At 35.4% G+C, this 288358-nt stretch overlaps 1 protein-coding gene across 3 annotated transcripts; it reads right to left on the bottom strand.

The window, feature by feature from the left end:
• Positions 1 to 71551: 71551 nt before the first annotated feature.
• OLFM3 (olfactomedin 3) lies at positions 71552 to 264208 on the bottom strand. Of its 3 annotated transcripts, XM_038541188.1 has the most exons (7): positions 263869 to 263886; positions 152637 to 152751; positions 110493 to 110639; positions 104520 to 104675; positions 99575 to 99794; positions 79440 to 79546; positions 71552 to 78328 (listed from the first exon to the last, which is right to left on the bottom strand). In XM_038541188.1, exons 4-7 carry the CDS (start codon positions 104664 to 104666, stop codon positions 77651 to 77653), a joined length of 1152 nt encoding a protein of 383 aa, XP_038397116.1. In that variant the 5' UTR covers positions 104667 to 104675; positions 110493 to 110639; positions 152637 to 152751; positions 263869 to 263886; the 3' UTR covers positions 71552 to 77650. The 3 variants fall into 3 exon arrangements, with proteins under 3 accessions (XP_038397116.1, XP_038397115.1, XP_038397114.1); XM_038541187.1 differs by lacking the exon at positions 152637 to 152751 and having other exon boundaries at positions 263869 to 264208; XM_038541186.1 differs by lacking the exons at positions 152637 to 152751; positions 263869 to 263886 and adding an exon at positions 120356 to 120510.
• Between the last annotated feature and the right edge of the window lie 24150 nt (positions 264209 to 288358).

The raw sequence follows: 288358 nt of genomic DNA, 5'->3' as shown, positions 1-288358 counted from the left end.
GATTGTAGGTTTATTTCAGGGATACAAGACAAAGTCGATGCAAAAAATGATGAAGTTTCTAAGAAGAAAAAAAATAAAACATATGTTTCCCCTCTTGACTAAATAAAATTGAGGAAATAATGGACAATTTTTAAATGAGCTTTGATCTAATTACAACAGTATTCAGATATTAGACCCTGCATTTTAAAAAGAAACATTTTCATGTAAGTAAGATTGTTGCTAAATTGTGGAAAGTTCTGGGTCTTGTCATTTTAGTAACATTTGAGGTAATTAAGTATGTATATCCTGAAGAAGCAATAGCTAAAGAAAAACTTAATATCCGCATCGTGAGATTCAAAACTATCACGTGAAGTTGTATCCACTCTGGGTCCAAATGTCAAGATTTGCATCAATTTACAGAAGTTAGATGGAAGTTTTTTTTAACTTCTTCCTCTGGAAGATCTTTCAAAAAGATTGTTGTTTCATGAAGAGAAATATGTCATGAAAAACGTACAAACTGACCTCAAATAATCCTGTGTCAGAATTGTAACAAACGCTTATTTCTGAGTAAGTTAGACTATGTGATCTTCAAGGAAGTGGATTCCAACCTTTTCTGCACTATGGCACCAAAGACAATGATATTTGTGTCACACAGTGTGAAGCTGATTATGGCTGGAGGCCAACTGGCTGGAGCTCATTCCGCCATATTCCCTGGTGGTGGAGGAAATGCTGTCTCCACCTTCCTCTGACCTGTTCAGTGCACACTGTGGTGCTGCAGCACGAGATGGAGGAACAGTGCTCAAAAGTCATATCCAACTATAAGATTGCAAGATGCTCCATAAGAGGATGGAAGGATTTGAGATAGATTGTTTTGTTTCCCTGGCAAGAAATGGCTTCCATATTAGAAACTAAATGATAGAAAAGAGGACAAAAACAGATTCAACATTTCTTCAGGCTTCCAGTTCTTATATCACTGTTACTCTACTCTGAGCATCATTTTTAGCATTGGGCACCATATTCTGTATTCTGGCCATTTTGAGAACTTGTCTCTGAAACCAGGCTACTACTTCATAATAAGTCAATTTTTTTGTTTGTTTTTTAATATATCTGGGTAAGGAAGCAAGGCGAATCAAATCCAAATATTTGGTCTGTCACAAAGAATTCAGGGCTGCCACAGATGAAAACTTGTTGAACACAATGCCAGAATAACAAATGAAAATGCTCTTTCCAGAGGGAGTAAGCCAAGCTGCAACATCTTGGACTCTGCCCACATTTACTTCTCAATTTCAGTTCTGAATTTTTAGCTGTTTAGATCTAAGTTTTATTTCAGCTGGAAGGATTATGACTATTTATGTCACATTCAAGATATCAAGTGTGGTAACCAATTTGTGGCTACACATCAAGGGGGATTATATTACACATTCAACCATGAGCTTAATATTAATGCACCAAGGAAATCTTCCCTGCTAAAGGAGCTCTCATCTTTTCCAAAAACATAGCTTCTCAGATTTCAGTTCTTTTGTGAAATCTTCTAACGTGAAGGGAAGGGGATGTAGGATCTTGCCAGAAAGAGAAAACATCTCCCTCATGTTCAATGCATTTATCTTCTGGATTATCCACATTTAAAACTTTCTTATCATTTTGTAAAAAGTGCAAATCAGCAAGGCTTTCTTAATAATGTTGTGGTATTTGGGACACCTGAGTGGCTCAGTTGGTTAAGTGGCTGCCTTTGGCTCCTGGGATCGAGCCCTGCATCAAGCCTTGCATTGAACCCTGCATAGGTCTCCCAGTTCAGCAGAGAGTCTACTTCTTCCTCTGCCCTCCCTCCCCACTCACACACACATGCACACTCTCTGTCTCTCAAATAAATAAATAAAATCTTTAAAAAAATAATGTTGTGGCTTTCTTACTTCCCTTTTTCTTTTTTTTTTTGTAACAGCTGCTGTAATTTTGGTGTTTTTTTGAATTAATATTCATGGATTCATCAAACATTAATTTAGAACTTGTCCTATGCCCAGCACTGCACAAGATGTTGGAAAGGAGAGATGAAAAAGAAATATTTTTTGCCCTGAGAAAATTCAGGCGAGGAGATATATATACATACCAATGTTTTCCATGATGTAGCAAATACTCTGATCCTGTGTCTTTGGGATGGTGTACAGGGTGATGAAGAGCCAAATTAGGTGGGAGGATAATTTTGAAGAATAATGTCACAACTATGTTAAGCTCTGAGCTGAGTCTTAAACTCACTATGTGCTAAATTTTATTTAACTTATTGGATTAGCCTTATACATCATACTCTCTGATTACTCCCTAGTAGCAGGGCAAGTCTGGTCCTTGCCCTTCTAAACAGGAGTTATCAATTGATCCATATATTCTGACTCAGACCTGTTCCTCACACGTAGTCCCTTTACAAAAACATTTAGGCAAGGAGATATATATACATACCAATGTTTTCCATGATGTAGCAAATACTTAATTTTTAAGGCAATCTATCTTGCGTGTCTTGATTTTTATAACTAAGCTTCCACTTGGGTCCCTGGCTCTAAGCCTTATATTTGATAATGGATCATTCAGTTTCTGCTTTTAGTTCTTTTAATTTTTGCCTTATGCGTAGTCCATTCTCATCAGTCTTGATAATTATGTTCTATAAAGTTACCATGAATACTGAAATAGTGACTGGTGAACCATTCCTCCTAATGATGCTCTCCAAACGAGGCTCTCTGAATGGGGCTCTGTCTTCTACCTTGCTTTTTAGTTTGCCTTGCAGGGATTGGAAAACTGCTCATCTGATGTCAAGATACTCTCTCAAGTGTGTATGTGATTTTTAGTATCTGCAATGCCCAGCCAGAGAAACTGCTGAATGTGGGTGCTCGATTAACTCCTTGAAGTGAATAAATACTTCTTTACCAAAGCCTGATGGCTACCGGGGTACTAGATCATTCTCAGATATACTTTTCCAGTTATTCTAGTCTCATTTCTGTACCTGAGTTTTTTGTCATTGTAATGTTTACATTTTGGTATAATTTTAACCTTAGAAAAGTTTTAAGAGGAGTACAAAAAAATTCCTGTATGCCCTTACTCAGATTCATGCTTTAGTTATTCTTCTCTCATTTACTTCAGGATTGCCTTTCTCCTTCTCTTTCTCTTTCCCCACCCTTCCCTATTATATAATCATTTTAAATCATTTGAGAGTAAATGTGGACCTCATACTCATGACCCCTAAAAAAACCAGTGTATATTTCTTAAAAATCAACAATTATTTCTTATATAACCACAGTGCAATTACTGACATCAGGAAATTTAACAGATACTATATTATTGCCTAATCCACAGCATATAATCAAATATCCCCAATATTATCTATATTCTAATAATATCTATATTCAAATTTGTCAACTCTTTTCATAGTGTCTATTATAGCTATATTTAAATGACTTTATGGATTCTAATTCAGGATTGTGTTTTGCTTTTAGCTGCATGTCTATTAGTCTTCTTTAATCTGGAAGTCTTTTTCTCAGTCTTTTTCTTCCACGACCTTGACAGTTTCGAGGTATGCAGGCTCATTACTCTGTAGAATATATCTGTTTGGTCCTGTCAGATATTTCCTCTTGATTAAAATCAGATTATACATCTTTAGAAGAATAACACAAAAGTGACACTGCATTCTTTTCATTATATCATCACAATGGCTTGATGTTGCTTTGTAGACAAAATGTGTTAATTGTGTGTTGTGAAATTGTTCTATATTCCTACTGGTATATTTTTGTCTATTTTATCTTCCAGATACTAGAAGAAGTGTATTAAATCTTTCATGTTGAGAATGGGTTTATCAGTTTTTACTTGTAATTCTGTCGGTTTTTGGTTTATATATAGTCAATTCTCACTGGTCTTGATAATTATATTCTATAAAGTTACCATGAACACCGAAATAGTGAATATTGAACCGATACTCCTAGGTGAAATACAAGGTTAGGTTCCTGTGAGCCTCTGATAACACTATTTTTGTCAACTGACTAATATATAACCTTGTTTTATGTATGCTTCTGTTTAAAGACACTTTATTTAATATATGCTGTTGATTCATTAGTATTGAATTCACACCAATGGTGCAATAACTCATAACTCATGCTTGAACAAAGCTCATTTAACATGTGTTTTCTCTGTGAGGCAAATCGCACTCTTCTAATGTTTATGGAAACTATGAAACTATAGGATAATACTTGGGGGCCAAGCTAAGCAGTGAAATAACTAACACAAAGCACTAAAAAAACCCCATGGCACTAAACAGGTTTTGAAAAAGACACCTGCTTATGAAAGTATGAAAACTGAAACACCCAGGAACTCCTCTATCTTGTGGAGGAAACCTTTTTAAGTGATGTTTTTCTTCTAAGCCTTTAAAGCAATGGTTCCTTTTCCTTGATTGTAGACATCTTCTCAGAAATCTCATGACCTTTGTCCACCCTATCTACTCACTTGTAAAGAAAAATTTTTCATTTTCCAGTAGGTGGATAGGTGAGGATAGGTGAAGGGTGTAGTGTCCTAACCTTTCTCAGTGTCCACTTAGATGCTGGCATCTAGCCCTTAAAAGCACTTCTGTATTCTCAGCCCTTAGGCTGTATTTGTTGAGCGGCAAAGATGCTCATCCCCCAAGGCTCTGTCTGTTGGGAGGGCTCATTTCAGCTTCAGCTACTGGTATCTTCCTTTGGTAAGTGAATCATATTCCATTGGCAGTCCTTCATTATAAGTGAGGGATATGAAAGTTGCCGCTGCTGCTCTGAGCATCCTAGTCCATCCTCCTGGACCTTCCACCTGGACCTGCCATTACTCCCTGTCCTGCCCCCCAGACCCTCACACACAGAGAACTAAGCATACCCTGTGGTCCCTAGCTACACTTTGTTTACCTTCCTGGGAAACACCAGACTCCACTCATCTGGATCAGGCCTGGGGTCTGGCCAGCAGGCAAGCAGGCATCCTCCATGGGTGTTCAAAAGAGAACATTACCTTGACAGGCTTGGGTGAAGAGGACTGCTCCCCCTTCGTAGGCTCTGGAAGTCAGGAGATGAGAAAGAGACCAACGGCCTTAGGCTATCCTTAAAGGGAAGGGCTCCAGGAATAGGCAGCCATGGGACAATTCTAGAACACCTCACTGCTGCAGGGAGGAACAACAGGCCCAAGGAGAATAAAAGAACTGTGTGCTCTTGTTGTGGCTCTGTTACTTGGCAGACGTTGGGTTGCCCCAAGGCCTGCCAGAGAATTTCGTGTCATTGATGTGGACAGCATGCCTCGGGGGAGGCTGCTGGACTTGTGGCCTATGCATGCCCCAGACCATGCCCCAGACCATTCCTGCCCCTCCCTGCTTAGCATTTTGGCCAGAGTCGGGGTTCCCACATCTGTCTAGATGATGGGGGCAAGCAGCCCTGTATCTCTGGGGCATTGTGAGAGGCATCGACAAGGACTGGGATTTGCTTGCTAGGTGGCCTGAGCCAGACTTCTTTCAGAGATGAGTCTGGGACAAGGGGCCTCCGAGCACCTGGGGCACCCAAGTGTTTCTTTCTTTCTTTCTTTCTTTCTTTCTTTCTTTCTTTCTTTCTTTCTTTCTTTCTTTCTTTCTTTCTTTCTTTCAATTTTATTTATTTGACAGAGAGAGAGAGAGAACAGGGGGAGTAGGAGAGGGAGAAGCAGGCTCCATACTAAGCAGGGAGCCTGATGCGGGGCTCGATCCCAGAACCCTGGGATCACCACCTGCTGAAGACAGATGCTTAACTGATTGAGCCACTCAGGCATACCCCAAGTGTTTCTCATCCTAGGACTCCCCTGCTGGCTCCCATAGAATTCCTGAGATTCCAGCGAGATGGGACTTCCTCTGGGAAGAGCAGCCCCATCTCTGGTCAGACTGCAGCCGTTCTCTGAGCTGCTGAGCAGCTCAGGGCATCCCAGCCCATCCTTTCCCACACTATCTGGACCTGGGCTGATCTCCGCCTGCACCCTCCAACCACAAAGCCCCTGCACCCTCCAACCACAAAGCCCACCCAGCCCAGACCAGGCCCTGGCCCACAGGCATCCTCTCCTAAAGAAAAGTTATCAGCACTTCTCTTTTTGCTTCTAGTACTTTTCCCTACATTGTTTGGCAGTTCTGTTAACATTATACAGAACAAAGAACAATTTTATTTAAGTCAAAAAAAAAATGAGTCTATTCGGGAACAGCAGAGGAATTGCAGTTTGAGACTAGCCATCTATGTGTAACCACAGGCAAGTGCAAAGAGACAAAGGGAAGGTCAACTTTTATTAGGTTGTAGGAGGAAATTGGAGAGGATTGTTCTGAACAGAAGCTTATTGGAGAAGGAGAATTTGAGGTTGCGGGGGCTTCCCATTGGCTGCAGGTGGTGGCTGGTGCATTGTTGCCAGGCAGGGAGGGTTCTTCCTTTCTTAAAGGAAGAGGATAAATTCTTATGTGAAAAGTGCCTTTCCTTGTGGAAATAATTATCTTCCTTTTTCCTGCTGGTTATGTTGGCTGCAATGAGTGGTGCTTACAAAGTTCCTGCTTCGGGGCTTTCCGACTCTCATTTTAAATGAGGTTTATTTTCACAGTTCCTTGTGCAGCACATAGAAATCTATAGTTCTGCTTACTATAGCATTGTATATTGAGAGCTTTAGTTCTGTGTGGCTTTGAAAATAAAGGATCTGATGGGGAGCTGCTGAGAGAAGGACAAGGTTCTGGAGTGAATGAATTATAAATCTGTATGCAATTGAGCCAGGTCCTTTTTTTTTTAATAGTAAATATATCCCTTGCATCCCAGAGTTAGTGGTATATGGCTGGAGTGAGACACATTTTTTTCTAACAGTTTTTAGGCCTTCTATAATCTGGTGGGATTTGTGGGATATATTCAAGGCCTTTGGTTTCTAATCAGGATCCATCAAATATTAACATTAGTAAAAAATGTGATTTGGGAAAAATGAAGCTTTGATGTCTATTGCCATTACAAGGTTTTGTCTTTTCATATTTCTTTGTGGATTGCTAGTGCAATGCCTTACTTCTAGTCTGATACCCTGCCCATCTGGGAGATTTTGTTCCCGCTCTGATCCTATATATATATTTATACTATCTCCTTCCCAAAGAATGTAAGATCCAAAGTGTGAGACAATGTGTTTGGAGAACGATTGGATATATGGAGTTAACAAATCTATTATTCATCACTTTATCTATTTATCTAACAATCTGTCATCTAGTATCAAAATTTCCATAGCCTTTTAAGTTGAGAAGAAGAGCATATGCAAAGGACAGGGAAACCAACCAGCATATCATGTTTGGAAAATGACTAAAAGTTGGATGTTGCTTTGAGCATCGAAAATGGAATACTGGAAGCTGTGTTTGCTAGTGTTTGAACCTCACCCTACTGAGTGAGGTAGAAGCAGTGAAGTCACTAAGTACTGGAGTGACTTGGTTCAGATTTGTATTTTGGGAAATCAGTAACTGAGTTGGCCACTAAGAGCTGGAAAGGGGGACCACAGGCAGAGATACCAGCTTGGGAACTCTTATAACAGGTGAAAGTTAATGAGAGCCCACTTGAAGCAGGTGATTCCAATAAGGAATACCCATGCTAAAAAGTGAGTTCTTCCTCTGCCTAGCAGGAAGGGGTCCTTCTGAAGACCTAAATCATGAAGCAGGTTTCTGTGCTTGGCCTGAATCTGCTTCTTCTTACCTGCCAGTATCTACACTGTATCATCTGGTTGAGATCATAATGTTCATAGTGAGCCCCCAAGCCCATAATAGCATCAAAGAAATAAATGGAAAGCTGCTTATCTCTTAGTTTATCTTGTCCTCTAAACTGAGATGTGTAGGATAATGTATACAGTGACTATGAATTTCATGATCAACTATGGGTTGCATTAACTAAGAAATAGGGGATCCCTGGGTGGCGCAGCAGTTTAGCGCCTGCCTTTGGCCCAGGGCGAGATCCTGGAGACCCGGGATCGAATCCCGCGTCGGGCTCCCGGTGCATGGAGCCTGCTTCTCCCTCTGTCTATGTCTCTGCCTCTCTCTCTCTCTCTCTGTGTGACTATCATAAATAAATAAATAAATAAATAAATAAATAAATAAATAAATAAATAAAAATTAAAAAAATAAAAAATAAAAAACTAAGAAATATATGTAGGGTGATGAAGAGAGTAATTACACGTTAATTACAGGAACTGTTAACTATGTTTCTAACCCAGAAAGACTTCTTTTTTTTTTTTTTTTTTCAGAAAGACTTCTTATATAAGGGAAATAATATTCTCATTGGACCAGAGTTCCTCTTTTTTTTAGCAAATATTTCTATATTCAAACAGGAAAGTAATGTCTTTTACAGATTTAATTCCTCTTAGAACTGGTATTAGTAGACTTTTGAAATTCCAAAACAGAATTTTAGTTTAAGAATTAGAAGTGTTTTTATTGTATGTCATCTGATACCTAGGCAAACTTACGCTTCATATATGTATTACCCAGAAAGGAGTGAGGTATGCACCCTATCCTTAAACCTCAAGCATGGTCCAGTTTATTCATTTCTCCTGTAGAAGATATATGTAGCTTCTTTCCTCCTGGCTCTCTAAGATCCTGAGATTTGTGTTCTTTTGTATAGGGGCAATTCCATAAACAAGGCAGGGTACTGGATTTTCATGGCAAGGATAATTAGTCAGAAATTTGTATGAATTTACTTTGGTTTTCTTTTGTAAGATATTAGATACTCTTTAATAAGGGAGTAAATACCAAAGGCATATGAAAGGAAACAAAATACCATTTCCTGTTGTACATATTGTATATATTTTCAATATATTTTGTTCTCAATAGGGGATTGAGTCCCCAGATCCTATTAGAGAATATAGATTGAGTTTGTAAACTGAAAGTTTGGTTATAGTTTGTGAGTTTAATTTAGTTATGAATTCTTTAAACTAGAATCAATTCTATTCTTCCTAACTACAAGAGAAACAAATATGTATCTGAACTCTTATTTGTTTGCCGTACTTTACATAGCCTTGAATGAAGTGGTCAAATTCCTATATAAAAATTGTAATCGAAAAAGGAAAAAAAAAGCAACAAAAACCAAATAGTCATCCTTAGCAACAGTTTTTCAGCCAGATGCTGCTTGAAAATTCAGGAAACTATCTTCGGAATACTTTTATATGCTGCTAAAAGAAAGTACTGCAGCTAATATAGCTACAAAGGAGAAACAGTTATTCTTTAACGTCATCTATTTGCTGGACCTGAACTGGGTAAGGATTCAGCCTTGATTCATTCAATTATTGTTCCCAGCAGTATACTCACCAACATATTGCTTTTTTGGCCGCTCAAGATAGCTAAAATAAGATTGGGCTGCATGCAAGAAGGACTGCAAGGAAAGAAAGAGAGGTTATTGGCTTTAAAAACTACTGACAGTCCATTTTATGACTCATGTTATTTGAATGAATTGTAATATAAAGCTTTTTTTTTCAATTTCAGAAAACAAAGCTCATAGAAAGTCATAAAATTAATATTAAATGTAAAGCATGAGACTAAAGTGTTGTCTTTTGTGGATTTCAAAATAACACTCTAGTTTTAAGATATATTTATATATTTTATATCATGCAGTGTAGAGAAAAATGCCTAAGTTAAAAGCTAGTAGAATTAGGTAAATGTATTTTCAATCACTATTATGTTCATTTTCTCTGTATGAATCAAATCTTTGTAAAGATGTCTCATGAATCAAAACTATTTTACTATATTTGAAATAGTTTGCTGTGTTCCTAGAGAATAATTTCCTAAAGGTATCTTGTTAATTAATTTTTGTAGTAAGCCTTGTCTAGTATAGTTCTACCTATGTAGTAAGTTTTCAATAAATTTGCACCTAACTGGACAAATCTGAAGGCTTTCTGATTTTAGACCTAGTCATAGGTTAAATATAAAATAGCACTACAGTAAAATTTACTTGAGCATTATTTGCAAATTTAAAAAATTATCTATTAGGAAATTATTGACTGGAATCATTAAAGTTACACAGAAAAATAATTAATTGGCATCTTTTCTCCCCAATGTGCTGAAATACATGTTTTTTATTTACCTGTATCCTTAGAGCTGTACTTAGAATATTTGTCACCAAGTGGATCTCACTGATAGTGTAGTGTTACAGCTGATTGATTATTGAAATTATTGTACTGGTCCAAGCCTGTGCCAAAATACACAGAAACTATATTTTGAAGGAAGCTGACCCACTTTGTGATGAGAAAATTCCTCCTGTGAGTCATTTTCTATTATGATCTCCTGTAGTGAGTTTTAGAATTTTATAATTTTAATGAAATTTATAGAGGAGTATTTCCTTAGAGGGTCATTACATAAGAAATCTGTCATGTTTGACAAATGTGTTTAAAAAATAAATAAATGTGATTAAAATGTGGTATTATTTATAGCTGTTTTTTCTGCTTGGTGATTTTTATTGTGCCTTTTTTCTAATGCAGTAATATAGAGCTCCTTAGCACCTAGAGAATATAGATTTGAACTTTGTTCTTGTTTGTCTTATTGTACATCTTCTGATGGATTACAGATAGAATTACATTCCATTAAACACAACATTAATACAAACTAGGTTTAGCAAAAGCCCTTACAAATTACAGGTGGATTATGAAGTGAATATTAGTTTTCCCCCCACAACCATTTTTTCAAGATGTTTCTCTAGGCTGGGAGCTAGGTAGAAAAGATTGATAACATGACTGGTGGTATTTTCCTCATCAGGTTCTTGGGAAAGATGACTGATGACCTTCAGAGAGTATCCATACTAGCCCTAACGGAGCCTAATGCTCTTTGAAGCACTGCTTCTTTGCCTTGTGGCCCCAAATTAACCAACCATCATTGATTATTTTGATTGATAGTTTCCCAACATTCCACAAGTGTATTACACTAACTCAATAAAGTAGAAGAAAACAGATTCTATTTATCTGAAAGAGTTAATGAGGCTCCATAGTAAGTCACTATGATGCCCAAAGTAAGCCAGCTTTAGGAGCCTAGAGAGTTGCTTCAACACTTTAAGATCAGTGTCCTAGAGTTTGATGTAAAAAGAATTTAAAGTCTTTTTTTTTAATATTTTATTTATTTATTTGACATAGAGAGAAAAAGAGAGAGAGAGAGAGAGAAAAAAAAAAAAAAACAAAAACAGGTAGAGGGAGTGGCAGGCAGAGGGGGAGAAGCAGGCCACCTAATGAGCAGAGAGCCTGACATGGAGCTCCATATCAGACCCTGGGATTATGACTCAGGATGAAGGCAGACGCTCAACTGACTGAGCCACCCAGGTGCCCCTCACTTCAAAGTCTTAATTAATTCTTCATCTTTCCAGGGACATCTGACAACGCTCAAAAAATGGACATAAGTCCATGCTAATAACCACAGTGACCTTATGTCTGATTTTATAAGACAAGGATGGTTGCAAATATTTGATTCTTATAAATATATTCCAAATGTGTTCTAAAGTAATAATGCTAAATAGGATTCTGAGGTCAAATAATTATGTTGTTGTTGCTTGTGTGAATATTTAATCAGGAGTCTGAGAGCTTTATTATGCTCATATACATTGTGATTCTCCAAGCCTTATTTGACTGTAGATCTTATTTTTTATTTTTTAATTAAGATCATCCACTTACTTGGGAAGTTCATCTATAAATATTCTTTTCTACTTCTGATGTGAGCAATAGGATGGCTATATACATAGCACATTTTCTCAGCTACAGATTTCGAAGGCACTGAAAATAAAGAATTCATGATCCCACATATTGACAAAAGCAAAGTTTGTGCATCTGTGGTTTAAGCACTACAAACCACAATGTTAGCAATAGATTTTCCATATTAAAGTGTTCTTGTAATGAACTATGTGGTACAAAATATTGCTACAAAGCTGTCTTTTTAATTCTCTTACTGCTTTGGCTTCATTCTCCCTTAAGGCCAAACATTCAGCTTGAGATTTGGAAAATGTCTTCATTATGCTAGAATGCAACCGTTCTTTCAGTTACACAGGGAGGCAATCAACATTGCCAAAGATCAAGATAACTGTTTTTTAGTAGTATGCCAGCCCCGCCGAGGTCATCTGGAGTTGATCAAATAGCTCCTGTGGGAGCAGAGCCCTTTGACCTCAACAATGAAAACAGCTATAATGTCTCCAGTGAATAGACCCACTTTATAAAATCGTTTTAAAATAAAAAGCATATTTTTTTTTCTGGTTGGAATGTTCTTTTCTACCAAGTCCTGCCTTAAAATTTTAAGTGAGCTTAGACCTAAAACCTTATAAAACAAATGAGTTTGTAGTACTTTTGACTCACTGGAGTTCACCTCATCATTCACCTTTGCAGAAACTGCTAGAAAAGCATGTTTACTGCATCTGCAACAAGGGTGGGGCTGTCACTCTGTCGATTGCAAGTGAAGCTTCTCTTCCACCCCGCAGTGTGCCTGCTTCCTTCTGTCCTCTACCATCCTTTTAAAACCCCAACTCATGATAGCATCTCAGGCACATGAAAAGGCAACGCTAGAAATACTTGGGAGTTGGAGGCTTGACCAATGTTCTGAATATCAATGCCTTTTCAGGCTATTGTAAGATGAGCCTGAACAAGGAGGCTCTCAAGCCCACCTTAAAGGGATGGTCATACTGCTGTCTACAAGCACCATTTTAGCAGCAGCCTTACTGTTCAAGTAACTCTTATGCTAGTGGTAGCTAGTTCACTTTATTAGATGAAAGCGCTAATGAAACTATTTAAGGTGTCCCAACTTCTGTTAGTCTGGTCTGCCAGGTGAAGTGAAGGTGAATGGAGAAAGGAGGTAAGGGGAACCCAGGAATGTGAAGGTAACTTCATGTCCGAAAAAGGCCCAGCTGACAAAAAGCAACTGTACTTACCAATAATCTCGTCTTTGTGTCTTTGGCTACCATTTATGCCGCCTGTATTTACAGGGGCTCTAGAATTCTGTGCTGCTTCTTTCCGTGGAATCCAACACGAGCGTCAGAAGATGGCATGTTAAGGTGAATCATGGTCCTTGTTTGCCTAGAATTGAGGAATTTCCTGGGATTCTGGAAAACCTGGATGTTAAATCAGAACAGTCTGGCCATCCTGGTAGATAAGCAGCTAAATATTATTTAGCCCCACCTCCCTCATCCTCCAGCTTAACAGTGGCAGTTCAGTGAATGAAGAGATCATGGCCTTTAAAATCAGCACACCATCACTTACCTTGCTTGTGACTAACCCAGATAGTGAACATTTGTGACGCTGCTCAATTTTTATATTTGTAAAATGATTTCACAAGATTAAAGAAGTCAACCCTTGGGAACAGCTTAATACCAGAAATCACTAAATAGATGTGAACTTCCTCTCATTTTCACAAGTGTTGTGATCCTTAAAGTTGTAAGAGAATTTTTTTTTTTTTTTTTTTTTTACACAAAAGACATGTAAGTCATGTAAGTCCAAATTTCCAGTGTAACACTGACCCACTCCAGGCCTTAAGATTGGGAACAAGAAATGGAGTCTTGTACTTAGGAGCTATTTTACAGCCTTTGAATATATCTGAGCAGTGGCCTATGAGATTTTGTCTTACGTTAGGGAAACATTTTTCCCAGTGAAGTTGTCTGCATAACATCAGCTAACTTTGGTTTGGTTAGCCAGTAGCAATAAGTCAATTACTGCTCAAATTCCCAGTAGGAAAAAGTCACCTATTGCTTTCTTAATTTTAAGGTTTAAGTATAAGTTTTGTCAGAGTGGCAGATCTGGTAACTCTAGAATGAATCCTTATGAATTTATAGAGAACTTCTGGATTATATATGGCACATTTTAATTGCCATTTTACCTTAACTTCCATCCACCTCTACTTTCTAGGAGTGGACTAGACTCACCAAGTCTGAAAATATAGCACCTTTCTGGTATAGAAAACACATCAGCTCTGTGACTGTTGAAGATAATTTGGTCACATATATATATTTCTGAAATTTGTAGATTTTTTTTCCCACATACTTTTATCAATCATAGACTTTAAGGCATATAATTTTTGCACATATGTCGACATCTTTAAGAAGAAAAAGTAGAATTTAAGCTTATATCGCTAAAACTCAATGGACTTTGTCATTCTTTAAATGTCTTTTTGTTCCTTTTTGGTTCTATACGTATATTTACTTTTAAAAAATCAGCAGAAGTCTTATTATCCTCTTAAAGCCGGCAATATTGAAAATTTTGTGTATGGATATATCTGATATGGGGAGCTGTTGTGGGACCTCTCATATGCTCCAATGACTCCATCACCCTCTGTTCCATCCACTCTAAATCTGTAACTGTTTCATACTTTTCACTGCTTCTGTGCTTTTGCATACACTGCACTCCCTTCCTGGAATGGCCATACTATACTCATAATTACTTAGCACATTTTTATTTATCAGTCAGTACAGAGTGCCGGTGATCTCCCAATATAAAGCTTTCTGCAGGAAAATTTAATGTAGTGATTTTCTGTCCACATACCTCAATAGACTGCTCTCTATAGCCACATTCATTTCTTATTTCCCAGGTCTTAGTTTAAGTTCTAGCAGTGCATATAAAAGTAAAACGAAGCTTTGTTGAAAGAAGGAGCAAATAGATGAAAAACTTGAGTTTTGGGTTCAATTCTGCCTTTAACTTATTATATAAATGTGGGCAGGTCATTTACCTATCGAAGCCTCAATGTCCTTATCTATAACATGATAGCACTGAAATAAATTATCCTTGTATATGGTACCATTGTTCCTAGTCAGTAATGCCTCCTCCCTGATGCCAGAAGTAGATTATATCCCAGCTCAGTGCCAGTTAATTTCCAGTTTTTCCTGTAGGTGGGGTTTGTATACTTTCCACCCATGTGCACAATACCAATGACAGTAACAATGTTTCTCAGTTTTGAGCAGATGCTTTTGACAGGTAACCTATGTTTCTACTAGTTCTTTTGATCTCAGGAATGGAATGTTCCAGATCAGTGCAGCTCTGTCTGAATTCTGGTACAAAAGACACATGGAACAGGGCTAGAGCTTGACTTAGACCAGTAGCTGACTGCCAGCCTACATGTATTGTGATTAAGTATTAAATACCTGTTATTACAAACTGTTTGATTCCTTAAATTTCACTTTTTTCCTCTCTATTTTTACGTCACCAACATTCACTAAAATCTCTCTATTGCTAATTATTACTGTGCAGGCACTTTATTTTATTTATTTTTAAAAAGATTTTATTTATTTATTTATTATTTATTTGAGGGAGAGAGCAAGAGATCACAAGCAGGGGGAGGGGCAGTGGGAGAGGGAAAAGCAGACTCCCCATTGAGGATAGAGCCCAACATGGGGCTCGATCTCAGAACCCTGAGATCATGACCTGAGCCGAAGGCAGACGTTTAACCTACTGAGCCACCCAGGTGCCCCACTGCTCAGGTATTTTAAATACATTTAGACAAGGTGAATTTAGGACCCATGTGAGGCAACCTCAATTCATAGGGTACATCTTCTAGCCAGTTTGCCATTGAACTTTTAGGCTAGCCTGAGCCACCCATATACACACACTTGACAATCAATAGGGAGTCATCATAGATGTTCTAACACAACTCTTGGCACACACCTGTTATGGTGGGCAGATTCAAAAATTGATCTCCAACAATCCCTATCTCCTGGTATTCCCAACCTTGTGTAATTCCATTTCCTAGAGTAATTTTCTTCTAACCAGCACTGTACCTCAACATTGAGGAGATGGCACTTGTATTAGATTTCAGAAGATTCTCACTTTTGTCTTGGTAGCAGACTGTCTCCTTTGCTGGCTTTGATGAATCAGCAAGCTATATGGAAAGCTTCTGCATGGCAAGTCACTGAGTCTGACAGTTCAACAACCTGCAAGAAATTGAATCTTGCCAACAGCCATGTGGTCTTAGAAGCAGATCCTTCCCAGTCAGGCTTTCCGATGAGATGACAGTCCTAGATGCCCCCTTGACTGTATGGGAGAGAGAGATCCTGAAGAAGCAAATGCAGTGAAGCTGTGCCTGGCCTCCTGACCCACAGAAGCTGTGAGATAATAAATGTGTGTTCTTTTAATCCTCTAAGTTTATAATTTTTACACAGAAATAGTTAACTAAAATCAAAATGCCCTTGATTTATTCATTCTGCCATCTGTTCACTCCACAAATGTTGATGGATGATTATATGCTAGGAACCATGTTGGCACTGAGGATATAACAGCGAACAAAGCAGACATGGTTATTGTCTTTTTGAAACTTATATTTAGTGAGGACATACTGTTAGGTAGTGTGATAAAAGGGTACAGAATGGGGATCATGGAACACTTTGTGTATCTATGACAGAAAAACCTGACTAGTAATGTTGACATTGGGAGGCTTTATCTAAGAAACTGAGCTTTCATTTGAGGTCTGGAGAATAAGAAATAAATCAAATGAAAAATGAGGGAACATGCTCCAGAGAAGAGGAAGGCATGTTTGATGACCTAGAGTTGAGAGAGAGTTCGAGGAAAGGGGAGAAATTCTCTACCTTTGGATTCAAGAGAGACAAACCTATTAAAATAAGTTGAAGCCAGACCTTGAAGGCCTTTATGATAAGCCCAATTTTTGAAAAGAGGACTTTATCCTGAAGGAAATTGGTCATTATAGACTGCTTTTGACAGGTAAAGGACATGATCATGCTTTGTCCTCGGAAAGAACATTTTGATTGCATTGCAAAGAATGGTTTGTATTTTGGTCAGAGTTCAACTGAGGAAGCAGTGCTACGACGATTTTATAGGATTAGAAATTTGCTGTAGAAAAGGAGTCTTATACCAATGCGGGAGAATCAGGAATAAAAAGATCTGGAAAGGGAACTTTATGAAGGAATCTGAGAAACCAAGCACATTCAACCACTGGAGGGAACTTGAAGGGGTTGTTCATGGTAAACTCAGTAGAAAGTGGTTGCCTCTGTGTGGCTATTTCCTCTGGGGTCCGCAGAAAAGGATCTGATGGTGGACTATAAGTGGGAAGATGAGCTGGACATTCTCTTATTCTTTTACACTTTTTCTCTTGTCCATAGCACCCAGCACCTGTTAACCTATTATGTAATTTCTTTCTTTATCATGTTTGTCTCCCAGTTAGACATATAAGCTCCATGATCATAGGGATCTTTGACTGTTTTGTTTATCCTTCTGTCTTAAGTAGCCTAGAGCTAGCCTAAAATAGTACCTGGCTCATAAGAGACAAATAAATAGTAAATTTATGTAATCTGTTATAAAGGTGTATATGGGGTATTTTTTGGGGGGAGGGCAGAAGGCTGATAATTCTCCAGATTCATTAATTGGCTCTATTTTGCTTATGTAAAAAAATGATAAAAAGTTATCTCATACATAGAATTTTTAAATTGTTTATCAGTATTACAAACATTTTAATACTTTGCATATCATACTCTAGAATCGAAAATCAACCTAATTTGTCAAAAAAAGAATTTTTTTACCTTCACAAATTCAGATACTGATGACTACATATATTAAAATGAAAGGAAATTTTGCTCCTGAGTTAATAGTCACATGAGAAGAAAGATCATTTTTCTTTTTCTGTAATATTTATATCTGATCAATCCTTTTTGGATGATTTACTTTCCAAAGATGAAGTGCTCTTTGTGGTTCTGTATTTCCATATTATTAAACTCTTCCAGCAATAGTAATTTACCTAATTTCTAATCCTTGTAAAGTTCTTATGCTTGTTATGCATATTGGGACTTAGATCAGGAAGTAGATGTTTTCTGTTTCCATTAGAGATGATGTCTTGCTAAAATAGAATCGATTTCAATAAGTTGTTCTCCTGAGATAAAGCCACTTTGAAGTTTCTTGAATAACTTGCCATCACATTTCTCATTATTGGTACTCAACAATTTCTTCTGCCTTGGAAGACTTAATACATATTAATGTTGCGAAGATATGCCTAGTTTTGATTCATAGATTCAGGTATGGTGGTTCATTCCTCGCCCCCTGGGAAGCCCAAAGAAGAGGTCTTTTGGAACATGAGCTTGTTTTCATACATATACAGTGGCTTCCTGGGGCTGTGTTTGTGAAAATTTTGCTGGAAATGAATGCAGAGATCAGGAGTGGGGGTGGGGTATCATTAAGCATGTGGATTCTACTTATATTTTATATCTTCTTTGTTTTACTTTTTCTCCTTTACCTCTGTCCTTACCCTAATTCATCTAGCTCTGTACCACAACCTAGAGCTCGACTTCCTGGGGCTGTGTTTGTGAAAATTTTGCTGGAAATGAATGCGGATCATGAAATGAAGGTGGGGTATCATTAGGAATGTGGATTCTACTCCTATTTTATATATTCTTTGTTTTGCTCTTTCTCCTTTACCTCTATCCTCATCCTAATTCATCTATTCCTGTACCATAGCCCAGAGCTCTAGGAGGAGGCATTGTGATGAGATAGAATTTGGATTAAATTACAGCTTTCCCAGTTTTGCCATTTTCAAACCACATGGCTTTGAGCATTTTACTTAGTTTTGTTGGCTTTGAATTTTCTCATCTGTGATACAGATGATGTCTATTTCAATGTTGTATGAGAATTTAAATTTGTGTGTGTGTGTGTGTACATACCTATGACAGGTAGTCAAAAAATGGTGGTTACTAAAATTTAAATAGGATTGAAAACTAAAATTGGATAAAAACTTACATGTACACTGAAACCAGCTTATTTACTAACTGTAGAAAAATCCACAAAGGATGGAATATAAAGGTGTGGGCTTTTATCTCCCCTCTTTTTTATTGTAATTTTTTTTTCAAAATTTATTGTAATTTTTAAGAAGGCATCTCTGGTTGGATTATGTGATATACTTAAGCCAAACTTGTTTTATTTTTTCAAAGCTGTTATGGAGCAATCTTCTTTCAATTTTATTTTATTTTATTTATTTTATTTTATTTTATTTTATTTTATTTTATTTTATTTTATTTTATTATTTTATTTTATTTTTAAAGATATGGACCTTCTCCCCCTACCCAGCAATCACCTAATTACTAAGTATTGAGGTATCATTTACAATGTGCTTAGAATTGTTTTTACCAGAAAAGTTGGCACTGATTCTAATCTGAAGGACAGTTTTGTATGCTGATAAACATTGAACTAAAGTAGAACTAGGGAGGCAGATGATCTAGTTTACAGAGTGATGTTGAGCCTATAACATATGTTTGATGTTGATTCACATTCACTTTTAAAAATTATGCTGCCCTCTCCATCCCCTTCATCACCCAATTTTCCAAAAGTGCTGCCTCTACAGTTGTTTGGATTTTATGTAAATTCAAAACAGGCAAATTTTAATGGTGTGGTATGACTCACTACTAACATACCTATATGCACAAAATTTGAAATAATTCAAATCACTACAAAGGAAATATTATTCAGGAATCGCTTTAGTCCAAAGTTGGTGTGTGGCATTAATTGTAAAATCTTGTGTTTCTAAGAGAGTAGATCTTGAAACTTCTCATCACAAGAAAAAAAAAAAAAATTGAACCATGTGAAGTGATGGATGTTGACTAAACTTATTGTGGAACTATTTTGCAATATATGCATATATCAAATCATTATAATGTACACTTTAAACTAATGGAATGTTTTATGTCCATTACATCTCAATAAAACTGGAAAAAAATTTTCTGTTATAGTCATGTGTCAATACCACTTTTGCTATATACATACATGTCTACCATGCTTTGTCAGAATCTCTCTTGAGTTGCAGCAGTCTTGAGTTATGCAAATCTTTCAAGAAAGTTTTCTTCCCATGATGATCGACTGTGCTGTCTTCTTTGTTTCCATGTCTTGGCCATCTCTCATCACATTCTCTCCATATCACATCACGGAACCAGCTCTTTCTATGAATTTTGTACCATTAAATCTACAGGATATTTGGCATTATTGAATGTCTTCTTGAAACACTGTCTTTCCCAGGCTTGGAGTTCTTCCTTCCTCATTGGCTAATTTGTGTTTTCCTTTGCAAGCTCATTCTGTGAAATATTACAACCGTAATAGAGCCAACCGTGAAATATTACAGTTCTTTGAGACTCTATCCATGGCTCTCCTCTTTCACACCAAACCTTGTTGTGGGCAGTCTCACTTATGTGTATGACTTTAGTTGTAACAGTCAGGCAGACGAGTTAGAAATACCAATTTATTATAATATTTCTCACCTTCACTGATGATTTTGTTAAAGCTTTTATTTATTTATTCATAGGAGACACAAAGAAAGAAGCAGAGACTGGAAGAGGGAGAAGCAGGCTCTCTGTGGGGAGCTCCATGTGGGACTTGATCCCAGGACCCAAGGATCATGCCCTGAGCCAAAGGCAGACACTCACCCACTGAGGCACACAGGCACCCCTTCACTGATGGATTTGGTCACTTCTTTCCAATTCCAGCTCCACCTGCTTGTCCAAGTTACCATGAATTCTCACATGGATCATGCAGCAGGTTTTGGATTAGTCTTCTATACTTATTCTTGTCCTTTTTCCAATTCAAAACATGAAAGCCAGAGTAATGTTTTTCAAACGTGAATCTGATTTCTCCTTACCTGTCTCCCATTAAATTACTTTTTAAGATTTCCATAGTGTTAGGATGAAGAACAAAATTCTTAACATTTTCTATGCAGCCTTGTATGGTATGTCACTTAAATATTCCTCCAGACTATTTTGGCACTGCACTTCCTTCTATTATATTTGGAACAGCTATGCTAGCCTTAAAATCTTTTTTTTTTTTCTTCTTCTTCTTCTAAGTGCAGATTTTCTTCTTCTGTATGCCATTCCTTCGGCCTGGTACACTTGCCTTGCCCTACTCAACCTTACGCTAACTAACTTCCTTTCTTAAGTTTTTCTTTGGAAAAGTAGTTTCTGATCTTCTTGGCCAGATCAATTGTCCCTACTGAAAGTTCTTATAGTACAATGTACATCTCTGTCATTGCATTGGTGGCTATTGTCAACCAACAGTTATGCAATTTTAATCTTTGACAAAGTTTCTCTCTAATTGGTAAGGTCCAGAAGAATAGGAACCCTGTTCAATCCAGATTAAATGATGTAAAGACATCACCTCAATTTATCCTCAGAGTCCCTATGAGCTACATATTAATATAAAAATAAAAACAGTAGCATCTAACATTTCTATAGTACTGTGTACTCAGCACTATTTTAAGCATGTTGCATATATTATTTAATCTTACTTAACAGTGTTAGAATCAGATGAAATATTTATGAAACATACTCATATAATGTACATCAGAATGTAGGTGTCAGATAATTACTCTGTATAATCTGATTAAAAAGTACATTTTATATAATATGGGGATTAGTTATGCTGTATTATGGTTAGTATTATATTATTTACTTCTTTTGATTTAGAAATCTAGAACAAATTCTGTATGCTTAAAACTTTCTTGACTAAAACTATTTTTCTTTTATGCCCTCTTTTACAGTGATCCATTGCTACCCAATTTTCACTTGTGAGAATTTTGGCATATTCGACATTGCATATTTAGTACTCACTACTCTTTAATGCTGCATGGCTAGAGGGAAATACTGTTTTACATTCTTACCATGTGGGACAACTGCAGAGAGTCGATAAATTATTTTTATACCTTTGAGGCCTATAAAATTAAATTTTAAATATGTTCACAGGCTTAAAAATCAGAGCTCTTGGCATGTCATAAACAGGGTTCTCTTACACGTATTCTTGAGATATTTCATTAAATTAAAAATAATTACTCATTAATTTCACCAAACTATTTGAGATAAAAGAGACAAATGACCTATAGTCATTTTCAACTATTGCAGAAAATACTTTTAGTAGTAGCGTCTTTTCTTAGACTACATAGAATCTTATATTTAAGTTGACTGTATTTTCCACTTATTCACTAAATTAAATTTTTTTATGAAACCTTATGGGAAATAAGAAGAATGGAAGAAAAGTATTAAAATGTTAACTTATTTATTGCATGAAGACTGCTTTTTTATTTTTAAGTTAGAAGCGTATAGTTTGGAACATAAAGCACAGATTCTTTACCATATTTGTGTCAACTAATCAGTGCTTTAGTAGTTAACTCCAAGTATTTCTTCACCTTTGTTTGTTAAAATTTATTTTCCTAGCAAATTTTTCATGCTCCCCAATAGCCAGCAACAGTAGTAATAATGTGTAAAATTACATTAAGTTTACTTTCCCAATAAGAACTATCTGGGAACAGAAAGACTTGGTTTTAGTTTGCTGTATGCATAATTGAGGTTTTTTTTATACTTCATCATGTGTAAAACAAGGACACTGTACTACAATTTCATTTACTTTTCAGTTGAACACAGGATTAGTGAATGTTCCTATGTACGAGGTGTGCTGTTCTAGATCTTGGGAAGGACAAAATTCTTCATGAAGCTTACCTTACATTTTAGTAGAAAGATAATGATGATGATATAGATGATGATAGTAGAAAGATAATATCATCATCATCATCATTTATGATGGAATAGCATTCTGTTATTCCCTGTCTTTTGTGGAAATGTTTTTCACCTTATTAATTTTTTAAAATGATTTCATTATTTATTTATTTGAGAAAAAGCACTAGTGGGGTTAGGGGCAGAGGGAGAAGAAGAGGGAGAAGCTGATTCCCTGCTGAGGGGGAGCCTGCTGTGGGCTCAATCCCAGGACTCTGAGAACATGACTTAGCCGAAGGTAGTTGCTAAACCAAGTGAGCCACCCGGGCATTCCTCACCTTTGTAATCTGAATAAGATTTTGGGTTTACATGTATATTTTTCACTTAAGTTGTGTTATATCACCTGTTTATAAGGAGAGTTTCTTTTTTGTGAGTTCCTCAAAAATTAGAATATATATATATATATACATACACACACATATATAATTATATATATACTACATATACACATACATAATATATATAATATATATATGTATATATATACATATATATATACATATATATACATATATATAAAATTTAAACAAGATAACTTCCAAAAAATAAACATGGAAGACTCAAAGTCCTTACCTATCAAATTTCTTAATTTCAGATACTTCTTAAACTTTCTCCTTAAATAATTCCTATCTATATGCTGTATCCTTCTTCAGAATCTCATAAACTACCATTTTTCACATGACTGAGTTAATTATTCTATTTTCCTATATTCATTGATCATAATCACTTTTTTGGCAATATGATGAATTTAAAAGACTAAGATATTATATAACCATATGAATACAATTAAGGGCCATTTAAAAATATGTGAATTAGAAGTGGGCTTGAAGAACTTGCTTGTGGACAAAGATAATCAACATAATTAATAGCCATTCTCTTGATCCAGCGCAACAGGAATTGAAACCTGGCAGCACGTTTATCAGCCAGAGCATGGTCATGCTGGTGTTCCCATTGGCAAAAGAAAGGTTTGTAATAAGGAAACATCAAACAAAATGCCAGAAGACCTGGCAGTCCTCTCCAATGGACAGTGAGTCCTAAAACATTTCAGAAAGACACTATTTGACATTTCCCTCTCCCTGAGGAAGACTCTACTTTTCTTTCATCTGCACAGTAGTCAGTGCCGCCTAGGAGCAAGAAGGCTATGCTCTCAATAGTGTTAAATGTAAGAGGGAAACAATTTTAAGGAGTAATTACCACTAATTATATTGGTTTTATGAATATATCCTTTGTTGTTTTTAAAAATGGCATTTACATATTTTTCATCTCTTAAATGCATTTGAATTAATAACTTTATAAGACATTTATTTTGGTATGAAACCTTATTTCAAGTACCTTTTATATGTGTATAGATGTGTGTGTATATATTATATTATATATATATATAAAGTATTTATAATGTGCATATTTACCTCAAGAATATACAGGAAAACACTCAATAGGGATTATATTCCTAAATATTCTGAATTATTTTCTCAAGTAGAGCAATTTAATTTGGATGCATTTTATACCAACTTTTAGATGGTGATAATCATTATAACAACAACTCAGTAGCACAATATTAAATTCTTATAAAAAAATATAACTATATCTAGGTGTGAATTCCTCTTAGTACATATTTAGCTTTTTTGTATTTACAAACCATCTTTAAATGTAAAGGAGAATAAAAAAAATTCTTACATATTCTAGCATTATTTAAATTTTTGCCTGAACACCTTCCCTGAAATACAGACTTTTTTTTTTTTTTTTTTTTTTTAATTCATGAAAGACACACAGAGAGAGGTAGAGAGAAAGGCAGAGACACAGGCAGAGGAAGACGCAGGCTCCATGCAGGGAGCCCCACGTGGGACTTGATCCTGAGTCTCCAGGATCATGCCCTGGGCTGAAGGCAGCGCTAAACCGCTGAGCCACCCGGGCTGCCCTGAAATACAGACTTTTATCAAAAAGTTTTACCAAAAAGTTTTATCAAAAAGTAAAATCAGTAAATCACCTGGGCATTGGTAGAACCATTCTTTCAGAACTATGCTCAAAGCGTCAGATTTGAATGGCCCTATGTATACAAAGCATGATGAAACATTTGTGCCTTGCTGGTGCTAGTGGGATAGGGTTTTATTTAAGATATATATATATATATATATATATATATATATATATATATAGTCGTATAACAAATTCAAATACCAAATGGTAAAATCTAAAGTCCTTTTATTGGTGAAATTGGGCTTGATTCAAGCCAAGAGAGACATCTTAAAGGATTTTTCTAGTTGAAGGGTATGGCAGCAGGAGATCCAGACAATGACAGTGTTTGTTTTGGCAAACTCTGTTTATTTGTTTGTTTTGTTTGTTTGTTTTGTACTGGTTTGGCATAGGACTTTTGTAGGTAGTTAGGATACGGTGGATAATTTATTAACTCCACAGTGTGAGCCATCAACTAATCAGACATCCTGGGCTTTAATCTAGTGAACTGGGTATCTTTCTTAGGTTGATTTGTATTGTCAATATTATTTCATATTTAACTACACATTAACTCATTCTGTTACTTTGTTCCTTCTAATGTCTCCAGGTGTCATCTTGGATTATTTTGATACTTTCCTAGTAACTTCCTCTTAATAATCTTTTCTGTGCAGATCTACTTGGTGGCATTCTCTCAGTTTCCATGATTGTTTTGTTACATTTGAAAATATCTTTATATCATATTTGAAGGATATTTCATATGTGTGCAGAAATGTATATTGGCTTTTTTTTTTTAGTACTTGAAATATCTTGTTCAATTGTTGATTGGATTCCATCAATTCTATTAAGAAATCATCATAAAAATCTTCTTTTCAGATTTTCCCATTTGAGTTCATCTGGTTTTCTATGAAATTAAATATGGGTTTGGTTTTGTTTTGTTTTTATTGTGCTTAAATTTTGCAGTGTTTCTTGAATATGTGGATTGCTGTCTTTCTTAAGTTCTGGAAAATTCTCACCCATTTTCTCTTCAAATTTTTCTTTTTTTTTTTTCTGGTTTCTTTTTGTATCTCTAACTACATGTACTGTAGTATTGGCCACATCCCATATCTCCTATGTTTCTTCTCAGTTTTGTTCTTTTTTTAATACATACTTTTCTTTGCATATTTTGACTATCGGCTAGGTCTGTTGAAAGTCTTGCTATTTCTTTTTTCATCAAGTTTTCCTCTCAAGAGCATTTTCTTTTTTCATGAAACAAAGTTTTAAGATACATTTAATATTTTTTTTGATATATTTTGCAGTTTTTATGTATTGAAAAAAATTAAAATTTATATTCATTCTTCAATGATTGTATTGGTATAAAATTAAATATTGGCAATTATCTTCTCTCAAGACTTTTAAAATATTATTTCACTATTTCCTGTCTTTCCTTGTTGCTGTTACTGAGTATTTGGTTTCAGTTGGCATTCCTTTACATATACTCTGTGTTTATTTCTCTCTGGATATTTTTAAGAACTTCCCTTAAAAAAAAAAAAGAACTTCCCTCTATCTTTTTCTCTGAAGTTTTGATATGAGGTTTCTAGATGAGAATTTTACTTACTTCCTATACTTGATCATTTGGATATTCAGTAATTCTGAAAAAGCCTAAATCTTTTAAAATATTTTAGTCAAATATATAATATGGAGGCAGAAACGAGTTTTTAGGTGTGCAGTTTGGTGACTCTTTGTAAGCCATGCATATTGATCTCTAATCAGCCCACAAATCAGGAAATACATCATTTATAGAACTATACATTCGCCGTCAAGTGCCTTTCAGTCACCATCCATTATGCAAATCCTGCCATTATCTTTCCAAATATTCTCTCTCTTTCTCATTTTCTTATCCAAATCCAATTACACGTATGTTAGACTTCCTTATTTTGGTTTCCATATATTCTGTCTTACTACTCATTGTTTTTCTATCCTGTGCTATCAGTAATTTCTCTTCCATATTTTTTAATTCATTAATTTTCCTTTGAGCTACTTATAATCTGTTTAATGTTCACATTTAATCTATATCTTTAATTTTAGCCATAACATTTTAATTTATAGAATTAATACTCACTTATTTTAAAATATGCCTTTTAAAAAACAATTATCTTGGGGTGCCTGGGTGGCTCAGTAAGTTAAGCATCTGACTCTTGGTCTTGGCTCAAGTCTTGGTCTCAGCGTCATGAGTTCAAGGCCTGTGTTGGATGCCACACTGGGCATGGAGCCTACTTAAAACAACAACAACAACAACAACAACAAGCAAATGAATTATCTTATTGCTTCAATTATTATTCCATTTTAATCTATTTGAATATTTTAAGATACTTGTTTTACATTCTGAATCTTATAATCGCATTATATGATGTTATAGGATATTTAATTCTGTTACTGGTTGTTTCTACTGACTCCTAATGGTGTCTTATTTTCCTAAGGTATATGTAGTTTTATGTGTTTACCTCATATGTAGCATACTTTTCCTCCAAGAATCTTAAGAGCTCATGGTATTTTTGTTCTTTTTTTCTGGGAAAATTTGCCTTTGATTCTTCAGAATGCTATCCTTTAATTTTCTTTTAGACCATGCAGATAGAATGAAATAAAATTACAAGCTTAGATGTGATTGAGAATATTTTTTTTTTTTTGCATCTAGAGTCTACATAAAAGCTAAAATTTCCTTTTCTCCTCTCTTTTCTGACAGTATTTTCCCCCTCACCCCAGTTTTACTAAGACTACGCTCTTCTGAGTTTTCCACCTTTTTGTAAGTGTCTCATTTCTAACACTCCACCTTATGAGCTTCAAGATTCTGCTACTTGCACCATAAATGACCTAAAAACCAAAGATTATTTTACTGAGATGAATGAATCATCTTTAGTCATGACTTTGGCATAAGTGTATATTCTTGTGTATCCTTGTATTTTTCCTGCTTTTACCCTCATGGTTTCTCAAGAATTCAGCGATGTTTTTAAATGACAATTGTTATGCTTATCGGTCATTTCTAAGTTTTTTGTTTTGGGAGTTTGTATAGGTATCTATTTTGCCATATAGAAATAGAGGCTTTCTTATATATTTTGTTCAATATACTATTTTACTGGATAACTCCTCTAGCAATTAACTGTGTGATTGTGGGGAAGTTACTTAACTTTTTTGTATTTTGTTGTTTTTTAACAGTAAAATAAAGATGATAAAATTGTCTATTTCTTATATTTTAAGGGTTTAATAGTATAATACATACATGTAAAGTGCTCTGAATAATGCCAGACACATACCAAGTTGTCAGTAATTGTTAGCATTACTACCATCTGTATCATTACTGTTATTGATCCTTTGAAGAGTTGATTTCCAGGTATTCAATTATAATATTGACAATAATAATTGGTAATATATTGATAATAATTATTCATAGCCTTTCTATGCCACACTTTTCATGAGTGCTTCAATCCGTGCTGCTAACTTTTCCTTGTTTTTTTTTTTTCAGAGTTTAAAAATGTCATCTATTCCAAATTCCAACCCTTTATAATAATGTTACACAGTCTGTCTTAACACATACATGGGTGTGGAATTAAAGGAATGTATTTGGTTTGTAGTTATTTCTTATAATCTACTATCACCTATCTTTCTGTGTCTGTCTTATGGAAGTGATACATAGCATAATATAATGGGTCATATGTAAAGAAAAAGGATGTGATTTCTAATATTAGCCATTGGACCTTGACATATCATTCCCTAGAAAAAGAGAGGAGAGCTCAGTGAAGAAATAAATAGTGAATGTGTTGTTTCTCTCATTTATCTTTGGACTTTTTCAGGCAGAAGCTCAGAATGGTTTCTAGATCCAGTGAGACTGTATGCCTGCAGCTCATGTGCTTATAAAAGGTCAAACTAACTAGAGAAAAATATGCTCGAGAGTGTTTCTGTTGATTCATTTAAGATTCTTTTTTTGATTTAATTCTGTAGAGACCAGGTTTAAATATCCTTTGGGATTATGCTCATGGTAACGACATGTTCTATTGACTTATACTTCCCAGGTTAATACAGTAAAACAGGTGTAGTTTTAAGCCTGATAAGTTTAGGCCGGTTATAACATCTAATATTTTTATTTCTTGTGTTACCCTTACCATGGCATTTTCATTGCTTTGCTTGAAAATATGAGAATGAGGAGAATGGATTCTATTTTATTTCTCCGCTTCTGGCATAGTTTTAAAACTCTCATAAAATAATCAGGGAAATTGTCTCCATGAACAATTATGAAAAAAGCTATTCAAGCTGAATGCCTCTAAGTGAAGCTTCAAGAATGTTGTTAATTTGTTGTAAGATACATTTCTGATGAGAATTATTATAAAGGAAGACAAGAAGACATAACAGAACTCTAGAAGCCTTAAAGAAGTAGAAGAGCACTCATACAACAACTTCCTTTTCCTCCTTCAAAATTTTGAATGGAAAATATATTAAGTCTCATTTTCACTTATTGTGTGTGAAATAGGCATTCTCAGATGAAGCCTGGCTCTTTTAAACTGTAAGCTCTCTCCTTAACCATCATAGCAGAGATGAAGCCTGACATTTTTCTGACAATTCTAGCACAGGGAGAGAATCTGGGTTTTCACATCAGCACTTCAAAAGTTCCATTTTCTCATTTTCTGGTACAATATTATATGATCTTCAAGGATTAGCAACCTTTTGGTGATGTTTTAAAAAAAAAAGACTTGTTTTTTCCTTTTCTACAAGGAGTACATCTCTAATAGGAACCTTTTTAAATTTTCTTTCTGAGAAACCCATTGATTGCCATTTATTCATGAATGATTTAAAAATCTTATCATTTTGGAACTGCAGAGTTGTGTATACACAGGTTTTCATTTGAATGCGACATGGATGTGTCTAAATTTGAATTCCTTATCTTTCCCCAAACTCTGCCCCATTCTCATATTGAATGAATATTCCAAAGCTGGACACACTGCCACCTGCCACATTTAGTGTATCCTTTCTGCTTTGTACTTCCAACATGGGTCTTACTCTTCTCTCCATGCTGATCGACCTGTAGTTCCTTCTACAGAACACATGGCTTCACACCTCACTACTTTTTCACACTACTCCCTTTGCCTGGAATACAAATCTCCTCCTGGACTCCTTTATGTCTCCTGCTCATCCTTTTGGATTCTTAACTTTCTTAGGAAATGAGGATAATTTAAGATGCTCTTAGTCCAGAAAGAGAGACAGGCAGATAAAAGAATATTTTAATATAGAAAAATGTAGAAACTCTGTTGTAATAATCTACTTATATGATCCTTTCCTTTTGAATTTTGAACTTTTTGAGCTCATGGGCTATATCTTATTTATTTTTATGTTTGGAGTTTAACCTAATAATAAATGCTGTCATATATCTATTGTTGAATAGTTATTCAGTGTTTACTGAATTACTGTGATTCTCATGACCTACAATTATATCAATATTACTTATACAAGTATTAGTAATATTTTTTCATTCTCAGATAAGCTCTAGTCAACAGCTCACTGACAAAAGAGTCAAATTTACCTGAGATTATAAATTCTGAAGCAGAATCCCAGGTGCTTTCCAAAATTAGCATAATATATTTCACAGGTATTACCACAGACTGATTTTGAAATGCAGAGGTATAGCATTAAACTAGCAGAAAAGTCCTTAAAGTGAATTTTTGTGTGGATTATTTTCTCTCCACACAAGGCAGCTTTCTTTCCTTAGCAGATTCTATCTAGGCTTCTGTTTTACTGTTGGTCAAAGGATCAGAAGACCTAGTTTATATTTCTGGCTTCTCTACATGTTAGCTATATAAAATATGAAATTTGCGTTTGAGGCTCAGTTTTCTTAATCACAAATGTGAATAATATTTGGCATGATTATCATTCATAGATATAGTGAGGCTCAAATGAACCAATGCATATGAAAGTACTTTGAAATATATAAGTTGCTGTGAAAGTATAAAGTATTATGATTAGACAAAATGCACTAGTTTTATTATAATGATCAATACCAGTTGATTTATTGCATGTGTACAATGTGCTAACTCATGTGAATTACCTCATTTAGTTCTAATCACAAATCTATATACTAGGAATGATAACTGTGGTACCTAAATGGGGTGTCTCTCCTGATCAGATGAGGGCCCCAAATGTGGTGACTCATGGGTAAAAGCCAGTGGTGCTGGCAGTGACAAGAATTCACCAGACACATAGATCAATGTAACAGAATAGAGAACCCAGAAGTGGACCCTGAACTTTATGGTCAACTAATATTTGATAAAGGAGGAAAGACTATCCATTGGAAGAAAGACAGTCTCTTCAATAAATGGTGCTGGGAAAATTGGGCATCCACATGCAGAAGAATGAAACTAGACCACTCTCTTCACCATACACAAAGATAAACTCAAAATGGATGAAAGATCTAAATGTGAGACAAGAATCCATCAAAATACTAGGGGAGAACACAGGCAACACCCTTTTTGAACTCGGCCACAGTAACTTCTTGCAAGATACATCCACGAAGGCAAAAGAAACAAAAGCAAAAATGAACTATTGGGACTTCATCAAGATAAGAAGCTTTTGCACAGCAAAGGATACAGTCAACAAAACTAAAAGACAACCTACAGAATGGGAGAAGATATTTGCAAATGACATATCAGATAAAGGGCTAGTTTCCAAGATCTATAAAGAACTTATGAAACTCAACAGCAAAGAAACAAACAATCCAATCATGAAATGGGCAAAAGACATGAACAGAAATCTCACAGAGGAAGACATAGACATGGCCAACATGCACATGAGAAAATGCTCTGCATCATTTGCCATCAGGGAAATACAAATCAAAACCACGATGAGATACAACCTCACACCAGTGAGAATGGGAAAAATTAACAAGGCAGGAAACCACAAATGTTGGAGAGGATTTGGAGAAAAGGGAACCCTCTTACACTGTTGGTGGGAATGTGAACTGGTGCAGCCACTCTGGAAAACTGTGTGGAGGTTCCTCAAAGAGTTAAAAATAGACCTGCCCTACGACCCAGCAACTGCACTGCTGGGGATTTACCCCAAAGATACAGATGCAATGAAAGCCGGGACCCCTGCACCCCGATGTTTCTAGCAGCGATGTCCACAATAGCCAAACTGTGGATGGAGCCTCTGTGTCCATCGAAAGATGAATGGATAAAGAAGATGTGGTTTATGTATACAATGGAATATTACTCAGCCATTAGAAATGACAAATACCCACCATTTGCTTCGACGTGGATGGAACTGGAGGATATTATGCTGAGTGAAGTAAGTCAATCGGAGAAGGACAAACATATGTTCTCATTCATTTGGGGAATATAAATAATAGTGAAAGGGAATATAAGGGAAGGGAGAAGAAGTGTGTGGGAAATATCAGAAAGGGAGACAGAACATAAAGACTCCTAACTCTGGGAAATGAACTAGGGGTGGTGGAAGGGGAGGAGGGCGGGGGGTGGGGGTGAGTGAGTGACGGGCACTGAGTGGGGCACTTGACGGGATGAGCATTGGGTGTTATTCTGTAAGTTGGCAAATTGAACACCAATAAAAAATAAATTTATTATAAAAAAAAAAAGAATTCACCTGAGGCAGAACAAAGGAAATAGGCTTATTGAATACACTGCAAGGGAGGGACTGGCAGGGTAGCGAAGGAGAGGCTGACTGCCAAGAGGCAGTGGGTGGGGGTCATTTTTAAAGAGGGAAGGTGAAGGAGGTATGGCGACGTATGAAATTCTCCCTTTTTTTGGGGGGAGATTACTTTCTTTCCTTTTTTTTTTTAATTGGAGTTAAATTTGCCAGCATATAGCATAACACCCAGTGTTCATCCCGCCAAGTGCCCCCCTCAGTGCCCGTCACCCAGTCACCCCAACCTCCTGCCCACCTCCCTTTCTACTACCCCTTGTTCGTTTCCCAGAGTTAGGTTTCCCTCATGTTTTGTCACCCTCACTGATATTTTCACTCATTTTCTCTCCTTTTTTTTTGGTAACTGTGCCTAGTTGTAGGTAGCTCATTGGTCTATTAGGGCCTGTGGATATTTGTTCAGCCACCTGGTCACTATGGCCCTTTCTGCATTCCTGCTCAGGTCTGTCTGCCTAAAAGCAACCTCTATAATAGCTATCCCATAACTATCCTATAAGGAAGTTGAGTATTATAGTTTAATAAATGATAAGGTTACTTTACACTATTGTCATACTGTTAAAAAAGAAGACCACAGGCCCAAGATAGCATCACTTAGCTTAATACCCAATTTAATTGCAGTTTCAACCTCCTCCCCAGAAGTCTAGTCTTAACCAATAAGTTCAGGAATTTTACAATCAGAACCAATGGTGTCTACCACATAGGTCCTCTCCATCTTCCAAAGGAAGATTAGATAATCTATAGAATAAGACCCCTTGCTTTTCCTCCTAGGAGAACATGACCTTGCCTGAAACAATCCTTTGCTTTTGCTAATAACTTTCTTGCCCCATTCTCCTTCTATTAAAAACCTTCCATTTTGTACAACTTCTTGGAGTTTCCCTCTACCTGCTACATGGGATGCTGCCCAATTAATGATTTGTTTAATAAAACCAATTAGGTCTTCAAATGTACTCAATTGAATTTTGTTTTTTAACAGATTTGAACTAATTTTACTCTGATTTTTAAAGTGGTTGTTGTAAAGGGAAAAGAAAGGGTCTAAAATGCAAGAGTATGTTCTTGATAGTCTGTGAGTTATTTACTTTTTGCATACTTGAGCAAGCATTATTCTACTGTGAATAGTGTCTAAGATTACTCTGAGCATATTTGCACAAGGCTGATTAAAAGAAAGAAAGGATTCCGGTTATCTAAGACTAGTATATATAGCATATAGTAATACACTGGGGGAGAGGGAAAAAAAAAAAAAACTGTTAGAAGGAATCTGTAAGGGATGATATACTTTTCCCTTAAAATCTTCCCCTGAGGCATTTCTTTCTGTATATTTCTTACATCAGGATGTTCCATCAATTATCTTCCCTCTTACTCAAATGAGAACCATTGGGATTGTTACTTAATTTTTTTCTCTCTCATTCCTACTTTCGGTCTTCATTTCATTTAGGCATTATCAGGTCCCGCTCTTCTACATTAAACACACTGCTTGGTTCAGTTTTCTTTTCATCTCCTTTTCACTGTATTAGTCCAAGCCAAAATGGTACTTTGCCTATAACATAGCAAACATCTTTGAATTGGTTCCATTGAATCCACTATTTATTCCTTTTAATTCATTCTCTAGCAACTAGATTGAACTTTTTATGTTGCAAATTAGATTATGCTATACCTTTGCTTAAAAGTTTGTGGATCCCAATGATGTTTTGAATAAAGTTCAAATGCCTTGACATAAGCTATCAGTGTCTGTATCATCCAGTTTACTGAATCTCATATCATACTAGACTTCTCTCATTGTATGCATTTTAGTCATATGAGCCTTATTTTATTTCAGCCAATGCCCATGCTTCTTCCAGCATTGGAAACCTACACATGAAAAGTCCTCTACTTGGAATGTTTTGTTACCTCAGTCCTGTCACCTGGCAGATATTCACTCTTTCTTCAGGCTACACCTTGTATGTCATTCTTTGATCATCCTAGAATAAATTAGATCCCTCCATTAGTTGCTCTCACAGCGTTCTGTGTTTTTCTTTTTTAATAGTTTATATGACAATGGTTTTTAATTATTGGAGAAATTATCTGTGTAATTAAAGTAAAACACAAACATTTTGTTTTTCTTATATCTTTATCCTTATAGCTGAGCAGTGTGAAAAGAGAATTGGTTTCCCTCAGAAAGTGAAGTAGATTATAAATAACTTTGCTCTGAAGTTTCCTTTATCATTTGTATTTAATATGTGTTAGGCAGGATTTTGTTTATTGCTGTGTTGTATGACTGTAGCAAAGCACCTGGCACAGAATGGGTGCACAGTGAACATTTAGGAGTTATGTGAATACCTGAAGTTTTTCTATGAATCATGTAGAACTCTCAAATTCTCCCTAGGATAGAATAAAATATCATGCAGGTATTCCTACTTATATGAATGGAAACCATCCCTTATCAATTTCTTTTAAGAATCAAGAGCTGTTCTAGATATAATAGCTAATTATCTTTGATAAGTAATGTATTTGATAATATTTATCTTTGTCTTTAATTCTAGAGACACAGTCTGAGTTGGATCTTATTTTTACACACGAAGAAACTAAGTATGGCAGAGACTTCTATCCACTCTTCATATCCTTTCTATCCTTGCATAAAAATAGAATTCTAGTGGGCACATGGCTAGACAACATTTCTTTGACTCTTTTGAATTGAGGTTTGGCTCTATGGTCAGTTCTCTCCAATGTCTTATAAGAAATGCGCTATGTGCCACTACACTCTGGAGTTCTTCAGAGAACGGATGTACTTCTGCATCTCTGTAAGAAGGAAATAAACTTCCAGTATATTTGAGCTATTGCTAGTTGGGGTTTAGTTTTGCAGCAGTATGGAACTCAAGTTCTTAGAAGCTTATTAGGTTACTCCCTGGGGCCACCAGGTGGCAACTATCCTCAAAGACCATCCCTCTCCTCCAAGGACTTCTCTCTTGTGGACAAAATTTGGAAATGTGTCTAATTTGTGTGCCTGTTTAACAATAGTCATCTATCCTAGTTTTTAGAATTTTTTTTCCTCCAGTGTACTTTTTAGGTGTTAACATGTGTCATTCAATCATTTCTTCAATTTACTTTTAATGAATGCCCTTCTAGAGTAGAAATAAAGAACAGATAAATAGAGTCTCTGCTCTCCAGGAACTCACACTGTTGGTGGCTGGGAGGAGAGGTAAAGATTGTTAAATAATGAGAACATAGGTTTGAAAATAGTGTATATAGTAGAAATGTGAACACGGGCTTAAATGCTACAAGAAGGAAGTGCCTGTCATGTTTCTAATAATATTAGCTGATGATTAATTAGCCAATATCCGGTTTAATTTATTTTCTGCCTTACAGCTCAGTAAGGTCAGAACACTTCTGACATCTCTATTAGGACTAGAGCAGATTTGAACTTAAAAAAGGAGGCGTCTGATGAGTTTCTAGCCCTTCATCTCCTTGTAACAACCCTTATACATTGAGCTTTACAGGCTGCTAATGAGATCTAAATTGTGTCATTAGGCAGGTAGTTTGGTTTCATTATCACCAATTCTTTTGGTGTGGCATGGCTAATTTTTCCAATTAACCAAGGAAAATCACTGCCAACGAATCATATAACTGGACTAATGAGAATGGTTACTCAGAAATGATTGGTTTAAACCATAATAGTTCAAAAGGCTTTGGAGAAGACAATGCAAGGGGTCATGTCTAGACATCACTAGTTTTAAAAATAGTTCTGAATGTCACATTCATTTGTTTTAGAAAACTCACAAAATATTTTCAGAGATTTCAGAGATGATGATGATCATATTATTATGATGAATAATCTTACTGTTTGAACTCTTGCATCTTTTCTCTGATTACATAGGTATTCTTAACTATAGACTGTTACCTCCCCACACATATTCAGTTCACATGCTCACAAACTTTGGTTTTATGGTGTTGTCTGTATTGTCAAGAGAGAATTAGTCCAGGTAAGCCAAGTTTTAAACACATTAGTTTTCTTTAATTGATGTCATATTTAAAATTTAAATAAAATTTTATTCCATTAAAAAAAATAAAAGCAAGAGTTTGATAACAGTTGTCTCTGGTGTAATTTCCAGTTTCCTCATAATCTTTTACAGAAAAAGCATATCAATTTGAATCAATAAATATCTTTAAATGTCCCACTTCAAGTAAACTTTAGACAAAATTGTAGATATGACCTTTGATGCATCAAGTTGAAATCAACTTGTAGGGCCTTCTAAAGTAATGGCTCAAAGAATAACCCTATTTCATGGTTTTAACCTCAGTAAGACCAATGATTAATCATCCCAACAGGAGTACAGTTCTCATAATAGACTATATTAGCCGCAAATTTCTCTTGCTATGAAAATGAATACCTTACATTGCTTCAGCATTTGTATGTACAGCTAGAGACAATTGAATAGTAAAAATAATTTATTACTCTGGCATTAATTTTTAATTTTACTGGATGTTTTAAAAATACAAAAAAAAAAATAGATGTTGATTCTTTTGCATATGGAATTTGAGAGAAACAAACTTGCCTACCTGAAGCCCTCTACTTTGTATATGTAAGGTGAAAATGATGACAAATGCTATCATCCATCCCATATCATCCCTTTTCAACTTTATTTTTGTTTACTTAATTTCTGTTGTTTCACTACTACTTTTATTTTTAAAGTAGACTCTATGCCCAATATGGGCTGTAAACTCATGACCCTGAGATCAAGAATAACATGCTCTACAGACTGAGCCACCCAGGTGTCCCTCCATGACCACTGTTTAAGATGTTTCTTACATAATCCTTATTCTTCATGTGTTCTTCTATTGCTGTTATAAGATATGATAGTTGTAAACTAAATCTCACATGCCTATATAGTGTTAAAATTATTTTCTCTAGAAAGAAATCTCTTTATTTATTTATTTTTAAAACTAGTTTATTTTTAGGTAATCTCTACACCCATGTGGGGCTCAAACTCACAACCTTGAGATCAAAAGTCGCATGCTCTACCGACTAAACCAGCTAGGTGCCCCTAAAAAGAGATGTTTTAGAGTGAGGTCTTCAATACTGTCTTAGATTCATTTGCGACCAACTTCTTGTGAATCAGCAAGTTGTTTTTTTGGAGCAAAAAAAAATAAAAGGAAATGGATTACTTACCTAGTATTAAATGTAGTCCCTTTGGTCTCACTTATCTGTTCATGCAAAGATTCTGTCGTATATGTTTAGACAGAGAGTTAGAGATGACTGAGAGAAAACAGAATTTAATGATATTAAGTGATAATTTCAATGAGGAGCCTGAGGTTAGACTAAGAGATCTGATGAGAATACCTTCCAAGAGATGTATTTAATTGGGATTTGAACGTGTTTTAAAAGCTGAGATGAATAATTCTCCTAGGAAAAATGCATCTAATAAGTAAAATTACTAATTGAACTGTAATGCTGACCTTTAAAGTAACACACATGATTAAGTGTACATCATCAGAGTGGCTGTCCTGTCTAGATGTAAGGCTTTTAAGTGTTTTGTTCTTCTTTGCTTATTGACTTCGTTAATATATTCTGTGGATTTATACTTGATGTATTCAGGAAAGTAGAAAATAATTAACCACTACTTAGGTTACTGTCAAGAATGATGAAGTAACAGAGATCACAAGGCTTTCATGGACTACTGGCTTCACAATACTTTAACTCTTTGGGATCTCATCAGTATTACCTCCAGTACAGCATCTTTGAGATGAGTCTTACTTCTGCTTTATGAATGGGACACATGATGACTTGTAACTTTAACTTAATTAGTACAGATTTCAAAAGTAGGATTTCATTGACAGGTTCTAACTAAACACTTGAGATCATTTGATTGAACTCTAAGAAGTGAATGATTGCTAGGATACTACAATTTTGGAGAACCAATAGGTATAGGAGGGGAGAAAGAGAATCTCAGAGGGAGGAGTTAAGATGGCAAAGTAGTAAGGGGGCACTGAGCTTGCTTTGTCCCTCAAACACAGCTAGATCAACATCAAATCATTTTGAATGACCAGGAAATCCATCTGAGGATTATGAAACAATCTGCACAATTCGAGGGAGAGAACATGGCAGATGTGAGGTTTGGAGCTGTGAGTTGGAGGAGACAAAAGCTGTGGTGCTGTCAAGGGGAGAGAGCCCCTTTCACAGAATGAAGTTAGGGAGAAAAAGGGAGAGAGAGCAGTGCATGGGGCTCCTAGGGTTTGCACAGTATACTGCAGTGAGGGGATCCCCAGGATCACACTGGGAGAGATTGCTCCCCTTCTTGGAGTACATTTGGAAGAGGGTTTTTGCCTCTCCAAGAACAAAAGGCCCACTGGGAGCCATTGAGCTTGACAGCAGGGGAAAGAGGTGCATGCAGAGGGCAGAGAGCCTCATTATGTTTCCATTGTGCATCACAATAGACCCCAGCCACCCTGCCACATCATACAACTGCTTTCCTGGGACAGAATGTGCCCAATCCTCTGTAAGTCTGTTCTCCCAGGGGAGGGAAGCTGGTCTACACTTTGTTGTGCCCTTTAAGATTTAGAGTTTTGAATCCCAGCTACCTGCCAGGAAAAAAAAAAAAAATCAGAGGAGAACTTTGGTTTTGGGTGTGCTGTTGGCTGGGCACAGACAGATTGAGGGCAGGGATCTGATGAAAGCCTGGGACACAGTAGAGGAGATTGTTTGCTTTTTTGTGTGGGGCTTCTGAATCGGTGGCAGCTTCGAGTTCCTCCCTGATAGAAGGCAGGGTGGAGCCATCTTCTGCCCCTGCTCATCAACATAGTCGGACTTCAGAGAAAAACACAATGCCTCCAGTGGAGTAGAGGTTGGAGTCACTTACACCAAATCCTGCCCCCCTGTACCTGGCAGGGTCATCTTTACAAGGGCAAGTCTACTGTGAGCCAATGCAGTGGGACTCTCCCTCAGAAGACCAACACAATCACCCTTCACGAACCAAGTCTACTGATATAGATTGCTCCAAGGCCTCAGCTTCAGTTCTGGTGGAAATAGGACAAAACTTTGTTTTATTTTATTTTATTTTATTTTATTTTATTTTATTTTATTTTTTTATATTTTATTTTATTTATTTTATTTTACTTTATTTTTTTATTAAAAAATTTAAGTTTTAATTTAATTTATTTTAATTTTTTATATATTTTAATTTAACTTTATTTTGTTTCCTTTGGTATCAGGCTTATAGTTTTTGTTCATTTGTTGGTTTATTTGTTTCTTATATTTTCTTATATTTTGGATCAGGATTTTTTTTTATTCTTATATTTTTCCGTATTTGTTTCTTATACTTTGGAATCAGGCTAATAGTTTTTTGTTTGCTTGCTTTCTTATTCCTTCTCTTTTTTTTTTTTTCTTGAATCAGGCTTAAAATTTCTCTTTTTTTTTTTTTTTAAATCAGGCTTAGTCTAACAAACAAATCAAAGCACACCTAGCTAAAGGTCCAGGCACTCCCCACTGCAAGCAAGAGGACCTCTATAGAGGACTGACTTGTGGGAAAGAGTAGCCAAAACACAACAGCAGAGTACACACAGCATACACCAGAAATTCTTCCTGAAGTGCCAAGTCCTGAACAGTGTAAGACCCTTTCTTAATATAGTATTAATCTCAGGAGCAGAAAACATAACAAACTTTCATAATATACAAAAGACAGAAATATAGACATAATGACAAGATAAGGAATTCTCCCCAAAAGAAAAAAATCAAGAAGAAATCACAGGCAGCAATTTGCTCAAGACAGATATAAGCAATATATTTGAACAAGAATTTAGAACAGCCTAGAAGGCACCAGAGAAACCCTGAATGGAGAGAGAAAAGATCTAAAAGCTAGTCAGGTTGAAATTAAAAGTACTTATAACTAAGAAGCAAAAGCAACTGGATGTAATAACAATGAGGATGGAAGAAGCAGAAGAATGAATAAGTGAAATGGAAGACACAATTGTGGAAAATAATGAAACTGAAAAGAAGAAGGAAAGAAAACTATTAGATCACAAATACAGATTTAGGGAACTTAGCGATTCCACAAAGTGCAATAATGTCCATATTGTGGGAGTCCAAGAAGAAGAAGAGTGGGAAAGGGGGCAGAAGGTTTATCTGAACAATTATAGCTGAGAACCTTTCTAATCTGAGGAAGGAAGCAGGCATTCAAGTCTAAGAGACACAGAAAACTTCTCAAAAATCGACAAAAACAGGTCAACACCAAGATAAATTATAGTGAAACTTGCAAAATACAAAGATAAAGAGATAATTCTCAAAGCAGCTAGGGATAAAAACTCCTTAACCTACAAGGATAGATACACAAGATTAGCAGCAGATCTGTCCACAGAAACTTGGCAGACTGGAAAAGAGTGGCATGACATATTTAACCTGCTAAATGGGAAAAAGATGCAGCCAAGAATACTTTATCCAACAAGGCTGAAATTCAGAATAGAGGATATTTCCAAGACAAACAAAAACTAAAGAACTTCATGAACACTAAATCATCTGTGCAAGAAATATTAAAGGGAACACTTTGAGTGGGAAAGAAAAACCAAAAGCAACAAAGACCAGAAAGGAACAGAGACCATCTACAGGAACAGTGACCTTACAGGTAATACAATGGCACTAAATTCATATCAATAATTACTCTGAATGTAAATGAATTCAGTGTTCCAATGAAAAGACATAGGGTATCAGAATGGATAACACACACATACACACACACACACACAACTAAACAAGACCCATCAATATGCGGCTTACAAGAGACTCATTTTAGACCCAAAAACACCTCCAGGTTGAAAATGAAGAGGTGGAGACCCATCTATCATGATAATGGACATCAAAAGAAAGCCATCCTTATATCAAATGAACTAGAATTTAAACCAAAGACTGTAATAAGAGATGAAGAAGAACACTGTATTGTAATAAAGTGGTCTATTTAACAAGAGGATTTAACAATTGTAAATATTTATGCCCCTAGTTTGAGAGAAGCCAAATATATAAAACAGTAACAAACATAAAGAAACTCATTGATAATTATACAATAATAATTCAGGACTTTAACACCTCACTCACAAAAATGGGCAAATTATCTAGGCAGAAGATCATCAAGGAAAGAAGGGCTTAGAATGACATGCTGGATTAGATGGATTTAACAGACATATCCAGAGCATTTCATCCTAAAGCAGTGGAATACACATTCTTTTTGAGTGCACATGGAATATTCTCCAGAATAGATCACATACTGGGTCACAAATCAGGCCTATTTCCAGACCATAATTGCATATGTGCATATTTCCAGACCATAATGCTTTGAAACTTGAAGTCAAACATGAGAAAAAAATTTGGAAAGGCCACAAACACCTGGAGGTTAAAAAATATCCTACTAAAGAATGAATGGATTAACCAGAAAATTAAAGAAGAAATAAAAAAATACATGGAAGCAAATGAAAATGAATATAGCAGTCCAAAACCTTTGTGATGCAGCAAAAGTGGTCCTATGAGGATATTACAGAGCAGTACTCGCTTAACACAAGAAGTAAGAAAGTTGGAGAGCGGGGCAAGATGGCAGAAGAGTAAGAGTCCTTAACTCAGCTGGTCCCACCAACTTACCTAGATAACTTTCAAAACATCCTGAACAACTATGAATTAGACCTGAGATTTAAAGAGAGAACAGCTGGAACTCTACAGAGAGAAAAGTTTTCACTTCTAGCAAGAATCATCTAGGGTGAAATTTATGTAGGTAGTGGTTGATATTCTTGACTCAGCCTACTCATACAACCACTCTGCATTGAGATAAATAACTAGAAGGAAGAATTCACCACAAAAGAAAGAATCAGAAACAGTCCTCTCTGCCAAGAGCTATAGAATTTGGATTACAATTCGATGTCAGAAAGCCAATTCAGAAGCACAATTATAAAGCTACTGGTGGCTCTGGAGAAGAGCATAAAGGACTGTAGAGACTTAGTTACTGCAGAATTGAGATCTAATCAGGCTGAAATTAAAAATAAATTAAATGAGATGCAATCCAAACTGGAAGTCCTGATGATGAGGGTTAATGAGGTGAAAGAAAGATTGAGCGACATAGAAGGCAAGTTAATGGTAAGGAAGGAAGCTGAGGAAAAAAGAGAAAAACAATTAAGAAGCCATGAGGAAAGGCTAAGGGAAATAAATGAGAGCCTGGGAATGAAGAATCAATGTATAATTGGGATTCCAGAATATGTCAGGAGGGAGCAAGGGTGGAAAGTATATTTGAACAAATTATGGCTGAGAACTTCCCTAATTTGGGGAGGGAAACAGCATTCAGATCCAGGAGATAGAGAGGTCCCCCCTCCCAAATCAATAAAATGGTACAACACCTTGACATTTAATAGTGAAACTTGAAAACTCCAAAGATAAAGAGAGAATCCTTAAAGCAGTAAGAGACAAGAGATTCTTAACTTACAAGGGGAGAAATATCAGATTAACATCGGACCTCTCCACAAAGACCTGGAAGGCCATAAAGGGCTGGCAGGATATATTCAGGATCCTAAGTGAGAAGAACATGCAGCCAAGAATACTTTATCCAGCAAGGCTGTCATTCAGAATAGAAGGAGAGATAAATAGCTTTCAAGATAGGCAGAAACTGAAAGAATATGTGATCACCAAACCAGCTCTGTAAGGAATATTAAGGGGGACCCTGTAAGAGAAAGAGGAAGGCCAAAGAAATAATTCACAAAAACAGGGACTGAATAGGTATTATGATTACACTAAATTCACATCTTTCAATAGTTACTCTGAACATGAATGGGCTAAATGATCCCATCAAAAGAAGCAGGGTTTCAGACTAGATAAAAAAGCAAGACCCATCTATTTGCTGTCTACAAGAGACTCATTTTAGACCTAAAGACACCTGCAGCCTGAAAATGAAAGGGTGGAGAACCATTTACCATTCAAATGATCCTCAAAAGAAAGCTGGGGTAGCAATCCTCATATCAGATAAATTAAAGTTTATCCCAAAGACTGCAGTAAGAAATGAAGAGGGACACTGTATCATACTTAAAGGGTCTATCCAACAAGAAGACATAACAATCATGAATATCTATGCCCCTAATGTGGTAGCTGCCAAGTATATCATATCAATTAATAACCAAAGTAAAGACACACTTAGATAATAATACACTGATAGTAGGAGACTTCAACACAGCACTCTCAGCAAAAGACAGATATTCTAAGCAGAATATCACCAAAGAAACAAGAGCTTTAAATGATATACTGGACCAGATGGATTTCACAGATATATACAGAACTTACTATCTGAACGCAACTGAATGCATATTCTTCTCAAGTGCACATGGAACTTTCTCTAGAATAGATCACATTCCGGGTCACAAATGTGGTCTCAATTGATACCAAAAGATTGGGATTGTCCCCTACATATTTTCAGACCACAATGCTTTGAAACTTGAACGCAATCACAAGAAGAAATTTGGAAGAAACTCAAACACATGGAGGTTAAAGAGCATCCTACTATAAGATCAATGGGTCAACCAGGAAATTAGAGAAGAACTAAAAAGACTCACAGAAACTAATGAAAATGAAGATACAACCATTCAAAATCTTGGGGATGCAGCAAAAGCAGTCCTAAGAGGGAAATACATTGGAATACAAGTCTCCTTCAGAAAATTGGAAAAAACTCAAATACACAAGATAACCTCAGACCTAAAGGAACTGGAGAAAGAATAGCAAGTAAAGTCTACACCAAGAAGAAGAAGAGAAATAATAAAGATTTGAGCAGAACTCAATAAAATAAAGACCAGAAGAACTGTAGAATAGATCAACAAAACCAGGAGTTGATTCTTTGAAAGAATTCATAAGATAGATAAACCATTAGCCAGCCTGATTAAAAAGAAAAGACTCAAGTTACTAAAATCATGAATGAAAGAGGAGAGATACAAATGGTTTAAAAAATGTGTTATGAGCAGCTATATGCCAACAAATTAGGCAATCTAGAAGTGGATGCATTTCTGGAAAACCACAAATTACCAAGACTGGAACAGGAAGAAATAGAAAACCTAAACAGGCCAATAACCGGGGAGGAAATTGAAGCAGTCATCAAAAAACCCCCAAGACACAAAAGTCCAGGGCCAGATGGCTTCCCAGGGGAATTCTATCAAATGTTTACATAAGAAACAATACCTATTCTACTAAAGCTGTTCCAAAGGATAGAAAGGGAAGGAAAACTTCCAAACTTGTTTTATGAGGCCAGCATCACCTTGATTCCAGAACCAAAGACCCCACCAAGAAAGGAGAATTATAGACCAATATCCCTGATGGACATGGATGCAAAAATTCTCAATAAGATACTAGACCATAGGATCCAATAGTACATTAAGAAGATTATTCACTATGACTAAGTGGGATTTATCCTCATGATGCAAGGTTGGTTCACACTCATAAAACAATGAATGTGATAGATCATATCAACAAGAGAAAAAGCAAGAACCATATGATCCTCTCAATAGATGCAGAGAAAGCATTTGACAAAATACAGCATCCATTCCTGATCAAAACTATTCAGTGTAGGGATAGAGGGAACATTCCTTGGTATCTTAAAAGCCACCTGTGAAAAGACACAGCAAATATCATTCTTAATGGGGAAAAACTGAGATCCTTTCTGCTAAGATCAGGAACATGACAGGGATGTCCACTCTCACCACTGCTATTCAACATAGTACTAGAAGTGCTTGCCTTAGCAATCAGACAACAAAAAGAAATAAAAGGCATTCAAATTGGCAAAGAAGAGGTTAAACTCTCCCTCTTTACAGATGACATGATACTCTACATAGAAAACCCAAAAGATTCCACCTCAAGATTGCTAGAACTCATAGCAATTCAGCAATGTGGCAGGATACAAAATCAATGCACAGAAATCAGTGGCATTTCTATACACTAACAATGAAACTGAAGAAAGAGAAATGAAGGAGTTAATCCTATTTACAATTGCACCTAACATAAAAACATAAGATACCTAAGAATAAACCTAACCAAAGAGGTAAAGGATCTATACCCTAAAAACTACAGAACACTTCCGAAAGAAATTGAGGAAGACACAAGGAGATGGAAAAATATTCCATGCTCATGGATCAGAAGAACTAATATTGTGAAAATGTCTATGTTACCCAGGGAAATTTACACGTACAATGCAATCCCTATCAAAATACCAAGGACTTTCTTCAGAGAGTTAGAACAAATTATTTTAAGATTTGTGTGGAATCAGAAAAGACCCCGAATAGCCAGGGGAATTTTAAAAAAGAAAACCATATCTGGGGGCATCACAATGCCAGATTTCAGGTTGTACTACAAAGCTGTGGTCATTAAGACATTGTGGTACTGTCACAAAAACAGACACATAGATCAGTGGAACAAAATAGAGAACCCAGAAATGGACCCTCAACTCTATGGTCAACTAATATTTGGCAAAGCAGGAAAGACTATCCACTGGACAGTCTCTTCAAGAAATGGTGCGGGAAAATTGGACAGCCACCTGCAGAAGTGTGAAACTAGACCATTCTCTTACACCAGACACAAAGATAAACTAAAAATGGATGAAAGATCTAAATGTGAGACAAGAATCCATCAAAATCCTAGAGGAGAACACAGGCAACACCCTTTTTGAACTTGACCACAGAAACTTCTTGCAAGATACATCCATGAAGGCAAGAGAAACAAAAGCAAAAATGAACTATTGGGACTTCATCAAGATAAAAAGCTTCTGCACAGCAAAAGAAACACTCAACAAAACTAAAAGACAATCTACAGAATGGGAGAAGATATTTGTAAATAACCTATCAGATAAAGGACCAGTATCCAAGATCTATAAAGAACTTATTAAACTCAACAGCAAAGAAACAAACAATCCAATCATGAAATGGGCAAAAGACATGAAACAGAAATTTCACAGAGGAAGACATAGACATGGTCAATAAGCACATGAGAAAATGCTCCACATCACTAGCCATCAAGGAAATACAAACAAAACCACAATGAGATACCACCTCACTCCAGTGAGAATGGGGAAAATTAACAAGACAGGAAACAACAAATGTTGGAGAGAATGTGGAGAAAGGGGAACTCTCTTGCACTATTGGTGGGAATGTGAACTGGTGCAGCCACTCTGGAAAACTGTGAAAGTTCCTCAAAGAGTAAAAAATAGAGCTACCCTATGACCCAGCAATTGCACTGCTGGGGATTTACCCCCAAGATACAGATGCAGTGAAATGCTGGGACACCTGCACCCCAATGTTTATAGCAGCAATGTCCACAATAGCCAAACTGTGAAAGGAGCCTTGGTGTCCTTCGACAGATGAATGGATAAAGAAGCTGTATGAGATTATATATATATATATATATATATATATATCACATATCACAGTGGAATATTACTCAGCCATTAGAAAGGAGAAATACTCACCATTTGCTTCGATGTGGATGGATGGAACTGGAGAGTATTATGCTGGGTGAAGTAAGTCAATCAGAGAAGGACAATCATATGGTTTCACTCATACGGGGAATATAAGAAATAATGAAATCGATTATAAGGGAAAGGAGGGAAAAATGAGTGGGAAAAATCAGAGAGGGTGAGAGGATGAGAGACTCCTAACTGCGTAACGAACAGGGGTAGTGGAAGCGGATCTGGGCAGGGGGATGGGGTGACTGGGTGACAGGCACTTGCCAGGATGAGCACTGGGTGTTATACTATATGTTGGTAAATTGAACTTCAATAAAAATTTTGTTTTAAAAAAGAAGAAAAGTCTCAAATACACAATTAACCCCATACCTGAAGGAAATAGAAAAGGAACAGCAAATAAAGCCTAAAAACAGCAGAAGAAGGGAAAGATTAGAGCAGAAATCAATAATACAGAAAAAAAAGAAAAAACCAGTAGAACAGATCAACAAATCTAGGAGCTGTTTTTTTTTTTTTTTTTTTTTTTTTTAAAGAATGAACAAAATTGACAAACCCCTAGCCAGACTTATCAAAAAGAAAATAAAATCACAAATGAAAAAGTGATCACAACCAACACTGCAGAAATACAATCAATTATAAGAGAAAATTCTAAGCAGTTATATGCCAACAATTGGACAACCTGGAAGATAAATTCCTAGAAGCATAAACTAGAATATAGAATATATTCAATTTCTTTGCTAGCTATCAGTCAGTTATATAAACTGACTGACAGTATAAATTATACTGTTATATATTATAACAGTATAATAGAACTGATTCTATTCTTCATAATAGAATATATGAACTGACTGATAGCTAGCAAAGAAATTGAATCAATAATCAAAAATCTCCCCAAAACCAGAGTCCAGGGTCAGGTGGCTTTCCAGGGTAATTCTATCAAACATTTAAAGAAGAATGAATACTTATTCTTCCAAAGCTGTTCCACAAAATAGAAATGGTAGGAAGACTTCCAAACTCACTGTATGAGGTCAGCACTACCTTTATTCCACAACCGAAGACCCAAGTAAAAAAGGAGAAGTCCAGACCAATATCTCTGATGAACACTGATGCAGAAATTCTCAACAAGATACTAGCTAATTGAATCCAACAGTAATTAAAATGATTATTCATCATGATCAAGTGGGATTTATTCCTGGGCTGCAGGCATGGTTCAGTATCCTCAAATCAATCAGTGTAATCCACGATATTAATAAAAGAAAGGATAAGAAACATGATCCTCTCAATAGATGCAGAAAAAGAATTTGACAAAATACAGCATCTTTTTTGATTAAAAAAAAAAAAAACCTTCAAGAGAGTTGGGATAGAAGGAACACACTGTAACATCATGAAGGCCATATACAAAGGCCCTACAGCTAATTTCATCCCTATGGCTGAAAAAAAGCTCTCAGTTCTCAGAAAGGGTCAGGAACATAACAGGGATGTCCACTGTCATCACTGTTATTCAACATAGTACTATAAGCCCTAGTCTCAGCAATCAGAAAACAAAAAGAAATAAAAGACATCCAAATTGTCAAGGAAGAAGTCAATCTTTCGCTATTTGCAGATGATATGATGCTCTATGTGGATAACCCAAAAGTCTCCACAAAAAATTCCTAGAACTGATACATGAATTTAGCAAAGTCACAAGATATAAAATCAATTTATAGAAATTTGTTACATTTTTATACACCAGTAATGAAGCAGCAGAAAAAAATCAAGGAGTTAGTCCCATTTACAACTGCACCAAAAACTGTAAGATATCTATGAATCAACCTAACCAATGAGGTAGTACATCTGTGTTTTGAAAACTTATGAAAGACACTTATGAAAGACATTGAAGAAGACACAAAGAAATGGAAAAATATTCCATGCTTATGGATCAGAAAAACAAATATTGTTAAATGTCTATATTACCCAAAGCAATCTGAACATTAAGTGCAATTTCTATCAAAATACCACCAGCATTTTTCACAGAGCTACATCAAACAATTCTAAAATTTGTATGGAACCAGAAAAGATCCCAAATATCCAAATTAATGTTGAAAAAGCAAAGCAAAGCAGGAGACATCACAATCCCGACTTCAAGCTGTATCACAAAGCCATAGTCACCCAGACAGTGTGGTACTGGCATGAAAACAGACACATAAATCAGTGGAACAGAATAGAAAAATAGACCCACAACTCTGTGCCCGACTAATCTTTGACAAAGCAGGAAAGAATATCCAATGGAGAATAGACAGTCTCTTCAAGAAGTGCTGCTGGGAAAACTGGACAGCCATTGCAGAAGAATGAAGCTAGACCACTTTCTTATACCACACACAAAAGTAAATTCAAAATAAATAAAAGACCTAAGTGTAAGACAGGAAACCATCAAAATTCTAGAGAAGAAAGCAGGCAGCTATTTGAAATTGCAAAGCAAGTTCTTACTGGACACATCTCCAGAGGCAAGGGAAGCAAAAGCAAGTATGAACTATTGGGTCCTCCCAAGATAAAAAGCTTCTGCATAGTGAAGGAAGGAATTGACAAAAGTAAAAGGGAACCTATGGGATAGGAGAAATTATTTGCAAGTTACATATCTGATAAGTGGTTAGTATCCAAAATATATAAAGAAGTTATCAAACTTCACACCAAAAGAATGAGTAATCCAATCAAGAAATGGGCAGAAGACATGAATAGTCACTTTTCTAAGGAAGACATCCAGATGACTAAGAGACACATGAAAAGATACTCAACATCATGCATCAGGGAAATGCAAATCAAAACCACAATGAGATACCACCTCACATCTGCCATAATGGCTAAAATTAACAACACCATAAACAATAGCTGTTGACAAGGATGCAGAGAAAGGGAAACCCTTTTACACTGTTTGTGGGTTGTGGGGATGCAAACCGGTGCAGCCACTCTGGAACATAGTATGGAATTTTATGGAATTTCCTCAAAATGTTAAAAATAGGACTACTCTATGACTCAGAAATTATAGTGCTAGGTATTTATCTAAAGGATACAAAAATGGTGATTCAAAGGGGCACATGCACCCCAATGTTTTTAACAGCACTATCAACAATAGCCAAATTATGGAAAGAGCCCAAATATTTATCAACTGATGAATGGATAGAGAAGATGTTCACACACACACACACACACACACACACAGAGGAATATTACTCAGCCATCAAAAAGAACAGAATCTTGCCATTTGCAACAATGTGGATGGAACTAGAATGTATTTGGTAAGCAAAATAAATTAGAGAAAGAGAAGTATGTGGTTACACTCATATGTGGGAATTTAAGAAACAAAACAGATAAATAGAGGAATGGAAGAAAAAAATATGATAAAAAGGGAGGCAAACCATAAGAGACTCCTAACTATGGAGAAGAAACTGAGGGTCACTAGAGGGGAGTAGGGAATGAGCTAAATGGGTTACGGGTACTTAGGAGGGCACTTGTTGGGATGAGCACCGGGTGTTACATGTAAGTGATAAATCACTAATTTCTACTCCTGAATCTAATACTACACTATATGCTAACAAATTGAATTTAAATTAAAAAAGAAAAAGAGTCTTATTACTCTTCTATGGAAAGAAAATTAACTAATGATGTTTTAAGGTTGTGCTATATACCAGGAATATACATTTAGCAAACAGAATTTTCATAACAATATTATAAAGTACCACTTGTTATTTCTTTTTTGACGGATGTAGAATCATCCAGCTTGCTGGGTGAGGTTCAACAACTTCCCTGAAGTCATAGTGCTGGAAATTTAATACAGGTCCATATGGCTCTAAACTGATACCAGTTCAACACTGGTTGGAAAACAAGGCAATAGATTTTATCAGTGAAAGAGAGTGGAGATTGTCACTTGATGAACAGAAAGCTTAGGGACTAAAGGGAAGACAAAGAGGACCAACTTCCACAAGGGGAAGGTGAAGCAGGAAGGCTTTATTTACCACTTGAGATACTTTGAGGCTCAGGGCATGGGCTATTTTGAAAAAGAAACAAAGGCATGCATTTTACGTTTTCTGCTATGCTTCATTTAAAAAATGCAGAAAATTTGAATAGCCGCTTTCATTGTCTACTTTATGTTCTAAGAAGAGACAGACATAAAGATAAGTATCAAGTCAGATATGAATCACCTTACAGTTGTTTTACATATCTTGCCTACTTAACATTCTTTAGTTATTTCCTATTCATATGATTTAGCTTTTTTCTTTTCTACATAATTAAAATAGGATTCACTATGGAGTTCACACCACTACCACCTTCAGCTATTAATTAAGAAGTCATTCAAGGCAGAGTGATGAAATTTTGATGCTGATTCATTTCTCTGTTTGTAAAGGTCATAAGAATCACCCATAAAGCAAATAGTGAATTATTTCAAGTTGCACAATAAAATTATTTAGAGTACAATGACCGTTTGGTATTTAAAGGCAGTCTGTGTCCATGTGCTGAACATTGGCCTGGTTGTGACTATAACAATTCGCATGGTGCTTTTCTGATGGTTTAAACATCAGAATGATTTACCCCAAATCTGTCATTTTGTTTGCTCTGAATTATTTTTTTAAGAGTAACAAATAATTGTGAACATTGCCTCAGCTATAAACTTCATGCACGGGCTCTCAATTTACTGATATTTAGAGGCACTATTAGCATGAGAAATAGATGAGGAGACCAAAAAAAAAAATCCATTTACTTTCACTTAGCTCAGAAAACAGCATACTTTTCTTGTTAAAGGCCACAGAGTAAATGCTTTTCACTTTCATATAGTTTGTCTCTGTCACAGTCACTGGACTCTCATCTGAGAGAGGCAGACATAGACAGGACATAAACAGATGGGTGTGTGATCATGTTTCAATAAAACTTTATTTATAAAAACAAGCAGCAGAAGCATTTGGACTCTCACTGTAATTTGCCAGTCCTTAAGTTAGATCAGCAGCTAATCTACTGGATAGATGTGATTAATAGTAATCAGAATTTCAGAAACCAGAAATTTTAGAGGTTTTCTGGTTTACCTTATTCACTTTAAAAAAAAGAAAACTAAGGCCTGCAAAGAAGGACTGAGTTGCATAGAATAGCACCAATACTTAGTCACAAAAAGAAAGGAGAAAAGTACTCCTGCATCCCCGCTGCCTTGGTTGCCCAGACAGCCACTGACCAAGAAGACCTACCTGAGTGGAAGGACACCTTTTGGTGGTTTGGCAGGGCATTTTTCCTGCATGTCAATATATGCAAATATATGCTAATTTAAATGGGATATTTGGCAGGCCTTAGGGAACCCCATTTAGCTGCTACTAAGGAAGTTATCCCCCAAGAATACAAACTAGAATAAAATTGTTCCAAAGCCTGATTAATTTTTTTTTTTTTTTTTTTTTTTTTTTTTTTTTTTGTGGTCTGCATAGAACTGCCTGCTCATTTATCCAATTCCCCAGGCTGGGTCTCCTCTGTGGTCCCTTCTTCATTTTTGCAAAGATCACACAGCAAACATGCTCAGACTCATCCCTTTCATTCAAGCACACAGCCACAATGGCTCACTCAGGCTTTGTGGTCCCTGGTGTGGAGGCAGATGCTGTAGCTCCTTTCAAGCTGAAACTTTTCATGTTCGGAGTTGAGTGATTTTTAACTTAGAGTGAGTTCTGTGGATTAAAGGAGGTGGTTGACTTTGGAAACTAGACTTAGAGTAGGAGACCAAAAGTGGCAGCAGTTTCCTTGCAATAATATGCTTTTGCAAAGAAAATGCCTTGAAAATACTAAAGGCAAACTCAATAGTTTAGACATTTGAATATGAGCATGAATAAATCGGAACAAATTGAAATGGAAATTCTTTTAAAAGGAACAATAAATATGGGTCTGATAAAGATGATGGCAATAAACACTACTTACAATGTCTCTACTTACTATAATAAATACTGCTTACTATATGGCAGACACAGTTCTAAGTGCTTTCATATATATTAAATAATTTGTTATGTTTTGTAAAAAACCCTCAAGGCTCTTCATTATATACAGAATAAATCCAAAATCCTTACCATGTAGCTCAATATTTCCCCACATACATTTTTAGTACTTTTATTATTCTCTTGCATATACCATATGCCCCAGACATTTGGACAAGTTGCTATTTTTAAAAAGCTTTTTATTATCTCTGTTGGGCCAGACACTGCTTAGGTACTTCAAATATAAAAACCAGAAACTACTTTTTGCTTTTGAGGAGCTTATTGTCTAGTTGGGAAATAGCTCTCTGCTATTTCTAGACCCTATGAACTCAACTGAAGGAAGGGAGGCTGATAAGGCCTATGTTATATCCTCTAATAGTTAACTTGTGAATCACAGCAACTATATTGTTCATTTTGACCTTTTCATTCAAATCTTAGCTTCTACTATTACTTGAATGCTGTCCAAGGTACTATTGAATAGAAGAATACACATTCAAAAAATACTAGCTTTTTAAAGTGTGGTCACATGTAGGGAAACAGAGGAATAAGCACATATGGAGAAGTTATTCCAAATGTAGATGGAAACCAGGATTGAGCATTTGCATAAGAGAAAGGAGAACTATGGAATAAAAATATAGTTTTTATAAAAAATAAGGATACTGAAAAGGGTCAAAAAGAATGAGCACTGAGAAAAGACCCTTTAATTAAGAAAGAGATCTTCAAGAAAACATTTTTAGATTAGTAGTAATAAAAAAAACCCAGATGTCTAATAATTACTGAGGAAATGAGTATGCAGATTCTAGGATGTAGTTATTTAAGTAGTTGCACTGAATAGAATTAGCCTTTCATAGCTTTAGGAGCAATAGAGAGTTGTGTTGTCCAGACTTCAGAATCTCCATCATGTTATCTCCATAGGAGAATCAATAAGCTCTGTTTATATTAGTGTTTCTTTATGAAACTTATGCATTTTTAAAATTTATTTTAATATTGTGAAGATGCTGTGGTCAATGATGTATTCTTAAGGAAATGAACCCTACTGGACCTTTCAAATCATTTTGATAATCCAAACCAGCTGTCTTTGGGACTATGCAAAAGCTTGAAGTGGTCTGTAGAAAATATAGATGAAATGGTAGGATTATTTTCAAGGGCAATCTTGGCACCTTTTTCATGGGTTAGTATATCAATTAATTCTTTGCACCAATTTTCTGTTATAAATATTATTTTCAATAACAAAGTGTTCTCAATTCTCTCTTTTTAAAAAAGATTTTTATTTATTTGAGAGAGAAAGAATGAGAGAGAATAGGAGGAGGGGCAAAGGCAGAAGGGAGGAAGAAAAGCCAAAGCAGACTGCAGGCTGAGTGGGTAGCCTGCTGCAGGGTTCCATCTTACCACCCTGAGACCATCACCTGAGCTGAAACACTTAACCAGCTGAACCACCTAGGCACCTCAATTCTTAATTCCTAAATGATATTATACACTAACTCTTTTTTACTTAACAAACACAGAGAATATTCAGTTTTAAGACAATTCCAAGTCTCTAACTGGGGCCTCTTTGCTCAATTTAAGCACAGTCTGATTTATGAGCAGAGCTAGCATAAAAGCTGGATATTTCTTTTTCCTTTATTTTTTTCAATTTTGATAGGAGTAAATTAAAATTCAATTCATAGACAATGTTTTTAGTATCTGGTTTGCCTTTGTATTGTAAAATTTTGGGAGGGGGAGTTTAATGGACATGTTTGGATATTAGTGAAGACCAGTTGGATTTTGAGATGTGTGAATAGCTGAGGAAAAAAAAACCAGGCAGTATCACAACATACTTGGACAATTATTACACTTTGCTTAGACTTCCAAATATTTTCGTGTTACTACTTAGTATGAATCATGAAATTTTCCCCATTATTAGGGCATGTAACCCAGCAAACATTTCTAGCTTTGGGGATTTGATGAAGTTATAACTGTTTTTGAATGTTAGGAAACTGATACAGCATTATCAAGGCATCATTTGGGCAAGACTAGTGGATTGCTGATGTTTCTATTTAACTCAAAATTTTGAGAAGGTTTCTATTTAACCTTCTCTCTGGTAACATGCACCCTGATTTTCTTAAGGGGTCTTCGCCTTCTTTTGATTACTCCATTTTGTTCTGAGGGTTTGACTCTACCTCTGGGCTTATGAATAAACAATTAGATCATTGTATTCTCTGGTTAGAATGGTTGGTTAAGGATTAGTCATGTGACCTAACCACATCCAGTAGGACTTTTCTGGAACCAGTAGGAAAGAGAAGTTTTCTTCCTTACTGGTAGGATTAACAATAAGGATGATGTAAGTGTGAAGTGTTTTTTTTTTTTTTTTTTTTAAGATTTATTTCTTTATTTAAGAGAGAGAAGGAGAGAGCATGAGTGCCCTTAGTTGGGAAGAAGGGCAGAGGGAGAGGGAGAGAATCATCAAGCAGACTCCCTTTCAGGGGGCTCTATACCAGAGTTCTGAGATCAAGACCTGAGTTGAAATCAGGTGTTGGATGCTTAACTGACTGAGCTAGGCGACCCTAAAAGCATGAATCCTCTGAGGCTGCTATATGCAATCTGAGAATACAGTGTTTAAAAACAAAGCATAACCAAGAGATGCCAAAAGAACAAGACCTTAGATATGTGCAACAGAGGGAATTAAAATAGCAAGAAAGAACATTTAGAAATACAAACAGCTACCATTTTTATCACCATTGTTTAATTTCTAAAAAACATGTTTCACAAAAAGATAGGACAAATGAAAAGCAATCTTTTAAAATAAGAATTATTTGCTTTTACAAAATTATTGCCCTTTAACATTCATATTTTGTAGTGGACAAGTGAAAATCTTAACCACAGGGCACCAGGGAATGGCTGGTCCAGAAGGACAGTAACAGATCTGAGACTCAGGAAATGAGGTTTAAGTTTCACTCTTGTGAGTAAGTATAGTATTTTAGCAGAGAGTTATTAAATTATCCACATCTTGACTCCTCAGTTTTTAACTGGAATGAATGATTTCTGCATAGCTACCCTGTAAACTATTTCTGAGGAGAAAAGTAGACTAATTTGTGTAAAAATGTTCCAAAGTTTCAAATCACTATAGTGCACAGTTATTACCTACGTATTATTATGACTTGTGAGCTGGAGAAGTTGTAATTTAATCTCTAGTGACGTTGGCAAACCAGGCTGTGCCTCTACATTCACGTAGATTTTTTCAAGTATTAAAACATTCATAGCAGTCACTACAATATATGGTTTCAATTTTTTGCTAATGTTTTGGGTGCAATTTTATTTTGATGTTATAAAATGCACATCCATTGAAGATGTTAGAGTTAAATGAAATAAAATGATATTTTTCAAGAAAGCTCACATTGTGTGAAGAAATGAACATCTGTTTTATAGGCTAATTATGTGATATGGAAGGCTTTTTGTTTTTCATAGCTATGTTTTGAAGGATTGGTCAACGAGCCATATCATAAACACTGTTAAAATGGGGTTTTGGTGCATGAATATCAAGTTCTGTTCTATATTCTCAGCAGATTTTTTTTTAAAGAGTTGTTTTTAAATGTGTTTTGCAACCAGAATAAAACAATTGACTTTAAATAATTTCAACAGATAAAAAGTCTGAGTTAGTGAAGCCCAGTGCTTTTTTACCAGGAGACTATTTTCTTTGGTTTTGTTATTTTCGAAGTTCTGGACAGTAAACTGCCTTTCTGTGAATTCGGAACCAACAGAGAGAGATGCAGTATGTTTCTGTGAAAGAAAACCTGCTTCATTGTGGAGGATTTGCATCACATCCAATCACATTTGGCAGAAGAAAGAGGAAAAGTAGAAAAACACATACAGCAATTGCTCAGACTGCTCTTGAGGCCCCCAGACCTTCTCCTCCCCTGATCCCACGGTGTGTCAGTTTGCACTGACTGCACACTGGCATCTTGCCTTTCGGATGACTGTTTCTCCTTCTCCTCTCAGTTTGCCTTTGAGGTTTCCTGTTGCAGGGGCCAGAGGTAATGGGCCATTTTGCACAGTTTACAGGAGCAAAGTGAAAGCAGCAATTTCTCCTTCAGAAAGCTACTGAAATGTCACCTGCGGTGAGCATATGTTTGGCAACAACAAGGTCATGTGCTTGGCCATTTAAACAGTTTGATCAAAACAAGAGTCCTAGTTTTTTGGAAGGGCTACAACTTTACTGGCAGCATTATGACTTGGCCCAGATATGTCAGCACCTTTTTTTAGGCTGGCGATTCGGTGGGCACTATTTCAATATTATTCTGAATTGAGCTGATCTACCAATTCCATCTGGCTGAGTGTCTTTCATCAGTGTGGCTTTGCTAGATGACGTGGATTTAGCTGCTTCTCGGCTCCAGTGATAAACAATATGGTTGACAAAGCCCATGGACTCTGAAACCAGACTGTCTTGAGGGTCAGGTCCTGGTTCTGTCACTAGTTAGCTGTATGACTTTGGAAAACTTACCTAATCTCCCCCTGCCTCGGTTTCCTGACATGTAAAATGGGAGTAAAGTTTTGTTGTGAGGATTAACTAAATTAAACATATGTGTAAAGTGCCTGGAATATTGTAAGCCCTCTATCAATGTAATTATTATTATTTTAAATTAGGATTAAACTTTGATACTTTCCTTAATCTCCTTTTTTTGGCTGACCCAGAAAAAAAATCATATTGCAAAATTGATTCTGGAATATTTGTTGGCTACCTACACCTATATATGTAATGTCCCTATCATTGTGGTACATGCTGTGAAGATAGTAAATGAGATTATTAGCTCTTGAATATCTGTGGTGATGTTTGACATAGGGATACACACGACACAGAATAAACATTGACAGTTTTCTTTTTTTTAATTTTTTAATGATAGTCACACAGAGAGAGAGAGAGGCAGAGACATAGGCAAAGGGAGAAGCAGGCTCTATGCACTGGAAGCCCGACGTGGGATTCGATCCTGGGTCTCCAGGATTGCACCCTGGGCCAAAGGCAGGCACTAAACCGCTGCGCCACCCAGGGATCCCACGTTGACAGTTTTCAAGAGACCTTTGCAATTTGTTTTGACTGACTCAGTTAAGCAAGCAAAACATGCATAGCACTTGATGCTATATTGAAGGCACTGGGCGAGGCATTGGAAGGTCAAATAAATAAGTTGAGTCCTTTTGGGTTGATTGAAGCACCTGAATCTTAGGGCCTTATCTCTGTGCATTTAGGTTTAACATAAGAACATCTGGTTTCTAAGACAATGCCTGACACATGGTAAAATTTTGTTGAATAATTGTCCTTTTAATTTACAAAGCAATTTCACAAGTACCATCTCATTGAGTTTCTCAAGCTTGGCACAATTGACTCTTCTGGGCCAGATAATTCTTTGTTGTGGAGGATGGTCCTATGTATATAGGATGTTTAGTAGAATCCTTGGTCTCTGTCCACTAGATCCATCCTCCCCCTTAGTTGTGATAATCAAAAATACCTCTAGACTTTTTTCTTTCTTTTTTTTTTTTTACCTCTAGACTTTGTAAAACATCCTCAGGAGCATCAAAATTAACTTCTTTGGAGAATTACTGATTCTCATTTTATCCTCAAACTTTCTTGTCGGAGTGATGGCCATATCGGGTTTCTAGTTTACAGCTGAGAAAACTAAAGTTTGGTGTTTAAGTGGCTTATGCTGTGTCCTTTGGCTAGTGACCTATAGAGCTAGTACTTGAACGTGGCAGGGCTTTTGACTGAATCCTATATGCCCTTCTGACTTAAATGATCGCACATAACATAAAGGTAAATTCAACTGAAGCAGGCAGAGTACATGACTCAGTAGCATGCAGAGGCCATCCAGCTGATTTAGCTGGGCTTCCTGTGGATCACACAGCTGTGTTTCTGTTCTCAGATTCATTTTTGGAAAGAATAAAAAATGGCCATGGTGATAGTTTCTGGGGATACTCCCAAAGGGAACATCCTGTCTACTTTACTTATACTATAAGGCAGCAAAGTGTCTGTCTTATTTAGAGAGATGGGAAGAACAGCTTACTTAAGTTTTCTTGGTGATGGACACAGCTTGTTGATATGGAAGGGCATTCTGATTTTATTTATATTTGTGGTGGTCCAATTTAATTTTCTTTCCTTTCTCTTAGAGAACAAAATATTCAAATCTTTCCTGGGGGGAAAAGGTAAGGAAAAGAGTACCTGCTGCCTGGAGTCTGGTCTAAATCACTTGTGCAGACCAGCCTGTGAAATACAATTGCTGTGGCTTCCAGGCGGCTTTACAGACACAAGAGATCTAAATTTTACATAACTGTGAAAATAAATTAGGGCTTCTCCAGATGATGCTCCCTGAACTATAAATCTCCTTTGCAGTTTCAAATTCTATCTAAACAACTTGGCATTAAAATTCATTCACTAGATAAGCTGGGCTAGAGCAGGTGTAAGCAATGATCACGATTAATATAAAGAGTGCAGAGAGAAAGAGATAAAGTAGAAACAACAGACAAGAGATGAAGAAGTCGAAGAGTTAAAGGACACCATGAAAATAAATGCACAAAAATGTTTTATATGAAGAATCTGGTTAAAAAAAGGGATGAGAACTCTCAGTTTTTAAAATCAGATCTCTTTATATGCATCACAGTGAACATAAAGGCACTCGACAGATTTTAGCTAAGAAGTAGACACTAACAGAAGATAATTTGACATAGGTTTATCATTATTTCCAAAGTTATTAACAACACCATCAATAAAATATTCATTTATTACATCAGCACCAAAATCAAGATGCTTGAAGCAAAGATGGCACTCAAAGCATTGAAACCGAGGCTTTCCCATCAATATAACTCTATGAACTTAGACCAGTGGTTCTCAGGCTTTAGCCTAACTTGAATCATATGGAGGGCTTGAATATGATCTGTTTATAAGCCTCAACCCAGAATTTCTGATTCAGTAGGTCTAGGGTGAGGGCAGAGGATTTGCCTTTATGACAAGCTCTCCTGTGAGGCAGATGACAAGGGGTTTAGGTCCTCAGTGGACCCTACACAGATCTTGTTTTTCTTGAGCATAGAATGTGACTGAGGACTATCTACCACCACAGTATTTGTGTGTGAGAAGCACTTTAAAAGTATAAATTACAAGTAAAATTCTTTTAGCTTCAATCTGAGACTTTCCACTGATTTGGCTTCTTTTATTGGGAACATAATCAGATTACTCTAGCACACCAAGACTATCATCGATTAATTCCAATGTCCTCCTGATTATTTTTTATTATCAAAAAATGGACATTTTATTATTTTCAGGGGGCAGAATCATTGGCTCTCAGACCTTTTAAGATGGCCCATCTCTGGCTATGCTTTCTGACTGCTTTTGACAGAAAATTGGAAACACTCTTGTAACAGACAAATCATGGAAGTAACCCTTCCACAGATTATTGATAATCCATTTTTCATCTTCTCAGAATTCTAGATCACCAGTAAATACTATCCCTCTATATAGTGTTATCTTTTATAATCATACTTATGACTAACTTATAAGCCTACTTTATAAATGACTCATGGAGACCCCTAATTTAGAGAGTAACTAATCTGAATTATATGGATTTCTAAACAACAAAAATGTTATTAAAAAGCATTGATGATTTGAGTATTTTACATCTACTCAATCGTCTATGCAGTTACATAAACAAGAAGAGACACTCCAGACATCTGGGAAGTCAAATTATTATTCACAAATTTGAAAGAATCTTTTACATGTTTAAACAAACATATGGAGTCATGCTATGTTCTAGGCACTATGCCAATTGCTGGGGAGACACATTTAAATGAATAATTGATCCTAGTTTTTAAGAAGCTTACAATATATGAGGAAGACAACTTACAAATAACTAATTATGTATAATAAATACAAAGTGAAAGCTGCTGTAATGGGAGCGTGTACAAAATAGCATGAGAACAGATAAAAGGGAATAAAAAATGCAGTGTAAATGGGAAACTGTTATTAGAAAAAAATACTTCATAAGTAGCCTTGAAAGCTTCCAAAATACTTAGGTGATTTAAAACCATAAAGATTATTATGTTTGGGGTAAGAAGCAGAAATAAGAAATTGCCAGGAATTTCTAGGAGATTCTTGTTTCGCATACTCTTAAGGCTGTAATAAGTATACTCATACTTTATTACCATATCTTCCTATACATCCTTATGTACTTCTGAATGGTTCTAAATGGTTGATTGTATTTGAAATAATGACCATTTGTTGATGAGTAAAAGAAGTACCCTGATGCTGACTATAATTTACCATTGTTTTACTATTATTCCTCAAATACGTATATCAAAATGCTTGAATCTTTTAATCATAGATATTTTTGAATCTGGATTTAATAATAAAAAATTGAAGATGGAGGGGAAAGAGGTTATATAGCGTCACTGAATGTCAGAGCTAGTACTCAGTTTCAAATATCTCAATTTATAATATGAATGAAATTTCTGTCTACATGATATTGCTTCTTTTTGAAAGTTGAAATGGAGCTGTTTTGAACCTAATAAAGGAGGAATAGGTTCAGATGAGGAGCTTTCTAGGCTTGGAGTGGCAGTTGGTGAGTGGGTTTGGGTAACGGTACATTGTTTGATAAGTGGAACTTCAACTAAAGTTGAACAGTGAACCACAGAATTAACCTCATTAAGGAAATAAAGACTTAAACAATTTACATGTGTATATATATGTCATGTCCTTCTTGATCAGGGTTATCCCTGTGTGTGTGGCTTCCTGGACATAGCAGTTGGTCTTTCCTTCTGTTTTATTGACTAAGATGGAAATTAATTGTTATTGACTGAATTATAGCTTCTCAAAATTCATAGTTGAAATCTTTACCTCCAAAGTGACTGATTCTGGAGATGGGGTCTTCACGGTTAAATGAGTTCCTAACGGTTGGGCCATAATTTGATAAGACTGATATCCTTATAAGGAGAGGAAGAGATGTTAGATATCTCTGTGTGCACATAGAGAAAAGGCCATGTGAGAATATAGCAAGACAGCAACTATTTGCAAGCCAAGGAGAGAGTCATCACCAAAACACATCCCTGTTAGCACCTTGTTCTTGGACTTCTGGCCTCCAGAACTGTGGGAAAATAAATTCTGTTATTTAAGGCACCTAATCTATGCTATTCTATTATGACAGGTGGTAATGCCTTACTTAACAGTGAAAAATACTATGTGTGGGGTGTCTGTGTGGCTCAGTTGGTTAATTGTTTGACTTTTGATTTCAGCTCAAGAGGTCAGAGATCTTGTGAGATTTGTGAGATCGAGCCTTGTGTTGGGCTCTGCACTGGGTGTGCAGTCTGCTTGAGATTTTCTCTCTTCCTCTCTGTGTACCCTGTGTGCATGTGCGCACACTTTCTCTCTCTCTCTTTTTCCCTCCCTCCTTCCTTCTATCCTTTTGCCCTTATTGATCTCAAAATCTATACATTATGTGACTGGATGAGACTGGAAGTTACTTTTTTCCAAATGGATTTTTCTAAAAATATTATTTTTGAAAGGGCTTAAAGGCTCCTTATTTGAAAGGTTAGAAAACATTGGTAAGAAAAACTGCCTTGTGACAAAGATGGGATGATTTTATATAGCTATTTAATATGATGATGGACTTTTTGTCCTTGAAGATGTCTAAATATTCATCCCTTGGATAATGACTACTTCCTGGTATATTTTAACTTTGTTTGCTCAATACACTTCTTAAATTCATGTATAGCATGTACTGTGACTAATGCAAACAGAGCAGCCATCACATCCATTTCATTAAGAGAAGATTAGGTGGAGATTCTGAAAATTTCCCATGAAACTTTGATGCACAATCCATTCTTTAATTAAAAGCAAACAGCGTTGTTTTCTGGGATTATACCACCTAATTATGTAAAAAAGAGAGAGAGAGACAGAGAGAGAGAGTTTGTTGATAAAGAGCATTTCAGTAAAAATGAAAGAAATACAACCAAACTTTGCCCCAAATGAATGCTGTTCCAGAAAGTGTTATGCAGGAATGGAAATTAGAAACATTATTTAATAATCTGTGGTTCAGATTCTTCTAACTCATGAAGAATCAAAATCACCAGTGCCTCAGAAACAGGCAGGATTGAGCTGATAAGACCTAGGGAAAAGTGCAAAGGCTGATAGACTCTTGCTTCAGACTATGGAGAACAGTCTGCCTGAGATTTCAGGGTTTATTCTGACCTCCACTGCTAACTCACTGTGTAACTACAGGCAAGTGAGTTAATCTTTCTGTGACTTCATTTGTGCCTTTGTCAAATGGAAATAATAACACCTACTTCATGGGAGTATTTGGAAGTTTAATTAAATTAGTGCTTTCAGCTTCTTAAATGAAAGTTGCTATAGAAATGCAAAGCGCAATTATTGAAGTCATTTTTTTCCCCTTTTCTTGTATGGAACATGATGATTGAAACACATTTATTTTAATTGGAAACTTGACTAATTGCCTAAAGAAATCTTTCCTCATGGCATGTAATATGTGTGACAATAGGTTAAACCTCTTTATAATAAGTTGAATCATAATCTAATTCTTAATTTAACAACAAATAAACCTAATCTGTGTCAGAAAACACTTACTTCAAAAATCACTCGATATGTAAAAATTCTTATACTTTAAGGTAATAGCAGTGGAATCTGGCTTATAGTCTGGTCTAGAAATGTGCTGTCTCCCACACCACTATTTGTAGAGTTGATTGAATTTGCCAGTTCTTTTTCTGGTGAATTATTTTTTGCTTTCTGTTTTAAACAAATAAAAAACTAGTGCTGTTTAAGAAAGGAGGATCCCAACTCTTTGAAGAGAGGAGATTTCCACCAGAAAAACAATTTGATATATATAATCTTGACTGGGGTATGACCATGTGAGCAATTGGCTCACTGGTAGAAAAGAGGTCAATGAATGGAGAGGCTCTGGTATTGGATCCCCCAATACGGAGTGAGATCTGAGGGTCTATAGATGATTCTATAAAGAAGTGTAATGAATGAAGAGGTCTAATGACAAGAGATTCGGAACTGAGTCATGGTAACTTTGGAATAAATGGCAAATTAATCATAATGAAGAGCAGAGAGTACCCAAAGTCATCTCCATGCTCAAGCATTTGAGGGTCTTTGGGAGAGGAAATAGCACTCTGTTGAAAAGGGTAGTTGTGTCCTTCAGGGAGAGGTAGGTTTCTATTAGACTCAGCAGAGATTCTCAGTTGAGAGCACTGATTATATACTAGAATCTTCTCTGGAACTTTAAAATCAATACTGCTTCTGGGCCCCATTTCCAGACCAATTAAATCAAGATCTGTGGGGATGGATCACAGAGAACAGAATGAAAAATCAAACAAAACCCCAAACACCTCTCTAAGATATTGAGCTGGATTTAAGAACTAGTACTGTAGGAAGGTTTCATTTAGATCAAGAGGAGCAAAGGAACATTGAGAGCAGAAGTTAGAAAGGTAGGGGATTTTGCTTAGGTGGATTATGAATTCTAGGGGACATTCAATGGGAGTGAGAAGTCTGAAAATCCTGGAATTCCTGGACCATATCAATGACCACAGGCTGTGAACATTAGACAGTGGGGTGGGCAGGCCGGGAGTCCTTGCTGGGTGCATGCAGAGTTCTCTGGCTTCCTTCTGACTCTTCACCAGTAGAGTCCAGGAGAATGGGAGAGGGAGAGACTTTATTCTTAGCAAGCAGAGCCCTTTTTGACTACTGTCAATGGGACCAGTGATCAGTACAAACACAATACAGATTTTTTATTTATTTTACTTTCTTTTTTTTTTTTTGATAGATACCCAGATATCAGCTTTGTTGTCTATCTCTGTTTTCTTTAAATTAGCATGAATTAATATGCCTTATAAACACTGTGAATTCTTGTTTCAGGGCCACTTTTTAGGCTTAGAAAACCAGTGTCTTACGTAGATGAGCACCTTAGGCTTTGATAAATGAGGATTCAGTAGGAGCCAGTTTATAGGTGACATTTAATAAAAGTGAAATCATCTTGACACAGCCTCCCTATTAGTGATAGAAAGGTAGAAGCAGGTCTCTCTGCAGGGGACTAAAACTCAGCATGATTCTTCTGAGGATTAAATTCTGTAGTCCAGCCACTTGAATATCTGTAAATTGCTGGTAATATGAGACTTTACAAGTTCTGTGTCCCTGAAAGAGTAAGTTATAGAAAGAAAAATCAGCATCAACATCAACTGAAGGCTCTATGTGGTTTGATTTAAGAATTTGGGCAGTCAGTAAAGTGAATGTAGCATTTATATGTAGAGGATAACTTTTTGGGACTTAACTCTTCTTATCCCTTTTTATATTATGGTACTTTTTGTGGCATTTAGGGAAAACAGAACTTCTACAGAATGGGAACATCAGGAAATGGCCCAGTACATCTAATGTAATCAGAATAAATGTCTGTCATATACACCACTGCAAAACTTATGCCTTCCTTACCTGTGTTGCGTTCCTTCAGACCATCATATCACTCTCAGGAGGCATTTATCTTGTTTTTTTGGTTGAAGCACTGGGTGTAGGCAAATCTCCACAGGATGTTCTGGAGAGACTCTAAAGGCAAGTTACTTACGACTGCAACAGATGTTGCTGATTTTTAGGGAAATGCTGACTTTATATTGTGAATCTCTATCTCTCTTAGGGAAAAATAAGGAATTTCCAATTGCCTGCTAGCTATAAGAACAGAAGGGCTCAACAGCCTAGCTATAAAAATGGAACACTAAAATTCTGACAAGGAAAAAAAATGAAGACATCTTTGTTCTTATTAGGAAGCAGATTTCTCTCTCAGTAGTTTATTATTTGGTTATGGTTCCACAGTAGGATTAAAGGAAGAGGTAGAAGTTTAACTCTAAATTCAAAATACTTGTTACTGCTATTTAAAACAAAACAAAACAAAAAGGTTGACCACAAAAATGGTAACAGACACAATCTTCCCTACTATTGTTAGTCTAGCATTGTTGTTAGTAGTAGGAGTTGTTGTGGGAGTTGTTATAGAAAGTCTAATAGGCATAGTGTTCCACTGTTATCTCTTATATGTAAAAACCTGAGATATTTGGCTTTGTGTTATTGCAGACTCAAGACTTGGAATTTCTCTTAACCTAGTTAATCATTGTTTAAATAAACAAATATTTAATCCTATTATGAATATAAATATAAAAAATTGAAAGCAATAAAAAGTTATTGAGGAAATAAGTAACTAGCATCAGATATTGAGATATACAGTCTGGAGTTTTGAGTGAGATAAATGTTGATTTGTATTTATTTATTAAAGATTGCTTATTTTAGAGAGAGAGAGAAAGCCTGTGTGCATGAGAATGGGGTGGGAGGTGGTGAGGAGGAGCAGAGGGAAAAGGACAAGAAGCTTCCACATTGAGTGAGAGCCCAACATGGGGCTCAACCTCATGTCCCTGAGATCATGACGTGAGCCAAAACTGAGAGTCTGATGCTTAACCAACTGAACTACCCAGGTATCCCTAAATGTTGATTTCTAAATAATTAATCACTTCATTCATTCATTTAACAGTTATTTATTGGGAAACTACTTTATTCCAGGCACTAATTTAGGCACTGGAGATAAAAAGAGGAGTGGGGCAACCATGATCCTAGCCATGAATGGAGTTTTCTTATTATTTTGCAGTGTATGAAAATTAGAGAAAATAAGCAGGTTCAAAGACATGAAATTGGATCTTGCAGGTGAATCAGAAGAAGCATTTAACAAAGTGCTGAATGTCTACTTCCTGTTCTTATGAAATTCAAAGCACACCTAAGTCAAGTGCTGTGGACTGCCCATTCATAATAGGTCCTAAGTCTGCCTTTAAGTAATTTCTGCATACACAAGAGCTAGTACCTAGTTTATTTAATAGATACACTGTAAATACTTACTGAATGAAGGAATGGATTGTCTCGGCTGAGAATCAACCTGTGTATAGCCTGAATTTCTTTTGTTCTTTAGTAAGAAATTAAAAGTTTTATCTTCTCCTTGCCTGTTTTTTCTCCTTTGTGTCTTCATTACACATTCTGATTTGAACTGGCCTCCTTTGCTTTGGGGGAGCTGAAATAAGGGGTTCCAGGAAGTTTTCGTTGAACATAAGTTTTGAAGTCACTCTAAAGGACAGCCTAGGGAGGTTAAAGTTCTCAAGTAGGAATTTTAGTGTAGTCTACACTTGTTTATACTATAATAAATATGTCTATTTCCTTTCCTTCTGTTTCTCAGGACCACTAGAAATTATATCATTCCTCCAGAGGAACATACCCAGTAGGAGTTCATGCAGTGAAATGTCGGTTCAAATATGGAGTTTATTTGAGGAGATTTTATAGCGTCATTAGTCAGCTTCTACAGAGGTTGGTCTAACAAAAGGACTTATACATATTTGGGAAAAATAATTAATTGGACTGTAGGGTCAAAGGCAAGATTTTAAGTCTGTTTATTTTATAAACATTTGAAAATAATTTCACCAGTACCACTATATGTTTCTTCATAGACAAAAACCACGTTTCCTTGCAAATTTCTCTGACTCCTAGTCTCTATTACTTTTTCCCCTTTTTTAGTTGTATTTGACATAGAATATTACATTAGTTTCAGATGTACCACATAGTGACTTGACAAGTCTGTATGTTATGCTATGCTCATTACAAGTGCAGCTACCATCTGTCACCATACAACACTATTATAATACCATTGACTATATTCTCTGTGCTGTACCTTTTATCACTGTGCCTTATTCCATAAGTGGAAGCCTGTATCTTTGACTCCCTTTCACACATTTTGCCAGTCCCCCTCCTCCACCTCTGGCAAGTTTTCTGTATTTATGGATCTGTTTCTGCTTTTTATTTCTTTGTTTTCTTTTTTAGGTTTTACATATAAGTGAAATAATGTGGTATTTGTCTTTCTCTGTCTGGCTTATTTCACTTAGCATTACACCCTCTAGGTCCATTCATGTTGTTGCAAATGGTAATATCTTATTCTTTTTTGTGGCCGAGTAGTGTTTTTCAAATGGACTCTGTACAGAGCATGGAGCCCAGTCTCATGATCTTGAGATCATGACCTGAGCCAAAATCAATAGTTGGATGCATAATTGACTGAACCATCCAGGCATCTCTTGAGTTTATTTTTGAACGTGGGATAAGAAAGTGGTCCAGTTTCATTCTATTGCACGTGGCTGTATAGTTTTCCCAGCACCATTTATTGAAGAGACTTTTTTCATTGTATATTATTTCCTCCTTTGTTGTAGATTAATTGACCATATAAGTGCATGGCTCTCTGTCCTGTTCCACTCATCCATGTGTCTGTTTTTGTGCCTGTGTCATACTGTTTTGATTACTACAGCTTTGTAGTTTAGCTTGAAATCTGTGTTCTCCCTTACTTTTTAATATTGATCATTTTCCTTATGGAATTATTTGGACTGAGGTCTAGAAACATAAGCAATGATTCTGAAGGTAAGAGAGGAAAGAAGACATGCAGAATGTGGATATAAGCTTGGAGGAAAGAAAAGTAATATGTATGTAGATAAGGAGGAGGGCTTTATGACTGGACTAGAGGAAGTATGTTGGGTATTAATGGAAAATAAAGTTATAGATGTCAGGTGTATTCAATCAGAACAGCCTGAAATTGATACAAAGGGAAGCAGAAAACTATAGTCTGCTAAAGAACAGAGAATGTCATAACGCTTTATCAAAGTGAACCTGACAGAAGAATACAGATTAGATTTTGTCAGGATGGGCTGGAGTCAGAGATACCAGACAGTAGAGTTTTGTAGTACCTTTTATAGGTAGAAGATGATGAGACCTTGTATCACTTGTGGCACTGGGGTGAGTCAGTAACATGGAAGAAAAAAAAAATCTTTTGAGAGAAAAAACAACAGATTTTTGTATTTTAGTGAGAGTTTGAATATAGGGAATGAAGGTAATGGAAGAATTAATGACATCTAGAACAGTGATATTGGTGAAATGTAATGGTTTGACTGCTCAAGCCAGCAACATAGAGAAACTACAGTTTACCAGGGAAAGCTATGCTAATATGGATGCCATTGATGACCTCAAGAGCTCAGAGTCCAGGGTGGAAGGCAGACAAGGAAATGAACACTTATTTTTAGGGAAAGTGCTATAATTGATGCAAGTACAAGATAATATGAAAGAACAAAAAGAGGTCAGGTACAGACCTGAGGGAAAAATTAGGAAAACTTTCTAGAAGAAGCAAATTCTTAAGTTCATCTTTGAAACACAGGCAGGCATTAATCACATAAGAAAGACACTAAACATAGTGCTATAGGTAGAAGGAATAGCAGGAGAGGACTGTTGAGGGGTGAAACTCAAGTGTTTATTTGTTGAGCATTAGGTACGGCAGTGTTGCTGTGTTAAGGAGAATAGAATTTATTGTCTAGAGAAGCTAGTATAAAAAAAATTAGCTCACTTTGGGTTATGATGTCTTTAAGTTAATGGAGCATTTGTGTATAGGTATCACTCAGCTAGAAATTCTCAAACTTGGAGATATGAAATGGATTTAGAAGTCATTCAGTGGAGCTGAAACCATGTCAAAGAGTGAATTCTTAAAAGAAGTGTAAAGAAGCAAGAACCATGGATTTCAAACTAAGTTGTGGAAGTAGGGAGATATCCCTAGAGAGGTAGCAAGTTTTAGTCTTACTTGGCTAAGAGAACAATATGAAATGTTTGTCTTAGCTTTTATATAATATAGGTAACTCTCTGGAAACTATTTGAAAACTTTTAGAAACTGAATTAGTGAACTTTCGTTTTTGTCTCTCCTTTCCTTCTTGTAATTTACCTTTCCATCTGAGCTATACAAGATCTGAGTCCCAGTTCACGAACAGCCTTTATTGATCATTTAGAATAACAGATAGGAGAAAGTTAGAGCTGAAAGAAACCTTGGGGACCGTCTGGTTAAGTGGTTTTCAGCTTCTTTTTTTAAACAACAAAAAATGTTTTCTGACAATAAAATCTAGACATAGGAACATTTTAAAAGGTAGATAAAAGTGAGGTTGCTTTTATGGGAAGTGGTGAGTGAGGATTGTGGTTCATTTTCCCACCTCAATTAAGTTTGTTTTTTTTTTTGTAGACTCAGAAGGATCCGTATAGAAAGCTCAAGCTCTAAAGGGCAGCTTTTGAAAACTGCTGATAGAGCCTACTGCTTTCATTTACAGAAACCAAGAAATTCTCTCAAAGGCATGTAGTTAGAACATCAGAACTAGTATTCTGTTTCTGGAAGAATTGCTTGCACTAGATGAATAACTCATCTTCACTAGTGCTACTTAGAAGGCATTACAAGATGCATTTATTTAGACTCAGAGGCAAATTAATGAACATCAGATTTCTTTTTGGCGCATCCTTTTGAAAACACAGGATAAGGAATGGGGAGGGCGTAATACTCGTAAGGGGAGAAATGGCTCCTTTACTTTCCCCTGGCCTGATAGCACATACCTTTTTGAGAAAACCCACTTGTGCCAAAGACAGAATGGTATTTCTAAGAGAAACTTTTGCTTACAGGAGAAATAAAGGCAAAATAAGAAATCAGAAGTTGGGTGGATGAAAATGTAAATTTTTTTCCTTTTACAAATGAGTGCGAAGGGGAGAAATAATGCAAATAACTATGGTAGCCCTTTCAAGGTATTTTGTCCTATAATAAAATTTTGTATCATGAAGAGAAAATTCACCCAAGACAGCAAATTAAGCCATTTTTTTCCATCTTGACACTCTTGTATTTAAAATCTTACTTTGGTAAGAGATGGGAATTTATTTCCAATATAATACATTTGAAAAAGTTAACTTCTCATGATGTTCTCAGAATGAAACAAAGTTCTTAGTGTTTTTAGATATGAGAAGATACTCCATCTTACATTTCTTTGGTCATTAACATTTACTGTGGGATTATACTGTGTTAGAAACTGCCAGGATATATAAATAAAATAATTAATTGCCCCTACGCTCTTGAGAAGTCCATACTCACTTGGGGGAAACAAATAATGTGATGTGATAATTTCAATAACACAAGATTAATACTTTGGGAACACAAAAGAATGACTTTTTTATAGACTTAAGAAATAAGGTAATATTTTAAGTGAATTCTGAATGATGCATACATATTTAATGAAAGAGTAAGAAGTCAGTCTTCAATGTGGATGGAAGGTAGGTGAAGGAAGGTATAAACTTTACCCTTTTACTCAGACTTGCAAAATGAGGATCTTGCTTGGGCAGGGGGCATTTCATAAAGCCATAGCTAATGCAAATGGCTGTTGGCCAAAGCAAAAGCTAAAACTGATTATAAAAGAGAGGAATAAGAGGTCAGGATTCAAAAGAAGCATTTCCAAACAGGGCATCCAATTCTGAATGTAGAAATGGCGATGAGAGGGTTGATTGAAGAGAGCTAAGAAACACTGAGTGAACCATACAAATTGGAAGGTAATTGTTGAGAACAAATATCTGAAGTAGGCATTGATTCAGATTTTAGACATGTTTAAATTTTGTCATATTTTATTTATCACAGAGATCTCATAATGTGAGGGAAAGTACAATTAAAGAGCCAAACATGGTAGGAAGCAAGGCTGAGGATGGGATGATATTTTTGTTAATTGAGGTAAGAAGGAAAAGCAGCACGGGGTGGGGGCAGGTGAGGGAAAGCTAAGTACTTTGGTTTGGAATATATTACATGTTAAGTGCCATGGAATATCTATGGAGAAACATATATTGAAACATAAGTGTTCTGTTGTTTTATTGTAGAATAGGGATAATAATGTTGGCCCTCTGTATTCCATAGGGCTGTTGGAAAGACTTACATAAAATAGCCTTGAAAAATAGAAAATAATACACAATGGAAAGGGGAAAGAGTTCTTTTGGTTATGTTTGTTCAGCGCACATTTTCTAAGAAAGAATATCAAGAAAAGCGAATCACAAATTAATTGTGCATTTTGGCCACTTCGCTGGGCCAAACTTTAGCTGAAGGGCAGGAGTATCATTTATATATAGGAACTCATTACTTACATAAAGACATGTTCTATTTCTTTTACAATGCGTACCTCACATTCCAAGAGTAGTTTCTGATGGAGTTTAATAAAGACACTGGAGGAGACAGAATAAAAATACTCCTTTTATTATTTTTGGTTCACATTAAAGTAGAAGCTAATGAATGTCTTCTCAAGTTCTTTGAGTGGGGGAGGAAGAAAACATCACTGACAGAAGCAGCTTCAGGGCTTTACACGGCATGACTTTATACCTGTATAAACATGACTGGAGATTTTTGTTTTGTCTTTACTAAAAAATCTTTCTATATCTGGAGCTGTAGGCTGCATGCACATCAATTACAATAACTTCTAAACCAAGGCAATGTTATAAACCTTTCTTTGTCATTGTTTCTGTGTTGTCACAGTTGCTAATTTCAGAAGAGGAGTTTGTAGTTGAATCTGATGAAGCACACCACATCTGCTCAATTTCTGTCGGATTCTAATGGGGCTGCCAAAAGGCCGTGTTAGAATTATAAGAAAATGTTCTCCAAATTCAAATAGTTATAAGAGCCTTATAGAGACTCTGAGTCACTGAATCTGGCAAGAAGGTGCCCGAAAGACTGGATCACAGAAAAATAATTAGCTTTGGACAAAATATTCAATTCCTTTAAAGTTTTTATAGAGAACAACTTAATCTTTTCTTCTGAGGTAAAAAAAAAATTATCAATGATATTTGGGTGTTGATATTTTTTCCTCTCTGAAGCAAGCTGAAATTCTTGGGTTACAAGTATGATGACAGACATTCAGTGCTTATCATAAAGATGTGTAGTAAATTTGGGATTAAATTAGATTGCATTGACATAGTGATGATCTTTTGAGTCATGGTTTTTGGGAATGTGATGAAAGCTGTAAATCTTCTACATGAAAGAAAGAGTAACCACATATATACACTAAGTTTAGCACATATTTCCAGGGTTTGGCTGTGCCCAGAAGTATATCCTTAAACTCCAAGTCAAAAAAATAATTTCTGCAATAGAGAATTATTAAGAAATCTTTGACCATGGATTTCCAGGAACATAATGGAAGATGTTAAATTTTGTATGTAAATTGGATTGGTGACATTCCATTCTTTGACTGAATTTACCATGGCAGGCTGCTTCTAAGAGAGATCTCCCTTTAGTGTTCCCTCCACACGTCACTTTCTACCCCAACCCTGCCCCTAGCAAACATTCACTCACTTGTTATGACTTAAAGTATTTATTTCCTTCACAACAATTAGTACAATCGGAACTTATTTTTCATTAATATTTTTGTTGCAGCCTGTTCTTACTAAAATGTAAGCACATGAAGACTTTATCCATGGACAGCTGTATCCTTAGCATCTAGAAATTGTCTACCACATAGTTTTGCTCAGGGATTATTTTTCAAATAAATGAATAAATAACGTAGTATTGTCTAGTTGGAAAGCCCATAAATTACATATTGGTAGCATATATGAATTCATGAAGTTAATGATATAGACAAAGAGCTTAGCTGGATATGTATCACCAAGTTCAGTATGATAAATTTTTGTAACATGCTCAAATTTAAAATGGCTAATGCTTCTTTTAGTCAGCTAATTTCTTGAGGTCTTTTAAGACCTTTGTCATATAATATTTGTTTTCTGAAAATGTCAGCTGATGATGCAGTATTTCCAGGTCTGATTGTGGTAGGGAATGATATATAATGGCCTTATTTTAGTTAATTCTCTCTCTCTCTCTCTCTTTTTTTAAGAATATGGGTACAAGCTCTTCTAGGCAGACTATAGCATTGGTAGGGATGCAGCTTGGTACCAAACTGCGGTTATGTGTATGGTATCAGCAAACTTCTTGCAGCACTAAGTTATTTGTGAGACCTTCTCCATGTTTACCACATTGCTTCACATCTCTAATTAGAAATAATGTTTCAAGAGGGTTGTAGTTATGAAAGGTACTATGTACTCTTGGCAAGATACAGTTTTATGTCCTTATATCATTTTCAAGATGTGTTTAAAAATAATTTATACTTGTAAAACTTATTTGGCAATCAACTGAGCTTCAAAGGGGATGAGTTTTCTGCCAACCAGTTTGACATTTTGTAGACACAGCTGACTCCAAATAGGATTAAAATTCCTCTAAGCCTAATGGAATAGTTCAACCAAAAGGGATAAACTGTAGAACATAATTTTAAGATGTGAATCAGATAAATCAGCTTGGTAAAGTCAATTTAGGAGGCTTTCTTTCTGATTGGTTAAAGAGTAGAGCAGTTTTCTATTAAAGAGATTGTCATCAGTTGAATTCATTATTCCATAGAAAAATAGCTAAAAGATTTTGGTGAAGTTGGTTTTTCTTTTATAAGCTAATGTTTTCATTGTATTTTTCCAGTGTAAGTTAAATTCAAAACAATATCTTTTTTAAAGTCCCAGATCCTCTCTCATAAGTCACTGATTATGAAAAATTATTAGCTAAGAGATTTATTTATGCTAAGCTTACTTAATCTTAGAACCAGAAACCATCCCATGATCTTGATTTTAGTATGGATACAACCTAGTGAACTGAGTGATATTTAGTACCTGTGAAGCTTCTAGAAATGAGTATTTCTAGCTATAAGCAGTCAGAGATTAAGGCTTTGTGTCATCCTATAACTGCTAAATTTTAATTTGATGCCCCCTGTCTATAGTGTTAGGTAGACCACTTTATAGTAGTTCTTCTTGTGGTCCACTTATCATGTGATGTTGGAGAAGGCAAAGTAAGATTTATCTGTTAATGCCCATTCTTTTCTAATGCCATAGGAACTCAAGGTGTACATAAAGGATATAATAGGAGATGCCTGGGTGGTTCAGCGGTTGAGCATCTGCCTTCTGCTCAGGGTGTGATCCTGGGATCTGAGATCGAATCCCTTATCGGGCTCCCTGCATGGAGCCTGCTTCTCCCTCTGCCTGTGTCTCTGCCTCTTTCTCTCTCTCTGTCTCTCATGAATAAATAAATAAATCTTAAAAAAAAAAAGATATAATCATACTTTCCCTGTCAAGTCTGCAAGATGCCATTTTTAAATTGTTTTCAAATGTGTCTGATATATTTCTAGAAGGCTTAGCTTTTAGAAGCTCTGCAATGTCTATTTTTTCATATTTGCTCTAACTTGAAGGGATACTTTTAATTTTGCTAACAGATGCATTCAAATTTACCCATTTGCAGAAATGATTTGGTAATCCTGAGTGCTAAGGAGACCAGTAAGTGTTTTCTTTTTTCTTTTTCTTTCTTTCTTTCTTTTTTTTTTTTTTTTAATTTACTCTTTAAGGAAAATAAAGCTAGAGGATTATTATATGTAAAACTTACCTTAGTAGGAAGATAACTTTTCTTTTTAGGAGAACATAAGAACAGTTTTGTATAGTTATATTTAAAAAATAATTTTTTTTCCGTGTGAAAAATTTATACTTGTAAGTTTGGTAGTGATTTTCAGAAAGAAAGACCATTTTCTTATGAGGAATAAATTGTTTCTAAAGACAGATTTTCATCAGGAGTACTACAGATTGCAAAGATGAAATGACTGAGTATAGTGATAAAAACCAGAGATTCTGCATTTATGGTAAATCTTACCTAATTACTTATAATGTTACATTTAGGCATATCATTATTTTCCCTTTTATCCTACATATTGGGAATTCACCAAAACAGTATCATTTAATGAACTAATAGATATGAGAGTAGATAATAAGTATTGTGATTCAAGTGCCACAAATATAAATAAATGTTAGACACAGTCAGACCATAATCATGTTATTATTTGAATGACGTGGAAGTTTGTTAATGATCTGGTTAAATCAGAAAATACCAGTTGCACAGTTCATTTAGGGTTAAGACTTTCTGTGCTTGGATTTCTTTACTGACTGGATTATGTAAATGATTTTAAAATATTAAATTATTTCCCTCATAAAATTTATTTGAAATTAAAAAAAAACAGTGATTAGAGTAAGTTCTATTTCAGGCACAAAACTGATAATAATTTATTAAGAAAAATGCTTTTAAACTGTACGTGTTTAATGCAAATCACATTTTTTAACTCATGTTATCCCCACTTCTATGACAATAATAAAATCTGTGCTTGCCCTAGCAGCACATACACTATAAATTGGATATGGTGATGAAACATTACATAGAAAACAATAAAGTGCTTTACAAGCTGCACATCTCACAAAAAAGCTGTGATCATCCAGGTTTTGAATGTATGTGATACTATATTACATCATTTTTTTAAAAAACAAGTAATGAAGACCCAGATATCCATCAGAGGCCATCTACTTAAAAATTCATTCATTTTTGAAATTGACTTTCTTTCTTCATACAAACTCTTGATATACAAAGTATTGGCTGATTATTTTTTGTGGTGTGTGGACAATGACAAGTGAGTCCCCTAAATTTTCTAACTTTCAAAGGCAGAGGAGAACTTATATAAACATTTTAAAAGAGAAGACAACATTGCAAAAGGACCCAGAGTGGTCACTAAGTCATGCTAACTTTTTGTAGGCAAAAACAAATGAAATCTCTGTTAAACTTTAACAATCTCAAGATTGAATTATTTAATTCTATGACTTTGACAGTGAGATATTTGAGAATTATGACTGGTGACATTTGAAATGAACTACTCCTAAGTGTGAGCATTTCTTTACACAATGCTTTATCTGAATTATTGTATCCTTACTTTACAAAAGAAATTGTTATCATGTGTGTGTGAAAATAAACATTGACCACAATTTAAGTTTTACATTATTTGTTCTAGAATATACTTTTTAAATTGTAAAACCAACCCACACTAGTTTCTGTAAAACTGCCTTAGGTAAGTATTTTTAACATATGGAAAGTACATCCAAACTCAAGGATATATTTGTTAAATATTGATTATGGTTTTGGAGTTATTAACATAAAATCTTATTAAAGCTTTCTTTCTTGGTTACATTATTTCTGCACACATGAATCAGGGAAACAAGGGATTGCCTTCCCATCTTTTTTTCTGAATTGATGTTTTGCACATTTAAGCTGCACAGACAACTCCCATCATTTTCCCATCATTTTCTTTTGCACTAATGTTGCCAGTAACTCTCTAGAGCTCATAATGTAAATCTAGATGATCTCACAGAGTTTTCTTTTTAAGAGTTTCTATATGTGCTTCATGTACTTCCAGAGTCCTGACATAAGTAATTACATTATTGCAAGTTGTATGTAAAGTTTAAGTTAAAACATTAATATATTTATTTATGAAGAGCAAAATTTGGCTGTATAATAAGTGAGTAAAGTCAACTCAAATCCAAATTTTCTGACTCAGTTGCATCTTTGCAAGCAACAATATGGGTTGCTTTCAGTGACATGAACAGAGTAACTCATCCACAAAACTCAGTTTTAGCATTAGATGTTAGTGATCCAAAAAACTTGGGGTAAAACAAATATTCTACATAAGGGATTTAGTTCGATTTTCCTTCTAGTTTACAAATTTAAGTAAAGGGGCAAGCCAAGAAGATATTTCCTTCTTGACCACATTTGAAAATTGGCCCATAATAATTACTGAGATTAAACTTCAGTGTATTTTATAAAAAATATTACTTACTTTCACCGAAGTGAAGAGATACAATTGCACAATGGTGGTTACAATGGTAGAAATACATATTGCCAATAAAATGTTAGCAAGAGATTTAAAAATGACTGTACAGCACCGCATCAGAGAATTCTATAAAGCAAAATGAGTAATATATTTTTTCCATATAAATAAAACCCTTAAATCTTTTTTTTAGAAATAAATGGGAGGAAAGTGCTTTTTTTTTCCCTAATTCCTACCAAAATATTTCCTGATGTAGAGCAAAAGACAGTAAAAAATGACAGAATTTAAAAAAAAAAGACATTCATGCATTTAAGCCATCATTAGTCTCTGACTCTAATATAAGGCAGATCATTAATCTTTTGCAAAACTATAACTTTAGCCACTTAAGCTCTTTTTAGTGCTTTTCATGACAAGGACATGATAGGCCCTGTAAATTTAGGAGTTAAAATGTGTTTCCAACAGGTTAATTTAGACAGGCTTAGCTGATTTTTGAAAAACCAACTTTATAATAAAAAAATGCTTTGGAGAAATGATGAAAAGTTAGAATAAAGGAAAAACAGAAGGAATTCTATAGAGTTTATCACAAATGACACTGCTTAGATCAGTGAAAACAAATTACATTTGCTTATGTGTCATCCTCAGTCTTAATGATGTGGAAAAGGGTGACATTGAATAGGACCTGGTGACCATTGTTCCAGGCATAAAGAGCTCTATCTCTTGCATTGTAGTCAAGCATGGATATGTGAAAGTATTGGTTATGAAAGGGAATGTCCGTGTACTCATATGTGGAGGTTTTGGTGGAATATGAATAATACACCTTGGCTCCAGTTAAGTGGGAATTGGTGACATACAGTGTCCCACAGATCATGAAAGATTCCCCTGCACTTCTCTTAGGATAGCCAGTGCTCCAGCTCTTCATCACCTCCAAGGTATCTTGGTTAAGTTGGCTGATGACAATATTGCCAGCATTCTGGTTAGTTGCATACACAGCCCACAGCCCAATTTCATCAGCCATTAGGTCGATGTCAGAGAATCCACCCCATGTATAGGGGTACACGTTGTGAAAACCAGCATACTCGAGGCTTCGTTGGGCGAGCACTCTCCCCATATCAAAGCTGTATTTGATGATGATGTTACTCTGATACTTGTTAAAATAGAGTGAGCCATTGTAGACAACATGGTTAGTTCCTGCCCATTTGAAAGGGAGGTTGTATGTCCTTGATTCAGCCCCACTGACAAAGTCTGCAATTGATTTGTACTCACGAACAATTTTGTTGTTAGTATAACTGTCCATGTACCAGACCTGAGGAAAAGGGGGAAAAAATAGAAAGAATGACTAAATTCTGTGCTTTTCTGAGAATTCCAAAATGAAATCAGTGAGAGTCAGCACATTTAAATATCACCATTCTCAGGATTTGGAAGCTACATTATTTTTACTGTTAACCTCCTGCAATGTGATAGCACCACAGGCAAACATAGTTGCATTTTCTGTGTGGAAAGCAAACAACTGAATTTACTGCTTGAAGTTGATATGATTTTTGTTCTATTATTTATTTATTTGACTATTCATTGCATATCGTTGAGTGACTAACCATGTATCAGTGCAAATCACGTCACTTTGTGTTCAGTTATCAGTGCAAATCATGTCACTTTGTTCAGTTATTGCAAAAAACATCCCCTTAAGCAAATTTATTCTTTTGCTCTAAAAAATATATGGTCTAATTTTACACATTTATTTCTCCTTTATGGATACCATAGAAACTTATAGTAACACTTGTTCATTGGATCAGCTTATAGGTACAGCTGCTTTTTAGTGTTACCATTTTATTAATTTAGCTACTAATCTTATTTGTATGTAACCCTTGAGAATTTTAATGTAAACTGAGTTTTTTAATAGACCATAAATAGAGCTATGGTAAGTTTCCAGTATATTGATTTACATAATACAAGCATTGCTAACTTATGAAAATGCACCCCCAAAGTTTCAGTACTATTTACTTTAAAATTACCTCTAGGTTCCAGGAATATTTCAGCTTGGTTACTGAATTGGTTGCTCTTGAGTTTTCCACTTACTTAGTGTTTTTGTTTGTTTGTTTGTTTTTCTCATACTAAGGAGCAGGTTTTAAAAGGAGTATCTAGAGAATTTTGCGTACCCATAATTAGCTCTTTATTAGCATAAAACAAGATTAAAACTAATAAAAATCGGGCTTACTTTACTGGTGAATTATAAAATGGAATATTTTACTAAAATAAGTTTGCTATAGATATGTTAATAGCAGCAAACTGAGAACATTTGCAAATAATGTAACACTTTTTAAGTTGAAACTAATATTTCTAAAGAAAATAAATAGTTCAATAGACATAAAGCACAAATAAAACAATTCTAAGCAAAGGTGTTTGTGGAAGCAACATACTCTGTTATTTTTTTCAGAGGCTAAAGGATCTGTCATCCAGGCACCAAATCGGGTTCCAGACGTCTTGACTGTAATTGGGCCTGTGATTTTCATCAATTTGCCACATGCTGAAAATACAGAAACATAAACATGTTGGGTGAACATGACCAACGATTGCAACACACATACTTATACCAAAGTCAAATGCATACCATACGCGAGAGCAAAGAAAGGAATCCTGAAATAAAGCAAATCCATGAGATTGATATCACATATTCTGAGTGAATGATCATTCATATTGGGTGCTGTGCATTTAAGTATAATTTGAACCATGAGTAGCTGCTTTTTTGATGCTCTAAGTCTAAAGAGTGGGAGTTTTAAAATGGGAAATGATTTGTACAGTCTGGAAGAAACAGTGAGGAAAATCATTGTCATTTTACCAATTTTGCAGCTGTTTTAAGTAAAGAAGTCAGAAAAATTAAACAAATTGACCATGGGCCTGTTTACCTGATCACCAGCCCTTCTACCCTTCCCCTGCTCCTATGCCTTGAGACTTTGGACAACTTCTACAAGCCAGAAAGAACTCTATATGCTGATTTAAGTATTGGAGAATAAGTAGCTCCTGTGAAAGATGTCTTTATAGAATATAGCAATAAAAATTCAATCACAGTCTGCCTGAAAGAGGTAGAGTTTTGAAGGATAAATGCTTTGTGCAGATAGCAGGGCCTGATACAGCAGCCATTGAAGGTACGAACAAAATCATTAAAAAAAAAACCTCAAGCACTCAAGACCCTAATAGGCACACACAGTGAAAGATACAGAGCATCGGTCACTGTAGTACTTGATAAAAAATTAATGACTTCCTTGAAAAATTGTAATTTTCTTATCACCACAGCTGCAAGAGTTTAGGAAAAACTTGGACTTCATAAATGCCAAAGCCTAAGCCAAACAGAAACCCAGGCATTTTGTGAGAGTTTAAACAGCAAAAATTAAAAGTGACTGATGCAAATTGTGAAAGGCAATATGAGTACCTACAAATGTTGACCCTTAGTCTAAACAAAGGAATATCCTTTCCTATCCATTTGTACCCACTCTTCCCCCTTATGTTCTCTTTCTCCCTAAATGTCTTTTTGTCTTGTTTGTTCCACGTTTCTTCTGTTCTCTGTGTATCCTTAGAATTTGTAAATTTCTATTTAGTCCCTACTCCTGTATATTTGGAAAATAAAGAACAGATCCCCAAAGCAAATCAAGGACACTACTAACTGTACCATGGAGCTTATTTTGACTCCTTTTTCTCTCTCTCTTCCTTATAAAAACAATCTGCAACTGGAAGAATATTAAGCTGTTCAGTCAGGAAGATGATGGATGATAATGTTACATTTTGTACCACTGTTCAGTGATAGTACAGATTTAGTGATCTCTCAGCACTTCATGAAACCTGAATGGAATACAGTTTTTTTCTCCTTTTGTGAAAGAAATTAGATATGATGGCAATTTTATATGCTGTATGGAAATGAATTACTTTATAATTTCCTCATACCTGATAAACTAAGCAAATGATTAAAAAAAGACTTTATGGCATTATCTATATTGAATACCAAAACATTGGGCTAAAACTATTTAGATTACATCAACTCAATTTGCTATGAACATATGAACAATAAATGGGTAAGTAGTGTCGATTTGAACTAGACAAAAGCAAATATATTTTGAATGAATCTCATTGAGTATATTCTTTGCACAATAAATGAAAGTAATATGATCTTAAATGATGTCCTACATGAATATTTCTAAGTTCATAGTTGATAAGAATTTGAAAATTTCAAGAGAATTAAAATAAATAGGAAGATATCCCATCCCCTGAAAAGTATCAGAAAACACATTTCCCCTTAGGCATGAATAATAAATTCTTTTGTTAAAATACAAATAGCAAAATAAGGTAAAATATGAAAAGTAACTCTGGCTTATTATGATGGGCTAATACATGTGTTTATCTCTTTTTTTCCTAAGAGCTAATTAAAGTGATAGTAAAGGAGTAAAATGTGGGTGGAAAAGCCCAAAGCAAAGAGAATGGTATGAGAGTCTTTAGTAGAGAAGAAACTTAACCAATTTCTAGAAGGCAGAAGGTGATGGAGTGGCCATTAAAGATGTAGGATAAGATAAGATGCATCAGTGTGTCTAGGCAGAAGAGGCAGTTGCAAAAGAGGGAGCGGCTTGCTTTGAAGAAGAGAGGAGACTCACAAACACAGTTATTGTACGGTATTGGGAGCAATTTAGGGCACTAAAATCATGCCTGAAGAGCAATCAATCCTATCTTCATCCCTAGATCCAGGACCCCAGGAGGCAGCTTAAAAAAATATTTACAAATCTGTGTTAAATACTTGAAAAGTATTAGGGCAACTAATGTAGGCATCGGAGCTCCCGACAAAGGCTCCTGCATTCTGACATTGGTAGTCTCCTGCTTTACTCACTATGGAATAAATATGGCAAGCCCTACCCAAATACACAGTTTCCAAGCAGATTTTATTGTTCAGATCTTTAAAAAATGAGTGGATAACCAAGGATTAGCATGTGTTTTCCAAAAGCTTACAATGAGACTGACTCAAGTAAAAGTGCAGAGAAAACAGACCCCATAAGACAGAGAATACAGAGAGCAGAAGGACCTTGGTGTCTCTAGAGAGTTTGTATATTGTAGACTATGAAATGTAAAATGAAAACACAAAAGAGCTATTAGAAATTAAGACTATAGGGACACCCGGGTGGCTCAGCAGTTGAGCATTTGCCTTCGGCTCAGGGCGTGATTCCAGGATCTGGGATCGAGACCCACATCGGGCTCCCTGTAAGGAGCCTGCTTCCCCCTCTGCCTATGTCTCTGCCTCTCTCTCTCTGTGTCTGTCTCTCATGAGTAAATAAATAAATCTTAAAAAAAAAGAAATTAAAAATATATGATTACATTTACAAAAATAGTTTGGAAGATAAAGAGCTACCCCAAAAATTAAAACAAAAAGACATGAATATAGAAAAATATATAGATGCATTAGGATCAACTTAGAAGCTCCTACATCTGAAGAGCAAGTTTCTACAATGAAAGGAGAGAAAAAAGTAAATTATCAAAGAAATTATACAGGATATTTCCCCATTTACAAAACCTAAATACAGGTATTCTCTGCCCTTCAAAAGTTTCTGTTCCCCTGAGCAGTGAGAGTGGCATCACCAAGCTCCTTCCCTGGGAGCCATATTCAGTATCTCAGTGTCAAGCTGTGGTAGCTATGAACTAGGACTGTGAGCACCCTTGCTTTATCTGGATTTATTTTATGTGTCTGTTAGCAAGATGTGTCCTAAGATATCAGAAAAGCCTGAAAGAGGTTTTTTTTAAGGTCTGGAAATTCTCAAGAAATTTCCCATATAAAGTAATGGCAACTGCTTTGCTTTGTGCCATTTTAGCTTCTGAAAGTTTGCATAGGAATGCTCTACTCTTATATAATGGGGAAACCTGTGTTCATGTTAGAAGGGCATGGCCTAATGAATGAAAAAAGATTTACTCTTAGAAAATTACTGTGAGATTTTACAAGTTTAATAATAAAGAGAAGAAATTGGAACTTTTCAGAGAAAGAGTGTGAGTTGGTCACATGCAAAGAGAGAAGAATTTGACTGGCATTGGGCTTATCGATACTGAATGCTGGAAGACAATAATTAGTGCCTTTATCTTTAGGGAGAAAAATTAGAGGAAACTATACTAGGGATATTGTTTCACATGTAAACTTTGCAAAGTTTGCCTACAATGTACTTTTTCTTAAGAAATTATCTGAGGACATAGTGTAGGAAAATTAACAGTGAACAGAGACAGGGAAGACATTAGACTAGGAAAACAGTAACTTTTTTGTCCCAGAATGACAACTGTGCAGGAGACCTTAAGAGCAATTAGTCCAGAATGGACAGACATGTGCAAGAGGGAGTCTCAGAAGTAAGGGGAATTGATCTACCGAAATACTGTATGAGATTCTCTAAGAAGAAGTGGGTATGGGGGAGTCAATTACCATACAGAAATAAAAGGAAAGTTCATTTGAACTTAACTCTAATGACTTTCCCTTTTGAATGGCACAGATGATGTGAAGTTGGACTCAGAGAAAAGGAATATATCAGAGTCCACCATCTAACTCCTGAAGAACAACATGAGCACTGTCATAATAATGAAAACATTTGTGTTTAACTTGTAGAATCAGCTAGTAAACTAATTATAGAATACTTCAGAGATATTTCATCTACTCTGATTATAGAAACAACAAAATGTTTCCAACCATGATAACATAAAAGAATAGGGAAAGACCGCATGATGAAAGAATTAAAAATTAGGAGAAGAGATGAAAAAAAGATGGAAGTGTAACTGACATCCTACTTAAAAATAGGGTGCTAAGAGAGCTTTCCTATAGTGGATGAAAAAATAATAAAGATTTAAATATGAGGTATGAAGTTAGAAGTTACTAAGGTCTAAACTGTGAATAGTCATAAAATTGTATTATGAGATAAAGAAGTGGCTTTGCCTAAGTGACTTCAGTCTGCATTTTGCTGAGCAAAAAAGTCAGTAAAAATTTTTCAGAATTGATAACCTGCCCACCCAAAAAGTGGAAAAATAAACAGTATTAGAAATATGGTTTTGGCCACCTGAAGCCCTATAATTAAACCTAAATGTGGTTGCCCCTGGAAAAGGAGACTTGCTTTTTATTCTAAGCATATAATTTTCTAGTTATGTGTGTACAATATTTAAATTATAATTTTAAAAGCTAAAATAGTTGCAAAAACTTAATATTAGCCATTAAATTTAAAAAGCAAAAATCACATTTATGTATTGCTCATTGACAAATAATTTCCAGGTTTTTAAATGCCATGCTTCCTTGCAGGTCTAGGAAGTAGGTGGAAATTGAATATAGAAATAGTCTCCAGAAATGAAAGCTGTGAGTATTCTGAATATTAATTTGGCTTCAGTCCTATAAGGACTAGTTTGAAATTGTGTTCTTTAAACTTCCATCTCTGTCTATAGTTGACATGGCAGTCTCTTTCCCTTTAATTATTTCATTTAAAAAAATTAGAATCCATACTATGAATTACATTTATCAGTTATTTTATAGAGATGTTAAGAAAAGTTAATAGGTGATTACATTTGTTAGTACGTGTGTAGGAGCTGTATTAAAAGATATTATGCATGTGATTCAAGTAGAAATGCTATGTATTTTAATTCAAAATAGTGACTACGACCTAGGAAAAATATGACCCACTTTGTAAAGAAGGAAAAATCAGTCTAAAATTTCTTGAAAAATACTTTGTTTTTATTTTATAGCAGTTTTTATTAAAAGTTATATATAAGATTACTTCATTCCTGCATCTTCTTAATTGTTTCTTCCTTATATTTGCCCTTTTTCTTTCTTACCTTGGCTTTATGCTCAAGGATCCTGTTTTGGTCTTTATCCAGTTTTAGTTTACTGGTAACCGAGTTGCTAGGGTGAATCCCCACACAAATAGTTGTGCCTTTGCCTCCTCCCACTGTACTCATTCAGTGTAGAAGTCACATTTTGTCCTGTAACCCTAGACTATTTTGCAAATTTGCTGATCTTTGTAGAGTCCTTGCCCAGCCTACACTTTATCATCTTTTTTGAATGGGCATGCATTCAACATTGTATTTCTGTCTGAGCATTTGCAAAGAGAGGAACAGATACTCTTCCTGTGGATGTGAGAAGGTGTATGGAAATGCCTTTTACATTTCTTGCTCTAGTCAGAAGTCACACAGGGACTGAATTTCATTTTGACCATCCATTTCAGTGATGGCCACAAAAGAAAAGAGTGGAAATATCTTCTAAAGATGAATGCACTTTTGAAAAAAAGATATCTGGAATCTCAGAAGTTTGTTAAAACTAGTTCTGGATATAGATCAATATAATGTCTCAATATGAAATATAAACATAATGGGATGTTAGTTTCTATAACACTTTATATCCAGAGGAAATGGCCAAATGGAAACACAGGAAGAAATTATAGTGACCTCAATTGTTTTGATACTGAAAGTGAATGGAGATTTGTAGTTATGAAGTTTAACTCAACACTTAGCCAGACTATACATACAATTAAAACTCAAAATGAAATTTTTAACCTTCTTTATTGGCAAAGTTAGCTCCTCTAATATAGGTAGCCTCTATTGCCTCAAGGCAGAAGCACAGTTTAGATAAAGCAAGAAGATACAAAGTCCATATTTGCTTCAGATGTATGCATATTTCATGTGTTGATTCCTTTTATGGGTGTGAATGAGTGTCTGAACTCAGTCTATGTAACATAACTTTAATATGAATTGAGATGGATTAGTTAAAACCTGTACAAGAACTATATTTGGAATTAGGAATTGTGCCATGAACCTCATATAATCAACATTTCCCAAAACTGACAGCACATCAGTGGCTTGAGGTGTCTTGGCTTCTGTGATGTTTGGATACAACCCAGCATTGTATCCATGTGGCAAAGGGATACTGCTGAGCTTAGATCACTTAGGCCAGGAATTAAGACAGAATTTACACCAGGACTTAAAAGCTTCTGACACCTAAACTAAAAATGACTTTGCTTTCTTCTTATGACAATGGATGTTTTTTTCTGAAATATATTAGAGGATAAAATCAATTCTTAATATTTAAGTATAAAATAATTAATTTATTCACTTAACAACCATTTACTGAGAACTTATGTGCCAATACTGTGGGAATATAAGAGGAAGACAAAATAGGTCCATGTGTTGTAGCTCCTCAAAATACTATTGCTTATCCTTTCCGTTTCTTCTTTTATTCTTCTTTTTGTTTTTTTAATCATCTGACAAGGAAAGTTAAATGAAGAAGTGATTTCAGACTAAGACTATATTGAGAGAAAAAGAATGTAGCATTGAGACCACTGAATATCTCTTGATATAAAATAATTACAGAAAGTCTTCCACTAAGCTTACTTAGATAACTTGAAATTTATCTCATTTTAAACCACTTTTACCTTTACTGTTCTACAAAACATAAATTGTCAAACACAGAAACCAGCAAGTTCAAGTAGTTTCCCATGTTTAATTTTCTAGAAAAAAATGAACATGAGGGGGTGCCTGGTTGGATCAGTCAGCTAAGTGTCTGCCTTCAGCTCAGGTAATGATCCAGGGTCCTGGGATCAAGCCCTGCTTTGGGCTTCTTGCTCAGCAGGGAATCTGCTTCTCTCTCTCTTTCTGCCCTCCTTCCCTGTCCCCTGCCCCAGTTCTCTCTCAAATAAATAAAATCTGAAAAAAATGAATGTGAGGGTCAAGAAAGGACATACTTAGCAATTGTATTTCTTATTAGGTCCCACTGATTTGGTCTTGCATATATGTTTTAATGGTAGTTGTCCTGACTGTGTGAAGAAAACTTATTTCCATAATGTAGTAAATCAATATAATTTTGCAAACTTTGTGAGATTTCAGTGATTCTGTGTGTGTGTAATGGGTTTTTATGTTAGATGTAGACCATTTTAAAAATATACATGTAGGGGCACCTGGGTGGTGCAGTCAGTTGAGTGTCAGACCCTTGCCTTAGGTTCAGGTCATGATTTCAAGGTTGTGAGATTGAGCCCTGTGTCAGGTTCTGCACTGAGCATGGAGCCTGCTTGAGATACTCTCTTACTCTGTGCCTCTTGCCCCATGCCACTTGCACTTGGTCACTTAAAAAAAAATTAAAAAAAGGATAAATATGAAACTATGTGAACTCTGGTTCCAAATAAAGATATTTTACATGTAGTCTCTGGCCAGAGAGATTCCTGTGAACATTTATGAACTTTGTGTTTTGCATTCTTTGGTTCTTCTATATGATTCCTCTCTCCATCAATATCCTCCATGTGTCACCCATTAGCTATCGCCCATCTGCTCAGTGACTCACAGTATGAAATGCCAGCCTTTGTCTTCCTGGCATTTGACTTTGATCCACCATAACTTTCCACCCCACAGTGACATTCTGAGTAAACTAAAATTTATAGCATTAATCTACAAAGCACACTTGAAGTGAAAAATTATAATGGCTCAAAGCATCAACAATTTAAAAATAATATCTTAAATGAGTCATTTATTAATTCACTCACTTATTCATTTTATTACTCATTAATTCATCAAGCTAAGACTTAATGAGCATCAAGCACTGTTCCATGTACTAGAACTGCAATGGTAAGCCAAAACATGACATATTTTTTCTGGTTTCATTTTGAAGAAAGCTTCCATTTTGAAGAAAAGGGGGCTAAAACAAGTAAGCAAAAAGGAAATATATCAGGAAAATTTTAATGCAAATATTTAAGTAGAATAATTAGATAGTGACAGAGGGTTTGCTGCTTTAGATTGGGTGAGTAGGGAGGGCCTTTCAGAAAGGGTGATATCTAATCTGAGATCTAATTGACAAGAAGTCAGCCATGGCTTCATCAAGATAAGAAGCTTCAGCAAAGTAAAGGAAACAGTCAACAAACTAAAAGGAAACTATAGAATGGGAGAAGATATTTGCAAGTGATATATCAGATAAACGGCTAGTATCCAAGATATATAAAAAACTTATCAAACTCAACACCCAAAAAACAAACAATCCAGTCAAGAAATGGGCAGAAGTTATGAACAGACATTCTCCAAAGAAGACCTGCACAAGCCAACAAGCATATGAAGAAATGTTTCATCTCACTTGCCATCAGGGAAATACAAATCATAACCACAATGAGATACCACCTCACACCAGTGTATCTCACAATGAGATACCACCTCACACCAGGCTAAAATTAACAAGACAGGAAAAAACAAATGTTGGAGAGGATGTGGAGAAAGGGGAACCCTCTTGCACTGTTGGTGGGAATGTGATCTGGTACAGCTACTCTGGAAAACTGTGTGGAGGTTCCTCAAGAAGTTAAAAATAGAGCTACCCTATGACCCAGCAGTTGCACTACTGAGTATTTACCCCAAAGATACAGATGCAGTGAAACGCCGGGACACCTGCTCCCCAATGTTTATAGTAGCAATGTCCACAGTAGCCAAACTGTGGAAGAAGTCACGATGTCTTTCGACAGATGAAAGGATAAAGATAATGTGGTCTATGTACACAATGGAATATTACTCAGCCATCAGAAAGGATGAATACCTACCATTTACATTGATGTGTATGGAACCGGAAGGTATTAAGCTAATATTAAGCTAATTGCAATAAGTCGATCGGAGAAAGACAATCATGTGGTTTCACGCACATGTAGAATATAAGAAATAGTGAAAGGGACTATAAGGGAAAAGAGGGAAACTGAGTGGGAAAAATTAGAGAGGGAGACAAACCATGAAAAACTGCTAACCCTGGGAAAAAAACAAAGGGTTGTAGAAGGGGAGATGGGTGGGGGAATGGGGTGACTGGGTGACAGATGTTAACGGGGACACATGATGTGATGAGCGCTGGGTGTTATACCATATGTTGGCAAACTGAGTTTAAATAAAATTTTAAAAACAGAAAAGAAAAAAAAAAGAAGTCATCCATGGAACCATAAGTCGAAGGGAAGGATACTGAGGCAGTGGATCAGCTAAGAGAGGGCAGTATTAAAGCTGGGGAGTAGGAGTTAAGGCATCTGACTGTCTGGATTTGTATCCTGATTCTATCACTTACTCTCTGGGGATCTTGAATAGTTTTTAACTTCCCAGTGTCTCCTGGATATCAACAGTAATGATATCTATTTCACAGGGTTTTTGGGAAGATTAAAAAAATTATATAACTTAATAAATATTAGCTATTCTTGTTGTCCTCACTATGGCCCTATATCTGGATATGCTTGATGAGTTAAAAGATACAGAAATTAACAAAAAAAAAAAAGGGCAGTATGTCCAGAGCACACTTGGAAAAGGAGATGAGGTTAGCTAAGTGGTCCAAAACTGAAGCTATGTAAAATCAGAGTTTTTGGATTTTATTCCAGGTATGATATAAAACTATCGGGGAATTTTAAGAAGATGGGATAGTGGCAGACTATGAGCCAGCTTCTAAAAATATGACTCTAGGTGGCATATGGAAAGGAATTACAGAGGGAATATTGTATAGACAGGGAGGCCAGTTAAAAGATTATTGCATTGGGCCAGGTGAGATGATGGAAGTGGTGATGGGGATGGAGAATAATAGATGGTTTGGGTCACAATCTTGGGATACAGTTGATGGGACTGGCTTCAGAATAGATGTTATAATGGAAAGTAAAAAGAGGAATTGAAGAAAACCTTAAATTAAAAGATAGTCCAAGATAACATCCCAATTTTGGCTTGTCCAAGCTGGGAAGATTGTAGTTGCCATTTACTCACAGGAAGTAACTGAAGAAGGGATGAGTATGGGAGAAAAGATCAAGAATTCAGTAGAGATTATTTTAAGTTGTTCATGACTGGTATGCATGCCAGTGGAGGTGTAAAGAGGATAGTTAAAAAATCTAGGGAGCCTAGACACCCTTTTGAGATACAGCTTTAACAGTCTGGTGAAAGCCAGAGGCTAAATATTGCCTTAGAGGAAGGACATGTACAGAAAAAAAGAAAGCATTTAGAACGGAGCTCTGGGGCATTGTGACCCAGCAAAAGAGCCCAAAAGAAGCTACAAATGGGACCTAAAAATAGTGTAGTGTTAAGAAAAAAAAAAACAAAAAACAGTGTTTTAGAAAGGATGAAGTACTGACTTGTGGGGAATACCACTGAGATATCTAATAACCTCACAGAAGTGATCATGGAAGTTAGCAGCAAGGAGCCACTGGTGACCACAAGAATCAAATGGAGATGGTATGTTAAGAAGAGAAACTGGATCACAGTTGGTTTTGAAGACTGTAAATTAAAGCAGCAGCTATAGAAGATTCTTTCAAAGGAGAAAAAGCGGAAAGAGGAGGGTAGAGAAATAAAGGATTATGGGAACATTTTATTATTGTGCTGATGTTATGTTTAAGAAAAGTTTGTTTGCCTCTGTGAATAATCTATTAGAGAGGGGAGATGGAAAAGAGAATTATTAAATAAACGAACCCCATGTGTAGATGGTAGTATAATCTATTTAGGAACCACGATAACCATGCCTCTATCTTTTTTATACTTTTTTTGGAGGGGGATGGGAGAAGTATCTTTGTTTTTGACTTCTACAAATTCCCAGAAATTTTCCATGGAAATGTTTTTGTAGTATATTCCATCCAGGTTAGAATGCTGAGGTGAGTGTTAAGAGATCCGGTTTCCAATCTAAGCTGTAGCATTAAAATTGAATAATGCACTTTGTCTCTGGGATGGAGTTTCCTCCTCTCAAATGAAAATTCTGAAGCTTGCTATTTCCTTATTCTGACTAAGGAAACACTGAGTGGATAGAGGATCAACAAACTTTTATATGTTGCTGGGAAGAAGGTGGTATTTGTGGGTTGTTGTAAAATACATACACATCATCAGGGTGATCATGGTCACCATCATTATCATCTACTCTTACTCTTGGGAAGCCAAAAAACAGGACTCTCAATGTTGATTTCTTTGCAGCTGAAGCTTATCTTCCAAATAGTTATTTGATTCCAAGCTAAAATTCATCTTGATAATGAAATTGGTAAAATTAAAGGTGCAAGAATTTACAAGCAGCTGGATGCTTTTTTAGTTATACTTTTATGGACCTTAATGTCAAGTAAACACAGGTATTTTCAGATTCTGATGGAGTGGAGAAATTGTAAAAATAAAGTAAAATAAAATAAACAATAGGAGTCATTTCTATTTCTTGGCTCCTGAAAACTAGTTTTTGTTCAAATAAATCATTATCTTTCTTACTTCACTCTCACTTTCTATGAGGACAAAACCAGACAGAAAGGATAATTTCCTCAAATGCCTGGAAGACAAATGTTCTTGCAAAAGTGGATGGCAAAGAAGGAAGTTAAGAGTCTTGCTTCATTGATTTTCTCCTGCTATGCTCCTCTGTCTACAGAGAGGCACATGAAAATATTAGCATTTTATAATATATTACATATATACGGTTGTATATATTCAGAAAATATACTGAACAGATAGTTTATGAAAGTGACCGTTTTATTTTCTAATGACTTTTAGACATTAAACTCTTTACGACCAGTTGCAATCCATATTTATCAATCAGTAGCTCAGGAAAATATATCATTTGGGATTCAGTGGATCTGTGTTTGGATCAATGAAGCATAAAAACCATCTGTCTTTTGTTTATTTCTTCAATATATAATTGTATCTTGTAATATCCTGGACTAACAGCTTCTGGATTTAAATCCTAAGGCCATGCCCATATAAGTAAATTAAATGGAGTAGTGAATCCGTTTATGACGGAATGTTGTTTCTTTTTACTTAAGGCCATTGGAGAACTCATGTAGCAAGTAGATATGATTTGATCTTTTACGTCTATTAAAGCTACTGAAAATAAGTTTATGTCTACCATACACAGTGAATTCTAGTAAAATATAGTAAAATCTATGCATATTACTTAAGATTTTATTTGTATATTTAATCTTACCACTTATACTACTGAGAGAAAGGTGGGGATAATGATGGACATAATTGATGTATTATTGGGGGCACTAGAATGAGTTTTCTCGATGGGTGTCTGGTAAATAAGGTCAAGAATAATATGTTTTTAAATATCTGTATTTTTCTAAAATTAACAATTCTAAATTTATTAAGCTATTATAATTAGCATTTTATTATATATTGCATGTGCATGGTTCTGTATATTCAAAAGTACAGTGAATAGGCAGTGGAGGAAAGTGAGCATTTTATTTCTCTTGATTTGATTTATGAAATTATTTTAAAAATTATCTCATTTTTTTTCTGAGATAGAGCTTCTATTTTGAACATATGTTTAAGGGGAAGCCTATTTAATATCCAAATTAAGTGGAGCAGAATTGTATGATAAAATCCCAAATAATTTGACAATTCATGCTTTCTTCTAAAAGCACAATTTTTATATCCTTAAAAATCTTGTTATTTAGTTGTAATCTAGGAAAATGTAGGACATAAAAAGAAAGATAAATAATAAATCAATTTATGGTAAAGTATGCTAATTACCCCAAAATGTGGAAAAATAATGAGGGTTCCAGGATTCTGGGAGAATGAGTCATCATCACCAAGTGCTTGGATACTGAGCAGCTGCATTCTATATTACAGTCTAGAATTTTAGGGAGAGTAGGATTGTCCTTACTAAATGACTCATTTGAAGATCTTCTCAATTTAATTCATGGGGTTATTCTTGTAAATTTCTCCTATTAAATTTCCAAGTTAAATCTTCACTCCAATCCACTCCAGGCACACAGTTTAACTTTTCTCTTAATTCCTGCTTTCACTGAGATTTTCAGTGTCATGCTTTAGGTGCTCGGTAGAACCAAATATCTTATGCTTTGTAATGTAATGTTGCATTACCATTGAAACAAGAACAGATGGCAACAGAAAAAAGGTTAATGAAGGCTGTGCTTTTGTTATCTTTTTTCCTTAAAGATTTGTGTGTTTTATAAAAGATCCAGATGTTTTATATTTGACATACACTGATTTATTTCTTGAATGCAACATAAAGATTTTTGTTTTAAAAATATTTGCTCTCAGGGCCCCTGGGTGGCACAGTTAAGCAACTGACTCTTGGTTTTGGCTCAGGTCATGATCTCAGGGTTATGAGATCCAGCCCTGTGTCAGGTTCTGTGCTCAGTGCAGAATCTGCTTAAGACTCTCTCTCCCACTCCCTCCACTTCTTCCTTTTCTCTCTCTCCTTCTCTCTCTCTAATAAATAAATCTTAAAAAAAAATTTCCTCTCAAATCCTCGGTAGACACTAATTTTTACCTACTATGTTTCAGGTGTTTTATGATAGTCTACAAGAATTCAACTGAAATAAGACATAGATGACCCCTGAATTCTCAGAGGAGGGACTTTTCTTTAAGGGAGTAGAGATTACAAAAATTTTAAGAAAGCAGATTTTTTTTGGAATGGAAAATTTCCAGAATGGAAATTTCTGAAAAATATGTCATGGGGGGTGGGATGGGGAACTCTTAGAGACTGTGCCAGGGGAGTCCAACCACATAAAGGAGCAATCAGAGAAGGCCTCATAAGAAAGTTGGTGTCTGGTATGTAAAATGCAAAATCATTAGAATTTGGATAGGTGAGATGGAAGAGTTTCCGTGACAGGGTGGAATAAGGTCAATATCCAGGCAAGAAAACATGCATGACTGAGGAACTGAATGATTAGAATGGCTAAAGTTTAGAGGGAGTACATGATGAGAACTTATGAGACAAGGGCTGGAGAATTAGGCAGAGTCCATGTCATCAAGATGGACCATGAAAAGCTATTTTGATTTAATTTTAAAAGAAAATCATTTAAACATAGGTGTAGTATGATTAATTTGCATTTGGTAATGATTACTCTAAACACCCCAAATGGTGGAGAGGCAATGACTTTGGGTAAAGAGGAGTGGGTAGGAAGCCATTGCAGTTTCCCAAATGAGAGATGATGAATGATGGTCTGGGTTAGGGTGATGGAAGTGAGGAAGCAGGAGTGAGGTGCTTTAAGAGATTGATTGGAGAGAGGAATGATATGAGTGCATGTGCATGAGTTTTAGGAAAGGATGAAAATGACTCTCTAGCTCCTTTCTTTCTACAGCAAGAAAAAGAAATCCGGGGAAGAAATCTGCCTTTAAATTCAGAAGGAACTTGAGTTTAAAGAATGCTGCTCCAACACGTACCTTTGGTAAATAATTTAAATGTTCTGAGCATAAATTGCCAATGATATTGCCTAAGTTCTTGCAGTGGTTAGAACTAACCCACGTAAAACAGCTGGCACAGTGCTTGCCAAGCAGTAGGCTGTAGTTACCTTCTTTTGTGCTCATTGTCTCCACTAGAATGCAGACTTCTTAACAGTAGAGGGAGACAGTGTGCTACTCATCTTTGTATCACCAACTGCCCACTGGAGTGCCAGCATGTATTGGAGAGTCAATAAATATTTAGTGAATGAACAAATAAGACTATTACCACACTATTACCACATAGACAATTTCCCTTAAAAATCTAATTTGGTATAAACACGGTAAAGACAGTAACCCGAATTTCATAATTGTGACTTAAGGTTTTGAGTGCTATGCTACTTCTATTGAACATGAAGCCTCAAAACTCTTAGTAGAAAGATGTGCCCTGTGCTTCACTAGATGGCACCACACCATTGCCCTAAAATAGAACGAACTTGAGGGAGTGGGGAGCAGAGGACTAAAAAGCCTGATTATAACGCACATTAAACATCCATTGATGTTCTCAGGGTATGTGTGTGAGATCTTTAACCATGCTTTTTTCATCAAATTCTTACATGCATATAATTATATTTTGCGTGTCTGGGAACAGGGTATTTAATTAAGCACATGGGGCTTTATTCTGTCTCTCATAGCAGAAAATTAAGCAGTTAGGAAAGAGCATCACTGTGTCTCATTCAGGCCACTAGGGTGCATCACTATGGAAGCTTTTTTTTTTTTCTTTCCCCCTAATTTCTATTTTCTCTAAAACTTTAATTCTCTAGTAGAAATAAGTGGAGTTGTGCTCTAGTGCTGTTAATGGCCTGTGATTTCCTTAACTGCCTTATTCACTGTTTGGGAGTGACTTAGACCTTGCAGGCAATGAGCCTAGTTTGTTTTTTAGTATCTTAAAATTTATGTGATATATAGTGTGACATTTTCCCTAAAAGCAAATTCACTGAAAAGGTGAGTGGAGATGCATTCATCATTGTTACAATTTTATTCTCTTGCCCCAATCCATTTCTGCCCTCTGCTAATTGGTTTTGTGTGTTGAGAGCAAGGATGCCACTGATGGATGAGCCTTCTTGTTCCTGTTACTATATTGAGGATACCATGTTTATCCAATGTCCCACTATAGATCCAAACAGCAGAGCAACTGGATTTTAGATGCTTTTAGAACACTGAACCCCAGATTTTTTTTTCCCTTCATGTCCAATTAATGGTTCTCCTGTTGATTAACATCTGTTTTCTGAGTCCATGCGTTCTGATATTTTGATAATTGGGCATTTACTTATCAGTTAATAGTAGGCATAAAGTTAAAAGGGTTCCCAGAGATAACTTCATATAATTTTTATTGAAAGTCCCAGGAAGTAGAAGTACTAAGTAGTGTTAAACTATTTTTTTTTAAGATTTATTTATTTATGATAGACAGAGAGAGAGAGAGAGAGAGAGGCAGAGACACAGGAGGAGGGAGAGGCAGGCTTCATGCCGGGAGCTTGATGTGGAACTCGATCCCAGGACTCCAGGATCGCGCCCTGGGCCAAGGCAGGCGCTAAACCGCTGAGCCACCCAGGGATCCCAGTAGTGTTAAACTATTAATTTAAGGCACCACTCTCAATCATGTGTTTGTGTTTTCTTGGCAAATATATGTATCAGATACTTCTTTTCAAACTGGAGTCATTTTTAAAAGGATAATATGAAGATTCTGTTATTTATTTTTTCAGGAACCATGTGACTTCATACCTTATGTCATTAGGTCTGTCTGTCTCTACCTGGACGTGTTCTTTACATTGTAATTAATGGTTGTGATTCCGTTGATAAATTTACTTTCTGCTTAGGAGACTCTCAGTAAGTAGTTCTGCTTGTTCTGTAGATCTGTTGTGATGGAGAAAAGTACCCAATTCTTGGGACAAAAAGAAGCATAAATAAGTTAGAGTCATTGTGGCACTGGCCTCTCTTCTAAGTAAATAGGGACCTCAGAGCTGTTAATAATCTAGAAAAGAGTTTATAATGTGTGAGAATTATTTCCAGTTTCTTGTAAGGTCATATCAATTAACTCAAATAGCAACCATCTCATTAAATAAGAAAGTTGAACACTATTTTATTGCTGTTTGATATTTGCATTGGTAGCTAGGTTTTGTTTTTGATTAGTTAAAATAAAATTAAATATTAACTAATTAATGTACTTAATTTGACAGTCACATTCTTTCTAACTTTGTTGCCTATGAGGGCAAATTAATAAAAAGAGCCTTTGATGTTAAAAAAAAAAATATATATATATATATATAGTGGATCACAGTCCTAAGGCCTAAGGATACCATGGAAATATCCATGGTTCAGTAGGAAGAAATAGTATGAATTTATGTCCACTTAAATTAATCCCCTTTGTCCCAAATATCATTTTCAATATTGGAGGAGGCTGTGTGTGGGAGATTTATATGTGGACTGAAAAAAAACTACACGGGATTATGAAAGACCTGAAAGGAATGTAGATTTCTCTTTTTTTTTTTTAAGATTTTATTTATGCATTTATGAGAGAGAGAGAGAGAGAGACAGACAGACAGACAGGCAGAGGGAGAAGCAGGCTCCGTGCAGGGAGCCCGACATGGGACTCGATCACACCCTGGGCTGAAAGCGGTGGTAAACCACTGAGCCACCTAGGCTGCCCAGGAGTGTAGATTTCATTTCCTAACTGCAACATTATTTCTAGCTGAGTCAACTCAGAATATATGTTAGAAGTGAAATTCATTTCTAAAATTAAGTAAATTCCAAGAATTTTCCATGCCAATCTCTCAAAAACCTGACTGGCATACTTTAAGTTTCAAAGTGTTTACTAGCTAGAACTATTCTATTGCCTTTCCTTCCTTTAGTAGAGTGTGTGTACTTAGCAGATATCTGGTCTCGGTGTACAAGGCCTATGGCTTGGGTTTATCATAAGATGCTAGAAATAACCAAATGAATCTATTCTCAGAATCTGGAGTGATTCATCTGTAACAAACAGGCCTCTTCAAAGTAAGTCAAAGTCCTACACAGACCAATCCTATGTGCTGTCATTGACAGAAAATCTGTAATCAAATATTTTATGAGATAATAAAAATGCATTTGGATATTTCTTTGCAACCCCCAAAGGAACTTAGATATTGAGGGCACTCAATTCTTGGACTGAGATGTTCTTCTCATCTGGTTTGGTGGAGACATCATCTGGCAAGCTATGTAATTAATATGTGCATCAAACTAAAGGTATTTCTTGATTTAAACATAAAATATAACAGAATTCACTTATGTCAGTAATATTTACCTTTTCTCTATTAGCAATAAACTCTATAACATTAATTATTAACAAAACAGTGTATAAGGTGGTATATCAGATAAATAACTCCTTCTTTCCTTAGTCTCAGTCAGTCCTATGCCCCCTGACTCAAATATGTGGTGAAGAGAGCTTTTTTTTTTTTTTTTTCAATTTATTCAATGTCTTGAAATAGCTAATATTTACTTGGTTGAAAGTTGGAAATTATTACTATATGAGTCATTATAGAATTAATGTATTCAGCAAATATTAACTTTCCTTTGTCAGGCACTTTTCTAGGCATTGGGGGGGATACAAGTTTTAAAGGGAATATCATAGACATTGTTCTTGTTCTCATGGAACAAAAATCTAGAAGATAGCTATCCAGTTACACATGCAATGATAATGAAACATGAAAAGTCCAGTCATTGGTGAAATATCAGGATTTGGGAGCACCTAGCAGGGACACATAGTATATACAGGGAGAGCAATGGAGGATTTTGTCAAGGCATGACATGTAAACTGAGACCTGAAGGATGAATGGGGATTTGTCTCACATGTCAAGTGAATATGTGTTGACACAGAAAGGATAAACAGGAAAGAGTGTTGACAGGAAAAGGGACAAGTATCTCAACACTACCCTGTGATAAGAAAGCATAGAGCACACAAGACAGGGACATAGCATGTGAGGGAAGGAGTGGCAGGACCTGAGATGGGAGAAGTAGGGAGGGCCACTTATGGAGGAGGGCCTCATAAGCTGGGGACTATATCCTAGGATATAAGGGAGTCCTAGGAGATTTTCAGCAGTGCAAACTAATTTCAGATTCATGCTTCCAAAAAATCCCTAGGCAATAATGTGGACAATGAGTGAAAAGTGCAAGAAGAGGAGTCATAGAATCTACTGGAGTAGTGATTGTTAGGAGACTAGTTATAGATGAAAAAGTACAGGCCTTGACGGATGAGGAATAAGGAACTGAGGATTTCTGTACGAGCGTTTAGCTTTAGGGTTTATGTTAATTGCCTTCCAAGTAATTTTGTCGAAATCTCTTGGAAATCCTGGGTTGGCCACAGTGGGCCCTCTGAGGTGGTGATTCCCCACATTGTTTTGAACTGTACTACATGCAACTCTCTGTAAATTCATTCTCTTTTTTTCTTTGGATTGCATTTGTAAAATAGTCTTTCAATTTTTCATCAGCCATTCAAATTCTAAGTGTTTACATTTATTCTCTGAAATTGTCTTTACTAGAAATTATCTTTTCCGAATTCTTTTTTTCTCTTTTTAGTTTATTTTCTATTCTAGAAATTTTTTTCTTTCCCTTGGGGGAATACTTTTCTATGGTTATTGACTTGACCTCTCTGGTATATCACTTCATGTCAACAACTAAAATACTGTTCCTAAATGGACTTACAACACCCCCTTATTTAATTTATGACCACATATTTATTTTGCATGAAATTACAGACTAGTGTCATGATGATTTCAGCTGAATAATTATCTCGTGGATGAAGTGGAAGAGTTCAGAAACTCAGACCAGGTTGAACCACACATTTCAGGAGTCCTGAACTGGAATCCATATCCCATATCCTATGCTTGACCCCTTGCAAAGTAGTGAATATATATTTGAGTAGGTGCCTCCTTTTTATTTCTTGGGTGGATCAGAACAACTAGCTGATGGCAATTCTCTATAGTAGAGGAATTGTTTCTGTTTGATTTAATCACTGCTGTTTCATATTTGGTCCCAAGGTAACTACCTTTTTCCCAACCTCTAACTTTCTTCAGTACCAAAAATGCCTCTCCCCTCTCCACTTCGAGACAAGTAATGATTGACGATTACATGTTATCCGTCTGTAGTAACTTACCGCCATCAGTGTAGCCAGTAGAATTGTCTGCATTATTTCAAGCCATCAAATGATAATAGCATGCTCTGAAAATTAGGCAACTGTTAATCAAATAACACTGGTTACACAGTGTGCTTAAGGCGTTATGGAATACTTAGAAAGCAGGCATTGGTTGCTCTATAATTAGATATTCATGACTATCTGCAAAATGTTAAGAATGCAGTTTTCATTGAAACCACTTAAAAATACAACTTAAACAAATGAAATTGTTCTACTTACTCAGCTTTTTCATGCAATCACGAAGTCTGGTTTCTAGGCTAAGCACTCTTTGATGCAGTTCCTCATAGTCATAGGCACCAATTTCCTCTTGAATCCCGGTGAGGACGGCAGACAGATTCCGGATTTCCTCCTTGAACTGGGTGATTAACTTGGCATCTGTTTTGTACTGTTCCAGCACGGGGATCAAGGGCAGGAGTTCATCCATCTTCTCTTTCAACTCCTGTGAAAAGCAGCCAATTGTTCCTAAAAGTCATTTAAACAGATCAAGCAGCTATGTTCTTTTTAATATGATACCTAAAGGAACTTATTAAAACAGACTCAAAATTCCTTTTTTCTGAAAATTAAAAGAAAAGTTTTATTAATGTATAATCAGGATATAACATTATATTAGTTTCAGGTTTACAACATATTGATTCAATACTTGTATATCAAAAATCTTACTGACTTTTGGTTGAAATTAGGTACTTTGTGAGATCATGTAGTGGCTACATGATCATTAGTAGCAAATCCATTTATCTCAATATAAGAACCTCTCTTTAAATTATGATTAGGTGCTTTTCAATAAAACAATTGATCCTTATCGTAATTATAAAAACTTCTTATGCTAGCAATTAAAGGTTAAAGTATCATTTCACTTTCTGGTAGCATTTTAAAAAGTGAACAATGCATTATTTAGGCAATATCATCAGGAGCCATCTTCTTATTGTGAATTACTAGAAATAGGTCAAATATCTCATGTCTGTTAACTCTAATTACCCCCTGACTATCTATGTTATGGGGGTACACTTAAAAGAAATTTTGAATCCTGGAACAGCTTTTCTGTAACACTTCAATTGTTCCAACTGTGGTTTCCTACCACTCTGTCCCTTCCATTATGCTCAGGCATTCCTCATTCTTTCTAACATCCATCTTAACACAACATCATTAGGAAGGTAAGTTCAGCAAGCATAATAAATCATGCAAAGCTCCTCAAAGCTCAGAGAAATGCCTGTTGCTGTTTACCATTTTGAATTATTACCCACATTCTGATTCCATTTGCCTTAGCATAGATAATTTAGAGCTCTTTAAGTAAGGCAGAGTTGCTTACCCATGTAGTGAATTAACTCTTTTAACTCTTTCAGGGACCAAGGTACTCACAGTTTATGCAACAAAAGAACTAGTTGTACCGATTTGTTTGAAACTGCAGAGTTGTTTTTTATCTGGAGAACAAGAAGCATATTTTGCCAACACAGTGTCTCTTATCTCTAGCATCATGAGACTGAACCTCACCTGCAGTTTCACTTTCAATTTTGAGGTTGTGTCACCTTTTCTTCTTTGCCTTTAATGTGGTCGTAGTGGTCAGTGAAAATATTTCATGAATGTGAGTCAGTTGTGAGTTTTTTACAGATGATCTCATTTGTGGAAAGAGCTGTCACTGTTATGATCATTTGAGAATAATCCATAGGTGCTGTCAGAAACCATGCTGTACACTAACTAATTTAAGGAGCTGAAAATTGCATTTTAAAATTACATTTGGAAGATGTTATTACTATAAATGCATTAAAATAGCAGGAGTTCCCAATGCTGCCCTGGTATATGGGCTTATGTTTCTTGTGGGGAAATTTCCACTTGCTCTGTAAGCTCTGAATTTTTTGATTTTGTCTATATGTCCATGTTGTGTGGGAGGGGACAGAGTCTTCATAATGAGAACGATTCATAAATATCACAGTGAAAAGGTGAAATTGCATAGCTTTACCCATTTTGGTGGCTCATTTGGAAATAAACTTATTAGTTTGAACATCTTGTGGCATCCCAAAAGGAAGACACAATTGCTTCATTATGATTTTAATAAGAAGAGTTCTGTCGGTAGCATTTGCTGCATATTATAGCAATAGTTACAATGAAGAGTTTTATGTTACACTATGGGAATATTGAAAAGAAAGCAATTCAGTGTCACAATTTTGGTGACTTTTTTCCCCCTGAACTAAAAAAAAAAAAAAAAACCCAAAAAACAAAAAACAAAAAACCAGCACCAAAGACAGGTAATTATATTTTTGGATCTCTTCAAAAATTCATAATTTGGTTATTGGTAATCAATTTTGAAACTCTGGACATCAGTCAGAGAGCAAGGGGAAGTTCAACCAATATACACATCAAATTTTTAAAAGGTTAAAGTAGAATGGCACATATGTGTACTGATAACTAGAATACAATCTTCATCTTAAAAAGTACAAAAAAAATAAAATAAAAAGTACAGAAGACAGAACTTACTTAGCATTTTTGATAAGTTGAAAATGGTGTATCAGAGTAGGGTTTTCTTCCAATTAAAAAGTATTTTTGATGTAAATTTACTTTTGGAATGTTCCAGTTCTTTGCATCAAATATGGTACCTCAGCACTTCATGCCAAATCTGACTCGTGCTCAGGCTCAGTGAATACATAAATTCAACAAACATATTGAGCATGTAATTATTATGCTTACGTTTCAGAGAGCTATAATCTATTTGGAGATGCAGTGTAGAACTGGTATTAGCAGGCTTACCTCTCGAGTTGGATATTGTGGTCCTGATGCATATTAGATATAAGTGCTGAACAAATTGCATCAGTTTCTTATCTGAACAATGGAAATAAGTATAGTGCCTACTTTATAGTATTGTTGAGAAGACTAAATTAGCTAATGTATATTTAAAGTTGCCAGAACTATGTGTTGAATATGTGTAATTCTTCAGAAAATTATTATTGCTGTTTAGATTTTAACATATAACTTAAGTATCTACTTGGATTATGTGAACTGGTAAAATCAAAATCATTATGTCATATGGTGCTGCCTGAGAATTAAGTTTTCTTACTCACAGCCTGGTTGCTGCTAAGCAAACTTACAGAAAAGGCAAATTATTTCCTTGAGTTTCTCTCAGCTTTTTATCTCTCTGTTTATTTCTGATCTTCTCCCAAGGGTTCCCACAAATACACAGGCTTCATCATGCCTTCCCAGCTCTTCCAGGCTTGGCACCCTCAAACTATCCCTTGGCATCAGAGAGTTCTGCATTGTCCATCTGAGCCTGAGTAATTTTCACTCTGCGCCAGACACCCTGAGCACCTCTCCTTCTGTCCTTCCTTTCTGGGCATGCACCCCCCGCCCTCCACCCCCGGCCCTGTGCTGTAAGTGCCAGCTTACCAATTCCTCCTTCGTTGATGTCCTCAGCATCCGGCTCACATTACTCCTCTACAGCCTACACCCTAACCCTGAACACTTGGAGAATCCTCTGGTTTTCTGAAACTCTTCTGTGATTCTGTGTGTCTGTGTGTGTGTGTTGGGAGACTAGTCCAAAACTGCTTTCTGGAAAATTGCCAAATCTTGAAAATCCTGCCCTGATCTTCTCTGAATAAAACTAAATAAGATTACTCTTCCTTTGTGCTGTTAAATAATGTTTCTGCTTCTCTTTACCATCAATTTTCTATGCCTGTTTTAGTTGTCTTTCATTGAAGAGAGATCATTATATATCCAGCAGTGGGCCAACACTGCCTTGCACACGGTACATGCTCAATAAGTATTGGTTAACGTTAACTCATTTCCGCCTCAGCCTTCTACTTTTCACTGTTTGCCACCCCCCCCCCCATAAATTATCTACTCATCCGGTTCACTCATTCTCTCATTCCCAATAATATTTACTCTTAAGATATCTTCTAAGCCTTGCTCTAATTTATTCTAATTTCTTAACCTCCTGGGTTTGCTTACTTTTCTCTTCACCTCAACATCATGATTCATCACTTGAGCCTCATCTCTTGTCAGTATCATCCACTCTCTTACCCTCCTTTCCTTCTGTTGTACCTCTCTGGTTGAATTTAAAACTGGTTCTGGGGATCCCTGGGTGGCTCAGTGGATTGGTGCCTGCCTTTGGCTCAGGTCATGATCCCGGAGTCTTGGGATTGAGTCCCGCATCCGGCTCCCTGCATGGAGCCTGCTTCTCCCTCTGCCTGTGTCTCTGCCTCTCTCTCTCTCTCTCCCTGTCTCTCATGAATAAATAAATAAAATCTTTAAAAATAAACAAAAATAAAACTGGTTCAATGTAAAAACTTATACATACCTACTTAGGCTCCTGAGCACCACTGAAGAAAATTACAAACCATGAATATTTCTGCCACGTCAAAGTGTGCTATGTGGACCTCCTGTCACATGTCTCTGACTAGCTCTGTGCCCATCACCATTATGTGTGAAAAGCACTTCTGATGCTTAAATTTGGGCCGGTTCCCTTACCATCAGCAGTGCATCTCACTAGGGAAGGGAGGAAGAAAAGAACTATTGTTTACAAAACCACAATGTGTTCTATAAACTATGTGCTACCCCTTCGGAGGCAGGCTATTTCTTTTTAATAGAGGCTCAACTGGTATTATCATAGATTTTAAAAAATACGGCACTGTCATACATAGGTGCTAAATGTCCATATAGCATACTTAAAAGCACTATTTCTCTCCATTTTCAGTGTTTCTGGATAATTGCCAAAAACGACTTGAAGCCTGAGAAAAGACTTTGTATCGAGTTATGAAATGGCCTTCCTTTTCTTTTTATATGCTACTATTAATGGTATTATTGCCTCTTTTAATACTAAATATTCTCTCTATGCCTCCTCATATCAGCAGGGCATAAAGTCATGAGGAAAAAGCATTGATAAGTTTAATTATTAATCTTCCTTGAGATTTCCTCTTGTCTTAGATATTGAATTGCCTGTAAATCTATCGAGAAACTCCACCAAGCTCTAGGAGGATTAGGCTCTTTTTATAGCAAGTCTTCTATGCATTCCTACCAGCTAATGGTCAGTTCCAGTGGAGAGATGATTGACATCCCCAGTGAGTCTTTAACCTTGCTCATGTGGGCCAACGCACAGCTATTTCTAGCTGATTGCCATGCTGGCTGTCCATTGCACTCAGTGTCTGATTTGAATTGACAAGACTGCAGAAGTCAAACCTACTTGAAAATGCTTGGTCATTAGTGTCTTCCGATCATCTTCAATCTGCCGAAACTTGGCCTTCAGCCCTTTCATTTGGGTTTCCATTTTTAGAACATATTGGAAATCTCTCTGAGTTCTCAGGTTTAAGACTTCGATAGACTGGGACATGTTCTGAACCTGTTAAACAAGAATATTGGCTCTACATTATTGTCTATTTACAGGTATATTCAATCAATACTGAAGTAGCAAAAATGACAGTAACATAAAGAACTGGAAGTGCCAAATCCATATTTGCATCCCCACACGATACGTTTTCAGGAGGACAATTCTTCCTGATAAATATTCCAAAAATTTAGCAAGGGAAATTTAAACCTAAGCAGGAAATAATAAAATTGTCATTCTAGGATTAAGGATAAATAAATATGAATAAGAATTTAATAAATCAGAAAAGTAAATTTTAAAAATAGAAATTTCATCCCAGGGCCTTGTAAGCTTATGATGCCCCAAGCTATTAAATGTTAACATGAGTTGTTTCTATAAGTACTAACTCTGATTTCTTCAAGATCGGGATGTTTAACAATTGTGGATGGTAGTGACATGTCCAATAGAATTAGAATGGAATTATTCTAGTACAGTTACTTCAACATCTTAAGTTCTCCCAGGGGTGAGATTGAATTGACCAAGATGCACCGTGGCAATGCTGGGCCACCCCCATACATGAAGAGCATAGTGTTTAAGAGACCTAGAAAATGGCAGCTGTATCAAGTGTTTGGTAGGTAGATAGCAAACACAGATTAAGCTGAGGGTACTTCTTAGGTTCCTTGGGCTCCAGGCTATGTAGAAGTAGGAAACAGGTGACCTGTAAAAAATCTAGAAATGAGGAAAGAAAGGCTCTCTAATTTTTGTGGCAGCAAAACCCTAAAAACAAAGTGAAAATGTCTAATAGTTGGAGAGCTATTAAGTGATTGGGGAATGGAGTACCAATACACTATTTTAGAGGGTAAGCTAGGTTTCTATACCGTGGTACTCAAACTATTGTCTACAGAGCAGCAAGTTTGGCATCACTGGGGAGCCTGTTAAAATGCAGATTCTTGGGGCCTGCCCCAGAGCTACTGAGTCAGAATCTGCATTTTATTAGGATCCCTGTGTTTATTAAATTTTGCTCAAGATGGAGGAATTTCCGTGAGAAAAGCAAGTGAGAAGAGTGAATGTAACAGCTTTTATATAATTTGATCTTTTATATTAAATCAAATTCTATGTGCGTATGTGTGTCTCTGTCTCTCACATATGCATAAAAAATGGGGCATATGAACAAAAAATCATGGTGGAGAAAGGAATGTATGGATTAGAAGAATACATATTAGGTTGTTAGTTTTTTGATACAGGGGGTGATGTGGGTGAGAAGTAATGAATATTATAGAAAGGAATCTCTGCTAAATAGAATATATATATATATATATATAAATCTACATAGAATTATATGTTTTATTTCCATGAAATGAATACATGAAATCACCAAAAAACATTATGGTGGAATTTCAGGTGAATTTTATTTTGTTTCATACATTTTAAGCATTATTCTATTTTTTTTTTTAGCATTATTCTATTTATTTTTAAATAAACATATTATTTATTTATAAGTAAAAAGTTATCTTCATTGCAACAATTGGGGGTTACAAATAAGGAAGGAGTGATTTATTCAATTTCTGTCATTAGGTATGTCACACTGCTCAGTGGACCAGCTAGCTATAAAGAGCCCATTGTTGGTACATTCCTCAGAATTGGAACATTCCAAAAAGGCAGTGCATTCTGCTGCTTTGCTTGCCTACTTCTACTTATTAAATAAGGTCATATTTTCCTGTTTTTTTTTTTTCCTTTTCTGCTGTTTCATCCATAGGCCTGCCTTTTATGAATGCTATCTTTTCAGGAAATATTATAGTCTAGCTTATATTAAAACTAATTGTGTATTGAGGGTGTTGGGTAGGAGCATACAAGTGGCTGCCCCTTGGTGAGCTCTGTGAGATCTGAAGCTGCATCTTATCCAAATATTTTATTTCTAAGACCTTATACAGAATCAGGAATAGAATAATTGCTCAATGAATATCTCTTGGGTAAAATTATCTTAGGCTTCCAATAATAGTAATAGGTAATTAGTATTTTAATATTTTAAGGAAAGTTCCTCCTTCTGTCACTGTAACACTATAGCATTACATCACTCCCAAATATTTCTTAATTTACTATCATTCTTACTTAGATAGCTTCTTTTTTTTTTTTTTTTTTTTTGGATTTTTAGTGTGGCACAACATTAGTGAGACAACAATGAAAGATGGAGATGGTAACTACATCTTGGGTAAATTTAATGCTCTCAAAATAATTTTCAGCTCTATTATGGTTAAGCATGAATAAAGAAAAGCCATTTGTATTAAAGAAACTATCTACACATTTGAATATGGCATTTGTCTTTGAAGATGTCCATCATTGGCGTGACCAATATTTTCCTAGGAATTCCATGTACCTAGGCAGAGTCCATACAGTTAGAAAACATAGGCAAATGAGATATTCTGGATACAGTTAAAAATAGCTTCTCTTTTATGTTGTCTCTGATTAACCCTATTAGGTTAATTTTCAACTGTATTTGTGTTGTAGGAAAATGCACAGAGAGAGTTTTTGCTAAGACTTGATTGTGACCATCTATATATTGTAGAAGAGCTACATTTGGGTAATGGATAGAGATGGAGCTGTCTAGACAGAAAGGATGTGGCTCTGGACTGTCTTTTGCTTTTCTTGCTGGCTATACCTAGGAACGTTTGGTTTCCCCACTGTTACAGAGACTTCTTAAGCACCAGTTTCCTGATGATACCTGAGACTGGCTTCCGACAGTTACACTTGTAGGAAGGAGATCCATCTGCTGTGGTTCCTCTTTTAGTCTGTTTATCACTCATATTCTACAGGTTTTCCATATGTGTCCCTGTGTTTAGACCCTCTCTACATAGTCTGGCAAGTTTATTCTCTCCCTTCATTGATAATTTAAAAAATTATTTATTTTAGTTCTTGCATAAATAAATGTCTGAGGTCTTTCTGAATTTAAATACAAATTAACTTAGATTTTCACTCTAGTTCATAGTTATTGGGTAGGCTACTTGGAAAAAAAAGCAGCCTACAGTTCATATAATTTACTATTTCTCTTGGCATATAATACTCTCCAGTAATAGATTTAATGAACATAACTTGTAGACACCTAGGTTTTGTTAATAGATTTTGTGGAGTTTTTTGTTACTTAAATATGATGATTTTTTTTAAGGCGTGATTTTCTGGAATTTCTTTAATACATTAAACATGTTGCATATTAGATGGAATGGTCTATAAATTTCAATGATTGTTTTCAGCCAACCCCCTGGATTGTGTTTTTTTTTGCCTTATTTATCCTACACTAATTCCTGGTTTCTATCATAGTTCTGGAATATGTTTGACTTTGGACCTGTAGAGGGTATTATCTATTTCCTGACACTTTATTTGAATTTTTTGGACTGGTTTTCGAAGAAATATCTGAATCTATATGGGGTGTGTATGTGTAATGCTATCCTGAGAAACAGTAGCAGAAATAAGGTTATAGTATCTAAGAATGTGTTTCTCACTGAAATTGATAAAGAAAAAAGATGCTTTTGTACAGGAAAGAATATAGGAGCAGAGAGTCTATAATTTAGGGAGAAATACAATTTAAGAGAAAAGAAGAATTGGATTTAAAAGATAAATTACCAAGGTAATTAATTTCCCTGGTAACCAAATAATATTAAAACCATGTATTTGGATTTTTTCCCATAGAAATAAAGAAAATCAAGATTGGTAAGCAATACTCAAGAAAAACCACAGTTCATATGTCATGATTCCTAATAGCTGAGAGGCACATTAGCTAGAGTCATTAACTTGAATGAAAATGACATTTGCTCTTGTCTGGGAGACAGATATTGAAGGAGCAGAGAAGATGGGATCTTATAAAAAGAGACTTTAAAAGAAAGACCCAATAGATTATTGATATCTCTGAGGAGAGGGGGAGGAAAAACAGGACTAATCATTGTATAAAAACAAGAAAAAAAACTTTCTTAAAATCTTAGCACATCAATAGACTTCTAAGTAATGTACACAGAGGAAATTTATTTACATTATATGACGGTGGAAGTTATTGTTGCTGGCTTGAGGTTACATAAAGTAGGCACATCTGTATTACAAATTTGATGCTTTCATTTTTCTAGCTTCTCTTAATTTTCAGTAAAAAGTTCCTATTCACTGCCATCATTGTGTGAATGATCATGAAAATGATACGCACAGAGTGAATTGTTGAGCATGGTGTCCCCTAAAAGCACATACTACCTAATCTATCTTATTATCCCTAAAGGTATTTAAAATTCCAACATGTTGCCATCCTTCCATCAGGCTGGCCACCCAGCTGTCCTACTATATTCAGAGCCCAACACAGTGAAATTCTGAATGAGAATAATTGAAAGAACCATTCATTGTTTTTTTTTCCTCCTCAAACTAAACATAAATAACCTTTCATGAGCTGACTTTTATCTGCAAAAAAGAATAAATCAAGGACATTCTGTGTTTGATTGTTATGGATCCGGCTTAAGTAAATTATATGGAGAAAATGCTATTGAATGAAACTGAAGAGTTTAATGTTCAAAGGAATGACTTAGAGAATGATGATAAATACTTGAAATTATTCATTATCTGTTCAGATAGCTTGCATATTGCATTCTGTTATTTTAACTTCCTTGCAAGATTGTTAATGGGATTCAAATGTGTGAGCTCAAAGAGTCTAGTGTAATCTTGGGAGTTGAGGATAAATTTCTGGCATGGGAATAGGGCTTCTTGCTTTTTTCTTTTTTTCCTTAAGGAGAGACCAGCTGGATATTAAGAGGTATGATAGTCAGTCTTAAGAAGGTAAGATTGGGAAAAGTAAAAAATAATATAAATAAAACAGTAGAACAGGAAGCGTGAGGTATTCTTTTTCAGGAAGGGAAAACAAGTTTACTTGAGAAGGGGGGACAAAAATTGGAATGACCTTCCTCACCATTCCCTGCTCTCCCATATTTTCCCTTTCAAGGAATGGTAGATTTTTTTTTTTTTTTTTTAAAAAAGGTCATTTCTAATGGCTGAGGAATATTCCATTGTATACATAAACCACATCTTCTTTATCCACTCATCTTTCGATGGACACCGAGGCTCCTTCCACAGCTTGGCTATTGTGGCCATTGCTGCTATAAACATCGGGGTGCAGGTGTCCCTGCATTTCATTGCATCTGTATCTTTGGGGTAAATCCCCAACAGTGCAATTGCTGGGTCGTAGGGCAGGTCTATTTTTAACTCTTTGAGGAACCTCCACAGAGTTTTCCAGAATGGCTGCACCAGTTCACATTCCCACCAACAGTGCAAGAGGGTTCCCCTTACTCCACAAACTCTCCAACATGTGTTATTTCCTGCCTTGTTAATTTTCTCCATTCTCACTGGTGTGAGGTGGTATCTCATTGTGGTTTTGATTTGTATTTCCCTGATGGCAAGTGATGCAGAGCGTTTTCTCATGTGTGTGTTGGCCATGTCTACCCACCATTTGCTTCAATGTGGGTGGAACTGGAGGGTATTATGCTGAGTGAAATGGGTCAATCGGAGAAGGACAAACATTATATGTTCTCATTCATTTGGGGAATATAAATAAGAGTGAAAGGGAATAGAAGGGAAGGGAGAAGAAATGGGTAGGAAATATCAGAAAGGGAGACAGAATATAAAGACTCCTAACTCTGGGAAACGAACTAGGGGTGGTGTAAGGGGAGGAGGGCGGGGGTGGGGGTGAATGGGTGACGGGCACTGAGGGGGGCACTTGACAGGATGAGCACTGGGTGTTATTCTGTATGTTGGCAAATTGAACACCAATAAAAAATAAATTTATTATAAAAAATTTAAAAAAAGGTGAAGGAGGGCAGAAAACTGGGTACCTACCTTTTCCAGAAGCTGGCGAAGCTGCCTGCTTTTGGCATCGCGGGAACACAGGTTCTGTTCTGGAGCAACCACTGTGCATATGCATCGTCCATCAGGATCCTGTGCTGAACTGTACACTTGCCACCCTTCTTTGGGACTGATCTGAGTCTGAGGAAACCAATGGCAAACACATAAGAACACAGATGTCTATTATAGTGTAAAGAGAATGTAGGTTTGTAACATTTTAAGCAAAGCATCTTTTTTTGATAATTAAAGTTTGTGTTTTTATTCTCTGAAGATAGAGATTAAACAACTTCTATAGGCAGCATAGCTTCATTTAGTTACACTCTCCTTATCAGTCTCCAGGAGAATTTTTTCTATATTATTCTCATGTTATTAACCATTTATTGACCCTATAGCAATTCCCTAATGCTTTTTGTCATATCTGGACATTTCAGTGCAACTTTAGAAGCGTCTGATAACCACTGAATCACATAACAGCAGTTTTTCTACATAAGATCTGTTAGTTTGTCTTTCCCAACAGTAACTGGTAGTAGTAGTAGTAGTATATATATATTTTTCTGATTATTATTCATGTGTGATATTCTGATGCAAAGCCCTATGGTAAGGACCTTCCAGTGCATTAAAGGATCAATTGTGAATAAAGCTAGAAAAATAGCATATAAGAATATAGGTAAAAATAATTAGATCACCATGGTTTTGCAAAGAAAGCACAGTCCTAGGGAGGTTAAAGAGAGTATTTTAACATAGTCGGCCAAATTCATCTTCTCAAATTACTTCTGTGCACTTATCACCCTACCTCTCTAGAACCCTAGCTTAAAGTGGCTTTCCTATCTATGAAGGAGGCAGTTTAAAGTCGTCCTCCTATTTTCATTTCTAGTTTTTCCTCCTGTATCTTCCTATAGGAAACTTCTTTTCAATCATACTGGTCTGTGTGTGTCCTGAAAGCATGCCACCTTGATTTATATCTGTGTATGTTACTCATTTTGTTTCTCCTGCTTGGTATATCCATCTTATAAACCTTCAGATTACTAAACCCTTATAATTTCTACCTATTTTGAAGGATTGTCTGTATTATTCACCAAGCATTTAATGTGTATTGTCTAGTATTGCTATTTGCCTTTCAAATGTCTTATTTCAACACTTAGTTTATATCCAGCTACTAGATATATTAGATATTTCCTGTCATATCAAGTACATTCTATCAGGTACAAAGATAAGTATGCTCACTTTTTATCTAGTTACTTTTCAGAAAGAACTGGGCTTTAAACATATACTCTCCGTTGTACAAACAGGAGTCGTTGCGGTTGCCGTGATGTACTGCCCAGAGAGGCACTCATTCATTTCTCTAGCTGCTGAGATTATCAGTGGCTCGACTCTCAGTTGAGCTTCTCTTTGGAGATCGGCTAGGCTGAAAAATGCTGCCATTCAAGGGCAGGCCCTGGTCCAAGGGACAGCTCATGTGCATTGATTTTGATGATGCAGCAGTACAAAGAAGCACCCTAAGAAGCAGGAATTATTATTTCCATTTCACAGAAGAGGAAATTGTTTGGGAACACTCAGCATGGATAGTAGAGCTTGTATGAAACCAGGCAGTATGCTCCAGAGCAGTACTGTCAAATGGAAATATAATAATTTTAACTTTTTTAATGGGCTTAAAAAGGTAAAAAGAAATAACATTAATCTTCATGTATTTTATTTAACTCCATATATTCAAAGTATTCCATCATGTAATCAATATAAAAATTATTCATGAAATACTTTACATTGTTTTTTCCTCTTTTTTTTGCACTCTTTGAAATGGATTGTACATTTTATACTTATGACTCACCTCAATTTGGATTAGCCACATTTCAAATGCTTAATAGCTACATGTGGGCTCCTTTTTTTTTTTTAAGCTTTTATTCATTTATTTATTCATGAGAGACACAGAGAGAGGCAGAGACATAGGCAGAGCGAGAAGTGGGCTCTCTGCGGGGAGCCTGATGCAGGACTAGATCCCAGAACTCTGGAATCATGACCTGAGCTGAAGACAGACCCTCAATCACTGAGCCAGCCGGGTGCCCCTACCTGTGGCCTCCTTATTGGACAGTGCACCACTAGAGTCCTGCATTTAATTAAAATGCTAAGGCCATATCAGTATGATGTTGAAGAGCCAGATAATTGTTTTTAAAGGTCAGTCGTGGATATTGAAAAAACTACCTAACAGATGTTACATAGACAAACCATCCAATTTGATCTGAATTTGTTTTTCCTGTTGAAATAGCAGATAAATCAGCGGTCCTCTTTGTAGCTATTTTCTGGCTTCTAAGACTAGGATCTGAAATTCATCAGCCTTTCTCTATCTGTCCTTCTCTGGTCTCCAGGGATTCAGAAGATAGGTATTTCTTGTATGACCAGGAGAAGAGGGAGATGAATTTAGTTGAGAAAAGAAAATATTTAATGAATGAGGTTGGAAAGCCAAGGCTGAGGAAGAGTGAGAGAAGGGCTGAGGGTTGGGAATGGAGATGCGGTTAGGAACCAAGAGGTGAAGGGAGGCCAGAGAGGACTGTCTTGTAAAATGCCTGTTGTTACTGGAATCAGCTGTTTGCCTATAGACCTGGAGTGTTTTGCCAGGTTAAAAGTGGACTCTTCGAAGAATGAAAGCAGGCTGGCTTCTCTTTCCACAGATCTGCTACGGTCTGTGAGAACTTCTGCCCCTGGAATTCACAGCAGAACAGATACAATTTCCTACTTATCGTGTCCCAGGTCCCAGATCATTGCATACCATCAGCCAGCACACAGTTCTTTTTCTTTTCAAGGGCTCTAGCAGTAATTGCTACAGGGTGCTGATAGGCATTGCAACAGCAATCATGAGCAACTATCAGAGAAGCTATAAGTTATGAACTCAGAAAACTCTTGAAGATGTCACAGTCCTTGTCCTTGATCTATAATGAGAACCAAGTGGTGCCAGAGCTCTTTTTAATCTTCCTTTTCAGATAATTCATGGAAACATCCTATGCTGCCTTTTATTTCTGAAGCATTGGATTCATTATCATTTCTTTCTTTTTCATTCTCTCATTCCTTGTGGCATTTATGCCTGAATATCTAGTTAGGATGGATAGATGTACTTAGAATTATATATTATTAGAATCAGATAGCATCTTAAAGACTATTGTGGTATCCTTTTTGTATTAAGGAAGAAAAAAATGTAGAGATTACCGAGTAGTGATAGGAATGGTTTAGCAGTTTTCAGAGATACATTTAAAGGTTTAAGCTAAGTAACAGGATGGGGTTAATATATCTAGACATAGGTCTTATAGTTTCAGTTAGACCTCACCTAACATTGGACACAAATCTCAAGTATGTCAGAAAATTAAGTCTTGTCACTAGGATAAATTTAGCTTTTGGATAAAGGAGCAGGGGTCACTCAATTATAATATTAAAATATCTTTAACTGCAGCGCAAACACTGATTATTAAACCTGGCAGCATTAATATTGGTGTTCACTTGCCAGTGTTTGGCTAACTAGTGAGGAGCTTATCATGACAGGGCAAGGTGTCACTTGGTTTCTGGAATGAGGGAAACAGGAAAGGTGAATAGGGTTTGATGTTCATTTAACATTCTCCCTGAAGTGTCAGCTTAATAAAAGTAGACTCCAGCCTTGTTTGTACTTCCAATTGTCTTCTTGTAAGAATCATTGGGAAGAGCCATGACCTTATCTACTACACAGTTAGTTTGAATGATCTCAAGTATAACAAGTTACCTCTTTGGCAAGAAAAAGGTAACTCAAAAGAGAAAAAAGCTAATATAAAAGATGAGTGCCTGACAGTCCTGTGGGTTTTGAAAGAGACTTCTTTGCCAGGGTCCTTGATAAATAAAGGAAGCATCTCTAGTGCTCTCTTTTAGGCTTCCATAACTGGCATTGAAAGGAGGATCAGAACAAAACCATCTAAGACCTCAGGTGGAAGGAAATATTTAGGCAGTTTTTGGATACCAATGAAAAAAGACTTGCCATTTTAACTTTCAAGAACAATTATTTAGGTGTCTGTAAAACTCATAGTAATAGCAAACATTTATGGAGCTCTAACTTGGCTGTTCATGTACTATTACCTTTGAATATCACACTAACCTTATGGACAAGGTTATGTTATTCCATTCTACCCATTTTATAGGTGAGCGAATTGAGATGGAAAGACAGGAAGGAACTTGCTCAAGGACATGCAGGGGGTAATCAGCAGAGCTGGGATTTGCACTTTGATGTCAGTTTGATGTCAGAGTCTGAAAGTTTAGCCACCACACTGCACCACCAGTTATCTGAAATTCCCTTTTATAAATGCTAACACTAACCCTGAAAGCATTTTCGGAACTGCGGTGAAGGCCAGTACTCGGACCTGGAGGGTGCATGTGGTTTATTACTATCCAAAGCATCCTAATCATAGTGGTTACTGATGCAGTTCTCTTTGAACCTTTTGTTTTAATTAGAAGAACTAAATGAACTATTTAGTAGTTTTTAATATTGCAGAACTCATGAAATATTTAAGAATGCTCTAAATAGGAGAATTAAAATGATAATTTTAACAATTGGATTTCAAGTCTGGATTCTTTCCTTATAATTGAATTACCAAGCTATGCTTTATAAATATAAAGCTACTGTGTGAGAATTCACTCAAAACTCCGGGGGCTTTGTACCAGAAAAGAGAGATCCTGAAGACTGAGGTAAAAGTAAAAATAAATAAAAATATCTTGCATTTCCATTTGTTTTTCTGTTTATAAAATCCCCCCCTTTGTATTATCCTCACTTTTTTTAAACCAACTACCCTTCCTTAGACATAGACTATCTTACTTATGAGGAAACTGCAACTCCTCATGAGGAATTTTTTTTTTCAAGTCATCTATCAGAACTTAGACCCAGTTTTCTTCAGCTCAGAGTCTTTACTCTCATCCTCTGCACATAAATGTGGACAGAAAGTCTATGTCCATTCACCAATAGCCCAAAAATCTGTTTTGGAGAAGCTACACCCAGGCAAGTGGAGGGCATTATCTAAACAGTATGAAAATAAGTAGCAATTGGCACCCCGGAGGAGTAGTTAGCAATGCAGGTTCAGCAAGGCAACTGGATATTCCTGTGGTGGGCCCTGCAATCATTTATCAGGGCCCACATGGAGGGGCAGGCGAAGGACAGAAATCTGATGATATTAAGAGAACTGAATTAGTCAGTTGAACATTGCTAGGTTTTACATTTTATCTTGAGTTTCTACACATTTCATAAAAAGTATACACAGATGGAGGCAAAAAAGAATAAGGAATCTACTTGTTGGAAGTGGTACGCAAGGTAGGGAAAATAAAGCAGAAAAAAATCCATTTATTAGACCCTATTTGATTTAGAGTGGAGATGCCTAAAGGATGAAACCCCTTATAAATTTTTTTGTCTGAGGATGGTTTGGTCTCAGAGAGTGAAATGTGGTTTAGCATGCTAATGGCTTTAGTTGTGAAGAGAGGAGAAATGTGAGGAAAAGAATGGGAGAGATGTTGACAGACCACACGGAATGAAGCTGTGTTCTGGAGGATGTGTTAATAAAGATGCCACTGCACAGCACTTTTCTTCCTATTTCTTATGAGACTCATTGGAACTGAAATAAGAAATGCATGTTCTTCACTCAAGAAAACCTCAAGGCTCTAAGAAAAACAACTATTAAAACAAAACGACAACAACAACAACAAAAAAACAAATGACAAAAAAACCCAAAGATATAAAATTTAGGTTGGTTGGACACCTCTCTTCACGTTCTGGAAATTACAAAGTCTGAGGTGGAAAAGGCTCAGAGGTCATCTCTGGTCCTGTGTCTCTGTCCCCTCAGTCACACTTTTGTCCGTTCTTGGGTTTATCCTCGAACTCTGCATGATAAGAATTTTGCTGCTTCCTAGGCAGCCCCTTCCTGCTGGTGGAAAGCTGAGAGGCTCCATCTGAACTTCTGTCTGCAGCCCTACTTCCGTCTGAGGTACTTGAGCAGGAATACATCTACCCTTGTATCCAGGTCACTATTCTTCCCTAAAAAGGCAATTATTGCTTTCTCTGTGGCCCTCAAGATTTGCAGTTCTGTTTTCTGCTCCACCTTCCACTCCTTAATTTGTTTAGTTGCCCTTTCACAAAAGGGGTATTGCCTAAGGATGTGAGGAAGAAGAACAGTCTGTATAACACAGAAGTCCAAGGTCTTCATGCAAATTGAAAAAAGTTGGTGAGTCGAGAAGAAGAAATTTGGAAAGTGTGGAGAGTTTGTGTCAGGGCATTCTACTCATTTTACAGAACTTATAAGTGACTAACTCAGTGAAGTAGTTATTTATGAGAAGTCAGCTAGATGTTTGAAACTGCAGCAAAACAAATCACTTATGCCCCCGGGTTCCCTTTGAGGCCTCTTCCCACCACAGCAGTCAGGCTGACTGGGAACAGCTGGTATCTGCCGATGTCCTCTGCTCGTTTAATTGCTCTTTTCCAGGTTCTTCCTGGTGTGGAGTCCACAGCATGGGGGATTTCTCAGAAGCTCAGCCCCAAAGGGCCGTTACTTTGCATCAGAGAGAAGTGTCAGAGGGAGCCTGAGCATCCTCAGAGCCAAGGCCTCACCTCTGCGGACACCAGCTTCTCCAAAGGCTGATGGGCCCAGTGATAGATTGGAAGGAAAAAAGAAAGAAAATAAAGAAGAAAGAAACCAGAGCCAAAGAGGAGAATAAAGAAATGCTTGAAGATTCTAACAAAAACAAGTGGGAGCATATTCCCCTAATAAGGAGCGGTATTTTACTATTTACTAACAAAAGTATCCCAGAAATTTAAAAACCTCTTTCAGCTTTTGAGACAATCAAATGTACACTGCCTATTTCAGAGACACTTGCTACAAACAGATTTAATTGCATTTAATCATTAAGGCCCTTTTTTTCTTACTTTTATTCTATTTTTTTAGGTCACTTGAAAATACCCTTCTAAAGAAAGATTTTGTGTTTATGTAAATCTGAACTTTTTGCCATCTGCATATCCCATAAACATTCATAAAGCAAATTTTAAGACCTACTCTTTTTTTATCTTTTTTATAAATTTATTTTTTATTGGTGCTCAATTTTCCAACATACAGAATAACACTCAGTGCTCATCCCATCAAGTGTCCTCCTCAGTGCCCATCACCCAGTCACCCCCACCCCCTGCCCACCTCCCCTTCCACCACCTCTAGTTCATTTCCCAGAGTTAGGAAGACCTACTCTTTTGTTTGTTTGTTTGTTTATTTTTGAGTTTCAGGCTCATCCCATACATACTGTCTAAAGTGAGAACATAGAGCAGGAAAGTTGAAAGGGACAGGATATCCTAACTAAATCTACTAGGAAGGGCACTGTTACCCTGCCATCTAAGGAAAGTGGAGTTCAGGGTTATGGGAAGCCACCTGAGCAGGGCACAAAGAACCTACTGTGGCTCCAGGGCCAGGAGAGGTAAGGACTAGTGAAGGATGAGACCACTTCTCTGATCAGGACTGTGGTCAGGTGACTTGCTTCCATTCTTGGCTCTCTCATTCACCAGCTGGGCAAAATCTGTTCAGTCACTTATACATTTTGGGTCATTCTTCCCACTTGCAGCAGGAGGAGGTTGGATTAGATCATTCATATTTCCAGTTGAGCTCTTGAGTGCTTTAAGGCTTCTCTGGAGGAATCTTGTCTGGGGCAAGGGGTTGATTGTATGGAGAGGGAGCAGATGGTGGAGGCTCAATAAATACCTCCCCTCATTGTTTATAATTTGACCCATGACCTGTTTTACAAATTGGACTTCCACTTCAAGTTTCACTCAACAAATATTTTTTCAGCGTATATTACATAAAATTTAATTTGGGAGAAAAAAAAGGCACTGTTGCCAAAAATAGTGTGAAGATAACTGGCCTGTATGGTTTCAGAAATCCTTTCCAGCATTAACATTTTATGATCTTAATCTAGGAAATACAGATTCATTTATTTTTCACCATGGGAATCAAAAGGTATGAGCAATTATCTTGAATAATTAAGATAGGGAAATGTCATAGCCATTGTTTCTCTGTAAAGTATGCCACTTCTGTGAAACATTAAAAAAAAAAGCAGAAAAAACAAAAACCCCAAAAAACAAAAAAAAACTTTTGCAAGTTGATTTCTCCCTTCCAGTGAAGAATACCATAGTGTAAACTTTCCTGATTGTTTTTTTTTTTTTTTTTTTTGGTCACCCAAAGGAGGATTCGGCTGTATCAGAACATTCACAGACCAGAGCAATGCTTTTTATTTTTCAACCAACAGATTATTAAATCAGGAAGTAAAGAAAATGAATTTACTTTAACCTTAGAAGATAACTAGAAGTCCTAAAAGAATCATGCATAATTTTGGACATTTGATTCTCTTCTATCAACAACAGAAAATAAGAAAACCAATGTCTATACACACAAAAATTATACATATCAGATCCAAGGTACCAAGTTTGGAGTAGAATTCATTCATGAATTTCTTAGTTTAGATTCATTTTCTGAAAGGGTTAATTCAATAACTGAGTTGTTGAGATCAAGCTTTTGAACATTGAGAGCATTTGGCTCAGTATATACTAAATAATATACTTTGATTTTATAATTGTTTATTGATGACATAGCATGCTTTCTTTATAACTGGAGAAATCTTTTTTACATCCCTCCTGCCATACATACATCATGTACTAAGGAGGGAAATCTCAAAGTAAAGACAGTGAAGTGACTTAAGTGATTTAACGGAGGTAGGTAAACATAAAAGTGGGTCAAAGTGTGCCTCACATATGCTCTACTCATGCCCTAAGCAGTGGCTGAATTTAGTAAATTATGTAATTAATTTGTCTTGGCTTTACTCAGTTAATTACACATTGATAGATTAATTATTAGTCATAACTGCAAATAGGTCTTAAAAATGGGAGATTATTTTTCTTTTAATATCTGACTTTTTGATCCAATGGAATGATCCAGTGATAAAAATCGATAGGCAGGTAAAGAGCTCCAAATACTAATTGTTTCTGCATCCTTTATTTGATAGCAGAGAAATGATTTTTTTTTTTTTGAGGATATTCCTTCTGTTTGAATTTGTAACTTCTGTCTGAAAAATCAGTAGTTTTCATTTTTATTTGACAGGTTTTAACTAAACCATGGTTCAGACTATCAGAAAAGACTTCATTATAATGTGGGAAGGGTTAAAACTAAAATTAATTTTAAGTGAGTGAAAACTACAGGAGCAAGACTTGTGATAGGAGAGTCTTTATAAAAAAATAAACAATTAAAGGGAGATGATTTTATCAAGGAAATTTTATATTGTGTTTCTTAGCTCTCTTTAAGTCTTTCTGTCAGGTTTTAAATTGCTGAGGTTTTTTTATTTGTATTTAAAAGAGGTTGATTTCTCGGACTGAAGGCATTGCAAATAGTCCCTAAGAACTGAATTCCAAGGAAGATCCTGCTATAGTAAAGCTATATTAGCTAGAATATTCTCTATAGCATACTCCGTAGGAAAAATTATGGGAGTTTTACAGACATTAGAAGAAGTAGAAAAATAATAAAAAACAAAACACATTTGTTAAAGAATCCTTCCAAACAAGTTAAAGCTTATCAGTCTTAAGAATTTAATGAGTCTAGTATTTCCTTTTACAGCTAATTTCTCAAATTGTCCATTTATTATTATTATTATTATTTTTTTGGTGTAACTTTAAAGTCTTCACAAAGCAATATCCATAACTAAAGTTAGCACATAAATATTGTATCACTGAAGCCGCCTTGTAAATAGAGAAGCAAAATCTCAGCTTTGCAGTTTACAAAATCAAGCCCACTGGTTTAATGCCCTTACTTCCCAAGATGGTCAAACCCACCCGAGTGACTTACTAAGGTATCTGGCGTCGACAGCCTCGTGGTGTTCAGTCCTACCAAGGATGGGAGAGTTTGGGACATCCAGTTTGAGATCATTGCCATGGTACTAAGCACAGCGCCAAGCTTCAGCAGTGGAGGACTCATTGCTGTGAAGCTAATGAGTTTTCATAGTGACTGATTAAGATCCTGGTGCTGGGCTGGCAGCGGGAGGCGTGACTGCAGCAGCCACATCCACAGCATGAAAAGAGATCAACTTTCCCGGCTCTAATCACTGGGGAAAGCTCACAGAACCTCTTTTCCCCCACCCTCGTGGGGAGTGCCTTGCTCTTCCTTTTCCTTCCTTTCCGGACACTTTGCTGGTTCATCAAATGAAATAATCTTGATAGGGCTTGGTTGGTATTTATGAGAGCAAGCGGTTGGTGGGAGAGGGACCCTGAGCTCTTCCACTGTACTCAGTCACCATCAACAGTCTAACCTCCTCTGGGGTTTTTGTGAGTATAATCAGCTGCTCTTTATCCTTCATAAAAAATACACCTCTAGATGGAGGTCTGCCAAAGTGCACATTTCAAGCATCAAACTTCATACCTACGGATTTCTCCTAGCCTACACAGAGTACTTCTGGGCAGAGCATGAAAACAAAGTCTGCAAACAATTTCCAGGATGATCAGATATTCAGAGGAAGAGATTTTTTACTTTTTTAACAGTAACCTAAAATTAGCATTGTTGCCTCTAAGAAAAAAGTCAAAGATTAATAGCTGCTGCCTGTGGAGAACATCACCCTAGGCAACTTACTTGTGAATAGACAGAAAAGGCAGCTTTAGAGGAAAGCTTCTGTTATGGAAATTTCATATGTTTCCAGTTTTGCTTTTAAGAATCAGTGCTTCCTAGTTGTTCAAAGGACGAACTCAGTTAACTCTATTTTCACCTGGAGAAGAATGACAGACGACTGCTGCCTGTCTGTCATAACAGAACATGTGACTATTAAAAACGAGCACAATACTTGGATTTAGGGACCCTGAGGGTCCAGTCTTATTTTCCTCTGGTCAGTTGAGTGACTGGTCAGTGACTTAACATCCGTTGGTTTTCATTTTTCAGGTTTGGACTCCATGTTCTCCAAGACCTCTTCCAGCTTTAAAATTCAATGATCTGGGGACACCTGGGTGGCTCAGTGGTTGAGCGTCTGCCTTTGGCTCAGGGTGTGATCCCAGGATCCTGGGATCAAGTCCAGCATCAGGCTCCCCACAGGGAGCCTGCTTCTCTCTCTGCCTGTGTCTCTGCCTCTCTCTGTGTCTCTTATGGATAAATAAATAAAATCTTTTAAAAAGTAAGGTAAATAAAATACAATGATCTGTTTATTAGAATTGGCAAAGGTGTATATTGAATTTGGGGCTTGTGGATAGTATTATTATATTCTTCTTACAAATACTATAAATTGCCCCTATCCAAATCTCGGGTCCCGAATGGAATAAATCAGAGGCCATTGTTTTGTACAATATATATGTCCTAAAATAAAAATGTAGAGAGAAGACATGAAGGGAAATGTGCCTGAATGAAAATTAAATGAAAAGGAACCTGTTATAAGAAGGAAGTATACTATTTTGATTCCTTAGGAGAATTCTGGAATTGTTTATAGCTGGAATTCTCAGCCCAAGATATATATTTTTCATAAACAGTTTTGGCAGGAGAAATAAAAGAAATGTCTTTAATAAAATTGAAAGAGATACATATTTATAGAAGTATGTATGTCCTTTATTCTCAAAAAGAGCTTTAAACTAAGATGAATACTGAGAGACTCCTCAAGTCTTCCTTGCTTCTATTACCTAGGAACTTAGGCTTTTTTCCCTTCAAAATACAACCAGATGATTTTAGTTGACTCTTATTTTTTTTTTTAACCACAGGCCCAGAAAACCAAATAATACTTATTTGTGTCTTTCAAAAAATCATACATGAGAGACTATAAAGGTGAAAGCACAATAGTTTATATATTAAAGTTAGCCTTGAATAAGAGTATTCATAGAAAGGACTGAAATTTTACATCAGTATTACAATGTGGCAATAACAAAAAGCAAAGTGGATTTACGAATCTAATTATTTGAAATATACACCTGGAACTTTACCTGATTTAGGAGGGGTAGTGCCTTTTCAAGAGCTTAATTTCCAGAATTGAAAACTAATATACATGCAGTTGTTAGATCATTTAAGATGCAACATGGCAGATGGTAATTATAGTTATTAATGAACTATCAGTCAACAAAATAATAGCATCTTTAGAAGAATACAGGATTGCATGTCAGGGGAACCAGTGTTCTTATTTGCAAATTAAAAAAAAAAAAAGGAAGAGGGGCACCTGGGTGGCTCAGTCAGTTAAGTGTCTGACTCTTAATTTCAACCCAGGTTATGATCTCAGGGGGTGGTGGGATCAAGTCCCACATCAGACTGGGTGCTGGGCGTGGAGTCTACTTATCCCTCTCCCTCTGCTCCTCCTCCTCCTCTCTCTCTCTCTTTCTCAAATGAACAAATAAATCTTTAAAAAAAGAAACGTGCATACTTTAAAAAAAGAGAAGAAATAAAGAAAAACACAACACAAATGGAATGCTTCTTGCAATTTCTCAGAGATGCAAGTAACTAAAGAATGGAAGGAACAGTATGAAAGTTTGTAATTTGATGGTGTTTATCAACAACATCAAATCTATAATGTGTTGTTTTTAGAATAGGTTTTAATGGCACACATTGAAATAAAGAGCTTAAATTATAATGATTATTAGTTGTGGGAAATAAAAATAGCTCCTATTTGTAAAGAGCTAAATAGTTTGCTGTGCTCTCATAATCTAGTGAAGTGATTATCATTATAATTCCCATTTTAGAAGTTGAGTTTTAGTTTGCAGATGGGGGAGGTGATTATTTTATGTAGTAGTAACAGCTTGTTTTCAGGGCAAGAAATCCCATGGTTACAGAAGTTCCATAAGAATAGTGTGAATGGTGCTGGTTGAGTAAGTAGCCAGAGATGAAGTTGGAAATACTAGCAGTGACCAGCTCCCAGAACTTCAGGGCCACCCAAAGATGTTTGGAAATTATCTTGTATATAATTCAAGAATTTTAAGCAAAGCAGTGAAGTCATTAGTCATTGAGATTTATATCTCAAATTATTACTACTTTGGCATTTTTATGATGCAGCATAGACGGATGGGTATTGCAGGAACAGCAAAGCAAATCAGAGACTGGAAGGTCACTTAAGGGCATGTTCCAGTTTAGGCAAGAGAGGATGAGGTCCAGGAGTAAGATACTCAGTGAACTTCAAAAGGTTGGATTCCATGAAGATTTGAGGTAGGATTGGTAGCGCTTAGTGTTTGAATAGATTTAAGAAGTGAGGGAGAGAGGAAGTTACCAAGGGAATTTCAGATTTGGGATTTGGGTGGTGAATATTCATCAGGATAAGAATACAATTTTAGAAGTATGACTTAAGGAGAAGATAGAGTTCATTGTCACATATCAGGTATGAGTCACCTATGGTAGAGAAAAATCTCTGAATGGTAATGTACAATACATATAGAGTTCAGAAAAGAGTTAATTTCACTAGACCACAAAGGCCTAGTAAAAATAATGTGTCTGCATAGATGATAAAAATGGTTAATTTAGACATACATTGTCTTCAACTGTCAATGATTTTATTTAGACCTTAAGATAATATCTAGATTTATTACCTGTACATGATTACCTGTACATTTTTATCTAAAAAAAAAGTCCTATCACTAGTAAATAGTGAAAATGTTACTAAATCTAGTAATCTAACAAAAAATGTGACCTGACCAGATATTTATTTTCTTTTTAGAATCTCAATGTAGGTCAGTAACTATAAAAGCTACAACAGTGCATTACTGCTCACAGAGAGCTGAAAGATATTGATTAATGTATTTATTTATTAGATGTTTTATGGTGGGCTGTCCTTTTATTACCTAGAAAATATTTCATGACAAACCTATATGATAAATAATTAATAAATATTGACCAAGAAAGACTTGCAGGTGATCTTATATAATATCAGCATATTTGGTCATTGAAATTTTTTTCCCTTGATTTGGAACACAAATGTTTAACAGTGCTTTAATGCTCAAAACACTTTCTAGTTTGGGGGCTATTCATGTTGTAGGTATTTGTGGGTTTTGGAGGAACCCAGCTTAGGCAGACATGAAAAAGTAAATACATGAAAAAACCTGATGGCCCCATAAAATATTACAGGAAACCTAAAAGGTTGACTATAGGCAAAACAGGAAAGAGATTGATATTACTTGTTTGATGATAGAAAATTTAAGAAGGAATAGGCTATTCATACTTTATTTTTATAATTTAACATTTTTAAACTTTGTAGATGATTTGAGAAAGAAAGGAAAATGGCATAATAGATGTAGTTGTAAAAATACAACTGTAGGGAGTAGAAATTATTGATGAAGAAGGAGGAGGAAGCATGGAAGGTAGGGAGGAGGAGGAGCCTATGGGGAGGAGGAGAGAGTAGTAATTGGATAGAATACTGAAAAACAAGTTGTATTGATTGGCTAAAAGAAGCTAAAGTAACCTCTGGAAGAAACAAAGTGGACTCCTCTTAGCAACCTAAGTAGGAAAAGTAGGAGGAGTGGCATACAATTGAGGAAAACAGAGTGGTTTTCGCTCTGTTTCACCAAATCACTCTGGTGATGCTATATACCCTGGAGGGTGTGGTATGTGAATGATTAGGTAAATAAACAGTTCCATTTAGGAGTCTCCATTTTCTCATCTGTAAAATAATGGATAAGTGAATCTATGTGGAGGGATTGACTAAGAGAATATACTTAAAAGTGCTTGTAACATGGCAGATGCTCCTTTAAAGGCAACCTTATTTCTGATAAGAAATGGCACGACTGAGGCAGGGCCAGAAAGTGTAGACCAGATTAAGGAACAATGAGCCCTGAAAAAGTGGGAAGTTTGTCTTTGCAAGGGGTAACTGAGTTGGGCTTGGAGTATATGAGGAGATTAATACAACTCTGCTATGCAACACAAAGTCACTCCGGGTCTCTGGAACTAATAGTCCAATTCAAAGCAGAAAAGAAGGACTAGTATTCTTGCTTCGTCCTTCATTGAGAAGCCAAAGTAATTACAAGAAAATTTCCATCAAGTCCCACTACCATATCAACTTACCCACCCCACCTAAGTCCACATATGCCACCTTTTCTCCTATTGTTACGGACTAATTGTCTGTGTTCCTAGGTAAGATTGATCCCTCCCCTGTCCAGTAGGTCAGTACCTTTCAGACTATCATGCATAGGAATTACCTGGAAAACTTGTTAAGACCCAGATCCTTAGGTCGCACCCTTGAGAGTCCTAATTACTGGCTTTAGCATAGGACTAAATACTTTGTATTTCTGACAGTCTCCCAGCTGATATACATGCTGCCGTTTTTGGACCACCTTAGCCAGCCCTAGATCACATCCATCTGACCTACTCAGACAACTCTCTTAATTCTTTCTGACATCAAGAAATCTTCCCTCTTTAATGGATCATGCCCTTATATCTCTTATTTTACATATAAATAGTACTTTCTTGATCCTACTTTCTATCCGTTTATTCCCCTATTTCTCATATCTTTAAAGCATTCCTTCTTGAAAGAGTTGTCTATACTCACCATCTTCAGTTTATTTCTTTCTAATCAAGTTTTTGTCCACACTTCTCCACTCCACTGGTACTACTTTTATCAAGGCCACAAATGATCTCACATTGCTAAATGATTCCACATGTAGCAGCCAAGTCTCAGGCTTCAATTTCCTTGACCTATGAGCAGCATTCATTAGACTTTTACTTTCTCCTCCTTGAAGTAATTTCTTCACTTGGCTTCAAGGATATCATACTCATCTAGTTTTCCTTCTACTTTCTGACCTATCTTTTTTAGTCTCTTTGTTGAATCTTCCTCATCTATATGCTAATGACTCCCAAATTCATTTCTTCCTAGCAGACCTCTCCTATCAATTCAGACCTGTATATCCAATTATCTACTTGACATCTCCACTGGGATGTTTAATAGACATCTTAAATTGAACATGTTAAAAAATGAGCTCCTTCCCCCATCTCCAGCAAACAAAACAAAACCAAAAAAAAAAAAAAAAAAAAGGAAAGAAAGAAAGAAAAGAAATAAATAAAAACCACATACATGCAGACATTCCTACATTCTTCCCATTTTAACTCCATGGTTCAGTTGGTCAGGACAGAAAGTTAAGTCTCAAACTTAACTCCCCCTCACCCCCCACATCTCTTATCAATTCCATCAGCATGTCTTCTAGTTTCTACTTTAGAAAATATATCTAGCATTTTACACCATACCCATTGCCACCATTCAAGTCACCATCATCTCTCATTTAGTTTACTATAAATGCTACCAGTTATTGACCTTGTATTACTTCAGTCCATTTTAACTCCCTAAACCAGAGTGATTCTGTTGAATTATTAAGTTAAATCAGAATCACTGGTTGATTTTCTGAATATTTAATTCAGAGTGATTAAAATATGTCAGATTATGTTATCTCTCTGCTTAAAACTCTTTGATAGATTCTTGTCTTGCTCATGGTAAAAGTCACAATGTTTGCATGAATTGTAAGGTTCCACATAATCTGGTTTCCTCTTATTCTTCTGATATCATTTCTTATAACTCTTCTCTTTGTTCGCTTCACTGGTGCTACTGTGTTCTCCTTGGGCATTTTTCTCAGAGACACAAAATAATCTTTCAACTCAGGACCTTTGGACTTATTCTTCTGTAGTAGAATTCTAATCCCTCAATTCCTTTTTGTTTTATTTCAAAAATTACCTTCTCATAAGGCCTTTGCTTGACCATGCCATCTCAAATTTCTCCTCTTTTCATCTGATTACTTCTACTGTCTTTTGATAGTTCCTTTTTTTCTCCTTAGAATTTATCACAAGTTAGCATCTCAATATATTTTATTTATTCAATCTGTTTATATTTGTTTTTTTTCCACTAGAAATGAAGCTTCATGAAGGCAGGAATGTTACTTGTTTTGTTCACTGAGGTATTCTCAATGGTTAGAAGAGTGCCTGGAACATAGTAGGTTCTCAATAAATATTTATTAAACAAATGACTAAATGAATATGTTATTGTTTTCTTCCTGGCTTGCCCTCATTTTAAAAGAAGATCGTTTTCAGTGTGGAATTAGAACAGAGCCTATATTTTGCAAAACAAATCAGAGTAATATAGTGCATTTTGCATGTGTGTTTTATGTGTGGATGATGGATGTATATGTGGGCAAAATGATATTGTAAAATATTGAAACATTATGCTTATAGCTAAGAATGCTGCTTCTTTCCAGATTTAGAATGCAAGCACGTTTGATTTAAGCCAAGAAATACTGTCTCTAACTCTTGTTATGTCTTCTCTTGATAAAGGGCTCAAGTCACTGGAACTCTAAATAAATATGGAAGCAATCTTTTCTTGCTCTTGCCTTTGGCTAATGAAGTTTGTCTCTAATAATGTAGGGAAGGTGGAAGAGACTGTAGGTTATGGAAAGGTTGAGTTTAAATAAAATGAGTTAGAGAAGATAGAGACCTGAGTGTCCATTCACCCAACTCCCCTTCATTTGGCCCTTGGCAATCAATTAGGGACCACTTACAGCTCCCAGAATTCAGTGCTTTGCTACTCTTGCCTTGAGCTTTCAGGGTTGTCTTAAAAGTGTTCACTAATGAAAGAGTGAATTTAGAGTGAAAAACATTAGCAAAGTTCTTTAAAGGAGGGATTTCTGTCTTTTCATCTTTTCCTTCATCTGTGAAGCCGACTGATGCTCTATAAGCCCGGGGGATCCTTGGTTGGCAGCTGTTCTTGCTACTTCAAAGGAGAAAAAATGGATGTGTCGGGGAGAAATATATTCAGGGCAAACATGTTTTTTCCCCTGACTTTCTACTCAACATTGAAGAAGTGGGAAAATATAAATCCAGGATTAGACTAGTGGAAAGGAGGATACAGTGTGGTGTGACAGAGAGACCCTCAGACTAAGGCAGGAGACTTAGATTTTGCATCAGCTTAGTCACTGTCTAGCTCTAGGTTCTTCAACTCGGAAATGAAGATATTAAACTGAATTTCCTATGTAGCCCCTTCCATAATTAAATATCATTCTTAAGAACTCAGCCTTTATCCCTGTAATCACACAGGCACCTTCCCATTCTCTGCTTTGACACGACTAGCTCTGTGATCTCCCAGAGCCTTGGTTTCTCTGTGTATAAATTCATGATAACAAGAGAACCTGATTGCTTAGGTATTTGTGAGGATGAAATAAACTTTTGCATATGAAGCACTTGTTACAGGACCTAGTAAACAAGGAGCTTTCAATTGATGTTAGTCATCATTATTCTTGTGCAAAGATGCTTGTTTTCTCCATCTTTGTGGAAGAAAACAATAGAGATAAAAATTGTTAGTGATAAGTAGTGAAGATCCTCAAACTTTGTGGTGAATTATCAATATAAAGGCTTATCTTTAAGTGGTTTAAAAATGCAAAACATTTTTTGATTCTAATGTTGTTGGTTCACAGGGACTGACTCTAAGAGTATTCTAGAAAGGGTCTAAAACGTGCCCATCCTACAGGCAGCCTTGAGAAGCTGCCTATGTAAGTCTGCCTGCCCGGCACTGTTCTAAGAACTTACCTGGATGAACTTAATTCTTACACAAACCCTGTGAGGTTGGTATTATTACTAAAACAGTTTATAGATGAGGAACTGAGGCACCAAGAAGTTAAATGAGCTATTGGTCACACAACCAATAAATGGCAAGGTCAATATTTGTACCTCAATGGTCACATTATAAGTATGCTCTTTTGACTGTTGTACACGTGCAAACATACCTACACAATATTACAGCACATGCTGATGTCAAATTTTGTCTTTTAGAAAAAATAGTTGGTATTATTTAGGGGAAGCATCGAAATTTAATCATTGGCATGTCCTTGGTAAATGAATTCTTAAAGCTAAGCATAAAAGTGGAAAATAACATGTCTTCACTTGTTGAGTTTCTGTTTAAGTGTGACTGAGCAAGGCTCTAACCATTGACTCTCAGGTAAGTTCAGTCCCTGCTTCATTTCTTTGGAATGTATTTTCAGATTTTTTTAAGTTCACTTAAATCACCAGGACTGACTAAAGTGTTAAATTATTGCCAAAAGCTTTTCTAGAAGAAATTGTTTAGGAAGACAAATCTCAAAGAGGTTGAAAAACTGCCTGGTGATCAGAAAGAAGGCTGATTTCAGGGATAACACGAACGAATGAAATTGGATCCTCAAATGTGCAATTTTCTGAAAGTTGTTATAAGTGTTTCATAGAGCTTATCTCTGTCATGAAATTTGAAGTGTATGGTTAGCAGGAATCAAAAATCTGATGGTAGTCAGTAACCCCAGACATCAAAGTATGGAAGATTACGTTTGTAGCCTGCTTTTTAACAAATCACATCCTAGCAGTTCTACGGAGCTAATTCTTATGTAGCAGCATTAGGATATTATTTTCAGCATTGCTCCCTCATCAGTATGTGTAGTCAAGGTTGTTTTGTGATTTGAAAGCTCTGGGCAGACAAACATAAACACAAATGTCTAAAGATCTGGACTTGAAACAAGTCAGGCATGCTTTATTATTGGAAGTGTCGTAAGAGTTATGGTTTTAAAAGGGGGGTCAGAAAAACAGAGAAGGCCAGGTCATTAAAACCACACAGATGAAGCTGCACAAATTCATTACCTCATTCCCTTATTCCCTTGTTCTTTTTTATCTCAATGCAATTAAGAACTATTAACCTTAAAAACAGTTTTAGGAGGACATCAGTAGTAACTTAGAAACAGTTCCCTTTGCGAACACTCATCTAAAAGTATGAACTTGACTATAGATAAGCCAAGGAAAGTAGTGTTGACAAAGTTTGTCTCTTGTTATTGAAATCAAATAATTTTTTCTGCTTTGTAATATTCTTCTCTGCACATTTTCAAGCTTAATTATAAATTTCCTGTCACTAGACAAACATAAGCAGAAGTATATTATTAACTCTGATAAATCTTTAAAGGTATTAATGTATTAAACATTTATTGAGTTCATTCTTTGGACCAAGAACTGGACTAAACTGAAAAATGCAAGATTGGTATCAGATAGCCTCATCTTTTGAGCAATTTATCAATCTGGGAAAGTAATAGAACATAAACAATTATGCACATTTGAGGTGAATAGTAATCTTACAAGTATAGAGATACAGTGGAGTAAAAAGAAGGAAAGGTCAATACCATGTGATGAAATAATCAGGAAAAAACTCATAGGAAAAAGATAATGCTTGAACTAGTTTTAAAAGTCAGGTTCCTAATTTCTTAATTTTTAATTCACTCAGGGAAAATGGACTGTAATTTATAATGGGCCCTTTAATAAGATAGAATTTAAGTCATAAGAAGTTTGGTTCTGTGCTTCCAGTAGAAGAGGTTTATTTTCTTTAGCCCTTCCTTTATCAGTATGCATCTTTTGTCCAGTATTTTACATTTTTACCCCTTTTGATTAAGAAAATAAAATCATGGTATTTACCCTAACTGTAATCTAGGGCTACTGAATGTAAAGAGACTATGAAAAAAAATGGACATTATTAGGAAAACAGCCTTTTTCTTGAGGAGGTAGACTAGTAGAAATACCAGGGCTCCTGAAGGACCTTGCATTATTAAGAAAATGGTTTTCAAAATTTTATGCACATGTCAGTGAGGAGTAGTTTGAATTCTAATATTTACGCATAATCTGAGTGGTAAAGTATGCAGCCCCAAATTTAGTTCTGGTGTAGAGGCTTCTTGCCCGGTCTCTGCAGCAAGCTATGCAGGTACATTATAACATGAAGAGTGTTGAAATATTTGCCATTATTGGAAGTGGATTGTCTTTGTAATGCATTTTCTTTCTTCTTTCTTTCTTTCTTTCTTTCTTTCTTTCTTTCTTTCTTTCTTTCTTTCTTTCTTTCTTTCTTCTTTCTTTCTTTTTCTTCCTTCCTTCCTTCCTTCCTTCCTTCCTTCCTTCCTTCCTTCCTTCCTTCCTTCCTTCCTTCCTTCCTTCCTTCCTTCCTTCCCTGCTCTTCTTTTCTCCCTCCTCCATTCCATTCCCCTTTCTTTCACCCCTCTCATTCTCTTATTCTCTTTCTTTTGGTATTTTTCTCTTTCACTTTCTCTAAACTTAATTGAGCCTTTCTAGCACCAAAGTAGGATTTAAGTGTGGTTTGCAAGGGCATCCACCATGATACTAATGTGTTCCCTATTTTTAACTAGGGCCTAGGTTGTGTGTCTGCAATTTAAGCTTGGATAATTCTAGCATTTTGTACTTCAAATTGGAAGTTTTATGTTTTACCTCTCTACTCTTTCTACAGTATTTTTATTTTTATTTATTTTTATTTTTTATTTATTTTTTTATTTATGATAGTCAGAGAGAGAGAGAGAGAGGCAGAGACATAGGCAGAGGGAGAAGGAGGCTCCATGCACTGGGAGCCCGACGTGGGATTTGATTCCGGGTCTCGAGGATCGCGCCCTGGGCCAAAGGCAGGCGCCAAACCACTGCGCCACCCAGGGATCCCTTTCTACAGTATTTGAAACAAAACAAAATAAACGAAAGTTCTCTTGACATTCAAGCATGCATGCTTAGGCTGTAATGTATCTCTTACTGCAGTTCATAAGGTTTTCAAGAAGTTATTGAATTTGAAGTTGGAGACAGCTCATAACTACTGTTCAATAATGGTGGTACATAATTCATGTGCATTCATTAATAACTTTTTCTTTCAAGAGTGACTAATAAATATGCCAGTGATAAAAAGTAAGTTTCTTCTCATATATTTTTGCTTTCAATAATAATATCTATCAAAATACACATATAAATCAATCAACAGTTTTCTACAAAATTACATTTAAAATTATTTGAGATCAAGGTTTGTTTCATTGTGAATCATTTGTGCATTCAACAGGGATTCATTGATCACCCTTTATATACTGGACACCAAATGCTAGAGATCAAAAATAAAATTCACTCTCATACAAAGTCTCATATTCTGGTTGGGTTCTGATAAGAATAAGGAATAAATAAATCTATAAAAATCATTTCAATATAATGTAATATATAGTGTGTACAAAATGCAATGGAATATAAGTAGGTTTGCAATTAATTCTGTTTGGGTGGGATAGAAAAACCCAGGTGATGGTGGGTTTAGGTGGATTCAGTAGAATTTCCTAAATAGGAAGGAAAGGTCATTCTGCCTCAGGCACGGCGGGAAGAAGGTGGGGAGAATGAGAAAATGTACCACTGAGGTCACATAGTATTTAGGGAACTCTAAATAGCTTGGAGTGAGGGCAGTGTAGAGTGCATGTTGGGGTGGAGGAGGGTGGAAACAAGATGGGACAGCAGGAAGCAGAAGATTGTGGTTCTCCAAGGAAATTAGATCTCATTACAATTAGGCTTTCAAGAATTGCAGGAAGAGGAATGATACTAGGCTCTTTTAATACTAAGAGGAAGATCACTCAGAAAAATGTGATAAGTACAGGGGAGAGAGGTGAGAAGGAAAGTGACAGCTGGGAAAGCAGGATATTTTGGTGTCCTGGCAAAAATTAAAAGAAAGACAGAGAATGGGGGCACTTTGTGAATTATTAGATGTGGAGACAATACTGACCTCTAGATTTCACAAAATTGAATTAAATGTGCTTGGGAATCTTCTAGAACAGTGCTTCTTAAACATTAAGTTGATATGAATGCCTTGGGGATCTTGTTAAAATGTGGCCTTTGCTTCAGAAGTGGGCAACAGGGCCCAAGGTTTTTTGTTTTGTTTTGTTTTGTTTTGTTTTTGTTTTTGTTTTTGTTTTTGTTTTTTAACAAGCTCCCAGGTGATAGAGCTTTAAGGAAACACAACAGAACAAAGAGGGAAGGGAAAGGACAAAGAAAAGTCCAGCTCTGCTAGAGAAGTGAGAGTGAGGATTCCGAAAACAAATGTGTTTCTTCCCAAGAAAGAGGTTTGGAAGTTCTTGCCATACAATCACTACCAGGAAACAGACATTTAAAATTAATTTATTTTAAATGAGTCCTAAAATTTCTTAGAAGTGGGGAAATGCTGTAGTTGATATTTTATCTTGGAAATAATGAAGATTAACACAAAATAAACTAAATGACCACACAATTGTGAGGATATATTTGCAACTACACATGCATTCAGCATGAACAGAAAGTACATGAACTGTTAAATGGTGTGTGTGCCTATGTGTTGTGTGTTTATGTAATTTAAGACAAACCTCATTTGGTTTCATAGCACAATCATAAAGAGATTTGGTTCTGTAAAACTTTTCAAGAGCTTCCTTAATTTTGAGGGGGCCTCTCTTATTCCTCTGATATTGAAATCATGATCTTTTATAGAGCCCATAATTTCTCTTTTCAGTTGTTAAAGGATGTAAATCTGCCAGTTGTTCTTTCATAATCCCTTTGCATTTGAACCAAGAGCTTGTTTCTCAACATCCTCCAATTTCAGGAAAGCATTTATTTTGTATATGATTTTGATTAATTTTTATTATATTTGTACTTCATAGTATTAGATAATTGCAACGTCTGAAAACCAGTGACTCAAGATAAATGCCTCTGTTAGGCAGTGAAAGCTATTTTAGTGAGATTTGAAGGGATTCCTATTTAATGAGTATTTTTGATTTTTTTAAAAGAATTTATTTGAGAGAGAGTGAGCAAGTGAGGGGGAGGGGCAAAGGGAGAGGGAGAAGCAGACTCCCTGCTAAGTGCAGAGCCTTAGGGGCTCCATCCCAGGACTCTGGGATCATGACCTGAGCTGAAGGCAGATGCTTAACTGACTAAGCCACCAGGCGTCCCATAATTCACTTATTTTAGGGAATAAATCTATTAGCTGTATATATGAGGTTTATGGATTGCATTTCATCACCTATGGAAATTAGAAAGTCTTTAGTTTACTCTTATCTGTCAGTGATGGGATAACTCGAGGAGATATCTGGAGTTCTGGGTATTGCCTGAAGTTACAAGTGTTAGAGTCTTAGTAAAGGCTCCTACTGTCCCAAAGCCCCATGAAAATACTGAGTCCACACAAGGTGCAAATAAACAGGAAAGCCTGAAAAGTTCCTGATCGGCAAATGAATAAAAACAAATCTATCCATGTGGTGAAGTTGGGAGGTCAGGATACCTGTATTCCAGTCCTGATTCTTTGTTTAAAGTTAACAGGTTGGCATGCCTTCGTTTCCTTCAGTTCTAACATTCTCTGAGTTTATGTGTATTAAGAACATGAAGAGTTTGAAATCAGGTAGACCTGGGTTCGAATGCCAGTTCTGTCACTTACCCTGTGATCCTGAGTAAGTTCTTTTCTGAGCGTTAATTTACTGATCTTTAAATTAAGGACTTTAATAGCTACTGATAAAGCCCATCTGATCAAGAATAGTAAGGATATACCTATAAACCAATAAAGTCAGGCTTATCAACTTGTTGCATAAATAAAGATTGTACATCAGAGGAGACACGGGGCATCTCACCAAGCAAAGGAAAACACCGGGTTAAAACTAAATCTTGGGAGACACTAGAGTTTAAATAGAGCAGAATTTTGATAAGGCCAAACAAGAGCAAGACTGTAATGTAAAAGAGTTAATATCAGACCTGCATTGAGAAGAGGACTCTGGATTCTGTTTCCTTGGAAACTATAAAGTCACGATAAATGTTGAACATTGTATCCGAAAAACCCTTATCTGAAGTTTTGCACCTGGGTTGAAAATTGAGGCTGCTTCTCAGTGTCAAAGTGACTCAAATCCTCCAGGCAAGAGTGGACTGTTCCATTTTAACTGATCTGATTTCAAACAGCTAAGTTTCTGAGCCTATGGTTTTAGAGAACAAAGTGTCTCAGCACTACATCCTTCAGCAAAGTAACAAAAACAATATTGGAAGTTGACCTTATAGGCTCATACTAATAACAATTAGACCATGCATATGAAGCGCTGAGCACAGTGCTTGTTTTCCAAGCAATTATTACTATTATTATCAGTAGTAGTACTACTGTTTGGCTGTCCTTTCACAAATATACCTCCCCATAATAGAATTGGCTGTTGAGTTAAAGTGGCACGTTAGTCACTAAAAAGCACAATTTTGAAAACCTAGCCAGCCAATGAAAGGATGGACTCTCTTTGTCTAGGCTTAGGAGCCCTGTGCTTTGAACAGCAATCTGGATGCAGCACGATTGCCTGTTGCCTTTGAAAATACAGATTTCTGGCCCCACTTCACCAGAAATGCTATTCAGAGGGCTTGAAATGGAACATGTATTTGCACTTTTCAAAAGCTTCTGATTTTGATGTACAGCCAAATTTCAGAAATATTCATATAACCAAATGAGCATGGGGAAGGATCATCACAGTATATATATCAGTCCCAAGTGGTTAGGAGTAAAAGTTTAGAACATCAAAGAATGTGGTTTAAAGAACATCTAGTCCAGATTTCACTCAATCTTGAAATGCATTTTGCGGCATCCTTGAGGCATTGATTTTTCAACTTGGATACATTCAGTGTTGGTAAAATCAATTCTGTGCAGCTAGATGCTTTGATACCAGACATTTCTAATCATGAGTAGGTCCTTGTTACGACTCATTCCATTCACTGTTTTAGTTCTTCTTTTTCAAAGATTTTATTTATTTATTCATGAGACACACACACACACACAGAGAAGCAGAGACATAGGCGGAGAGAGAAGCAGATTCCACGCAGGGAGCCTGATGTCCCGAGACTCCAGGATCATGTCACCCTGAGCCAAAGGCAGGCACTTAACCGCTGAGCCTCCAGGCATCCCAAGTTCTTCCTCTTTCAATACCATCTGGAAGGTCTCCTTCTCACTGTTATATAATGGCCCTTTAAGATATCAAGATTTCTCAACTTTTCTTTTTCCAAGAAGAATATACCCCAATTTTTGGACTATTCCTCTTCTGGCGTACTTGCAGGGCTTCTACCGTCCAGGCTATTCTCATCTGGGCACAAACTCGTTAGTTAATATTACTATGCTAAGACCAGAATGAAATTATTTGAAATACACCAGGTTGGGCAGGTAAGCCAGATTGGAGAAAAGTAAAAAGGCTTATTCATGAAAATGATATATTTTTCCTTTGTAGGATTAATGAAGCATATCACAATTTAAGTATATTATTCTTTCCTTAAAGAATTGTGATTATGATTCTAAGAATTATAAAGAAAACATTTTTCACTCTAATGCAACAACTGCTATCCGTTAAAGTCAGGTCCAGTTTCAGAGAACATGGTAATTTTGCACTTAGGGAAATCTATTTCTTACTGATGAATCAGGTTAAAATTTTCTCATCAGTCCAGAGAATTATTTAATATATATTATATTTTTAAATCCTATTAAGGAGTTAGTAGATTTCCCAAATAGTTGTTTATACTTACAGAGAAATTCAGAATCTTACAGTTTGGATTTCCATCTTCTGGCTTCATTTTATTTATTTATTTTTTAAAGATTTTTATTTTATTTTATTTTTTTATTATTCATAGAGACACACACAGAGAGGCAGAGGCAGAGACAGGGACACAGGCAGAGGGAGAAGCAGGCTCCATGCAGGGAGCCCGACGTGGGACTCGATCTCGGGTCTCTAGGATCACGCCCTGGGCTGCAGGCGGTGCTAAACTGCTGCGCCACCGGGGCTGCCCTATTTATTTTATTTTATTTATTTTATTTTTTAAAAAGATTTTACTTATTTATTAATAAGAAACACACAGAGAGAGGCAAAGACATAGGCAGAGGGAGAAGCAGGCTCCCCGCAGGAAGCCTGACACGAACCTCGATCCCAGGACCCCAGGATCATGACCTGAGCCAAAGGCAGATGCTCAACCACTGCCCCCAGGTGTCCCCATATTGTGGCTTTAGAAGTGGACTGAGACTCTTCAACACTCTTTCCCATCCCCTCACTCTCTTAACAAACTCAAACATAGTGTATTAGCTAATACCCAATTGGTGAATTCAGGAATGATGTCAATATAATGTGAATTTACATTGGTTCATATGTATTTTTTCCCAACTCATTAATATTTTACATCAGAAATAACAGAAGGAAAGTATAGAACTCTAGCCCATTCTACTCAGACTTATCCAATATGATTGTGCGTTTTCTTTACTGCTTGGCTTCAATCTCTTGTCTCAGACTCCCTTGGTTGATCAGAATCTCTGTCCCCTCCATATGTGGAATTCACTTTGCCTTTCTTCGGGTGTTTACACCATGGATTTTCTGTATGTTTTTTTGCTATTTTATCTTCCTTGCTTCGGATCTAAGCACTTTGGAACCTGCTCAACTAGGCTAAGTTTTCAGCAGTGTCTGTGGTTGGAATGGCCCTGACCGATCCGTAAGAGGAAGTTGATTTAGATTCTGTCTCCAGAGCACATAATGACACTTTTGATCCTGCAGGCTTACTTTCACAGTCGCTATTACTTTCCAATAAGGCTATGCCTTTTCAGTCTTTATATCTGCAAAAGTAATCTATTTATTAGCACAAGCCCAAAGTGAAATTCAATCTATACTGCAGGCCCCTAGGCCTTTGGTTTTTCTTTCATAATGTTTTTAAAAGTTATTTTATATTCTGGTAGACTGTAAGTATGTGATATTATTCTACATGTGGGAGGATATTTGTATAGAAGAATCATTAATTCATTTAGATCATTGGAGGGTCATTTATTCAGGAGTGTTTTGTGCCAATGCACCATATAACAACTTCTTAATCTAAAATCATTAGTATTTATCCTAGCATATCTAACAGCCTTATAAAGTCACAGCTTAGACAGATTTTGGGAGACACTGACTGTGGTGCCATCAGTCCAGAGCTGGTAATGCTCACATTAACTCAAGAGTTGATACGTTCAGGGACTACTAAGTGAAAACAGGAAACTCTGAAATATTTATCTCTACTAGATTTACTCTTAAAAAGAAAATAAGACTTTTTTTTTTTTTATTAAAGTCTTAAAGAATTCACACATTTCTAGTTGGTTGAGTATTCATTTGTTTGGTCAAAATCTTTCTCAAGGAGAAAATCCAGTGATTTGCCATTATACGTAACAAAGCTGTTTGCATTTCCAAATGCACACAAAGAGAAAACAGCAATCATATTTCATCAGCTGAAGGAATCTATCAATATGTAGAGCACTAATGACCATTCATTTGTATATTTAAACTATAGCCAGATGAAATAAAATGTCTCTGATTCCCAGAAAATTGTTTCATCAGCCAAATGTATTTAAGGAAACATTATTTATGTTTGGTAAATATAAATGAATATGATACAATTATCTCTACTTTGAAAACATAATTGCTCTTTTGGAAGTAGAAGCTCAGTACTTTTTTGTTCTAGTCAATAGAAACATCCATTTGGATTAAAATGTATTTTTGTGCTGGTATTAAATTGAATAAAACTTCTTTAACTATATCTATTCCATTTGCATTTTATCAAATTAAATTCTTTCAGTATCATTGTTCAAATACTCTAATTTACTTGTTGAATCAATAGATAATAAAATTTTAAAACAAATAATGCCATATATTTTTAGCTTACAGTGATTAGTATCTTGATTTAAATGCTTGGCTTCATAAAAATCATAAGTAGGAGTTAAATGTCATAGCATATTAGGAATGCAGTCTGCATTTCGAAATCTGGTTAATGTTAATTTAAAAAAATAACTAAAAAAGAACACGGGGAATTAAAGAACATTTAGTAGTACTTAATGTAAATTCAGTAAATTATGCAAATAAACATTCATCTATTCATATTAATGTTTTATATATGCATTCTGCATAAAAATTTTGTAAGTTAGGTAATCATTGAAATGCAACATGTAATGATCACTTATCATTTATTCAAATATTTGAAGTGTGTGTGCATGTGTTTTTTATAAATAGTAAGCATGGCTCAGTACTAGAATAAAGCTTCACTAATTTTAAGATTTGTGTTCATGTGTGATTTAAAATATTTATTTGGCTTTACTGTGTGTTGTGCCAGAGAGATAGTAAGCAAGAACATTACATTTTGATGATGTTGGAGGGGGATAATACAATACTATTCTTTCAAATTGAAGCACTTGACTCTTTGCTGGCATGGACAGTAGTGACTTACAGGTCTGCCTTTCCTGTGGTGATGGGCCAGCAGTATGACAATACATTCAAAGCAGCACTTCTGTTTATAAGCACCTAACTAGCAGTTGCAATACTGATACTTTATAACATAATTTTGTGGTAGGTTTGTATTGTTAAACCTGTTTTAATAATGAACAGTTGGAGGCCCAATTAGGTGAAAAAAACTGTCACAGAGCAAGGTAGCAAAAAAAAAAAAAATACAACCTCTGATTCTTAGATCTGGAGATTATAGGCATTGGTTGTGCATTTGTTGACATATATTTTTCATAGTATTCTAATTATTTGTATTTCTAAATACAAAGGGTTGTAAATAAACTAAAGTTTATATTTTGCTAGCAGGACATTATCAGTAACCTAAAAAATGACAGACTGCCATTTCAATCTTACTAAGGTGGTGATGTTCTTAATTTCCATGACAGTGCTCTGAAAGGATTGTGCACTCTGGTAGCCACACAGTGCTTATAAAGGGAACCTACACTAAAATATTATTCTGAAACCAGTCATTTCAATGTTAGGCAGTGTTCTGTTCTTTGAAGAGTAAGGTTCCTAATTATTTGTCCTATCATGTCAGTATAACTCAGTGATAAAGAGCTTGTGGACTAGTGTCAGCCAGACCTGGGGTATGAATTCTGGCTCTGTTACCTAACAACTGTATACTCTAAAGAGGTTATTTAACTTATAAATACCTCAGTCACCTAATTTATATAATAGGAATAGAAACTAGTGCTTAGCTGATAAAGTTAATGTGGGGATTATTGTGGAATAAGCTAAAATGCTTAGTGTATGTCTGAAATATATTAATATTAACAATATTAGCTGTTACCAACATGGAAGGGAGAAAGACAAGAAAGGATCAGAAAAAACCTTCAGAAATAACATAAAATAAGTAATAAGATGGAAATAAATACAAAGTTATCAATAGTTAATTTGAATGCAAATGGATTAAATGTTCCAATCAAAAGACATAGGGTGACAAAAATGGATAGAAAAACCAGATCCATCTGTATGCTGCTCACAAGAGACTCATTTTAGACCTAAACACACTTATAAGTTGAAAGTGGTGGGATGGAGAAATATCTATCATGCAAATGGATGTCAAAAGAAAGTTGGAGTAGATATACTTATATTGGACAAAATAGACTTAAAGACTGTAACAAGGGACAAAGAAGGACACTATATAATAACAAAAGGGACAATCCAACAAGAAGATACAACAATTGTAAATATGTATGCACCCAACATAGCACCCAAATACATAAAACAGTTAATAACAAACATAAAGTAACTAATCAATAATAATACGGTAATAGTAAGGAACATTAACACCTCACCTACATCACTGGACAGATCACCTAAACATAAAGTCAATAAGGAAAAAATGGCTTTGAGTGACACACTGGAACGTACGAATTTGACAGATATATTCAGAACATTCTTTTCAAGTGTACATGGAACATTCTCTGAATAGACCTCATTTTAGCCCACAAAACCAGCCCCAGCAAATTGAAGAAGATTGAAATCATACCGTACAGCTTTTCTGACCACAACACTATGAAATTAAAAGTCAGCCACGAGAAAAAATCTGGAAAGACCACAGATATCTGGAGGTTAAATAACATGCTACTAAACAGTGACTGGTTCAACCAGGAACTAAAAGAAAAACATTAAAAAAAAATACATGGAAACAAATGAAAATGTAACATAATGGGATGTTTGGGATGCAGCAAAAGCCATTCCAAGAGGGAAGTTTACAGCAATATAAGAAGCAAGAAAAATCCCAAATAAATAACCTAGACTTACACCTAAAGGAGCTAGAAAAAGAATGACAAAAATTTCAAATCAGCAAAATGAAGGAAATACTAAAAATTAGAGCACAAATAAATGACATAGAGACAAAACAAAACCGAGTAGAACAGATCAGTGAAACCAGGAGCTGGTTCTTTGAAAAATCAATAAAATTGATAAATCTCTAGACAGAGTTATCAAGAAAAGACAGAGAAAGGACCCAAATAAGTAAAATTACAAATGAGAGAGGAGAAATAACAACTGACACCACAGAAATACAAATAATTAGAATATTATGAAAAATGTATGCCAACAAATGCACAACCTAGAAGAAATGGATGCATTTCTAGAAACATATAAAGTACCAAAACTGAAACAAGAAGAAATAGAAAATTTGAACGGATCAATAACCAGCAAAGAAATTGAATCAATACTCAAAAAACTCACAAGAAACAAAAGTCCAGGACCAGAGGGCTTCCTAGGCTAATTCTACCTAACATTTAAAGAAGAGGTGTTTAAATACCTACCCTTCTCAAACTATTCTAAAAGATAGAAGAGGAAAGAAAACTTTCAAATTCATTTTATGATGCCAGTATTATCCTGATACCAAAACCAGACAAAGACTCCACTAAAAGAGAACTACAGGAGAATATCCCTGATTAACATAGATGAAAAAATTCTCAATTAAAATACTAACAAACAGTATCCAACAACATATTAAAAAATCATTCACGATGATCAAGTGGGATTTATTTCTGGGTTGCAAGGGTGTTTCAATATTTGCAAATCACTCAAGGTGATACATCATGACATCAATAAGAGAAAGGATGAGAACTTGATAATTTCAATAGACACAGAAAAAACATTTGACAAAGTACATCTATTTGTCATAAAAATCCTCAACAAAGTAGGGTTAGAAATAATGTTCACCAAAAAAAAGAAATAATGTTCACCAATATAATAAATTCCATATATGAAAACCCACAGCTAACATCATCCTCAATGGGGAAAAACTGAGAGCTTTTCCCCTAAGATCAGACAAGGATGTCTGCTTTTACCACTTATATTTAACATAGTATTGGACGTCAGGCAGCATAAAGCATCCAAATCAGCAAAGAAGAAGTAAAACTTTCACCGTTGGCAGATGATGTAATACTCTGTATAGAAAACCCAAAAGACTCCACCAAATAATGGCTAGAACTGACAACACAAATTCAGTAAAGTCACAGTATACAAAATCAATGTACAGAAATCTGTTGTATTTCTATGCACCAATAATGAAGCAGCAGAAAGAGAAATTAAGAAAACAATCCCATTTATAATTGCACCCAAAACAGTAAGATACTTATAGAACTTATAAAACTCAGTACCCAAAAAACAAATAATATAATTTAAAGATGAGCAGAAGACACGGATAGACATATCTTCAAAGATGACATGCAGATGTCCAAAAGACACATGAAAATTTGCTCAACATCAGTTACCATCAGGAAAATGTAAATCAAAATCACAATGAGACATGCCCTCATGCCTGTCAGAATGGCTAAAATGAACAACACAAGAAACAACAGATGTTGGTAAGGATGTGAAGAAGAAGGAGCCCTTGTGCATTGTTGGTGGAAATGCAAACTGGTACATCCACTCTGAAAAACCACGTGGAGGTTCCTCAAAAAGTTAAAAATAGAACTACCTTATGATCCAGCAATTGTGCTATGGGATAATTATCCAAGGAATACAAGAACACGAATTCAAAGGGATACATGCACCCCTATGTTTATAGTGGCATTATTTATAACAGCCAAGATATGGAAGCAACCCAAGTGTCTATTGATGGATAAACAGATAAAGAAGAATTTTTATAATTTCTCTTATCTAATAAAATTATATATATGGCATATATGTATATACTCAATGGAATATTACTCAGCCATCAAAGAGAATAAAATCTTGCCATTTGTAACGACATGGATGGAGCTAGAGAGTATTATGCTAAGCGAAATAAGTTAGAGAATAGCAAAGACCATATGATTTCACTTAAATATGGAATTTAAGAAATAAAACAAGCAAAGGGAAAAAATAAGACAGAGAGAGAGAGAGAGAGAGAGAAATCAAGAAATAGAGTCAATTATAGAGAACAAATTGATGGTTACCAGAGGGGAGGATTGTGGGGGGATTGGTTATAAATAGGTGATGGGGATTAGGAGCATACTTACCCTGGTGAGCACAGGGTGATGTATGGAAGTGTTGAATCACTACTGGAACTAATGTAACATTGTATATTAACTAACTGAAATTAAAATGAAAACTTAGAATATTAACTGTTACTAATATTTATATTTTGTCATAATTTTTCGACCAATATTTCTAATAAATAGCATCTAATCAATGCATACTTGTGAAATTTTACTTGGTCAATTACAAAACAATTGCTTCATCTTCCCTACATAATGCAGATATTATTTCTTTGAACCTGGACATTTAAATAATCTCTGAGATGTCAGTTGCTCCAGGGATGTTGTTCATTGCCTTAAAAATCTTCTATAATTTGTCAAGAACATTATGCTCACCTTTGCTTTTCCCAGTCTTCAGTGACACCTGGTTTCAGCTACAGTGCACAACAATGACCTTATTTGTTTCCCCCCATTGGTATCACTGAAATAGTGAGATAGAAATTATCTAGACTTGAATTAGCTAGATGATGCAGTTGCCTTGTCATTCAATACACCAGTGTGGGATTTCCAACTGTTGATAAAGTATATGAAGTCCCTGCCCAGCTTTGTAATTGCTTATTCTACTTTGTCCTTACACATCCAATGTAAGGCTCGCCCCAGTTACTAAGTTTCTGGTTCATTTGTGTCCTTATATGCTATCTCCCTCTTCTAGAATGCTAGTGGACCTCCACTGGCTAGTGGGATGCCAATGGGATATCCAAGTTAAAATGCTTCATAAACATGAATATAATCTGAAGATTTGGGAATTTGTTGGAGTAGGGGATTCAGACTTTATCACTCTCACTTACAGAAGTGGGTGAGCACCATTGAGAAAGAACATATAGAATGAAAACAAACAAACAAAAAAGATGATGACAGACAGAACTCAGAGATAGCATCAGTTTAGATTGATAAGCAGAGAAAATAAGGTGAGCTAAGGTCAAAAGAAACAATATTGTAAAAGGTCAGAAGAGGAATAGGAGAGAGTTGTCCCGTGTGCTAAGAAGAATATCACAACATCAACAGTGTTACATATGGCAAAAAAAAATGGTGTAGGGAATGGTTATTCTATCAGTGTAGAAGCCACTCATCAGTTGGATAGGCTTTTTTTTTTTTTTAAGATTTATTTATTTATTTATGATAGACATAGAGAGAGAGAGAGGCAGAGACACAGGAGGAGGGAGACGCAGGCTCCATGCCGGGAGCCTAACGCGGGATTCGATCCCGGGACTCAGGATCGCGCCCTGAGCCAAAGGCAGGCGCCAAACCGCTGAGCCACCCAGGGATCCCCAGATAGGCTTTAATGGATTAGTAGATCCAGCCATCTAAAGGGTGCAGACTGAGGAGCAGGTGGGAGCATCAGAATGCAAACAAAAATATCGAGTCATTTAAAAAAAAATATTTTAAAGATTTTTATTTATTTAAGAGAGAGAGAGAGAGACTGAAAGCCCAAGAACATGAGGATGGGGAAGTGGCAGAGGGAGAAGCAGGTTCCCTGCTAAGTAGGGACCCAGGACCCTGGGATCATGACTTGAGCCAAAGTCAGACACTTAACCAACTGAGCCATGCAGGTACTCCTATCAGGTCCTTTTTGCAGAAGTTTGACCATGAAGGAGCTCAAAGGGAAAGTCAGATGAAGTTATATGTAGGAATATTTTTTTTACAAATACAGAGTTTTAAGTGATTCTGAAATTTGAGGTTTTTCAACAGTTTCTTCCCTGCATGCCGTTCATTCAGCTGTAATAAATATGTATCTGCTCAAAGTTAGTGCTATATTTTTTCTTAGAGAGGATTTGGTTTTAAAAATGAAAATTTCAGCTTAGTTTGCACCTTTTAAAAATAGTAAATGCCTGCAAAAGCTATTTATCTCTCTCCCCTGGAAAGATCTTACTTGTTCTAGTTTAATCTCATTTTCCTCAGAAGTTAGATTGTCCAAGTTAAATGATGATGAATGATAATTATTCTTCATGAAACTTCAGTGTGGTGTCAGTAAGTTAGGCAGCATAGGATGTGGATAAAATTGTTGTATCTGATTACTGTATTTTAGTAATTAAGATTAGCACTTTGCTACTTTTTAGAATTCAAAAGCCTTGTTCTGTCATTTTGCTCTTGTATCAATTCTGTTGAAGATTCTCTCTCATTCTATATCCCAATGAGTACATTGTGAGAAAGAAATTACAGAAACCTTTGAAAACATTGATTTTCAGAATCTTGCAATTTCCAGTAAGGCTAATTTTAATGACCACAGAGCCATAGGTCCTACAGCTGAATGAGTATATGGGTTACACGGTCATAGGACACTCAAAAGCTGATAGCTAAAAAGTTATGCTTCAGTGAATATATTAATTTTTCAGATTTTCAGAAAGAGAATTACTAAAAGAAGATTAAGTGTGTCAAAATATCACTAGTAAAATAATTTCTTTCAGTATGAATAAACTTGAAATAGGGCCAAATAATACAAATGTGGTAATAGAAATATTAGCAAGAGAAAAGCATCCGGTGTCTTCTCACGTCCCTTGCAAGCTCCCCTCCAGATGCTTTTCCTTCTAGGAACGTGTATTCATTCAAGGAATGTGAGATCCCCTCACATAAGCTTCAAGAAAATCCCTGAAGTAACTTAACATTGTATTCCTGTTGTTTTTTACATCATGATTTATTTTGCATGGGGGAAATTTTCTTTGATAGTTCACATTCAGGCTTATAAAATGATAGGCTAATCACAAACTTTTACATTAAATATAAAATAAAAATATTATTTCTCATTTTGCAGAAATTCTACCTTTTACAGAGCGAGATATTTTAATGATGAATGTCAAATTAGAAACGTTCCTAGCTTTTTCTAGATACATGTCAGACTAGCCTAGAAGGAAACCAGGAAAAGTCCTACAATGACATGTGTGGTTCCTGATATATATTAAAAAAATGATGCTCATAACTTAAATCTCCTCTTGCAGCTTTCAAAGTCCTCTCGTCTGTTCCTCAGAACAATTCTGTGAGATCTGGAGGACCTCATTTAAAGAAAAAAAAAGTGTTTCAGGAGCGTTACCATTTTTCCATGGTCACGAAAAGTATGTTACATTTAATTCTTCTGATTCCTAATGTGCTTTTCTTCCCTAGTATGAAAGGATAAGTGAGTGCAGGATCTTTGTAACCAGATGTCCTGGTTCAAATTCTGCTTCCACCATTAACTAGCATAATAGGTTACTCAAAGATCTTTTTTTCTGTTTTCTCTAATGGTGAGTGGAGAAAATAATGTTACCCAGAAAAGTGCTAATTGGGTTCAATGATATAACACTTGTTCAGCATTTTAATTTGGCCAGACCAATTAACCTGTAAATATTAACTATCATTATTCCCAAACAATTTAAATTTTACTTATTAAAATAAGTTGTTTCTAAATTCATAATCTGGACAAGAAGATATCTTGACTTTTGAAATGGGATATGTCTTTTCCACCCTTTCAGTTTTTCATTTCTTCCTCTAACCTACCTTGATTAGGATGTGTAGGCTGTCCTCAAAAGAGGGATAATCACCACACCTTCGTAATTCTCTATTTCTTATAGACTTGGAACTTCTAAAATGTAGTTTTACTATCAATGACGATTTTTGAAAATGCCTTCTTTTCTGCTTGTTTACCACGTGACTTTAAAAAACTAATTGTAACAATTTTTAGTAGAGAAACTATTAGTAAATAGGCACATGTCTGATTAACCCAGAAAGAAGCCAGGAGAAATTCCAATAAATATTTCTTGAATTTAATGCTATCCCCACCACTCATATGTTATATTATATGTTGGTAGTACAGCTAACACTATCATATTTGAGGTGGAAGTTCTAATATATCTCGATCATTTTTTGCCTTTATGTAGGCAGCTATTGCTATACTTTCTTTCTTGGATCCCCACTGCATAGTAAAAATTCTAATAACATAATAATGATGATAATAACAGTGACAAATATTAATTGAGCATCAGTCAAATATGAGGCACTATATTAGGAATCTTCAATATACTGAGTAATTTGATCATTGTACAAATTGAGGTAAGTGTCATTATGATATTTTACAAATAAGAAATTTGAGGCTCTACAATATCAAGTACTTCACTCAGAGTCACACTGAAGAACTGGTACTAACCTATCACTAGTGTTAGTATTGTTACTGTAATTGCATCGTGATACTGTGTGAGATAAGACTGGGAGGAGAAGGCAGATTTTTCCATAAGTCTGACTTTGAGAAATAGAGACAGGGAGAGGGACCTGTCTTATCTACCCAACTGCCTACATAGTTTCCAATTGACCGGTCAGCCTGACAATTTTGTGAACCCGATTTAAGTAATGAACAAACATTATACTGAAAGTTATTGCTAAAAAGTTATTGAGATCTAAATCCCAACCTCTCTTATTTGTAGATTAGAGTTTCTGAGTCACAATGACTATGAATCCCCTCATGACTAACAATTTCATTAAGTGGAATTATTTCTGAACTCATAGTTCTGGGTGAAATCTATTTAAATACATTAGTTTATGAAACAAAGTAATTAAATTCAGTATTAATGAAGAAAAAGTGGAAGGACTCTGTATACACTAGAATTTTAAAATAATCTCCCCTAGGGCATCTGGATGGTTCAGTCGGTTAAGCATCCGACTCTTGATATCAGGGTTGAGTTTGAGCCCTGCACTGGGCTCCATGGTCGATGGGGAGCCTACTTAAAAAAAAAAAAAAATGGGGCAGCCCCGGTGGCGCAACAGTTTAGCACCGCCTGCAGCCCAGGGTGTGATCCTGGAGACCCGGGGTCAAGTCCCATGTCAGGCTCCCTGCATGGAGCCTGCTTCTCCCCCTGCCTGTGTCTCTGCCTCTCTCTCTCTCTGTCTCTATGAATAAATAAATAAAATTAAAAAGAAATGTCCCCTAGACTGGAAGGAAAATTACTGGGATGGAAGCTGGTGACTAAATTAACATACATACTATATTAGAGCAATGAAATTGTTCTGAACAATACCTTAATGGTGGGTACACGTTATACATTTATCAAAATCCATAGACTGTACAACAAAGATAGTGAAGTATATTGTAAACTGCTGACTTTAGTTAATAATAATGTATCCATATTGGTTCATCAACTGTAAGAAAAATACTACATTGTGTTAGCTAGACAGGCTGTCCTAAATAAGAGATTTATTTTTTCACAGTTCTAGAAACTGGAAGTCAGAAATCAGGGTGCCAGCATAGTCAGGTTCTGATGAGAGCCTTCCTTCCAGTTTGCAGGTGGCTGCCTTCTCACTATATCCTTCTGTGACAGAAAGAGTTTTAGTATCTCTTCCTTTTCTTATAAGGGTGCTAATCCCATCATTAGGGCACCATCTCCTCTGATCTCATCCATCTCAACCTAATTATTTCCCAAAGGCCCCATCTTTAAATACCATCACATTGGGGGTTAGAGCTTCAACACATTAAATTTGAGGGAGGTGCAATTCAGTCCATAGCATATATTAATACAAGATGTCAGTAATGGGGGAAGCTGTGCGTGTGTGTGTGGTGAAGAGATATATATGGGCACACTCTATACCATTGGGTCAATTTTTCTGCAAGCCTAAAACTGCTCTAATTACTAAGTCTATTAATTTTAAAATCTAATTAATTAATTAATTAATTAAAGACTATTTATTTATTTATTAATGAGAGACTCAGAGACAGAGGCAGAGGGAGAAGCAGGCTCCATGCAGGAAACCCAATGTGGGACTCGATCCCAGGACACCGGGATCATGCCCTGAGCTGAAGGCAGATGCTCAACCACTGAGCCACCCAGGTGTCCCAATTTTAAAATTTTAAATACATAGTCTAGGACACAAGAAGAATTAAATGAAGAAATGTAAAGTGCATACAAGATGTAGCAGTTTATAATCCCTATAAATAAATGTTTTAAGACAGTATTATTTCAAACATTTTTTCCCTATCCTTAGACCACTTGTTCACATTTTGAAGCTATAGCAAACCCCCCAAATGTTCACATGGAAGGGGATTGGAAAATAACACCAATTCTTATATGTGACTTCTAGTAATGTAGTGAAAATGGCCTTGCCAATTTTGAAATAACTAGAAGCAAAGACTTCAACACCATCATTTAAGTGAGTGCCATTAACTAGATTTTAAATGACTAACAAAATGATTTAACTTTGCTTGAAAAAATAACTGGTGCAAAAATGGGTAAACTATTTACATATATAACAGGTTTGCCCATGCTAAAGAAAATCTATCGGAATCCTCTGGCTGATTCAGTGTTACTCTTCTAACTTATTTACAGTACTTCAGATTAAAGGATTTCAGAAGTAACACAAGGAGGTTGTAAATATTTAAAAGATACCTTAGATCAGCAATTCCTGAGGTTCTCTCTGTTTCAATTTTTCCCTTATACTTAAAATGAAGATGGGGATTGTCATAAATATTCATTTCATGAATATCTTTCCACAAGTCTCTTCCGACAGCGGAAGCCACCTGCTCTGAGCAGTCTTCGTGTGCAAAATGTATTAGAGGGAATTGGCAAATGCCAGAAGGCAGGGGTGCCAAGTGTTGGATGGCTTCTCCTTCCTCCATACAGCAACTCCCAAGGCACCTGGGCAATGAACACTCAGAGAAATGATGGCTGCTGGGCCACTATATGATGGTTTCCCTCTAAAATGCTTTCACAAACTTACATTTACTAAAGCATCTCTATATCCTCTGGGATGAAGAGTGGCTAAAAGATACATGTTACCTTCAGAAGAGGGCACTTACATAGCTCGACCTCTGATGTTTTGTTTGTATTTGTGTTAGGATGAAAACAAGTCTAAGTCTGGCCAAAGTAAAAGATAATTTAATGTTAAAATTCCAAATAAAAATTTGTCAGTTATCTGTTTGTTAAGCTTTTTATATTTTGATTTTCTTTCTTTTTTTCATAATAACCATTCTATCTTAATTCTGTATGTTCAAATATTTTCGGAGACCAGCACAGTTTAAATTTTCAGTATAGGCTATAACACATTATTGCATTACATAATTGTTTTTATATTGTGTTATGCATCATAGTATCCTATAGTGGGATGGACACAGGATGAAATCACCATATTAGCATCCTGTATCTAACTAGCCCTGTCACTTTCTCACCTGTGTGACTTGGGGTAAAAGGTCAGTTTGTCAAAAAACATAATTATAGGATAGCAGGTACATATTAGTTGGTGTTGGATCCTTCATGGAGCCATTTTAAAATGAACAAATAAGCTTACCTGTGAAAGTTCTTTGTGAAGAATAAAGTAGCGTGTGAATATTAGTTATTAAATATGCAGCTAATTGCAATGTTTAATTATCAATGGTATGAGCCATCTTTATTTTTAATTCATTGATAATTTGAAGTAGTATGTGAATATTAGTTATTAAATATGCAGCTAATTGCAATGTTTAATTATCAATGGTATGAGCCATCTTTATTTTTAATTCATTGATAATTTGAAGCACATAGTAGAGTCAAGCCAAAACCTTGAAAATATTAACCCTTCTGCTCATTTAAGACAAGAATGGCATAATCAGAACTCCTTAGGGAAAAACTAGATCCCTCTGTTTTCATCCACTTTCCTTCTCAGTCCTCACAGACTTCCTGACATTGAATATGATGCCTTGACTTCTATTTTATAGGCTGGAGAGCAGATTAAGATACAGAACCATGTGTTTTGTCCTGGTTAAAGGTGTTCATATTTTATTGATGCCATTGATGTATCTTAAAAACTAGTTTTTTTTTCAAAGAGCTATATTTCCAAAATAACATAAATAAATTAAAATCATCATCTGAAGTTACCTTTGTACATTTTAATGTTTCTGAGAAAGTGTTGTATAATTGTTTTAGAATATGAGAAAGAAAAAATGACAGATAGGTAAAACCTATTCTAGACTTGTAGTTTTCAGTGTCACTTTCAATATTAATTTTTAAAAATTAAGCTGAAATAGATTGTTATAGGAACAATCTTACTAAAACATGATCTCAGTTTAAATATTTTAAGGTAAATTAGTTGGTTACATGATGCTTAAGGATTTAGACTTTAATGAAACACATTTCTTTCAGATTTTATTTATATGACACATTTTTTCATTAAAGCTTAGTTGCAACTTTAATATTGTTACAGAATCTTAGGACTGTTTAGATTTCTTTAGAGTTTGCTGAAAAGTTTTCTCCATTTGATAATTATGAAACTGGTTAGGATGTGTATGGAAGGTGACCTCACTTTAGATGCAGCCAAGGCATTGAGAAGACCTTGTGAGCATGCTCAGGAAGCACAATGGAAAGTTAAGTACCTTTCTCAGTGAATGTTCACAGAGAGGCCACAACTGAACACTAAAATCTTCATTTCAGTGCAAGCCCAGGAGCTTCTGGAAGTTGACAAGCCTTTGGAGAGACTCAAAGCTGGATTTTAAATTTTGAAATAGACGTAATATTACCTAGTAGGGAAGCCTAAGCAGTGTGTGTGTGTGTGTGTGTGTGTGTGTGTGTGTGTGTGTTTAAAGATTTTATTTATTTATGAGAGACACATAGAGAGAGACAGAGGCAGAGACACAGGCAGAGGGAGAAGCAGGCTCCATGCAGAAGCCCTATGTGGGACTCGATCCTGGGTCTCCAGGATCATGCCCTGGGCCAAAGGCAGGCGCTAAACTGCTGAACCACCCAGGGACCCCTAAACAGTGTTTTTAATTAAGGGGATGATATAGAGGATTGTTTATTCCAAGTTGTTGGGTCAATGCTTATATGCTTCATTTGGGGATATTGGCTGGTATAGAATGAAAGTGCAGCAGTCCTGAGTTAACCTGTGCCCAGATTGTTGTGCTATAAATCTCATCATCGCCAGAGGAAGCAGCTATACAGTTTCCACGTAGAGCCCACAACTCATGTAGACATTCATATATGTTGGTTAGCCCACTAAATTATCATACCAGAGGGAAATAGACTGCCAAAGGTTGATAAATTTATATCTCGCATCAACTACAATGATGAATAATGGTGCCCTCTGCAGCTTGAGACCCTTACCTGGCTTGAGATTGGTGATTGTAAGTTAAGAGCAGGGGTGGAAATAACAGGCAGGATTTCAATAACAGACTGAGCTCATGTCAAAAGTCATTACCTGTGAACTATCTGTGTCCTTAGTAGCAACACATCTTCTGGATCAGTCTTCTGAGCAATAACAGCAGAGTTCTCGTAATCAAGCCCATGATGGTAGCAGAAAATCTTACACAGAGCTTTTGAAAACAAAGGCAACCAAAATCCCTGAAAACATTCTGAATTAGCTTCATTACATATGTGTTTGTGCTGTTAGGATCAGGTGTAGTTCAATTAGCAGAAAACAGTTATGCAAATAGCATTTAAGTAGACCTTATTGTGGATTTTTAATCAATAATTATCTTACCTCAGAGAAATCATATCAGCTGCAAATATATATGTGGTTTAATCACAATTGTTGGCATACTGACCAGCAATGATTGCGAAAGTTTTGAGGAAAGTCACTAAGGGAGGGAAACATAAAGGGGTAATTTGGAATGAGCTGAATTATCCCCTCAGCTGTGAAGTCCTGACAAAGTTAAAGGAAAGCTATAAAACTTATTCAGAGGATATCATGGGTCTTGATAGATTGGAGTAGCATTCTTTTATGAAGGACTAATGAGAAACCATTTTTGTCTGAAACAGAAAGTATGGTTTAGAGTTTATCTATTAATCACTGTATTTTCCTTTCAGTATCAGTTTTCATGGTATTATTTATATCTGCTACTGACTCTACAACATAGTTGAATGGTAACTTTCTGATTTTACTCATATTTCTTCCTATTCTTGATGATATCTCTATCTTACACAAATGAGAAACTATTCCTTAAGATAATAACCTTCTTTCAAATCAATACTTCAGCTGTTTTGCTGTATCTTAAATTATTTGATGCTATGCTCTATATAATTTCATCTTCTCTTTGTAAAAATTTTGTGTGATATTTGTTGGATATTTTATATATCTGTCTTGGATTTAATGAGCTGTTTTGCTTTTTGATGCAATACATTGAGTCTGGTTCCAAAATCCTTTTCTCCTTTCTTTTACCATGGCTGGAATGTTACTAATTCACATAGTAAACGTGGGTTTATATAGAAGCCTAGATTTAGCTATGGATTGATTGAATGCCATTTTGAGAAATACAGTTCTGAGTAACAAACAGCTAGGTACCTTGTATTCTGTATTCAGAAATTTTTAATTTATAGAATTCTGATACAAAGACCATTTGATAAATGCATTTTCTAAATTTCTTAAATATTCACAGAGTCAGCACTAGCATGAATTTGTAAGAGGCAAAACTTCAGTATCGGATTTTTTCCTAAATTACATTTTTATTGTAAGGAAAAATTGTTTGTTGTGTGTTTTTTAAAAGATTTTATTTATTTATTCATGAGAGACACAGAGAGAGGCAGAGACACAGTCAGAGGGAGAAGTGGGCTCCCTTGCAGGGAGCCCAATGTGGGATTCAATCCCAGGACCCTAGGATCACAACCAGAGCTGAAAGCAGATGCTTAACCACCGAGCCACCCAGATGGCCCAGGAAAAATTGTTTGTAAAAGATAAAACAACTCCATTTTAGGGAATGTCTTCCAACCCCTAAAATCTGGGGTTATAAAAAGAACAATTGATACAACAAACATTCAAGCATTTTCTGTCAGAAATCTCATCTGTTTTTCTGTATTCTTGCCTAAATCTTCAATATTGCATATAGCCTTCTTATGAAAACATGTTGAAATTATTAACTATTTTTCCACTAATTAATTGTTTCATTAGTTTTATCTTATATACATGTCCATGGAAAATTAGTTCTATGAAAAAATATGTACATAATTGATTTTAAGATACCATTGAGTATTAGATGCAGCATAAAGATTAATGGTGTTTTTGAAGAAAACTGTATTAAATAAATATTGATTGTGAAATAATCAAATTTCCAGAAATGTTATATTAAAAAAAATAGACTCAACAAAAATAGTACCATGTTATTTCTACTCAGTGTGTATATATATATTTCCTCCTAGTTCTGATAGTGTTAGGTAATCATATATTCAGTCTCCGTATATATATTGGACTAGGGTAACCCTGAAAAATATCAAGCAGGCTTTAAAACAAACCCCCTTTTATGTCTGTTCCATCTCCAATCAGCACAGCCTCCCAACCTTGCAGTTGTGGCTGTCTATAGGATAGTACTAATCTGGCATCATCAGAGCTTTTGGAACCTGGAGAACTGTTTTAGCTGTAGGGACAACACTGATATCAGCCTGGCAGGAGGTAAGTATGAGATTCTGACTATGAGTTTGACATCTGCTGCATCTTTGTACAAAAAAACCTACAATAATCTACACCCTCAAGACAGTGCTGGATGTCACTGATCAATTACAGTTGCCAGTAGTGAGCAATTTATGAAGGTCTAATCAATCTCAACAAAGATGGGATAGGTGGTAACGATGGTAAGTTTCAGGAAAATATCTGAAGATTTTATAAAGTCCATATTCCTGCAAGGAGCCCCAATTACTCCTTCTACAGCAACACCAGTGGAAATGATTCCTATATAGATCACACTGAAGACCAGCTACCCTTCAGTGAAAGTCTAAATACTAATGCCTAGTCATACCATTTTAGAATGAATAAATAATTTACAAACCAAAAAGGTAAAATAATTACTGATTTTACACTATGAGAAGTCTTCAGGAAATTGTCAAATGTCTGTAGTGTCTTTTTGTAGACAACATTATGGGACTGAACCTACCCATTGGTATTCTGATTGTCTGTGAACTGGTCAAGAGCTTGAAATATACCAAACCCATACATTTCCTGGGGACCAAGAGTCTTTGTGGATAGCTGCAGAAACTATAGCTGCTCAGGACAAAGTCAAGAAGTTAAGGCACCAGGAAAATGACTAGCACAGGGAAATTTCTTCCAGGGCAGCTGGGGGGCTCAGTCTGTTAAGCATCTGCCTTCAGCTCAGGTCATGATCTCAGGGTCCTGGGATCAAGCCCCACATCAGGGTCCCTGCTCAGTGGGGAGTCTGCTTCTTCCTCTCTCTGCTCATGCTGTCTCTGTCTTCTCAAACAAGCAAACAAACAAACAAATAAAATCTTAAAAAAAAAAAAAGAAATTCCTTCCTATGTACTGCCCCGACATCATCATGCATCTCCCTTTGCATGTCCCATTGACCACATCTGTCAGATTCTGAAGTTGGAGCTGCCAGTGGGAGAGTAGACACTCCCATTCTTATTTCTTTCCTATTTTATTTTTAAATTTATTTTAATACCAGTGTAGTTAACATACAGAGTTATATTAGCTCCTCCAGGTATATAAATATAATGATTCAATAATTCCGTATACCTCTCAGTGCTCATCAGATATGGAAATGCAATTCATGGAATAAGAAATAAAAATAGGGAACAAATATATGATAATGTATTTAAATTCCCTAACAGGAAAAAGAAAATTTGAAAAAAAATTATTCTAACCTTATTAAAATGATAAGATCTAAAACATCTTTTAAATTAGTTTAATGTGGGAAACTGCAGTCTCTTGCCCAGCTTGGTTTGCAGGGATAGAGATAGGAAGGCATGTAAATTGCTAAAATCTCCTGTAAATTCAGCAGTGTCTGTTAAGATTCTACCCTTCCCACAGTTCAGATTATTACAGAGGAAAAATCATTAGTACATAAAGATATATGTACCATGCTTAGTACTGTCAAGGAATATGAATACCAATTAATAAGGTAGTAATTAAATAAATGATCATATATTTGTATTCTATGATAGCATGAAACTATTAACACAAAAGTGTTTTATATATAATTATTGACTTGAAAAGATTCTTATGTTTTATTTTTTAACGGGAAAAATCAAATCAGGATAATTATGGTATTATTCATTTTTATTGATCAAAAAGAGAAGAGGAAATATATATGTAATAAATTTATATAAATACTTGGATATACTGATCTAGCACAGGAAACTTATGTCAAAATACACATAAAATTGTTAGCATTACTTAAGGGTAACGGAGTTGAAAGATGCTTACTTTTTTCTATGTATAATTGTAATATTTAAATGCATTATTTTTGTAATTTTAAATATCTTTTCATATGATTTGAACTAACAATTCAGCTTCTCAGAAGTCATCCTAAGAAAATAATTGAAAATCCAGGAAAAAAATATAAGGCAAATATCTTCATCTATATTACAAATGACTACTAAATTGGGAACATCCTCCAAATCCAAAGAAGACTGATTGAATCATATTGCAATCCTAAGTATGATATTCATGGGCATTAAAATTGTGCCTTTCAAAAAGCTTTTAATGATCTTAGAAAATGGTTATTTATATATATGTATATATTTAAAGATTTATTTGAGAGAGTGCGTGTGGCACATGAGCAGGAGGAGAGGCAGAGGAAGAGGGAGGAGAGAGAGAAGCCTTAAGCAGACTCCCTGCTGAGTGCAGAGCCTGATGCTAGACTCTCAGGACCTTGAGATAATGACCTGAGCTGAAACCAAGAGTTTCAGCCAGGTGTCCCAGTTATGATATATTAAATAGAAAAATAAAGACAACCATTGCACACATAATAATGCTTAAGACACAGACACACACATCCTTATGCACATGCTCATACATAACCATACATGTACATACAAAACGGAAAACAACCTGAAAGTTAAATATTGTGATGAAATATTTTGCTAGGATTTGGATTGATATCATTTTAACTTCACTTTTTAAACTTTTCTATAACTTCTGAAATTGCTGTAAAAACATCTAGTGATTTTTTTTAGTTTCTCAAAAGAAAATATAGGAGCACCTAGATGAGTCAGCCGTTTAAGCATCTGCTTTTGGCTCAGGTAGTAATCCCAGGGTCCTGGGATGGAGCCCTGCATTAGGCTACCTGCTCAGCAGGAAGTCTGCTTCTCCCTCTCTCCCTACCACCATCTCCCCCATGCTCACGCACTTTCTCTCTCTTGCTCACTCTCCCAAATAAATAAATAAAATCTTAAAAAAATACATAGCCAACATGAAAACACCAGAATAATCAGAAATTTAGTGAATTGTTTAAAAGGGAGTTGATTATCCTTCCAAAGTAAAGTTTCTGATATCTGTATAAAAGAGTTAATTATTTCACACATTTATGCACTATGGTTATTATGCAGAAAACAAAATTGAGCATACAAACAAAACCCAATAAGGTTTGTTTCTGGTAGACTGAATATAGAGAAAATCCTGAATCTAAAACTCAGTGAAGAAAAAAAAAACACTTGTTTCATGTTTAAATCATTATAAACATATAATTCATGAAATAATTTGGAAAGATATAAGTTCTATAATAATAAAAAGAGTTTGTGGCTCAGCAAATCTGAGACAATAGGTTAGGTTATTAGCATTGAAATAAATTAATCTTCAAGCAGCAAATATTTCCACTTTATAGCTGATAGTGTGAATCTTTCAGACCTTATTTAATTCAGTATAATTGTAATCTAACCAAATATTTGGATAATTTGAGAACCTGATTTAATAAAACAGCCTCTCGTCCAGTAAGTATTAGTAATACATGTGTTTTCACAGTGGTGTAGCAAATTTATCTTCCTAATGATTCTGGTTGAACCAATGTCAGAACCCTGCAGATAGTTTTTGGTGGAAGAGCATATTACTTCAACCCAGCTCCTAGAATTAAGAAGGATTTAGCTAGAGATTTTGAATTTGCACATAATCCACCCCATGAATCAATAACTTAGTATGTAAAATGTGCAGTGCCTTCTTGTTTGGGTTAGGCAGGGCAATCTAAAACTTTTGCAGAGATTCAAAGAGCAAACTTAAAAATGATCATTAATTCCAAAGGAAATAATAACATACTTTGTCAAGTCTTACATATACAAGGAAGATAGACACAGTATGAATAACATGCTAATCATTGCTAGATGAATGTATTAAAATAAAAGCAATAAAAATGTAAGCAGTGGAAGAAACAAACAAAAATATTGATGATCCACTGACTAATATTATTCATAGGAAGCACAGTTTTTTTTTTTATATTTGGATCAGTTTCTTACACAGTATTCCCATTTTAAGTGGATTTGTCTTTTTTTCACAAGGGTTCAAGAGTCCTTTTAATACTTTCATGATGTGGTAAATAATAACGATCAATATTGATATGCATTAGATCATCTACATTACTGCCATTTTCATTTTTGAAAAGCCCCAAGTATGGTGCCTAACTATTAAAGAAAATAGATGTTGTTAGCAAAATTTCTGATGAGTATGTGCAAAGCTATCTACACTTAATTCATTATTATTATTAAACATTTCAGATTTGGCATGGACATTACTTACTGTGACAATCATGAAAAATAGTGGTATTTCACTATATAATAGAATCATACAGATTTGCCATCTTTTTTTTTTTAAGATTTTATTTATTTATTTATTTATGAGAGACACACACAGAGAGAGAGAGAGAGAGGCAGAGACAGAGGCAGAGGGAGAAGCCGCTCCATCCAGGGAGCCTGATGTGGGACCCAATCCCAGGACTCCAAGATAACACCAGGGCCTGAAGGCAGGCACTAATCTGCTGAGCCACGCAGATGTCCCTAAATTTGTCATCTTTTAAAGATAATAATGTTGAATATGGCTAACTTTATACAGCTTAACATAATCTTTATTTCTCATGAATTCTCAGATTTGTGTTTACATACATCCTGGACAGTAAAATTAGGCACACTTAGGACAGCACTTCTTATTTTTTTTAATGAATAACTTAATCATATATAAAGCTCACAGTCCTTATTAGCTCAAGCTTTATATTTTCTGTGTCTCTGCTGGATAAGAATAAGAGTCTACCCTGAACAAAAACTCTATTTTTGGTTATTAAGTGACTCTGCAATTTATTTTTCCTGCCCAAAATATACTCATGTGCCAAGCAAGAGAGACATTAAGTCTGGCCTCAGTTCTGCACCAGAATGCCTGGAGAAGCTGGGGATGCGATAAAAGTTTTTATATTCCCTGACTCCCCAACTCTTCTAATAACATACTGGTTAATATAAAAGGCCTGCAGCAGATAATTGGTCAAATTTATTGTTCTATTGAAAGATATCATCCACAGAAACTTGTGAACAGCAGCAATTGAGCAATAGATTTAATAATTTATTGAATAATAAAATAAAAGTTGCAGTTATCTAGTGATTACCCTTTCCCAAATTTATTTTCCAAAATACAACCTTTGTAGAAAAAAGTCACTATTTTTTAAAAGATTTATTTATTTATTTTAGAGAGAGAGGGCATGTGTGCACATGGGCGAGGAAGGGAAAGGGTATGAGAGAAACTTAGCAGACTCCTCGCTGAGCTTGGAGCTGGATGAGGGGCCTGATCTCAAGACCCTGAGATCATGACCTGAGCTGAAATCAAGAGTCAGATGCTCAACTTACTGCATCATGCAGGGGCCCCAGTGGTCACTTTTTATTTTGGAAATTGAAAGTTTTCACTCAGAAAAATTTAGTTTACAGTATGTGCATGTATCTTTCCTCTTCCCTTCCTTTTTCTTAACCTCTTCTGTCTCTCTCTGGGTCTCTGTTTCTGTCTATTTCTCTTCATTTTAATGTCCAAGACAGTTAAAGTAAACCAAATAATCTTGCCTACTGGTGTTTTCAAAATGGTGAAAAATTTACATTGCATGAAAAATGTAGTAACTATTTAATCGGTGTCCAAACCTACTTGCCTAACACCCATGAGTTGCTCTTCAACATTATCCTGATCTCAGTAAAGAAACCACAGAATCTGATGGACCCTATTAAACAGTCTGTTTATAGCAAATATTTATCTTTCTTATTCAACTTCTAATGACTTAACAAACTGAAGGCAATTGTATTCATAATTTGCTGTTATTTTCACTCTTAATATATTTGGTGAAAAGTAACAGAGAAACAGGACTTGAGTTTTTCCAAGTAGATTGTGTGATAGATCGTTCATTCATTCATTCTTTCATTCATTGATGAACCTCAATCTCTCCTATAGGTGAAAAGATCTTTAAGGATCTGTGTGAGCCAATTTGTGGTGACTAAGAAAGTTGTCAAACTGACAAGATGAGCACAGCCAACAAAGCTATCTTTCCTTGTGTATCAATTGGTTTAAATTTGATTTCCAGATCAGCTAATAGAAGATAATCTACAGAACCAGAAATATAAACTAAGTGTCACACTAGTGAGATATTAAAAGGGACATGATTATTATAATCTGATATTTTGTAAAAAATTCTCTTTTGAGATATTAACAATATATATTAAGCCCCACAAAATGGATTATATATAAATTATCTGGTTTATTAAATCAGTGTTTATATTTATAGTCGAGATAATTTAAACCCTTCGAATAGTTTTTCAGGTAGATTGATTTTTATTCATTTTATGCTGTAAACTCAAAAGAGAACTGCACTTTCTCAGGATGTGTCAATTAATATTTTCTATTTAAAAAAAAGAATAATTTATAGAATAAGAATGTCTCTTTTAATATTTGCCTCTGTGTCACATTTAAATTCTCCTCTTAAAATTCATTTTAAATATGTTTCTCAGTCAAGTGACTGTAACAATAATACAAATTTAACTACATTTCAACAACTTTAACTATTTGTTCTTTAAGCAGTCTTTAACACAAATCACATGCATTGAAAGGACCGTTGCCTTCTTTGAGCTTGCCATTAGCCTATTTGGAAATGTCTTCTCCAAGTGGAGCTGGAAATACATATATGATGTAGAAGCACATGAGAGATTTACTTTATTCAAAACTCTCAGGATATAGAAGTCATGACCCCGGTATTGAGCTGTTTACCTTTCATAGAGAGGATAATACGAATACCAATAGATGTAAACATGCTGCTTACTTTCAGGTCAGCTAGGGGTGGAGTGACTAAATAAGATGAATGGGTTCAGGGTTTTAACATGTTTATCTGTAAGCCCTTTCCTAGGAGACTTTATGTCCTTGCACATGATGCTAACCTTTTTTCCAACTCAATTAATGGGATTGATTTCTTCATCAATTTTACCACAGCCCTGAACTAAATTCCTCTCTTGGCTTATTTGTTTGCAATCTGTTGTCTTGGTTTCCAGTGGATTCTGCTACAACCCCAAGCCTCCAATTCAGTCACTAGAGATAAATTATGCATATCAGTACATGCTGACCAAATTGTTTTTTATTAAGCCATGATTTTGACCGTCGACTCATGTGCTACTCCATCTTGGTAAACCTCAAGGAGATTTGTGTGTGTGTGCTTAAATTAAAGTAGGCCTAAATTCCATGCTCCATTCATCATTTTCCAAGAGTCCTATACTAATGTTACATATTAACGAGAACTTTTAATGATTTTTTTTTCTTTTATCGAAAACTCTGTCCCCTCCTTTTGGGCCTAATTCTGGACCTTTGATCCATACTGACACCTCCTGAGAGGATGTTTAACTATTTGACAAGGTCCCTGGAGCAGTGCTTTACAATCGTATGGTTTCACTAATAGTGTTATTAAATTAATCTAATAGGCCATGAATACTGTTTGAAATTGAAATGGAATATAATATCAGATTAATATCATAATTTTTACATTTGTGGAATAAACATAGGAACTGGGAAATTTTCAGTACGTTGTGTGCTTGCCTGTGATAAATGTATGTTATTTATTCTGCTTTGCATTTGTGATGTTTTAAAAGAGAACAAGGTTTCTCAGGCAAGAGTCATCAAATGGATCCATCTAAAAGGTAGATGATGATGATGATGATGATGTTAATAATAATAATAACAATAAATTGTGGGGTAACATTCCTTAGATTGGCTTTTGTAAAACACATATAAAATCCGTGAATATAAAGTGTAGGAAAATATCAGTTCATTTTAGTCTTATATAAATGAAAAGCTAAACAATTGCAAGTAAGACTTGAAAACTAAAATAATAAAGTTTAAATTAATAATATTAATGCGGCACACACAACTGCTTTCTTGAATTTAATCTGATCAGGCAAGATTCATAATATAAGGATATATTAGCATTTAAAAATTTTCATTTGCTATTGATTTTATCTTTTAATTTTAAGAATATTGTCTTGAATCATTGTCCTGGTCATTGTAGTTATTATACCCACTTACTGTGACTTTTACTACTAACCACCTGCTATAAGTTGGTATGTTCTAGGAAGAGTGGCAGCAGTTTGTACACTCAGAGTTTGTACATGGTACTTATTGCAGTTCTGCAGATCTCTCTTTTTTTGGATTTAGCATGCTTATACCCTCTGTATACATATATCTTCATTTTCTGATTACCTTTCTTCTATTTAAACTGAAAAAAATCTTTGTTTTATACCATTCCTTGACCTCATTTGACCTTCCCTAAGACCAAATGCAGTAAAAAGCAAGAACAAAGGTAAACGTAAGCAATAAAATCCTACTGCAAACTAGGATAAAAGAGGCTCATAAGTAATCCAGAACATGATTAGATTTCATTCCTTTTTAGCTTATATTTGAAAGAAAAACACAAAATTTAAAACCTGTCATTAGAATCATTCAGAACATATCCATGGATTCAAGAAGTTCATAGACCTCAATATGGAATACTTGCCCTAGAGAATTCCTCCAACTTTTTTGATTGTAGGGGTGTGTGTGTGTGTGTGTATGTGTGTGTGTGTGTGACTGATGTGCCTCAGTTACCTATAGAAAAATAATTTGTGATAGCAAAAATATTGAAGGAAACAGAATGGTAACAATGTATGAACTTGTAAGTTCAAAACTCTATCAGTTATCATAAAAATATATTCATCATTACAAAAAATATTAAAAAAACAGATTCCATCACCAACACAAGATACCAGTTATGACCTCTTAATAACCAAATGTTCTTTCTATAATTTAGTAGAATTCCAGAAATTTGGGCAGCCCCGGTGGCGCAGCTGTTTGGCGTCGCCTGCAGCCCGGGGCGTGATTCTGGAGACCTGGGATCGAGTCCCGCGTTGGGCTCTCTGCATGGAGCCTGCTTCTCCCTCTGCCTGTGTCTCTGCCTCTCTCTCTCTCTATGTGTCTCCATGAATGAATAAATAAAATCTTAAAAAAAAGAATTCCAGAAATTTGTATTTGCATATGTACACGTTAAACTTTATGAGATATTTAAGTATTATTTGGCAGAACACTAAATTACAATACTAAGTAAACTCCCCAGTTTTAATTTTTGAATTCCACATTGTATTATTCTTTTAGCAAGTAGCTAGTATAGTCCTCAAGTGAATGGAAAATAAAAACCAATGGAAAATGTATGAAACTAAAATGTGTATCTGGAAAAATCCATTTGCATTTATAGGAGTCCATGTGGGTAGTAAATTATACACAAGGAAATCCTACACTGAGAGTTTAAGTATAAAATTAGGAATAGTTATAAATTTACTAACCTTAGGGGAAGTAAAGAAGATTATTCTACTTTAAAACATAAAATTGACTTATATGTAACCAATCAGTTCTGTAATTAACACAGCTAATAATAGATTAACATAATTTAGGAACCCATCTGATGCAAACAGGAAAATAATTATTTTTAAAGTAAGTACAACTTTTAAGATTGCAACTAGGAATATAGTTTGTAAGATTATAAAAGGAAAAAAAAACCTATGTTTCTAAGGCAACTTTCTGAAATATCTTTTGAGATAAATCATATGAACAGTTAATATGTTTCTTTTTTAAAAAAGATTTTATTTATTTATTCATGAGACACACACACACACACAGAGGCAGAGACATAAGCAGAAGGAGAAGCAGGCTCCATGCAGGGAGCCTGATGTGGGACTCGATCCTGGGTCTCCAGGGTCAAGCCCTGAGCCAAAGGCAGACACTCAACTGCTGAGCCACCCAGGTGTCCCAGAACATTTCTATTAAGTAACCTCTCAGCTGGAAAAAAACTGTGTTTGAAAGCAATATGTATATTATAATTATATATGGCTCTCTTTTATGTATCTTTTAGGCATTTTTTATTTGTTTTGTAATAGAAAAAATTTTTGGAGGAAATGAGCCATCTGGTCCTATATTTATCCATATTGGAAATATCCATGGATTACTACAAAACTTTTAGAGAGGTCATTCCATATATTGTTTTATAGAGGATGATTTTAAAATATTAATATTTTTGAGCAAGTATTATGTAGGAAATAACATTGCATAGAATATCTCATTTCCTTATTTGTCAGAGCTTTTAATATTGGATCACATTGCTTTGCCTTCTTGATGTGACTTTACTTGGAAAAGAGTATATTTACTTCACAAGTAGGATTTTTCCCTTAGGCTTATCATTTCAAAATAAATAACCCTATTCCAAGAGAAAAACGTTTCTTAACTATGTAATATGTTGTCAGACTATGCCAGGATGTAGGGGAAAATAACAGAAAAGTTATAGTTGCTTGGCATTTTCAAATTGTATCACAATTTAAAAATGATCTTTAAGGAAGGAACTTAAAGAACTTGATGGATAAGGATGTTTCAGTTGGGAAAATTAATGGCAATTCTGTGTCTTTTGGTATTTATGCACTCTAGACAAAAACAAATCTGTTTTTTCATTTTGTAAAGCTTCAAGGACCATAAACAAATGATTTAATATTTCATGACAGTTCAACCACTAAATTCTAACCTGAATTAGAGATTCTCAGATCATATAATGGATTACAGATTAATATGACCTGGGTCACATACACTTCAGAGTACAGGATAAATTGTAATATTCAGTCTAGGTTTCAGAGTTTTGCACAGAAGATATTTTTCCAGGATGTTCTGTTTGGAGCCTAATTATGACAGCTACATTTTTGCTTACTATTGGTCAAACACATTACTGAATTTAATCTTTATAAAAACTTTCTAAGGTGGGTAATATGTTTTTTTGACAGATTAGGGAACTGAAGGAGTGTAATAAGGTTAAACTACTTACCATACATAAGTCATATAACTAGCAGGTAGTAGATTCAGGGTTTGATTTTTGACGATTTCAAACACTTACAATAACAGCCCTTTTACTTGTGAAGTGATTAGAAACTGTGAAAGTGCAGTAGGTCATTAAATCTAATTCTAAATGATGTTTAGATCTGACTTCTTGATGTTTAAGTGATTAATACTGACTGATTTGGGGAACTATTTTATATCAGCAAGTATGAATTTCTAAAAAAAGAAAAAAAAACTGGAATTGAATGAAAGGGTAGAGAATCCTTAACATGTATTTAATGCATTCCACCAGCATTTGTATGGATCCCCTAGAGTATACAAAGGAAAAAGGCATTAATATTAGATATCTATTACTGTGTAACAAAGTACCTAAAAACTTAGTTGCTTTAAACAGCAAACATTTATCACCCCACAGTTTCTCTGTGTCGGGAATATAGGTACAGCTCAACTGGATGCTCTGCAAAGTCTCCTAAAAGTTACATCAAGGCTGGAGTTGTGGTCATATCAGAAGGCTTAATTGGGGGGAAGATCTGTTCTCAGTTCACTTGTGGTTGTTGGGAGCTCAGCCTCACAGGTTGGTGAACTGATGGTGCATTTCTTCACTGGCTGTTAGCCTGAGGCTGCCCTTGGTTCCTTGCTATGTAGGCTTATCTCTCTCTGTGGCAGCTCACAAGTTGACAATAACAGGTGAAAAAGAGTCTGGAGGAGCAAGACTTAATTAAAGTCTCTTTGTAATCTCATATTGAGAGTGTCATTTTATCACTTTTTGTGCATTCTGTTCATTAGAAGGGAGTCATAGATGGTCCCATAGGATTACATAAGGGCATAAATACCAGGCAGGGATCTTTGGGGACAAGGTGAAAACATTCTATCTAAGCAAGCAATATTTGTTAGTTGTTGGTTACTATTTGGCAAATGAATTAAGAGTCTTAGCATACCTTTTATCTCATGGGTTTAATCTATAAGAATCTCCCCAAAAGAAATGATCCTTATCCAAGAATAATTTTTAATTGCAAAAATTGAATTTTCAATAAAACTAGATTGAATACATACAAAATAGATTGTACAATACATTTATATGTGTTCAATATGTAAATAAATAGTTTAAATGTGAACATTTATATATTTTACTTAACATTTAATATACATATATATATATATATATATATATTTATTAAACTTCGTTCCAGTTTTTGTTCTCATGTTAGTTCCTGAGAGAGGACTTCTGTATCACATTATAGCCCTAGAAACTTAGGTTAGATCATAAAAGTTGAATTGTTACAAGAAATTTTAAAATCCTTATTTGAGAAAAGTATTAACTTACTATGCTTTATTTTTTTCTATTGCTTTTTTGTAGTCCGATATTATATTACCCATGAATTTACTTATGTTTTTGATATTTCCCTCACCAGAATGTGAGTTTCAGGATGGCAGGAAGTTTGTCTGCTTTGTTCATTCCCATGTACCAATCATCTAGAGAAGTCCATGGACATAGATTTAAGAAATAGTTACTCAAGAAACAAATGAACTGCATGCACAGATTGGAACGTAGGAGAAAATACCTAACTAGCCTCAAACCCATAGCATGTTTGATAAAGAAAGCTTTCCCATAGGAAGTAATACTTGAGCTAAAACAAACTGGAATTAAAGGAAGGGAAGGTCCTGAATCTATAGTCATACCAGTCTGTACATATATTTGATCTTGCCTAGAAATTCATGATCTGGGTGACATGAAGAAGGCATTCGGTGGTTTCTAGTTTGACTAGGGAAAATAAAGATGGGGAAGAAAGCAACTTAGATGTTAAGGCAAGAAAGTATTTGGAGTGGGGAAATCATGGAGTCAAAGCTAGATTATGAAGGAAGTGAAGCCAAGAAGGGGCTCATGATGTGGAAGAAAACTATAGAGTTAAGGGATTGAAAAGCTCAGTGAGATCAAAACAGGTAAGAGAATTGCATTTTCGATATTATGATTAAAACATGAAGCATATTTATGGTGAAAAAGGCAGAGTGGATCATGGATGTGTGTAGCTACAATAGGTTGGATTTGAAAGTTAATGGAATCTCTTTTGAGTTTGTTCTAAAATATTAAATTTATAGATTTAATGAAAATTTATAAATTTCTTTTAGAAGTATCTATATTTAAACAAATTACTAACTATATTTCAAAAATAAGTTGAAATGCAATGGATATTCATGACATTTTTGGATTTTCTATGTCCTTTTACTTCTGTTTATCTTTGACTGTATTCTTATACATCCTGTAAGTCCATGTCAATGATTCAATTTATTACTATTCTTCAGAGCCCATTTTATGGTATGAGAGATACAAAGATAAATACAATGAAATCTCTTCTTTTAATTAACTGGTTAAGATTAATACTAGTTAAGACAGGCAAACAACATTTTAAAATGTTTACATTATTTTGGACATGCAAAATTAACAGATGTCATACCAGTTGGGAGAATCAAGGAAGATTTTGGAAAAATTGTATTTGAGCAGCATTTTGAAGAATACATGGAATTTTATCACTCATCTAGGAGAAAGTGGAATTTCAGAAGGGACAAATACCTGCGAGAAGGCAGTGGAGATAATCAGATGTGGCAAGCATGTGGAAAAAAGTGAGCAGTGTGTATGGAAGTAGGGTATAGAGACATGGAGCTATAAAGGTAAATACACCTTAAATATGGGATATAGAGACATGGAGCTGCAAAGGTAAAATCAAGCTGCAGGAATGTGCTTAGACTTAATGGAGTCTCTGACAGTTTTCATGATGGTTAGGGGTATGACCAACAAAATGTAAAATGGATAAGGAAGCAAGAAGAAGGAAAACCAACAAAAGGATTATTGTAACAGTTCTGCGAAGGAAATATAAAATCCTGAAGTAGCGCAATGGAATTATGAATGGAGAAAGGTATATACGTGAGAAATATATGGTGATCTATAGTCCTGATAAGTTGTGATGGTGATTGGAGAGCAGGACATTAAAGATAACTCCTAGGTTTGAACTCAGTCAGTGAGGGTACTTTAACAGAAATAGGAAAATCCATGGAAAAGTAATGGGCAGAATGAGTTTGATTTTGCCCGATTTAATTTAAAATGTTACAGGTAAGTCAGAGTGGGAAAGTACAGTGCACAGTTGGAAATTGATAAAGGCCATACTTACAAGTTTCAGATTCATGAACCATCTCAACAGAGAGGAGAGTCAAAAAGCTTCAGAATGAATGAAGTCAATTGGTACAGAGCCGAGAGGGCTAAAAACAGAACACATCTTTGCTAAGAGAGATTACTGTTGAAGATTGAAAGAGGAAAAGGAACCAGTACCAGAGTCAACCAAGGAATGTTTGGAAAGAAGAGGTGAGTGATGATGATACTATATCACCGGAAGACAAATGAGGAGAGATTTCAAGAAGGAGGGCATGAGTGGTGATTAGAAGGTTAGTAGTAGTTAGGAGAGAATAATTTCAACATAATATTCAATATACTCATTCAATAGAACAGGTTCATCTTGGATCCTGATTACAAGGGATACATTTGAGGAGTAAATGAATTTTGAGTAAGCAGAGGCATCAAGATGTGCTCTATTTCCATAGTTTTGGCAGCAAAGTAAGGGGACAGATGGTGTGGAAACTTGAAATAGTTGTATCACAAAGAGGAAATGAAGAAATTGACCATGTTTGCCACCTAAAGAGCAAAGAACTCTGAAGTATAGAGGAAAAGGTTGAATATGGAAATGAAACTAAAAGGAACTAGGAAGTTTAAAAAAGACAGAAGTCAAGAGTCCAGATTAAAAGAGAAATTGTTACAAGAAGGAAAATCATGGTCATTAGATGATACAAAAAGTGAAGTGGAAATACCAGAAATATTTAGGTTAAGGAAACCCTAGTTGTTTGAGCACAATTATAGGAATCAGTAAAAAAATAAAATAAAATAAATAAAAAATAAAAACCTACTATTTGTTTAGGGATTACTATTTGCCAAGAACCATACTTAATAGTTGACCTGCACTAACTCATTTGATCTTTCCAAAGCTCTGTGCAGTAGGTTCTGTAAAAACCCTCGTTCTGAATGTAGGAAGCTGAATCTTTAGTGATTATAACTTGTTCGAGGCTCTCAGTAAGAGACAGGTTTGTGAATCAAACTCAAGATTCTATGGCTCCAAAGTCTTTACCCTTGATCGCCATGCTAGGTGGGTGGATTCAGAACTTGAGGTGATAAGGGATTTCTCAGTGGCTGTGGTGATTCACTCAGACGACATGGCTCAAAATGTATTGTATTTAGCGTGGTTTTGTGATTTCTTCCAGTAGAATTTGGCAGTCTTAGGACAGACAAGGTCGTAGAGAATTTCAGGAATTGCAGGATAAATATTGCAAAAGGACAAAGGAGAAGAAAAGTCTGAAGTGAGAGTTGACACTTATTTGAAATGATTGACATTAGAATCCAATCTGGGGAGGAAAAGAAGAGAAGGTGAAAGAGAGTAGATAGTTGGAAGCACAGGGAATAATCAAGAAGGACTTCACAAGAAGGACAAAGAGTGAATAGGTATGAGAAAATGAACAAGTGTGTAAAGAAAGAAGTTTCATTCTTTCAAATATATTTCATGACAAATAGGTGCCACTGTGAAGAGCCCTGTGTGTACAGAAGTTAATTAGACATAGTTCTGCCTGAGAGAAAAAAAGTTTAATGTAGCTGAAATAGAGTGAAAATGGGATTGCTGCAGTTACAGAGCTAAGGAATGTGAGACCAAGGATAGGCAAGGATTGTAGTCAATGCATAATGTCAATTACTAAGTTGGTGAGATTGATAATATTGGCTTTAGGTAGGTTAGACACAATATAGTTTCTTAATTTTGTTATTTTATACTTTATGATTAATGATGCTCAAAAACTGTGAAAATCTATGTACTCTCCTGTGTCTTATCAATAGAAAAACAATTCTTGAAATGATTTTATGAACTTATAGTTTTGCATATTTGGATATATGTCCTTCTTCATGGAATTTGAAATCTGAAAAACTCTCTGAAACAAAATATAATATTTTTAAAAGACAAAAATTCTTTTTATAATAATAATCATTATGTGTCACAAATTATTTCTAGTTATTTTGAAATGATTCTCTGATAGTAGCAAAGTAACATGATTGTGTATTTATTTATTAATACGCTGCTAGAAATGCCTATACTTTATTCTACTTTTCTAGATTTAAATTCCTATGTTGTTGTTCAGAGAGCCTTGTATGCAAAAACATGCTCAATTTTCATAAAACCAAGCTTTTGCAAAACTTACTGTTGTTTACTATAACAACTATATATATATGTTATATACATATTATATGTGTATGTATATAACAACTATAGCAACTATTATTTACTAGAGGATATGGAAAGTTGTGGAATATTTTTTCTGTTGATTCAGTTCTCATAGTTTTCCAAGCTATAGTTTTTTATATCATATAGTTTACCATCATATGCTTCCTTGAAGAAACTATTTAGCATCATCAAAAAATAAATAGAAGAACTTTAAGAAGTAATATTCTTGAGTGATTGAGGATGGGAAAGGATATGGTCCGGGTAGTTGGAACCGAGCTTCAAAACTAATCATGTCAGGTAAGAGGAAAAAAAATCTTGACTTTATTTTAGGAACCAGTCAGAAGTAATTTGTAACATTTAGCAGGATGGAGGAAGAAAGAGATGTTCCATTCTTCATTTCTGAAGCTGCAGCTGCTGGCTGCAAGTCCTAGACTGAAACATGGTTTCCAGTTCTATAAAAAAAGTGGAGAGAATGAATTGGCAATTTCTAATTTTTAGGTAACTTGGGATATACTGTTTATTCTTTAATATGTGGATGAAAGCTAAATTTGTTTTAACACTTCAATAAATGGCTGATACATATATGAAAACTGTGTATGAATAGAATTGCCAAAAGTTGGTGCCCAGCAATACAATTCAGTAATGACAAATGACTCTTTTCCAAAGAGATTTTCTTCTTGGAAGGTGAGAATGGATGGCAAACAAATCAAGGCAAATAACTTTCTATCATTGAAAATAACTTATATTATGGAAATCAGCCATCCAGAAAAAAAATAAAACAGCTGAGATCAATTCTCTTCCCATCTATTTATCTCTACTCTCCACAAATTCCCCAGTGACCACCACCATCAGCACCCAACTAATATATCAAATAACTTACAGTCAGCTTGTGGTGAACACAGACAAACTTTTTGTCTTTGGACACAAAAGAATGTTTAAAGAAGTGAGGAGCCCTGAGCACGTATTTGTTAAAAATTCTTATATTATGGTTAGATTTCATCTAACCTTTTCAAAGATTTCCCAAACAAGATTTCGGTAGGGACATTATAGTAACAGAGATCTTATGGGTGTGCATGAGTCAAAAATATTTTGGATATTTCAAGGTTTTTATTTTTCACTAGTAAGCTTTCAATCAGCTACACTTATTCCTGGCATACATTCTTTCACTCTCCATGCCCCTCTCCTTCCATAGTACAACACTTAAATGCAGCCATGGAGGAAAATACCTCCCTCAGTTTTCGAAACAGTGAAAGTAATCTCAAGGCAACCAGATATTCATTGGATTGCAATTGACTCCAACTGAACATCCTGGAACATCAAAATCTCATTAAAAACAGTCATTGAATAAGAATATCACTTAGGATACACTCAATGATGGACTCAGGCCAAATGTAATTTAATACTCAGTATCCAGGCTGGATATGGGAAACTGTTAACTTGCACAGGTGTTATATTGCCAAAGAGTTCTTTTGCTTTTGATCTGTTTTCTTCTAGGGGGGAAGTCTACAGTTTGCTCTGTAAGGGTTTCCCTGCTGATTTAAGAACATTGTAAAATAAATTTCTCTGTGGGGTGTGATCATCAAGCCAACAGTTGGTTTCCAGGGAGTAAATACAGCAGCTGAAACTGTGGATCGACTGCATCACAAGGAGACGGCACTATAAAAATTGTGATCACTAGCTTTCAGAATTGGGATTGGCCACTAATGCTTGAAATCACAGCTGCAGTCAGTGTTTTCAAGACAGAGTTACTGGCAACAGTGCGGATCTATGAGAACACTCAACAACCGGCTAAAAATTGCCTTTAAGGTTTAATGAATAATTCAGAACCAGAAATAATCTGCCTCTGACTTGGAGCAGAGGACCACAATTCTCAGCAGTGCAACCAGAGAATGATCTATTCTCATCATGTAAACTCTATAAGGGCTCCCCGCCCCTTTAATAGCTGGTTAAATCACTAGTAACCAGTGAGGATCAGGGGAAGACATATTCCTTCATATCTCTTACATTTTCTGAAATGAGTGAGAGTAGGGCTGGATTTAGAATGCCTTCTCCTAGAGAAGCCAGGAGAAGAATAGCTATATCTCCCCCTATCCCTGGTAAAACTGGGGATGTTCCCTTGGTAAGTCAGTTCCATAGAAAGTAGAGTCTAAACTCTCTTGGAGAAATTTATAGCAACAGTTCCCCTTAATGATTTGATGTTAAATACACTTTCAAAATGTACTTGATTTCTTATACAATTGCTAAATTATTGCATTAAAACATACATACAGTTATAATGACATGGGCCTAAGTTTAATCCAGAGTTTAGCAATAGTGAAATAATTTAAATATCTGAATACAAATAGTAGGTTTCGCTATTTCCAACTGTGCATTGCCTAGTAAATGTGCTCATATTTTATCTCATGTGTTTTATATTACCAAGTAGATCATCTTAGACATAATTTATTTTAATGCCCTCATTACCCATGTAAGAAAACTGGGGTCCAATGAAGTTAAATAGTTTTCTATGTTGAGATAATAAATGGAAAGCTAGGTCCGGGATATAGGATCCTTTGATTCTGGTCTAATCTTGCCACAATTCTGTGATTTCTGCTATATTTTAAAATGAAATGATCAAACCACGGAAACACCTCATATTTTCCAGGTGCCACAAAACTAGAACAAGAGTGAATCTCTTATCCTAAGCAATGGCAGCTTGTAGATGGAGATTACACAGTGTTCTTGACAAAAGCTAAGCTTTTGACAGAAGAAATGGAAATCTAACTTCAATCATTTGGAAATCTGACAGCTAGATTCACTCACTTGACTTTCCGTCATCTTCACTACCATCAGTGACTGATTTGAATGTGACATACATACATATATACATGACCAAATATACACATGAGTTTATAATGTACATGTGAATACATATATGCACACACATATTCAAATATGCATGCATACATATACGTCTAAATGTTTTAAAATAAATTAGTAGAGGTCTTTGGGGGTATTCTTTGATTAATTTTCTTATTCACATTCATTTTTTTCATGTTTTAAGCTCATTTTAGAAATAAAAATGTTCAGTTTTCAAACCATTCTCTGTGACAAAAAAGGATTAAAATGAGCTAAAAGATAAACTTGACTATTTGACATGTAAGCTTGAACTAGGTTCCCATTATAACAGCAATTGAAGTTTTTCCTACTTTTCAAAAATTTTGCCATGGGATCCAGATAAAAGTCATAAGCTGATATTTAGCAATCACTTAAACATGGTAAAAGGGGAAATGTCAAAGGGATTTTAAGTTTTCCATCTCTGCAAAGAATATAGTTAAAATACGCTGCCTACATACACACATACCAATCACACGTTAGTTATTTTGGGGACTATTTCTATATATCTTAAAAGCAAAATCATCATAGTGACAGTGTCATTCTCTGCCCAGATGGTATTAAATGAAGACAATGGAGTATTGGTTTCAAAATTCGCCTTACTCCAGCTGACTGTTTGGCCTTACTTGATATTATCTGTGCAGAGTATAAAGTAAAATAACTCAGGTTACTCTGTGATAGTTGTTTCTGTGTTTTTAATTAGCAGAATTGCAGAAGGGACACAGCCCACTCAGCAAGGCTAACAAAGGGAGGTCTCCAGATGGGTTCCAAATAATCTGTTTATAAATATTCACTTTAAACTTTTTTTTTTTAACATATGTTGTTGGCATTACTGCAATGTTAAAGCTTTTTTTGGAACTTGTACCCTTGTCTGCTCTAAGGCTGACTTCTAATGAAAAGAGGCAAAATCTCTGTTTTCTATTTTGAGCTCACAAGTTTCTTTTTGCAAAAGGAAGAAAGTCCTTGGGACCTTTAGAAAGTTTCATTTCTCTACAGAGAGCTTGGAAGTAATACTAAGTTATTTAAAATTTTGGTCCAGGTCAGATGAAGTTTTCTACATACCCATCAGCCTCCACTCACATATTGTTACTTTACCTATATGCAGCATCCAAATATATGCACTGTGAAGAATGGTAGATGGAGATATTGTATTTATAGTTTATAATATTAATCTATTTAGGATTTATTTTCCTCATTAAATATGGAGATAATAATTTAGCACTGAAATACCATTTATTTTTTACATTGTGTTCTAGACATTAAAATTTGATTTATCTGTATAACTGCATTTAATCATCATACATGACTTTGAGGGAAAATATCTTAACCTCAGTTTATAGGTGCAGAAAAAAATGAGTCAACTTAAGTGATTTGATCAAGAAAAGTGGTAAAACCTCACCAGGCAGAGCCATATCTTTTCTCAGGGGCCTTGCTGTTCTTGACTGTGCTGTGTGTTGGCACCAGAAAACATCTGTGATTAACACAGTGGAGGCAGATATTGTGAATAACAGTCCAGACTAAATCAGTAAATAGTGGGAAAGGGTAAGTGATATGTGCTCAAAGTTCTTGAGTAGCTTTATTCCTTTTGTTGGAATAGGACCTCTATCCCTGTATCCTGAAGATATAGGTAGAAAAACTAGTTAGCCTAGGTGTTTCTTAGTGCAGCAATACTGCATACATGGATCTCTTTTGGATATCCTTTGAGGTTTTTTAGGTTGACACAATGAGGCATGATAGAAATGCAGCCTGGAATGGAAGGAGGCTTTGGTGAGTTGTATGGTGGCTCCCAAAAAGATGAGTCCATGCTCTAAAGCCTGGAACCTGTCAATGCTATCTTATTTGGAAAAAAGATCCTTGCAGATGTAATTGAGATCAGGATCTTAGATAAGGTCATTGCAAGTTATCCAGGTGAACCCTAAGTCCATGACAGGTGTCTTTTATAAAGACACAGAGAGGGACACAGACACACAGAGAAGAGGAGGAGGTAATGTGACCACAGAAGCAGAGATTAGAGTGATGCCACCAGAAGCTGGAAGAGTGAAGGAATGGAGTTTCCCTTAGAGACTTCAAAGGTACTATGGCCCCACTGATACCTTGATTTCAGACTTTTGGTTTTCAGAACTATAAGAATGCAATTCTATTATTTTAAGCCACTAGGTTTGTGGCAATTTGTCATAGCACCCATCAAAAACTAATATAGAAGTGTGTTAGAGATTTTCTTGTGTCTCATTTCCACTTTGCCTCTACCTTCTTTTTTCAGCTCTTCCCCTAGGTTTGCTGCCTCCATTCAACTACCCAATCTATCTCTCACACTTTGTCCTGGGGCTTCTCTGCTGCCATTTGTGACATATCTGTGAGAACCCCCTCAAAACTCTGACAGCTTTAAGTGGCTAACCAGCAGACAGGCCACCTATATTGCAGATTGAAAGACAGTCCCAAATAATAATAATAAAAAAAAATTCCTGGGTCCCTCAAGGCGTTCAAATATTTGAAAAGACGCTTACAGACAAAATTCCTGCTTATAATTATTTGATCCTAGAGATAACACAATTTTTTGCATAAATGGAAAATATTTTGACATGCTTAGTATATAAACTGGGTTCTCCAGGAATACATTTTCCACGTAACTTGAAGGAGGGATGTATTTTCTTTGGTCTGGAATTTACCAAGACTATTGTACCATTTTTTAAATTTTCCACTAACTAATCCAATGTGTTTCATTGGCAACAATATATGGGTTGTCCGTACTACACATTTGATTAATCTTCTTTGTAATTTTCACACTTCTATAATATAGGTGTAAGTATTTTGTTACCTAATTATGTCTTTCGATATTCAAAGACATATTGTTCCATTACTATTACTTGTGTTATATTTCCCAGTTATATTACAATTAGGTCATTATATTCAGTTTTTAAATTTGAATGCCAGCATGTTATGTTGTCTTGTGTGTAGATTGATACATATATTTTTTTTCTTCAGAGAATTGTTTAGGGGCATTAAAAAGATTTCTAATAAAAGTGTTTATATTGGTTGAGAAAATGTTAATATTCCCTGAGCTAGATGGATATCTTTAAAGGCGGATTTGATTCGAAGTAAAGCAGAGTCATCCAGTAAGGTAAGGCTCTATGTTTGATAGAAGCATAGTACTTTTTGAGGAAGTCCAGACCATGCCTTATGATATTCATGCATAACATCGGATTCTTTTTTTCTTATCTGTTGTTTTAAAGAAGCTTCAAGCCTACAATTAAATAATCCTCTTCATCATCACTAGATGTTTATTAAGTGTACGTACCATGTAAAAATGCATTCTGAATAGGCTATAAAAATTATAAATTCAGATTTCTGTACTGAAAAATTTATTAATGGCATGAATTGCAAAATATATATACATGAATGGTACTTAAAATAATGGTCAACTATGTCACTTGCCTAGCTTTGTTCTCTGCTTAGTGTTTATATGTTCTTTTAAATTTTTTTTGACAGTATTTTCTTAGATTGTGAAGTTCTGGGGGTTTGGGACCATATTTAAATAATTCTCTTTGTAGAAACCCTGAAATAGCACAATGCAGAATTAATACTTTAAAATTCTTTTTGATGAAGAAAAAAATTATGCCTAAATCCCTGATAGAAATCACCACTATTTCCAAATTATATAACTGCTATATTTAAAGCTTCTGAAATGGAGTAATTAATAAAAATTAAGTAAGATTCAGTGATGTCTTTGGGGAGCTTGGAATTCTAGTGAGCAGTTTTTTTTGTTTTTTGTTTTTGTTTTTGTTTTTTTTCAGTCACAATCCAGAAAAGATGTTCACTCTATCAAGTTATGGGCATTGTAGTGTTAAAATATTTGAAAGGAAAACAGCACAAGTCATAATGGTAATATTTTATGAATCTCGTTATTATTTTATGCATAGCTGCCCTGTGAATAGAGGAATTATAAATACAGTTAATGATTTACTAGGGAACTCAGTAGGTATTCTTTGAACAAAATGGAAGCAAATATCTGCCAGGGCAGAGGCATAATCTCCTGCAACTTAAATAAGATGATATTTGGTGAGTGGCAAAGAAGATAAGGGAAAAGGTGCAAAATATTAGAATGGCAAAATATTAGAATGGGACTTCTTAGTTTAATCAAAGAAAATTAATATTGAAAACAGGATGGATAGTCAATACTAGAAGACAAACACTCAAATCTAGAATCATGAGTTGAGGTCTCATAACAAATTCAGAGGCATCTGTGATAAAACAGATAAATGTCTGGAATTGTGTGAATGTATTACTTGCTCTTGGTATAGAGAAAAAAGATTTACTTTAAGAACTCTGATGACATGTCTACTTACTTAACTCTAATACAGTGGAAGGAGAAGAAGCAAAATGGATGGGCTATGGGTTGTTATTTTTATGCTTGTTACCCATTTTGAATCTTACAGCAGTCCTCCAAGGTTGTCAAGTGGGCAACAAATGCTAATTGAGCACTTATTAAGTAATGAGCTCTACAGACACAGTTAATGTGTTAAGGAGTTAATCCCCCCCCCCAAAAAAAAAGTAATTGCCCAATTCTTAGGAAAAGAGGAAATTCTTTTTTTTTTTAACATTTTATTTATTTATTCATGTTAGACACACACACACACACACACACACACACACACACACACACAGAGGCAGAGGGAGAAGCAGTCTCCTTGCAGGGAGCCACATGCGGGACTTGATCCCGGGACCCAGGATCTCGCCCTGAGTTGGAGGCAGACGCTCAACCACTGAGCCACCCAGGCATCCCAGGCAAGAGGAAATTCTAAATTCAATGAGGAAGCCAGCACAAAACCACCAGTCTGTGAATTATTGAGAGAAGATTTTAACTTGAGTCTGGAGATTTATTTGCATCTTACACTTGAAATTGTAAGATTTCGAATTACTTCCTTCAACCCTCCTGTAGTTTGAATCTCTAACCTTACTTAACTAGATAATTTCAAATGATTTTGAAATTATTTAAAAGTTCAAGTTGCATTGTTAATGTCATATTGAATACATAAGTTATTAATATTAAAAATATCACAAGTAGTGAAATTTTGGCAATGAGGCATGACAGACGCTCAGCCAGGAGGGAAAGAGGGCTTACCAAACACCTCCTTGTTCTGGCTGACATGCTCTTGATTCACGTATTTATTCTAGTGATTACTCTGGCAGTGAGCTGAAAGCACCTATGTCTTGGCTGCATCGAATAACTTTTTTCGGTTTCTCTGCTTTGGGGCTTTTCTATTACTATCTTTTGGAATTCCTGTAGGAACCCACTCATACATTTGAACTCATATATGTGCAAATTTGGAAGTGTAAGGAGTTTAACACTGCACTTCTTAACCAATAGGAGACTTCAGCCAAAGGATAAATACTCTTCTCTCCATCCTTTGTGTAAGCAGTTTGAGGTGCATTCAACATGGTTTCCCAGAGGGTGTTGAGCAAGTTTGATTCGTTTAATCTTTACAACAACCCTATGAAATAAATTTTACTATTATCCCTGCTTTAAAGATGAGGAAACCAAAATTTAGAGATATAAAGCAAAATGCCCAAAGTCACAGTTGCTTAATGGAGGACCTGGGGCTTTGAACCTCTATCCATGTGATTTCACAGATTACACTCATTCACTGAAGACATGCAGTAGGGCTACATCTGTTGGCTAAAGGGATTTAGGGCAGAGGTTGAGAAGGCCATGAGGATGCCTACAGAGAGAGAGAAAAAACCGTACAATTAAGGTAATCAAACCTTGTACCTTTTTTTAAAAAAAAGATTTTATTTATTTATTTTAGAAAGGAGGAGGAGGGAGAGAGAAGGAATTTCGAACAGATTCCACACAGAGCCCCACATGACCCCTGAGATCATGACATGAGCTGAAACCAAGAGTTGGTTAAGACTGAGCTACCCTGAGACCCCAAAATTTGTTACCTTCCAGTTTGGTACAAATGAGTAAAATCCACATGCTAGATTAGATACCCATTATCTTGCATCTGCTGTCTTCCTTGATAATCCCCATTTCCTCCATTAAATATTTATTAGCTCTTCAAGCTCTGTTAAAATGCAAGTACTTTTGGAAAGTTATAAATTAAACTCTGAGAGGCTAGTTGTCAGTCAGCTGAGAGCAATAGCTCTGAGAAAGTGGAATCCATTACCAGGATACCAAAAACAAGGAGGGAACTGAAACTCAAAGAAGGAAAGGAGGGCAGCCTTTAGCCCACGGCGTGATCCTGGAGACCCAGGATCAAGTCCCATGTCAGGTTCCCTGCATGGGGCCTGCTTCTCCCTCTGCCTGTGTCTCTGTGTCTCATGAATAAATAAATAAAATCTCTCTAAAAAAAAAAAAAAAAAAAAAAAAAGTAAAGGAGCCACAAGGTCAGATTTAACTTTCATTTATTTTTTTAAGATTTGTCCTACCAGCAATGATAAGGAGTCTGAAATTTCAAAGCAGAGATTACTTTAAAAGTGCTACTTTCTCCCTCCTCACACACTGCCAACCTGAAGATTAATTAGTGGGAAGGCCTACTGATTTGAACAGCTCTGAAAGTGTTTAAGGAGCAAAGCAATTTCTAAAGCAGTGCTCCAAGTTTAGCTTTCTAACTTTAGTTAGGATATAAAGAAATAATTATGTATCTGGCGTAGTCATAATTGCACCGTCTTCCCTCTCATGAAAGGCTGCAGATTATGTAACTGCAGCTATAGATTTTCCACATCAGACACTTTAATTGAAAGGTTAAGAGGAAGCTGGATCAGCAAGTTTGAGGTTACTAATTCTGCAAAGAATTTGGGACTTAAACTCCCTCAACAGACCAGAGGCCAAGAAATTTATAAGAACAATTTCACTTCTTGGGAAAAGAGTCTTAATATTGCCAATCAATGGAAAATATTTAAAGTCTGGACTGAAATAAAAGACATGAACTCTATGTAATCTTAGCTTTTGAATGGAATGTTCTGGCTTTTTTTTTTTTTTTTTTCCGATTGTGATATAGATTGCAAAAGACCCTACTGCCACTTTACAGCTGACATTGTGTTTCACTGACATTGACACTTAGGGCACTCAGGTGAAGAAGATGATGTCAGAACGATCACGTAGTAGCTATAGGCATCCAGAGTTCAATCCTTAATCTTAAAAGTCCTACAGGAAAACAAAATCAATACCCACTAGTCAACTGTCAAAAATACTGATGCCAAAGACCATGAGTAGGCAATAGAAAGCAGTAACTTCCATCACCATTAGGAGTGGAGATCATCTGAAAATTTAGCACCACAATAAAATGATTTAAGTGTTTCAGGAATAGAAATGAGTTGAATAAATATAAAAGGGACTAGGAAAGCTCAAAGCATTACTAAATCTAGACTTCGCTCATAGGATTCATTGTGAAACTCCAAATATATTTCCTATACATATTGAGTTAATTGATGCTATATTTGAGGCACAAAACTGAAAATTAAATGTAAAACTATTTACAGTGAGACCGTTATACAGAATTTCAATTAATTTTTTGTCAGTATTTTTTCAAGTAGACTGTACATTACCAAATCATCTCCTTTTCATAAAAAATTGAGACATACATAAATAATTAAATCAATTGCTTATTGAACATTATGGTGAAATGACATCTAATAGCTCCTACTCATTCTGCAAGTCTGCCTCTCTGATGCATCATCATGAAACCATTTTTGATGCTTTTGTCTGAATTGGGTTTTCCATCTCTTGTTCCCATAGCACACTGCCATATCCATTCCTTTTTTAGAATTTACCACATTGTTTCTGAATTTAAATGTCAGTCTCCTGCAGTATACAAGGTGCATATTTAAAGTTAGTGACCATATTCTGTACAACTTGGTAATACACTGCTATCTCAGTATTGCTTGGTGGATGGCAGTGTCTAGTATCCAACAATAATTATTGAACTGGACTGAACTGCAAATTCGGGATTTAACTCACCCAATTCTTCATCCCTGACATCTCAGTTTAAAAAAGAATACTATTTCGATACAATTGGGTTAGCTCATTGGTTTGGAGTAATGTTCCAGTGACCTGTACCACCACAGATATCACTTCTAATAAAGCTGTGATGCCAGAAATTGCTCAGGGGTAAGAATATGCTAAAGCAGGGATCAAGTTGGCAAGGATTTAATGCCGTGCAAATATAGCTGAAGGGGGAAAGCCTGCATGGGGCTCCTTCCAGCCTTTAATATATGGTAGTGGTATAACAATGAAAAAATAATTCCAAATGGTCTGAAGCAGAAGCATTGAAGTTATATACACATATACTCATAGAAGTCAGATGTGAAAACACATTTGACAGAAAGAAGAGATTGGGAAATTTCTTTGTAGAATAGTAATTTTAATGTTTGACAGTTTGGGTAATGTTTGCATTATTCATCACTAGGTATTCATTGAGGACACTCGTTTTTATCACCGTTTGATTATGCACTTGGCCTACTTTACTATATATATTTCAAGTAAAATCAGCAAACATTAATAATTTTAAGAGCTCTAGAAATTATGCACATACCAATATTACATAAACTAGGTTCATACATGTTCTTGATGAATTAATAGAATGTAGTAGAATACCAAGTACAAAGTTGCATAAAAGAAAATCAATTTGATTTTAAGTGGCAAGAATGTGAATGAATGTCAATATTTAATGTATATCTGGGCCAATATGCTGTCAAAATACAGGAAATACTTAAAAACTTTTTTTTGGTGTTCTCATTTAACCAGCTTGAATTACTATCTTTAAATGATATATGGTTTTTTTTTTGAGAATTTTCTTTGAATAATTTTCATATTATGATTCTCTTAGTATTTAAACTGTCCAAAAAAAAAAATCTTTAAAACAAAAAAAGGCACTATTAACAAGGTTTCTGTTATTTTCAGGTAATGATGAGAATATGCCATTGAAACAGTGAAGCACTTTATCTTAAAATTAAAAAATAAAAGTAGCTTATTTCTCTACTCTTGAAGAACTTGATTATAATTCATTGGATAGTGCTAAAAATACAATAACTTTCCTCTTTTAGAAATAGTTCAAAACCCCTCCTAGAAACTGAGTTGGCAAATATTCAAAACATGGAGAAATTGATGAATGTTAAAATAAAGTAATAATCATCTTTGCAAGGTAGAATGGTTTCATTTCCTATTGCTGGAAACTGCACAGAGTTGAGGATATTCCAGCTTTGGCATCCTTTCAAAAGTATATTTCTATACACTTGCCAATTCATTGGGAGCCTTCTATCCTGAAAATAGATCATTGTAATGTTCTCAGTAAGACAACCTATTGTTGTGAATTAATGCCAGATTTATCTGTGCTATTAAAATTATTATGAGTATTAGCACAGCTATTAATAACACCACTTTGTGGTTTTCAAAGAGCTTTTCATTTGTATTGCTCATTTGATTCTTTCAGCAACTCTGTGAGGTACAAACTACTAGTTATGATCATCCTCATTGTATACCTGGGAAACTGAGTCATAAAGATTGAATTGACCTAGGCAGTCACACAGCTGGGACTGTGATTCATTGACTACAATTATTTCTAGGGGTCCCTGAGTGGCTCAGTAAGTTAAGCGCGTGTCTTCCGCTCAGGTCATGATCCTGGAGTCCTGGGATCGAGCCCCACATCAGGCTTCCTGTTCAGCAGGGAGCCTGCTTCTCTCTCTCTCTCTCTCTCTGCTGCCTGTGTACTCTCTCTCTCTCTCTCTCAAATAAATAAATAACATCTTTTAAAAAATCAGAATATTTCCAATTTAAAAAGTAGTAGAAATATTTATTAAACATTTATTCTGGGAAGTCACTCTGACCTCCTAAAATAGGTACCGTGTATTCTATGTTTACTCTGTATCCAACACTTTGACAGACCTTAACTTTTAAGAGGGCAAACTACTTTCAGAGATAGATGTTGCTATCCTCTTCCTCCAAGTGAGAATGCAGAGAAAGGTGACATAATAGGTTTTAAATTTCTGTCTGTTTGACTTCCAAGTTCAAACTCTTCCTTCTGAGATTTTTACTTCATTTAATTCTCACTCTATCCTTCTGAGATAAATTATAGTGGTGCTCTCTTTTTATAATTCTGGAGATAATCTCAGGAGAGTTAATATGGGAGAGAGTGATATATAGGGGATTGACATCCTGGCTGGCTGAATTTTCAGTTTTCATGATTGTTAGCAATATTTTTGAAATATATAGTTACATTTCCTGCCTTCCTAAAAATAATAAGAGTAATTGGAATTTTTGTTGATGGTGGTTACCTTTCAACTCCTAAGGACAATTATTTTTATTTATATTTTGCATTACTGTTGTATAGATATCGAAGGTAATAAATTAGTTCAAATCTGGACTGACATACATGACTGAATGTTTTTAAAAATAAATCATTAATGTTGAGGGTCTTTTTTTAATCACTGAGAGATCTGGGTAATTTGTTTATTATTAAGCACCTACTAATAGCCAGATATTAAGCTATTTGCTGAGTACTCCTACCCCTACTTATCGGCATGTGTGAAGTATATCCATATACTGAGTGCGTACTGACTCTTCCTGTAACAAAGGAGACACACAACCAACTAAACACATAAACTAGGTTTTACAATGGGAGAGGCATTACAGAATTCTGAAAAATATCAAATGAAATCTTTAATACATTTTAAGTTTAGTATGAGGAAAATGCTTCACTGAGCTAGGAGCAATATAATATTGAATAATATGTCTAAAGGAGTCACGAACAGGAAAGCAATTAAATAGACTTATATTACTTGTTAAATATAATATGATTATCTGGACAACTTTATTTTCAGACAATTTTATTTTTATTTTATTTTATTTTCAATTTTACTTATGTATTATTTGATAGTACAATATTCTGTTATATGTGTTGAGAGGTTAGTATGTTTCAGAGTTAAATCAAGAGTTAAGATCTCAGTGATTTTTATACTATTCCTAAATTGCAGTATCATCTGTTGTAGTGACAATATTTCAATGAAAGGTTGAAATGGAATTCAGCATTGTATATAAAGGTAGTCCCATACTGTTTTGTATAATAGGAAAATTGTTTTCAGAAAACACTTCTTAAAAAGTTGTTATTGAACTTTCTTTTTTTTGGACATCATGCCAAAAATAAAAATGAAAGCAATAAACATAGTTATAAATCACAATACTTTTGCTGAAATATATAGAGATATTAAATTATATTACTTCTCTGATTAAAAATATACAAAAAAATAAAAATCCTGGGATACAGTTATATTAAAATTTGTGGAAATCAAATAGTATATTTCTTCCAATGTTTAGTAATTTTAGTAGAATCCTTCTGAGTAGGAAAAGGTCACATAATTTATAATCATTCAAAGTATCTTTTATTTATGCTGATAAATTCATTTTTTCTGAAAGAACATTAAAGATAAATACCACATTTTATCATTTTCTCCTTTAGGAATTCCTTCCTCAGAGATATTTTTATAATTACTGATCTAGTTTTGATATAATACTTAAATATTCATTAATTTTCCAAAATACTCAGCATTTTTTGAGCAAATGCTATGGGCAGAGTATTTTTTTTTCTTAGATTTTATTTATTTATTCATGAGAGACACACAGAGAGAAAGAAGCAGAGACATAGGCAGAGGGAGAAGCAGGCCCCATGCAGGGAGCCCGATGTGGGACTTGATCCTAGAATCCACTACCTGAGCCAAAGGCAGACGCTGAACCACTGAGCCACCCAAGTGCCCCATGTGGGCAAAGTATTATAGAGATGTATAAGAAATAAAAAAGATAATCAGGATCAGAGCATGACTTCAAGGAGTTCACAGTTTCCTGAGGGATATTGACAAATATAGGTCCCTAACAGTGCTTAGTTATCTGTTGCTACTATAACAAATTACCGTAAACTCCGTGACTCGTGACCACATAAATTTATTATTTTACAGTTTTCTGGGTCAGTGGTTTGAAATGGATTTCCCAGAGCTAAAATTAAGGTGTTAACAGGGCTGTGCTCCTTCTCAATACTTTGGGAAGGAAACTGCTTCCCTGCCTTTTCTGGGTTCTGAAGTCTCCCTGCATTCCTGGACTCCTGACTCCCTTACATCTTCAAAGCCAGCAATCACATGACTCCAACCTCTGCTTCCATCATTGCATTTCTGATTCTCCTGACTTTTTCCTTTTCCCTTTCATCTATAGAGACCTTTCAGCCCACTTGGATAGTCAAGGATAATCTTTCCATCTCAAATTTTTAACTTAATCACATGTGCAAAGACCCTGTTTCCATGTGGGGTAACATATGCACAGGTTCTGGGCAATAGGCTCTAACCACATCTGCCTACTCAAAATGGTAATATGGCAAATAGATTAATACCTATACCTTATATTTTAGATGTAGACATGGACACACACACAAATTCAGTGCTTAGGTTGTCTTAATCTATTTTTAGAGAAAATATTTAAATATTAATAGAGAAGATTATGAGACCAAAAGTTTAATGTATTCAATTAAATAGGCAAAGAGAGGAAGGAAATTTGTTGATAATGTATAGATTTAGTTAATGGACTTACATATATATTTTCAATTCACTGTCACATGTCAACTATCTAACTGACCTTCATTTTATTTATAAGGTCTCATTATTAGAGGAAAAATACAACCAGATAATGGAACTTAATTTGATCTTTATTTAATTTCTTTTTTTTCCTTTATTCAATTTCTTGTGAACTGTAAAACAATGAAATACTAGATTTGAAAGATTTTTAATATGTGAAATTATCTAATCGTAAATCTTTAAATATCTTTATAAAGATCTTTTGACTCCACATACAACTCTACCAGCCCATTTCTCTTGTTCCTCTTAAAAGTAAGATGCCTTGAAAGAGTTTTCTGAATTGTCTCCAATTCTTTTCTTCCCATTCTACTTGTAACCTCTTCCAGTCATGTTCTCCTCCCTCTGTTCCACAGAAACGGTTCTAGTCTGTGACCAGTGAGCACCACACTGCTAACACAGACGTAAATCTCAGCCTCATTCTACTCAGTCTCTCAGGGATGTTGAACACAGATGTTCATTCTTTTTTCCTTGAAATCTTTTCTTTATTTGACAACTAGAATTCCTTACTTTCCTCTTCTCTCACCATTCTGTCCTTCTCGGTCTCCTTTGTTTCTCCTCGTCAGTCCCCTGAACTTAGATGGTTGACTGTACAATGAATCAGTTTTTGGGGTTTTTACTCTTCTTGTAGCTTTTCCACTCATTCCTAAGTAGGCAGTAGGCAGTAGGCAATACTATTATTGCCTGAAGCCTGCCCTTAACAGTTTACTTCCAGTTTCGATCTGTCTTCCTGAGCTTCAGATTGATTTACCTAAACTTCCTGTTTCATATGTTCAATTGGATCTCCTCAGGCATCATATAATCAACATATCCTAAATTGTATTTCTTATTTTTGCCCCCTCCTCTCACACAAACAAAACTGCTCAAGTAGTCTTCCCCATCTCCAGTAAATGCCAACTCTACTTTTTTGTCTTTAAGAACTCTTAATTTTGGGATCCCTGGGTGGCGCAGCGGTTTGGCGCCTGCCTTTGGCCCAGGGCGCGATCCTGGAGACCCGGAATCGAATCCCACATCAGGCTCCCGGTGCATGGAGCCTGCTTCTCCCTCTGCCTGTGTCTCTGCCTCTCTTCTCTCTTTCTCTCTCTCTCTCTGTGACTATCATAAATAAATAAAAATTAAAAAAAAAGAACTCTTAATTTTTAAGCAATCTTTACAGCCAGCATGGGGCTCTAACTTATAACATGATCAAGATCAAGTGTCACATGCTTACCAACGGAACCAGCCAGGTGCCCTGGCAATTGATTCTTGTAAATACTTGAGCTAGAAGCATTGCAATCAGCCTGAGTCCTACTCCACGTGCAACCCATTGGCCAATCCTACTAACTTTACCTTAACCATGCCTCCAGAATATGAACACTTGCTCACCACATCCACACCACCATCATTTATCTCTCACTTATGATTATTCCCATGGTTTCCTAATTAGTCTCCCTATTTGTACACTTGCTTCCCAACAGTATATTTTCAAGTAACAGAGAGATCATTTAAAAATTTAAGGCAAATAATCTGCACACAACCTTACAATTTTTTTCCAAATTGCTCTGAGTAAAATCCAACATTATTACAATGGCCTGTAAGCCCCTGCATTGCTCTATGTTATCTACTTGAGCTAAACTATCTTACTGGCCTTCTTGGTATGTTAATTCACAGATTTTTCACATGCTGTTTTCTTTTCTGGAATGTTCTTCCCCTACATATCTTCATGGCTTGCTCGCTAACATTTTTAGGGCTTTTCCTCAAATGTCATTCATCATATAAGATCTTTACTGGCTATCCTATTTAAATGGTAATGTTTCCCTATTAATTCAACATTTCATGTTCTGTAGTTCAATTTTCCTCGTAGTAATTAACACAGTATAGTATACATCTTTTGCACTTATTTATTTTTTTCTATTGACTCTCTCCTTTCTATGGAAGATAAATTCCATGAGGTCAAGGATATTTGTCTGTTTTTTGTTTTTTTAGATTTATTATTTATTTGAGAGAGAGACTGTGTGTGTGTGTGTGTGTGTGTGTGTGTGTGTGTGTGTGAATGGGGTAGGGCAGAAGGAGAGAATCTTCAAACCAACTTCCTGTTTTGTGGCTCAATCCCACAACCCATGAGATCATGACCTGAGCGGAAAATAAGAGTTGGAGGCTCAGTTGATTTAGCCATCCAGGTGCCCCTGTTTTATATTTCCAGTTTCAAGAATAGACTGGTACAGTGAAGGCATTCAGTGAATGTTTGTTAAGTGGATTAATATATGTAGTCCAAAGCTTAATGTGAAGTAAATATGCTTACTACTCCCTCTTCTGCTTAGAAAATCTAATGAAAACAAACATTCCGATTTTTTGTTGTTGTTGTCAGTTTTTTTTTGTTTGTTTGTTTTTTTGTTTTTTTGTTTTTCCTTCTGTGTTTAGGATCTGGTTCAAAGGACTTTACAGTATGGTAAAGTCACTAGGTAGTTAGTGACTTGTATTTTTCTAGTCGGGGTCCACTTGCCAGTGATGTCAGTATGGGGATAAGTGCATTTCTGCTCCTGTCAGGGTTCCTGCATCAGCCAACTTTAGAGTTGTTTGTGGTGCTTTAATACAAATAACAGAGACCTGTTACCAGTTTCTTCCTCACTGTTTGGCTGTTGCTGACAGCAACCTAGTGGATCCTGTTTTTCTGTTGTATGTTTTTTTTTTTTTTAATTTTTATTTATTTATGATAGTCACACAGAGAGAGAGAGGCAGAGACATAGGCAGAGGGAAAAGCAGGCTCCATGCAGGGAGCCCAACGTGGGATTCGATCCCGGGTCTCCAGGATCGCGCCCTGGGCCAAAGGCAGGCGCTAAACCGCTGCGCCACCCAGGGTTCCCTGTTGTATGTTTTATATGCACATTTAAACATCCCAAACCATTACAATTTCTTTGTTTTTCTCAAAAATTTGTTCCTTTTGTGTGTTTTCTTGACTCTGTTATTTGTACAATATTCTGTTAATCAGTTTGTTTATGCTATTCACTGTCCTTTGCCCTCATTGAGAATTCTTCCCACGTCCAGATAGGAATCCCTTTACTGCTTATCTTCTTCTCAACGTGACACTTAGCATTTAGATGTTCAGTGTTAATTGAAAAATACAAGATAAAAGTCGGTAATAAAGCATACTAATACAAAGTTTGATAAACTCTTAAATTAGAGAGATGATAATTAAAATATCAAATAATTGATAATATACTTTTAATAGGTCAAAATCTTGATACTAATAAACTTCTGTTAAGGCTGGTGGGCCTGATGATCTCTTGATTCAGAGCAATTTTCCTGTAGGAGAATGGGACTAAAGGGATCAGATGCTCGACTCTGAGATATAAAATATAAATTTCAGGTGTAAAGGAAACATTTAGAAGAATAGAGGCTGCTGTAAGTATCTTTTTCTCCTTGCAATGTAGAGTTTCACCGGGCTGGAGAGAGAAGAAACAGTAAGGAAGTGTATTACAACTGGTGTCATTGAGAAGAGGTTCACACTCGGGCCCCTTGTGGGGTAGAGAGTGATGTTAGAACCCCACAGAGCCTTGGGTCAAAGGGCAGTTGGGCCCATTTCCATCTGGGACTCAATAAACATTAGAATTGTACCATTCAGCAACAATGGGTTAAACCCTTCATAAGGAATAGTAATACAGGGCAGCCCGGGTGGCTCAGCGTTTTAGCGCCACCTTCGGCCCAGGGGATGATCCTGGAGACCCTGGATGGAGTCCCACGTCAGGCTCCCTGCATGGGGCCTGCTTCCCCCTCTGCCTGTGTCTCTGCCTCTCTCTCTCTGTGTCTCTCTTGAATAAATAAATAAAATATTTTAAAAAGGAATAATAATATAATTTGTTGAACATGATAAGTGCAATAAAGACATTATCTAATTTTATTCTTGCAGCAAATGTGTATGAACTGGCTGATAAACTGACATTCTGAGAGTTTAAGTAACTTGCCTAAAATTGTACTGCAGAAGAGGGCATGATCTCCGCAGTCAGGCTCCCTGGGTGTGAGTCCAGGCTCTGCTTCCTACCAGTTGTGTTCTTGGGGAAAGTGACTTAATGCCTCCATGCCTTATTACTTCATCTTAATGCTAATAATTATACCTTTTTAATATCATTCTTATTACCATTAAATGAGTTAATATGTGTAAAGGTCTTCAGTCTTAGTAGGTGCTTAATAAATATTGACTCTTTCTTATATAGCAGATTTAGGATTCAAACTGAAGTTCAACTTATTCCAGTCCATGCTTCGAAGAATGTATGTATGGTTCCCAGATTACCTTCTTACTTTAAGAATTGAAGAGGAATGGGTTGGGTTGACTTTGAAGAACAGCAGCTCCCTGATTCTGGCTAAGTAGGCTGGTTGAGGTTCAAACTGACCAGTTAGGCTTTTCTTTTATAAGGATATCCTTCTGCTTGAGTTTATCTCCTCATTTCTTCACTTTTTCTGTGAGTAGTTCTGGAGCCATTTAGAACCAATTTTCCCCATGAATATCTGTCAGGGATCTCTTGTTTTATGAAGAGTAAGAGGTACTAAAATTCTTAGAGGGAAAGCCCACCCCTCTCTAAAAATGGGTTGTTTCCTGGGAAATTTTTCTCTCAGAGATAGTAAGTGTGCCTACAGATATGTAAACCATTCTTTTGAATCAGGACCTGCGAATATGTGAAGGGGAATTTATGAAATGAAATTAAAAAAATAGCTAACATAGATAGAGTTTATGATTTGGGAGGCACTTTCCAAGCAGCTGACTTTCAATAACTCAATCAGTAATCAAAGAAACCCTGCAAAGTATTTACTGTCATTGCTCCTGACATACAGAGGAGTAAACTGCAGCTTGGCAAGTAAGTGGCCCAAACTAGTATAGTCATAAAACTTAAATATTATACAGGCAGTCTGACGACAGGGCCCCATGGCCTGACTGTGAAGCTCAGAGGCTTCGGTCCACATATTTTCTGGATGTCAGGTAGTCTTCCACAGGAGCCAGTGCCTTTGATTTCTTAGGTATGTTTCTCCAGAATGGCTGACTTAGACCTGATAGCCCCAGTGAATGCTAATCTTAAAATTTACACAAGGCTGTGGTCCTTCCTGTGTGACTTTTCCTTTGCTTTTAAATATTTGCTCCTGAATATAATATAAGGATATTTGGACAGAATTTATAAATATTTTAAAATTCTCCTGTGGCCGTGTCCTGTTAAATATGTGTATATATAATCTCAGTCAAATTACTTATTTTTAACTTTATTTTCGCACTAAATTCTACAAGGGAATTTCAAAACACTTCAGCATTTCTCAATTCCGAACAACCTGGAAGTAGGGATGTCTGGAATATATTCTTAGCTTCATCTAAGAGCGGAATAATTAAAGCATGAGTAAAACCTGTTTAAAGTTTATGTAATTAGCAAAGCTTGGGGGAAAAGCTCTCTTTAAGTCTAACAAATGAAATATATATATTTTTAGTTATGCACAGAAGTAAAAAGAAAAATTGAGTCAATAATCAGAAAGATCTAGATGCTGAAAGTTCTTTACTTATCTGGATCTTCTCTACTTATAATTCTCTTGATAGTTTCTTTTTCTAATTCGGGTTTCTGAATTAGATTTTTCTTTCTTTCTTTTTTTTTTTTTTTTTTTGGATTTTATTTATTTATTTATTTGACAGAAAGGGAGAGAGCACAAGCAGGGGGAATGGCAGAGGTAGAGGGAGAAGCAGACTCCCTGCCAAGCAGGGAGCCCCATGCAGGCTTGATGCAGGCGATCCCAGGACCCTGAGATCATGACCTGAGCCCAAGGCAGATGCTTCACCTACTGAACCACCCAAGTGCCCCTTACAATTAGGTTTTCTAATTCAGTTTATGTACATAAGTATAGCACTTAGTCAACTATGGTTACAGTGGTTCCCCTTCAATGTGGTTTATCTGGTGGTTGTACTCTATGATATTTTATCCCTAACATTTTCATACATATTTTTAAAAATCTACAAGTTTGTTTTTTCCTTTTCTTCAAAGGTAAAACTGTACTAATAGAAAATTTGAAACATAATAATTGAGTTTAATTTATCAGGTATCAAAATTTTCCAGTTGATGTCTTTAATGTTAACACTACCTATGAGGCTGGACCATGGTCCCAAGTACAGTAAACCAGTATTTGGAATGGAAAATTGTTTTCATTACCTAAGAAATGATACCGGAGACAAAATACAACCTTATGAGAATGTTTTTATTGCACATATTTAACTTAGGAAGTCAACTAGTTTTGTTAAATTCAAACACAAAAGGACATTAATATATAAATTTTACATTGATTATCAAAATGTTTATAGTAAAGTCTTTGCACAGTAGTGGCTATAAATCACCTTTGTTGACTTTTCAGTAGGCACAAAGATAAAAAGCATACTATTAAACCAAAGAAGACTTCACAATTCTAGTAGCTCTTCTTTCTACAAATAAGAGATTAAGTGTATTGCTTTGGTTTCCACATCCAATTCATAGTAACAAAGAAATGATGAAGCAAGAGTGACATGGAGCTTAATAGGAATATAATGCATATTCAATACATCATTACAGTTTGAGATCTGGAAAATTAACTGCATTGTAGCAGATTCCACTTGTATGATACAATATATCTTTGCAAAGTATATTTGCTTTTCTCATTAACCCTTATTTGATATATTGACAATTCTGTATAACACTGTCATCTGGGGTAAATCAAATGAAATAGTTCTACTTGCACCCTCCAAGTCACACTCCAAAAGCTATTTCTTAAACTTTTAAATTTAGTTTTTATGAAAGTTTATTTTAAACTTTGGTATTTATTTATTCTAGCACTACAGTTCTATAGATGTTGTATCTCTGATCAGATCAAAGCCCTTTAAGAAGAGAGATTAATTATTCCAAATTCAGTGAATACTTTTTTAGTTCCTGGTATAGGTCAAGTAATGTGTTCAGGAGCTGGGAATTCATAGATGTGTAAGATACTAAAGAAGTTTGTAGTAAATTTGTGTACTGCAATGTGAGATGCACTATAGTATAGATGTGTACAAAATACTGGAGGATCACAGCAGAATGGACAAATATCTTAGGACAGAAAGAAGTGGAAAGATGTGAAATAGAGTATGAAACATTCAGCTTTTGCCTGAGTGGATGAGAAGATGCATTTCTGCTGAGGAAGGAGGGAGAGATAAGAAGTAAGACCAGGTTATGGGTTTTTGAAGAACATGGGCTGTTTGGGAGGGAGAGTGAATAGTACTATATGGTGACAGGGTGCAGGAGAGGAAATGGTGGGAGATAATGTTACATAGATGGAATACATTCAGGTAGTGAAGTACCTAAATATTTGTTTTTACTTTTTTCTTAAATATTTGTATTTACCTTGTAGAAAACAGGTGAGAATTAACCTATGTAAAGTTAAATATCACTTTCTGTGAGAAGCCCTAGTATACTCTCCACGTCTTTATTAGGTAACTTCTCATGTATTTCCATATTCCATAGTATGTTGTACTTAGTTCTACCATAGTACCCACCACAGAAGGTTTTTTTTTATATATATAGCTTTTTAGGTTTTCATTTTTATTTTTTTAAGACTTAATTTTTTTTTAGAAGTTTCAGATTCACAGTAAAAATTGAGAGTAAGGTACCAGGACTTTCCATACACTTGTCTCCCACACATGTATAGCCTCCTCCATTATCAACATCCCCCCCAGTACAGCATATTTATTACAAATAATGAACCTACATGGGCATATTATCATCATCCAAGGTCCATAGTTTACATTAGGGTATACTTTATGGGTTTGGACAAGTGTATAATGACATGCATCTGTTATTATACTATTATACAGAGTATTTTCACTGTTCTAACAGTCCCCTTGCCTCAACTATTTATCTCTCCCTCCCCTTTTACTGAGTTTTGTAATTGTCTCTATATGTCTGTTTCCTGCACTATACTGTAAGCTCCTAGAGGACTCTGACAAATCCTAATCCCTGTTATACTCTCAGTACCCAGCACTTGGCCTTAGCCCATGTAGATGCTTAGTAAATCTTTGATGAATATATCTTGTCACATCCTTTAAGAAAATAACTCTGACCCAAGTGTCAAGGATGAAAAGAATAGAGATAGTCAAAGAAGTGGCAAAGTCTAGATTTGAACCTGAGTGATTATTTTAAAGAATAGAGCAGTAAATATGCTATACTCTTTGCTCATAATAAGTAGCTCGATATTTAAAGCTTAGGTTAGTTTAATTGAACTAGACCATAAAAATATTAGAATTTTCTTGCTGTAGGCTTATGCCAATTAAGTCATATATTCAAGCACGTTGAACTATTTGGTCATAAACCTCTCTGTGGCAATAGAGATGGTACTAAAATAGGGATGATATCTAATCTATGTCTAATAGGGAGTCTATATCACAGACAAAATTATATAGTGCCTAATCTTATAAATCACTTATATTTGATAGCATAGTTTAGTTCTCCAAACTATTTCTATTCAGTCTGTCACAATATTCATGTAAGCCTTTGATTAATCAATGGTACAAGTCAGCCTGGTATAACATGAAGAGCTCTGTATTTTTTTTTTTTTTTATTTGTTTCTTCATGAGAGACACAGAGAGAGGGAGGCAGAGGGAGAGGTGGGCTCCTGGAGGAGTAGGGAGCCTAATAGGGGGCTCCATCCCAGGACCCTGGCATCACGACCTAGCCAAAGGCAGATGCTCAACTGGCTGAGCCACTCAGGTGCCCCAAGAACTCTGTATTAAGGTAGAAATGTCCATTCGGGCCCCAGGGTGGCTCAGTGTTTAAGCATCTAACTGTTGATCTTAGCTGAAGTCATGATCTCAGGGTTTTGAGGTCGAGCTCCACGTTGGGCTCTGAACTGGATATAACACCAGCTTAAGATTCTCGTTCTCCCTCTCCTTCAGTGCACACCCCCAATTAAAATTAAAAAAATAAAAGAAGTCTCCAGGAAAAATCTAAGTTCTGCAATTAAATCACCTTGTGACTTTGGACAAGTCATCATAAACTGGGCTTAATGACTGATTTCAAGTTGGTTATCAGATTTAAATGAGATCAAATAAATAAAGCACCTCATAGAGTAACTGGCACATTGAAGGTATTAATTTTTTTTTTTTTTCTGGTCATTTCCTTGAGTTTCTTTACTTACTCAGAGGGGAGGATTACTTGCAACCATTTCTGGTGTCTATATGAGTCTATTAATCCATAAAGATGGACAGTAAAATTAGCTGTTTACATTTCACATATGGTTGACAATTGTCTCTCAAATATAGTAGAACATAAAAAAAATAGGAACTGAATAAAGTTTTCCAAGTCTAGATTAAAAGAAAATTTACTGTTTTTATTGCATCTTTTAAAAAGTAGTCCTTTAATTTTAGCGTTGCCTGTTGATAAGTGAAGGCAAGGGCATTCTTTGGGATTGAAAGCTTTTGAGAGCCATACTTAGCTTGAATTCTTTTAAAAATTATTTAGCCTATTTCCAAGGAAGGATGGCTTTCTTTTTTTACATATAACCACTTTTGCTTTTTAAAAAATAGATAGAAGGACTGAAAATGACAGCACTCTATAACCCTATGCTGTAAAGGCCTAGAAAGGAATTGTGAGAAAAAAGGTAAAAACTGCCTGAAATGGTCTGATATAAAATGACATTTTTTTTCTAAAATGATTTTGACTTGTTATTCAAATTTTTCTGAATGAAACAGAAAGGAAGCAGCTTTCTATTAATCTAGAATGGGTTTTTTAAAAATCCTCTTCTGAAAAATAATCCATTCAAACATTTCTTGGCAAAATCGAGGAAGATTTATCACATCATTGGAAATTTTCTTTAAGAAGTCTGTCTGAAAAAGTCAGTCCATCTTTTAAGATTTGGGGAATAATGACCATCTGGTAAGAGGATAATCAAGTTAAAGCAGCAGCTCTGTGGAAAATTTCCGTTCATGACTCCACAAGGACTATTTGGTTTTTTTAAAATCTAAATACTTATTCCCAACTCCCTTTGTTTTAAATTCAAGTTAATTCAGAGCCTGCAAACTTTATTAAAAAGGAAATACTGAGTAACTACTGTGACTTAATCATCATGCTAAATATTAAAGACCATATAATATAATGCTGTCTTTGAAAAAATAATTATATGTAAATATATAGGAAGAGAGATTAGAGAAAGGAGAAAAATACATGCTGGATAGTTTTGCAAAGAACGAGATAAAAAAGTTTTCATTCTATGCTATATCTTTTGAATTTTGTATAGGAATATAAAAAAAAAGGAATATAAATATCTTCAGTAATTAGAAAATGATATCATTGCAAAATTAATAGTAGGTCAACATGAGGAGAGAGTGAGACGGTATAAACTGTAAAAAAGCAGGCCCTGTTTCTATCTTACTCACTCTTGTGTTTCACAGCACCTGTCTCACAGAAGACATTTAATATTTAGTAAATATTTTGGAATGAATGAATGATGAGCAAATGAATGAATGATGAGCAAATGAATGATAACATTAAAGGAAGCTGCCACAACTAATTTTGAGGCTGTCTTTAGAGACCTTGTGAAATCTTAGCTCATATGGGAACCATTTGCATTGTTAGATTAGGATAAGCACTTTTCCACTCTTTAATACAGAAGGCTGGAGAAAAGCCATAGAGTTTGAGAATTTCACAGTCATTCCCTATGTTTTCTTCTGGCACAGGGATTCCAAGGGCATAATAAAGGGTAACTCTTTGTTTAGGTAATATCTGCAACTGCAGAGGCAGCAGCATAATACCACGTTCTGAAGGCCTATTATATGCTTGTCACTATAGTCATTTTCTAATTTAGTTTTTCTAAAAAGAACACAAAAACATGGGTATTATTGCATCCATTTCTAGTTGGTAAGATTGAGGCTCAGAGATATTAAATTTACTCACACAAGACCTGTACGGAAATAACTGACCTGAGATTAGAATGTTAATAGACCTGGATCTAAGCATGAGAGCTTTTGTTATGTTGTTTTGTTTTGCATTTTAATCATAATCCATTGTTCTTATGTCTTCACTTGCAAGCTGCCCCTTCTCTATAAAGATCATGCACATCCTGAGAAATTCTGATGGAAATTAGCGTACAATCCTGAAATGCCAGGACTTGGATTGTACTCAAACTGTCACATGCTTTCTAGCTATGATATATGGGCCTGAATTCATTAGTGATGGATTCTAGTGGCAGCGCTGTGCAGGTAAAACTTCTTAACTAAGCAGATATTCCATCATCCTGGCATTGTAAAATGTCATAAGTGTTCCCAGTGTAATCATCTTTTTTGTTTCTTTGCTACATTTGGACGAGCAAAATCCGGAAGCATTGGAGTAATACCACTCTACCAAAAGTATGGTCCAAACATAGAGGCATCCTGGGAAACCCACCTCTTGCTTTGCACTAAGCTTTCTTGATCCCGACGAGTTAATGCCAAAAGTCCGAGTTGAGTTGCAGTCTCATTAATTTGAATGCAAAGGAGGAAGTGGGCTGGGCTCTTAGTGGGGGTTTGTCTTTATTTCTAGTCTCTCCACTTTGGTAGTCTCTTATCATCTATCTCTACCCCTCAGGCTCTGAGAGTTTGGCATCTTGCCAGCATTCAGCTCCTGAGACTGCCTAATGAAAGTTAATGGACCTCCAATTCAGGTAATTCACATGAATTAAAAATAACTTTGGAAACCATTTAGAACTCTATAAAATCAAATTTAAAATACTACATGCAGAGGTCATAATAGTACAGTTCAAACTTTCTGCCATACAAAATAAATAAAGTTTATTTGAAATTCATCTAAAATATCAAAAAATTACCAGTAAATTGGAGAGAATAGATTTTCCCCATGTCCTTTGAAAAATAAATAATCCCAATAATGCTTTCTTGCTTGGTTTGTTCTAAATGTTCTAAGATCATATTTCAAGATTGTTTACAAATTATAAGGTACACATATAAAAGACTTTCAACAGAGGGTAATTTATGAGAAATTATTTCATAGTTTCTAGTAATTCTGCAAAATAGAATATATAGATGAAGGAGGAAAAAAGTCATATTTGTGCAGAAACCACATAAAATTCTGTGATAAACGTAAGAGAATGGAAGGGACCTTGAATTTGCTATAAAAAGAGGCATAATAATCTTACTGCTGGAAATCATTTAATCCATTTTTTCCCCCACAGATAGAGTTGCAGTTAAAACAACCCAGAAGGATCACTGGAATCTCTTTAGAAAGCTAAATTTCTCAATTCCACAAATATTTATTAAACTAGGCATTATGAATTCAAACACAAAGATCAGTAATGTGTGGTTTGTCCTTAAGGAATCTGGAATTTAGTTAATGGATGAGGCAAGCATTGTCACCTCACAGTGCAAGAAAGAATTTAATAGTGACCACAGGCAAAGCATAAAATGCTCTGTGAGCTTTCTGAAGGGAAGCTATACCATGCTGAAGTCTGCAAAGTAGAGAGAGGTTACAAGATTGAAATTTAAACCCTGGCTTTTCTGTCTTTTAGTTCTGGATCCTAAGCAGATGATTAACATTTGGAGCTTTAGCTTCATTTTCCATAAAATGGTGGTAATTGGAATGCACTTCATAAGTGTTTTGCACAAGATTTCATTCATTCATTCATTTATTCATTCATTCATTCATTCATTCAGTATATACAAGAATGTACTGGGTGCCCACTGTTTGCCTGGTTGCACAGCTATGCAGTGTATAGCATGGGTGGAAGCAAAAATTATGATAGGTGTATAATGGAAAGGATTTTTAGGTTACAGCAAGGCTTTAAAGAACACTGTGGTCAATTCCACAAAAGGAAGATCCAGAGTATCTTCATAGAGGAGGCTGCTTTTAAAATCCTTACTTTACAGATGAGAAAATGAAATCTTAGGACATTTAAATAATTATGGTTAGTAAGTGGCTGAGCTAGGAGCCAGGTTTTCTGCATTCTTATTCAAAGCAATCAATTCTGTGTTAGCTTTGAAAGGGATTACCAAAACAATGGGACCTAGAGAAATCATTTATGTCAATAGGAATGTGCATTTTGCAATATTTCAGAGGATTTCAGACACATTGATATTTGTTTCGTAATTATTTTCTATAATTAATGGTAAGTCTTAACCAAGTATAATAAGTGCCATGCAAAGTAGTCGTTATAAATAAAATATTATATGGAAATATTTCAGGGGCCTTCTGGTTTTAGGTTACTTTCAAGGAGTTTTTGTCTACAAACTAGATCAGCAAAAACGAAATCACCTGTCTCTATTTCATTAATAAGCTCTTCATGACCTCCACCAAGTATACATTTTTGTCTGACACTAAAGCACTGAGCTATAATAAAGATGCATAAGGCCAAAAAAGAGGTTTTTTTTTCCTTATTGCTTAAGACGACCTTCATATAAATCAACCTTTCCAATGGGGAGAAATCTACTCCCCTGCCCTTTCTCTGCCTCTGCCCTTTCCCTTTTGCTCTCACACATTTTGAAAAGTATCCCTTGGTGAGTGCTTCTGTCCTTGTGTCCCTTCCCTTGCCTCCATTGTCAATGCAATGATGTTGCTGTGCAAGCAGTCACAAATAGAATACACAATAGAGTCCAAGTTAGAGTTCGTAGAGAAAATGAGATAAAGGTGCCCATAGCCATGTTGAGCAGATGCCTGGTTCTTAATGAGAAGTGGGAAAAGATTGGAAGCTGCTCATGCTTGCCAAAATCCACAGGTGTTTTGATTTGTGCCCCTAACGTATCTTGTGGAGAGCTCATCAATATCAACTCTTAATAAAAACTGTCAATCTACTGGGGTTCCTGGAGTTTAGCCTGTATCAGGAAAGTAAGCACAAGAAACTTCTACAACTTTGTGGGCAGCCAGAGAAACAAATTCAAAATATTTATGGCACTTGTGAGCATAGCATAGTAGAAAGAAGTTGAATAACTATGTCATACACCTGAAACTACTGTAACATTGTGCATCAACTATACTAAAAAAAAAAAAAAAAAATTAAAACCTTAGGGCAAATTATCCCTGCCAAAAAAGCAACAGGCAACCTATCACTTGGGGACAGGCTCATCATCTTGTTTTCACGTAGTCAACTAAGGAAACACTTGTTTTTCTACAGAGCATGTTTGTGTTAAGTACTTGAGGATCTCATGGCAAAATATACATGGCATGGATTATCTTAATGAAAAGTGCAGAGAGTGGCTTTTTATTTTCTTGCTGTAAAGCTTTCAAAAAGAAAAACTGATTTTCAAATTTATTTTTGGTGGAAATCTTACATTTTCTATATTGACTATATACAGGGGGATTCAGACTTACCAGGGCATAAGAACCTTCTAGAATAATTTAAATTTTTAAAAATTAGATTAGTGGACTAATCTGCATTCTGATTCATAAGACGGTTGTGAAACCCAAGAGTATGCATTTTAAAATAGGATCTGGAGTCATAAGACTAAGATTTAACTTCCAGCTTTGCTACCTATTAGCTACATGTCTGGACAAAACATTCATTCTTCTTGAGCTTCAATTTCTTACCTATAAAGTTGGAATAATATTCACACTTAATTTCACAGTATTATTGAGCAAATCAAAGAATATAATAATAGTAGCTAACATTCAGTGAGTTAATAAGCGTTTACTATGTGCCAGTCAAGTTGTAAGGGCTTTACATGTTGTAGCTACCTTATTCTCATCACAACCCTCTGAGGTTGGCACTATTTTTATGCCCATTTTATAGATGAAGAAGTAAACATACGGTGATTAATTAATTCTTCTAAGGCCCTACAAGTGGTGTATGGCTAGCAAGATTCTAAACCTAGGTAGTCAGACTCCAGATTCGGAGCTTATAGGAACTGTATTATATTCCTTTAAATGGAAAAATAGATGTGACTTCTGTAAGTGCTATATAAATATAATAATAGTATAGATAGTTTGCAGATATGGTGATCACATGTACCTGGATTTCTTGATTAGTCCTGATTGTAAATATTTAATTATATTGTCCTGATTACTCTCATTATATAACAAGTTACCCTAGAACTTAATGGCTTAAAAGAGTCACATCATACATCTTTCATCTTCGCTATAGGTCAGACATTGAGAAGGTTACTGGGAGGATGGACTGTTTCTGTTTCATAATAGTTGGGATCTCATCTAGAAGACTCAAAGATCTAGGTGGAATGGAATCATCAGAAGGCTCTTTTACTCATATGGCATACTGTAAGAGAGACTACTTTTTTTTTAAGATTTATTCATTTATTTTAGAGTGAAAGAGTGAAAGCAGGGTTGGGGGCAGGAGGAGTGGAGCAGAGGGGGAGAGGGTGGGATCTGAAGGCTCCTGCTGAGCAGGGGGCCTAGCATGGGGTTCAATCTCATGACTCTGAGATCATAACCTGAGCCAAAACTAAGCCAGATGCTCAACTGACTGAGCCACCCAGGCACCCCAGAAACTTCTTTTTAATAGGCATGGAAATAATTTAGAAATAATATAATCCAATGCTCCCAGGCACAATGTTTTCTAAATAATTTCTATATGTAATCTATATTCATAAATTTATAATAACAGCAAACTTATATTCTAATTTTCCCATAAAATAAATGGGAATCATGTATTAGGATAGGCTGTTTATGGGATGCATAACCTTCCTAGTCCTTTTTGCTGTCATGTTTCTGAGTCTTTGTTCATGTTATTTACATGGTATAAATATCTTATTTTCTCCCAAGGTAATCCCTACCTATCTCACAAAATATTTCAGATGTCATTGTGTCTTAGGACATATTATATGAAACTCACTCTCCCTCCTCCAAAGTTAAGAATATTTCCTCTGTAATAGGAGAAATGCTCACTTCCATATAAGAACTTACAAAAATGTCTACCACTCACTTTGGTGGATGCTTGTGAATGGCCTCTTGCCTCTATTCTTCCAGCTGTGTGGGAAAATCCTACCTGTAATTAGTAATAAAATGGCTTGATTGCACTACTCAGAGTAGAAATTCCAATAACTTCTCAAAGGTTCCGCATATTATCCAGCACCTGGGATTCACTTCAGTTTTCTGTTATTACTCAAATCTGAATCTCCTTATATTTTGTCCCCATCATTGCATTCTCCCTTTTGTGCCATATTGATCCAAACATGGAACAGAGTTCTATCTCCTTCAATTCACCCCAAGTAACACTAACATAGAGCTGTGTTGATTAGAGGCAAGGATGACGTTTGTGGAATGTGCATTCTGCAGAACGCAAAATGAAAAAAAAAATAATAAAACTGAATATTAAATAATTTGCTATTATTATCTAAACCCCCATCAACCATGTCTTCTCCTGAGAGAATTTGTTTTCCATGCTCTTTGGTTTCAGATTACTATTATCTTCTCGGACCTTGCTCTAGAACCATTGCTTATAGTTTCTCAAGCCTCTTTCTCATGCTACTTGGGTTCAGGTGACAACTCTTTGAATATATGCCACCTTTCTATATAGAGAAATTGGTCTTTCTCTTTGTTTTATTTTCATTCTAGTCTAAGAAGGTGGGAGAGTTGGAGTGAAAAATCCAAGTTCCTTTACTTTAAGGAACATTATTTCTTTATTTTTTAAAAATTTTATTTATTTATTCATGAGAGATACAGAGAGAGAGAGGCAGAGACACAGGCAGAGGGAGAAGCAGGCTCCATGCAGGGAGCCCAACATGGGACTCCATCCCGGGTCTCCAGGATCACACCTTAGGCTGAAGGCAGCACTAAACCGCTGAGCCACCAGGGCTGCCCTTTTAAGAAATATTATGACAGAAAATTTTAAGCAATATTTGATGATATAATAACAGCTATTCAAATGTAAAAAAAATGGGTGCATACGTGGATGGAAGAATGGACATTTCCTCATTTTCTCTTACATGTATAATTCAATGGCTGCTTATCATTACAGTGGATTGCTTTACCATTTTTTTTACTAAGACTAGCCCCTTTAATAGAAGATTTGGGTGTTTTTACATTATGATAATAATACTAAGAGTAGGTAATGTTTATTGAGTGCTCAATATATTCAGAATACTTTAAATGAATTTATTTGGTGCTCACAACAAAATTATGATGCTATTATTACCCCAATTTACCCAGAAAGAAAATAAAGAGCAGAGAGGTTAAGATGTTATCCAGTTGTTACCCAGCTAGTAAGTAGTTAATGATTTGAAGTTAGTGTATCTAATTCTGGAACTCCGTATTTGTAATTTCATATACTTATTTTCGTATACCGATTTCATATACTTCTTTTCACTTTGGTTATTTTTGCTCTATTTCCTGACAGCCTGCTTTGTGACTCAGTTTTTACCTGGCCCTGAGTGGTAACTTGGCTGTTCCTAGTTCCTCAAGATCGTCAGCACAAACATTCCTTAATGTTGTACACATCACAGCACATGCTGCTTTTGCTAGAGAGGAGGAGAGGTTTTGGCCCACTTGTGTTAAAGGTTACTGGGGTCCTGCTGAGTTTTCCCATTCACTCAGGTTCTTATATTGCTCCCAGGAACATATTAGAGGAAACTCTTATTAGATTCACTCTCAGTTCCTTACAGCTGCGTCTCTTAAGGTATTTGTAACAAGTTTCCCTGAGGCTGGAGAAAATTGGAGTCTCTCTGTCAAGTATTCATCTAGATCATCCTCCCATTCTAAGAATCAATGTCTTTGCCAGGATAAATCACAGATGCTTTGCCCCTCTCTATGTAAGGTAAATTTCCTGCCCACCTGGAGTCCTGGTGGAGAGACTGATACTGGAGAGAGGAGCAGTTCTTCTTGTCCTTGTTTTGTTGTATAGTCCTAATTTCAGTATTTCTTATCCATTATAATGCCAAGGTAGGCCTCATTCTGTAAAATCCCTGCAATGCCTTGAAAAAAAAAAAACAAAACAAAACCAAAAACTGTCTTTAAAAAATAAGCCAGTTCATGACTGGCACAAACACCATCCAGTATTATAGCAGGTAAAGAGAAAGACGGCAGCTCCTATACTGAGTCTCCTAGAATTTTTTTTCTCAAGAAATGAACTCACTCTTGGTGTGTTTGTTAGTTTATAGATATCTTTCAAAGTTCAAATCGAGTGAAGAAATCATATAATATAGGGAAGTAAAGAGCTAAAGGTAATTTATTAGAAGCATGTTTTGAAAGTAGCTTCTTTTATTCATTTGTTCATCCAACAAATGTGTGCATTGTTCTTTAGTGGAAAGACATGTTGGACCTGCAGAGAGGATTATACACAGTCCATGCCCTCCAGGCCTCACAATTATAGATATAAATCTAAATCACACTCTTTAAGAACCTTATTTGCAAATTTGAGTGTATCTTCATAAAGGCGAGGATACTGATGACGCTCCTTGGAACAAAAAATAAAATTCATAAGGTGCAGGATATCTTAAGTATTTGAAAGGCTAATATGATAAATAGGTGGACTCTGTGTGTTGCTTCAGAAGGCAAAGTTAAGAGAGGCAGACTTGGGACCATTACAAAGATACTTATATCAACTAGACTATTAAGAAAAGATGGGGAAAAGTATGGAGGCTAAAAAAATCAATGGTTGTCAGTTGTTGGTGTGGGAGGGTAATAATGGAATAAATACGCAGAGCATAGAGGACTTTTAAGGCGGTGAAAATACTCTATATATTGTAATGATGGATCTCTGTCATTGCATGTTGGTTCAATCCCACAGAATATACAATACCAAGAGTGAACTCTAAGGTAAACTATGGACTTTGAGTGATTAAGATGTGTTAATGTAGGGTCATCCTTGGTAAAAAGTGTATCACTGTAGTAAGTGATTTTGATAATGGAGGAGGCTATGCATGTTTTTGGAACAGGGGAGTGTAGGAAATCTCTGTTCCTTCCTTTCAACTTTACCGTAAAACCTAAAGCTGCTCTTAAAAAATAAGGTCTTCAAAAAAAGAAAAAAAAAAAAAAAAAAAAGATGTACTTCCTTAAGAAGAAAGCTCCCGGTGGGCTCCCGGTGGTGACAGTTTTCAAACAAGGTTGGAACAGAAGTCTTTTGTGGTTGCTACTTTGTTTTGTTTTGTTATTAGTGGGAGGTTACACTTTAATTTTAGAGCATTTTGGATGATCAACCTTAATAATAACCAGGTGTTACCACAGCCTCTATCCTTGTAGTGATTAGCTTTTCTGTTACATAATTTTCATCTAATTTTAAATCAATCATAAAAAGCACTAATCCATAATCTATAAAAATCGTGGTAAAATTAGAATCAGGTAACTAAATGTGAAAAGTATACAGTCTGTTGTATGTTTCCATCTTAAGTTGATCCAAAATTCATAAGCATACACACCTGGGTGTGGTAATTTATATGGGACCAAAGGAGTTTAGAAATGATCTGAATGTATTTGTGATAGGTGAGTACACGTCTTCTCCCCAGCACTCAGAAACAAGATATAGAAAGACATTGTCAGACAATAGTATAAAACAGTGGGACCTGGGCCAGTAAAAGACCAGCAATAAAACATGGGACTTTAGGGCTTACTTTTCTTTCTTAGTTTTTACTCATTTTTACTATGATAGAGCAGTGCTATCCTCAGGATCCATGGCATGTTGATATGTCTGTCATGAGAACATCATTTTTAGCTCTGTATTCAGTCCTTCTCACATTCCCTCTCTTGAGCTTTGAACAAATCTAAGTCTTGATTTAAATTTTTTTTTTCACCCATGTATCACTTTGTTCAACAGTGAGTCTCAGTAGTGATGGAGGCAAATGCAGATACTTTTGGTGGCCTACATCCCTTGATATTCCCAGAATGCCACTAAATACTGGATATGTATATGTATGTCTCTATCTATATAGCTATGGCCTATCAATACCTAACCTACTTTATATCTATCTAAATATATCTATCTGGATATCCAGGCCTTGAAAACTGATAATCAAAAATGGTGGTTATAGGAGCGCCTGGGTGGCTCAGTCGGTTGAGTGTCCCACTCTTTGTTTAGGTGCTGGTCATGATGTCAGGGTTGTGGGATCAAGTCCCATGTTGGGCTCTGTGCTCAGCTGGGAGTCTTCTTGAGATTTTCTCCCTCTCCCTCTGCTCCTGCCCACCCCTCCCTCAAAATAAATAAATGAATCTTAAAAGAAATGGTGGTTACAATACAGTAACCAGCAGGTTGAGAGCCCAGATCCTATGGGTTTGACAGGAGTCTGCCTCTGCAGTGGAGATCAGCCACAGCAAGGACAGAGTCATTGGTGGAACGGTGACCACAGATGTTTAAGGCAAACCTTGACCCATAGCATCAGAGTAGGGAGAGTAAAAAGCAGCAGCATGGTTGTGGCACATGGTACCCAAGGCTATGTGGCTTAGCAGGGAGTTTCATGGGCAGATGGTTGTCCAGATGGAATCACAGACTGAATCACAGACTGTGAGAATCTCACTTGAGTCTCCTGGAAATATGCCAGTGGGAAGAGAATTTTATAGGTAGAGCTGAAAGATTGTAGTCAAATTGTTTGGCAATAACAAGTTCATGAATGTGACCTCATTCGTGTCCATGAATAGAGCTGGTGAGGCCAGTGTGACCCAAAGTTATCTCTGGTACCTCACTTATTTAAGCTATTACCTAGTGATGGCATTGATGGCATTCAGAGGCACGCTGCTCCACAATATGGCATCTCAGGATAGTGAATATTTTAAACTGAGGAAATTTGAGAAATGGCAAGTGCAGGAAGGACTTTCTGACCTTCTCCTGATGAAGGTTATCAAAATCTCATGTGAGAGGTGCCCTCTGTATACCTGGAGGAAAGGAGTATCTTTATCTCCAAAGATGGAGGGACCCAGAAAGAAATCTGAAGGAACAGGCCTTGCTGAGTTTCTCCTTCGTCCTTTCACATTTTTTCTAGATTCTGTACTATTCATTGAACTTAGCAGAAAAACACTCAGGTTTAACTGTTTCTTGAAGTCTTCAATCTCTTCATTTCCTTTCCGTGTAATTTAAAGCAGGTATAAATAAATGTGCATGTTTTTCTCTTGTTAATCTGTCTTTTGTTACAGGAGTCACAGCCTAGAATTTAGAAAAGTAGCGGTAAATATATTTTGTCACCTCTACAAGGTTATAAAAGGAAGGAAAAATCCAGCAACAATGAAAAAGTTAAAATCTTATGGATTATTTATTTATTTATAAGGATCGTATTTATTTATTTATTTATTTATTTATTTATCTATTTATCTATTTATTTATTTGAGAGAGAGAGAGAGACAGAGAGAGCCTGAGAGTGAGAGCACAAACAGTGATGGGGGATGAGGGGCAGAGGTAGAGGGAGGAGCAGGAGCCTTATGCAGGGCTTGATCCCAGGACCAGGGATCACAACCTGAGCCGAAGGCAGACACTTATCGACTGAGCCACCCAGGCACCCCCGCCTATGGACATTTTAAAAACTTTTAAAAAGTATATGATATTTTAGGAGTTATAATCTACTAAGGGGTAAAGAAATGCCTAAGTTAAACGTAAGTAACATTTGCTGAAACTGAATGGCTTTGGTTCGAAGTAGGGCATTTTATAAGCTGCTTCTTCAAAGCAGCTGTGTAATATGTCAAGCTGTTAGAGCACTCAGAGTAGATGACCAGAGGTATACTCCCTTACTCTTAAAAAAATACCAATAAAAATAACTTAAGTGTGTAAAGCACTTGATAATTTACCACATTCATATTTATCATCTCATTATTATTCACAATAGCCCTTCCAAGAAAATATTTTCACCTCAATTTTATAGATAAGGAAATCAAAGTTAAGAGAGATGGAATCCCCCAAGGTCAAAGGAATTTTAAAATTGAGTATTTGGATTCTAATTACAACTGCCTGGTTACGAGTATGGGCTTATGTCCAGAGTATGTTTTAACCACTTTAGGTAATAGAATATTTGGAAAGATAAAGGAAGTGGTAAGTCCTCTTCTCAGGAAACTAAACAGACATGCAGTATACAAAATTGAAATATTCTTTCAGAAACAATTCTGAAATGTATTTAGGAATACCCTGCGTATCTAAACACCACAGGATAAGAAACCCAGGCTAAGAGTCAGTGGTTTATTGTGGTGTTATAACAATTAGTTTTAATAAGTGGAAAGTTAATGTAAAGAAGCAAAGTAACAACAAAAAAACATTTAAAACCTTTTCCATCTCTGCCCCTTCCGCCACAATCACTGAAACTCAGGCGATTTAATTTTACAATTGAAGCCTCACATCTTGACGTCCAGGGAGATATTACTAATATAATATATATATTGATACTGGGGCAAGGACTTTCCTATGTCGTTCTTGTTTCCCTTCTGTGGATCCTCATGACACATCTTTCAGCTTTCTCTGTTCCTACTGTAGTAGTCCACACGATCACTGTATGGAGCATTTACAGTTCCATTATTTTATGGACCTGCTATGATTTTTCCAATTACTATTAGACAATTGCCTGTCATAATTGGTAGCCATAGGGTAAACTGATCTTTGATGCAATGTGGTACAATGTGAGGACTCTTAAATTATTTTCTTCCAACAGTTAAAGAATAAATTACTGGAGAGGGATCTTTGAATAATAGCATTGCACTAAAAGAACATACACTTCCACTCTTGCTTTGTTCTTGGAAAAACAGAAGAAAAATAATTAAGAATGACCTTTAGTCTTAGCAATTAGACCATAATTTCCTCTGTGGTTAATAACAGTGACTGCTGCAGGCAACTATTTACAACTGTTTACTCTTATAGCACCTTAGGATGGTAATGATGGAAATGATCTATGGATATCTGAGCTCAGAAATATACAGGACTGACAAAACCCTCAGCTTTCTAGTCCCATATCCCCTAACAGGACACTGGAGCATTATGGTGGTCTTTTGGATGTGTCAGCTCGGCTAGGCTGCAGGCCCCAGCTTCCAATGAGATATAAATCTAGGTATTCTTTGGAAGTGTTTTGCAGATGTGATTATAGTTTATAATGTTGACTATAAATAAGAAGGGATGCTATTCCAGATAATCTAGTGGGCCTGAATCAATCAGTTGAAAAACCTGAAAATTGAGCTGAGGCTTCCTTAGAGAAGAAATTCCACCTGTGGATAGCAGCTTCAGCCCATGCTCTGAGTTTCAGCCTGCCCTTCCTGAAAACTGGTCCTACAGATTTTGGACTTGGCTAGCCAGCAATGATTGTGTATAAGGGAATTCTTTGTAACAAATCTCTTTTATACCCCCTATTGGCTCTGCCTCTCTGGTTAAAATTGCCTCACACTGGAACATATATACAAATATCAAATGCGACAGAGTAATAACTCAGGTATCTACCTAGCCCTCAGGAAATATGTAAATGCAAAGTTAGGAATGACCCTGAGTTAGAGAAAAATGATTTCCTTCTAGTTTTCAAAACATTGAACAGGTGGGTATCAGAAAGCTGCTACAGTAGATACATTGTTTTCTCTTATTCTCACTTAATTTGCGAATATATTATCAGTCTTAGTTATAATATTTTCTTAAGCAAAAAAAATATAGATGCACATATATATATATATATCTGTATTTGTGTATCATCTATTGTATATCTCTCACTATATATCTAATACCCCTCAACGTGTATTTGCTTAGGAATAGCCAAAGAAGAATCACTGCTATTGCATAGTAATATATTTAATGACGTAGTTAAAGTCATAAAACTCTAGAAATAAAATTTATTTGCATCATATTACTACTCTAATCTCATGATTAAGATAAAAGTTTTGCTACTTTCAGTATTGCTTAATAATTTATGGTAAAGTAATCCTGACACACTATTTCATTGAAAGTTATGTCCCTACTAATCTTATTAATAAAGCAATGGCTAGATTTTTGATATTAGTGCTTTTAAAGACTCTATCCATGCTTCTCTTTTATATTTCATTATTGAATGTGAATTATATATTTTTTTCTTTTAAGATTTTTTTTAAATTTTCTTTTTCTTTTTAAGATTATTTATTTATTTATTCATGAGAGACACACAGAAAGAAAGAGAGGCAGAGACATAGGCAGAGGGAGAAGCAGGCTCCGTGCAGGGAGCCTGACATGGGACTTGATCCCAGATCTCCAGGATCAGGCCCTGGCCTGAAGGCAGCGCTAAACCATTGAGCCACCCGAGCTGCCCCAAGATTTTGTTTTTTATTAATCTCTACACCCAATGTGGGGCTTGAACTCACAGCCCTGAGCTTAAGAGTCATGCGCTCCTTGAACTGAGCCAGCCAGGTGCCCCTTAACATGAATTATATTTAGTTATTGCTAATGGCAAAATAAGGTCTGAGAATGGAACATTATATCAATTTATCATGGATCAAAACATACACATAGAAATTTATACACAAGGTTCTTAATTTTGTGAGAATTGCCTATCACTTTATTGTATTAATAATCTAAACAAAGAGGTAGAAATTAGAGGAGCAGGTGATGGAGGTGGTCGGAAGAGGTAAAAAGAATTAGAGACAAACTTAGTATCTGTTCAAGCATTGTTTAAAGGGTAAGGGGCCCTTACAAACAGCAAAAGCTGTTTGTAATCTAGAGGTAGATGAATCTAACTCTCCTTATTTTGATTCCATATGGACATCTGCCCATTTTATTCCCCAATCTGAAACACCCTGACATACCATTAAAAGTATCTGGGGTAAACCCTATTGATCATCATGCATTAGAATATACAATAGATTGCTAATTATGTTCTAGTCACTATGCAAAACACATATGCATTATCAAATTTAAAGTTGACCATAAAACTGATTGTCATCATAATACTATTATATGTCATATATAATACTAAGTGTGATTATCTTAATTTTATAATGAAAAAGTAGTGATTCATAGAAGTAAAGTTACTTGCTGAAGATTATATAAATAGGTTTCCTGGTATTATACCTTTATTTGAATTCAGTGCTCATAATGAAAAGACACAAATAATACAATAATGCAGTCTGATTGTATTCTAGGATCTGTAGATACGTGATTGGACCATAAAAGCATACAGGGGATTTCCAATTCTGATAAAGTGGAGTCACACAGAACAGCTTTACTTTCCCTTCTGATAAATTTTAAAATTGGAGAAAATATGTACAACAATGATTTTTAACAACACTGGGCACCAGGCAACAAAGGATAGTGATTCTAGAGAGAGAGGAAAAAATTCTAAATGAAGACTAAAGTCACCCCAGTTTCTTGGGGTGAAAGAGTTTCCCTATTGCAGAGTAGGGGAAACCTAGGAGAGTTCAGTGGACTCCTTGAGTTGAGGAGAGGAAACAGAATTTTGGAAAACTAGAGTCCAGGGCTGAGTTCCATAGAGGAGAGAGATGAACAGAGAGAAATCGTAGATTTGCAAAGTGTGCTTTTCATGTATTTGGTGGATATTGATCAACATATATGTATGATCGATGTGAGGAAATTATCAGAGGCCAGAGAAGATGCTCAGCATCATAAGCCATTGAGAAATATAAACGTAAAACGGTAGTACTACATGTCTAATAAGATGCCTAAAATTATAAAGGTAGACCATACCAAAATTGGCAACAATGTGGAAAAGCTGAAACTCTCATGCACGGCTAGTGAAAATCCAAAATGACAAAACCACTTTGAAAAACAAATACACATACCATATCATCTAGTCATTCCACTTCTAGGTATTTACTTAACAGGAATGAAAGTATATGTACAGTGCAAAGATTTGTATGTGAATGTTCATAACAGCTTTATTTACAATGGCCAGCAATTGGAAACAACTCAAATGTTCATCAGAACGTGAGTGGATAAAGAAATTGTAGTGTGTCCTTACACCAGAGTGCCATTCAGCTATAAGGAGGAATGAACTGTTGATACAGACAATGTGAATAAATCTAAAAATAATAATGCTGAGTGAAAAAAAGCCAGACAAGAGAGTACATACGATATGGTTTCATTTATATGCGATTCTAGAAAATACAAACTAATCTATAGTTACAGGAAGCAGATCAGTGATTTTTGCAAAGGAAGGTCAGGAAGGGATTTGAAGAAGGGATTACTAAGGACCTCAAGGACATTTTGCAAGGTGATATATTCTTTACCTCGGTTGTGGTGATAGGTTTATAGATGAATACATTTATCTATACTTACACAACTTATAAAACTGTACATTTAAAGTTTCTAATTTTATGTCAGTTTTATACCAATGAAGTTATTTAAAAATAAAAAAACAGTAAACACAACAGTAAACAGTAAACAATTTTTTTAAACAGCATAAAGAAATACTGATTGCTATTATAATGGAATGAACTCTAATGGAGTATGCTTCCTACTGATAGCATTGAGTCAGGGGCATGGCAAGAGTCTGAAATTACTAAAAATGGAATCTGCCAAAATTTATTGTTGCAGAAGTTACACATCTGATACTCACCTTCTTTCAGAAAATACCTGAGGCTAGTGTATTCCTAGTACCATAATTCAATCTCAATTTAGTACCTTAGTCAGCACCATTCATAAACTTTGCACACGACCAAAGTATTGTGGAAGGTAGAAGAGGAAAATAGTGAATGAGTATGAGCAAGAGTCCAATTTAATTTGATATATATTAAATGATTATCATGAGGAAACAAATTAATTGATGACCTTGGCACAAATAATACTTATTTTGTGGAGCACAATTTTAATTGCTTAAATAGATTAAGTTATTTGATTCTCACAACTATCCTGGGACATAAATACCACTATCATCACCACAGTTTTACAGATGAGGAAACCAAAAGGTAGAAAATTTGGGTAACTATCCAAGTTCCCAAAGCTAATAAGGGTTGGGAATTGAACTTAGGCAGTCCACATATTCATTGTTCTTAATTTCCAAGGTTTTTGTATTCTAGTACATACAAGTTAGTCAATTTGGTATTGTTATTTTGAGCATCCAGTAGTCTTCAAAAAAGGAGAAGAAAAGAAGAAGAAGAAAAAAGAAGAAAGAAAAAGAGGAGGAGGAGGAAAAAAGTGGGATGAGAGGATATGATTCCTTCTTCTTAAAATGAATGTTAAATGTGTGTTGGAGGAATGGAGTTTCATGAATGTGGTGAGTGTAAGGGAGACATTTTTAAGGTAAAAATCCCAGAGACAAGGGAATATAACTTGAACAATGGAAGCAGTTTGAAAAGGTGTTAAGCAAGTCAGTGTTAGGACTTCATTTGGTTCTATACCTTTAAAAATGCAAATAAGTGAATAAATTAAAATAAGTAAGTAAATAAATAAATATCCCTTTTGACATTACTTGAGTCGTTCAATCTATATTTTTAGAATGGCTATAATTTGAGGCAAAGTCATAAAGATTAGAAGTGGCATTCCTCAGGTGTCTGGCTGACTCAGTTCAGAGCATGTGACTCCTGATCTCAGGATTGTGAGTAGGAGCCCCACGCTGGGTGTAGAGCTTACTTAAAAAAATAATAATAAAGCCTCATTATTAAAAAAAAAAAAAAAAGTGGCACTCCTTTACTCAATTATATATTCTTAGTTATGATGTTGGCTCTACTTCTATTTTCAAAATCAGAACTTTTCTCAGACCTTGCTATGCATCTAGAGAGATCTATATTATCACATATTTCTATTTTTTGATCCCCATGTTCTTCTTATACTCTATTCTCTATGAAGTAGAAAGGGTAATCTTTTTAGAATAAAAGTTTTGATGAGGTCACTCCTCTGTTGAAAATTTCTGATGACCGCAATTTTACTGAGAATTTGATCTACAGTCTGCTTACTCTATTTAAAATTCTTTGGGATCTTGTCCTCATGAGTTTCCTAATACCATCTCTGATTACTTTCCAATCCTCTCCAAGCATGCTGATCTTTTTGGTGTTCTTTGAATGCATCAGCATGATTCACCATCAAACCCCTTTATCTTCCTTTGCCTTGGAACACAATCTCTTGCTTTCTTTAAATTTCTGTTCAAATGTCATTTTAACAGAGGCTGCCATGACCTCACTGTATAAAATCATAGGCCAGGTGAACCCTTTATCCTTTATCTTCACCTAGATGGATTTCTCACCTTATCACCCCACCTTGTTAGTGATAATATTTATTTGTATTTCTCTTTAATTGACAACCTCTGTCTAGTAGAGTATCCTCTGTAAGAACAAGGACTTTCTCTGGTTTGTTCATTGTTGTATCACTTAGAATAAGGCCAAGCTCAGAAAAGGAACTTGATCAATATTTATTGATTGAATAAATAAATGAATTCCAGATTGCCAGTTTACTATAACTTGGGCAAGTCATGTAAAAGTTCTGTATTCCAGTTTCTTTATTTGCCCAACCAGAGGATAGACGATCTAACTTGAAGGTTCTATTTTAGGTTAAATGACATTATATACTATGGGCATACTTTAGCATATTGTAAATCTTCATACATGGTTTATATTACTATATTAGTCTGGCCAGGAACTATTTGGATTAGCATAGCTTTTTAGCACATTAATTTTCCTATTCTAAGTTGTGAAAGAGTCAGTTTTACCTAATAAAAATCAATAATGACCACCACAATGTATATTTTGGAAAATCAAATGAGACAGTAATAAAGTTTGAATTAGTAATTGCGAATGCTCTATGAGAATTTTTAACTTATTTTCTACTGAAGTTTATGTGGTAGGATCTACAAACAGAGGTATCCATTTCCTTTTTTGGCAAAATAATTGTCTTAAATGTAACACAATGGTTTCTTTCCTATCTTAATATTCCAGGTGTATGCAGCTTAGACCTTATAATAAACTAGAGACTGACTTAATGAATCATTCATGATTAGTTTGAACTAATCATCAAAATGATCAGCCGTTGGCAGGGGTTCTTGCAATGAAAGGAAATGATCTACTGTTCTAAGTGCCTCAGCATTCTGAAGGTTCTTAGCTTCTTTTTCCCTCCCAACACTTAGTCATTCTCTGCAGCCATTTATCTTGAACAAGCCAAAAGAAGGAAAGGTCAGCCAGATTCAAGAATTCAAAGGTGCCATTGCTTTAACAAACATGCTCTGTTCTTGATAAATTTTGAAATATTCTGCATTTATAAAAGGTTCGTTCAGAATTATAAATTATAAGATCTTCCAATCTTTAAACTTGGAGCATGTTTTGAGCTTGAGTCAGCAAAACCATTCAAACTCAACTTTCTTTGTCTCTAGTAGTAAAAGGAATGTCTTTGCTGTAATATCCAAATTTTATGGGAACATAGTTTTTTACTTTTCTATCCCTATGGAGAGGCATATTATAAATTAAAAGTTATTGATTGTGGGTTTTTTTAAATAAAACTAAAATATGCAGATGTACAGATTTCTTCAAATGACCTAACAAGATTTCAAATATTCAACATTTAGCTATCTTTTTTTTTTTTTTTTAAAAAAAAAAAAACACTTTCTTCCTGGCTCTCTTGATTATAAATTATTGTTTAGACAGTAACTTGACCGTATTATTTACTCCAGAAACAGCTGAGCTGTCTAAGAAACACCTGCCCAACTTTCAGAACTTAGCTCAAGAAAGATTATCTCTCGGATTCCTTCCATCCTCCTTTACTGAACTAACTTATTTACATATCAGTACTTTTTGGCTAATTTACAGATTCTCTGATTTATTTCATCTCTCTTGTTTAGTTGACTAGTACTTAATACAGTTCTGTATCAGGTCTAGATAATTTATTTTATTTATTTACTTTCTTTTAATATTTTATTTATTTGAGAGATATAGTGAAAGAGAGAGAGAGAGCAGGGGGACAGGCAGAGAGAGAGAGGAAGAAGCGGACTCCCTGCTGAGCGGGGACCATGCCTTGGGGCTTCATCCCAGAACCCTGCGATCATGACCAGAGATGAAGGCAGACACAACCAACTGAGCCACCCAGGTGCTCCTATAATTCACGTTAAAGCAACACACTTTTGTGAGGAGATGGTAATTATAATTACTATCACATCCAATGCTTACTCGAAAATCAATTAGGTAACATATCCGTGTAATGAAAGAAGAAAAAAGAGTGTAGGAGAGCTACTGAATCACAAACATGTAGGACAAACCCCCTTTTCTCAAAATATTTGCAATCTAATATTGAAAATATCAAGGTGAGTAAAATGTATATCTATATCTATATGTATATATATACATATATATGATTTAGGCTCTTAGCAGTTAGCATTTGTTCCATTGTTTATTCATTCATTTATTTATTCACACTTTAGGTTAGGCTCTCTGCATTGCTAGTTATAAGATCTTCTCAGGCTGTCTTTAGAAAAGTACAGCAACTGAAAATCATAAAGACTCTGGGCATCATAGGAGACTGGCTCTTCTCATCATCTCTTTCATGGTCTAGAGCCACATAGGTCAGTAGGATGGCCACCAGTCAGTGGTGGTTATTTAAACTCTTGAAACTTATCTAATCTAAATGGAATTTTTTTTTTTGTTCTAGTTGAAATGCCTAGTCTAAACTGGGAGGTGTTTTAAGTGTAAAATGCATATCGAGCTTCCAAGATGTAGTATTGAAAAAGAATGTAAAATTTCTCAATATTTTTTATTAATGACATTGAAACGCTAGCATTCTGGACACATCAGGTTATATGAAACATAATAATAAATCTAATTTCACTTGTTCCTTTTAACTTTTTAATGTGGCTACTGGAATATGCCACATTATGTATGCGGCTTACATCACCTTTGTTCTGGACAGTAGTACTCTAGAACAGGGACTGACAAACTATGACTTGTGGATCATAAGAGTGACAAATAGAGATACATATAGGAGGAAACAACCCCCTCATATTCTAGGTACTGGCTTTAAATGAGGGCTTTGAGCCATATTCTAACATAAATTTAAAATGACCTCTGGATTAGCCATTTAAAATTATTTTAATGATACCATCATTTCTTTCATAATTAAGAACTGACCAAAGTACCTACCCATTTGAATAGATCTTAGCCAAAGGCAAATTGCTATTCTATCTTTTGTTATAAAATTTAAATTAACTTGTCCATTTTCATTGTAAAAAAGGTTTGCTTTGAATTTAGATGTCAGAATGTGTAACTTCTACTTATAATTTTTATTTTAGAAATAATATGAATAAATGTGCAAAATTTGATGATAAAGATGGGTATAAATTACTACCATGAAATCAAAGTGAATTTCATTCAATTTCTAGAGACATGAAATACAGTTTCTTGCTTGAAAAGAATATGTACCAGAAAAGGCTTTAATTTAGCTTTAAAACATCCCTGAATAATTTTATAGATTTCCTAAGTTGAGTTACTGAGTGTCAGTAATGACTTTTGTTTAAAAGCAGCAACTCTAAACAATTCAAACTAGATGTGGTCATGAAGATAAACCAAATGAAACATGAAGATAAACCAAATGAAAGGTAAAAAATAGTGCTTTTAAAATTTAATCAGTAGATAATAATTGACTCCTTCTCAGTGAAGAAGTCCACCTTTTTTATTCCATCTTAAAGGAGGAGGAGTGGTGATCTAAATTAGTTGAAATTTAAAATATGTTTCTTTTTAAAGATTTTATTTATTCATTCATGAAAGACACAGAGAGAGAAAGGCAGAGACACAGGCAAAGGGTGAAGCAGGCTCCATGCAGGAAGCCTGATGTGGGACTCACTACCCAAACTCCAGCATCACACCCTGAGCCAAAGGCAGATGCTCAACCGCTGAGCCACCCAGGTGTCCCAGAAATTTAAAATATCTTATTGGGTACTTTGCTAATAAGTGACATTTTCAAATGATCTCTGATAGCTAAGTATAGACTATTTCTAGGTTGTTCCTTTCATGGACATTGCTCTTTCCCCATGATGTTTTGGATCAGAATACACTGTGTTGTGGTGATGCGTGATTATTCAGTGTATCAAACTCAGTTTGAATGCTGGAAGTAGAGGAGAGGTAAAGAAGACTAAGTTGACCGGATGGCCTGCTTCCTTATGAGGCTGTTAGGACAGACAAAATATTATGTAGCAGGGCAGTAGCATATTCTCTTTAGGATTCCTTTGGCATGCTAAAATTCTAAAATTCTAACATTGAAGTTAAAATGTTAAATTGTTTTGCTACTGTGGCACCTAAACTTCTTGGAGGATTCTAGGGGAAAATAAGTGGTTAGATCAAAGCAGATACGTGCATTTCTAGATTTGCTGAACATTATCCTGATGCTACTTCAGTTATTTTGGAATCAGAAAATGGAGGTTAACCCAGTTTATTAAAAAATTTGCTCATCTAAAACACTATTATCCTGGGTTATTTCTTTTTCTTTTTTTTTAAGATTTTATTTATTTATTCATGAGAGACACAGAGAGAGAGAGAGGCAGAAACATAGGCAGAGGGAGAAGCAGGCTCCATGCAGAGAGCCCGATGTAGGACTTGATCCTGGAACTCCAGGATCACAAGCTGAGCCAAAGGCAGATGCTCAACCGCTGAGCCACCCAGGGATCCCTCCTGGGTTATTTTTTATTCAAGTTATGACACCATATCTCTCCTTCCTTATCACATCTACTTGACATCCATTTTTTAAAAATTTAACCTGTCCCTACTGCTTGTGGAAACACTAAAGTTTCTAACTAACTCATGATAACCAACTTGTGATAACAGCACTATTTGACTAGTATGTACAGGTACCAAATTGAAACATCATAGTTTCTCATCGCCACGACCTCCAAAGTCTATTCTTGTTCTTGTATTCTTTATCCCAGTTAAGGACCATCCAACATCCATCATTAAGCTACAAATCACAGAGTTACTAAGTTTTATATTTCTCATATAAGTTACCAAATCCTGTCAATTTTACTTCATACTTCTTTCTTACATTTGCCATCATTCAATCCAACACAATATAGTTTTACAGAACACCTTTTCAGGGCTTTCCTTGTAATTTTCTGTTACTAGTCCTTTTCCTTCTGGTCTGCATTCTATAGTGCTACCGTGGTAATCTTACTAAAACAAAATCTTCTTAGAATCCTCTTTTAGCTTTTTGATTACAAGATGAAATTAAAACTCTCTTATATACTGTATAAAGCTTTACAATCTGGTCCCGACCTACTGAGCTAGTCCAATCTCATCTCATCACTCACTTCCATCCATAGAACCATTTGTCTTTAGTTCCAGCTACACTATGTTTTCCACTGGGTCCTCAAACTTCAGTTGTTTTAAAACCCTGTGCCTTTTCCCATATTGTTTTCTTGCTGTTAATATGCTATTCCTGTCTTATTTTCTTAGGAATTATCTATTTGCTTTTTAATAATCAAACATTCTGTTTTGTTTTGTTTTTTCCTTGCAACTCCTGTCAGAGCTCTACCTTCTTTGGGCCCGTGAACACATTCAACATAAAATATAAATTTGGCTTTGGAAATTTTGAGTGTGCAGGTGATAGCTTATTTATTTTACCTGGCCTAACTAATATCAAGGGAAAGCCCTGATACTTTGAATGGCCCTTTGCAATTCTTCAAATGCCTGTTTTCCATAGACTTTATAGGGAATGGAGGGAAGAGAGAGAGGCTTATTTTTTTCTTCATCTTTTTGGTCTTTGACTCTTTTAAGCCATTGCCCATAAGTCTATCATACTGTGTAATAGCAAATGCTTTATGTATCTTTCTTCCCTATTGGTTAGTGAGTTCCTGCAAGAGAGAGATTACCTACTCTAGAACCTCCAGCTAACAAAGGAAAATGTGGCTATAGTTTAAACTGCAGATAAGAGAATTTGATAATATCAAAGAAAACTTAGAAGAACTCAGGAATGCTAGTCTCAATTCTCCTTTTGATTCTACAAAACCTCTTTTGCCATGATGCATATAGGAATCCCTCTCTTCCTCTGAATAGCAATCCATGGCAAAATTAGTGTTTAGTATTCATTGATAAATCAGATAAACTCAATTGCATGGCTATCCTTCTTAAAGACATTCTTTGGGAGGGGCTAGTATAAGGGACATACGTTTGGAAATCACTCTCATATCTTTATAGATTAATCCTAATAGGTGGGGATTCTTGTGATTGACATACTTTTAATTTTTTCATCAGCTAAACCCTATAAATCTGGTCATATTTTACTTTTAATTACGGCCTTTAGCTAGCTCACCTCTCTTTAAGCCCACTTTTGGTGCTGGTGTTTTGGATTAGGGCGGAATGGGTGAAATGGCAAAAAGTGGATATAGCAGGCAAAATCAAGAGGAATGGAAATGCAATGGAAAAAGAGATAGTAAAGGAGGAGGTGTCAAGGGTGACGTCTAGGTTTCTGGCTTGCATAACCTCATGGATGGTAACATTCACTGGAGCAGAACATATTAGAGTCCATGTTAGGTTCTGGAAGTCCATTAATTTGTTTTTGTACATATTAAATTTGAGGTACTTCTGAGACATCTGCAAGGAGATATCAAGTAGCTGTTGTAAATGTTGGGTTAGACCTCAGAGTGAGGTCAGTTAAGTTAACTAACTAGCTAGCTAGCTAATGAAAAATACCATTAATAAATTTGAATTAACTTATTTTTTAAAAAATGTTTTATTTATTTTGAGAGAGAGAGAGCATGAGAAAGATCACAGAGGGAGAGGGAGAAGCAGACTTACCACTGAGCAGAGAGCCCAATGCAGGTCTTAATCCCAGGACCCTGGGATCATGACCCAAGACAAAGGCAGCCACTTAACTGATTGAGCCATCCAGATGCCCCTTGAATTACTTACTGATAAATGGTTGATATTGATAATTTCTGAGACCTTCCCAGTATTGGGAATTCAATAATGGCTAAAATAATTTCATCTTTCTAAGAGCTGACACTCTATTCAGGCATCTGTATGCAAAATATATAAGTTAGCCATAACGTGTGAACCAAGTGCCGTGAGGCTGTATGGAAGAAAACAAATAATTCTGTTGGGTGGATGAGTCTGGAGCATAAAGACAAGAAAATGTAACAGAAATTAGGTAATTTTAGCTGGATCTTTTTTTTAAGATTTTATTTATTTATTCATGAGAGACACACACAGAGAAAGAGAGAGAGAGAGAGAGAGGGGCAGAGACACAGGGAGAGGGAAAGGCAGGCTCCATGCAGGGAGCCTGATATGGGACTTGATCCCAGGACTCCAGGATCATGCCCTGTGGTGAAGTCAGGAGCTAAACCGCTGAGCCACCCAGAGATCCCCATTAGCTGGATCTTGATAAAATATTGAGTATTGTCATTCTTAACTGAGTGAACAGAATAAATACATTCTCAGAGGCTAAACTCATGGCATACTTGAGGTCCAGCAAACGTTCCTTCTGGGAAGGATATAGTCAGGTAAGTGATGCTTTTCCTGCATCTTTAATTGCTGGGAAGAGAAACTTTGAAAGCACCACTCATCAATTTTTCTCTTTCCAATAATCTTATATTTTGCAATTCAACCAATTTTCTCATCATAACAAAATTAGGTTGATAAACTCCTACACTCAATTATTTCCTTTTGTACATGCACTTAAGTCTTTGTAAATATTCTGTGGTTTTAGGCATTTTGATTGTATCTGATGCAAAGTGTCTATGTAGTACTTTGAAAGACTTATTACCATAGTGCATGATTTCCAGTAGGGCATCCATGTATGCCTGATGATATAAATCATATAGGTATGCATTCATAAGACGATTCCAGAACTAATTACTGTCTGATAAGTACAAGATAATTTTACAGCAAGCATTTCTACCCAAAGTGTAGTAAGTAAAATCTTTTAGTAGGTGTTTTGATTGTTGCAAAGTGAAAGAGGTTTGAAGAACACTTAGGCTGAATGCTCATATAATGTACTCCATCACAGTACCAGAGAGAGTGAAGATCAGAAAAGGCAAGTGAAGATCAGAAAAGGTCAGGAAGCACCAAAGAGCAGTATGAAAGCTACGTAGCAGCAAACTCTGAATACAAATGAAAATCATCTTCACCTTCACACTATACCACACAGAGGAATTCATAGATTAAAAATTTAAAAATCCAATCTAATTTTCTGTTAAAGTATAATGTAACAATCTAATTGTTACTCGTTTTGTCATCAAATATGACTGAAATAATATGTATAACTAGCTATTGTACCAAAGAATAGCTACAGAAATTAAAGAATAGAACTTAATTTACACATACTTTCTCTTTTATCTTTCAAAATTAAAAAAAATTATAAACACTGGATGGTACAGAAACGAAATCTTTCTGGGAGGAAACGGAAAAATTAGGAAATGGAAGGATAGTTTTTAAGGCTGTATGTTCTTCAAAACTTATAAACTGTTAAAATTGACAATCACCACATCTGAGTATCATGTATCTAGGAATGGTAAGGAACTGAGAATGGAAATTAGAAAACCTTTAGACAGCACTTTCTTCTTAAGTGTTTTTAATTGAAGAAATATCCCAATGGAGAGTAAGATGGTAATTCAGTGCTTGCATTTAGCCAACAACCAGAGCAAACTGTTGGTGCACAGCAGAAAGGGGTGCAGCAAGTATGGATTAAGCAATGAATGATATGGCTAAATGAATAACATTACCGGTGCAATTGCATTCAGGAAGTGGCATTGGTGAGTGAATGGTTTAGATGACATTTTCTGCCTCTAATTTTGAGCCCATGGTAGACATCCTGATTTCCCCGAAATGTTGAAACTTTTAAAAGTATGATGGGGAAACAGACTTTATGCTTTATTTAATACTGACAATTTGAATTACATGTTAATTGTATCTACTTTTTTATTAGTTTGGAATTTTGTATTGAATTTCACATTTAAAAATTATTGTAATTTTAGTTAGTGATAGACTCTTTCATTTATGTAACCCATCATAATTGATTAAATTTTTCTAAATGGTTCTTTACTACACCATGAAGTTGTAGGCATGACTGACATTATTTGTCACATTTTACTCAGAGAAAATAGGCTCAGAGAGGTCTAATGGTTTTTCCAAACTAGACAATTTATTAGCATTAAAGTCAAGATTATTCCACTAATTCAGAGTCCTTTTAAAAATACTTTGTAGATTTTGGGGACAGAAAAGTATAAAGATTAGATGCATCTTATGTTTTCTTCAGGAGATGAGTAAGCTTTCTATCATAATTTTAGAATGTGGTTGTATTTGCTCTCTTTGAGTAGGCAATGAAGATTAGATGTGGAGAAGACACAGGAAGAATTTCTTAGCTAAAATGTATGAGCACGAAAGTAGATTCTTGAGGAAAAGTGATTCCCCCATCTGGAAATAGAGCATATATGGCCTTTAATTGACTTAAAAATACAGTTTTGGGTGAGATAGTTATGAAGATTTCTGCCATTAAGGTGGCCCCAGGAGGTGCTTTGGGACCCCTAAGAACTGTATCTATCTGAGGCTACAATGTATGTAGACATTTATACTGCTTTCCTTTAAGCCATACTATAGAAATAATCTTTTTGGTGTTAAATATGTTAGAGGTTGGAAATATAAAGCTATACTAGATAGGTCCTAGACTTCAAAATCACATACTCCTGAATTCCAATGCAGTCTTCCTTCCCTCTCCCCCCTTTTTTTCCCTTTTACTTTGTAAAGTAAAAATTGAAGTAAGAAGCAAAACAGTGGGAAAGGACTGGTGCATATGGGATGTATTGCTTACCATGAGTTATAACAATAATACATATACTTTACCAAGTGCTTCTATATTCCAAGCACTGTGCTAGGCTTGTGAAACATTCACAGCAACCCTATGAAATGAGTATATAAATATAATTTAATGCAGAAAATTAGCCTTAGATAGGTTAACTGATTTATATAGAGCTGGGAGTTTAAATTAAATTAGTCTCTCTTGTGTTGCAATACAGAACTTAGACATTTTAAAAGGTTGCACAGCAAGTTAGAAATGCGGATCAATCTTGAATGAGGCTAGATGCACGCTAGGTCAAGACCTAATAGAGTGGTATTAATCTTTCTTTAGTTTGAGTTCAGACTCTAATCTTCAGAAGCTTAATCTTGTTCATGTCTAAAACTTGACTAAATCGTTTATGCTGACATATGTTAACCAGATTCACAGAAGATTGACACATGTGATAAAAATGCACATTTATAATTTCCCATGAGAAATATGACAAGTGGATTGGATATTTGCATTGGACTGACCTGCAATTATCAGAAGTTGCTTCAAGCAAAGAAAATCAAGGTAAGAAGACTTAGGTATATAAATCATATACACCAATATCTGATACCTTTCAGTTTCTCTACAGATGGTAACATTGACAGGTGTTTCTGTTGTAATATGATACTTGGAGTTTTGAACGACTCTATTCTGCAAAAACAGTGTACCAAGAATAACAGAGCTTATGGAGGAAATGGAGTTGCAACAAACCACCCAAAACCCATGTAACTGCATATCCAGAACACTAAAAAAAAATAGTAATTGGACCTTGAGAATTTGCTTGGATAACTGAGGGGACTGAGAGAGAGCTTATAGTAGTTGGAATTTGTACCATGACATGCTATAAATGCCCAAAGACACTGAGTATAAATGCTGACTTGTGGGCCTGGGGTAATGCATATGCAGGCATAACTCAGAGTCATTGTTGCTGCCTTTTAGCTGGGCACAGTGGTAAGTGCAACCTTCCACAACCCTGAGCAAGGTGGGACTGCACCTTACTGGGAAGATGACATGTATGCAGGGGCTCATTGTCAGTCTACTCTCATGATTCCAGCTCTATATGCTTAGAAAAAACATCATTTATAAAGCAACATATTTGTGTATATAACATTACTGCAATCATATAAGAGCTACTTGGTCTTATAGAAGATGCGTTGTAGCAGAATAGTCTGCCTATGTTTGTACCCCTCCCCCTTGGTAGTTCTTGCTTGGGTGGGCATTATCAAATTGCCTCAGTGATTCTTTTTCTTTTTTATATTTATGATTGGTCAGTTCTCCATTTTGATTGACACATTCTTAAGCTATGTAATAGCCTCTGTCAGGGTATGTCACTGTCAACCTCTACAGATGGAAGAAGGTTAGAGTTACCTAGAACCATAGAGCTCTGTTACTTCAACCAAAGAAATCCTATTACAAAATCCATAGTCCATGTTAACCAGTCTTTGCTTGAACTCTTACAGAGATGGGGAGTTCACTGGCTCTGACCTCTAGTTTTTTTTTTTTTTATCTACTCATAAAAATATATATATTTGTGATATTTCTAAACTTTTGAGTGTTCAGAAAAGACAATTTATTTAAAAGTCATTAGTTTAAGAATGAATTGAATAGAAAAAAAAATCTGATTCTAATAACTGGGCTCCTCTGATGAGTTCTACCTAGAAAATATATGTAAAATGCTCAATGGCTTCAGGAGACATTTTTTTAGATATGACAGTTTATCACAGGAAGGCTCATCTATAGAACTGGCAAAAGAGGATGATGTGAGTAACATAAATGCCCCTGAAGTGTATGTTTTATAAGACAAATGGCTTTTATAAACTTCCCAAGCAGGGACACCTGGGTGGCTCAGTGGTTGCACGTCTGCCTTTGGCCCGGGGCCTGACCCTGGGGTCCAGGGATCAAGTCCCACTTCCGGCTCTTTGCATGGAGCCTGCTTCTCCCTCTGCCTAGGTCTCTGCCTCTTTCTCTTTCTATGTTTCTCATAAATAAATAAATTCTTAAAAAAAAAAAAAGGAGAGGCAAGGGGACAATAATACAGTCACAGAAAGGATACAGGAAAGAAGGCCATGAGAATGTAAAGGCAGAGATTACTACCATGCTGTCACAGGCCAAGGAATGCCTAGAAACACAGGAAGGTATAAGAGGCAAAGAATAAATCTCCCCTGGAGCCTTCTGGCCCCCAGAATTATAAGATAATAAATTTCTGTTATGTTAAGTTACGAACTTTGTGGTATTTTATTGCAGCAGCCTTAAAAAACCAATACCTGTCCTTTAACTGGGACCTTCTACCAGATGCAATGTGATGAGTAGGCCATGATTTCCTTTTTTTTTTTTTTTTTTTTCTTTTTTTAGGCCATGATTTCCTACTCCTATAGAGATGCCAGCAAAATCTATTCCCATACCTAATTTAGTCATTCTTACTAGTTCTGCATTTCAGATGTTTGGGATCTCAAAAGACAGCGTACCACAGTGATACAACCACAAACTTTAGAGATAACCTGCCTGGATTCAAACTGCAGCTTTATTACTTCTTAGCTATATGACTTTGAACAGATTACTTGGTATCTCTTTTCTCCAGAGAATGGGAATAATGATAGTACACATCTTCTATATCGCATGAAATAAATGACCTAATAATATGAAGGACTCAGAACAAGATCTAGCACACAGTTGCTGCTACATATGGCATAGTTATTTAGCTTGTATGATTTTATAATGGGTCGGAAGGACAGTTATCTAAGGAATAAAAATTTCACTGAGAATGAAAACCATCATTTCCCATCTTGTTTAGCATAGCCAATTGAAGAATAACTGATTAAAAGTTAATAGTGTTGTTAGAGATGGTAGACGAGATGTATCCTCTGCCTACACAATGGGATGATATTTAACATTATAAGGTTATAATGAGAAGCGAGTTTGAAAGAAGCTGTCCTATTTGATCCTAGGGAAATGGATCACAGGAAATAAATCTTAATCCACGCATCTTATAGACAAAATATGCTTAATTGTCAATTTCAGGACTTATTTACTTTAAATATTGGGCATATAAAATAAATATATTTAGATATTATTAAATTTAAAAATTCTATTGAAAATAAAATAAAATAAAATAAAAATTCTATTGGATAACAGACAACTAAATATTTAATATATATAGTATAGCCTATCTTTTGGGCATAATTTCAGAAAGCTGTATCAACCTGTAGAAGAATTATCATGCCATATGGATAAAATAATGTAAGAAAGACCCCCAAATGTTAGCAGACAAATTAACACTTATCTAAGTATCTGAACATGTATTTAACATATATATCTAAAACTTTGTAATTTTAAAACATTTTAACATAATGGATACTACAGACAGCAATCCTCATAAAAATATGGCAGGACAGGATTTCATGTTGTTGATGATAAAAATGCGATTCAGAGAAGTCATAAACAGACTTACTCAGGTATCCATGCCCTCCGAATCATTAGAGAAAATCCTCTGTTAATTAACTATCCAATTTATCTATTCCTCTCTCTGCTTCCCCCTCTACCTACATCTCTGCCTACATCTCTTTCTCTCTGTGTCTCTCATGCATAGATAAATAAAATCTTTAAAAAATAAACTTCTCAAGCAGTTAATGATATTTTTAAACAGAGAATCTAAGTCAGAAGCTAATTTATTAGATGTAATTTTACATCTAATTTGTAAATTGGGGAAATTTAAGTTGGCCAAACTAAATAACTTAAGTCTTTTGTGAATTACTGTAACACTTTTAAGATTATACTTAGTGTATTCAGTAATCTATTAAATTTTGCCTTCAGTACTTGATTCTTGAGCCTATTATATACCATGTGTCAAATCTTGTTAGTCAAAAAGAACAGAGCTGTAAGTAATCATTTTTAACACTAAATGTCTTTGATGCAAAAGGAATCCTTTTAAAATATTTGGTTCTAGTAAATAAAATGAAGTTAAAAATAGAAGAAAACAACAATAGAAATCCCTTTCCTAATGATATTGGTAGCTGACAGACTAAAGGACCATGTAAAAAAAAGTCATGAATGTTGTTATAATTTGTAATCTTGCAGTGTTTCACAAAAGAGGAGATAGAGATTTACTGCAGGTAGCAAGGGGAGACCATGCATTAGTAAAAAGCAAATTCCCATAATAGACTGGAAGTGATGGAGTAGGCAGTTAGACAAGAGCTGGAGGCAAGAACGATGATAAATAGGTTACACCTTAGAAGCCTGGGAGCACAACACCCTGACTTTGTGGCTACCAAGACCCCTCAACATCTTAGCCTTGTGGCTTTCCAGACCTGGGGGCTAATGGACCACGAGTGCAGAACACCTGCTCTCCCTTTCCACTGTTGCCTCAGGGTAACCCCCAGACTCATTTTAATGCATTTGCATTATAATCTTAGCCCCTGCTCTTTGGGAAGGGTGCACTGACAGTTTTGGTACAAACCTTTTAGTGTCAAAAACTCCCCCTCCCAACCTGTTGGAGGAGTTCTTCCAAATGATTGGGAGCAGCCTGCATTAGAGACCACTGCATCCATGACCCAAAACACCACTCACATAAAAGGAAAAGACCTCTGAAGGCCCTCCCCCCTCCCCCTTCCTGAGAGCCTACTGTTCTTAATAAACTGTTTTGTGCTTGCTACTCTTGTTCCGACTGTCTTTATTCTAGTTAGGTCCTCACATAAATCTTCCGTGGGGAATCCAAGAACTGAGACCTCCATTCACACAATGCAGACTCTCTCACTAATAACAGAAGATCAATAACCACTATATTTCCATGACTGAAAAATATAATTTATAAAGAGATCCAGGAAACTGTACCTGAAACACCATAGAAGAGTTCAGCTTTAGAGCTAGTATGTTAAAAAAAAAATTAGGAAGCAAGAAACCATATAGCAATGTATACATTAAGAAGAGTGGAAAATTCTGTGATGACTTCAGACAGGGTTCAACTACTTAGCTTCCTTTCACCTCTTTTGGCTTCTGTACTAACACTCCTAATAGCCTCAATTTCATCTATTCACACTCCTCTCACTTTTTTTCATTTATTCTCTAAGATCCTTGAATTGCCCACTCTTTATTTTTTTTAGCACCATTTCTGCTAAGTAATAGATGTAGAAGTGTTTTCTGAAGGTGAAAATTTCACTGCTACAGTCACTTCTCGTTAGTTATCAGCATGTTCTTTTTGTTTTGTTTTGTTTTTAAGGAACAGTGTTGGAAGGGAAGGGGTGGTGGATGGAACTACAGGGATTGCGATGTTTGTAGAGATTTACAATTCAATGCCATAAAACATGGAATTTTGACTAGATATTATACAACTGCCCCCCTTGCCACCCCACCCCCGCCACCTGGCCTCTACTTTCTATCTGTGCTACCTAGCAAAGCACTTCCTTCTAGTGGAGACTTTGACAAATTATTAATTAATGTAAGTCATGATTAGTAAAGACAGTTGTGTTGTTTTTGCTTTTTTCAAATACAGAAACACCAAATGAAAAAAAATTTGATCACCTATAATGATTCTTGTGTAATGAATTGTGCTTTGTTCTCTAAAAAGTTTCTTCTTTAAGAATTTTTTTAAGATTATTTATTTATTCATGAGAGACACACACACACAGAGAGAGAGAGAGAGAGAGAGAGGGACAGAGACACAGGCAGAGGGAGAAGCAGGCTCCATGCAGGGAGCCTGACATGGGACTCGATCCCGGGTCTCCAGGATCATGCCCTGGGCTGAAGGTGATGCTAAGACACTGAGCCACCCGGGCTTCCCCTAAATAGTTTCTTTAACATGAAAAGGCTATGTGAATTATGGTCAAAATGTAACTTTCCTCTGACTTTAACTGATCCTCAATACTTTATTCAGTAGGGTGAACTTCTCTGTCCCTGAATATATGTCCTAGCAGATTCCAGGGCTTTTTTTACATTTTGCCAAAAGTAACAGAGCCCTAATGTTACTTCAAGTAGCATCCTAATTCAGAAATTAATGTGTCCTTTGTAAGGATTGAAGAACAGAAGCTTCTCTGTGTTCAATATTCTCTCACCCATCTCTAGCTAGCTTTAAACTGGAAGCCTATACCGTGGTTAGTAGCTCTTCATCCTTCCAACCTATTTATTTCTACCCTTCTGGGGTAGTTTATTCCCTTCCAAAATCGAAGTCTTGGGGTGGTGGATAGAGAGGGAGCAGCAGTAGGGGATAAGCCTAACTAGATGTTTTTGTGCTCATTGGGCTGCCAGCTAAGTTTGAAATCCCTGTGTGGGGATGCAGTTGATGAAAGATAACTGTCTCATCGTGTGACTGGGTGGGATCTTTAGAAGTTCCTTGCTGGACTCTCTTGTAGTTCAATTGAAATTAGTAGATGTGCCATGTGTAGAGTGGAGAGCTCTTTTCTCTGCCTGAGACAGCTAGAAGTACAACTTCAGACTCTTTCTGTTGAAATCTCCTCATGCTTCTGGGCCAGGATTCAAAAGGTTCATAATGCATGTCTTCCCCATTGCCACTCAGTGTGTGGGAAAATTTCATGTATTGTTTTTCCTGACAAACTCTAGGAGTACAGGCACATTCCATTATCAGTCTCAGAAGAAATCTCTCCACCAGTTTTGAATTTTTTTTTTTTCATTTCTTCTCTCAGAAACTATATATCCTTGGGTTTAAAGCCCAAGTGATAGGAAGACATTTTAACTTATTTTTTCTGTAAATTCCTCATATGGGGTTGGAGGTCTATCTGTCATCTGATTGGCTTCTCAGTGGAAACTGCAGAAAGGAGATTCATTCTAGTATCTTTTACACTGTCATCACAGCAGTTATTAAATCTGTTATAAATATTGATTTATAAATGACCTTATTCCACTAAGGATAACCATGGGCAAAAAAAAAAAAAAAAAAAAAAAAAACATGGGCCTTTCTTACTCATGTTTATATTCCCAGGAACTAGTACAGTGCCTGCAATGTATAGATATTCAAAAACAATAGTAAAAACAAAATTTATGGCCATGTTGCATGGCTTTCGCTTTCATTGATATAAGCCTGATCATTGATTGTTTCTTCAGTTCAGCTAATACTGAGCTAGCCTTCATTGAGGGATTCCTAAAGTAGTTTTGAAGTAGACTGTAGATGGTGGTGGTGCTGGAGGTAAATGTATGTGAAAGCAGGTTTGGGAGGAGCATAGTATATATTTTAGGCCAATAGAACAGCAAGTGCCAAAACATGGAGGTGTGAGGAGTATGTTGGGACCCTCGGATATTGATGGAGTGGGTGGCAGGATAAGAAAGGCAAGGGGTGAGATCAGGCAACTATATGGGAGTTTTCTCTGCCACACTGAGAGTTTGCATTTTCATCTTTAGGGTAATGAGGGGCTTTTGCAGAATTGAAAGTGGAAAATGTTAATTAAGACTAGAATATGTTTGTATCAGTTTGTAAATGGAGGACTTAAAGTAGAAAATTCATTAATTAAAGTACAATATGTCTTGAATTAGTCATCATTAAAGCCTTGTGTTTCTGTTGGTTAAATATGTTAAACTTTGAATGGACCTCCACTATTATCAAGCCATTGTAACTTTTTGCCCTCCAGTTTTAGAAAAAAAATGAAATAATTGCTTAAAATATGGAAGTGTTTGCTGTTTTCACCTCATAATCATGAAAGGAAGGATGTGGGGATTTCATTCTTCACTCTTTGGAAGCTGATCATTTCTGTAAGCACTGATTTTATTCTGAGTAAACGGAAATAAAATTCAATACAGGGACATCAATCTGCCAATATGCAGGACAAATGCATCTTTATTTTAAACAAGTTGGTAGAAGCCAAGGGGGAAACTAAAAACTGAATAAGACAAAAGGCAAAACTGCAAGGAGGCTGGTGTTTGGCCATATCCTCCATCATGTCTATGAGCGGTGTATCCTGTCATGTTAGTAAAGTAGAAAGAAGCATTTCTGAGACAGCAAATAAGACAGTACAAGCAACTCAAATCTGTGTCTGGCCCCAAAGAGGAAGACCATTCAAGACTTGTTTAAATTGTGATGCAGTTTAAAAGCTGAGAGAATTGCACAGATAGCAACTCTTTTGGAGGGAGAGCAACATTTGCTTAAAGACCATTAAAAGACCTTAAAAATACAGAAACAGTAACTGGAATTTCCTCAGTACTCAGGAATCAGTGCTTTGTTATTGGTGGCAAAGAATTCTCCAAATCTCCTGAGTGAATGCACAATAGTGTGTGTATGTGCCCAGACTAATGGGAACTGCCACTCTGGGGCAGAAAAAGATCAAAAAGAGGGATGAAGGTTATAGAATTAAAGTGTGAGCTACTAAACATAGGGCAAAGATGTTGAAGGAAAGCAAAAAAAAAAAAAAAAAAAAGGTAGTATTTCTGGAGAATTAGCTATTAAATCATGCACATTTATTATAGCCAGACTTGGCAGTACGATTGCTGGTAAAAGCATGTCAGAGGTTTCAATATAAAACTCCTATTAAAAGCAGTTACTGTGTAAAATTAGCTATCCAGATCTTTGAGCAACCCACACCATCTGGCAGACATGTACAAGCCCAGATGTCCTAAGTTTTCATGCAGAGTTTAGAGTCACTAGGTATCATACCAAAACTCATAGATATCTCATTCTGGAGAAAAGCTAAGATATTGTTCATAGCATCAGTTTATTCTAGTATTAGTTCTAATAATATAACATCTTTATTTATAGTAACTACTCCACTATAACCAAAATCTTCTTATACTGAAGAGGCACCTATTTTCAATTTGCACCTCCAGATCTACTCTCTAACTTTTTCCTCCTGCGACATGTTTTGGAGGAGGGCAGCTGATAATTGGCTTCTGGTTGGATTTGGCCAATGGTAGGACATCAGAAGGCAGAAGGAAAGTGAAGTTGATATTCATTGCTTTCTGCCTTTACCCTAAGTCCTAGTTGATTTGAGGGGGAACCTTTCTCATGGGTATGCATCTCTCCAGTTCAGGTAATTGCTAATACCCTCCCCTCTCAGGCTTGAGGTCGCATTTGCTCACTTCTGCTGCTGGCCCCAAGGCACTCAACCATCGCTTGTTGGTTCCCTTAACTTTCAAATCCTTTAGTAAATGAATCTTTAATTAAAGTTCCGTGTTTCTTTCCAGGTTTCTGATTGATGGGTATCCATTTACTAAAAGATAAACGGCTTAGTTTCTGAGAAATATTTTCATGTGGTACACTGATCTGTGTGAGGCAAACGTAAAAAAGACAGAAAACCAATCAGCCTGAGCAAGGGAACAGAGAATAAGTTCTGGCACTCTGTTTTACACTGAACAGAGTGTTTGGAGTTCTTTACTGAGATGTTGGCTTGCCATTCTCTTATTTCCAGTTAACACACTGATATGAGGGCTTAAGTTTAGAAATATGCTTCTGAAATTTGAGGGATCTATGTATATTTCAAATATTGTTCCTTTTTTATTATTAACCTCATTTTAGTTGAATATATTTCTTATGTCTGACAATTGGATGAAGTTCACGTATAAAAATGAATATAAGTTCCTGAAGAAAAATGCTAATGAAACTACCATATTTGCCTTAATCTCCATAGTAAACATTCAGAACAGGAGATTAAGGCAAATATGGTAGTTTCATTAGCATTTTATTTCCCTATCTCTTTAGCTGTTATTTCGCTGTCTTGTTTGTTAATTAACTTCCACCAATTCCTATTCATATTAGAGTTCCTCTAGGCTGTACATTGACCTGTCACTTTTTTTTATCTACTTCTTTTGGGATCTAATACACATTCAGAATTTCAATCGCTGCCTATATTCAAACCACTCACTAATTTGCATTTCTTATTTATTAAAGTTTATTACAGTTTCCCATTTCATTTTGACGAATACCCAAATATCATGACTTCCATGGCTGTTACTTGATTTGCCTTCTACTTTGCTTTGTTAGAGTGCAGTCTAAGTTAATGTATTAAAAAGACAAAAAAAAATAGCTTAAGCAAGATATCAGTTTATTTCTCCCTTATGCAACAGTCAGAGGTCAGTTGTTCAGGGCTATAGTGATAGAAGGTTCTGCTAATCATTTACATACAGCTTTCATCTTTGGATCCAAGGCAGTTGCTCAGGGTCCTGCCTTGTCACTTGTACAATAGTCAGTGGGAAAGGGGGAATGACGAGAAAACTAGAGAAGTGTATACCATCCATTTTAAGGACATGGCCCAGGAGTAGAATAGCTTTTTAGCAGAAAAAGAAGGTGTCTTGGGAATCCTGTTAAAAGGTTACACTAATGGGAGTTTAGACTCCATTCCCACCCTAGATTGTGTTTTTCCATCCTTGATACATCCTGAGTAATGGTGCTGATCTAAGTAAGCCTAACAGAGGTGTTGGGGGGATGCTGTGTATCAGTCATTCTTCACAGTATCATTTTCCTTCAGCTCCCAGGATCTTCTTTCATCCTTTTCCCTTTTACCACAGATCCTTTTCATTAGAGGTTAATTGCTTGTCGCTTTTGGATCAAGCATGTCTGGAGGCCCCTAACCTGCATGTTTCAAGTTTCAGGAAGTCAGCCAGCCAGTTGGTTTATTTTGTTCATTTAGCAGTAGTTCCATGATGCCTTGATATCATCAAGGTGGAAAAAGGCAACAAAAAAGAGGTTGTCATCCTGTCTAGTTATTATGAGCCTGCATACTAGAAAGGATGACATATAACTTTCTGTGAGTCTACGTATTTTAAGAGCCTTGTATTTCTATGAGTTCACACCTTCTCTGTCTACATAATATGTTTGGCATCAGTTCAGGATTTTTTTCCCCACAATTACCTTATTCATACAGAGGAAAACACCATATCATAAATAAGTATGTTTCAAGTCATTTGATCAGAACACAGAGAACATAGCTTTCATAGAAATGATGATCTAAAGAAAAATTAAGGTTTCTAACACACAGTAATATATTAGATCCATAGCAGAGCTAATATATAGCACTAACTTCAATTCTGAATCTTAAGAGTAGGGTGGCATTGAGTAAAAGGAACTTAATGAGATGAAAGAAAACTTTCTTTCTGTTCAGGAAAGAAGATCACTTTAGAACTCCTTCCCCATTGGCATGTGTAACTCTGCTGTCTTGGGGCTACTATTTGGAAAAGACAAAAGTAAAACTAACTCCTATTTCACTATTGAGTCCTCCCATTTCCTTCAAATTAGCTACTCCTCCCACTCAAATTGGGCCAATCTATGAATAACCTCAGTCTGAAAGGGAGAATGCTATATGATTGAATAAACTCCCCTAATGTGTGAACAGAAAGCAATGGCTAGCTCTGTAGCTTTCTTGGAGATAATTGTAGTTTTTAAAGGATGATGACTTCATCATGAATTTCCTGATTAGTAGAATTATAGTAAGGATAACAAGGAAGTCAAGTGAAATCAGGAAGCAAAGAGACTAGAAATTAAAACTGGGAACACTCCTGCTTGAGATAGCTCCATTGGGGGCATTTCTTGCCTTTTTAATTGCTTCTCCTTTCTCTACTTCAAAGTTTGCAGATTCCCTGAGATTTTCAGTTGCTTTCTTGGCAGTGGCATTAGTGATCAGCCTTCATGTGGCAGGACTATTTGTATTATCATTTTATTTACTTGACTTATAAACTAGAGAAGCCATGTCTTACATTTCTTATTATTCTCGTAAAGGGCCAAGGACAATGACCTATTCAAGAAGGTACCCAATTAAGGGTTATAGAATAGTTGAGTCAAAGTACTTAAGCCTTTTTTCCTCATTTAAAGGATCCATTTCCTTTCTGACTTACTCAGATTTCAGTAATATGCAGCCAATTCCAACATCTTAGATGGGATTTTCTATTTCTAGGTCCAGCAATCAGTAATGTCATCCATGAGCATAAATCCTTTTTGGATTTGCCTTCTTATTGATTTTATTCCCCTTTGGGCCGTTTTTTTTCTCTACATAGAATGTGCTGTATAGAAGTCAGGGAGGAGGGTGTCAGTCTCAGAATGATGGTGAAAATAAGTGAGTCAGAGCCATGAAAAAATACTTGGACCAGAATAAAGGAAGTAGTATTTTTAGATAGAGAATTAAATAAAAACGAGAGCTTCTTGGGGTGCCTAAGTGGCTCAGTTAACTAGGCTTCTGACTCCTGATTTTGGCTCAGCTCATGATCTTAGGGTCCTGAGATCAACCCCTATCTTGGGCTGTGCATTCCGTGAGGCGTCTGCTTGAGATTCTTTGCCTCTTCCCACCTACCCCTTGCGCATACATGCTCTCTCACTTTATCAAATAAATAAATCTTTTTTTGTTTGTTTGTTTGTTTTAAGGAGCTTCTTATCCCTGTTAGTAAGTCAGCAAAGGAGGTCTGGGGGCATTAATGGGTGCCTGAATTCCCTCAGAGTCCCCTCATGTACTTTTCAGGCTTCAGGTTGCCATTTTGTCACAATAGACTCTTCGTTTTCTTTTTTCCTTTTTTTTTTTTTAAAGATTTTATTTATTTATTCATGAGAAACACAAAGAGAGAGAGAGGCAGAGAGACAGGCAGAGGGAGAAGCAGGTCCCATGCAGGGAGCCTGACTGGGACTCGATCCCGGGTCTCCAAGATCAGGTCTTGGACTCAAGGCTGCCCTAAACCATTGATCCACCTGGGCTGCTCCTTTTTTTCTTTTTTAATTTTAAGATTTTTTCCTGGTATTTATTTACTTAAGGTATTACTATAACAAATACTGGGACAATGGACTGGGAAGAATTGGGAAAAGATGAAAACAATGTTTTGTCTAAACACTATTCCTTACTAAAGAATTACTTCTTTCCTTTCTCTCTTCCGTCTGTCCCTCCGGCTTTCCTCTTTTCTCCTTCCCTTGTCCCCTCCCTCTTCCCCGTCCTTGCTTCCTTTCTTCCTTAACCAACATTTACTGGAGTACCTACTTCCTGTCAGGCATTTTTCCGGCTTTGTGTAAATAATGAACACAGAACACGGATTCACATCTTTAAGATTCTCACATTCCAGTGGGGAAGCAAACACAAACATAGGACAATTATAATAAAATTGTTTTATAATGATTTTCCCAAATATAAAAGAACTCCCTAAATTTTCTGCTACAGTAAGCTTCACATAAGAGGAATAGTTTAAGTTGAAGTGCAGATAGGAAATTGCAAGATAGAATAACTTGGGGATGAGGATATTCCCATCAGAAGGAATAACTTATGCAGGTAAGTATAAGGTGGCATTATATAAAATCATGTTTTGAATTTTAAAGCACATTATTGCTGGGCATAAATGTGGGGTTGCTGAGTGATGAGAGATCAACAATGTATAGCCAGATTATGAAGGTTGTATGCATGCAAAGAAGTTTAGATTTTGTTCTGAGATAATGAAAATGTTTCAAGTCTTTTGAGTAAGATTCTGAAATAATTATATTTTCAGCCATTGTCAGAAAGATTATGCTGAGAGCAGTGCTGAGGATGTACTAAGAAAATAGAGTATGAGAGACAAGTAGGCATCAATTGTTCTGGTCCAGGTGAGAGGAAATGAGATCCTGAGCTAGGGCAGCCAGAGAAGAATTGGAGTGGAAGGGCAGATTTAAGTCAGATTAATGGTGCAGGTATGACAGGGATTGGTGATCACTTGAATGTGAGATTAGAGGGAAGGGGATTTGGGATAACTCCTGCATTAGGATTTAGGGTGGCCCTAGGCTTTTCTTTTTAGCTGTATGCAGCCAAATGTGAAATGGAAATTTATACTGAAAACAGTTGTGAAGACTTCAGGATGCTAGAGCCTCATTTTCGACTCATATCCCCTGAGCTGCCCCCTCTTTTGGTAAAATCATTTCCTTGTTACTAATTAGAGGACAGCCACACTCATTGACAGAACTCTGATGACCAGACTGCATTCTTAATAGTTTACAAAGTCATGAAAATTCCAAAGTAAAGTTCTGAAAACTTGAAGTAAAGCAAAACAACTTCTGCATTCAATTTAAATGCTTGTTGAATTGAAAAAATGATTTAATTGGAGTATATGGTATTATTTTCAATATTAATGTTATTTTTGAGGTCCTATCAGACCAGCCATTATCATGACCCAGAGATGTCCAAGAATAGAGCTAACAGAAAAGTCTTATTTTGGTCAGATTATTTTTATTTATATATTTTAAAAATTTATTATAAGGTAAATTGTTAGGAGCCATGGGGAATATTCCAAAGATAAACAAAGGGATACCTTTCTTTTGTATGCCAGTAGGATGGTAATCTAATTTAGTTTTAAGTATTTAGATGTGTGTTTGTGTGTGAATATACACTGTGAATATGTGTGTATTTCTGAACTTTAAGATAATTTTTTAAAAGTCAACTTCTGAGTTCACAGTTCTGTAAATATTTTTAAAAGATTTTAAGGGCAGATGGGGAGGGAGAGGAAGAGGGAAAGAATCCCAAGCAGACCCTGTGTTGGGTTGAGCACTGAGCCTGACATAGGACTTGGTGTCACGACCCTGAGATCATGACTTGAACTGAAACCAAGAGTCAGTCACTTAACCTACTGAGCCACCCAGGCACCCCTCAGTAAATATTTTTTATTTTTTTTAAGATTTTATTTATTTATTCATGAGAGACACAGAAAGAGACACACAGAGAGAGAGAGACAGGCAGAGGGAGAAGCAGGCTCCATGCAGGGAGCCCGACGTGGGACTTGATCTCGGGTCTCCAGGATCAGGCCCTAGGCTGAAGGCGGTGCTAAACCGCTGAGCAATCCCGGGTGCCCAGTAAATATTTTTTAAATTGAATTTTATCTCTGCAGATCTATAACAATGTGGCATAACTAGTATTTTTTTTTAAGTTTATTGTTCAATTTGTTTCAAGTCCCTGACATTTAATTTTACTGCTTTCATAGTCCTTTGAAAAAGTAATAATGATATGGTACCTACTTTTCTTGGACAGATTGGGTGTTTCTGTCTCACAGAGGACTGTCCTGTGATATTTCCAGTAGAATATTTAAAACTTGAGTTTATGTTGGAAATTGCACCTTTTTAAATGCCAAATATCTTTATGATAATGTTGTAAGTTTTGTTATTCTTCATGCATTCCAATGCCAGAAACAGAAATTTAGTGCAATGATTTTGATTTAAAAAATGCATTCCATTTTCTATTTGATGAATAAATTTTTCCAGTGGATTATCTTTTCCAGTTTATTACTTTCCATCAGGCAATTCTCGAGATAGACTAAAGTCTAATGTTGGTCTGGATATTGTCCTGGAAAACACTTTAGAGATGACTGAATCTAAGTCACTGAATTCCAGAAAGCTCATTGAGGGTATATTGCTTAGTCAATACTGCTGACCCAGGGCTAGAACTTCAGAGCTGGGCCACAATCCAGTAGTTTTGCCGTGTTTGATCCTTGATATAAAGGATACTCAACTGTTAGAAATAGGAAGGTATACATTTTGTTTTATAAGCTTAATTATTTTCTTTTTTTAAAATTTTTTATTGGAGTTCAATTTGCCAACATATAGCATAACACCCAGTGCTCATCCCGCCAAGTGCCCCCTTCATTGGCTTAATTATTTTCCAAAATCATCTCTATGATAAAAAGTGTAGATCCTTCTCACTTGGAGTGAGCAAGCTATTGCTTTGCTGAATTTGGACTATATGTATCATAAAAAATGAGTTTATAGATCTATCAATCTTAATTCATGCAACAACCACCTATTGAGAAGTTACTGTGTGCCTCCTCTGGGGCAATTGCAAAAATAAAGAAGGTCAAATTTCTGGTCTGGTGATGTTCATGAGGGAGTCTGAGTCAAACACAAATGCTCTAAAAGATCAGGCTGTTTAAATGTTATAGCAAAAATAAAAACAAAGTTCTATGGGCCCATGGAAGAAAAAGCAAATTCTTTCTAGGCTGAATGAAACTCTGAAGGGTCAATAGGTTTTAAGAGTTAAGGAATAGAAATATTGGTCTTCAAAGCAAAGTAAATATCACAAAGCAAAGAAATAGAGACTAAAAGCATAGATGGTTTTGGAATAGTACATCTTTTGATAAGGTTATAGCAGAAAGTGTCAAGGGACTAGAAAGAGAGATGAGACGACAGTGTGGAGGATTTTACATGGAATGCTACATTTATTTTTTTCTGAAGACAATTTAGGATTATTGAAGGTTTTGGTAAGAGGAGCAGATGCAAAATAAACTTGCTTTGATTTAATGTTTTCCAGGGCTTTTAAAATCACACAGCCTAAACTTTCCACTCCTACAAAAGATCACTACAGTCTAAGGTTTTTTGTTCACTTGCCAAATTCCTTTCTGCTCAGCTTCAGGACCCAGCTAATGTCACAGGTATATAATTTTTTTCTTGACTCTCTGATAGTGCTTCTCATTTATTAACTCACACAGGTTCTATACCACTAATAAAGAATTTAGTGCCTGGAACATGACAGGTTCTCAAAAAATATTTTACAAAATTAGCAGTTATTGTTTAGATATTTTCACCTGCTGAGTCCATGTTTTCTGCTTCCTTGCCAACGACTAATACTTTACTCATTAATGGTTTGTGAAGTAAATTAGTGCATGAGTGCATGATTTAATAAGTTTTCTAGGGTTTGGAGTATTTCTCTACAAAATATATTGCTTAAAATCAGCCTATTCATAGTTAGTTAATTTTAGGAGCTGTAATTATACTGTAAATATTTTGGTATCATCCCCCAGGTCTCATAATTTTGGAGTTCTAGAGGTAGTGCCTCAAAGGTTCTGACACCTCAGTTGCCCCAGTAGTACCCTCACTTTCTTTAGTTGTGGACATTGCATCTGTGTTTCTCCTCTCATAATTTTATCTTTATGTTACTGTGGAGATATTATAAACTTCCTCTTGCCCATGTGATAAGGACCTATCATGTCCCATAGCTTAACTATTGTGCTTCTATTGTTTTCTTTTTGATGCAGGGGTTCTGCTTTAATCTCACCCTGACAGGGTCAACTAATGCTCCATTACTCTAACATCTCCTTATGCCTGTGCTTTGAGTCAGTCCTTCGATGGGCAGTTTGCAAATATATGTTATTTTGCTATTTATTTATCTATTTTGATTCAGTCTGTTCCACAACTAGATTGTAACCCTCATGAATCAGGGACGCTCCTAATACGCTCCTGAAGGATGTTCTTTGAAACAAGATGGAGGATGAATAGGAAATGAGAAATAACTATTTGTTCTACATCATCCCTCATTCTTTCAAGAAGAGGAAATTCAATAACAAAGCTTCATGTTTTTGTTGTTGTTCATGTGGTTAATGCCAAAAAAGCTCTTACTCAGTCACCTTTACTGTGAGACTCATCTACTGAGTTGATTATGTCTTTATGGCAACTAATGGAAAGCCAGTATGAAGTTACCAATAAATGTACCATGGAGGGATGTACTTTACAGGTGAAAATAAAGCATGTGATACTCCCTGTTCCACAGAAGCAAATTGTTTCAATGATCTAAATTAACTCCATATCCAGGTTTATCCCAGGCATAGTTACTATTTGGGGACAGTGACATGTGTATGTGTGGATATTGTCAGGTAATAGTTAGATTAACATATAAGGTGGCACAGCAACACACTTACATAGTCCCATGGCCAGAAAATAATTAGGCTAAATCGCACATATGCTTTTAATTTTTAAAATGAATTGAAGCTTATTATTTGTACACCTAAGTTTTTACCTGCATGGAACCACATAGAATTTCCTTTGAACATTAAAGAATTAATAGCAAAACTTTTTAAAAGATTTACTTTGTTTTTAAACTATGTCATTATCCTATAGGTAAAGTAGTTCACAAAATAACTGAAATAATTTGCTTTGATTCCTAAAGGAACCCCACCCCCCTTTTTTTTTTTTGGTGGTGGTGGCTTTCTGACTTATATATAGCCAGCCTTTTGTGTGTGTGTGCCAAACTATCAATGTTTCTTGAGGATAAAAATAGCCCCATTTTAGCCAGCAGAATGTCATTTGGAACTGTAAGTGACCATTGTCACATTGTCACAGACAATGGGAACCACTTATTATTAATGCTTGCAACACAAATAACAAAATGACTTCATAAGTGATTGCTATTTCCATACAGATGGAAATTATCAAAAAGAGATTGCAAAAGTAAGAGAAAGGTAGCAGAATGTGGCTCATTGCATAGAGGATGATACACTCTTCAGGAAAAATATTTAGGAGGACACAAGAAGCAATGGAATATGCATGTCTAGAGAGTTGAAAAAGGAGGGAAAAATTATATATAATAATGACAGAGCAAAAAAGAAACCCATGTAGGAAGGAAAGTACAGGAGGAATGAGGAGCAAGATTTAATAATTTGCTACAAGTTAACAGAAGAATAACTATAGTTTAGTAAACATATCCAACGGGGCATTTTAAACTCTTTTTTTTTTTTTTTTTTTTTCATTTTAAACTCTTTGAAAAAACATTAAGACAGGACAGAAAAGGACATATGATTAAGAGACAGAAGTTCCCAAAACACCAGGACACAATGCAATTCGTAATTAGTGATTTGTGCTTGTTTGGCTTTTTCATTGGTCTTTTAAGATAAATTTACCTAATATATAATTAGATAATTTCCAATTGCTTTATTTTGTGGTTAAATCCCACTTATGGAACTCTGACCTGGTATTATTTGCAGGAGAATTAAATGTGTCCAGGTGGACTGTAGTGACCATCTGGTCACTGGATGGATGCCCAGGAGTGGACAGACCACTGCTGATTGCTAGCTGCACTCATGCCTTTTCCACTTTGTAAAACGCTCAAATGGAGAGGGCTTACGTAATGGGTAACCTAAAAAGAGACAGTTACCCACATACAAAAATACTAATACCAATAATATAATTAGCTATCAAGCTATAATTGGTAATAGTGCCTTTATTGCCCTCATCTTACTGTGTTTCTGATACTCCCCGAATATATTATCTTATATACTTCCCCACAACAATCTTATGAGAAATGTTTCACTTTCCCCTTAATTAATTAAAAAAATATTTTATTTATTTTTTCCTGAGAGACACAGAGAGAAAGGCAGAGACATAGACAGAAGGAAAAGTAGGCCCCCTTCAGGGAGCCTGATGTGGAACTCGATCCTGGGACCCCAGAATCATGACCTGAGCCAAAGGCAGATGCTCAACCATTGAGCCACCCAGGTGCTCCTTTACTCTAAATTTATATGTCAGTAAAATGAAGTTTGTAGAAGTTAATTTCTCAAAGGTTCCACAGCTAATAAAGCAGAAAATCTTGATCAAATTCAATTCTATATCATGAATTTTTACCATGTTATAGTCCTTATTTTTTTTAAAAAAATGAGAGCTTTATTATATGCTTGATTCCAAGAGGGATAATGTTTTCATCCCCTGTTTATTGAGGATCTTAAAATCCTTTACACATTCATTAATAGATTTACTTGGCAAAATATAAAATACACTTTATTAGGAACTATACAGTAAGGAAGAGGGAGCTATTGCAGTATACCTCTGTAGCTCATGGACAGTCTGGCTTAATATATTGGTATATTCAGTCAACTTCCCCTGAATTATTTGCTTTTAACAGTGCTTTCAATAGAAATTGGGTAGTAGTAGATATTTTATTCTCTGGAAATCTCAATGGTAGTTATACAAACTGTGTGTTAACAATTGTGCTAGTTGTAGAATTAATATCCTTTATTAAAATGGAAGAATCTAAATTGATTAGTAATTCAACAATATTCATTTGGGAGTTACAGTCAACCTTTTCCTCATTCTCAACATTCTCACTATAATAGTTGGGAAAAGTTCTCAGATGATCCAGTGACTGATTTTATTCTATTCTGACATCTTTATTCTTTGATTTCTTTGAGATATTTTATTTTGCTAAAGAGCTGGACCATAGTCAACTGAAATTTAGATATGTTTGTATTACTCTTTTTCTCGAACATGTATTATGATTCTGGATAAATACCAAATGGAACATGAGTACAAAGAAGAGCTTAGAAAATTGGAAAATCACAGCATGTGGGGGACCTAAATGAACATGTGCTTAGCATAGATTTGTTGCACTGAAAACACCATACATCTTAGAATTGGAAGAGACTTTAGGGGGGCATTTGTTCAATTCTATATGACTTTCTGCAAAAGAATTTTCAACACCAACAAGTAGTGTTCATAAGATGAGAGATGGTCTGTAAGTGAGTAAAGATAGAATTTATAAAATTGCCTCCTTCTACTCCTCATTTGTTAATCGTATGGCAAATCATTGGTTATCACGTTTTTTTTTTTTAAATTACACTCTTGATTTATTCCCACAGTTATAGCCTTTTCTATTTTGAAGGATCTTTATTACTTTCTTTTTTCTTTTGTTTCCCTAAATATAAACACGTTCATACCACTGTTCCAAAGATAATCTAAAAAAATTAAACTTTATGAGAATGGGGCCAGGAGCATGTGAAGAGTTTCTGAAAGGGATAGGTATCTTTTCTTTTTTCATAAGATATGTTGGGAATCATGTAAAATTGGATAAGGTGAACTAAATGAGTAAAGCCAGGTCACAGATTTATTACATTAGTTAAGAAGTAGGACATACAGTACAAGCAATGTTTTTGAATACTAATTTACTGAAAAATAAGCTGACATTCATGTAGCACTTCCTTTAAAATCCTTTACACATTCATTAATAGATTTGCTTGGCAAAATCTAATATACACTATTTATTAGGAACTATACAGTAAAGAAGAGGGAGCTATTGCAGTATACCTCCATAGCTCATGGACAGTCTGGCTTAATATATTGGTATTTTCAGTCAACCCCCCCTGAATGCTAGGTAGTGTACTTGGTGCTTCAAAATGCTATTTAAGGGCAGCCCCGGTGGCTCAGCGGTTTAGCACCGCCTTCAGCCGGGGGCGTGATCCTGGAGACCTGGGATCGAGTCCTGCATCGGGCTACCCGCACGGGGCCTGCTTCTCCCTCTGCCTGTGTCTCTGCCTCTCTCTCTGTGTGTGTGTCTCTAATAAATAAATAAAATGTTTTTAAAAGATGCTATTTAAGCTTCATGTAGTCTCAGAGAGAAGTATTACTTCTCTATTACTGAGAAATATGTAATTTACGGAAAAGTAACATGTTTCAAATAAGACACATAATTTCTTATAATTTCAATCAAGAAATATTATTTGCTGCAATTTCCCATAATTTCTATCATAGAGTAACTATGATAGAAGTTAAAAATAGTGTTTTCTTTGCATAAAAGGAAAAAAAAAAGGAGAAAAGCAAGGAAGGAAGGAAACAAGCTTTTTTATTATAAATAGAATTTTGATGGGGAATTTAAATCACCCATATTCATTTAATTGATAGGATAATTTGAAAGTGATCTCGTCTATTTTTACAATGAGTTCTGAAGCTCTGTAGTAGGCAACAGTTCAAATAAAATTTGTAAGATTAACTTAGGTTATTATGTGATTTGGAAATAAGCTGCATTTAAAAATATTTTGTAATTCATGCCGTTCACTTATTTCCTTAATTAACGTAATAAAGTTTGATTGTTGAGGTTTTACTTTAGTAGTTGCCAGATGGAACTTTCCCTCCTTCACACACAAGCACACATATGCACAAATACACAGGCACATGTTTTAATTTTTCTATTTCCTGACTTTTATTTCAGCATCATTATATCACCTTAACATTCCTTTTACTCTACTGTAATGTTATATTGTAGCAAGAAAATGAGAATGTCACATAGATCTTTTTTTGTTTTGCTTGCTTTAGTTACATAAAATTAAACTTAACATTTTTTCTTCTGTTATGTTTGTTGGATAATTAGAAAGACATTGTGTAATAGATTAAAAGACATATGTGAGCCATGTCTCCTTTGGACATATGCCAGAGCAGAAAATCGCTAAATATACCAAACTACAAATTTCTTTCCATTAATATAATACATTGAAATAAGATTTTATTTTGGTCTCAGGATTTGTGGAATAAAAGTGAGCCCACTGTTCTCATGTGTGTTTGGTGGGACTGTAACAATATGTTTTCATGGATGTGAGGAAATTTCTAGTTGGGACTGATAGTCTTCATATTAGCCAGCAATACAACTTACTTGTATTGCTTTAAAAATATTTCAAGGAATTTTTCAGGGTAGAGGTTTGGCCGTATATGGTTAAAATATACAATCCCACTGGTTGGCAGCTCTGCCCGTCTTTCCTGGTTAGATCATATCAACTTCCAAGACTCAGTGGATGAGTCTTCCCTTAAGTACAGTGTGACATCTGAGATAAATCTGGTCTAAAGTGAGGGGGAAAGGAGTGATACATCTTTTCACTTTCTGTAATACTCTGTTGAATGTGCTTCAACTAGTTTATGGCTTTGTATGTTTTCCACATCAAGAGAGATTTGGGCTGGCTAAACTTCTTCATAGACTCAGTAAAAAAACAAAAAACAACAACAACAAAAAAAAACTAGATCCTGGGGAAAACTCAGACTTCTCTTTCAATGTACATGAAAGATTCATTATCGATTTAATGCAGACAGTAACATGTGAGAAACTCACAATCAATCATTAGTGACATTCCCTCGTGTCTACTCTCTCCTCTGAAAATTTCCTCACCTTTTTACTTTTATTGAAATCTGGTTCTCTCCTGAGTAGACAGCTGCCTCTAAGGCACTCTCAAGCCCTTTGCCATACTCCTCTATCAAAGCCTGACAGTGGAAAAGCTGTCCTCTTTGCTCCTAATTGCAGTTTTCGGGACATTATTCTTTTCTTCTTCCTACCAATAACCCATCATCACTCTCAGCTGATGACCATTCTTTCTATTTCACTGAGAAGATGAAAGCAATTACAAGGGAGCTTCCACGTGTCTGTACTCCCCTATCTAAACTACAAATAGCATTAGTACACATACTTTGTCTTCCCGCCTGTTCCCACAGAAGAATTCTCTGTGATCCTATTTAAAACCATTTGTGATTATTCGTGATTATTATCAGCATTATAACATGGTGTTATTTCTTCCATTTTAGACATCAACAAAACCAAGCATGTCTGATGCCTTATCCTTCTCTAGGTTTACCCCATTTCTCTTCTCTTCCTAGCAGAACTCCTCAGAAGTGTTGTTTATATCTGTTTGTTATCTATAATTGTTCTGCCTTTCTATTTTATTGACTCCATTAAGATGAGGATTTGCCACCATCAGTCTACCGAAACCACTTATCAATGTTACCCAGGATTTCATTTCTTTTTTTTTTTTTTTTAAAGATTTCATTTATTTATTTGAGAGAGAGTGAGAGAGAGCACATGAGCAGCAGGAAGGGGCAGAAGGAGAAGTTGATTCCCCCTGAGCAGGAAGTCTAGTGTGGGGCTCTATCCCAGGACCTTGGGATCATGGCCTGAGTCACCCAGGAGCCCCAATGATTCCATTTTTAAAGATGATTCATTTTCATTTTTCATATAATTTGGCCCATTTAGAGCATATGAAAATAGTTTTTTAAAAAGATTTTTTATTCATGAGAGACAGAGAGAGAGAGAGAGAGAGAGAGGAGAGAGGGGCAGAGACACAGGCAGAGGGAGAACCAGGATCCATGCAGGGAGCCTGATGTGGGACTTGATTCCCAGGATCACACCTTGGACTGAAGGTGGCGCTAAACCACTGAGCCACCCGGGCTGCCCGAAAATAATTTAATACATTTTTCTCCTTGAGACATTTCATTCATATTGTTTTCAGGAGAGTATCTTCTCCAAGTTTTCCTCTTGTCTCATTCCTTTCAGTCTCTATTATTGGTTTTCCCTTGGCTTTTTACCTCTAAATATTTGAGGCATAGAGTTCAGGCCCCTTCTCTCACTGGTCCCCTCCACTCACTGGTCCCCTCCAGTTTTATAGGCTTGAATACTACTGACATATTAATGATTCTCAAAATGTTATATTTAGTCTAGATCTCTCCACTGAGCTCTAAATACCAACTGCCTATTTAACAATACCACTTGGGTGTCTAATAGACATTTCGAACTTAGCAACTCTAAAATCAAACTCCTAATCTCTCCCAGTGTGTTTTGCATCTTGAGAGACATATTTCCTTTCAAGTTGTTTAAGCCAAAAAACTTCCATTGCCAGTTTTCAACTCACTGAACAAATTCTGTTAGCTATCATCACTAATTTAATTTTTTATACCACTTGATCTCTATAATCCTTCCCTCATCACCAGAAGTAAAATAATATGTCACATCTGTGCTCAAAACACACTAGTATCTTCCCATCCCACAGAATCCTTCAAACCACTTACAGGAATCTACATGATCTCTCCCCCGCTAAATTGTTGATCTCATTTCCTGTTAGTTTCCTTTTTGTTCATTTCACTTGTTCACTAGCCTCCTTGCCTTTTTTCAACTCTGCCATATGTGCTCTTACTTGATGAATTTGTGCTTAAAATTTTCTATGCTTAGAACTCTCTTCCACCAGATATTTACATAGCTTACTCCCTTACCTTCATGTCTCTGCTCAAGTATCAGGTTTACTGTGGGACCTATGTTTTTGTTTCCACCTCACAACCTGTCACTACTTCTTCCTCTTTATATTCTTTCGTATAATGTACTATCAGGTGACATACATTTTGCTTAGTTGTTTGCTTATTTATTTATACTAGATTTTAAGCATTATGAGGGCAGAGGTTTTTGTTTCGTTGGTCACTGCTGTATCCTTAGATTCCAGTTAATGCTAGGGGCATGGCAGACATTCTAAAAATGCATTGAAAATCTTCCACTATATGTTCTTAGTGATGCAGATGTTGTATTATTGGTGACAGGCTCCACACTTCCATAGCAGACTTGCTATGGTCATTTTGGTGTTTTGTAGCAACATGGCAACCAGTTTTACATTGCTTGAACTTTTCTTCTCCAATTTTTAATGTTATGATTTTTTTTTTGTATTTTTTGAATGAATTGGAAAAATAAGAAGAAAATAAGTAAAGAAGGAAGGAAGGAAAAGGAAAAATAAAGATGAAAGAAATTCCAAGATGAAAAATCTTTGCATGATGAAAAAATCTGATCATTAGAACTTGAAATCAATATGCAACCTGACTAAAAGTTTCAGGTGATGTCAACTTGCAAGCCAATTTAACCAAGCCAGAATCATCTTCTTCTTTTTTTCTTTTTAAAAATATTTTATTTATTAATGCATGAGAGACACACAGAGAGAGGCAGAGACACAGGCAGAGGCAGAAGCAGGCTCCATGCAGGGAGCCCCATGTGGGACTCAATCCCGGAACTCCGGGATCACGCCCTAAGCCAAAGGCAGGCGCTCAACCACTAAGCCACCCAAGGCATCCCGCCAGAATTATCTTCTAACTAGATGAGAATATGGTAGAAGATGATGTGTGGGGAGACTATCTTGACAACAGACTTGTTATCAAAAGATTTACAATCGTTTTAATTATTGAGTAATAATTTTCATGTATGGTGGTAGTGAAGCAATCCACAATGCACAAGATATCTCAAGTCACCGTTTATAGGGGAGCCTAATCAGCATGGATGAGGGAGAGACAGACAATCACAATGAAATCATAGAGATATTGGGATAAGATGTGTTGGGATTCTTCTCAGTAATTTACGTTTTGATGATGAAAATAGGTATATGTTACAAAGCTAGCTAGCTAGCTAGAGATGAGATTGGATAGAAAGACATAAAATAGTGATGCTTAGATATATAACCACAAAATACTTTTTAAATGTCATTGTTATGTTAGGTAATTAATTTTAGTGTCAACTTGACTAAGCCATAGTATGCCCGGATATTCAGTCAAGCATAACCTTGAGTGTCTCTGTGACGGTGTTTCTGGATGACATTAACCGTTGAATTGAGTATACTGAGGAAAACAGATTCCTCACCCTAATGTTTGTGGGCTTCACTCAATCAGGTGGGGAATCCTGAATAGAAATAAAAGGCTTAGTAAGAGGAAATTCCTTCTGTCTAACTGTCTTTGAGCTGGGACATTGATTTTTTTTTAACCCTACCTTGGACTGCAACTGAAACACTGTTCTTTCTAGGTCTCAAGCCTGCAGGCTTTTGGATTGGAACTACACCATTGGCTCTCCTGGGTGTCCAGCTTGCTGACAACAGAACTGGGGAAATATCCATCACATAAACAAATTCCTCAAAATCAATATTTTTATATATTATGTATGATATATATATATATATATATTCATATATATGTGTGTGCACATGTGCACGCACAATACACAGCCTGTACATCCTGTTGGTTTGGTTTCTCTGGATAACTCTAACATAACTACATTGTGTTTTGTTTTATTTATTTGTTTTGGCTTAAGGTAATTAAAATACAGAAATATTTTAAAATCTGGTACAGGTCAAATCTTGGACGCTTTAGGCAATCATTCTTCTACCATTTTAATGCTACCAATAGCTCTCTTTTTCATCAACTTCTATTTATCACAAAATTAGTCGTAAAACAACTCAAGTCGTAAAACAAACAGCTCTGAAGTGTTTCACATGCTCCTTTATATCTCTGTGACTTCATATAGTTTGTTGCCTTTTAATGGAATACCCCTTTCTTCCGTCATCGTCTTGCTGATTTTCCTTTAAGCATCACCTTCCCCCAGGAAATTTTCTCTTATGCCTGGCCTGCTGAAGGTGTTCATTCCCTGTCTCCTACTTGTGTCCTATATAAGTGTCTGTTACAGGACATATCATACAGTACTAGATTATTAGTATATCTGATTGAGTTCTCTAGTAGAAATATTAAGGGCTTCTTGAGAGTAATAACTATACCTCTTAAAAAAATTCTTTTATCTCCAATTCCTACAATGTTGCCAGGCATGAGTATTTGTTGAAAAATAATTACCCTAATATGAATATGATATGAATGTAACATGTGTTAATTAAGATTATTGAGAGTCATTAATTTCTGGACTAATTATTTTTTTCACTTTGCAGATTTTCTTAAAGTTAAAAACAAATACCAATTATTTAAAATTAAACAAGCAAACTCAACAACACAATTTTCTTTTTCAGCTGCACATAAAAGGGGATGGATCTTTCTTATACTTTGTGGAATATCATTAAGCAATCATCATATTTGACCATGCCTTTATTGTGTAACATGCATTGGTTCTCTAAACAAAATTGCTTTCATCTGAAGACATGCCAGCGCCTTTGGTAGATCAAATTTGACTGATGAAAAGAAGGCTCTGCTGTCTTCATTATTATACTAAATCATAGGTAGCCAATGTATTTGTATTTTCACTGTAGATGACAAATCCAGTAGAGAGAATATGGCATCAAATGCTTTTAAGGTCTTAGGCTGATAAAGAAATGAAATGACAACCACTTAATTCATAGACCAAGAGTGAGGCAGATTTTGCCTAACAACAATAACTGAAAGACTCACTCGTATCTTATAAATGTCAGCTAGGGAACACAGTTACCTATCATGTAACTAAATTAGGTTCATGTATAATCTAATTAGTCTTCTTTATAGGCAGTATTTTATTTCTATATTATCTAACTTTCATTTTTAGAACTCACTGTAATTTCACATCTATTGTTCCTCTAACCTTAATATTCAGAATTATAGACTATAGCATTATGTGGCCTACTTTTTTACATAGTAATTACTATCATCTAGATTAATATATTAGTTTCCTGTTGTTGGTGTAAGAAATTACTATAAACTTAGTGCTTTAAAACAACATAAGTTTGGTGTCTTATGTCTAGAGGGCAGACATATGAAGTAAGTTTTATGAAGTTAAAATCAAAGTGTTGACAAGGCTATATTCCTTGCTGGAGTCTCTAGAGAAGCAGTGATTTTCTCAGCTGTCCAGCTTCTAGAGATAGCACACATTCCTTGGCTTTTGGCCCCTTCTTCCATCTTTAAAGCAACTCCCTCCTATCTCCATTCTATCATCTTCTCTTCTTTTTCTGATGCTATGCATCCAGCCATCCTCTTATAAAGGCCTTTCTGATTATATTGGGTCCATCAGACAATCTGGGACAATCTTCCCATCTCAAAATTTTTAATTTAGTCACATTTACAAATGCCCTTTGGCCAAGTAAAGTAGCATATTCTCTGTTTAAGGGGACTAGGATGTGAACATCATTGGGGGGACATTATTCTGTCTACCACAGTCCATATACTTTTTTCTTATTGTATTTAATCAAATAATGAATCATAACTCAGTAGTAGAAAATATCATTGGAAGTCATAACTCAATTAAAAAAACTTTGTAATTATTTTTTGATTAAAAATAATCCAATTCCTTGAATACTGTCCCTACTCTCTGATAATACAAACATAAGGACAGAAGCTAGCTAAGCATCCATCAGTTATATTATGGAGGAAATTTATGCAAAATAAAATAGGTAGTCTATCTCTTGTAACTCTTCGAGTCTCTTTTAACTGCTGTCAGATAAGGACAGTAGAAATGAAATGTCCTTCTTCATTTATTTTTTATTGAATCTTCAAAAGCTAATAATAAGGAAGAATACAAAATAAAGATTAAATATTCTATAATGTTTGAGATGTGAAATAAGCTTGTATATTTTACATTTATTTTTGTGTCACCATATGTATGACTAAGGTGCCATGATTTTCTCAATGATATTAACTTTGATTTTCAGCAGTACAGTAAAAGGGACCTACATTTTACCTTTAATTTTAACAATTTGAGAATCTATGAGCACAAGAGAGGATGAAAGAATGATGAGCTACACTGATAGAGATGAATGTGCCTCATTTTAGGAGGACCTGCCCATAAAAAAAAACAAAAAACAAAAAACAAAAAACAAAAACATTTGGCTCAACATTTTCATTTTGTATGTGAGGAAATGGAAACCAAAATAATTTAGTGAGTTTTCCAAGCCATACAACTACTGATATTAGGCCCCAGCTTTTTAAATTCCTAATTTAGTACTCTGTCTCTAACATAGTGGACTTTCCAATTTCCTAATTATTATGTAATTTGCTTTGGTAAAGTTTCTCTTTTCCTATATTTTCATTTTATGTGTTAATATTAAGTAAGTTGAGTCCCTTGAGAGGTATCTTTTCCAAAAGAAATTATTAAAAATGGACAAAATACAATCACGTTTCTATTGCCTCTTTCTTTGCAAAGTTAAGATGCAAGAAAGAAAAAGGAAATTAAGGATGCTTTCATTGCCTTTTCCTTCCATTTCTTCTTACTAAGAGATATTAAAGATGAGTTGAACTAAATTAGCGATTTTTCTAAAAGCCAATGCCAACAGTAATAAAATGGTAACCAGTTCTCAGAGTAATGAATGAAATTATTTGGGGGGTGGGGGTGGGGCACTAAACCACTTGAAATACTTAAATACATTTTGGTAAATGAACACATCTTCTGTGAGAGCCTCAATCTCTCCGGTGTGTAAACAAATACTTATCTTGTTCAACCTTTTTTTTTTCTTTTAGCTGTATAGGAATGTATACACCTCTATGCTACATATAAGCTCATTTATAATTTTATCACTTCTTAAAATCTTATTCCATCGTATTTTAGGACAGATATTGAGAGTTGGAGTCTTTTATTGCTTTGACTGACAGGAAAGTCATGATGCTTTGGAACTAATAAAGGCACCACATAGAAATTAATTGATTCTATGCACTTGATTCCTTACTCTCACATATCTTATGCTCAGTTTTGAGTCATATTACAATAACCACTCTTTTGGCATGAGCTTCATAAGACTCTCTACATTTCCTCCTGCGTATCCCTAGAGTGTTTTAAGGTATATGGCAATCAAGCTAGAGTTGAGTTATTCTCTGACTTTGTCTAGCTTTCAGGTTGTTGTAAAAAGTAGAGTATATCTGTAGCACAATATAAATTAAATGATAAGCATAATAAAAAATCTTCAGTGGATCTTGAGCCAGATAATATTTTTGTTTATTTAGTACTACAATGATACACACTAAGATATAGTGATCATGCCGCAAAACGTATGTAGGTTTAAAAATACTTACCATTGGTCCTAATTCCAAATAAACAATTCCCTAAGTAGCCATAGACATAGATCATTCCCAGAAGTGGTGGTGTCTTTTGTAAGTTAATATTTCACCCATGACATTTTGGTGTCAGTGAATCAACATTTCCAATACTGATTCTCTATTTGAAGAAATCCTGCCATCTGGAATTGGTCCCTCTAGTAATGCTATTTAAATCATCATGGGATAATGCTTCTTAATCACCTTCAACTTAGTTGGAAAAATAAAAAGGATCATCTATTCAATTTATGCATTCCCTTTGGGGTTATCTAGATAGCTGCTTGTTTGTGCTGTTAGGACAATTTATTACTGACATTTCTTTTCAGAGCATTTTAGCCTACAAAGTTAATCATGAAAATATTGAATTTCTGATGATATTTAGAAGTTACAATTCAGATGATTTTTTTTACTCCAGTCTACCTATATTTGCTTTTTATCATTTAATATTATTCTGTATCATGGTGTTGTGGCAATTTAGCAATGCAGTACAAATATGGAGGCAATATTACCTTTCTTTACATGGTACTATTATAAGAATGTATAGTAAGAGAACAATTTTAAGAGAATATTTTAGATTCTTAAAAAAAAATAATGGAGTCCCTAAAAAGAGATGGAGAAATATCAATAACATACTGATTTATCAGATATGTCTAAAACATTACTTAAACTAAAGTTAGTCAAGATGCAGTTACACATTAATGAACTGTTCAGACTTATAAACCTATACAAATAAAATGGATGCTTATACATACACCAAAGAATAAGAATATATACTAACATTACCACCAAGTATCAGGAGACAGAGCAGGTAATTCTCAAGAGTATTAAGGTTGTAGCATCCCAGAGAGCTATGAGAAGTCAAAAATAGCACCAAGGATATGGAGTAGAACAGGAAATTAATAAAAAACTTAAAAAGACATAATCTTGCAGCATCCTTCAAGACAAATAACCTGATATGAGTTTTAGCCCTTGAAAACAAGATTCTTAAAATGTATCTTAACTTCCCTGCTCCTAATATCTTTTCTGGTGAGAGCATGGACCCTAAATGTATATTATATTTAACCCAAGATTTTAAGTTTTTGGGTGTTTCTTGACTTATTTTTTTCTTCATCTATTCATTTGTACATTCAACAAATATTTGTTAAATATTTTACCTGAAAAAGCACTGTAGTCACTAGAGAGGAAAAGATAAGATAATGACCAAGACACAGCCTGCCCTCAGGTATATTACAGTTTAGTAGGGAAGACACAATTCAATAAATACTCAATTGGGAAAAAAAGTAAAAAGTATAATAACAGTGATTAGAAATAGAGTATTCTGCATATTTGGGGGGAAAAAGAAATTCGACTCAATCTGTGTTTTGAATACCTATTCTGTGTCAGAGGCAGGTGGCTATAAATGCATTGATGAATAAAACATGATTCTTTTCTCCTAGGAGTTTTTAGTTTATCAGGATTACCTCTTCCTGGGGTGTGAGGAGTGTCAGGGAAGGATTTATGGAAGAAGTGACATTTGAGTTGCATCTTAAAATATAGGTAAAATTTTGACATATGGAGAAGAGGGAAAGAGCTTTCCAAGGAGAGGCAAAAGGAGGAACACAACAGCATCTGTGATCCTCTTTCTGAACTTATTTTTATTCTTCTAAAGGCTTGGTATAAGAATGATGGAAGGCATAACCTTGTGATATATACTTTAGAACACCCAGTTTTAAAAACATAGAAAAATCAATGTTTTTAGGCAACTTTATTTTTTTATTCCAAGAATATTTTTGACCATTTTTATTAGCACCATTCAAATTAGTGGCACTATTTTTTTTTAAGATTTTATTTATTCATTCAGGAGAGACACAGAGAGATAAGCAGAGACACAGACAGAGGGAGAAGCAGGCTCCCTGTGGGGAATCTGGTGTGGAACTCCATCCCAGGACCTCGGGATCCAAAGACAGACGCTGAACCACTGAGCCACCCTCGCATCCAATGTAGAACTTCTGATAGAGATGGTCTTACACTGTTTGGAATCTCCTTTCCCCAAAAGTGTTTGCAAATTCTTGTAGCAAGTAACAGAATTAAGTTAAATCCCTCTATAGAATGGTGTGCAAATATTTCTGAAATAATAAATTTCTTAAATATTAGTTTTTTATGATTAGGGTCTCTCTTAAATATTATATAGTTTATATGATTTACATGGGTTGAACTGAAAAAAGAAAGAATCAATTCATGAGTTACTCAGATGGACTTGATTTTGGATGAGTAACATTAGAAGAAATATTATTAAGTGGCTAATTAAGGGTCCAGTCTTTTCAAGTACTTTGTAAAGATCTCTGTCAAGAAATCAGGAAACCCAGTATAAACAGAGGGACTGGGAAAGCAATCCAAGAGAAAAAAGCAGAGAAACTATGTTCATAAAAGTTGTTATTTCTCCATGACTGCTATGTTCTGAACATTTGTGTCCTCCCTGCTCAAATTGTTGATATCATAATGCCCAATGTGATGCTGTTAGGAGGTAGGGCCTTTGGGAAGTGATTAGGTCATCAAGGAGGAGCCTTCACTGAATGAGATTAGTGCCCTTATTTTTTTTTTTTTAAGGTTTTCTTTATTTCTTTATGAGAGACACACAGAGAGAGGCAGAGACATAGGCAGAGGGAGAAGCAGACTCCTTGCCGAGCAGGGAGCCTGATGCAGGACTTGATCCCAGGACCCCAGGATCATGATCTGAGCCAAAGGCAGATGCTCAACCATTGAGCTACCCAGGCACCCAGAGATTAGTGTCCTTATAAAAAGAGATTCCGCAGAGCTCCCTAGCCTCTACTACATGTAAGAGCACAGTGAGAGGTCACTAGCTATGAAGCAGGGAAAGACCCTTACCAAAACGTGACCATGTTGGTGCCTTGATCTTGGACTTCCCATCCTTCAGAACTATAAGCAATAGATTTTTGTTAATAAACTACCTAGTCTGTTATATTTTGTTATTGCACCCTGAAAGGACTAAGACAATGACTTCTGACCTGAACATTCTTAGACCGAGTAATTTGAGAAAACCCCTTTCTAAATCTTTTTCTGATATTTTTAAAACTTACAGAGGATTTAAACTACTTTATCATTGGTATGCTTTGCAAAGACACAAGAAGCCTACACTTTTTATGCTGGTCAAAAAAGCAGTTTTATCTGTTGATAGATCTTTGTTTAAATATATCCATCCTTTCTGTGATCCACTCTCCGTGATTAGTTTAAAAGCTCTTTTCTGGATGTAGTTCGGCTCTAAAATTATGGAACCACTCTTCATGTCCTGTATTTTTTTTTTCTAACAAATTTGTAAGTGGTGCCTTGTGGGATATAAGTATGACGTAAATTTTTAAGGTGATATTTTGAAATTGGAGCTTTGGCCAAAATTATGGGCTTATTCTGAGAAATTCTGCTGATCATACATAATATAACATTCACTTTTCTAAAAGCTGAGAAGGAAAAACAAGAATAAAGGGGAATGAGAGGCCCTTTTCTATCATGATCTTTATATATCGTACAAAACAGATTTTAGGTCTGGTTATAGATTGATGGTTATGAAATATTTGTATAGAAACATAGTTTTATATATAAATGATTTATAGTTATAAGTAATATATATATATAATTATATATATAATTAATAATGGTGTAAATTCTATCGCTATTCCATTTCATAGTTAAGAAAACAGCATCAGAGAGGTTTAAGTGTCTTACTTAAAGGTTGCACAGTTAGACCTTAAAACCATTCTTATGATTTCATGTTTAGCTTGTCTTTTTATATTGATTTTTTTTGGTATACAATTTTAAAAATTGTATTGGAAAATTCTGATAATAATGCTAGTTTCATAGAAAATCTCCTTCAAGATTTTTAATTGGTAAGTGGCATAAACTGAGTAAATGGAGACTAATTTCAAGATCATATTTTAGATTTAAGCCTGGGATCTAGGTAACACATGTTTAGATATTTTTTGATGTTACTTTGTTTCTTTTTATTTTTTATGTTATTTTAATATCTTAATGCCATCGTGAAATCATCTGTGCATATATATGCACAAATACACATTCACACAAATACACAGATGATCCCAAAGACTCACTGTCATCTCACATAACCTATGAAGACAGCAGTCTGATTTTGCATCTCCTCTATTATTTTCACTGATGCCAATTTTTAAAAAGTAAAATGTGACTGATACTTCAGTAAATCAAATGCCAAGTCTCAGTTTTATCCAGTCTAATTTTCTATATGTATATATTTTATTAGTACAAAAATTGAGGTTTTCCTAATAATTGCAAGTCTAAAATCCTTAAAGATGTTTCTGCTTGGGAAGAGTCAGCAATGAACATGCAGCACCTTTTATAAGTAGCCTTCCTAAGTACCTCTTACATCTCCTTAGCACACTAGCAATTCCCTTCATATAAGACGTAAGTTTTTACTTTGCCTTTCACTAGAGAATTTTCATTAAATAAAAGACTTAGGGATGAAGTAAGAAAGGTGTTGGTTTTCAGATCCACTCATGGTCTTGTCAGGTGAGCAAAGTTTGATGACTAAATGAATAGAAGCCTGAGTACAGGGATCGTGAATGTGGAGACTGGAGGGAAGGAAGGATGGCATGTGAGGAAGTAGAAAACTGAAGGCTTTATTAAATGTCAAACACAGAAGATGAAAACATTATGATGTTATCTAGGCAGACTGATCCCCAGATCTCGCAAAGTTTATGATCTTAGAATCTATACCCTACCAAATGATTTGCTAATTTTTTAATGAATGATCAAATAGTATTAAATAAAGTATCATAGTCTGTGTGGGCTGCTGTAACAAAGTTCTCCACTGAGTGGCTTATAAACAGATACTTATTCCTCACAGTTCTGGAGGCTGGAAGTTTAAGACCTGGGTGCCAGCATAGTCCAGATTGTAGACTTCTTTTTGTATCCTTACATGGTGGAAAGAATGAGCTTTCTCTCTGTGGCTTCTTGATCAGGGCACTAATCTCATATGAAGGTTCCATCTTCAGGACCAAATTATTTCTCCCAAAGCCGCATACCTTAATACTCTCACCTTGGGCATTAGGTTTCAATATGAATAGGATTAGGGAGATTGGGGGCCCATAAACATGCAAAGCATAGCATAGAGTCATTCTAGAGTTTAGCAAATAGATTTTTTTTTTTTAATTTATGATAGTCACAGAGAGAGAGAGAGAGAGAGAGAGAGAGGCAGAGACATAGGCAGAGGGAGAAGCGGGCTCCATGCACCGGGAGCCCGATGTGGGATTCGATCCCTGGTCTCTAGGATCGCGCCCTGGGCAAAGGCAGGCACTAAACCGCTGCGCCACCCAGGGATCCCCTAGCAAATAGATTTGAAGAACATTTAGGCTTCATATTTTACAGGGGAGATCACAGCTTCCTCAACATCATTCATATACATATATACACAAATACACACACATATATGTATACATATACACATATGTATAGTAGCAAAGTAGGGATGAAAAATAAAGGACCTAAAGTCCTGCCCCTATGGTTCTCACTTTTGTGCTGCTTTCCCTCTCAACAGAGAACCTATCAATCATCACAGTAGTCATTTTTAAAGAGAGTAATTGCAAAATTATATGGGATAGAATTTTAAAAGAAAAATAAAGGAAAATGGTACCATTTTAACTTTTTCAAATTGCCAAGAGAGTGAGAAAGAATATTTACTTTCTCTAAAATAAGAATTTAATTGTGTTAAGGGTAATGGAATAAAATGAGAGTAAGAAAGTAATTTGTTCTTTCAAAACACAGATGGGATGCATTGAACTTTTCACTTTTTACTATATCAGGGTTTACGAGTGTGTAATTACAGATTTTTGCCAAATGCCATCGATCCCATCCATATTTTCTGTGCTAATTTGAGTTGGTCCCGTTGTATAGAGGGTGAGTCTGGCATACAGGAAATATAGGAAAAGGTAGATTTTAAGGTGAATTTTACAACGAATTTATCTCAGCTTATTTCTCTTGCTGCTTTTGCTTTTCATTAATTTCATTTAAAAGTTGAAAGAACAAGAACTTTAACTAGATTTATGTACAGAAGCCACCATAGCCAATTTAGGTCTTTGATGATTTTCTTTAGCAATACCAAAGTGCAAAGGCACTTATACATGATGTATTACATTATGAAGCATTAAAAATATAATTATCGAAATTCTCTTGGTTTTCATCATCTTTATGTGGCTCTAAAACAACTGTTTTATTTAATGCAAGAGTTCTACTTGGCTGAGTTGTTTTGGAGAGACAGAACAGTTTGGTGTTGAAGATTATTGCTGAATCATTGTTACATTCTATGTCTGTGGTGTGAGCAAGTACCATGGTTCTTTAATATATTTCTAGGTAAGAAGATAGTGAATGGTTTCTCAATCTAAGTGTGCTAAGGTATTTTTCAATCTATTTATCACACAAGTACGCCTGCTTTAAAGTTCACAGTCACTGCATTGTGTGGCTTTGCCCATGTCACCTCTTTTTAACTGTTCCCCAAGTATCTGACTCTGGTAAAAAATGTTCTGTTTAAAACCTGCACAGCCACATTTATATCTTCCTTTCTTCCTGTTTCAGCATTGCAGAGCAGAGAAATTCATGGTTCTGATTCACAGGAATTACTATTTTGTTATAATGTTCAAATAATGGTCTGCTAAAAATCTTCTTGTAAAAGAAAAAGAGGTTCACTCTCCTACTATCAAGGTCATTACTGAACTCCGTGTGTTTAGTTTAAAAGCACAGAGATGCCATCTAGCAGCCATTCTTAGGAATTTCCTGCACTGAAATATTCCTTTCTCCATAAAACTAAGCAATAATTGAATTCCTACAAGCTTTCAGGTTTTTAAAAATTTACTTATTAAATGAATGATGATTTGGCACTTTGCCTCTAATTCAGGCACTCCATTACAAATAAAATTAATTTCTCTTAAAATAGGTAAAGTAACAAACTTATGGGTTTTTCTAACTGGAACTAGAAACTTGTTAATAAGATTTTAATTAAGAAAACAGAGTTCTCATAATTTTCCTGAGAGGAAAATTGATAATCTGTCTATATAAAATATGAATAATTAATTAGCAGTGAATTGCCTTTCTTTCCTGAAAAAAAATGCTAATTTTGCCAATTTCCTGGTATATTAAATGAGAAAAAAGAAAGTGAGCGAATGCTGAAAGTAAGTCTATCCTATGAATAAAGAAGTTTGGCCTTTTTTTTTTTTTTTAATTTAAAAATAAAATTGACTTTCAAGTAACTTATCTTACCATAAGATGGCGATACTTAAGCACTTTATAAGATGTCATATAAGATCTGGAAGTTACAATCTCAGAAAAAATGATCATTATAGCTTTCCATAAGATGGAATCGGTACTGTTGTTAGAAAGCCTTATTGTTTTTAGATAAATTAATATACAATGATCACTAAGGTTTAGATTCCCAATATTTGATGTATGTGGCAATCCTATACCTGAAAAAACTCCTTTTAATTATAAGAGCTCTCCTACTTTGCAAATTTGTGTGTATCCATGTGTGATTATACATATATATTTACCATAAACACAAAGCATAATAATATAGAAGAGTATTTGAATGTATTTATTTAAAAATGTGAGTGTGAAATATCAGTTCTAACATATTAGTATATTAAAAAACATCAACTGTTTAGAGTTTCTGTACATTTAGGTGTCAGCACTAAATTACCACTTATTGTTCAAAAACTGTGATCTTATATGCTTCTATATTATTGGATTTTTATTTCGATTTTGTCATGCATAATTTGCATTATGAATCCTAATTTTATCTAAACCCTTAAGTAGTTAATGCAAAACCAAACACAATTTGAGAAAATTCCTAGCTCTTAACCTAATTGACAATTATTTTGAGAATTCAGTGGTACCATTTGTGATTTGGTTGGGAGGGATGCTGTAGTTAGGTGATCAACAACAGTTTGCTAAAACGTACAAAAGTAGCTTTTATTCACTTTTTTAAAGCAGTATTTTGTCTACTAGTCCAAAAGCTGTTTTGGACATTAAAATCACTTGCTGTGAACCTTTTAGTATTTCCTATAACGTCATTTGTGGTGTAGAACAACATATCATCTGTTCTTTACACACTGTATTGCAGTATCTAGATCCCAAAAAGGACAGTTTGAAAAGTTCATGTATACCTTTCCTTCCCTGGATTTCTCAGCTCAATTGTACCAGACAGCCCCAGTTAAGTCTAAAGACAAGTTATATATTGTTGAATACAAAGACATAGACTTATCAATAATAGAAAAGATCATATTGACTTAAATAGGTCATTTATTTGGGGGATGTAATAGTTCTTTTAATTTATCTAACAGCTCTTTTGTGCTTACATATATCTAATTTGGGAAAGAATGGGTTCAAGAATTCAAGAAGATATTTATACACAAAAGATGCCAGACAAATCAAATCACACATGCAGTTGCTGGTAAACCTCTACATTTCTGAATTCATTTTAAAGAATGACAAAACTCACTCTAAGTGATTTTTTTTTTTCTGCAGTAACTCAGTAATTGGCCTTGCTTTTAAAAAATGTTTTACCGAGAATATTCCAAAAGAAATAAATAATTGAATATATTCTAAAGTGGTAACTAACATAATATAATGAAAGTGGCAGTAGAATGTGTCACTGTAAATCCAGAAACAAAAGAGAGAGAGAGAGAGAGAGAGAGAGATTCAAAAACGTAAAAACAAAACCAACACTTCTTACCTGATGTAAACTACCCCTTAGTATGTAAAATATTCTATTAAGATCACTAAGGTGGCATTCACACACCATGTGAAGATTTCACAGTGACAGTATCAGCACAGCCATACCTTTATAATAAAATTATTTTCATCAGGTCTCTCTAAATATGAAAAGTGCACAGATATAACTACAAATGTATATGATATGATTCTAAGTTTTCACTATATTTTAGGCCTAGAAATACTCAGTCAGCCATAATATTAGATTATGCTTGGTTACATGTTAGTTCTATACAGTTATGAAAAGAAACTTCATTTCTCTACACTGTACAGATACTGTTAAGCTTTAAAAATAACTTTGCAATATTCCGAAATGCAGCTTTAAATGGTTTAGTAACATGGTATCATTTTTTCTCTCTTGTCAAAATGCTCTTGATAAGCTAAATAAGTAAAATGATTTCAAAAATTCTCTTACTCTTTTTCCCGGATGGCTTACCCCTTCCTTACTCTAGATAACTGTGGTTTTCTTAGAACGCTGAAGCTCTCAGATTCTCTCACTTTATAGTCAAGACGTTTCTCGCACACAGCTGAAAATATTTCTCCATATTTTTTCTACCTTTTTAATCCAAAGAGCTTAGCGTTCACTTTGGTGACCAGTACTGGATAATTTGCGGAGTTCAAGAGCTATGAGCCAACTAACGCATCCTTCCTCCTGCCCACCCTAGTTTGACAGGGCTCTCACTTCCTGCTTCTTAACACTGCTTATCAGAACTTCCTCGGTGCCTCCTGATTTTCTTTATAAAAAAGAAAGAAGCAAATAAACACAAGCTCCTTTCCCGAACGCGTCTCAGCCATGGCAGCGTATCGCTCCGCTGCTCTGCCGTGGGTTCCGAGCAGCATCCTAAATGTTTTGGACGCAAACCGCAGCACGTCTGCGATGGGAGAATTATTGACCAGGATCAGCTGGAAAACGCTTCTCTGCTTTCAACAAAGAAGCGGTGCACCATCTCCTAATACGTGTTTACAAATTGCATTGTTTCAACTGCTAACTCCTTTTGCATCACCCGTCGACTTCAAAAGAGAACATTAAGCACTGGGATACGGAATCTGCTAAATCCCCCCCGAGAGCCGCATAGCCCTGTGCCCATACACATCATACTTGCTCTTGGTACCTCCCCCCCCACCAACCCTCCTCGCCTGGAGTCTACCTTGAGGAGCTATTCCTCCGATAGTTCACCTTGTTATCTTACAAGCAGTAGGGGTAAGCCAGGCACCACAAGATAGCTAGAGCTGTCCTTCGTGCCTTTTTTTTTTTTTTTTTTTTGCATATTTATTTGCATTTTTGGTCGGCTGGTTACATATTGCACATTTATTTCAAACAAGAGTGAAATATTGCCCATACCTTGGAAGGATCTAATCCGGCAAGCAGAGACAGCAGCAGGAGATTAAGTAGGCTGGACGTCGCCTGCATTCTGATCTGGGGTTCTGCCCTCTCTTTACTCTCTTCTAGGTAGCCACTCCGCTCCTACTGCAGAGACCTTTCCCTCGGCAGTTGCACTTTCTGGCTGCCAGTCAGAGCAGAGTAGAGCAGAGGCGGTGGCTGGAGCAGGAGCAAGAGCAGCGGCGGCGGCGGCAGCAGCGGCAGCAGAGGCAGCAGCGGCAGCCGCCCTGGGGGGCGAGCATTCCGCAGGCGGGCTCGGGCCGGGATCCGCGAGCTCTGGGCGCGGGGCTGCGGCGGGCGCTGGCCGAGGTGCTGAAGCGCCGCCGCCCGAGCCCCGGTTGCCCCGCTCTGCCGCTGCTGCCTCGCAGCCCACCTCAAAAGTTTTGACCCAAGAAAAAGATACAGGGAGTAACTGCCGAGAGAGGTGTGGAGACCTGGGCAACGGATATGACATCACTACAGCTCCTGGGGGCTAGGGGGTATACGGTGCTGGGAATTTGTTAACCAAACAAGGATTGACTCTCAGCGCTCCAGTTCAGCATTTGGAGGCAACTTGAGCTGCAAAGGAGAAGTAGAGAGTCAGCTGGATACAGGATTATGAAACAAATAGTGCCTGGAACCTTCTGATGTCATTGACAGAGGACTTGATATCGTATTTAGAGCTTTAAACAAAGTTTGCAGTGCAGACTATCATGTGATTTTTTTTTTTTTTTGGTTCAAGGCACCCAGTCTGTAGCTAGTGTATATGCATATATGCACTGTCATTTATAAATAGCCCATTGAAATAATCTGTTTGTTTAGGTATTACTGTGTATTTTTCTGTCTAGCACTTTTGGTCATTTAAAAGTACTATGCATAAATGAATGAAGAAGCTTTCTTTTTTTTTAATCATAAATGGGATATTCCATTAGTGACCCCACCACACACACATACACAGCTGAAATCTCTCTTCCTCACACACAACCATAGCCAGAAATATAATGTCCCTGTCTATCTGACTTGTGTTTATGCCTGAGGAAGAATTCAGTGATGGATGGACAGTGGGATGGGGAAAGTGATTATTTCTAAGCTTCCAAATATTTCTGTTTCCCTGAGCTCAAGGAAAGAGGCAGAACAGCTGCCTCACAAGAGTGAGAAAGGGTAGATAACAAACTAACACTCTCATGCATCTTATGGTGTTTAACTGTACTTAAGCAACTTCTTTTCTTTGAAGTTGGGAAAAAGTAAGTGTTCGCCGTAAGATAAAAAGGTGGAGAGGAGTTTGCAACCACCTTGAAACCTCCCTCTCATACAATTTTACTTTTAATGCTCCTTGAGTTATATCTTTTGTTGTTTCTCTTTTAGAAATGTTATTTCTTAGGGATTAAAATATGTGAACTAGTGTTATCGCCATTGCTTCCACAATAAAATCAAGATAAATAGTTTGAGATATTGGACACGCACAATGTACAAAATCTCACTGATATTTTATTGAAAACTCTTCATATTTTTTAATACAACAAATCTCAATGTGCAATCAAATGTCTTCGAAAGTCATAATCCCCGAGGATTTACATCATATTGCATCCATTTTATCCTGATATGTATACATATGTATGTCATTACTTGAGATGTTTTTTCTCTATGAAACATAAATAACAAGGAGAAAAGTGAATTTGAAAATTCCTTTTAAAGAAATAGATCATGCATAGAAAAGAGATTAAAGAATAAGAGAAGGTAGAATTATCTGAAGGCTATTCATTAAATGATAACCCTAGCAATCATAATGACAGTCAGAAATTCCCGTTATTTCCTAGCAGAAACAGAAAATAGAAATTTTCTTTTGAGGTAATAGATAAAATTGCGGAGTTATGTCTGACACCCTTTAGAATAACTTTCTAGAGTATATTTTGGATAATTTTCTAGTGCACTGAGGCTCTATCTTTCCCTCTTCTTACAGTTGTTTCTTAACCTAATCTCTATCTTTATATAAGATAAATCTAGGATAAATCAGCATAGATTATGTTTTTCAATGATTCGTATATGAAAATTATTAGAAATCTTATTCTGTGCCCATTTATAAAGATTTCAAATCATTGCACGATTTGAAAATGAATTTGCAGAGATGCAGTAGCTGGATGGCTATTACCTATACTAAATACAACAAAAGTGTTTGACTATTTTTATGCATGCTCTTCTCTCTTCTCAGAATATCTTATACCATCTTGTTCCACCTCCACCTTTCATCACACAGTGCTGCATGCTTATTTGAATATGAAGAACTATGCTTAACAGACACACACAGAAGTAATATGAAATCATAATCATCATAACATAAGATCAATAGCTTTTCTTTTAGTGACAATGATGTTTTTTCTTAGAGATAAAAATTATTCTGATCTCATACATGGTTCACAATATTAATCATGATTGGACCAAAAATCCTATATGGGCAGTTTTTTCCCCTTTAAGTCTCCATTTCCCTTTATTTCATGGCAATGGAAGATCATTTGTAACAAGGAGTTAATAAGAAGACAAATTCTGAGGCACTTTGTTTGGAAAAATGTGATGGAAAATGATATAAACTTAAAGTAAGCAATGTATGGTAGTTATGTCACAAATGAAAACAGATGATCTTAGTATACTTTCAACACATCTGCATAAAGAAGCTTGGTCATTTGTAGAGAATAATCAAGTTTAGTAGCCAAAAACTTTATTAAACATGCCAGTGAAAAACAAAAGCTGTATCTACACACTACAAATGTACCAATACCCTACTAGTTCTCTCTTAAAACAAACTGAAATTAGTTTTTTTGAAAAAGAATTATGACTATTGTTTTTAGTCATTTGTTTTATAATAAAATTCCCTTGTAATACATTTTCATGAAATCAATTTGATAACTCTGTAGGCCATATCATATCTTATCTGTGCATAGCGATTTATACAGCATTTCTCCTTGTAAGAAAGTCCATGAAACTCTTCCATTAGCTATTCAAAAGAGTTCTGTAATGTAAAGGAAATAATATATCTACTCTTGTCCTCACAGTCAGTTCATGTTGGTTACTTGAATTGGTAACTGAAACTCAGAACAAAATGATAAAATATGACACATAGCATAGATATAGAAATTTTACATTTTTCAATAATACATGAGAAAATATTTGATATTTATGTATCTAATTAAAGTTAGCCCTCTATGCCTACAATAGGTACAAAATTCCTTTAAAATTTATAAAGCACTACACAAATTTTAATAAGTACCATCTATAGAAGCATTTATAAAACTAAGCTTAAATGAAATTATATATGTATGTAATACCTAGAACAAAAATGTAACTTTTAAAAAAATTATTTATTTATTTATTTGAGAGAGATAGAGAGAGAGAGAGAGCATAAGCAGGGGTTGCGGAGGGAGGAGAAGCAGAGGGGGAGGGAGAGGAGGAGGGAGAGAATCTCCAGCAGACTCCGTGCTGAGTGTGGAGGCGGAGGCAGGCCTCCATCTCAAGACCCTGAGGTCATGACCTGAGCCGAAACCACAAGTCTCAGGCTTAACTGACTGAGACACCCAGGTACCCCAAGAATGTAATTTTTTAAACATTTATACCCAATATTACAAAAGTTTTAAATTATATAATAAATTATATTATTAGCTGACTGTTTTGTGTATTAGTCTTCTTTTGCATGATATATTGCTTTCATATATGTTATATACTTCAGCATTCCAAAGATGCTTCATTATGTTAAAAAATGCTGTTACCTATTTTGACTTTCACCTGTCATTTAACATTGATGGACTTAGTTATTTTGTAGCAATAAAAAGGATTATCCAGTAGGTTATATAAACTCTTGAGAAAATTTCACCTTTCATTTGGTAAATGAAATAGTCTTTGATTGATTTTCTAATGTACTTGACCTGTAAAAGTACTGCCACAGTTTTATTTTTTGCCTTCTTCTCTTCTATTCTCTCTGAGGTGACTTTTCTACTCTCTTGTTTTTAAGCCATTTCCATTTAGATCCCCTACGTCTCCTAACTACCGAATCTAAAATAATACCACAATAATTCTCTATTTATGTTATTTTTATTAGGTAGATTATTTACTGTCTGTCTCTTTTATTACAATATATTTAATAAAGGTCTTTCTTTGACATTCTGCTCTAATCTAATCACCTAGAGTGGTGGCTGGCACCTGGTAGTCACTTAATCAATAATGATTTAATGAATGAATGAATGAGTGAATTTCTGACCCTAATTCCTTCATGTATGATATTTATATACCCAAGGTTTGCTAGATGTCACTAAATTTCTTCCAGGCACCTCAAACTCAATATTTCAAATCAATATTTTTCCTCAATCATATTAGTTTGTAACACAATTTTCTCTATGTTGCAAAGCAACAAGCAAGTAAGTCACACTTGATTTCCCTCTCATCTTCATTCAATCCACCAAAAATTCCATAAGTTTTTTCTCCATAATAGCTCTACATCCATCCCACTTCTCCATGCATACCTAGATCAGACCTCATTTTCGATCATGTGAATTATTATAATGATTTCTTTCTCCTGCCTACCACCAGTATTTCTTTTACTTCTACTTTTAACCTGTAATTTATTATCCCCACAGGACCTGATATGGTTGATTTAAAGACTAATTTGGCGTAACTTCTCAGATTAAAGACCTTTAATGTCTCCCTATCTTCTACATGACCAACGGTAGACTCTTTAAAGTGACTTTTCCAGGGCCCTGCATGATATGACCCCTTGTTTTTCTCTTCAGTCTTAATTTTAACCATTATCTCCTAATAAATTGAATCCAGTAAAATTTTAATGCTTGTAGTTCCCTTAATAGTTTTCTCCTCTGCCATTAATAGCTTTTCTTTTTGCCTGAATAATTCTTTTTCTGCTTTGAAGTTTCATTTTAAATGTCATCTCATCTAAAAATAATTTCTTGGGCCCCTAGTACCCTCTCTCAAGTTTTTCTGAACACTTGATTATAGACAGTGTTTCAAAAGCTAGTATTTTAAAGGTCTAGGAAGAAACTTCAAGGATTCTTATGACCTCTTAGATTTAAAAGTCCTAGGAGTTATTTTTGCTACATTTTTTTGTTTGTTTGAACAAGTAACTAAAGCCAGCAGAGACTTAAAGGGAAGATAATCAGGCCTCATCTCTCAATGTAAGACATAGTATGTGCTAACAAGGAAAGAAGAAGTTGACTGCATCCATATTTGAAAATATGAAACAAAAGGAATTACTTTATATACTCATTTAAAATTTCCTTTGTGTCTCTACTAATCACTAATAAGTCTGAGATAGGATTTTGAAGATGAATTATGATTTTGATATACTTTATCAGGGATAAAGAAAAAACTTCCAGTAAGAAAGATGTGCATTTTTACAAATAGATACTAATATTACAAAGGACTTCTGCTTCTACTGATGCAAGTCTAGGTAATTTGGACTAGCTCTCTCACTCTGAATGACTAGAAGAGCCAGGAAAACACTAATGCAACTACTTGAGGGCCTTGGAACACTAAAATGGTGATCATGATATATGGGGCCAAGATCTGGGAGAGTAAAGAAATAAAACAAACCTGGCATTTATGGCCAATTTTCCATTAAGAACACCTGTCCCCTTCAGAAAAGGCCACCTGGAGACTAAGAAAATTAGCAGAATTCTGGTGGCCAGCCTCACAGGGCTAGGGGGACAAAAATGAAAATTCCAGATTCTACCACTAAGGCAGTGCCCTGTAATGCCTTCCTATACCCCCATCCCCAGCTCTTGTACATAGTATGAGCTGAGATACTAAAGTACTCGTAAACCCACATAAGCAGGGTGAACCCAAAATAGAACAGCCTTCTACTCATCTTCATTTCTAACAGTGTATTAAGATGGTCTGGGATTATTAGTAACTATAGACTCTGACAAAGGTGATGTCATTTTGGTTCTCGTTGTCATCTTAAGAATTTATTTTTTCAATATTTACTTTAAGGATCACTTGAAAGAATTGTGTGCCTAACTGATAAGTGGAAAATTGTAAGTTAATTGAAATTTCAATATTGTGCATAAAGTGATATATCAGTAATTAAAAAAATTATAAAGAACATCTATTATATTCATTTTGGGGACAGTGAGAAAAATATTTGTTGGCTTGTTAATCAGGTTGAATTTAAGTTAATGAAGTCATATAGAATCAATGTTGAAAAATTAAAAATGTTGAAAAATCAACATTATAATTAATTCAAAATGTAATCTTTCAGTGTGTGTGTGGGGGAACAACATATGGATTACCTACATAGAGAGAGAAATTCTGTAGTCCATCACTAAAACAGTCGAAGTAGGGATGCCCGGGTGGCTCAGTGGTTGAGCTTCTGCCTTCAGCTCAGGGCGTGATCCTGGGGTCCCGGGATCGAGTCCTACATCGAGCTCTCCGCAGGGAGCCTGCTTCTCCCTCTGCCTATGTCTCTGCCTCTCAATCTGTGTCTCTCAAGAATAAATAAATTAAATATTTAATGAAAAAAATCGGGCAGCCCCGGTGGCGCAGCGGTTTAGTGCCGCCTACAGCCCAGGGCGTGATCCTGGAGACCCTGGATCGAGTCCCACGTCAGGCTCCCTGCGTGGAGCCTGCTTCTCCCTCTGCCTGTGTCTCTGCCTCTCTCTCTCTCTCTCTCTGCATCTCTATGAATAAATAAATAAAATCTTTAAAAAAAAGAAAAAAAATCTCACAAAGTATACAGCCAAAAGTATCTTACCCTCTTATAATAATTTTCTGTTTACATTATTTAAAACATCTTCCGGAAGCACTTAATATCAGTTAGACTACTTTTTAAAAAATAACTAGAGCAATAGAATAATTTCATTTGATTATATACTCTGCACTTAAAAAATAAAAATATATGGAAAGATGCTCAACTTTGCTAGTAAACAGAAAAATGAAATTAAAAATGAGATAAAATTTCATATTCCTAAATTTAGAAAAAAATGTAAGAATCTGAAAATTTTAAGTATTACCTGGGATGTGGGAAAAATGTAGTGCTCATGTACTGCTAATGGAATGCAATCTGAAGAATTAATGGGAAAATAATTAGGTAATATAAAGTTAAAAGATGCATAGCCTGTGAAACATAACTTATAATACTGTGTTATACTTTAGAGAATGTGTCACATATGTGTATAGGGTCCATTTAGATGCCTTTTGCATAAGTGATGGTAATAGAGAATTAGAGAAACTGCCTAAATGTTTCTTAATAAGAAAAGAAGAAATAAAAAATTATAAATCCATTTCTAAAGTGAATTAACTTGGTTTAAATATATCAACATAAGAGGATAAAAATAAAGTTGAAAATATACATCAGGATGATACAATTTATGTAAATAAAACATATAAAATAATATTACTATCATTTGTAGACACTAATAAATAAGAAAAATATAATAAAGTGGTTTGGAAAATAACAAACTGTAGTCATGATTGCAGGTGCCCCTGGGAATAGAAGGAAATAAGGATTTCAACATGATTAGTAATGTTTGATTTCTTTTATGTATGTTATACATATTTACAAACCATAAACAATTATGATCTATTAACATATTAATACTGGGTGTGAACTTCTCTGTATATTTTTCAAGATTTTCAAAATAAATGTGTGGAGAAAGCAGAATTAAATTTGTATGTATTAAATAAGGGTAAGTGTCAAGAGCTTTAGGCCACGATCTTCTTCAACAATAATCGTGTGAAATTTTTTAAGTACTACTGGGGAAGAATATATAGCAATCATCTAACTTTCAAGTAATTAGAATTTCCAAACATCACACATAACAGTTTTCCACTTAGAAGTAATTTATTTATGTGTTAGAATTTCAGGTCATTCAAGGTTGCTGAACTGCAACGCAGTACCATGCTAATAACATTATATGTCACCATATGCAAATAAATAAATACCTTAGGAAAAGTGAATTTTAGGTTCTTTTTTGTACTCTAAAGACCTATTTTCAGGCTGCTGTATGAAGGAAGATGCTTTCTTTTTTCATCTCAGCCCTGAGCTTTAAGTCAGGAAGTGGCTTTTTTGTCTTGGACCAGTTACTCCTTCAGGCAAAAGCCTAGTTAAAAGGGTAAGAAGGAGGAAGGGGTAAAGGTCTAGTAGACTAAGGTGGCAGAAATTATGACAGTAATGCCTTCTCTTAATGTGAATTTCTAATTAATTATTTTCTTAGGCATCACTTTTTTTTTTTTTTTTGTGAGCTTCTGGAATTTGGGATGTGGCATTCCATTATAACAAACTATTGCATCTAGTTAAGAGCTTCCTTTCAATGGCATTGATTGAGGAGAAAAAGTGATTTCCAGAAGGAATATTCAAAATATGCAGCAGCCTTGTTGAACCTTTAGCTACTGGTGCCTGCAGATATCCTAGCACTTGGTGGGAAAGGCAGAGGTCCAAGTGAAGGTTCTGAAGCAGTCCTATCTGTAGAGTGGCTTGTCAGGAAATCCAAGTATTTTTGTTATGCTGTTCAGTTATTACTTATGGTTTTGTATATGTAATATTTATACCAACTATAATATCTATACCAATATAGATACCAACTGCTTTATGTATACCATTATTATGTCTTTATACACTATATACTACCAGTTGGGCAGCTATTGATGAATTGGTAGGGAAGAATAATAAAATCCAGCCATATTGTAATAAGCAGGGCCCCAAAATTTCAATTGCAAAGATGCAAGTTTGCATCTTTTGGGGGTTTAGGAAATAGCAGATATAAACCTGCTGAAGGGGGCATGTGCAAAGAGCCAGTTTTATTATACTTAAATATGTGATTTATGTCAATATTTCAACAACTGATGGACCTTACCAGTGTACTTATGGCACATTACCAAGATGAATATTGATTAGTCCTGCTCATTCCCATCCCCTTGAATTTCCATTAGGAAGGACTTTACTAGAGAAACATTTCTGTCCTTTTGCCTCCTGTTATTCACTTATTATTATGGAAGGAGGAAGGAAATATATGAATACTGAATTTGGGAGATGTCACTGGTCATAATTATTTAAGCCCTTTCTCTGCTTTGTCTTTTTGCTTGTGATATCTGTCTTTGATATCAGATATGTAACATATATATCATTTGTAATGTATATTTTATGTACATGTATATAGAATATACATTGCAACCTGTATGTTTGTTTATTTATTTATTTGGTTAAAAATTCAGAGGCTTTAAAGACTTAAGCACCAAAAAGATCAACTGAGGTGCACTATACAGTCTACGTGTTTGTCTATACAGTGTCCCAATATCATTACAGGTTTTTGCAGTAACTGAACAGTTTCATAGTGTTGCATTACTTAGCTTAATGAAGAAAACACTTTTAGCCCTGACTCCACTGAGAAGGTGGTCTTCTCTCCCCAAAGCCATACCTTTGGCAGAACAGAAGGAGCAATGAGAACCACAAGAAGATGCACAGAGAGGCTATTAGATAAAGACAACTTTCCTACTTTAATAGTTACCCAGGCGATGACTATTTAGAAGAGGGTGTTAGAAGAAAGCAGTAGTTAAGATCTCTGCCTCTTAAAATTAAAACAGAACAAATATAGAAAAGATCAAGAATCATTTGAAATTAACAATTATGAAACAGGGACATCTTACAATGCATTCTCACATGGGATTAGAATTTCAGGGAACACAATGAAGGTGATCTGCAGAACCTATGGAGAAAAGAAAGAAAGAAAAAAAAGCCTCACAAAATGAATCAACTGCTATTAAGCATTTTCTACATTCTAGGCATTGTGCTAAATCATTGGAAGGATTATTTTACTTCATCATCACGAAACTCATTTAGGAGGTTCTGCTTTAGTTTTCATTTTACACGTAAGGAATCTGAGGCAGAGAGAAAGTTTTTGCCTTAACCATGATCACACATTTAGTAAGTGAAGGAGTCAGCGTTGAAGTCAAGCAATCTAATTCCATAAACTCTATGTTTCTATCTTCATTAGACTGCCTTAGATTCACATTGCACTAGAACAGTGACACGTCTCTTTTTTCAATATTTCTTAAAGATTAGTCCTTCATGCATTAGCATCAGAATTAGCTAAGACATTTTATGAGAGCAGATTCCTCAGCTTCACCCAAGTCCTGACTTATTCCTGACTTATTCCTGACTTGGAATCTCTACTTTTTAACAAATTTGTCACATGTTGAACATGTATATCAACAACTGAGAAACATTTAAGTGAATTCTGACTCAAGATTCCAATAGATCTAATGAAGGTACTATTATAATTCATGTCTATATTATTGATGTTTAAAGGAATAATTATTATTAAGTATACCAAACAGTGTAGTGCTATCATGAAATTTAGTTCCGGCAATTTTAGGTAATCTTACTTTTTTTTTTTATTTTAAGATTTATTCATTTATTTGAAGTAGGGAGGTGCAGAGGAAGAGGGAGAAGGAGAATCTTAAGCAAGTTCCATGCCCAGCATGAAGCCAGGCTCAGGGCTCTATCTTACAACCGTGAGACCATGACCTGAGCTGAAACCACCAAGAGTCAGATGTTTAACCAACTGAGCCACCCAGGTGCCCCAATTCTAGTTTGTTTTTACAAGCCCTAAATGTGCATATACATACACACAAAGTCCTTTTGAAATCTTTTAAATCACATTACTATAAATTATCCAAGGAAACACATACTAAGAGTAAAAATATGCCCTACTCCTACTAATAGATTTTTTTTTCCTCTTTGATCTTACAGGAAAAGAAAAAATTACACATCCATTTTAATTGGTTCCCTTTTTACTTGAAATTCTTATATGAAAGTCATCTTCATTTATATTTTAGAAACAAAATCCCAGATTATGTCGAATATTTTATCACAAGTGCTGGATGAGGAATAGGTTGGAAGCTTTCCTTGGAAAAGAGCTAATGAAAAAGGAGATACTTTGAAATTAAATTTTTATTATGTATCTCTAGTTCCTGACTCTTTTTTTTTCTTGCAGCTACATTTTCGCTTCTCAAAAATTCTAACCCCTAGATTTGCTTTAGTATAAGAAGAGGATTGAAATGTCTTGGGAGGGAAAGTCACAACAAGCACCATCCAGAAGGTCAAGAGAAAGGAGAGGGAAGGGAAAAAAAATTCCTCTACTGCTATAGGGAGCTAGTGCATTTTAGTGTTCATTCATATACAAAGAAGGAAATGGGGACAAAAATTCAGGAAACACCTCTAGCTACTGTCCAGGTCTTTCAGGGATGAGCATGCTGGTACCTAATCTATGGTTTAAAGAATATCTAGGGTACACTAACATGTTCAAATCAATGGGACTGGGGATCCCTGGGTGGCTCAGCAGTTTAGCACTGCCTTTGGCCCAGGGCACGATCCTGGAGACCCTGGACTGAGTCCCGCGTTGGGCTCCCTGCATGGAGCCTGCTTCTCCCTCTGCCTGTGTCTCTGCCTCTCTCTCTCTCTCGCTCAGTGTCTCTCATGAATAAATAAAATAAAATCTTAAAAAAAATCAATGAGACTTATATAAGTTAAATAATATAAATAAGTGTGTGGGACCAGAAATTGGAGCTTGATGAATGAATGGTGCAGAATTAGAGAATAGGTACTTCTTGCTTTTCTGGGTAGTGTGCAATAGTAAAAATGACATGCAAATTAATCTGTGTAAAACAATCCCAATAATCAATAGGGAAACTTACTATTTTCCTGTAGCTTCAAAGCTTTTTTTCTTTTTTAAAAAGATTTTATTTATTTATTTATTTATTTATTTATTTATTTATTTATTTATGAGAAATAGAGAGAGAGACATAGGCAGAAGGAGAAGCAGGCTCCCCATGGGGAGCTTGATATGGGACTGGATCCTGGGACTTCAGGATCATGCCCTGAGCCAAAGGCAGATGCTCAACCACTGAGCCATCCAGGCATCCCTCAAAGCTTTTTTTCAAACCTTAAAACTTTCTTACTGTTGGCTGTAAATGTATAGGGAAATAAAAATATTGTGAAACTAATATACACGTGGTATATGGTAATTTAAAAGACGATGATTAAAGGGTCTCATGTCTACAAAAAATTATTGAGAATATTTTGAATAGTGCCTGCTTTTTCTCCTGGTATAACACAGTAGAAAGTGAGCATATTTTTTTTACAATTTGGAGGATTGTCTTACTCTAACTTTGAAAAGGCTTCCAAAATTTCTGGGGGTATTTGCATGTTCAATGCCCTAAACTACTATCAGAGTTGCTTTAACATGAAGTTTAAAGCACTGATATTGTCACTTCCTCTGGAAGTTTTTTCCTCTTCATTACAATCACTTTCTTCCCCTTCCCCTTTTTTAAAATTAGAGATGGAGTGGGGAAGGAAAGAGGGGCAGAGAGAGAGGGGGAGAGAGAATCTTAAGCAGGTTCCAAGCCCAGCATGGGGCTCCATCCATAACCCTGTGACCATGAGCAGAGCTGAAATCAAGAGCCCATTGTTAAACTGATTGAGTAGCCCAGGTGCTCCACTTTCTTCCTTCAATGTCCCTAAACTCATTTTTACTAAGTTCCCTTGTCTGCTTTTCTAGAATCTCTGGAGCCATGATGGTATCAACATTGCCACCATCTGATGTTTCTTATATCACTTCATTTGCTTTGGATTTGAATTTTACTTCTAGCATCATCACATTACATTTTTTTTTTGCTGTAGTTTCATCTTTACTGGACAATTCCCTTTTTAAATCAGTCACTTTATAAAATATGAGTTTATCACTTGGAAAAAAAGGAGGCAACACAACAACAGTTTTTACTGAGAGCTGAATAGCAGATGGACAATGATCAGCCATTGAAAGACTTTGAAAAAACTGATGTGAATGATCATAGTCATAATCATTTACATTTCTTGTATATATAGTGATTTGTGGACTAAAGACCAGAATCAAATTGAACTTTATGTAACTACTCAGAAGTATTACAACATGGTTAATGAAATTTGAACTATGTTGTTGGACTGGTGTTATTTAACTAACCCATAGTAATTTAAATTTGTGCACAAAGAGCTATGCAAAGACAGGGCTATTTGTACTCTGCATATTCCTTAAGAATGGAAATTCAAAATAAATAACTCACAAATGTTTAAATATATATTTAAAACATAGAGTGAGAGAATAAATATAAAAATGTTAACATTTTTTTCCCTTTTTATCCTCTTTCTCTCCTACTTTCACCTCTGTAAGGTTGGAATGAGGATCTTGATAGATAAAATAAAGAGTAGAGGGCTTTGTTAACATAATAATGCATCAAATTTAAGCCATATGATAATGGTTTATTGTATATATATACATCCCACTTTTTAAAAAAGTTAAAGACACTTTCTGAAATGGGAACTTCTAGCAACCTTGAAATATATATATATAGCATGTATTCATAATGGAAGTGATATTACCACAAGGAGGTAAAAACTGACTTTGGGAGGAAGAAAAAAAATTCAATATTACAATGTATCATGGCCCTCCAAAGCTCAATCTTACATGACAAAATCTTATTCCTTAGTACTTAATTACATTAATTAATTAGTATCTTAAGTTAAATTGTTCTCTTATGAAGGCAAAAATGAAAAGGTTGAGGAAATATCAGTTGTAGTAAAGCTTAAAACCTGAGGGGTTTTGTAGACTTTGTAGGGTTGGAACTAGAGGAAGGGTAAAGTGAATTTTAAAAAGATTAAGCTAGATTAAGGAAAAACAAGTCAAGAAGGCATCTTTGGTCATCTATTTGAAGTCCACTCCACATAAATCTCATGGGGAGAATAGAAAATATTAGTATTATATTTTGAACACTGGGTGTGTCTGTGTTTAATTAATAGAAATATTGTTGGTTTTCCTGATAATGAACTCTACCTGCAAGCTTTTTTAGACATTGTGGAATTAATTAAATCATCAAATCAAATATTTAAATTTCTATTCTGCATGAAACCTTATTCCATGGATTATAAAGTCCCAATATTTAAGAACCATACATTCATGTTGAGAAAACAGGCATTAATATCTGAAAAATTAAATAGCAAATATATCCCAGTGCTGTGCAAGATCAATTATTGAATAAATTGTTGGTTCATAAGGGCTCTGAGTCCAGAGAAATGAAACATTTCTAAATTGATTTTGAAAAGACTTGATCTAGGCTTTAGAAGATATATATTATATGGACAAGAATTTTAAAATATCACAAAAAATATTAAAGCAAGCTGATTTTTAAAAATACATTTTAGGATCTAATTTTAAAAGTTTAAAAAATCAGTTTATAAACTACAAGTCACTTAGTATTTAGATTACTCTTTATAAACTTAAAAGGCAACTTTCTGATTGCCTTATAAAAAATTATATGAAAGATTTCTAGTCAGCCTTCCAGATTATCTTTGCTTTTCATTGTTTTGACTCTATTTTAGAATCCTGGAGAGATAGAAATTAATCTGTAGAAAAGTTAGTAGCGATGCAAATAATTCTTGTCCATAGAAATGCAACATCTCTCTGGTGGAGGACCAGATGATTTTATCTAAAAATCACCTTGAGTATTTTCCCAAAATAACTATTTTAATGGGGTATAGGCTATTAAATGGTATTTTTGTAAGTGTGCAAAATCATGACTCTCATAGAAATGTAAAATAAATATATATCAAAAATTCTACTTAACTTATTGATTAATAAGGGAACCAGAAAACTGTTATAACTGGTTCAAAGGAGAATCTACAGAGTAACACACATGTATAGGCCATTAGAAATCCTGAAATGAATTTGCTTAACAGGTACAAACTAAAAAAAAAAAAAAAAAAAACAGGTACAAACTGACTTTTTCTACTGTGGGGAAAGGTAATCAATTGGACTTCCACCAGAGAGATTTTGCATTTCTATGGACAAGAATCATTTGCATAGCTATCAGTTTTTCTACAAATTAATTTCTCTCTCTTCAGGGTTGTAAAACAGCACAGTCAAAACAAAGTAAAGCAAAGATAACCTGGAAGGTTGACTAGAAATCCTTCCTATGATTCTTTTACAAGGCAGTTGGAAAGTTGCCTTTTAACTTTATAAAGCTTAATCTCAATACTAATTGACTTGTAATTTACAAATGATTTTTTAAACTTTTAAAATTAGATTCTGAAAAAGTTCCAGATATGCCCTGTGAGAGGCAAGGCCTAACAACTCCTTGAGGGCACTTCTAGCTATTTACTGTATGAACTGGACACAGAATCTCAGACACCAGGACCCAAGAGTAATTGAACAATCAATAACTTCAGAAAGCTTATTAAAGTGTACAAGAATTCCAATAAGCTGAACTTACTCAGCTCCTCTGACAGTATGTAGTTGTACAGGGCTACTATGTGCTTTTCTTCAAGTTAAACTATTCAGGGAATGACACCAGAAACATAGGTAATAACAGCAAAATAAAGATAAATTGAACTTCCTCAAAATTTAAAACATTTGTCCTTCAAAGTGCACTATCAAGAGAGTGAAAAATTCAAACCACAAAATGGGAGAAAACATTTGCAAATCATATGGTTGGTAAGAAATTAATATCCAGAATATATAAAGAACTTCGTTAGCTTAACAACAACAACAAAAACCAACCCAGTTTAAGAATGGGCAAATTACCTGAATAGATGTTTTTCCAAAGAAAATTACAAATGGTCAATAAAGACATAAAAAGATTAGACCTCACTAATCATTAGGGACATGAAAATCGACCACGGTGAAATACCACTGCCCCCACTTTAGGATGGCTATTATAAAATTTAAAAAAAGAAATTAAAAATGTTGTGAGGATGTGGAGAATTTGGAAACTTGGTACATTACTGGCAGGAATGTGAAATGATGCAAACTCTGTGGAAAAAAGTAGGACAGTTCATCAAAAAGTTAAACACAGAATTACCATAATGACCCAGCAATTTTGCTTCTAGCTGTGTACTCCAGAGAACTGAAATCAGGGACTCAGACGCTTGTACATCAGTGTTTATGGGAGCATTATTTATGATAGTCAAAAGACGAAAACACCCCAAATGTCTATCAATAGATGAACAGATAAATAAAATGTGGTATATACATATGATAGAATGTTATTCTGTCTTAAAAAAGAATGAAACTTGGGCAGCCCCGGTGGCGCAGCCGTTTAGTGCCGCCTGCAGCCCAGGACGTGATCCTGCAGACACGGGATCGAGTCCCACGTCGGGCTCCCTGCATGGAGCCTGCTTCTCCCTCTGCCTGTCTCTCTCTCTCTCTCTCTCTCTGTGTCTCTATGAATAAATAAATAAAATCTTTAAAAAAAAAGAATGAAACTCGGATAAATGTTACATCTATGAACCTTGAAGACATTATGCTAAAATGAAATATGCCACACACAAAAGGACTAATTATATATGAAGTATGTATGATAAGCAAATTCATAAAGCTATAAATAATGATAGAGGTGGCTAAGGCTGGGAGAAAGAGAAGTAGGAGTAGTTGTTTAATGGGTAGAGTTTGTGCTTTGGATGAAGAAAAGTTCTAGAAAAGGATAGTGCTAATGGTTGAACAATATTGTGAATGTACTTAATGCCACAGAATTGTACACTTAAAAATGGATAAAATGATGTATCTTTTTGTTTATATAGTTTTACATATATATTTATATATACCTAGATATAAATCTATTACATTGTAGGCTTTGTAGATATCTATCTATATATCTATCTATATCTACATAAAACTCTACAGCCTAATAAGCATTCCTTTATTTGAACATAACATTCCTGAATATTTATACACCATCATCTAGCAATGTTTTCTCAAGAAAGAGTATATTGACCATTCTAAAATACAAAAAAAAGTAATTTATTTCCCTATAACTTATTTAGACAGGGTTATAGAAATTTTGCAGTTTTTATTTGCAGTGTTCTACTTGTTATTTTTTGGTAAGTGCTGCCCTCAGCTTTTGGAATTAAATCAAATGGATTTTCATATTCAGAGCTGCAAATTTATATTTGGGGCTCCCAGACAAGGGCAAAATTATACATTCTCTTAATAGACAAATATGTCTAGAGAGAAGTTAAAAAGAATCTTTTTCCTTTTATGAATTCTACTTGCCACCTTGGTGCTATTTGCAAAATGTGTTCAGTGCTTAGAGTTTATGGTCTTTTAACTGAGTTTGAATTTGGAAGGGGAGTATAAATCTGGTCGCTGTGAACAATAGTTAATGCATTAGTTTTATTACAAATAAATACAGCGGAAGAAAGAAAAAAAGGCAGTTTTTGTACTTTATTCCAATTCCGCTTTGTAGTGGTAGAAAAAGTTAAATGGCTTTAAAAAAATAGTGGTGCCTAGCATTTTTAAGGCACTTTCTATTAGCCTTGCTATGTTGGTTTGAAATTATTTTCCATGTTTGATTGTTATATACTATGACCCAAAGGCTTATATCATTTTATTATACTTGGATATTTGTTTTTTTAAAACAAAGACCTTTTATACATCCAACCATTTAACCAAAAACAAATGCATAGAGACAAGAACAGCAAATACGTTACTTTGTGAAAGTTTTAAAAACATGTCCTTTAATAAGTCAAGAAGAAGATAATTTGGGGTGAAAGATGATGGTTGTTGAAAAGAAATGATGTCAGAAGGCACTCAGAAGCTAGAGTTATTAATACTTACAAATGTCAATTTTAGAAAGTAAAATTCAATTGGAATCAGAGAACCAGATCTAAGCTGGTCTGTGAGTAGATGTTTCTAATCATGGAGAAACAATTCTCTAACATAATTTGAATCTTTTCATTTATAGAAACCTTAATCTTATGCATTTTAAAATCCTTAAAATCTGTAGCTGTTACCTTTGAGTATTAATTGAAGATTACTACATACAGTCCCACCCCTAAGCAAGGAAGAAGCAACAGTAATGTATGATTTTTTTTCTTTTTGTAAAAGAACTTTTAACATTTTTTTGAAAAAAATTTTGAGGTTACAGAACTGTCATTTTTAATTTGATGGCTGAAAGAATACTGGAACAGACCATTAATCAACTTTGACAAGACCTTGATGATCACAGGTACTAGATAATAATCAGCATTGTTGTGTCAAGTGCAAATCTTATAAAACTAATAAAATCTTAAGACAAGATAGTGGACCTGGTAAAGGAAGTTAAAAAACAAAAACAAAAACTTTGAATTAGCAGAGATTTTGATTTGAACTTGGATGACAAAGTGATCAATTTAGAAAATTAGTCTAGATTAGTATCACTGCATGAAAATAAGTCCATGGATCCACCACATGACTTACTTTTTATCCATCCACTTTCAACATCTAAGTCTTTCTCCAACCCATGATAGTGTCTTGATACAGATTTTTGTGAGGAAACTCACAGCCTGATATTTTCAAAGTGTTTAAAGAAGATACAATTTGAAGGATTTTGGTGTAGATCCTGAAGTTTGCCAGAAAGATGGCATGGAAATTCTTTACTTTTTTTCCCTATGGTTCATAGGCTTTAATATCAAGTCCCTTAGTAGTTAGTCAGACATGACAGAAATGTGGTAAATTTTTAGGTTAATGAGGCTATGCCATGGGTCCATTCTCTAATTAACTTTAATATTCTGCAACTCCATGAATTCAAGTTCAGTAAAGAGACTGTTTATATAATCATGATTACGTATTTAATAAGAATGTGGAGATCTTTCCAAAATGTAAATCTGATCCTTCTGAAATTCCTTTAACTGTTCCCCATTAACTTCATACAGAAATATAAATTCTTTAGCATGGCACACAAAAGTTTTAGCATTTGGACTTAACCACATTCCCTAGAAACAATTCTCCTAGTTGTTAAGTGCGAATAGTCTAGTTTCATTGATTTACTACTAACTTTCAAGATGTCACATATTCTCTTACAGTATTCCCTTACATAGAGAGCTCCTTCTGCCTTGAATATCTTTTCCTAACTTTTGTTTTTAGTTTTACATATCAATTTGCTTCTTTCCTATTTCCTTCAGAATGAATCTAGCCTTTTTCTAGATTTCTATAACATGCTAAGCTTGAGGCTGCCATGGTATTTATCAAGTTGGATTATCATTGTATATCTGCATCTCTGTTTTCCTCACTAGACAGTGAACACTTTCAGACCTGCAAATGTATCTTTTACATCTCTTTCCATAACATTTAATATAGTGCTTAAAGTGGACACTAAATGAAAAATAAAGGATTTAATGCTTTTGCATCTATATCCCATAACAATTCTGCAGGGTAGATAGTTTATTCTTATTTTACATTTGAGGAAACAGATTCAAAAAGAACTAGTGAACACTCTCTTTTTGCTCCCTAAGGGCACATAGCCAATGAGTGGCAGAGTCAGAACTCAATATAGACCCTCCTATTTTAAATAATGCCACCACCCAAATAATTCCTTCAAATATGTAATCAAGAATCACAGATTTGTATAAATTTCTCATTACTCAGTTTTTACCAAAGAACGTTGACTATTGAAAGAAAATCAATACCATTGTTTGTGTTTGGTGAACAAAAGCTATATTTTGAAAAAAAAAAAGATTTATGTCTTATAAATATCACCAAACATTGACCATATATGGTTTTCAAGAAATGCTGTTTTAAATATTGGCTTCCAATAAATGAGTTGTTCAAGGTCAACAACAGAAGAAAAGGATGTTCTTTTCATTAAGATATTGTTGAGCTTTTTGACTAAGTAAGAGAGGGTCTAGATTAGTCTGATAGGACAGGGAGAGCTATATTATTTTACTTTAAAAGAGTAATAGGAATTTTTGTTTTTTACCTAATGGTTTAGAAGGAGGATGTTAGTTGGGTGTGGAGGATTGGAGTAGAGAAATAAATTTAAGGATGAAAGATGGAAAAAAATTTTTTTTTTCCTTAGCGAGGAAACAGTATCCTAGCAACATGTCATAAGGACAAAGCCTAAGGGATTACCAACATAGGGCAAGATTTTTTGGGAAGAAGGTGAATGAGCTGAAGTAAGCATGGAATAGAATATTAAATATACATATATAATATAGTGATTATATATATGCATGTTATATATATTATATATATATACATGAAGAAGAAATTATGTTATAATTTCACTTTATTATACCCAAACATCAGTAAATTATATGCTACACTACACAGCGTATATTAGTGAGACTTTGGTAGTAAAATATTATTCTTTGTGTTCGTAATTCTTAATATTTTGGAGCAAAAAGCCAATCAGAGAAAACAGCATGCAGGATCATGGGCAGCTAACAATAGAAGATACAAATTGAGCCAAGAGTGTAGGAATTTGGAGATTATAGGTAGGTACATGATCATGAAAACAACACCTCTCGACTTCACATCTCATTCCATTTCTCGGGATATGTAGAAATACTGGGAAAGGTACTGGACCCATTGAAAAAGTTTGTTGGAATGAAGTTTAAGTGAATTTTTTATATCAATAAGTAGTTTTTAGATAGGATAAGGTTATTTGTAGCTGAAAAATACTTCCTCTGAGAAAACTAAGGCTTAATAATATACAAAAAAACCCATCTGATTAAATGTACCTAAGAGTTGTATTTAAAGACTAGTTGATAACCTATAACTCTTTTTCCTTGAGGATATTTGCCAATTCTGAGAATTAAGAATCTGGGTTTGGACAGATATGCTGCTGGATCAGAGAAACCAGCAGAGCATTTGGCAGTTGTATGGAATTGGAGTGACAAAATAGGAGTTTTAAGTAGAATCAATGAACAGCTGGTTTCCCCTGGCAGACATTTGCCCAATTCTGAAGCTCTGCAAGGTGGTAGGATAATCAGATAAACTGAAGACTTCTGAAAAGCAGAGTGGAATTACTTGCAGTCTAATGGTGCTCAGGAGACAAAGATGTGCTGGGATACAGAAATCTATTGAAAACACTAGTTGAAAGCTGAAGGACATCATCTAAGATCAGAGGAAATTTAGGAACACTCTTAGTTTTAACAAAGTTATACCCTAAACTCAACTCAGCTGTCTCTAGATTAAGATGCAACCAACTCATTATTTATCTGCCTACCAGAAGTAAATGTGAACCCACTCTGATGGAAGATAACATCATATAGAATTACAAATGTTTGTATCACTATTCCTGGCATCCAATAAAAATCATTAGGCATGCCAGAGGAAAAATATAGATAATAGAAACAGATGCATATGATAAGATAGTAGAAATAGCAAGAACTTTAAAATAACTTTTATAAATATGATAAAATAGGGAAAAAAATAAAATGGACAAAATGAATTAAAAGGTACTGAATTTTATCAATAAAATGGAATCTGTAAAAAATCAAACAGACATTTTCAAACTTGAAAATTTTAATGTCTAAAATTATGACTTCATGAAATGGAATTAGTAGCAGGCCGGAAACACCAGAAAACACATTAGTAAATTCAAGGGCAGTCCCTAGAAAATATGCTTTTTGGTGTAGAAAAACAAAATTAAAGGAGTAGGGGGAAGAAAGAGAACATAAGACACATGTAGGACATGATCAAACATACATGTTTTGGAATCCCTAGCATATATATTACTGGAGTCCCAGGATAAGAAAGAAAACAAAAACTATATAAAACTTAAAGTAAATAACCAACTGATTTAAGAAGTGTCGTGAAGCTAAAGCATGACATAATTAATACATTTGAAAACTAAAGACAAAGAGAAGGATCTTAAAATTAGCCAAAGGGGGAAAATTACTTTCAAAGGAACATTATTTCTCAACACTAAAAATAGAAGCCACATGATAGTGACATGACACTTTTAAATTGCTAAAAGATAATTCAGGTCAAACTACAACTCCATACTCAGAAGAAAGACTCAGAAAAGTTGAAAGTACATACCATTCAAAGCTTAACGACTCAAAGGCTCATGTAGCTATATTGCTGTCAGCCAAACAAAGTGAATTATAAGATACACTGCTGTAAATTCAAGGAGTTTTTTTTTAATTAAACAGCTAATCCATCAGGTAGATAAAACAATTCTAAATATGTATTACCCAGTAACAGTTCTAAATACATAAAGCAAAAATGGACAGAATTAAAAGCAGAAATAGGCAAAACCATCATCAGAATGGGAGAATTTAATATCTTTTCCGGTAGCAGACAGAATAACATAACAAAATCTAAACAACACAACTTATAATTGACCTAATTGACATATTTAGAAACTGAATCCAACAATGACAAAACTACATTACTTTCAAGTGCGTGTGACACTTTTACCAAAATTAATTATATCCTGAATCATAAAGGAATTCTCAGTAGTCCAGAGTATATGCTCTGACCTTAGAAATCAATAACAAAGTTTCCAACTTCTTGGAAATTAAATAATATATGTCTAAATAATTTATGGGCCAAAAAAACTATGATAAAAATTAGAAAATATCTGAATTTGTTAATAAAGATATATATACCCAGCTGTGGCACACGGGTAGAACATTTGCAAGAATGAAATTGAACATATTAGGGAGGATAAAAGGTTAAAATCCAATGATAAATCTCCATTCCCCAAGCTAGAAAAAGCACAACAAGTCAAATGCAAAGGAGTAGAAAAGAAATTATGAAAGTAGAGCTGAAATTAATGGCACAAAGAATGAATATCTAATAGAGAATATATACAAGTCCAAATTTATGTTCTTTGAAGTGATAATTTTTAAATTTTGAAATTTTATTTATAATTTTATAATGTCCTGTAAGACTGATTAGAAAAAAAGAAAAACAGACATTTTCTTAGAAATCAAAAACCTCACTCAGTTTCTACAATAATTAAAATGCTAATTACAAGGCAATATGAACAACATTATGTCAATAAATTTTTTCTTAGGTAAGCTCCATGCCCAATGTGCACCCAAGAGCAAGGCTTTTGAGCTCATGACTGTGAGATCAAGACCTGAGCTAAGATCAAGAGTTGGTCACTTAACCAACTGAGCCACCCAAGTCCCCCATGTCAATAAACTTTACAATGTAAGTGAAATGGACAAATTCTTAAAAAGCCAAAGTTTTCCAAAACTGATACAAGAAGTATGATTAGTCTCATATCTATTAAAGACTTTGAAAGTTTTGTCAAAAACATTCACTCAAAAAAGCCCCTCTAACCAAACAAGAAAACATTCACTCAAAGGAAATTGCAGGCTTAGAATTCTTGTCCAGAAATTCTTCCAAATATTTAAGAAAGAAATAATACCATTCTTACACAAACTTTTTCTTAGAGTATAATAGAGGAGGAAATTTATTTATTTATTTATTTATTTATTTATTTATTTATTTATTTATTTATTTATTTATTTTTGGAGTTCAATTTGTCAACATATAGCATAACACCCAGTCCTCATCCCATCAAGTGCCCCCCTCAGTGCCATCACCCAGTCAGCCCTACCCCCTGCCCACCTCCCTTTCCACCACCCCTTGTTTGTTTCCCAGAGTTAGGAGTCTCTCATGTTCTGTCTCCCCTTCTGATATTTTGCACTCATTTTTTCTCCTTTCCCCTTTATTCCCTTTCACTATTTCTTATATTCCCCAATAGAATGAGACATTGTAATGTTTGTCCTTCTCCGATTGACTTATCTCACTCAGCATAATACCCTCCAGTATTACTCAGCCATTAGAAACGTCAAATACCCACCATTTGCTTCGACGTGGATCGAACTAGAGGAGGAAATTCTTAACAAATTATGGGATCCCACACTATATAGTGTATAGAAAATATAATGCTTCATGAACAAGTGAACTTTATTGCAGTAAGGCTAGTATGGTTGCCCATTTAAAAAATCAGTCAAAGCAATTCAGAATGATAATAAAGGAAGGATGACCTCAGAAGTTGTATTAATTTGGAGACATCTGTATTATTCATAGAAAATGTACAGAACTTGCCCTCAAGTAGCTCATGGATATTTAAGCAGATAAATTATCATCAATATGATGATAAGGGCTATTAAGGAGTGACATGAACAAAATGCTGTGGAAGCTCATATTTCCTGGAGAAATCAGAGAAGACATTACCAGAGAATAGTGTTTAAATAATGACTACATTCCTGTATTCAATCAGTAACTGTTGACTACTTTCTATGATTCAAAATGGACTATACAAAAGGGAGACAAAGATGAATGAGAACCAGTTTCACTGTAAATCTCTTTAGCCACAATTATCACATATTCAATATTTGTCTTTATGTATAGAATATAAGCTTTGTGAGACCAAAATTCTTTCTGCTTGTTCACTGCTCTATCCCCACTACCTATTTTAATGTCTAGCTCATCAAAGAAAATGCTCTAATAGTGTACTCCCTAAGATAGATGTGTGTCCAAGGTATGGTGGGCCACAAAACTGGGAATTGGTTTATGATATATGAAAGATTTCATGTGTAATACAATGACTGAAAATTCCAAAGCAGGATTAGAGATATACAAATGGTGGGGGAAAAGAGAAAGCAGAAGTAAAATAAAAGGGATGAGAAACTCTTTCTCTATTGACTTATTAACTATACTTCTTT

This window comes from Canis lupus, chromosome 6, assembly GCF_011100685.1.
Source record: "Canis lupus familiaris isolate Mischka breed German Shepherd chromosome 6, alternate assembly UU_Cfam_GSD_1.0, whole genome shotgun sequence".
NCBI classification, from domain to species: Eukaryota; Metazoa; Chordata; class Mammalia; order Carnivora; family Canidae; genus Canis; species Canis lupus.
Note: the sequence above shows the minus strand (reverse complement) of the source record. Positions and strands in the feature narration are given on the sequence as shown.

What these genes read in the sequence shown, in the direction of transcription:
- OLFM3 (XM_038541186.1), bottom strand. Translation starts at nt 120,484, where the DNA reads ATGAGTCCTCCACTGCTGAAGCTTGGCGCTGTGCTTAGTACCATGGCA. An exon ending in TGTCGACGCCAGATACCTTA is followed by an intron (nt 110,640 to 120,355) that starts GTAAGTCACTCG and finishes TGGTTTCCTCAG; the next exon opens with ACTCAGATCAGTCCCAAAGA. An exon ending in TTCGCCAGCTTCTGGAAAAG is followed by an intron (nt 104,676 to 110,492) that starts GTAGGTACCCAG and finishes CTTGTTTAACAG; the next exon opens with GTTCAGAACATGTCCCAGTC.